This window comes from Somniosus microcephalus, chromosome 4 (genome assembly GCF_052327205.1).
Source record: "Somniosus microcephalus isolate GS21.2 chromosome 4, FLI_Smic_1.0, whole genome shotgun sequence".
Taxonomy (NCBI): Eukaryota; Metazoa; Chordata; class Chondrichthyes; order Squaliformes; family Somniosidae; genus Somniosus; species Somniosus microcephalus.
The window spans coordinates 252113493-252383560 of NC_140990.1; the positions used below are offsets into that span (position 1 = coordinate 252113493).

General features: G+C 45.5%; 2 protein-coding genes across 3 annotated transcripts; both read left to right on the forward strand.

The window, feature by feature from the left end:
• Positions 1 to 21082: 21082 nt before the first annotated feature.
• On the forward strand, positions 21083 to 198681 carry col28a2a (collagen, type XXVIII, alpha 2a). Its single transcript, XM_085986214.1, has 35 exons — positions 21083 to 21236; positions 21695 to 22263; positions 41706 to 41726; positions 42615 to 42674; positions 59119 to 59172; positions 59288 to 59332; positions 62479 to 62505; positions 64384 to 64428; positions 64658 to 64702; positions 72644 to 72697; positions 88681 to 88749; positions 91095 to 91163; positions 108360 to 108428; positions 111772 to 111840; positions 120420 to 120488; positions 134276 to 134344; positions 136837 to 136905; positions 138362 to 138433; positions 142680 to 142748; positions 143051 to 143122; positions 144149 to 144217; positions 148590 to 148658; positions 151842 to 151910; positions 152403 to 152471; positions 159938 to 160006; positions 161233 to 161301; positions 161469 to 161537; positions 162838 to 162918; positions 165427 to 165462; positions 182977 to 183013; positions 183493 to 184050; positions 187300 to 187565; positions 187830 to 188028; positions 189733 to 189909; positions 197818 to 198681. Exons 1-35 carry the CDS (start codon positions 21083 to 21085, stop codon positions 197823 to 197825), a joined length of 3615 nt encoding a protein of 1204 aa, XP_085842340.1. The 3' UTR covers positions 197826 to 198681.
• An 18678-nt stretch (positions 198682 to 217359) lies between these two features.
• Positions 217360 to 264178, forward strand: bbs5 (Bardet-Biedl syndrome 5). 2 transcript variants are annotated; one of them, XM_085986215.1, is made up of 12 exons: positions 217364 to 217523; positions 218059 to 218141; positions 223080 to 223145; positions 233419 to 233468; positions 235834 to 235961; positions 248357 to 248492; positions 248624 to 248719; positions 249516 to 249578; positions 249766 to 249900; positions 259525 to 259608; positions 263821 to 263844; positions 263962 to 264178. In XM_085986215.1, exons 1-12 carry the CDS (start codon positions 217462 to 217464, stop codon positions 264061 to 264063), a joined length of 1029 nt encoding a protein of 342 aa, XP_085842341.1. In that variant the 5' UTR covers positions 217364 to 217461; the 3' UTR covers positions 264064 to 264178. The 2 variants fall into 2 exon arrangements, with proteins under 2 accessions (XP_085842342.1, XP_085842341.1); XM_085986216.1 differs by lacking the exon at positions 249766 to 249900 and having other exon boundaries at positions 217360 to 217523.
• The last annotated feature ends 5890 nt before the right edge of the window (positions 264179 to 270068 follow it).

The following is a 270068-nucleotide window of genomic DNA, read 5'->3' on the forward strand; positions in this document are numbered from 1 at the left end:
GCCTACTCCTGGTCCTATTTCTTATGTTCTTATGATGAATAGGAGGAACGCAATTCCATCCTGATGAAAGACCCCTGCAGTTTTTTTTTACATTTCATTTGGTAAGCTTATAGTTTCCAAAACTGAAAGGGTGTACCACCTGAGATCATTATGTTTCCAAAAATGTTATCTCTTTGAGTTGGTTGGAAATTTGTTTCGGCCCATTTTCGGGCCTGAATAAGGCGGTGCGCTGGAAGTGTACACCAAAAGCCAGAGGCTCACCTGAAATCAGCACAATGCATCACCAGATTGTTATGCTGTATGTGTGTGCAAACACATATGTGTGTGTGCATACATGTGTATGAGCAAGGGAGTTAAGTGCATTTAGGGTACATTAAAGGGGAGGCTAGATAAGTGCATGAGGGAGAAAAGAATAGAAGGATATGTTGATTGGGTAAAATGGAGTAAATAGAGTGGGAAGAGGCTCAGGTGGAGCACAGGCATTGGGCTGAATGGCCTATTTCTGTGCTGTAAATTCTATGTAAGTGGAAAGAGAAAAGGAAGGGAAAATGTCCAAACACCCTGCTGTCTGTGGCCTCCAGCCATGCCATCTCCAATGCCGTGTGACTTCTCTCTGCCAAAGATGCAGATGGCAGTATCCTCCATGGGAGTCTGAGTTTTCATTTCAGCCAAACTCCACCTATTCTTGAAGTCTCCCTTTGTTTCTATGCCAGCTTCTCCTGAAGGAAGAGTGGGAGTGGGTTAGCGTGTGCCCTGCTGAAGGGGTGTGAAGATGTGAGAGGTAGTTTAACATAGTGTGCACACTGAGAGGATGAAGCAGGAAGTGTGAGCAAGAGGGGGAAGTAGGTGTGAGGGCAGTAGATATTGTGTGCCCAGAAATACAGGCACGCCCATGTTTGGGTGTGCAGGTGGCACAGGATACACTCGCTGCACCAGATTGGTGAGGTCGGAGGCTCCCCAGATATTGGGCCTTGGGCGAAGAGTAGTGAAAATCAGACCACTGTTAGCATCACAGCGGTCCTCTGCTAATTGGGTCTGGAGGTCGTGTCTGTGATTGGGAGGGAACACCAGGCCGGGGAATTGGGATCAGAGTCCCGGGGGTCAGTGTCGGGGTGGCAAGTGTTGGGTCGGGAGCTGAGGGAAGATCGGGGTTGGGGTCCCGGGGGTCAGTGTCGGGGTTGGGTCGGGAGCTGAGGGAAGATCGGGGTCGGGGTCCCGGGTGTCAGTGTCGGGGTGGCGGGGGTTGGGTCGGGTGCTGAGGGAAGATCGGGGTCAGGGTCCTGGGGTCAATGTCAGGGTTGGGTCGGGAGTTGAGGGAAGATCGGGGTCGGGGTCCCGGGGATCAGTGTCGGGGTTGGGTCGGGAGCTGAGGGAAGATCGGGGTCGGGGTCCCGAGTGTCAGTGTCGGGGTGGCGGGGGTTGGGTCGGGTGCTGAGGGAAGATCGGGGTCAGGGTCCTGGGGTCAATGTCAGGGTTGGGTCGGGAGTTGAGGGAAGATCGGGGTCGGGGTCCTGGGGATCAGTGTTGGGGGTTGGGTCGGGAGTTGCGGGAAGATCGGGGTTGGGGTTCAGGTCGGGAGCGGTGCCAATGGGGGATTGGGTTGGGAATGGTGGCGATGGGGGAGGGAGCGGCGGCGATCAAGTTTTTTAATGTGGCGACAGGAGGAGCATTCCTGCAGGAGTGCTTCTCCCGCTCCACATTCAGATAAGCTACTTAACTTCTTTGTTGCAGAAGATCCCAAGGGCTGTTTTCCCTGAGTGCAGCCTGCGATGGCGCTGGCTGCCTCAGGTCAAATCAATCTTGGAGAATGGACATCAAACACGCGTCAGGCCCCTTATTGGCATATGCAAAGGGCCTAATGCCAGCTTCAGCTGTGGGTAAAAGACACCTCTTGTTTGTCCTTACCCAATATGGCGGGTGAAAATGTGCGCACTCTTCCTGCTTGCCATATTGGAGCCTTAGTAGTGCAAGTAGCGTCCACGCAGACCAGTTTCTAGGCCATAGAGTGTTTTCAAGCAGAAGGTGTAGTGTAGTTGTAGGAGAGGCTTGGGAAGCAGAGAAGGGAGCGATCGCTAGTCCTGGGGCTAAAGTATGGTTTACAGGGCTATGTAAAGAGTAAGAGAGATGTGAAGAGGAGTCTTACCTTAGTAATCCTAGGGAAGTTGTTAAATTTCTCCCTGCACTGCAGTCAGGTCCTAGGAATTGCTGACATTAACCTGTCCATCCACCTCTCTCCATTGCTGCTGGCTAATTTGTCCACGTATCTGTGCCCATCTGAAGAAGTGAGGACCTCCTTCCTATTCCTCACTTGCTCCATGAAGAACTCCGTGGCTGTATCAGAAAATTGGGCTGCCCTGGCCAACATCACGCTGCCCGTCGCCTCAGTAATGGGCTGACCATAAAACCACCTTTGAAAAGTGCCCATCCAGTTTAAGGACTGCAGGCTGCCTTTAAGTGGCAGCAGGCCTCCCAAATGGTAAGCTACCTATAAGCAGCGCGATTAGCACCAGCAGCTCTCCTGTTGTATTTAAATAAGGACCTATCACTAAAATTGATCAGGCCTCATGCCCACATCATTGGGCCCCACCCACCGCCTGCCCGATATATACCCGAGATGAAAATCGGCTCAATTTTTCAATGAGTTCACAGAAACAGGCATAATGGCAGTGATTTTACATGGGCCACAATCCCAGTACTTAGGCTGGAATCGCCTGCACCAATATCCTCCAGTGCTGACCCCGTCGGCGTATACAGGGGTCATAGGAGACCATCTAATCTGCATGTGGCTAGAGGCAGCTTGAGCAGCTGTCTTGCCCCACAGGTGAGTAACTCCAACGTGACTTTCCCATTTCGGGAATATTTGTATATCACCCCGCTGAGTCAACGCCGCCACCCCCCCCTCCCCCCCCCACCCGAGAAAGCGACAGATTGTGGCCCTGGTGGCGTCCTGTGTCAGAAGGTCGCTTTAAAGATTCATTTTAAAGATTTCCTGCTCTAGTGGGGCCCACATGTGCCTTTCAGGAGGCTTTGTACACCTCATCTCACTTGGTGTACTGGCCTCCAAACTTATGCCAGGTCCTTTTGATCAGAAGAAGCAGTAACACCCAATGGGGGGAGTCCCCAATCTCAGCTCCGCCCCCTCCACATCTGTGGCTTTTCAAGGGGTGGGCAGCGGCTCTGCCCCCAACTAAGGTCACTGAACACTCCAACGTTTTGGGGTCCTGGCAGAGTTGCAGCTCTTCATATGGACGGCTGAGCAATTTCAGGATTCATTTGTTTCCAACAAGTACAAGAAAATACAGAAATCTGATGAATTTATGTACCCTCTTTGGGGTTGGGTTCTTGTTTGAAAACCTATGCAGTAGGTATGCTCTCCAAAGATTGGAGTTAAGTCAATATCGTCCAGAAATTATTATAGGCAATATTAGGAGACAAACGCTTAACATGTTCACATAAAATTCCTGTGTGCTTTTTTAATGGAGATGGCATCCCATTTATTTTAAATAGTGAAAAATATGAGAGGATATTATATTCTGTTGTGTTATTTAATGGTTGTTTCATAATTCTCAATCTTTTTTGTCAGTCTTTTAAGCTGTCATAAATAAGAGACAACTTTGGCACATCTGCTTCACCTTTGTTATCTGATGTACTTTCTTGAACCTCAACCCTGACCTATTGTGCAGCTCAGAAGAGGAATGTGAAAGGTAAAATGCACCAGAAGATGTAAGTTTAGAAAGGTAGAGTGCTACTGCTGAACAAGGCAAGCCACGTATTAGGAAATATTTTCTAGTTGAGCAAAGCAGTACACAATTATAAATGGAACCATCGGGTTTCTGAGGTCGACCCAACATTTAAATGTGAGTGAAAGAAAGATTAGTCCCATGTGCAGATAAACAATACTCTGCTTCTTCTGGGGAGAATTGTACGATTGTTGATCATGTAAATATAAATTAATAAAATACCCATTTGTCAAATATGGTAAAATCTGACTGATGTGATTGTCAAATTAATTTAAAATTGACATTATTTAAGTTATTTTATAGGAGCTACTTTCCCACTAATATTGCCATAGTAATTTAGAGAACTGTGATATTTTTGTTTCACATACCAAATTCCTATACTGACCTTTAGCAGGCATCATCTTGTTCAGTTCTGGCTTGTCAGATTGATTTACACCTAGAATCATTTGGGTTAGATCACCTACAACTGAGTAATACTATACATAACTGGAAGGTTATCTTCCACACTGCTACAGCAGAAAGCTAGGGAAGTCAAGTGAGTTTTTTAAATCAAAAAAATGATAAGCTACAGGAATGATTGCACAATTCCATGCTCCCAGAGAAGAAGCTGCTCTTGAATGGAGCATTGGTCAATGATAGTGCTACAGGATTGTAGCCTTCATTCTCCAACCTTAAAGTTAGAGCAAGGCTGTTCAGGGGTGATGTCAGGAGTCACTTCTTCACACAAAGAGTAGTGGAAATCTGGAACTCTTGCACCCCAAAAGCTGTTGAGGCTAGGTCAATCGGAAATTTCAAAACTGAGATTCATTGATTTTTGTTAGGTAAGGATATTAAGGGTTACGGAACCAAGTCGGGCAGATGGAGTTAAGATACAGATCAGCCATGATTTAATTGAATGGTGGAACAAGCTCAAGGGGCTGAATGGCCTACTGCTGTTCCTATATTCCTTCCTATGTGCCAGTGCTCCCCGCTAGTGTGGCTCCCTGCTGGGAGTGCAGGATCACAAAATTATCCTTCAAATTGCAAAGTTATCACTTTAGCAATAACATATTTGTTCATGAATGTTCAAGCTATCTATCACAATCAAGTGCAAAAAAAAGCAACAGTTATAATTACTTGTTGTGCGAGGCCCCTTGGGGCGGAGCGATCATAATATGATCGAATTCTTCATTAAGATGGAGAGTGAAGTATTTGACTCAGAGACTAGGGTCCTGAATTTAAATAAAGGAATCAACGATGGTATGAGGCACAAGTTCGGTAGGATGGATTGGGGAATGTTACTTAAAGGGTTGACGGTGGATAGGCAATGGCAAACATTTAAAGATCGCATGGATGAACTACAGAATTTGTTCATCCCAGTTTGGCATAAAAATAAAACAAAAAAGGTGACTCAACCGTGGCTAACAAGGGAAATTAGGGATAGCATAAGATCCAAGGAGAGGACATATAAATTGGCCAGAAAAAGCAGCAAACCTGAGGATTGGGTGCAGTTTAGGATTCAAGCAAAGGAGGACAAAGGGATTAATTAAGAGGGGGAAAATAGAGTATGAGAGTAAGCTTTCAGGGAACATAAAAACTGACTGTAAAAGCTTCCATAGATATGGGAAGAGAAAAAGATTGGTGAAGTCAAGCATAGGTCCCTTGCAGTCAGAATCAGGGGAATTTATAATGGGGAACAAAGAAATGACAGACCAATTATATACATACTTTGGTTCTGTCTTCACAAAGGAGGACACAAATAACCTCCCAGAGATGTCGGGGAACATAGGATCTAATGAGAGGGAGGAACTGAATGAAATCAGTATTTGTAGGGAAATGGTGTTAAGGAAATTGACGGGATTGAAGGCCGGTAAATCCCCAGGGCCTGATAATCTACATCCTAGGGTGCTTAAGGAAGTGGCCCTAGAAATAGTAGATGCATTGCTGGTCATCTTCCAAAATTCTACAGATTCTGGAACAGTTCCCATGGATTGGAGGGTAGCTAATGTTACCCCACTATTCAAAAAAGGTGGTAGAGAGAAAACGGGGAATTATAGACCGGTAAGCCTGACATCGATAGTGGGGAAAATGCTAGAGTCCATTATAAAAGATGTAATAGCAGAGCACTTGGAAAACAGTGACAGGATCGGGCAAAGTCAACATGGATTTACAAAAGGTAAATCGTGCTTGACTAAGCTACTGGAATTATTTAAGGATGTAACTGGTAGAATAGATAAGGGAGAACCAGTGGATGTGGTGTATTTGGACTTTCAGAAGGCTTTCGATAAGGTCCCGCATAAGAGATTAGCGTGTAAAGTTAAAGCACATGGGATTGGGGGCAAAGTACTGACTTGGATAGAGAACTGGCTGGCAGACAGGAAGCAAAGAGTTGGAATAAACGGCTCTTTTTCTGAGTGGCAGGCAGTGACTAGTGGGGTACCGCAGGGATCGGTGCTAGGACCCCAGCTATTCACAATATATATTGATGATCTAGACGAGGGAACTAGATGTAATATCTCCAAGTTTGCTGATGACACAAAGCTGGGTGGGCATGTGTGCTGTGAGGAGGATGCCGAGAAACTCCAGTATGATTTGGACAGGCTGGGTGATTGGGCAGATGTATGGCAGATGCAGTATAATGTGGATAAATGCGAGGTTATCCACTTTGGTGGTAAAAACAGGAAGGCAGATTATTATCTGAATGGCAATACATTGGGAGAAGGGGAAGTGCAACGAGACCTGGGTGTCCTTGTGCACCAGTCGCTGAAGGTAAGCATGCAGGTGCAGCAGGCGGTTAAGAAGGCAAATGGTATGTTGACCTTCGTAGCGAGAGGATTCGAGTACAGGAACAAGGATGTCTTGCTGCAGTTGTACAGGGCCTTGGTGAGACCACACCTTGAGTATTGTCTGCAGTTTTGATCGCCTTATCTGAAGAAGGATGTTCTTGCCATGGAGGGAGTGCAGCAAAGATTCACCAGACTGATACCTGGGATGGCAGGAATGACGTATGAGAGATTGGGTCGATTGGGCTTATACTCGCTGGAGTTTAGAAGAATGAGAGGGAATCTCATTGAAACTTATAAAATTCTAACAGGACTAGACAGGCTAGATGCAGGAAGGATGTTCCCGATGGCGGGGGAGTCCAGAACCAGGGGTCACAGTCTAAAGATAAGGGGTAAGCCATTTAGGACAGAGATGAGGAGGAATTTCTTCACCCAGAGAGTGGTGAACCTGTGGAATTCTCTGCCACAGAAGGCAGTTGAGACCAATTCATTAAATATATTCAAGAAGGAGTTAGATATATTTCTTAAGGTTAAAGGGATCAAGGGATATGGGGAGAGGGCAGGGACAGGGTACTGAGTTTGGATGATCAGCCATGATCTCATTGAATGGCGAAGCAGGCTCGAGGGGCCGAATGGCCTACTCCTGCTCCTATCTTCTATGTTTACTGATATTTTCTAATTCAAATCATGCAGTTGCATGGAAAATACAGAAGGATGCTGGATCTAAGTCAGTGATAAGTTAATTAACAAAGCACAGCTTATTCACTGGGAAGAGACAAACTATCATCTTCAGCACCCGCCACAATCTTCATACCCTTGCCACTTATTTCTGATCATCCTACTCCCCAGTCATTGTCTCAGGCTGAAGCAGACTGTTTAATTTTGGTGTCCTGTTCAATGCCAAACTGCACGTCCATCCTCATATCCTCTCCCTCACAACAACAGCCTACTTCCACCTCTGTAACATCACTTGCCTCCATCCTACCTCAACCCACCTGTTGCTGAAACCCTCTTCTATGCCTTTGTCACCTCCGGACTTGACAATTCCTATACTCTCCTGTTCAGCTTCTAATTTTCACCCTCTGTAAACTTCAGCCCATCCAAAACTCTGCAGCCCATATCCTATTGCGTACCAAGTCCCACTCACCCATCACTCCCATTCGTACTGACCTCCATTGGCTCCTGGTCCCCCAACACCTCAAATTTAAATCCCTTCACAGCTCTGCCCCACCCTATCTCTGTAACCAAGCTTTTGGTTAGCCCTTGTCATACCTCTTGCTTTGTCTTGGCATCCATTTTTACACCTGATTACACCTCTGTGAAAAGCCTTGGGATGTTTTAAATGTGCTATATAAATGAAAATTGTTGTTGTGTTGTTTACTTGGAAATAATATATTTGACACAATACCAGTAAAATTGGTTGGTACCAAGATGCAATACACACACTATTTTAAAAGCTAATTTTCTTTAAGTATAGTTATTATTACTGTGTTCAATTTTGGCTAATAAATGAACAGCATTTCTGGCATTAAATGGGAAAATTATTCTGTCTTATTGTATATGGATCACAAAATAAACAAACGTAAAATTAATTTTGATAATTAGCCTACATGTTACTTTTCAAGGAAAAACATTTGTGCAGATTTTAACCTCCCCCCACCCAGCAGGAATGGTGGGGTAGGTAAAATGGTGGAGAGGTTCTCGTTGTGTTCCTGACGCGTTCCCGCCCCCACCAATTTTACTTGCCGCATTATACCTGTATTTTGCTAGTGTCCACAGATGCCACAAAAGAGGATAGCTTTATGCACCCAGAAGCTATCCTGAGTCTTGCCTTTCTGGGTCAAGCATTGATTTGCTATGAACTGCCTTAAATGATGAGCTATTTCAAGAAATTTGGAATCATAGTCAATAACGACAAGGTACCTTTGTCCACTGAACTCACACAAATCCTCTGCTATCTTCTGCCTGTGTCATTCCAGTAATAGTATTATCATTAAAGGTTCTTTCCTTTGTGTTGGTTTTATTAACCTGGCAAAACTCATACGGAGACAATTTTGCTTTGATACCCTTGCTGATGCCTGGCCATCATATGGTTATGTTAACCTGTTCTGGCCATCATTCCTTGATGCCTATCATAGACTCATTCACAAATGTCACTCCTCATTGTAGCAGGGATTGCAGTCCTGTTGTAGTACACTAACAATCAGTCATTACTGAGAGTTCTACTTGTACAATGTAATGTTCTCTCAATTCATCAGGAATATTTTGAATATACTTAGGCCACCCTCCTTTAGTGTACCTGAGAGGCATTTGAAGTTTTCTAACTGTAATTGTTGCTTCTTTTAGAAGTGCAAATTTCTCCCAAGACATTGGCTTGCTTCGACATTAGTTCAAATCTTATTAGCAGTATCTGATCCACCTGTACCTTGAATCAGATTCCTGCATAGCATGTCAGCTACCAATAACTCTTTTGCTTTCACATATTCTCCCTTTATAGTAACCCACGTAAAACCCATCAGAAGATATTGACATCTTAGTGCAGCTTTTCTCAAATTTTGACTGTTGATTAGTGGTATCAAGAGTTCATAGACTGTAAATAACATGGAGGACCCTAATCCATGCAAATATCTGGCAAACCTCTCACAAGCCCATACACCTGTGAGACACGCTCTCAATTTCAGTGTACCTTTGTTCCACTTCTTTCAAAATTTTGGAACAAAACACAGCTGATAAAGACTTACCTCTATGTTGCTGCAGTAATGCAGCTTGTAAATCATAATTGCTTGTGCCTGTACTCACCACAGGGAAGTTATACTAAACTTGTATCGAACCTTCTGTGCCATATATTCTATGTAATTCTAAGTAATCCTCTATCTGCCTTAGTAAACCAGTCATTGGATACATAACAGATGACACATCTGGTAGAAATCCTTAAAACATGGTCCAATAGAGCAGATTCTTGAGGCAGGAACCCCCATAATGGCCTTACCTTTACCTGGATCCAGTTTAATCCTGTCTCTACTGCTGAGGGTTCCGAAATACTCGAGCTCATGCATATGTAATTGGCAAATGCCCATTCAGTCACAGTCCTGACTCTGCAACATTGCTCGATCTTATTTTCTGGACTGTATCTGATTCTCCAAACACACAGACATCATCTACAATAGCTATAGTACCTTCCAGCCACTTTGAAACTTCAATCAATTTGCTCTGAAATATTCCTGATGCAGAAATAGGACTCGGTAGAACCAAAATCTACTAAAGCGGTGCTGAAAATTGTGAGCAAGGAACTGCTTCCTGCCACTCTCCCACCCGAGGTATGATGAGCATGCACCGGAAATCCTGCAGGTTTCAATTCTGAAGTAATTTTGGAAACAGTACCCACCTCTAAGGAAATCTAAGTTGAAGCTGATGTACAGAGAAGCCAGTATATGGAAGCAAGCTCCAGGAAACATTGGTTTACTGTATTGTATATATGACCACTGCTGAAATTGTCCTTCATAATAATTTACAAAATGATCTGCTTCTACAATATTGTTTCAATTATTATAGGTAGCTGCACCCAACAAAAATATCCTTCAATTTCTCTTGTGTAGATGGACCTCTAAACTACACCTTCAATTATGTTCTAGTAATAATTCTTTATTTCCATTAATGGAGATCTAATATTTGAGCCCTGCTGTACAGTAAATTGCCAGTTTGATTGTAGCGAATTAATATAAACATGGCTCTCAAAAATATCCTCAACTATTATCCTAAGCATATTTTAGAGTTGGATTATTAAAAACATGGTGACATGTGATTCCAAGTGACCAGTGACGATGCTAGTAACCATTTCTAATAAAGCACTTTCAGAATTTGATCCCAGGTCAAATGACAACCCTGGGGTTATAATAAACTACATGCCTCAGATCATTCCAGTTGAAGAGATGTGAATGAAAATGGAAAGAATGCTGAAGGAGCTTGGAAGGTTGGTGAACTCCAAGTTTTTTTCTCTTTTGGAATCAATGATAGCAGAAGCACATACTCTTCCTCGAGCACTCTAGCCTGATTCCTGAAGTCATCAATTCTTATCTCTGGAATGAGAGCTTCAGATAGCAAATATCCTTATTTGTGACTATGCTTCTCAGACCATTTAAAGCAACAAGATTGAGGTTGTGGTCTTACACCTCATGCTGCTATTTCTAAAATGAGCACATTTTTGCTGAAGAAACGTGAGATGCATAGCCCTAAAATAATGAGATGGCTTCTGTTTTATCCAGATCCATACTTGTGTGGCATTTCAAACTACATGATGGTCTGCATATTTATTGTAGACCCCTTACAAAAGAACTGGATGCTGACTTAACTGGGAATCTGTTGAAAAGCAATTTAAAATATTACACATTAACAAACTCATACTTCCTGTGCGATGCTTTTCCCAGCTGCTGGCAACTCTCAAGTACAAACCTGATATTTTCCTATTTCAAAAGTACGCAAGGAAGATAAGGAAATGCCATGGCTCAGCTGGTTAAAGCCATGAGTCGTTAGCCATACAGAGCAGAAAGGTCCCTGATTTTTTTCTTGCTCTATGCTGTTTAATGTGAGAGTGAGAGCAGAAGTATCGCTTCTTTAAAAGAATAAAAAGGATAGAAAAATAAGGTTATAAAGTCCCCCACCGGTGCAGTGGACCACCTGGGCACTTTTAAACTGCAGCTTTGCACCAGCCTGAACTTATATGATACTCAGAGTCAAAGTCAAAATTTCTCACACTTTGCAGCTTCAGTTCACAGAGGAGTTAGATTACTGACCTGAATTCCATTCTACGCTGCCAATTTTGTGTCAGTGTGCACTCAAAATCACTATACATCACCATGAAAGTGGCAGTATAACTGCCCCCAAAGGCTTCTGTGATATTGAATGTGTACAATGTTACAATCATAAATGTCATAGAGAAGAAACTATGAAGACAAATGATTTTTATCTTTTCTCATTTTCTTATCTTTTGAATTTTGCCTGTTAACGAATTGACATGAAATGTCCAATTTTAACTTGGGGCGGGAGTTGGGCGAGCGGATGGCAAATCATCCCAATCTCGGCAGAATGAGGCCCAGGAGATTTTAACTCTCAGGCCTTAACTACATAGCCCCTGTCAGTCCTGCACCCAAACCTTGCAGATGACACAAAACTTGGAACTATAGTGAACAGTGAGGAGGAGAATGATAGACTTCAGGAAGACATAGACAGGCTGGTGAAATGGGTGGACATGTGGCAGATGAAATTTAATGCAGAAAAGTATGAAGTGATACATTTTGGAGAAAGAATGAGGAGAGGACATATAAAGTAAATGGTACAATCCTGAAGGGATGCACAAACAGAGAGGCCTGGGGGTATTAGTGTGCAAAACATTGAAGGTGGCAGGACAGGTTGAGAAAGCAGTTAAAAAGGCTTATGGGATCCTGGGCTTCATAAATAGAAGTTTGAGTACAAAAGTGTGGAAATTATGAGGACCCTGTATGAAATACTGGTTCGGCCCCAACTGGAGTATTGTGTCCAATTCTGGGCACCACACTTTAGGAAGGATGTGAAGGCCTTAGAGAGGGTGCAGAAAAGATTTACGAGAATGATTCCAGGAATGAGGGACTTCAGTTATGTTGATAGACTGGGGAAGCTGGGGTTGTTCTCCTTAGAGCAGAGAAGATTGAGAGGAGATTTGATGGAGATGTTCAAAATCATGAGGGGTCTGGACAGAGTAGATAGAGGGAAACTGTTCCCATTGGCAGAAGGGTCGAGAACCAGAGGACACAGATTTAAGGTGATTGGCAAAGAACCAAAGGCAATGTAAGAAAAAACTTATTTACACAGCGAGTGGTTAAGATCTGGAATACACTGCCTGAAAGGGTGGTGGAGGCAGATTCAATCACAACTTTGAAAAGGGAGTTGGATAAGTATCTGAAGGAAAAAAATTGCAGGGCTATGGGGAAAGGGCGGGGGAGTGGGACTAGCTGAAGTGCTCTTGCAGAGAGCTGGCACAGGCTCGACAGGCCGAATGGCCTTCTTCCGTGCTGTAACCATTCTATGATTCTATAATTCCATTCTAACCTCAATCATGATTTTTATTGGGATCAATATGTTACTATTACCCTCCCCGTCTCTGTGTTTTGCTCTCCATCTCTCTGTTACTTTTCCTGTCTCTTTGTTACTCCCTCCCTGTCTTTCTGTGCCTCTTTCTGTTACTCTTTCCCTGTGTCTCTGTTGTTCACACCTGTGTCTCAGTGAGTCTCTTTTTTTCTCTCTCTCTTATTCTCTCACTGCTCCTCGTATGTTTTGGTCGCCTTATCTGAGGAAGGATATTCTTGCCATGGAAGGAGTTCAGCGAAGATTCACCAGGCTGATACCTGGGATGGCAGGAATGACGTATGAGGAGAGATTGGGACGATTGGGCTTGTACTCGCTGGAGTTTAGAAGAATGAGAGGGGATCTCATTGAAACTTATAAAACTCTGGCAGGACTGGACAGACTAGATACAGGGAGGATGTTCCCGATGGTCAGGGAGTCCAGAACCAGGGGGTCACAGTCTAAGGATAAGGGGTAGGCCTTTTAGGACAGAAATGAGGAGGAATTTCTTCACCCAGAGAGTGGTGAACCTGTGGAATTCTCTACCACAGAAGGCAGTAGAGGCCAATACATTAAATATATTCAAGAAGGAGTTGGATATATTTCTTAAGGCTAAAGGGATCAAGGGGTATGGGGAGAAAGCAGGGACCGGGTACTGAACTTGGATGATCAGCCATGATCGCATTGAATGGCGGAGCAGGCTCAAGGGGCTGAATGGCCTACTCCTGCTCCTATCTTCTATGTTTCTATGTTCTGAGTTGCTCCAGTGATCACTCCCAGCTGCTGCTTTTTCTTCCATTGATCTTTCCCAACTCTATTCTTCCAAACAGACGCTCATCCACTCCCTTGAATGGCTAATTTCTGTATAAAACACTAATCAGCTGCTTAGAGTTGGAGGAGTGGAGGAGCGTCCTATACAGCACATTGACCATCTCCTGGGCCCTTGAACAGCCAGTCAGTGTGTAATATAAAATGCTCCTTTACATCTGGGACTCTTGAACAGTTGGTCTGGGTGAATTTGTATTTAGCAACTTCACAAGATTGAAAAGATAAATCAGAGCTGCGTCAGATTAATATGCTTGGCAATGGATCTCCTTAATGTCGAGGATCCCAGCATCTGTAAGATTTGAAGATGACTTAAGCCAGTCCTGTCACCTAGATTGGAATTGTGTCATTGCGTTGTATGCTAATCGACAGTAGGAATAACATTTTCCTTCTAACTTTAAAGTGGTGACAAAACCCCTTGAACATACTATGAAAAGTGTACACATCCTTTGAAATAACAAACATAGATACTGAGTTAAAGGTTACAACCAAAGAAATAGTTTGGGTAATATTTATGAAATATGAGAGCAAAGCCCTCATGATTTATGTCACCATTTGAACCACATAACTGTTAACAAGTAGTCATTATTCTATATATATTAAATTAACCACAAACATATTGGAGATTATAAAATTTGAGTTGGAGGGCTGAGGCAGATATTGATTTTCAGTCATAACTTTTCAGTTCATCATTCCTATATGACAGCTCCATTATACTGATTGTTTCAAGCCTACAGGAGGTAATGAAACTCTACAGCCCAGAACACAGCTGTCTTAGGTAATAGTGACACTTGGACCTTTTGTTAGACAGACAGTAATATTCTAACCAAACACACATCATATCATACACACGATCACAACCTATATGCTGATTAACCTCTGACCTAGCAGATGTTCACTTTAAACAAGATTGTAACCTGTAATACTAGCCAGAATGCAGCACTAAATTCCACGTAGCAAATGGTTTCAGGTAACCAGTTATTAGATAAATAACAACCTCAACTAGATCTGTCTTTACAAGTTTGGAGAACTGAACAGCACAGTTTTATTGCTGCAACCATAGAAATTAATCACTAACTTATATTCTCCAGATTTACACTGATAAATTACATATTATAATACTTTGATCTTCATAGATAAAAGATATATACAACATAAATATTAACTGCAGTTGAAGGCAATAATTTACCAATAATTAAAACACTGCAGGTTGTATTTGTTCTTTTATTGCCCACTTCACAAATGTCTTTATTGTGAATTTTGTGCTCATCAGACTGAGGAATACTAGCGCCAGGAAATTAAACACTCTCCTTTTCAGGCACTCAATGTCAGCATCAAGCATTCTAGGTCAGGTGTCATACAGTTAGGTCCAGAGTCAGCTTCACCTGCAGAAGAGCACCCCTACTGTACCAACTGATGTTTTTCTATTTCCCATGGTGTGGCTTCTGTGACTGAAGTTGCAAATTTAGTGTAAATGAATGGCCGCTTTGTGTTGGGAGCCCAAGCCCATGATGGACTGAATTGAAACTGTCCAAACTAATTCCAGATAGACCCCTTACATCCAGCAGGCAGATGAGGCTTTCATCCTGCATTAGCTCTGAACCCAGAGACCTACCTACCGCACCACCGAGCTCCTCATAAACTTTTCATTTAAAGGCTCAATTACAGGGAAAGTCAGCTGTTGTGTATGTACCTTTAAGGGAATAACTGGTCTCAGACTGCAGTACCAGCAGTGACCACCCCTGTATAAAAGGCGCTAGCAATCTTCTGTAGTTCAGTTTCCCGATTGTCTCCATTCAGTAAAGACTTGTTATAATCAACTCCTGCTGTCCGTGTCTCAATTATACACGGACATAATATCAGCCACATGGATGCATTACATTGACACTGAAAAGAGGGATTCTTCTTGAAAAGTGTGTGTTGCTTTCTATGGGTCAATATTTTTTTTTAATGAAGCATTATATTGATTGCTCTGTAAAACTACCAATTACATAGCAATTTATATTGGCAAGCTGGAGAACATAATGGGCCAGATTTTGCTGAAAAATAATGGCATTTGAGCAACGCACACTGTTATTAATGTGCAAATCGGCCAGCAACTGGTGGTGAGGAAGCAACACCTCGTATATTGCGAATCGCCACAAGTTGCTGGCCAATTTGCGCTGCTCCACTGTTAGCTTCACGAAAACAGCATCTTGCGCTTAACCTCCCCGTAAGTTTCATGAAGTTGCTGCATTTGCACATCAATTGTCCATTAAACTCGCGTAACAGCGTAATTACCCCTTGTAATGATTGTTAATGACTGCCAATCAATCTCTCTGGCCCAGAAAGTGAAAAATTATAAGTGTGGAGACTCGTTCCTTCGGGTAATGAATTATTTTAGGAGATTTAAAAATATCTAATTTTACATCTTTTTCTTACATTTCCTTTCTGTCTCTTTTTTCGCCCTCTTAATCCAATCTTTCTTTTCCTATCTTTATTTCTCTTTCTGTACTTGATTTCACCCACTCTAATTCACCCTCCTTCTCAGTCTTTCATCTGTTTATTTCTCAATCCGTAAATCTCATTGGTTAAGGAGATGTATTGGGCCGTATATTGCGATCCCGACGGGTGTGTACGAGCTGTGTACACACCCGCAGGGACATGGGAAATGCCGGTTTCAGGCATGCCAAGTGCATGCGCTGAAAACCATCATTTCCGATCTGTCAAGAATGCTCTTACCAGATCAGAAGTCTGCCCTGGAGAAGGGCCTCTGCGGGCGGATAGTTCCAATTTCTGGAGAACCTCCGCCCGCAGAAAACGCTTAGAAATCTTATGCCTGATAAAAGCCAGCATAAGATTTGAAAAAAGTAAAAAAAGAATGTTTTCATTCATTTATCATTTAAAAATACTCTTAAAAAGGTAAGTTTATTTTTAGCCCCGTAAAAAACTTCAGTTATTTTTTTCAAAAAATACATTTTTGTTTAAAATATTTAATTTATTGTAATTTCAACTCATTCTAAAAATGTGATTTAAAAAAATATTTATTTAATGTTTTACAGTGTTTTGGGGGTGATCTCCATTCATATATTTGACAGGTCTATTTGTCAAGTGTATGAAGGAAGATTCTCTTCTTTGATTGGCTCCCCATGGCCCATGTGATCTCAGGGACGCTTGTAAACCGCATGCGTCTCTGGGATACGTAGGCCCTGCACATTTTGAGTTGGAGAGACCCAGGAGCGAAAGTGTCCGGACCTCGGGAGCCCTCAAGTAAGTCCGTAGATTTTTTCCAGATCGGAGGCCTCCGCACGCAGGAAGCCTCCGATCGGAAAATACGGCCCAACGTTTGTCCTGAGGTTCACCAAGGTCCTGTTGCCCTCACTGTGTCGTTATCAGCTCGGACTTCCAGCAAATTTGTGGGCAATTTTTAAAAAAAGCCTAAATGTGCAAGAACAAGTCTAACAGGGCCCGCTGTGAGATGCCCCACTCCAGCAAAATCTGGTCCCATGAGTTTACCTCACCTGATGCCCTCTGATTGTTTCTGCTTTGTTTACTTCTCATGAGTACTCCTTCACATGGAATGTGATTAACATATGGAATGCAATACTAGGTAGAACAGTGGAGGCAAAAACACCCTGCAATTATTTTTTTTTTTTATTCATTGATGGGATGTGGGCATCGCTGGCTGGCTAGGCCTGCATTTAGTGCCCATCCCTAATTGCCCTTGAGAAGATGGTGGTGAGCCGCCTTCTTGAACCGCTGCAGTCCATATGGTGTAGGTACACCCACAATGCTGTTAGGAAGGGAGTTCCAGGATTTTGGCCCAGCGACAGTGAAGGAACGGCGATACAGGTCCAAGTCAGGATGGTGTGTGGCTTGGAGGGGAACTTGTAGGTGGTGATGTTCCCATGCATCTGCTGCCCTTGTCCTTCTAAGTGGTAGAGGTCGCGGGTTTGGAAGGTGCTGTTGAAGGAGCTTTGGCGAGTTGCTGCAGTGCATCTTGTAGATGGTACACACTGCAGCCACAGTGCGCCGGTGGTGGAGGGAGTGAATGTTGAAGGTGGTGGATGGAGTGCCAATCAAGCGGGCTGCTTTATCCTGAATGGTGTCGAGCTTCTTGAGTGTTGTTGGAGCTGCACTCATCCAGGCAAGTGGAGAGTATTCCATCACACTCCTGACTTGTGTCTTGTAGATGGTGGAAAGGCTTTGGGGAGTCAGGAGGTGAGACACTCGCCGCAGAATTCCCAGCCTCTGGCCTGCTCTTGTAGCCACAGTATTTATATGGCTGGTCCAGTTCAGTTTCTGATCAATGGTAACCCCCAGGATGTTGATAGTGGGGGATTCAGCGATGGTAATGCCATTGAATGTCAAGGGGAGATGGTTAGAGTCTCACTTGTTGGAGATGGTCATTGCATGACACTTGTGTGGTGCGAATGTTACTTGCCACTTGTCAGCCCAAGTCTGAATGTTGTCCAGGTCTTGCTGCATATGGACACGGACTGCGTCAGTATCTGACGAGTCTCGAATGGTGCTGAACAGTGTACAATCATCAGCGAACATCCCCACTTCTGACCTTATGATGGAGGGAAGGTCATTGATGAAACAGCTGAAGATGGTTGGGCCTAGGACACTGCCCTGAGGAACTCCTGCAGTGATGTCATGTGATTGGGATGAATGACCTCCAACAACCACAGCCAACTTCCTTTGTGCTAGGTATGATTCCAACCAATGGAGAGTTTTCCCCTTGATTCCCATTGACTTCAGTTTTGCTAGGGCTCCTTGATGCCACACTCGATCAAATGCTGCCTTGATGTCAAGGGCAGTCACTCTCACCTCACCTCTTGAGTTCAGCTCTTTTGTCCATGTTTGGACCAAGGCTGTAATGAGGTCAGGAGCTGAGTGGCCCTGGCGGAACCCAAACTGGGCGTTAGTTAGCAGGTTATTGCTGAGTAAGTGCCACTTGATAGCACTGTCGACGACACCTTCCATCACTTTGCTGATGATTGTGAGTAGACTGATGGGACGGTAATTGTCCGGGTCGGATTTGTCCTGCTTTTTGTAGACAGGACATACTTGGGCAATTTTCCACATTGCCGGGTAGATGCCAGTGTTGTAGCTGTACTGGAACAGCTTGGCTAGGGGCGCAGCTAGTTCTGGAGCACAAGTCTTCAGTACTATTGCCGGAATGTTGTCAGGGCCCATAGCCTTTGCAGTATCCAGTGTCTTCAGCCGTTTCTTGACATCACGTGGAGTGAATTGAATGGGCTGAAGACTGGCATCTGTGATGCTGGGGACCTCAGGAGGAGGCCGAGATGGATCATCCACTCGGCACTTCTGGCTGAAGATAGTTGCAAATGCTTCAGCCTTGTCTTTTGCACTCACGTGCTGGGCTCCACCATCATTGAGGATGGGGATATTTTTGGAGCCTCCTCCTCCTGTTAACTGGTTAATTGTCCACCACCACTCACGACTGGATGTGGCAGGACTGCAGAGCTTTGATTTGATCCGATGGCTGTGAGATCGCTTAGCTCTGTCTATCGCATGTTGCTTCCGTTGTTTGGCATGCTAGTAGTCCTGTGTTGTAGCCTCACCAGGTTGACACCTCATTTTTCGGTATGCTTGGTGCTGTTTCCGGTATGCTCTCCTGCACTCTTCGTTAAACCAGGGTTGATCTCCCGGCTTGATAGTAATGGTAGAGTGAGGGATATGCCGGGCCATGAGGTTACAGATTGTGGTTGAATACAATTCTGCTGCTGCTGATGGCCCACAGTGCCTCATGGATGCCCAGTTTTGAGTTGCCAGATCTGTTCGAAATCTGTCCCATTTAGCACGGTGGTAGTGCCACACAACACGGTGGAGGGTATCCTCAACATGAAGACGGGACTTCGTCTCCACAAGGACTGTGCGGTGGTCACTTCCACCAATGCTGTCATGGACAGGTGCATCTGCAACTGGTAGATTGGTGAGGACGAAATCAAGTAGGTTTTTCCCTCTTGTTGGTTCCCTCACCACCTGTCGCAGACCCAGTCTGGCAGCTATGTCCTTTAGGACTCGGCCAGCTCGGTCAGTTGTGGTGCTACCGAGCCACTCTTGGTGATGGACATTGAAGTCCCCCACCCAGAGGACATTTTGTGCCCTTGCTACTCTCAGTGCTTCTTCCAATTGGTGTTCAACATGAAGGAGTACTGATTCATCAGCTGAGGGAGGACGGTAGGTGGTAATTAGCAGGAGGTTTCCTTGCCCATGTTTGACTTGATGCCATGAGACCTCATGGGGTCCTGAGTCAATGTTGAGGACTCCCAGGGCTACTCCCTCCCGACTGTATACCACGGTGCCACCACCTCTGGTGGGTCTGTCCTGCCGGTGGGACAGGACATACCCAGGGATGGTGATGGTGGTGTCTGGGACATTGGTTGTAAGGTATGATTCGGTAATTATGACTATGTCAGGCTGTTGCTTGACTAGTCTGTGGGACAGCTCTCCCAATTTTGGCACAAGCCCCCAGATGTTGGTAAGGAGGACTTTGCAGGGTAGACAGGGCTAGGTTTGCCGTTGTCGTTGTCGTTTCCGGTGCCGAGGTTGATGCCGGGTGGTCCGTCCGGTTTTATTCTTATTGTTGGATGCTATGATGAACAGTTGGATGCTATGATGATTTATTATGATGGGAATTGTAGGTTGTTTTGAATGAATGATCTAATATGGGCCATCAGTCTATTTTATGAGATGGATATTGGTATCCAATCTCTCAGTGTCCAATGTATCAAGCATTACTCATTTGTTGAAGGAAAGACTTGCATTTATATCGCGCGCCTTTCACGACCTCGGGACATCTCAAAGCGCTTTCCAGCCAATGAAATACTTTTGAAGTGCAGCCACTGAAGCCATTGTTCAAGCTCAAGAGTTACAGTGGTGGGTGTAACGCATTCTGACTTCACTCTTGAAATTTTTGACATGATTTGAACTTTACGTTGGATCGTGCACGTTAATTCGCCGCCGGGTGCCATTTTTCTTTATTAAGTGAATAATTACCGCAATTCAATTTCACAGTACCTGTACTTTTTATTCTCAGGCGTCCAGGACCTTTCTTGTTTCATCTCTTTTCAAATGAAATTGCAGCTCCTCGCTGCAGCCAATTGGCTTCGGCATTCCAGTGCCATCCTCGGGCTGTCCCGCCCTCATTTATAAAGCAGGAGAAGTTTAACTTTTCGATTTGAAAAGAGGCAGATTCCCCCAGAGAATGCATTGAAAGACCTCGGACACTCGGCCAGAGTTACCCTGCTAATACTTGTTTTGCTCTTCAATCCAGTGGAGACAAAAGGCAGTTGAGAACTCCCTACAGGTAAATGTTACTTTGTACAATGCCCTAACTCCTATCAGTTACAGTAAATCTAACTTTCTTTCAAATTCGCAGCAGCCTACGACATTTTGGTTATGCACTTTGCAGAATCTGTCGAGTTTTTTCTGTACGGTTGCTAAAGTTAACGTTATACAATTCTACAGCAAAAGTAGCTAGAATCTATCTCTAATACATCAGTATGTTTAATCTGCTAATTGAATGTGATACACTGTAATTTGCGATACAACTGTATAATTTCATATATCAAAACGGACATGTGGGTTCGTGAACTTGATCCGTTGTGTAATGACACTTTTAAATGCAGATTTATTATTATAGGGAGAATGAAAGCGTTCTACCAGCTTTGGTGGCTCCTGGTATGGACAGGATACCAGAACGTTTTATCACAAGACTATGAAGTACGAGGGGATGGAAATTTTGTTAGAAGACAAAAAAATAAGTATCTCTCATCTAATGCACCAGGAGAAAATGAACAAGGTCATATCAGACTTTTATTTAACTTTATGTTGTTTATTTAACACTTGCTTGCATTCATTGCTTTCAGTCGCTTTTTACCCATCTTTCCTCATTCATAACTTCTGCTTTATCTGTTTAACTGTGCACTGGCTGCAGGGTAAACCCTCAGGCTGTTTATAGAGATCTCCACTACCTTAAACACTGCACCTGGCGCAATGTAAACCTGTAGACAATAACGATACAAGAAGTGTTCATTATCAAAGCCACTTAAAAATTAAACAACCTATTTCATTGTGTAAACGTTGTGCTGGCAAACTGCTTGTCTTTCTGTGAAGGAAATACAAAGTGAAGCCAAGTGAAATTATTGAAAGTTGGATTATGTTTGTTTCACTTCAGCCCAATGTTGCAATTCCTCAGGTCACAAAATATGTTAACAGCCCCAAAAATCAATAAATCAATCTTTCTTTCCCACTTTTCAGAGGAGGATTGCAGTTTGGAGATTGCATTCCTGTTGGACAGTTCAGAAAGCGCCAAGGACTTCAACCACAACCGGGAGAAGAGCTTTGTGCTGGACTTTGTGGACCGGCTGCAGCAGCTGCGGGTGTCGAGCGGCCGGCGGCTGGTGCCCAGAGTGGCACTGCTCCAGTACAGCAGCACAGTGCTCATCGAGCAGACCTTCCGCGACTGGAACGGCCCAGCCACCTTCAGAGCCCGCGTCGCCCCCATCAGCTACATCGGGCACGGCACCTACACCACGTATGCCATCACCAACCTGACCCAGCTCTACCTAAACGAGGCGGCCCCGGGCAGCGTCAGGGTGGCCGTGCTCATGACGGACGGCGTAGACCACCCCAGGAACCCGGACATCTACGCGGCCACAGCCGAGGCCAAGAACCATGGCATCAAGTTCTTCACGGTGGGCATGTCGCCCGTGGCCACTGAGCCGCCCAACGCAGCCAAACTGCGCCTCTTAGCCAGCCCGCCAGCCTCCCGCTTCGTGCACAACCTACAGGATGGCAGCGCCCTGGGGAAACTCTTTCAAGAAGTGGTAAGGAGCATGGAGCATGCGTGCTCACACTCATTCACACACACTCGCACTAACTCACACACACTCACACTAACTCACACACTCGCACTCACACACACGCGCACTAACTCACACACACTCGCACTCACACACACTCGCACTAACACACACTTGCACTAACACACACACTCGCACTAACTCACACACACTCACAGTAACTCACACTAACTCACACACACTCGTACTAACACACACACACACACACATTCACACCAACACACTCACCCACACATCAACACATTCACACTCACAGGACCTTACCCTCACAGAAACACTCGCTCACCCCTACACCAACACATTCACACTTGCTCACCCCTACACCAACACATTCACACTCGCTCACCCCTACACCAACACATTCACACTCGCTCACCCCTACACCAACACATTCACACTCGCTCACCCCTACACCAACACATTCACACTCGCTCACCCCTACACCAACACATTCACACTCGCTCACCCCTACACCAACACATTCACACTCACTCACCCCTACACCAACGCATTCACACTCACTCACCCCTACACCAACGCATTCACACTCACAGAAACACACACTCATGCTTCCACATCAATACCCTCACACTCACACTTCCACATCAACACACTCACACTCAGTGGAACACACCCTCACACTCATACCCCCACATCAACACATTCACACTCAGTGGAACACACCCTCACACTCATACCCCCACATCAACACACTCACACTCAGTGGAACACACCCTCACACTCACACCCCCACATCAACACACTCACACTCAGTGGAACACACCCTCACACTCACACCCCCACATCAACACATTCACACTCAGTGGAACTCACCCTCACACTCACACCCCACATTAACACACTCCTATTTGTATACCCTCTCCTACCCAGACACCTGCACACACACACACAGGAACACACTGCAACACCCACATATTTACATTTACATATTCACGCATTCTCAACACTCACACCTATTGGGACAGACTCTCACACTCACTTATTCAGACACCTGCACACACTCACATATTCATAACAAACATGTACACCCACACATTCATACCTATAGGAACAAACCCATATACTCACAACTGGAATAGCATACCTATACACTCTCACTCACATCTTCACAAACGTGCACAATCGCACTTATAGAGACTTCACACCACCAATGGAGTCATTCACGTATTTTTATTATGCACTACCTTTGCACCGGGCCCTGCCAGTGGCATGAGGCTCCATAAAATGTATCCCAATAATCCAGCACATTTGTGAAAACAAAACCATTTTGCGTCCTCACTACAGTTGTAGTGTAAATGCACCTCAGACTCACACATCTACACTGACATTAAAACTCACACAATCACTTGAACTGCACACTCACACATACACTAAAGGGGTAAGGATCGAGTCGGTCGTCAGTTTTACACTCCGCCCGATTTTACTCTCCATTGACTTCAAAGCAAAGTAAAATTGGGCGGGGTGTAAAACTGACGTACAATCCGATTCCGACAGTTTTCCATTGGGTGCATTAGGTTAAAATTATCCCATGAGTTTAGGACCAACACACTGATACACTGAAAGATTTGTACTCACACCTGAATATTCACAAAAATGTTCACAATCACACCTCCATGTTCAGACAAGCGGGCGGGGTGTAAATTCGGCATCCGACCTGAATTTGCCCACTCTTGCCAGGCACATAAGATTAAAATTGTGGCTATATTTTCAGACAGACATTTACACTCATTGGCACTCTCATTCACGTACTTACTTGACAGTTACAAATCTTCATGGATCTCTTACATTTTTTTTGTTTCATTTTGTGTACATTTTCAGGGATTCCTCATGTCATTTTTTATTTAACTTAGACACTGTGATGAAATATTCCATTCATCACTGCCTGTGACTGTGGTTGGTTTCAGGTTCCCCCTTACCATTGTATTGCCTGTGACTGTGGTTGGTTTCAGGTTTCTCCTCACCATTGTATTGTGTATTGGAATGTATGGAATGTGTTGTGTGTAGGGCTCCGCCCATACCTGGCCTCTGTAAGCCAGCTCAGTCTGGCCTCACAGCCAGGACTGCAGACCTCCAGGGAAGATACCTCTCTCCACTGCGTGTTATCTTCTAAGTTAATAAAAGCCTTGTTTTGTTTCGCTAACATCGAGTCTCGGGATTATTGAGGCACATCAATTTTATTAACTTATTTTTCAACACAATGGATCAACTCCTGAAACCCGAACGTTTGGATTTGGATCAGCATGCTCCAGACGCATCAGCATGCTTCGGACACTGGTTTATGTGTATGGAATTCTTCCAGGACAATTCCGCAGCCGTCAAAGACGCTACGGACGCTGCGAGTATGAAACTCGGAATTCTGCGGAATTGGGTAAGCCACCGGGTTTACCCCCTCATCCAAGACGCCGACACGTACCTGGCCGCCTGCGACATCTTAAAGGCGCATTACCAGCAGCCTACGAATGAGGTGTATGCTAGGCATCTGCTCGCCACTCGCGCACAGCGACCTGGGGAATCGGTGGAGGAGTTCCTAGGCACCCTGAAAATGCTTGGCAAAGACTGCAAGTGCCGAGATGTAAAAGCCACAGTGTACACCGACGAGCTTGTTCGCGATGCCTTTATCACAGGCCTCAGCTCCACTTACATCCGGCAAAGACTGCTGGAAAAAACGGGATTGGACCTGAAACAGGCTGCGGACACCGCGCGATCCCTGGATGTGGCCCAGAGAAACTCGGACGCCTACTCTTCAGCCCGCGCCGTCCACGCCGCCACGTGTGCACCAAGGGCGCCGCTATCTTGGAAGGCATCTTCCCCGCCCGGCAGCCCGACACCGTCGGGGCCCCGCTCTCCCCCCAGAAGCCCTACGACAGCCGCGACGCATCGGGGACCCAACTGCTACTTCTGCGGGCAGCCAAAGCACACCAGAAACCTGTGCCCGGTGAAAGGCACCACCTGCTTTAAGTGCAGTAAGAAGGGGCACTTTGGGAAGGTGTGCAGAGGGAACCCCGCTGGAAAACCAAAACCCGCCACCGCCGCGTGTGCGCCGTGGGAGCGGCCATCTTGGACGCCATCTTGCCCGACCTCGTGGGGTCCGCCATCTTGTGAGCAGACAGCGCGGATGCCATCTTGTCTCGATCAGGGCCCTACAGTGGCATCGGTCACAGTGGACCAGACCAGGCCCCACCCGCTATCCAAATCAATGGTGGACATCGAGGTAAACGGGTGCGGGGTTAAATGTTTAATTGACAGTGGAAGCACGGAGAGTTTTATCCACCCGGAACTGGCACGACAACTCTCCCTAAAGGTGGTCCCTACTCGGGGTACCATCTCTATGGCTGATAAAACCCAGACATCGACCATTCTGGGTTACTGCACGGTACAATTGTCCGTTAACGGGACTGTATACGATAATTTTAAAGTATTAATCATGAAGAATCTATGCGCGAGCGTGATCTTGGGCCTGGATTTCCAGTGCAACCACCAAAGCATCACGCTCAAGTACGGTGGGTCCCAGCCGCCCCTCACAGTGTGCGGCCTGGCTACCCTGAAGGTAAAGCCGCCTTCGCTATTCGCGAACCTTACCCCTAACTGCCGGCCAATAGCGACCAAAAGCAGGAGGTACAGCTGGGAGGACAGGCGGTTTATCGCAACCGAGGTAGACAGGCTCCTGAAAGAGCGCATTATTGAATGCAGCAATAGCCCGTGGCGCGCCCAAGTGGTGGTGGTAAGGGGTAGCGAGAAGAAACGGATGGTGATCGACTATAGCCAAACGATCAACAGGTACACCCAACTAGACGCCTACCCGCTACCCCGCATATCAGAAATGGTGAACCAAATCGCCCAATACCGGGTGTTCTCCACCATCGACCTCAAGTCAGCGTACCACCAGCTCCCTATCAGACCAGAGGACCGCCCGTACACCGCCTTCGAGGCGAACGGACGCCTCTACCAATTCCTCAGAGTCCCCTTTGGGGTGACGAATGGGGTCTCGGTCTTCCAGAGGGAGATGGATCGCATGGTCGATGACCACCACTTGCAGGCAACCTTCCCCTACCTCGACAACGTCACCATCTGCGGTCACAACCAGCAGGATCACGACTCGAACCTCGAGAGGTTCCTGAAAACCGCACAAAAACTCAACCTCACCTACAACGAGGACAAGTGCGTTTTCAACACCACGCGCCTTTGCATACTAGGCAGCGTGGTGGAGAATGGGGAAATCGGACCAGACCCCGACCGATTGTGCCCCCTACGGGAGCTGCCCCTGCCCAACACTCCCAAAGCCCTGAAAAGGTGCCTGGGGTTATTTTCTTATTATTCCCAATGGGTCCCCAACTACTCCGACAAAGCCCGCCCCCTCTTGAAAGCATCCTCTTTTCCGCTCTCTGCTGAGGCCCACGCCGCCTTCAAAAGCATTAAGCAGGATATTGAGCGGGCCACGCTACAGGCAGTGGACAAGAACACTCCATTTCAAGTGGAAAGTGATGCGTCTGACTTTGCCTTGGCGGCCACCCTCAACCAGGCGGGGCGGCCCGTAGCTTTCTTCTCGAGGACCCTCCAAGGGCCCGAGATCAGACACTCCTCCGTGGAAAAGGAGGCCCAAGCCATCGTGGAGGCAGTGCGCCACTGGCGCCACTACCTAGCCGGCAAATGCTTCACCCTACTTACCGACCAGCGGTCGGTAGCGTTTATGTTCAATAATAAACAGAGGGGGAAGATCAAAAATGATAAGATTCTTAGGTGGCGGATCGAGCTCTCCACCTTCGAGTATGACATCATTTACCGGCCACGGGCCCTTAACGAATCCCCAGATGCCCTCTCACGAGGGATGTGTGCCAGCGCCACCGGGGATCGGCTACAGACCCTCCACAACGACCTCTGCCACCCAGGGGTCACGCGGCTGTTCCACTTCATAAAGTCCCGCAACTTACCCTACTCGATTGAGGAAGTTCGGTCTCTGACCAGGAACTGCCGCACTTGCGCTGAGTGCAAGCCTCGGTTCTACCACCCTGATAGAGCCCACTTAATCAAAGCTACACGGCCCTTTGAGCGGCTCAGCTTAGATTTCAAGGGCCCCCTCCCGTCCGTCGACCGCAATGTTTACTTCCTGAACATTGTGGACGAATACTCCCGGTTCCCATTCGCCTTCCCCTGCCCAGACATGACCAGCGCCACGGTCATTAAATGCCTCAACAGCTTGTTCTGCCTGTTCGGTATGCCGAGCTACATCCACACGGATAGGGGGGCGTCCTTCATGAGTGAAGAGCTACGCCAGTACATGCTGTCCAGGGGTATCGCCACGAGCCGTACCACCAGCTACAACCCCCGGGGTAACGGTCAAGTGGAGCGAGAGAACGGGACAGTATGGAAAGCAGTCACTCTAGCTCTAAGGACCAAGGGCCTCCCTATCTCCCGCTGGCAGGAAGTCCTCTCAGATGTGCTCCATTCGATCGATACGGTCGCTATTGTGTACTGCCACTAATGCCACGCCTCATGAACGAATGTTTAGCTTCCCCCGGAAATCCACCTCAGGCGTATCCATGCCATCATGGCTCTCCGCCCCGGGTCCGGTATTCGTGCGAAGGCATGTGAGGGGCCATAAGACGGACCCTCTCGTGGAGCCAGTGCACCTACTCCACGCCAACCCCCAATATGCGTATGTCCGGCACGCCGACGGAAGGGAGGACACCGTGTCAATAAAAGACGTCGCCCCAGCCGGTAACGACAACAACCATGGCAATAGCAGCAACAACGACCACAGCAACTCTTACCCACCCACTACTCTTTCATCACCCCCGGAAGAACATCGACCAACGGCACCCTCACCAACTACCCCTTCAACAACCCTGGCGGCACCCCCGGCAGAGACCCAGGAGGCCACCGGGGACACCCAGCCGACACCTGCGACACCACAACAGCCACGTCGGTCGCAGAGGACTACCAAACCCCCGAACAGACTAAATCTATAGAAGGGGTGAATGTGATGAAATATTCCATTCATCACTGCCTGTGACTGTGGTTGGTTTCAGGTTCCCCCTTACCATTGTATTGCCTGTGACTGTGGTTGGTTTCAGGTTTCTCCTCACCATTGTATTGTGTATTGGAATGTATGGAATGTGTTGTGTGTAGGGCTCCGCCCATACCTGGCCTCTATGTAAGCCAGCTCAGTCTGGCCTCACAGCCAGTACTGCAGACCTCCAGGGAAGATACCTCTCTCCACTGCGTGTTATCTTCTAAGTTAATAAAAGCCTTGTTTTGTTTCGCTAACATCGAGTCTCGGGATTATTGAGGCACATCAGACACTCCCACCATTTTCTGTATTTTTCAATAGATAGCCTGGAATACTACAGATATCATTCAAAAAGTTTTTTCTTAAATGTTTAAAAAGAATGTATATTTTATTTTATTTCTGAGAAATCAAATTTTGAAATTTTAACATTTCCCACATCTACAAAAATACCAAGTAATGTTCTCTTATATCCTTTTATATTATTGATTGGAAATGGCTCATTAATTGTGGCTGTTTTTGCTACAAGTTTGTTTATACCAACTTGAATTCTAATTTTTCAATACCTCACAGGTTAAGGTATGATGCCGAATTTGCAGCAGAACAGAATTGTAGGGACAGGTTTGGGCATTGTGATTCCAACATGGAGAACTTCAAGAGTTGGAGAGGTTTAACTGTGTTTGGGACAAATGGCAAGTGAAGGGTAGGCAGTTCCTTACTGAGAGAGATAAATCAGCTGCAAGTCACTGTGCTCTGTTCTCACTCGCCTTCTGTACAGATACAACATATGTTTGACTCTTACTATAATGAGATTTAAACATTACAGTCCCTGAGTGTGAACAAATTGTGTACCTTTGTTCCAGGCTGTATGGCTCATATTCATATGTTTGTGTAGTTATATACCAGGGCAGGGGGCGGAGGGGGGACAATTTCCCTCAGACATTCTGTGCAGTGGTATCGTAAACAAATGTGGGAAGATTTCTTTTAGTATCATAGAATCATAGAATAGTACAGCACAGAAGGAGGCCATTCGGCCCATCAAGTCTGTGCCGGCTCTTTCGAAGAGCAATCCAGTTAGTCCCACTCTCTGGCTCTTTCCCCATATCCCTGCAGTTTTTTCTCCTTCAAGTATTTATCCAATTCCCTTTTGAAAGTTACTAGTGAATCTGTTTCCACCACCCTATCAGGGAGTGCATTCCAAATCCTAACCACTCGTTGCGTAAAATAGTTTTCCCTCGTGTCGCCTCTGGTTCTTTTGCCAATCACCTTAAATCTGGTTATCAACCCTTGAGCCATTGGAAATAGTTTCTCTTTATTTACTCTATCTAAACCCTTCATGATTTTAAACACCTCTATCAAATCTCCTCTTAGCCTTCTCTGCTCCAAGGAGAACAATCCCAGCTTCTCCAGTCTATCCAGTAACTGTAATCTCGCAACCAGGAACCATTCTAGTAAATCTCTTCTGTACCCTCTCCAAAGGCTTCACGTCCTTCCTAAAGTGTGGTGCCCAGAACTGGACACATTACTCCAGCTGAACTAGTGTTTTATATGGGTTTAGCATAACTTCCTGGCTTTTGTACTCTATTCTTGTATTTAGAAAGCCCAGGATCCCATATGCTTTATCAACTGCTTTTTTAACCTGTCCTTCCACATTCAAAGATTTGTGCACAAACACCCCCCCGGTCTCTCTGTTCTTGAACCCCCTTTAAAATTGTACCACTTAGCTTGTATTGTCGCTCCTCATTCTTCCTCCCAAAATGTATCACCTCACACTTCTGTGTGTTAAATTTCATCTGCCATGTGTCCGCCCATTCCACCAGCCTGTTTATGTCCTCTTGAAGTCTTTTACTATCCTCCTCACTGTTTACTACACTTCCAAGTTTCGTGTCATCTGCAAATTTTGAAATTGTGCCCTGTACCCCCAAGTCCAAGCCAATAATGTATATCAAAAACAGTAGTGGTTCTAGTACTGAACTCTGGGGAACACTGCTGTGCACCTCCCTCCAGTCTGGAAAAACAGCAATTCTGTTTTCTGTCCCTTAGCCAATTTTGCTAACAAGCCTATTTCTAGAAATATCATAAACATTCTCATTTTGGGCTTGTACCTACTATCGTCTTCCTTATTTGAAGTAATAACGCTGATGGATGGCTACATAGTGTAGTGGTATCAGTGCCAGGAGTCTCCTTTCCTGGAGCTACTCTGTGCTCCTTGTTTTCAGGAGCAGTGCCTACTATTACGTGAGGAGGACTACACAGAACGGTCGTTAAAATGAGTATTTCGCTGCTCCTGTGCTGTTGCACACATGTCACTCCTGGAGTTCATCTCTTCATGTGGCCAACCAATTTGTCTGAATTAATAACAACAGAATTTATGAATCCCTCCCTTATGGTTCCATGTAACTGTTCTCAAAGTGAGTTGAAGCTGGTTATGACTGCATCTTGAAATTTGGATCCCAAAGCATCCACAGCAGCAGAGCCTGGTGGAGACTTGCTCCTATTGGCCCTGAAAATCTGTCGGCATGGCATACTGGCAGGTATGCCGGGATTGTGCCATTGGAACCTTCGCTGCACTTCCAGTGGACTTTTGGGTTTGCGGGCAGTTTGCTCTTTTGCATGCTGATGGTGGATGTCTATGCCATCGGTGGTGCCCACCTGCTCCAATGTGCTGAAAAACGTGGCAACTGATGCTGTGTCTGGGGGTGTGGACCACATCTCCCCCTGGAAATAAGTAGATGTGCCCTTGCAGCTCCCTTTGTAGGAGGACGTATGTACAGCAAAAAAAATTGTACCTCCTGTTTTTTGGGGGGTCCAAGGCCAGGCTCATGTCTAAACTGATGGGCGAGAGGACCACATGATATTGGTCCTCTTGTACCATTAGGAGGCAACTTGCACACTGCGGGCACTAGTCATGCCCCAAGAGGCAGTTCACCGGGCATGGGGAGGAGCAAAATCAGCTGGCTGAGAAGCAAGTCCAGGGTGGATCGGGGGAGGGGCGGGAAGGGTGACTGAGCAGTGACCAGCAGCGGTCCGCAGTTTTAATATAAAGACAGGAGGAGCACTGATGTTCCTTCTAGCTCTACATTGAGATAGGTTTTAAAAACATACTTTTGTGTTTCATTCACGGCCTTCAGTGGTCCCTTTCAGGATCGCTCATTAGGCCACTGTAGAAACAAAAAAAACTGTTGGAGTTTGCACAGGGAAAGTTCTGATGTGTTTTAGCCCAATATGGCAGAAGTGTCCTGCACCTATTGCAGGATCCTTCTTTGCATATTTAAATTGGGACAGAGAAAAATGAGCGAAACACATAGCAAATTTTACCCCTCTAGAAGTCTGCACTTTCCCCCTGAGACCGTGACAGAGATAAACCACCTGTTGGAACCTGACTGTCAGTCCCTATCCACCGTGGAAATGACTTGTTTGTGTCTGTGAAGGTGACAGCAGCATTTAACTTTTATGCACCTGGGTGCTTCCAAGTGGCAACTGGTGACATTAGTCACATCGGTCATCCAGCAGTTCATCGCTGCATTGGACGAATCACAAATACCCTGTGCAGGTATACCTTTGAGTTCACTCAGTTCCATATGAACCCAGCAAAGCAGAGAGAGAGAGCCATTAACTTCTTCTGAGTGTCTGGATTCCCACAAGTGCAGGGTGTCATTGATGCCACCCATGTGGCTGTAAAGATCAACTTCATGAACAGGAAGGGATTTCATTCATTCAATGGCCAGATAGTAGGGTGATGCAAACCACCATGTTCTGCATGTCATTGCATGCTACCCGGGAGCTGTTTATTCTTGGGCAATTCAGGATACCTGCACTGCTCACCTAAAACAATGAGACAGGTTGGCAGATCGAAGACTAGGGATACATGCTTCAGCCTTTGGCTGATGATACCTTTTGGGAATCCAAGGATAGAGGCTGAAAGTCAGCTCCTTAAGGTCTGGACACCACTAAGATCATCATGGAACAGACCATCCAAATTTCCCAGTCCTCATTCTGTTGCGTGGACAGATCAGGGGGAGCCTGCAATATAGCCCAGCAAGGGTTTCCACATTTACAGTGATTTGCTGCATCCTCCATAATTTGGCCATTACAGAGAGATTGGGCCTTCCAAATGTAGAAGATGAAGTCGACAAATGTCTGGAAGATCCTGATAATGACGAAAAATCCCAAGACAGAGAGGAGGTGGGGCCGGACTTCCAGCAGCCCTGCCATCAGGCAGGTGGTCATCACAAACTTCTTCCAATAAAGAGGTTGCCTTCCATCTGCATGACACAATAAAGCCCTTCAAGACCCCTTTCCTTGTTCTCAGACAACGGCCGGAATTTTCTGGGGTGGTAGCAGGCACAATTGGAGGCGGGTCGGGTAGGAAAGTTGTTATTTTTGGGAGCAGGTCAGGAACCCACTGTCATCCCGTTCCCACGTGCCTTTCCCCCCAGACACCTCTGTCAGCGTGGACCCGACCCGACTGGCAGAGGCGGGCAACCCAATTTAAAGTATTAGTAGCTTGTTGTCAGACCCTTAAGAGTGGTTTTATCCTTACCTTTTAAATTTAACTGGATGGCCACGGGAAACATGCTGCTCGGGAACCACGTCTGTCAACCTGAGGCGGGAGTTCAGTGGCCATTACTCCAGCTGATTAGTTGACTGCATCAAATGTACTATAAAAGCTCCCACCTGAGAGATGATCACTTTCCTCAGCAGAAGCTGTTTTTCCCTACATTCCCAGCACAGATTCTGCAGGCTGCAGTCTTTCCAACAAAGTCTCCCTCCAGTGTCACCTCATTGGAAGGACCTCTCTCACCATTGACAGGTTGCTTCTGTCATCTCTACTTCACCTGCCATCTGTTCCATCAGCATGGATGCTGTTTATACTGCCTCACCTTGGTCCTCAGAATCTGACCACAATGAGCCCCATACACCAACAGCACCAGGCACACCAGCCGCACCAACAACAACACCAACCTTCTCCACAATCAACTGATGCTGCACAGGACAGAGGGCATCAGCACCCAAGCACATTGCTGCCCAGGAGGCCGGGGATGGCTTCATCATGGACAGATTTACTTCACGTGACGCTGTACATCCATATGGCTGCCACATGATGCGCCAGGTTGGCCCATCCCACAGCAACACCATAAAGCATCCCTACAATGACCAAGCCATTCCTTTCACACTCAGCACCATTGTGGGGCAGGGGTACCATTATGTCTCACCATTCACTGCAACTCACTAAGCCACTTACAAAGGTGCACACAAATCTGTCCAAGACCAGAAAGTGTTGAAAATAAAGATTTTGATGTTTGACAGCACATTAACGGAAACTTTACACAAACATTGGATAAAACACCCAAGTGGCTACCCTTGTGAATCTACTTGTGTGTCATCTTTCTCTTCCGCATGCTTCTATGAGGTGCTAGCCTGTGGCTTCAGCAGAGGTAGAGGCAGCCTGCTCGCTTTCCTGCTAGCAAGGAGCTGGAGAGCACCTTTCTGCACATCAGTGGGGCCATGAGGACCAACGTCTACACTGACATCCCTCCTGGAGAGGAGGTCTATGAGCCTCTGCCATCTATTCTCCATAGAGACCATGTGCTCCTGTGAGTGGCGGATTAGCTGCTCCATGTAGGTGGCCATCCTATCCATGGAGGAGCCTATAGTTGGCATTGCCTGCGACACGGTGGCACTCATGTTGGAGATGGACTCCTCCATTCTCTGAACATTTGCAGACATCGTGCTCGCAAAACCTGTCAGAGTCCCCTGCACTTTTTCTGCACCTCCATGACCGCCCTCTTTCTGGATTGCACCCAAGGCTCACTACCTGCATGCAGCTGAGCAGAGCTATAAGCATCCTGCACCCTCCAGCGAGGACTGTCCACTGCTGTCCCCTAGCTGCAATTTCGCCCACTGAGTTGGGTCTGGTGCGGCTGGGGTCAGTGGTGGGGTGCGACCCCGTTGCTGGCTCCAGCCTGCTCTGTGAAATGATTTTACACTGATTGGGCTTGTTAAGTCCATCCAGCGTGTTTCCTGGCCAATTGAAGGAAACGGGTCTGATGGCGTCACTTGCAGACGCGTCATCAGCCGGTTTTCTTAAAGGGACCATGCACAAATTGCTTTTGACAGTTGTGCTGTCAGTGTTCTACAGCATTGAGGTGTGTTGCAAGCACTGCACAGAGGTGCAGGGCTGCATCCATGCTCTCCCATGACTCCCTCCATATGCTTATGGAGGGAGTCACAGCACGTAGGGAGGTTTTCTTCCCTTCCCATGGGCGGAAGAGACCTCCCCAGGTGATCAGTGCAGCCTGGTTGCACATTGCACGAGAGGACACAAGCAGGGATGTCGTTAGGAGGACCAGGCTGCAGTGGCGCAAACCTTTTAACCTCATCCTGCTGTGCCACTCATCACATCCCCATCACTCTGCCTTCCCTACCCTACTCTTGCACATCCTTACTCACACCAACTTACCTTGTACCTCCATCCATCACTCCTATCTACATTATCAGCTCCCCACCTCACTAGCCACCCTCACACTTACCCTCATCCTAGTCCAATCATATCAAGTAACAAAACACGAGGGTAGGCACTTGGGTATTTTAGCCAATGTTCATATGAAGTTTCTGTTAATGTGCTGTCAAACATTAAAATCTTTATTTTAAACACTTTGCGTTCTTGGACAGATTTGTGTGCACCTTTGGAAGTGGCTTAGTGAGTTGCAGTAAATGGTAAGACATAACGGTACCTCCCGCAATGGCGATGAGTGTGAAAGAAATGGCTTTGGCATTGTAGGGATGCTTTATGTTGTTGGTGTGGGGTGGTGCCAACCTGTCACATCATGTGGCAGCCAAGGTGTACAGCATCAAGTGAAGTAAATCTGGCCATGGTGAGGCCATCCCTGGCCTCCCGGGCAGCAATGTCGTCAGGTTCTGATGCCCTGTATCCTTTGCAGCATCAGTTGATTGCAGAGAAGGTTAGTGTTGTTGTTGGTGCTGCTGGTGTGCCTGGAGCTGCTGGTGTTGGGGCTGATTGTGGTGGGATTCTGAGGACCAAGGTGAGATAGTTTCAAGGGCACCGATGCTGATGTAATAGATGGCAGGTGAACTTGAGATGACAGAAGCGATCTGTCAATGGCAAGAGAGGTTGTTCCAATGAGGTGACACTGGATAGAGAGTTTGCTCCAAACACTTGCAAGCTGCATAAAGCTCAATCTGTCTTCTAAATGCACTAAGCAACTTGGAAAGTGAACAGCTATGAAATGGGAGCTTTTATAGATGATTTGCAGCTGTCAAGTTAAGAAATCATCCCATGCTGACACAACTCCCGAACTCCTTACCTGATGTGATCCCCGAGCAGCAGGGAAGCTGTGGGCGAAGTCTTCTAAAGGTGAACTTAAAATAATTTTTAAGTGCCTGTTAACAAGCTTTTAATAATCTAAATTGCCTCCCCCGCCGCTTGGTGTTGAGTCTGTTCAGCGATGACAGACCCAGCATCTGGGAGACTAGTGTGGAGGCGGGTTAACAGTGGGTTCCCTACCCACTGTCAAAACATTTTTTTCCCAGTCGACCCGCCACCAAACACACCCGCTGACCCCAAAAAAATCCCCTCCCCCCATCTCCACCATCTGCTCTTGCTCACTTGTGAGTTGTGAGACATCAGGTGACAGCACTACTCTATCTGGCATGGCACCCACTGAGGTGTGTGTATCTGCGCTGGTGCTGGGTGTGCTTATGTCTGGTGACGGTGCACTGTCAAAAGCTGGAGACTCCTCTGAGGAGTCATCTTCCTCTTTCTCCTGGACAGTGGGTGGTGGGGGGTGCGCTTGATGGACCTGTGGGAGAGTAAATAGATGAGTTAGATATGTCATATGAAGAATGGGTACAGATACCATTATACACATGATGACCATTCAGTGGCTGCTAACATCAGTGCCCATATGAGTGACTGCTGTATGCCATGTAGCTGTATGATATGTAATTCTGTCACCAGGTTGCTGAGATGGCCCTCTCCGTCTCCCACCTCCAGCTGCTTGGCAACTCCAGATATTTCTAAAGCAGCCTCCTCTGCTTTTGTAAGCTTTGCAAATGATGGAGGCCACCGCCGGTTCTCCCCCTCTCTCTCTTATTTTGGGCTCTCATTTCCTGCAAGGAGGGAAAGAAGAGAAGGTTGAGTGAGAGTGATGGAATGAGTGTAAGGGATTGATGGGTTACATCTTTAGCGGGTGACTATGATGGAGTGGGGTGCCAAAGCCAGTGGCCTCCTTGTGTGTTGTTAGTTGGTATGGTTGCATTAGGATGATGGTGAGTGTGAGGGATGGTTAGTGAGATGGGGATGTGATAATGTAGATAGAGAGGGATGGGTGGACATGCAAGGTATGTTGGTGTGAGTAAGGATGTGCAGGGGTTGGGAAGGCAGAGTGATGGGGATGTGATGAGAGGCACAGCAGGATGAAGTTGAGTTTGGTTTTGTACTCACCTTTCCTGATCTAATGAGATCATTGAAATGTTTGCGGCACTGCACCCAGGTCCTCCTCACCACATCTCTGCTGATGACCTCCTCTGCAATCTCCAACCAGGCTTTTTTGGTGTCCTGGGGAGGTCTGGGTAATGCGCAGGGCAGGCTTAATAGTCCCTATTAAGGAAAAGTCATTTTCAGCAGCGGGATGGAGCCAGCAGCGGAGTCGCGACCCGCCATGGCCACCACCCGCACCGGACCTGCCCAGGTAGGCAAAATTCCGGCCAACCATTCAGTGAATCTATAATACTTCTAATATTCTTTCTGTTAGAGAAAAGTTACAAACAGGTGTCAATGGGACAACGTCAGCAGGTGAAAGCCCTGATCTGACATTTTACCAACAATATCAAGGATATCCAGGCCATCTTGTTGCCAGAACTACATTCATAATTATCAGGTAATTCTGAGAACGGTGCAAAATTGCCAAACTTGCAGCTGAAGCTACCTGAAATTCATGTTGTATGTTGTGTTACTCTTCAACGGTATGAACTCTGTTAAGGATATTTACATATTGCATTAGCGACCTGTTTAAGAACTTTCATAAATCCTAAATCCCTTGCTAACTCTTGATACATTTGTTCACAATAGCACACAGTATAGTGGAAGTAGTTACAGTACTGATCTTATAATGGTAATGTGTACTCCTTTTAGTGAAGTAAAGTCAAAATTAAGATCAAAATGAGGATTTATTAGGCATAAGATTTATGGGGGATACTTAACTTAATAGCTGGCATCCTATAGTCATTGTGAATTATTCAGCAGATGGCTGTAAGGCAGTGTTGATGGGTTTAAAACATGTGTGAAAATGTGGTGGCAATTATGTAAGGATTTTGGCCTTGGTAGATTTGCATCTTTTACTGTTGCTGTACGTACCATATGATTGATGCATTTTTGTTCAATCACTGTATTTGGAATGCTTGAGGTAAAACAAAGTGCTGAAGCTTCAGTTGCTAACCATTGCCAACTATTAAGACACATGTTATAATTTTCATTTTAATGCAATTTCAGGTGATGTCTAAACTTTAAAAAAAATTCTCTATTTACTCCAATGGTTAAAATCCACACATGTGAAAATTGAGTTTTCAAATCTGAACTTCCCACTGAATAAATTTGTTTCCGAGTGACATTTTAAAATTTCTTCCACATGTCGTAAAATTATCTGTGGAATAGTTGACCTGGGAGCACAGAAAGTTGGCACTGCATCATGAAGTGGGAAAATGTGGGTCTGTGCCTGTGATTTCTTCTTGCTGACTTTTTGATCTCACCTGGATATTTATGGCACTTGGGGAAGTGTTCAGTGGAAAAGTATTAAAATCAGGCATGCAGAACATATCATAGAATCATAGAAATTTACAGCACAGAAGGAGGCCATTCGGTCCATCTTGTCCGTGCCGGCCGACAAAGGGCTAGCCACACTAATCCCACTTTCCAGCACTTGGTCAGTAGCCTTGTAGGTTATGGCACTTCAAGTGCATATCCAAGTACTTTTTAAATGTGATGAGGGTCTCTGCCTCTACCACCCTTTCAGGCAGTGTGTTCCAGACCCCCACCACCCTACAGTTCTGTAGAATTGTGTTATTCTATAATGTTGCAATGTGTGGACAGCAAACTAGCTGACACTGCAGATGCTGCCAGTGCTTGTTTGGAAGCAGTCTGATGCATAGAAATTGAGGGCCACACTGACTTTGGCGACTATCGGCCATGCCATTCAGATTTCACATGTTCTATTTAGGTCTTCCTGCAGAAGATGACACAGCTCTCTCATTGCCTCCTTACCAAACCTCAACCTCCTTAGGCATTTGTCTGCTGCCATTACCAGGTAGCTCACATTACCTGTATTTTCCATTACAGTACTTCTCTGTTGCTGCCCCTTTGCCTTTGTTCATTATCCTGGCTCACTATATGCAGTGCCTATAATGCGCAAGAACCTAGTAGGGCTAATAATGTGACATTTAGTGCCTGAACTGCAACTACAGGTGCCATAGATATTGATATACTGGCTGCCTGAGCCTGTATGTTATGTGAAATATCTGTGGTCATTTGAGCAGGACTGTTAGGTAATATGGATGTGGGTTTGCCTCAGAATGGCCAGAAGTTTGTGTGGGAGCAGTGGTGAGGATATTGAAGCCCATATTATCTGTTTCCTCAATATGCTGAATGCAAAGAAGACAGACTGCTGTAAATTGAAGCCCAGGATCTCTGGAGGCTCAAGTCTCCAAAGCCCCAGTTGTAGCATTTGTTCAGGAAGGGTCCCTGCATCTTAAGTAAATATTACAAATCCACTAGAACAAAAACTTAATATTTTATAATGTAAATGAGTGAGAGTAAGAGCTACAGGGGACAGAAGGACAAAGTTACTTGCATCTTAAAGCAAGTTTTGTAAAGTGGTAATAAATATTACAAATGAGGCCTGTTTCTATAGGTATCAGGAAGATGTTTAATATTTTTACCTTGTGTTTGTCATGTGATATATTATTTCAGTACATTTGCTATATTATAGTGTTGCACTGACACATTCAAGGTACAGTGGGACCACAATAAATGCTTTTTTCCTAAATTACGTGCATGTGTTTTCTCTGATTTCTTTTGCCTATTGTAGGGGTTGAATGACTTGAGTGGGGGAAGGTGTAAGTGATGTGCTTGGCTGAATCATATCTGAATGGGGTGGGCTTGATGGTGAGATAGTCTTTTGGGGGGAAAAATTGAGTCTCGCCCTATTTGGGGCGCCATTATCGGCCGTGCGCAAGGTTTAGCGCCTGGCGCTAATTATCGTCTCCGACAGCAAAAATGGCTTTTATCGCCCCTGGAGGTGATTGGAGCGCTAAATCAGGTGCTTCACACCTGTCTTAAGGCGCAAAGGCCGAGGAGCGAAGCGCTACCTCAGAGCGCTGGTGAAGCAAGGAAGGGCAAATCAAAATAAACCTGCAAAGTGCTGCTCAGTACTCAAACCTCCTTCACACAGCGTTGAATCTCTCCAGAAGTCTCGCTCTCTCTCTCTCTCAGAATGCGTGGTGCAAAAATGTCACTGACAAAAAAAGGGAGGAAGCGGTCGCCTTTAAATACCGCTCCCCTAGTCCCTTTCTGACAGCATAACGCTCCCCTAAACCTGTCGTTGCTAGTGGCAGGCGGTAAGGCAGGGGGCGCCACTCAATATCCGGTCCGGTGCGCTAACGGGGCGTCGCGCACTCGACTGATGTCACAATCTGCCGGCGCAGGAGATTGTGGCGGTAGTGTTTAGCACCGTCGCAAAATGCTTAGTTAATTTCGCGAGCGGCGCAAATATCGCTGTGCCCAGGCGCTAGTTGCTTTGTGCCCCATTAGTGCCCTCTTAAGGTGCTAACGGGAGGCGCAAACAACTGAATTTTTCCCCCTTGATGTCTTCTTTTCAGCTGTTCATATGGATGTTTGTATTAGAAGTTTCACTTAAGGTCTTAGACTACTTGTTAGCAACATCACAGGAAAACTACTGGTAAACGTTTTTATTTTAGAAACAGTTTTTCATACTTAATCATTTTATATACCTTTAAGCAAAATACATACCATCATAATAGCTGTTCCTTTACTTGTGTTTGTCTACTAATCTTCAAAGAAACATTCAAATCCTGTTCAAATAACAAATAGTTATCGTTACTCATATGGCATCTGTTAATCTTTAGTTTAGGAAAAACATAAGCCTATTAGACTGGAGAATGAAGTAAAAGAGCAAAGCATTACAGAGAATCATTAGAGAGAAAATGAAGCATATTACTGACAGGCACCTGTTACTTTATGATGGAAATAGCAGCATGGGAAAGATCCACACTGCATTTACACTGCTGACTAGGCCATTTACTTGCCAAATCGAATTCCTTTCCCATTCACAATTTTTCTGTAACTTTAAGTCCTCTCCGGAGGCTACAAAAATACTCAATAGATTTATAGGGACTATAGCCAATCTCAGCCATAATGACAGGAGATCCTGGGACTAAAAGGAGTAAAATTATCTGAAGTTTACACTCCTGATCTCTACCCACAACCTCTGCTTACAGTATCTGCATTTGCTTACTAGATGAGAGAGCATGGTAAGGCACAGTTATGACGGTCCTAATTGTTGAATACTCAGCTACCACTTATTGTTCAGACTCACATATGAAAAATGGCCAGTTTGGCAAGGAGCTGCCCACAAAACCTTATCCACTATAAACTAACACCTTCAGCAGAGGAGGGGTAAGTGAAGAAAATTGGAGGGAGAAGAAATTGCTCTAGAATCTTTTATTTATTTTATACAAATAATAGGGGTAATTTTGATTTTGGGCAATAGTGTAAAATGGGCAATATCGTTTCAGCCGCTTGTTATACATCTCTTCCGAAATCAGGAGAAATGTTTAACCAACAACTGAATTGATAGCGCCTGTTTTACACTGTCGGCCAAAGTCAAAATAACCCCATTCACCACCCAAATTAAGGGCAAGCATCCTTTTCTCCCATGTCCTTTGTGGGTTCTGTTTAGGTAGGCAGCTCCCAGGCTCTGGCTGTGCAGCAGAGCTTATATCAAGAATGAAGCAATTGGAATCGTACATTGGTGTCACAGCACACAGTCAGTGCCTGCTTTCCCCTCTGCCTGCTTTAAATTACTTTGTATTAAATGCACCATTCAAATAAATACAGTGGCAAAAGTAATGAAATAGCAAATGTAGCCTTACAAGGGTAAATTCCCCAATCCCGGGCTCCCAGCAGGAGTTCTGGTCAGAGATAGAAATACAACACTACAACCTCGATTCTCTGGCCCATGCTCCCCTCAAGATTGACTGTCCACTGGGAGCGTGGAATCCAGCAGTGGTGTTCTATAGTGCAATTCCATTTAAGAAAACTAATTTTTGTACTTTATCTTTGCAGGCAGAGTTGGCTGATGAAGGGGTAAGTATAATTTGTTTCCCAAAGAAGTTGATTTGTAGATGTTGTATATGTCACGGAGAAATGTTATGATATATAACATTCTCTTCGTATATGGAATTTTAAGTTAATCATTCAATTGTTACCAACTTTTCACATGATTGAGATAGTCATGCAAGGACTGTAGAATATGTTATGGTACATTCAATACTCAGGATGAGAAATGGCCATCAGGCTAGCCCCACTTCTTACTGGACTCATCCCTATATCCCTCACACCCTCCTTCCACCTGCACCCACACCTCCTGGAAGAAGCAAAGAATAGGAGACCTATATCCAATTAAGAAATTCTCTATCAAAGTTCCTCTCTGACCCCTCAAAGACAAGCAGAGTAAGCCCCAGGAGGCCCCAAAATGTTGGTTATTACCCAAAATCTTACCTTTTTGCCGTGATCTTGGTAGTTTTCCAAAAATGCGTCTAATGTCTTGAAAGACAGTAAGGAGTCAGTCCTCGCTACCACCTCTAGAATCCTGTTCTACAGGTTGATCACTCTCTCAATTTAAATGTGTGGCTTCTATTTCAATCGGCCCCATCCCCTCAAACACTTGTGTGTTATTGATGCCCTTAATCATTTTAAATACCTGAATCAGATTCCTCTGTCTGTGCCTCCCCACAATACTTCAGATGACCAAATCTTTATATACGCCTATTATCATGGCCCCAGTCTTATACTGAACAGTACACCCAGGACCCTGTTCGCTTTTGCCGTAGTCGCCTGGCATTTTGGGTGGACTTTTCTCATTCCAAACTTTCTTATGTTCTTAGGTCACAAATCAATTTTTCCTTTATGGAATTTTTTGTGGAAGCAAATATAACATATATATATGTTTCAAATAATTTTTATTTATTTCAGTGCCCCAAAACACCAAAATGTATTTGTGAAAAAGGAGAGAGAGGTCCAGCTGGTCCTTCTGTAAGTTTCTTGTTTTGAATACCATTTACTCTCTCTGCTAACTCAATCTGAGGTTAATTTTATTGATTTGACAGCTATAGTGGCATTAATAGCAAAAAGTCAAGGGCCATGGGGTGCTGTGCATGAAACTGTAAAGGATATCATATGATCAAATATAGCTTGAATCCTGTTCATACAGTAAAATATTTTCAATTCCATTGGGCAAGACCACGTAAAAGACAGGGAATGAAGAAAAATGTTTTTTACATTTGTATTTTAAGTCTTCACTAGTTATGGTGTCACCATGTCTCTCGGGTAAGATTTCCACCATTTATTCCTCACCATTTTGACATGGAAATTTCGTCCAGCCTTCTTTTGCTTTTGTGTATTTGCATTTTTCCATTAGGCAGAGCATACACTTATTTTGTTGGTACAAGTTAGAGAATCTTTATAATACTTTAATGCCATGATCAAATCATGTCCACGTTTGGAACAGTTGGTGTCAGCACTGATATAAAGAATCAGTTCTTCACTGGGCTAGCACAGCCAAGATTGTGAACTCAGCACAGTGAGCATTATTAGGAGAAGGTCCTTTGCCTCCCCTCAGCTCCATCTCTTCCATTCCTCCCAAAACATAACCAGGCTGAGCTATGGAATTTATCATATGGATAATCGCAGCCAAAATGCCCTACCCTACCACCAATAGTTTAGTGAGAAATCGCATTGTACCACCCTGTAACAGCACATTATAGAATCATAGGATAGTACAGCACAGAAGGAGGCCATTTGGCCCATCGAGTCTGCGCCAGCTCTTTCGAAGAGCAATCCAGTTAGTCCCACTCCCCTGCTCTTTCCCCATATCCCTGCAATTTTCTCCTTCAAGTATTTATCCAATTCCCTTGTGAAGGGTACTATTGAATCTGTATCCACCATCCTATCGGGTAGTCCATTCCAAATCCTAACCACTTGTTGCGTAAAAAAGTTTTTCCTCATGACGCCTCTGGTTCTTTTGCCAATCACTTTAGATCTGTGCCCTCTGGCTATCGCCCCTTCAGCCATTGGAAACAGTTTCTCTTTATTTACTCTATCTAAACATTTCATGATTTAAAAAGCCTCTATCAAATCTCCTCTTAGCCTTCTCTGCTCTAAGGAGAACAACCCCAGCTTCTCCAGTCTATCCAGTAACTGTAATTCCTCATTCCTGGAACCATTCTAGTAAATCTCTTCTGTACCCTCTCCAAAGCCTTCACGTCCTTCCTAAAGTGTGGTGCCCAGAATTGGACACAATACTCCAGCTAGGGCTGAACAAGTATTTTACATAGGTTTAGCATAACTTCCTGGCTTTTGTACTCTATGCCTCTATTTAGAAAGCCCAGGATCCCATATGCTTTATTAACTGCTTTGTTAACCTTTCCTGCCAATTTCAAAGATTTGCACACAAGCACCCCAGGACTCTTTCTTCTTGCACCCCCTTTAAAATTGTACCATTTAGTGTGTATTGTCTCTCCTCATTCATCCTACCAAAATGTATCACCTCACACTTTTCTGCATTGAATTTCATCTGCCATGTTTTCACCCATTCCACCAGCCTGTCTATGTCCTCTTGAAGTCTATTACTATGTTCCTCACTGTTTACTACACTTCCAAATTTTGAGTCATCTGCAAATTTCAAAATTATGCCCTGTACCCAATGTTCCCTCCAAGCTGTGAAGCCGCGCAGTAATGGGAAAGGTCTCGCACAGGCCGCTCATCAGCCTTTATATTGTAAATACCGCGCATGCGCAGTAACTTAAGGAGACCGCATATTAAAAGAAACAGGCCACGCAGAATAAAGTGCAGCTTACAGGGAACATTGCCTGTACCTCCGAGTCCAAGTCATTAATGTCTATTAAAAACAACAGTGGTCCTAGTACTGAACCTTGGGGAACTCCACTGTATACCTCCCTCCAGTCCGAAAAACAGTCATTCACCACAACTCTCTTTTCTATCCCTTAGCCAGTTTTGTATCCATGCTCCTACTGCCCCTTTTATCCCATGGGCTTCAGTTTTGCCAACAAGCCAAATATGTGCCACTTTATCAAATGCATTTTGAAAGGCCATATACACAACATCAACTGCATGGCCCTCATCCACCCTCTCTGTTTCTTCATCAAAAAACTCAATCAAGTTGGTCAAACACAATTTGCCCTTAACAAATCCGTGCTGGCTCTCCTTTATTATTCCATGCTTGTCCAAGTTGCTGTTCATTTTCTCCCAGATTATTGTTTCTAAAAGTTTCCCACCACCTATGTTAAACTGACTGGCCTGTAATTGCCAGGTTTATCCTTCTCCCCTTTTTTGAACAAGGGTGTAACATTTGCAATCCTCCAGTCCTTTGGCACCACCCCTGTATCTAAGGAGGATTGGAAGATTTTGGTCAGCACCTCTGCAATTTCTACCCTTACTTCCCTCAGCAACCTAGGATGCATCCCTTCTGGACTGGGAGACTTAACCCCTTTTAGTATTGCCAGCCTTTCTAGTACCTCCTCTTTATCAATTTTTATCTCATCCAGTATCCCAGCAACCTTCTCGTTTACCTTAGCTTTGGCAAAGTCCTCTTCCTTGGTAAACACTGATGCAAAGTATTCATTTCGTACCTCAGCCATGCCTTCTGTCTCCACCAATAGATTTCCATTTTGGACCCGAATCGGCCCCACCGCTCCTCTGACAACTCTTTTACTGTTAATATGCCAATAGAGGACCTTTGGATTACCTTTATGTTAGCCGTCAATATATTTGTACAGCGTGTACAGCACATTGTACAAGCCTGTGACAGCACGTTGTATAAGCCTGTGACAGCACATTGTACCAGCCTGTGACAGCATAAGAACATAAGAACATAAGAAATAGGAGCAGGAGTAGGCCAATCGGCCCCTCGAGCCTGCTCCACCATTCAATAAGATCATGGCTGATCTGATCCTAACCTCAAATCTTCTATCACTGTGCATCCACCCGAACCCATGTGATCTCCTGGGAAAGGCGAAAAACCAGATAAAGACTCAATGGCCAATTTGGGAGAAAAAAATCTGGGAAATTCCTCTCCGACCCATCTAGGCGATCGAAATTCTTCCAGGAGATCACGCTGTCCCTATATTTTCTACAGTACTTACCTTCTGTAAAGGCGATCTCCACCCCAGCCAGGAACAGGAATAAAACCATCTCCTGAAATCTAACACAGAATTAGAACACAGTAGGAGCAGAACCAGGCTACACGGCCCCTGGGCCCACGCCACTACCACAGGGCCATGACCATTCCGAACCTAGACTCATGTCCAATTTCCTGCCCGCTGCCCGTAACCCTTAATTCCCTTTACTTCTAGGAAACTATCTATTTCTGTTTTAAATTTATTTAATGATGTAGCTTCCACAGTTTTCTGGGGCAGCAAATTCCACAAACCTACCACCCTCTGAGTGAAGAAGTTTCTCCTCATCTCAGTTTTGAAAGAGCAGCCCCTTATTTTAAGATTATGCCCCCTAGTTCTAGTTTCACCCATCATTGGGAACATCCTCACCGCATCCACCCGATCAAGCCCCTTCACAATCTTATATGTTTCAATAAGATCGCCTCTCATTCTTCTGAACTCCAATGAGTAGAGTCCCAATCTACTCAACCTCTCCTCATATGACCACCCCCTCATCCCTGGGATTAACCGAGTGAACCTTCTTTGTACTGACTCGAGAGCAAGTATGTCTTTTCTTAAGTATGGACACCAAAACTGTATGCAGTATTCCAGGTGCGGTCTCACCAATACCTTGTACAACTGCAGCAATACCTCCCTGTTTTTATATTCCATCCCCCTAGCAATAAAAGCCAACATTCCATTGGCCTTCTTGATCACTTGCTGCACCTGCATACTAACTTTTTGAGTTTCGTGCACCAGGACCCCCAGATCCCTTTGTACTACAGTACTTTCCAGTTTCTTGCCATTAAGATAATAACTTGCTCTATGATTTTTCCTGCCAAAGTGCATAACCTCACACTTTCCAGTATTGTATTCCATCTGTCAAATCTCTGCCCACTTACTTAGCCTGTCTATGTCCCTTTGCAGGTTTTTTATGTCCTCCTCACTCACTACTTTCCGTCCCATCTTTGTATCATCTGCAAACTTTGATATGTTACACTCGGTCCCCTCCTCCAAATCGTTAATATATATTGTAAAGAGTTGGGGACCCAGCACTGACCCCTGCGGAACACCACTAGTTACTGGTTGCCAATCTGAGAACGAACCATTTATCCCAACTCTCTGCTTTCTGTTAGAGAGCCAATCCTCCACCCACGCCAGAATATTACCCCCAATCCCGTGATTTTTTATCTTGAGCAATAATCTTTTGTGTGGCACCTTGTCAAATGCCTTTTGGAAGTCTAAATACACTACGTCCACTGGTTCCCCTTTATCCACCCTGTATGTTACTTCCTCAAAAAACTCCAGCAAATTTGTCAAACATGACTTCCCCTTCATGAAACCATGCTGAGTTTGTCCTATTAAATTATGTTTATCCAAATGTCCCGTTACTGTCTCCTTAATAATGGACTCTAACATTTTACCAACCACAGATGTTAGGCTAACAGGTCTATAGTTTCCAGCCTTCTGCCTACTACCCTTTTTAAATAAGGGTGTTACATTAGCAGTTTTCCAATCTGCCGGGACCTTTGCTGAGTCCAGTGAGTTTTGGAAAATTATTACCAATGCATCCACAATCCTTACCGCTACTTCCCTCAAGACCCTAGGATGCAAGCCATCAGGTCCAGGGGATTTATCCGCCTTGAGTCCCATTATTTTACCAAGTACGACTTCCTTAGTGATTTTAATCGTATTTAGTTCCTCCCCCCCCTAGAGCCCCCTGTTTGTCCAGTGTTGGGATATTCTTAGTGTCATCTACTGTAAAGACTGATACAAAATAATTGTTCAGTGTTTTTGCCATCTCCATGTTTCCCACCATTAATTTCCCAGTCTCATCCTCTAAGGGACCAACATTTACTTTAGCCACCCTTTTTCTTTTTATATAACTATAGAAACTTTTGCTGTCTGTTTTTATATTTTTTGCTAATTTACTTTCATAATCTATCTTCCCTTTCTTAATCAATCTTTTAGTTATTTTTTGCTGTCTTTTAAAGACTTCCCAATCTTCCATCCTCCCACTAGATTTGGCTACCTTATATGCCCTTGTTTTTAGTCGGATACTATCCTTAATTACTTTACTTAGCCACGGATGGCTATCTTTTCTTTTACACCCTTTTTTCCTCAGTGGAATATATATTTTTTGGAAGTTGTAAAATAACTCCTTAAATATACACCACTGATCATGTACCATCTTACCATTTAATCTATTTTCCCAGTCCACTCTAATCAATTCCGCTCTCATACCTTCATAGTTTCCTTTATTCAAGCTCAGCACGCTTGTCTGAGATCCAACCTTCTCACCCTCTAATTGAATATGGAACTCAACCATGTTATGGTCACTCATTCCAAGGGGATCCTTTACTAGGACATTTTTAATTAATCCTGTCTCATTACACAGGACCAACTCTAAGGTTGCTTGCCCCCTGGTCGGTTCAGTTACATACTGCTCAAGAAACCCATCCCTAATACACTCAATGAACTCATCCTCAAGGCTGCTCTGCCCAATTTGATTTGTCCAGTTAATATGATAATTAAAATCCCCCATAATTATAGCTGTTCCCTTATTACAAGCCTCAACTATTTCCTGATTAATACTCCGTCCAACAGAGTTGCAACTGTTCGGAGGCCTATAGACTACACCCACTAGTGTTTTTTTCCCCTTATTATTCCTTATCTCCACCCAAACTGTTTCACTGTCCTGCTCCTTTGACCCAAATCATTTCTCTGTATTATAGTGATTCCTTCCTTTATTAACATAGCCACCCCACCTCCTCTCCCTTCCTGCCTGTCCTTCCTGATTGTTAAATAACCTGGTATGTTTAATTCCCAGTCATGGTCACCCTGCAGCCATGTTTCTGTAATGGCCACAAGATCATACCCATATGTCGTTATTTGTGCCGTTAACTCATTAATTTTGTTACGAATGCTACGTGCATTCAGCTAAAGAACTTTCAAATATGTTTTGTAACACTTAGTTCCTGTTTTTTCCCTTTTTAGTACTTTACTTTTTGCTCCAGACCTTCTGTCCCTTCCTGACACATTCTGTTTTTTAATGCCCCCACTGCTACCTAAGTCTATGACCTTCTCTGTTGTCATTTCTATTATTTGCTCTCTAGAAACCTCCCCCCAACTAATTAGTTTAAAGCCCTCTCTACAGCCCTAGTTATATGATTCGCCAGGACTCTAGTCCCAGCACTGGCCAAGTGGAGTCCGTCCCAACGGAACAGCTCCCTCCTGTCCCAGTACTGGTGCCAGTGTCCCAAGAAGCAAAACCCATTTCTCCCACACCAGTCTTTGAGCCACGCATTTAACTCTTTAATTTTATTTATCCTAGCCATATTCGCTCGTGGCTCAGGTAATAACCCAGAGATTATTACCCTTGAGGTTCTGTTTTTTAATTTGACCCCGAGCTGCTCATACTCCTTTAACAGAACCGTCTTCCTTGTCCTATCTATGTCGTTTGTACCAACATGGACCATGACAACTGGATCCTCCCCCTCCCACTCCAAGTTTCTTTCCAGCCCAGAAGAGATGTCCTTAACGCTCGCACCGGGCAGGCAACACAGCCTTCGGGACTCCCGCTCTTGACTGCAGAGAACCCTATCTATCCCCCTAATGATACTATCCCCTACCACTACAACATTTCTTTTTACTCCCTCCACTTGAATGGCCCCCTGTACCACGGTGCTGTGGCCAGGTTGCTCATCCTCCCTGCAGTCCCCGCTCCCGCCCTCACAGGGAGTAAGAACCTCGATCCTGCTGGACAAGAACAAGGGCTGCGTCTCCTTCAACACTACATCCTGGATCCCTGTACCTTCCTCACTCGTAGTCACACTGTCCTGTCCCTGACCACGGACTACATCTGCAGTCATTAACTTCATAGGTGTGACCATCTCCTGAAACATAGAGTCCAGGAACTTCTCCCCCTCCCTGATGTGTCGCAGTGTCTGAAGCTCGGTCTCAAGCTCCATAACATGGAACTTGAGTTCCTCTAGCAGCAAACACTTGTCGCAGATATAATCACCGTGAGCCTCAATGGGGACCACCGGCTCCCACATCTCGCAACAGTAACACATCACCTGCTCCATTCTATATAATTGATTAAATTTCTTATTATTAGTTATGAAGACCCTGCCCGGATATAGATGATAATGTCACACCACTATTCAAAGGACTTACCAACTTAAAGGTATAAAAGAGAAGAGAAGGAAGAAAACCAACCAACCAGCTGATCACCAACCTCCTCCTTGAATACTGTCTGTGGGGCCTGTTTGGTTGACTCGTCTCGCTGCTCCGCCTCCGCAGCATAAACATAGAAATATAGAAGATAGGAGCAGGAGTAGGCCATTCGGCCCCTCGAGCCTGCTCCGCCATTCAATGCGATCATGGCTGATCATCCAAATTCAATACCCCATTCCTGCCTTCTCCCCATATCCCTTGATCCCTTTAGCCTTAAGAAATATATCCAACTCCTTCTTGAATATATTTAATGAATTGGCCTCCACTGCCTTCTGTGGTAGAGAATTCCACAGGTTCACCACTCTCTGGGTGAAGAAATTCCTCCTCATCTCAGTCCTAAATGGCTTATCCCTTATCCTTAGACTATGACCCCTAGTTCTGGACTCCCTGGCCATTGGGAACATCCTTCCTGCATCTCGTCTGTCCAGGCCTGACAGAATTTTATAGGTTTTGATGAGATCCCCTCTCAATCTTCTAAACTCCAGTGAGTACAAGCCCAATCGACCCAATCTCTCCTCGTACATCATTCCTGCCATCCCAGGTATCAGTCTGGTGAATCTTCGCTGAACTCCTTCCATGGCAATAACATCCTTCCTCAGATAAGGCGACCAAAACTACACACAATACTCAAGGTGCGGTCTCACCAAGGCCCTGTACAACTGCAGCAAGACATCCTTGTTCCTGTACTCGAACCCTCTTGCTACGAAGGCTAACATACCATTTGCCTTCTTAAGCGCCTGCTGCACCTGCATGCTTACCTTCAGCGACTGGTGCACAAGAACATCCAGGTCTCTTTGCACTTCCTCTTCTCCCAATCTATTGCCATTCAAATAATAATCTGCCTTCCTGTTTTTGCCACCAAAGTGGATAACCTCACATTTATCCACATTATAGTGCATTTGCCATGTTTCTGCCCAATCACCCAACCTGTCCAAATCGTACTGGAGTTTCACAACATCCTCCTCACAGCATACCCTTCCAGCCAGCTTTGTGTCATCTGCAAATTTGGAGATACTACATCCAATTCCCTCGTCCAGATCATTAATATATATTGTGAACAGCTGGGGTCCTAGGACCGATCCTTGCGGTACCCCACTAGTCACTGCCTGCCACTCGGAAAACGACCCGTGTATTCCAACTCTTTGCTTTCTATCTGCCAACCAGTTCTCTATCCAAGTCAATACCTTGCCCCCAATCCCATGTGCCTTAATTTTACAAGCTAATCTCTTATGCGGGACCTTATCGAAAGCCTTCTGAAAGTCCAAATACACCACATCCACTGGTTCTCCCTTACCTATTTTACCAGTTACATCCTCAAAAAATTCCAGTAGATTAGTCAAGCACGATTTACCTTTTGTAAATCCATGTTGACTTTGTCCGATCCTGTCACTGCTTTCCAAGTGCTCTGCTATTACATCTTTTATAATGGACTCTAGCATTTTCCCCACTACCGATGTCAAGCTTACCGGTGTATAATTCCCCGCTTTTTCTCTACCACCTTTTTGAATAGTGGGGTAACATTAGCTACCCTCCAATCCATGGGTACTGTTTCAGAGTCTATCGAGTTCTGGAAGATGATCAGCAATGCATCTACTATCTCCAGGGCCACTTCCTTACCCTAGGATGTAGATTATCAGGCCCTGGGGATTTATCGGCCTTCAATCCCGTCAACTTCCCCAACACCATTTCCCTACAAATGCTGATTTCTTTCAGTTCCTCCCACTCATTAGTCCCTATGTTCCCCGACATCTCTGGGAGTTTATTTGTGTCCTCCTTTGTGAAGACAGAACCAAAATATGTATTTAATTGGTCCCCCATTTCTTTGTTCCCCATTATAAATTCCCCTGATTCTGACTGCAAGGGACCTACGCTTGACTTCACCAATCTTTTTCTCTTCACATATCTATAAAAGCTTTTACAGTCAGTTTTTATGTTCCCTGCAAGCTTACTTTCATGATCTATTTTCCCCCTCTTAATTAATCCCTTTGTCCTCCTTTGCTGAATCCTAAACTGCTCCCAATCCTCAGGTTTGCTGCTTTTTTGGCCAATTTATATGCCCTCTCTTTGGATCTTATGTTATCCCTAATTTCCCTTGTTAGCCATGGTTGAGTCACCTTTTTTGATTTATTTTTATGCCAAACTAGGATGAACAAATTCTGTAGTTCATCCATGTGATCTTTGAATGTTTGCCATTGCCTATCCACCGTCAACCCTGTGAGTGACATTACCCAATCAATCCTACCCAACTTGCGTTTCATACCATCATAGTTCCCTTTATTTAAATTCAGGACCTTAGTCTCTGAGTCAACTACTTCCCTCTCCATCTTAATGAAGAATTCGATCATATTATGATCGCTCTGACCCAAGGGGCCTCGCACAACAAGATTGCTAATTAATCCTTTCTCATTGCATAATACCCAGTCTAAGATGGCCTGATCCCTAGTTGCTTCCTCGACATATTGGTCCAGGAAACCATCCCGTATACACTCCAGGAATTCCTCCTCCACAGTATTGTTACTAATTTGGTTAGCCCAATCTATATGTAGATTAAAGTCACCCATGATGACTGCTGTGCCCTTATTGTACGCTTCTCTAATTTCCCTTTTAATGCCATCCCCAACCTCTGCATTACTGTTTGGGGGTCTATACACCACTCCCACTATTGTTTTCTGCCCTTTGGTATTTCTCAGTTCTACCCATACAGATTCCACATCATCAGAGCTTAATATCTTTCCTTACAATTGTGTTAATCCCCTCTTTAACCAGTAATGCTACCCCACCTCCTTTTCCTTTTTGCCTATCTTTCCTGAATATTGAATACCCCTGAATGTTGAGTTCCCAGCCTTGGTCCCCCTGGAGCCATGTTTCCGTAATTCCAATCATATCATATTCATTTACCTCTATTTGCGCTGCTAATTCATCCACCTTATTACGAATGCTCCTTGCATTAAGACACAAAGCCTTCAGGCTTGTTTTTTTAACGCTCTTAGACCTTTTAGAATTATTATTTACTGTGGCCATGTTTGTTTTAAACCCTTGATTTCTCCGATTGCCACCTTTGTTATTCTCCTTCCTGTCTTTTGCTTCTATCCTTGTTTCCCTTTCCTTTGTCTCCCTGCTCAGGTTCCCAACCCCCTGCCATTTTAGTTTAAACCCTCCCCCACAGCACTAGCAAACACTCCCCCAAGGACATCGGTCCCGGTCCTGCCCAGGTGCAGACCGTCCGGTTTGTACTGGTCCCACCTCCCCCAGAACCGGTTCCAATGTCCCAGGAATTTGAATCCCTCCCCCTTGCACCATTTCTCTAGCCACGTATTAGTTTGAAGTATCCTTCTATTTCTACTCTGACTAGCACGTGGCACTGGTAGCAATCCTGAGATTACTACCTTTGAGGTCCTATTTTTTAATTTACCTCCTAACTCCCTATATTCAGCTTTTAGGACCTCATCCCGTTCTTTACCTATATCGTTGGTACCTATATGCACCACGACAACTGGCTGTTCACCCTCCCTTTCCAAAATTTTCTGCAGCCGCTCCGAGACATCCTTGACCCTTGCACCAGGGAGGCAACACACCATCCTGGAGTCTCGTTTGCTGCCACAGAAACGCCTATCTATTCCCCTTACAATAGAGTCCCCTATCACTATAGCTCTCCCAGTCCTTTTCCTCTCATTCTGTGCAGCAGAACCACCCCTGGTGCCAGGAAGTTGGCTGCTGCTGCCTTCACCTGGTAAGCCATCCCCCACATCAGTATCCAAAGCGGTATATCTGTTTGAGAGGGGGATGGCCACAGGGGACCCCTGACTACCTACCTGCACCTACTACTCTGCCTGTTGGTCACCCGCTCCCTCTCTGCCTGTGCCAACTTTACCTGCGGTGTGACCAACTGATCAAACGTGCTATTCACGACATCCTCAGCATCGCGAATGGTCCAGTATGTATCCAATCGCTGCTCCAGCACCGTAATGCGGCCTGCCAGTAGCTGCAGCTGGACACACTTCCTGCACACATGGTTGTCAGGGACACAGGAAGTGTCCCTGAGTTCCCACATAGCGCAGGAGGAGCATACCATGGCACCGGGCTGTCCTGCCATGACTTAACCTTTAATTAATTGCAATTAAATTAAACAAATGAAACCCAGCAATTTCACCACAGTTAAATGATATATTTTAGGGCCCTGGTTTACAAACTGTCCCCGCTACACCACAGAGACTTTAAAAACTATAAACCACAGAGTTAAAGTTTTTTTAAAAAAGAGAAATACTCCAACCAATCACTTACCTGTTTTGTGGTGACGTCACACCTCGATTACTATTTACTTCTCTCCTTCCCTGAGATTGGAGATTGGTATGCCTACCTGAGCCTCTGGGGCCTTTTATAGTCACTCCGCCGCTCCGAGATTCCTCCCGCCGCCGCCGCTGATGCACTGAGGCCTACCTGAGCCTCTGGGGCCTTTAGTAGTGGCTCCGCCGCTCCGAGATTCCTCCCGCCGCCGCCACTGACGCACTGAGGCCTACCTGAGCCTCTGGGGCCTTTTGTAGTCGCTCTGCCGCTCCGAGATTCCTCCTGACGATGCACATTGTACCACCCTGTGACAGCACATTGTACCAGCTTGTGACAGCACATTGTACCAGCTTGTGACAGCACATTGTACCAGCCTGTGACAGCATATTGTACCAGCCTGTGACAGCACATTTTGTACCACCTGTGACAGCACATTGTACCAGCCTGTGACAGCACATTGTACCAGCCTGTGACAGCACATTGTATAAGCCTGTGACAGCACATTGTATAAGCCTGTGACAGCACATTGTATAAGCCTGTGACAACACATTGTACCAGCCTGTGACAGCACATTGTACCAGCCTGTGACAGCACATTTTGTACCACCTGTGACAGCACATTGTACCAGCCTGTGACAGCACATTGTACCAGCCTGTGACAGCACATTGTATAAGCCTGTGACAGCACATTGTATAAGCCTGTGACAGCACATTGTATAAGCCTGTGACAGCACATTGTATAAGCCTGTGACAGCACATTGTATAAGCCTGTGACAGCACATTGTACCAGCCTGTGACAGCACATTGTACCAGCCTGTGACAACACATTGTACCAGCCTGTAACAGCACATTGTATAAGCCTGTGACAGCACATTGTATAAGCCTGTGACAGCACATTGTACCAGCCTGTGACAGCACATTGTACCAGCCTGTGACAGCACATCATACCAGCCTGTGAAAGCACATCGTACCAAGCTGTGACAGCACATTGTACCAGCCTGTGACAGCACATTGTACCAGCCTGTGACAGCACATTGTACCAGCCTGTGACAGCACATTGTACCAGCCTGTGACAGCACATTGTACCAGCCTGTGACAGCACATTGTACCAACCTGTGACAGCACATTGTACCAACCTGTGACAACACATTGTACCAACCTGTGACAGCACATTGTACCATCCTGTGACAGCACATTGTACCAACCTGTGACAACACATTGTACCAGCCTATGACAGCACATTGTACCAGCCTGTGACAGCACATTGTACCACCCTGTGACAGCACATTGTACCACCCTGTGACAGCACATTGTACCAGCCTGTGACAGCACATTGTACCAGCCTGTGACAGCACATTGTACCAACTTGTGACAGCACATTGTACCAGCCTGTGACAGCACATTGTACCACCCTGTGACAGCACATTGTACTACCCTGTGACAGCACATCGCACCACCCTGTGACAGCACATTGTACCAGCCTGTGACAGCACATTGTACCAGCCTGTGACAGCACATTGTACCACCATGTGACAGCGCATTGTACCAGCCTGTGACAGCACATTGTACCAGCCTGTGACAGCACATTGTACCAGCCTGTGACAGCACATTGTACCACCATGTGACAGCGCATTGTACCACCCTGTGACAGCACATTGTACCAGCCTGTGACAGCACATTGTACCAGCCTGTGACAGCACATTGTACCAGCCTGTGACAGCACATTGTACCACCATGTGACAGCGCATTGTGCCAGCCTGTGACAGCACATTGTACCAGCCTGTGACAGCACATTGTACCAGCCTGGAACAGCACATTGTACCAGCCTGTGACAGCACATTGTAGCAACTTGTGACAGCACATTGTACCAATCTGTGACAGCACATTGTACCAGCCTGTGACAGCACATTGTACCAGTCTGTGACAGCACATTGTACCAGCCTGTGACAGCACATTGTAGCAACTTGTGACAGCACATTGTACCAGTCTGTGACAGCACATTGTACCAGCCTGTGACAGCACATTGTACCAGTCTGTGACAGCACATTGTACCAGCCTGTGATAGCACATTGTACCAGCCTGTGACAGCACATTGTACCAGCCTGTGACAGCACATTGTACCACCCTGTGACAGCTCATCGTACCACCCTGTGACAGCACATCGTACCAGCCTGTGACAGCACATCGCACCACCCTGTGACAGCACATTGTGCCACTTGTGACAGCACATTGTGCCACTTGTGACAGCACATTGTGCCACTTGTGACAGCACATTGTACCAACTTGTGACAGCACATCGTACCAGCCTGTGACAGCACATCGTACCACCCTGTGACAGCACATCGTACCACCCTGTGACAGCACATCGTACCACCCTGTGACAGCACATCGTACCACCCTGTGACAGCACATCATACCACACTGTGACAGCACATCGTACCAGCCTGTGACAGCACATTTTACCAGCCTTGGACAGCACATTATACCAGCCTGTGACAGCACATTGTACCAGCCTGTGACAGCACCTTGTACCACCCTGTGACAGCACATTGTACCAGCCTTGTACACAGCATTTGTACCAGCCAGCAAATCATTACCTTTGCCTAACACCGCACTACACATAGTACCTCGCTGGTATTCCCTTTTCACATTTAGTGCTAGAAATTGGGCACCTTAGCTCCTCCTGTTATCGCCTCCGGGAGTGTTAACGAACCGGGCGCGGTGAGAAGATTGACTCCCGCTATATTCGGCGGGAGGTCTGCAGTGGCGGTATGGCGTTGTGCCCCAATTTCTTTTGCACAGAGACCGTGATGTCATCGATGTGCGCATCGCCCCAGTAGCGCCCCGGACCCAAACTTCGGTTCCGCCCCCCGCAGAATTTTCGGGCAAAAACACCAGCAGCTGCAGGAGGCGTTCATCGGGAGGCCGGGCGCTTTGGGGGCGATACTTAAAGGCAAGGTAAGTGGAAAAAATTCTCAAATGCTTTTTCTGGGTTTTTTTTCATTTTTGTTCACCAGCGATCGATCAGCCCAGCACTCTGCTGCAGTGCATCGCGTTGATCGGGCTGGATCACAGCTGCCGTTGGGGACCAGTTAAGTTTTTTTCTTGCAGCGATGGCCCTTCCCTTGAAGGGAGGGAAGGAGCCTTCCAATGTGGCAGCGTTGCACGGCCCATTGTGCAGCACTGCACACCTACCGCCCCTGCTTGTTGCACCCCAGGAAGGAAATGAAACGCTTGATTTAGTGCTCCACTTCCTTCCTGGAGCGCAAAACCAAATTTTTTAAAAGCAGGGTAACATTAGTGCCTGGCATTAATTTTTTCATCTTTTAAAAGTTAGCGCCCCAAATGGGGCTATAATGAATTTCTCCCCCTTATTTCCTTTGTAAAAAGCGATTTATCACCTTATTAACTTTAAAGTAAAAACTCTGCGCTGTATTTTTCCCAGACCCTACCTTTGTCTGCTGTTATCAAACACTGGATTTCTTTCAAAGTGAGCAGTCTGTGTGCCCTTTTAGGATCCTGTAAGACGTAATAAATCACCTCAGTAACTTAAAATGCTTCATCAGATTTAAATCAAAATTCACATGTGTTCTCTCTTCACCAGCCAGGCTCCCTTTGAAAATGTTATTGTTTGAAAATTCAAAAAATATTTTCTGTTGATAGTGATATTCTCTTGCACATTATTTTAACACATTAAAAAGTATACTTTCCACTGTTTGCTAATTTTCACGAAAAAGTAGTTGTAAGGATAATGCTGGAAAACCTTCTATAGTTTGTTTCATTGATTTGTATAATGGCAAGTGTTAGTTTTATAATATATTTCAATAATCAGCAGAAAAACTGCTTACTGGCAGTAATATAAAGGACTCGAGTTGAGACTTGCATTTGCTTTCAATCGTAAATACCAATGATACTGTTACAAATCATTCAGTAGCATCAAGTTAACTGGTGTTTGATGAAATATGCAGCTGCCGTGCCATAAAACAGGTGTTCAAAAGTGAGATTCCTGGAATTCTCACACATGTAATTTGAAGACTTTTACAATTAGAATGCCATCTGTTTAATAGCCAGTAAAAAACTACTGACCAATGTAAGATAACAACTTAACCCAGGTGTTTGTAAATTATTTTCTTATTAATCATTACTTCATCTTAAGAAGTGTGATGGTGCTAATCGGAGAAAAACACAGTCCACACCAGACTAGGGCTTGCCATCGCATTAGACGAGTTGATGTACATTGTGGGCCCCACACCAGACACAGCTGTGAAAGACAGGGGCTGTTTCCACCTAACCAGCTAAAAAAAAATGGGCCTGGCATTGCTTAGGAATACTTACTACCAAAGGTGATACTAGTTGAATTTCAGGTTTTCGGGATAAAAAATGATAAACTTTAGTTATCAATGGAATGGTAAACTGTTATAATTTGTTCTCAGACCTTGCCAGATAATGCTCTTTCTGAGTCATAGGTTAAAGCAGCGTATGCTAATTATGTCTGTGCACAAACTTATTCTTTCTTTCCTGGAGTATGTGCATGTGTTGCTGATAGGTGGTTGCTGGGTGGTGATATATCTCACTCAATAGTAAAAGTTGTGTGACATGTACAATATTAACAATGTAGCAAAATGTCTCCGAGTGTTGGTCATTCACATGCACAGTTCATTGTTCATGACATTTACATCAATGTAGTCATTTATCATTGAAATAACTGAAACATTGAATTTTGAAAGTTGGTCTGGATGATCATTTTCTACTTTTTTTAATGTTTATGTTAATTTTTTTTAGGGGAAAAAAGGACGTCCTGGTGATGATGGTGCTCCAGGTCTAAAAGGAAATAAGGTGGATCTATTTAAGTAATTGCACTGAATGTTGTAACCAGCCTTTTTGTACTATGTTTATTCGAATGTACTTCTAGCAACTTTTTAGCTGATATTTTTAAAATTGTGTTTAACAGGGTGAATCAGGTCTGAGTGGAATTCCAGGAAGGGATGGAATGGAGGTATAATTTACACTGTTTGAAAATTTAACCTTGTTGCCGTCTCATATTCTGTCAAATTTGTGAACATGAACATAAACAGGTCGGGTGTTAGCTGTTTCTAAGTAACACACAAAAGAAGACACTTCAGAAATCTATACAACCTGCTTGCATGAGGGATAAGAGAAAGGTGCTGTCATAACAAAGCCATCAATGATTAGAGCGCAGTGACTCCGTCTTAATTTCAATGACAGCATTATTTTGCATTTCTTGGAGAAAGTATGGAAGTACATCTGGAATAAAGTATACATTATTGTAATAAACAACAGGGTAAGTTTTACAAATTCATACTCCTGACTCGCAAAGATCCACGCCGGGTGCGCAAAGCTCCACACCGGGAGTGCAAATGCGTAAAATTGCCCTTCATGTGACATTAATTAGAACAAAGATTACCAACACACTTAGCTTTAGTAATATGAAATATATGTTGCAATAAATTTTAGTTCAAATTGATGAACTTACATGCAAGGTTCTACTAATCTAAATTAACATTATATAAGAAGCTATTACATTATTGGGGGAACTTGTGGAAAACAAACACTTTGGGGTAATTTTTGCCTTAACCGCCTGGACGATAATCTGGTGGAACAGATGGTCTATCCATTGTAGACCCTGCCCGATTTTCATCCAATCAACAGGAAGGGCTTCCGCTTGCTGTATGTACAGATTGGGTGTGACAACATGCAAAGGATCCTACACATCTATGCAAGATAAGCTGGAAGTTGTCATGATGCAGTTGTGTGACCTCGTCAAGGAAGAAAATCATGTCAACAGATGGCTTGTGGGTAACAAAGCCTACCCATGCTACCGTGGATAATGATCCCACTACAAGTGGCCTGAAAAGTAGCACAGGAGCGCTATAACGAGGCACATATCTGGAAAAGATTGGTCTTCAAGAGAACCAATTGAGGTCTAAAGGAAGCTTTCACTGCCTAGATAAGTTGGGGGTGGGGTTGGGGCTTTGCAGTAAACTCCAGATCGTGTGTCACTCATGGTTGTATTGTGCTGTGCCCTGCACAATTTCAGCAGAACAACGCGTCTGGACTTTGAAATTGCTGCAGCTTCATTGGACGCAGAACTATATGGAGAAGAGCATCATGATTCAAAGACTCAGTGACTGCTGCAAGGGGCATCAGAAGACCTCTCATCACTGAAGTTTTCTCTTCTGTGTAATACAATTTACCTTTGATACCAGAGCCTTACCTTCTTCTTCCCCACTTTCAAACATTCCCCCAATCCAGTACCCACCTTAGAACATGAGAATGTGTCTGACATTCTTTGCGCCTACAGGATCGGGGATCATGGGGGGCTCGGTCGGGGAGCGCAGGGGGCTCGGTCGGGGATCGCGTGGGCTCGGTCGGGGATCGCGGGGGGGCAAGTCGAGGATTGCGGGGGGCTCGGTCGAGGATCGCAGGGGGCTGGGTCGAGGATCGCGGGGGGCTGGGTCGGGGATCGCAGGGTGGACTTGGTCGGGGATCGCAGGGGGCTGGGTCAGGGATCGCAGGGTGGACTTGGTCGGGGATCGCAGGGGGCTTGGTCGGGGATCGTGGGGGGCTCGGTCGGGGATCGCGGGGGGCTCGGTCGGGGGTCGCGGGGGGCTGGGTCGGGGATCGCAGGGGGCTTGGTCGGAGATCGTGGGGGGCTCGGTCGGGGATCGCGGGGGGCTCGCTCGGGGATCGCGGGGGGCTCGGTCGGGGATCGCGGGGGGCTCGGTCGGGGATCGCGGGGAGGCTCAATCGAGGATCACGGGGAGCGCTCGGTCGAGGATTGCGGGGGGCTCGGTCGAGGATCGCAGGGTGGGCTCGGTCGGGGATCGCGGGAGGCTCGGTCGGGGATCGCGGGGGGCTCGGTCGGGGATCACGGGGGTGCTCGGTCGGGGATCGCGGGGGGCTCGGTCGAGGATCGCGGGGGGCTGGGTCAGGGATCGCAGGGTGGAGGGTGGGCTCGGTCGGGGATCGCGGGGGGCTTGGTCGGCGAGTGGGGGAGTCAATTGGGGATCAGGGGGACGGCCAGGGAACGGGGATCGGCGAGGGGGGAGGCGGTCGGGGATCAGTGGGGGGGGAGTCAGGGATCATGGGGGCCTCAGTCGGGGAGTGGGAGGAGTCAGGCGTGGATCGGGTGGGCAGTATGGGATCGGGGATCAGCAGTGGGGAGTCGGCCGGAGGATCAGTGGGGTGAGTAGGGGCGGCCAGGGATCAGGGATTGGCAGGTGGGGGGTCGGCCAGAGGACCGGGGATTGGCGGGGGGAGAGTGATCCAGATGATCGGCAGGGGGCTGGTGAGGGAGAGGGGATTGGGGGCGACAGCCGGAGGATTGTGGATCCAGGAGGTAGGTATAAAGCCACATCTCCTGGATCCAACAGATCCTGCCTCGCTTTACCTGCCAGGTTTCACGAATCGTGTGAAACCCGTCCACTTGCAATTAAATTCAAAATGGAGGTGAAAAAAAGAGGCTTCCAGCCTCATTATAATATTTAAATTGACACACCGTCCCCTGGGAATGGGTTGGTCATCCTCCTCTGTCCCGCCTCCGTTAAAACCGGAAGTGGCCGGGTTGGAGACGGGATCAGGTCGGGAATCCCATTTTTAACAATTTAACTGCCCCCCACACTCCAAACCTACCCGATATTTTAGGGGGAAATTCCAGCCATAAATTACCACGTTATATTCAAAATCATATTATATAGGACTCTGTTCTAATGAGAAAATATTAACATATGATAACCGACCAAGCCCCCCTGCAATTCCTGACCCCACCCCCCACGATCCCCGACCGAGCCCCCCTCAAACCTGTAATCTAAAGGCATTAATTCATTGATGAGTTTGTTTATATAGATTTATAGTAGCAAAGAAATAGATGTTTCAGCTCTTGATTTTGCATTGTGCCAAATGCTAAAATTCGTGATAAACCTGTCATCTGTTTGTACCTCATTATGACAAAATTTAACATTCTGAGGTAATGGCATGTTCTGGAGAACAAATGTTGGAATTAATGAATTTGTGTGCATAACCAAATGCTATTCTGCTATTTATTTATCTAATGTTTCGGACAGCAGTGTCTTTGTTGGCAAATATCTAGATTGATGAAGCTTTTATTTATTTTCACTATAGGGAAGAGCTGGTTACAAAGGTGAACAGGTATGTAGAATGATTGAAGCACTTTTTTTTTGAGAAGGCAAGCTGAAGGGCCTAGGCCCATAATGCAAGGCAGCACCAGCATTGACAAAAGTAAGAGATCAAGATAAATCAGGAAATAGTAATTAGGTGAAATTAAATTTGGGCTTCAAAAGCCCGAAGATTCATTAAGTTATCTGCTTAAAATAAATTATGGTGATTATAAAAGAACAAATGTTTTATTTAGTACAATTTGGGGATGAAATTGGACAAGGACGGGGGCGTAAAACAGGCGGTAGCCCATTATACGCCCCACCCAATATTCAGTTATCGGGCGTGCCGTGCAACGGTTGGCAAATGCGATTCCACCTTGTTTGCCTCCCTGGACATGTCCAGTTTCACCCCCTTATTTAGAAATGAAAGTTATTCAATGCAATAATATGCATCTATTTGTGATAGTGATGGCCCCTTATAAGAACATTCCCATTTTTCTCCTGTTAGCTTCACAGTATATATTTGTTAAAGTATTAATTTTGGTATAATAGAGTGTTCTTTCAAGCAATTCACTACAGGCAGTTTCAATCCAAAGGAAGATCGTACCTGAAAAACTTAGTTGCTTTCTTTGAGAAAGTGACATCCCAAGTGGACTGTGGAAAGTCCTATGACATGGTGTACGTTGACTTCAAAAAGGCTTTTGACAAAGTTCCATATAAAGTTAAACTCAGTTTTGGGGATTCAGGGTAAACTCTGGGAATGGATAAGTAACTATCTGGAGTAGGAAAGGACAACTACCCATTAGAGGAGTCATGTTGGGGTGGGGGAAAGTACTGATTGGAGTGGTTCAGGGCTATTTGTTGGTACCACTCGCGTTTTGAATTTACATAAACAACCTGGATTCAGAAATACAATGCAAAATGGTCAAATTTGCAGATAATTTACCAAAGGAGAAGGGGCAATGGATTTGGAAGAGGCAGCTCAGAAATTACAGAATGAGTTGGATGCACAATGTATGTGGGCAGAACAATGGCAGATGAAATTTAATGTTGACTCGTGTACAGTATTGCATATTGGAAGGAAAAATTGGTAACACACGTATTCCATAAATGGTATTGAAATAGCTAAGAGTGAAGCTTAAAGAAACCTAGGAGACTTAGTAGGCTTGGTGCTAAACATGTCCAACCAATGCAGAGCAGGAATCAACAAAATCAATAGAATGTTGAACTACTTAACTAGAGCAGCAGAATATAAGTAGAGACGGTAATAATCAAAATTATGGTCAGACCGTACCTCAAATTCTACGTCCAATTCTGGTCACCAAGAAGCAAGCGAGATATGTAAGAGCTGGAGGTAGTACAGAGAAGAAACACAAGGCTAAGAGACGTCTGAGATATAAGGAAACACTGGAAAACACTGGGATTTTCAGCCTGGAAAGGAGGCAAATAAGATAGTTAATAGAATGGAAAAGGCAAATTCAGAATATTACTTTAAATTAAATTGTGGGAGTAGAACAATGGGACACAGGTTCAAATTAGTAAAAAGTAATCTTAGGATTAATATTGGGAAATTCTTCTTCCTAAAAAGAATCAACACTTGGAATTGGCTTCCAGGTAGAGTAGTGGAGGTGAACTCCTTGGAATCATGTAAGAAACAACTGGATGCTACAATGGGGGGGATTTTAGAATCTTTTTGGATGGATGGATGGATGGATGAATTCAGATGAGCTTAATGGATTTCCTCATCCGCAATTGTCTTGTGATCTCATATTTATTAGGAGAGCAATGCATTTTGTAACAAAATATGATTCTGCAATCGCTAAGGGAAATCTGGATACAGTAATTTAATAATCCTATATTGCTTAAAGTAACAAATATTTAAAATTCTAACTTTGTTTTTAATTCTAAGGGTGAAGGAGGTGAATGTGGGCTTCCAGGAACAAAAGGTGACAGGGTATGTACCTTTTTTGCTCTTCTGTTTTTAGCCTGTTTATTAAAACTGTTTACAGCACAACATAACACATTGTGGGAAAAAATTGTTCTATAAGCCAATATCTTAATATTATTTATACATTTTACATAAATTGAAGCAGACCCACAAGTTTATTCACTGGTAGATAACTATGGAATAAACCTTCTGTATGCCTGTGCTGCAATTTCAATGTTTTATTTTATTTTTACAGGGTCCAGAAGGCCCAGTAGGCCCAAGGGGACTGAGAGGAGTACAGGTAAAAAAAAATACATATAAAACAAATTATGGAATGTATCTTAGGTATAAATTGTTACATGCTTACAATTAAAACCCCAGTGCCATGGGAACAGCTCATATTGTATTACAGCAGGTTAAGTGTTCAGAATCATAGCTCAGTGGTGTGGGTACAACTCAGTAATTCAAGCAGTTGGATGCTTAAATCCTAAGCAAGTTTAATTATTCAATATCCCTGACTGCTGTTTGCATGTGTGAGCATTAGGTGAGGAAAGCATCAAGTTTGGCTGTGGTGCCCTCACTCTCAATAGCCTGTTGACATTCAACAGTTGTGTTCACACATAAAGAACAACGTCTTGGGTGGGGTACCACCCAGGATCCATGGAATCAGGACAGCCAGCACCCATGGAACCGGAGGAGAGCCAGGACCCATGGAATCAGGACAGCCAGCATCCATGGAACCGGAGGAGAGCCAGGACCCATGGAACCAGAGGAGAGCCAGCATCCATGGAGCCCGAGGACAGCCAAGACCCATGGAATCGGAGGAGAGCCAGGACCCATGGAACCAGAGGAGAGCCAGGACCCATGGAACCGGAGGAGAGCCAGGACCCATGGAACTGGAGGAGAGCCAGGACCCATGGGATCAGAGGAGAGCCAGGACCCATGGAACTGGAGGAGAGCCAGGACCCATGGGATCAGAGGAGAGCCAGGACCCATGGAACCGGAGGAGAGCCAGGCCCATGGAACTGGAGGAGAGCCAGGGCCCATGGAACTGGAGGACAGCCAGGACCCATGGAACCGGAGGAGAGCCAGGACCCATGGGATCAGAGGAGAGCCAGGGCCCATGGAACTGGAGGAGAGCCAGGACCCATGGGATCAGAGGAGAGCCAGGGCCCATGGAATCAGAGGAGAGCCAGGGCCCATGGAATCAGAGGAGAGCCAGGACCCATGGGATCAGAGGAGAGCCAGGGCCCATGGAATCAGAGGAGAGCCAGGGCCCATGGAATCGGAGGAGAGCCAGGGCCCATGAAATTGGAGGAGAGCCAGGACCCATGGAATTGGAGGAGAGCCAGGGCCCATGGAATTGGAGGAGAGCCAGGACCCATGGAATCGGAGGAGAGCCAAGACCCATGGAACCGGAGGAGAGCCAGGACCCATGGAATTGGAGGAGAGCCAAGACCCATGGAACCGGAGGAGAGCCAGGACCCATGGAATTGGAGGAGAGCCAAGACCCATGGAACCGGAGGAGAGCCAAGACCCATGGAACCGGAGGAGAGCCAGGACCCATGGAATCGGAGGAGAGCCAGGACCCATGGAACTGGAGGAGAGCCAGGACCCATGGAACTGGAGGAGAGCCAGGACCCATGGAACCGGAGGAGAGCCAGGACCCATGGGATCAGAGGAGAGCCAGGGCCCATGGAACTGGAGGAGTGCCAGGGCCCATGGAATCAGGACAGCCACAACCCATGGAGCCAGAGGAGAGCCAGGGCCCATGGAACTGGAGGAGAGCCAGGACCCATGGAACCGGAGGAGAGCCAGGACCCATGGAATCCGAGGAGAGCCAGGGCCCATGGAATCCGAGGAGAGCCAGGGCCCATGGAACTGGAGGAGAGCCAGGACCCAAGGAACCGGAGGAGAGCCAGGACCCATGGAATCCGAGGAAAGCCAGGGCCCATGGAATCCGAGGAGAGCCAGGGCCCATGGAACTGGAGGAGAGCCAGGACCCATGGAATCGGGACAGCCAGGACCCATGGAATCAGAGGAGAGCCAGGACCCATGGAACCGGAGGAGAGCCAGGGCCCATGGAATCAGAGGAGAGCCAGGACCCATGGAACCGGAGGAGAGCCAGGACCCATGGAACCGGAGGAGAGTCAGGGCCCATGGAACCGGAGGAGAGCCAGGACCCATGGGATCAGAGGAGAGCCAGGACCCATGGAACTGGAGGAGAGCCAGGCCCATGGAACTGGAGGAGAGCCAGGACCCATGGAACCGGAGGAGAGCCAGGACCCATGGAACTGGAGGAGAGCCAGGCCCATGGAACTGGAGGAGAGCCAGGACCCATGGGATCAGAGGAGAGCCAGGGCCCATGGAATCAGAGGAGAGCCAGGGCCCATGGAACTGGAGGAGAGCCAGGACCCATGGAACCAGAGGAGAGCCAGGACCCATGGAACTGGAGGAGAGCCAGGGCCCATGGAATCAGAGGACAGCCAGGGCCCATGGAACCGGAGGAGAGCCAGGACCCATGGAACCGGAGGAGAGCCAGGACCCATGGAACCGGCGGAGAGCCAGGACCCATGGAATCCGAGGAGAGCCAGGGCCCATGGAACCGGAGGAGAGCCAGGACCCATGGAACCGGAGGAGTGCCAGGGCCCATGGAATCAGGACAGCCACGACCCATGGAGCCAGAGGAGAGCCAGGGCCCATGGAACTGGAGGAGAGCCAGGACCCATGGAACCGGAGGAGAGCCAGGACCCATGGAATCCGAGGAGAGCCAGGGCCCATGGAATCCGAGGAGAGCCAGGGCCCATGGAACTGGAGGAGAGCCAGGACCCAAGGAACCGGAGGAGAGCCAGGACCCATGGAATCCGAGGAGAGCCAGGGCCCATGGAATCCGAGGAGAGCCAGGGCCCATGGAACTGGAGGAGAGCCAGGACCCATGGAATCGGGACAGCCAGGACCCATGGAATCAGAGGAGAGCCAGGACCCATGGAACCGGAGGAGAGCCAGGGCCCATGGAATCAGAGGAGAGCCAGGACCCATGGAACCGGAGGAGAGCCAGGACCCATGGAACCGGAGGAGAGTCAGGGCCCATGGAACCGGAGGAGAGCCAGGACCCATGGAATCAGAGGAGAGCCAGCATCCATGGAACCGGAGGAGAGCCAGGGCCCATGGAATCGGGACAGCCAGGACCCATGGAATCCGAGGAGAGCCAGGACCCATGGAATCGGGACAGCCAGGACCCATGGAATCAGAGGAGAGCCAGGACCCATGGAATCGGGACAGCCAGGACCCATGGAATCCGAGGAGAGCCAGGACCCATGGAATCGGGACAGCCAGGGCCCATGGAATCAGAGGAGAGCCAGGACCCATGGAATCGGGACAGCCAGGACCCATGGAATCGGGACAGCCAGGACCCATGGAATCGGGACAGCCAGGACCCATGGAATCGGGACAGCCAGGACCCATGGAACCGGAGGAGAGCCAGGGCCCATGGAACCGGAGGAGAGCCAGGGCCCATGGAACCGGAGGAGAGCCAGGGCCCATGGAACTGCACTTAGGCATAAGTCAGTGCCTTGAAGGCAGGAGTGGAAAAAGCAACTTTTCACTTAAAATACATCTCTTGCTTTCTGATTATGAATGGCATAGAAAACCAACATGGAGAAATGATCATGTTAATATTTTGAAGCCACTGGAGATGGTGGAACCCAGAGCTTGAATGACATCAGTTTGAGCTTTGATCAAAGCTGCAAGAGTTGGTGACACAAAATCATGTGCAGAGGGTCTGACTGCAGTGTCCACGGAGGTGACCACATGCTACATGGTAGACTGAAGATGCTAATGCCACTGGCCAGAATGCCGCACATGCTGGAATTGCACTCCTCAATATTCTCAGACATGCTGCGGCAACTCCTAGGCAGGCTGTCCAATAGCTCCAATAATATCTGGTGCATATCAAGCAGTTTCTTTTTGTAGGCTAGGGCTCTGAAGTTGGCATCTTTCCTCCACAGTGGAACTAGGACCCGGGCTTGCCCTCTGGCGAGCTGTCTCCTGGGCTGTCCTTTAAAGTAGCTCCTGCTCTGTTGTGCTCTGTGAATCATCTTGTGCATCCCCCACTAGCTCACCCTCTATCCCAACTGGAGTGCTGATTTCTATGCTGGTGCTTGATAGTGATGGAGTGAGTAATGGTGCTTCTTCTGGATGATTGACCCGTCCCAAGTCTTCTTTTGCATGGTCCGAGTGATGGGAGGTGCCTAGAGAAAGGAGACAAGTGTCAGCATGGCAGAAAAAGGTTAGGCAGCAGCAGATGCTGGCAGTGCTAGGCAGCACCTGGGTGCTACGCTGCCTGTATGTATGATTGTTGGAGGAAAGAGAGAAGGTAAAATAAAAAAGCAGGCGCCCTGCTGAGCTCTGCCTCCAGCCTCACCATTACAGGCAGTCCTCGAATAGCCTTCAGCATAGATGAGCATGGCTTCCTCTTCCATGGCGCGAGGACCGGGATGGAGACTGCCCCCCTTCCCTATTCTGGTCCGCTCCTTCTTGTCGTGGCCAGTTTGTCTCGCAAAAAGAGTTGGAGTAAGTTAGTGTGTGCATTTTGTAAAGTGCTATTCGGCTGTGTGTGGTATCTTCTTATAGAGTGCATGCTGAGATGGCGAAACAGCAAGTTGGGAGAAGGAGAGGGAGGTGGTCATGTGCAAGAGAGTGACTTCAGTGAGAAATGTGAAAGCAGTTAGCAGAAGAATCTTTGCGATGATGGTCTGGGTGTTTACTATTTCAGTCAACTCCCTCCAGGCTTGTTGTTTAGGGACCTTTATGCCCTCGTCTGCTCCATTATGACCTCCACCACTATGTTGCTGAACCTAAGGGCTCTTGCCTTTGACATGCTGCATCGAGTCTACAGCACAGAAACAGGCCATTCGGCCCAACTGGTCTATGCCGGCATTTATACTCCACACGAGCCTCCTCCCACCCCTCTTTATCTAACCCTATCAGCATACACTTCTATTCTTTTCTCCCTCATGTGCTTATTTAGCTTCCCCTTAAATGCATCTATGATATTTGCCTCAACTACTCCTTGTGGTAGCATGTTCCACATTCTTGCCACTCTTTGGGTAAAGAAGTTTCTCCTGAAATTTCCTATTGGATTTATTAGTGACTATCTTATATTTATGACCTCTAGCTTTGGTCTCCCCCACAAGTGGAAACATTTTCTCCACATCTACCCTATCAAACCCTCTATCAGGTCACCCCTCAGCCTTCTCATTTTCAGTGAAAAGTGCTCCAGCCTGTTCAGTCTTTCCTGATAGTTGAAATCTCTCAGTATTGGTATCATCCTTGTGAATCATTTTTGCACCTTCTCCAATGCCTCTATAGCCTTTTTATAATATAATTTTAAAATATTCTGTGCTGTACATTCTATGTAATTCTATGTAATAATATGGAGGCCAGAACTGTGCACAGACCTCCAAGTGTTGTCCAACCAAGATTCTATACAAGTTTAACTTGACTTCTCTGCTTTTCAATTCTATCCTTCTAAAAATGAACCCCAGTGCTTGGTTTACTCTTTTTATGGCCTTATTAACCTGCATCGCTACTTTTAGTGATTTGTGTATCTGTACCCCAAACCTCTTTACTCCTCTACCCCATTTAGACTCTTATTTTTCAAGCAGTATGTGACCTCCTTATTCTTCCTACCAAAATGCACCACCTCACACTAATGCTGCTGTGAAGAAATCCTTGCACCAGCCACAATTTGTAATGGGTGAAATGACACCTTTCTTTAAGAGGTACTTTCACCCTTTAAATTTGAGTCGGGACCAGAGGTAATCCCACCCCCCAATCGGGTGGGATACCCATCACCACTGCAAACATCAGACTGATACCTGGGATGGCAGGAATCACGTATGAGGAGAGATTGGGTCGATTGGGCTTATACTCACTGGAGTTTAGAAGAATGAGAGGGGATCTCATTGAAACTTATAAAATTCTAACAGGACTAGACAGACTAGATGCAGGAAGGAAGTTCCCGATGGCGGGGGAGTCCAGAACCAGGGGTCACAGCCTAAGGATAAGGGGTAAGCCATTTAGGACAGAGATGAGGAGGAATTACTTCACCCAGAGAGTGGTGAACCTGTGGAATTCTCTACCACAGAAGGCAGTTGAGGCCAATTCATTAAATATATTCAAGAAGGAGTTAGATATATTTCTTAAGGCTAAAGGGATCAAGGGATATGGGGAGAAGGCAGGGACAGGGTACTGAATTTGGATGATCAGCCATGATCTCATTAAATGGCGGAACAGGCTCGAGGGGGCGAATGGCCTACTCCTGCTCCTATCTTCTAAGTTTCTATGTTTCTGTGTAGCCAACCCGCCAATGAGATGCAAATTGGGCTCAACCATCAAAACCAATCGGGCCTTGCGCTCACGTGATCAGGCAGCTGGCCCGATCGCCCAGCCCACCAGCTGCCGAAATCAAAATCCACCTCAGAAATTTTTCATAATCAGCTACAGATCACAACTCACGGTGGTGATAAATAGATTCAAGACTGAATAAAACTCCCACCAGTAGTATGAATACAGCACATAAGTGATGTTCTAGGATAATAATCTACAAGCAATTAAGGCATTTGCACTTTCCTCTGCTATTTTAATGGTGGAGTTAATCAGTTTGCTTTAATTGGGGATAGACTATAAAAGACAATGGCCTAGAAATTCGGTGGGCTGCGCCACCAGTTAGCGCCCAAAGAGGGCACTTAGTGGGTTTAGCGCCACTGGCCACGCCTCCCGCGAAATTTAGCGGGGCACTAATGGCGGCGTTAGCCTGTAGCGCTGCGTCGCCACCGATGACGTCATCGGTGTACGCAGCGCCCCGCTACCGCCCCGATCGCGATATTTGGTAATGCCCCCCCCGCTGTAACGGATTGCGACCGGTTCAGGGGGGCCTACCTGCGGCGGTAGAGGCGCTATTTAAAGGAGAGGTGCGGGGCGGCCATTTTTTTTGCTGGCCACCTGCCAGCACCTCTCCGCGCTGCCGTCCCCGGCCTTCTGAGCCCCCCCCACCCCCCTGCGTTGTGCCAGCTGTGTCCCAAGAGCCCGGCACTTCTCCTCAGTGCCGGGCTCTTTTGCCGGCACTCGCGATCTCGGATCGCGCTGCAGCAGGCCCCTCCCCTTTAAGAAGGGGAGGAAGGCCTGCAGTTCCGCAGCACACCGTGCCGCAGCATGTGGCGCTGTGGCACGTTGCGCTGCGATTTTCAGTTGCAGCGCCCCAAGAGGGATGCGGGGTGCCTCGAGGAGCGCCCCGCTTCCGGTTGGGGCGCTGAAACTGAATTTCTCGCTAGCGCTTGTGGCTCCTTCCGGGGCGGTACTTCCGGCGCCCAGGCGAGACTGGCGCCCACCGAATTTCTAGGCCAATGAAAGCTAAATATTGTCATAAACATTTAAAAAGAAATTCATTAAGTGGCAAAGCGAGCCTCTCATTGATTAATTGTTGTACTGTTAATATTTCCTGTGTAGTTATCATTGGGAACAGATTATAGCGATATGTTTTGCCATTTTGTCTGATGTCACCTGTCAACGGCCACAGTCTTAAGCCACGGTGAAGAAAATCACCAGAATTCCTCAAAAGGATGAAAATGATATAAAATTGATTACTGTAAAATCACAGGGCTATTTTCACTCATATGGGGAGCATTGCAACCCACACAATTTCCAGGTCATTGGTTACAATTTTTAAAATGCTTTTGTGGCTTGTTACAATGTCTGCATCCCTTCATTTGATGATCACTTTCTAATCAGTCCCAGTTGTACACTGTCACCTCTGGTACTTCCATTTGCTCTCATTATTTCACTGATGTAATGCAGCAAGGTTCAAGAGTATTTGCCATCTGAAAACATGTCGCAATCACTTTGTAAGTACTGACACGTATCACTCAAAAGAACAAAATGCCTTTGTTGAAATCTGCTGAAGATAGTTTAATGCATTAATTAAGTTATGTCTTTCTATTTAACTATTAGGCCATTCTTTGAAATTAGTATTGAATAAAATATCTGCTTGGTGTTATGTGAGGCTTATTTGTTTGGTGTTACTTAAAACTTGTAACATGAATTATATATACTCTTTATTTCATTTAATAAGTAAATATTCTCACTTGTTTCTGTGGAACAAAGCTGCATTTGAAAGAAACTCTGCAATATGTCGCATTAACGTTCACAAAATGCTATATTTTTATTTTGTGTTACATTTAAGGGTTACCCTGGATCCTCTGGAGACCAAGGACCTGAAGGTTTTCAAGGACAAAAGGTAATTTATTTATTTTTTTAGATTTTGTTACATTAAAACGCAGAAACAGGACATGGAAAATAAAACTTGATTAGTGTTATCAGCAAAATACTGCATCCTAGCTCTGCCAAAGTCTGAATTCATAGTAAGGTAAATAATTTAATTATTGTCTTTGGAATTTCCTGTTTTAATTGTGTTACTTTTCAGTTTTATTGTAGAATCAAATTAGGTCTGTGGCTATATTGTTAGAATATGTACAATGCCTAATCAGTGCCAACAAGGAAAAAAATTGATCAAAAATCCCAAAACATGATGGGCTGTTTGAGTGCTTTGCATGGGTCAGAAGTACAGGTGTACCAGGCTGAGATGTGAAATGTTTGTGGAGTGCATTCTTAGCCTGTGCTACTTGGTATAATAGAGCACTTAAAGTCTGATAGCTTCTTTTGCATTTGAATCCATATCCTGTGGTACTGGAGAATGCATTCATAATTGTGTTAACGTATTCCCATGTATTGTGTACAACTTTTGTCCTGGGTGTGTGCCCTTCCCCTTTGCACATACCTTATGTAACAGGACCTCTACTGTTTCACCATAGAGTCTGGCAATTGCTCCGCTCTGACACTATATTAGGTTGACTTGTTCTGCTTTCTCAAACAGGCTCTGGTCCCCTTTAGGAGGCTACTGCTGAAATTTCAATACTTGTAGCAGTGCTCCAAAGTAAGAGTTTAGGTGGAAATGAACATGTGAAATTAGTCAGGTGGAAGTCCTACCATCCATCATTTTTGCCCTGCTAACTCTGCCATCACAATTTTTTTTGCCCTTTGTTGTTTGAAACGCGCGTTTGAAATTTCCATGGCGGTTTTTTCGATCGGCTTCAGAGGAAACCCCATTTATGCGGTTTATTCGAAGTTACAACGGCTGACTGGGAGAAACCCCAAGGAAATTCCCGGTCTAGAAAGTGCACATACTGCAGTTGTTGGGTGCAGACAGGATCAGGCTTCACCGTGATTTCTTACATGCCCACCTGCTACCCTTCAATAGCCTGCTGACACCCACTGCCCAGATTCACACGTGAAGAATGAGAACATAACCTTATTGGAAAGCACAGGGCAGCCAGTGTCCATGGAACAGTATGCCAATGTGATGGAAGAGAGAGTTAGAGAGAAGAAAAAAGTGTAATATATTGTCTTCATTGAATAAGTACTGTATAGTCTTTAGTAGATGAGCCTACAAATGGTGGCTTAGTAGTAATTAAATCCATTGAGAAATGGGGTTCCATGCAGAAAACATGAGTTTGAGTTTCAGAGCTGTGAACTCACTTACCTTAGTTGAGGGCTGCTAGATAGTGACAAGAGGATAAAAGTTGCTCCATTTTAAAAAAGAAAAACTGAGAGTGGGGGTAATTTTGACTTTGGGTGTTAGTGTAAAAAAAGTGATTGCGATTCAGCCGCCTCTTATACATCTCTCCCAATTTTCATTCAGTGGAAATTATAATCTCCTCCTGAGGTCCCCACCATCACAGAAGCCAGTCTTCAGCCAATTCGATTCACTCCACGTGATATCAAGAAACAGCTGAGCACACTGGATGCAGCAAAGGCTATGGGCCCCGATAACATCCCGGCTGTCGGGCTGAAGACTTGTGCTCCATAACTAGCTGCGCCACTAGCCAAGCTGTTCCAGTACAGCTACAATACTGGCATCTATCCGACGATGTGGAAAACTGCCCAGGTATGTCCTGTCCACAAAAAGCAGGACAAATCCAATCCGGCCAATTACCGCCCCATCAGTCCACTCAACCATCAGCAAAGTGATGGAAGATGTTTTCGACAGTGCTATCAAGCGGCACTTACTCACTAATAACCTGCTCACTGATGCCCAGTTTGGGTTCCGCCAGGACTGCTCGGCTCCCGACATCATTACAGCCTTGGTCCAAACATGGACAAAAGAGCTGAATTCCAGAGGAGAGGTGAGAGTGACTGCCTTTGACATTAAGGCAGCATTTGACTGAGTGTGGCATCAAGGAGCCCTACTAAAAACTGAAGTCAATGGGAATTGGGGGGAAAACTCTCCACTGGCTGGAGTCATACCTAGCACAAAGGAAGATGGTTGTGGTGGTTTGAGGTCAATCATCACAGCCCCAGGACATCGCTGCAGGAGTTCCTCAGGGCAGTGTCTTAGTCCCAACCATCTTCAGCTGCTTCATCAATGAGCTTCCCTCCAACATAAGGTCAGAAATGGGGATGTTCGCTGATGACTGCACAGTGTTCAGTGCCATTCACAGCTCCTCAGATAATGAAGCAGTCCATGCCCACATGCAACAAGACCTGGACGACATTCAGGCTTGGGCTGGTAAGTGGCAGGTAACATTCACGCCACACAAGTGAGCCACAAGCGAGCGTCTAACCACCACCCCTTGACATTCAACGGCATTATCATCACCGAATCCTCTACCATCAACATCATGGGGATTACCATTGACAGGAAACTTAACTGGACCAGCCACATAAATACTGTGGAAACAAGAGCAGGTCAGAGGCTAGTTATTCTGCAGCGAGTGTCTCACCTCCTGACTCCCCAAAGCCTTTCCACCATCTACAAGGCACAAGTAAGGAGTGTGATGGCATACTCTCCACTTGCCTGGATGAGTGCAGCTCCAACAACACTCAAGAAGCTCGACACCATCCAGGACAAAGCAGCCCGCTTGATTGGCACCCCATCTATCGCCTCAAACATTCACTCCCTCCACCACCGGTGTACCGTGGCTGCAGTATGTACCATCTACAAGATGCACTGCAGCAACTCACCAAGGCTTCTTCGACAGCACCTCCCAAACCCGCGACCTCTACCACCTAGAAGGACAAGGGCAGCAGGCGCATGGGAACACCACCACCTCCAAGTTCCCCTCCAAGTCACACACCATCCTGACTTGGAAATATATTGCCGATCCTTCATTGTCGCTGGGTCAAAATCCTGGAACTCCCTCCCTAACAGCACTGTTGGGAGTACCTTCACCACACAGACTGCAGCGGTTCAAGGCGGCGGCTCACCGCTACCTTCTCGAGGGCAATTAGGGATGAGCAATAAATGCTGGCCTTGCCAGCGATGCCCACATCCCATGAATGATTAAAACATTTTTTTTAATAATCGGGAGTGATGTATAACAGGCGACCAAATCGCCCACTAAACACTATCACTCAAAGTCAAAATTACCCCCATTATGTTTATACTATTACTTACATTGTGCCTCCTGTTGGCCTATCACGGATCTACACTGTCAGCTCGCAACAACAACTTGTATTTATATAGCGCCTTTAGCATAGTAAAACGCCCCAAGGCGCTGCACAGGAGTATTTTAAGACAAAAAAATTTGACACCGATCCACACAAGGATAAATTAGGGCAGGTGACCAAAAGCTTGGTCAAAGAGGTAGGTTTTAAGGAGCGTCTTAAAGGAGGAAAGAGAGGTAGCGAGGCGCAGAGATTTAGGCAGGGAATTCCAGAGCTTAGGGCCTAGACAACAGAAGGCACAGCCACCAAAGGTTGAGCAATTATAATCAGGGATCCTCAAGAGGGCAGAATTAGAGGAGCGCAGATATCTCGGGGGTGGGTGGGGGGGTGGTTGTGGGGCTGAAGGAGATTACAGAGAATGGAATGTTCAGTCCTACTCCTCTAGTTGGAAGTGTGTGTGGTTGTGAAATTTCTCAAAGACAGAGCACAGGGATGTCTAATTTGCCAAAAATAAAGCAAAATACTGCAGATGCTGTAAATCTGAAATAAAAACAGAAAACAGTAAAACAGGCACAATGAGTTCTAATTTCTACCCCAACGAGTTGTTAGATCTTTAGATGTGTTATTGATACTCTGTTAAAGAATGTTGACTATATTCTGTTGCCTGGAGCTACAGTGACAGAATCCGGCTAGACAGTTTTTTCAAATGCTAAAATTTTTGTTCTTTTCTCAGTTTTTTTTACATTTAACAATTCTCGTCCTTCAATAAAGTATGCCAATTATAGGCTATTATCTATTTTATCTCTTAATACAATTCTGTGCAAAGTTAGTCATTCAGAGATGGGTACAAATTCTTTTTTTTGTTAAAATACTTGAAAATGAATTAAAAGCCCAAGTTTGTACCAGATTGACCAGGATGGGCTCCACTTTTATTTTATAAGTAAGTACCTTATAACTATATCATGCACAATAAAATGTCCCTAATTAAGGCAATCTAAAACAATCCTTTTTTTATCGAGACACCAAGATGAAGGACTAAAGCCCAAAGTGCAAGATACCACTGAGTTTGAAAGAAGTAAAAAAAAATAGGTAAAGTACTGACTAGGTGGAACACAACTTAGATTTTAAAAGGCTGAAGATTGCTGAAGGAAGGAAAGGTTGAGGGAAGTAAGGAGTTCCATGATTTGAGGTTTTGGGAAGAAATGAGTTAGAATAGGAGACTATGATGAGTCTCAATGGGAGACTCGTGTGGAGAGGTATAAACCATACTTCATATGTATTTGGAGTTTAGAAGGAGCAGGCAAGTTCAGAGGGGCCATAATCACAATATTAATAAGACAATACAGAGGCAATGAAAGAGAGAGGTTGGAGAGTAACAGTGAGAAAAGAATTGCCTATCTTTGTCCAGTCAGGATTGCAAGAGAGGTGCCAAGAGAACTTCTAGGACAATACCTCTAGTCATCAATGGCTTGAGGTAAAGAGAGCTAAGAGCTGTTGCAGGGAAAAGATGTACTTGGCATAAAAGAGGAAACTGAGCTTGGAGCATCTTAAGATAAGATGTTGAAATTCCATTTGAGGTCAGGGGAGTCGGAAAGCCAAGAATTTCAATAGATGAAGGACTAAGTGTGAATTCATCAAAATGAAGCAGTGGCAGTTGTTGGTTAGATTTGGGTGTGACATGAAGATACTGTGGGGGGGGGGATATTTGACTTCGCCCAAAACAGGCACAAAGTCAACTCATTGGTGCCAGCGTGAGGCCCAAACCAAATTAAGGTTCAGGCCTCATTACCATGCCGTGGGTGAGCTGCGGGATTCTCGCTGTAGCTTACCGGCTCTGGGCCAGTGGAAAAACAGGTGGCACAGAGGCCTAATTGGCCTGCAGGAAGGTGGGCTTACCTTAATGTGGAGCCACCACCTGCCTTCACAGCAACACTGTGGGCCGCTGCTGGGCCGTGCTTGCTGCCCTCCTGTTCACCTCCCCCTCCACGTGACCCCCAGACCTACCTGTGGGCTGGCTCAGCGTTCAAATTGATGCGAGCTGCATTGGGAGACCTGGTTTCCGTCGCAAGACCAATTTCCTAGCACTGGTGTATAAATGCAGTATCACTTACTCAGTTATTTACACTATGAATATTGTAGGACCCAGTATCACAGCACCTTTTTTAAAGTAATAATTAAATATTTGGATTTCTTTGTTGAAAGGATTCAAATAGTAAACACCATTAAAACTTTTAAACCCTTGGATATCAATCATGGATGGCAATTCACTACAAGTGCACAAATGTATTTGCCTTTTTCCTTAAGAAAATGCAATGATTTATATTTATTTTTATAGGTAATGAGGGAGGTCCTTGGCTCTTTTTATGTAGTGTCATTTCTTTGATCTCCTACATGTTGAACATCTTAAGTAATGTCTACATTTCAAATGAATGCTGGAATAGACACTTTATAAGTGAAGGTAACATTCTCCTAATGGATTTGAAATTCAGTGGCAAGTTCAGGATCAGCATTTGCCTTCAGGCGTGGAATTCCTAAATCAATGTTTCTAACTATCAATCTTACCAGACATTTTCAAGCATGGTCAAATACAATCTGTGAAGTATTTGCACTTCACTAAAACATCCTAAGGCAAAACTTTGTGAACTGAATTATTACAGTTCCTGCCATAAGTTAGACTGATGAACTTTGTTTAAATGTTAGGCAGTACAGTGGAATTGAATCCAACTCAGATAGATGGGTTGAAATTTCAGTCCATCTCTCTCACCCCCTCTCTCTTTTTTGGAAGTGAGGTCTTCAGTGGCGCAGGTACCAACACAGCACCGTGGGAATAGAAAATCTGGAATTTCATCCCTGCGCATTGAGGCATTCTGGGGGAGTGTCCACGCTTCTCCAAAAAACTAATCCTTCTCCCCACTATCTATCTCTTTCACGTGATCTCTCCCTCCCGCCTCACTGCTGTGCTCCGAGCCAACCACGATCTCTTCCTCCCTGCAATCGGCTGACCCACACACCGCGATCTTCAGACTCCCCCACGATCTCTCCCCTCTACGATCAATTCCCCCTCGCGATCTCTCCCCCACGATTTTGCCACCACGATATCGCCCTCCCTCCTCACTGCCGTGCTCTGAGCATCCCCACCAACCCCCGATCTTCTCCGATTTCTGGGGACCCTCCGCAGCGGTCCTTGCCTGTGGCCTTGTACTGCAGGCGTTCCTGCCTAGCAGCCAGCCAGCCTTCAATTTAGTCGCCTGCTGGGTGGGAAACGGAGTAAAAATTTTTAACGAGGTCCTGCTGTTAAATTCATTCCCGGCATTTCTGAGTTTCCCAGCCACAGACATGCTCCCAACCACGTAAAGATCGGGGGCCATTCAGTCAATGGAAATGAGAATTGGGAGAGGTGTATAACGGGCAGCTGAATCAATATTGCCTGTTTTGCACTATCACCCAAAGTCAAAATGATCCTCCTTGTCTTCATATTCTTTGTCTGCCAGTTTTATTTTTATTTTTGTGACTTAAGAGTTCCGGGGTACATTTTTAATGTGGATTGGAGCAGACATTTAGAGATGATTGTTTGTAAATTTAACTCCTAGACCCCAAAACTTCCAGACTTTTTTCCTGGCCACACCAGCATGGTGAGCTTTGCCCTGCCGTCACCAGCCTTCTGTTGCCAGCTTGCCTCTAACTTCAACCAGAACTTCCTACAGACTCCCCGGGGGGAGTTTTTCGGGGGGGTCAGCGGGCGCGTTTGGTGGCGGGTCAGGTGGGAAAAAACATTTTTTTGACAGCAGATCGGGAACCCACTGTCAACCCGCTGCCACGCGACTTTCCCAGATGTCGTGTCTGTCAGGGCTGAACAGACCCGACCGCAGCGGCAGTGGAGGCAATTTAGGTCATTATGACATTGTTAAGAGTCACTTAAAAAGTATTTTGAGCTCACCTTTAAATTTTACACGGTCGCCCATGGGGTCCACGCTGCTCAGGGATCACATCAGGTAAGGAGGTCAGGAGTTGTGTTACCATGAAATGATCTCTCTACTTGACAGCTGCAAATGTGCTATAAAAGCTCCTATCTCACAGCTGTTCACTTTCCGAACTCAGAAGCTGTTCCTTACTGTAGTGTATGTACTTTGCAGAAGGAACTGTATTCTGCAGCCCCTATATACTGCAGTACCAGTAGTGACCACCCCTGTATATAAGCCTGTGTAGTAACATTTGCATAGTAGTTCCAGGGTGCCTCCATTCAGTAAAGACCTGTTATAACCAACTCCTGCAGTCCGTGTCTCAATTATACACGGACATAATACTGGCGACGAGCAGATATGAACTTACCTACAGTCTGCACCACCTCATGGGGATCCATCCCTGAAGCGAAGTTATCAGAGATCGAGGCCAGAAGGAAGAAAGAAACAGAAGAAACGGGCGTCGACTGTGGGCATCCGCCTCTGAGTCAGCGGAGTTGAAGAATTGCAGGAGAGGCTGTCGAGAGCGGGGCTTGGTTATCCTGTCGATGGTGCTTCAGCTAATCGGGCTGGTGGCAGGTAGTACACTGATCCTTCCTGGGCTGCGGCAGTCTAGAGCTCAAGCGGGTGGCTTTGCAACGGGGCCGAGCAGCGTTGTCGGGAAGAGGAGAGAGAGAGAGAGGGTGGAGCACACAGGGCGCGGCCGGTGCTACGAAGCTGGGCAGCACACAGACCCGAGAAGAGGGAGGCAAGAGTCCGCAGGGTTGTTCCGACGACGGGGAAATAATAAAAATTAAACACGCAGAAAGCCACGAGGAGCTGCAGTTTGCCACGGGAACCGCGGAGAGCGGCGTTAGCAGCAGCGCGGGGGGAAGTGCACGAAGACCATAGGGCGTCGCCATCAAGGCATAAAACGGCAGCAACAGCGCTAGCAACAGCGGAGAAGACAGAAAGCGCGGGAGGCGCCATCTTAATCCAGCGGGGAAGAAGGCAAAGCGCGGGAGGCGCCATTTTGTTAAATCAGGGAAGAAGGCAAAGCGCGGGAGGCGCCATCTTAGATTTCCAAGATGCCGAAGACTGGCAATATCACTGCCTTCGATAATGCAATAGAAGACTGGACCACGTATGTGGAAAGAGTCGAGGTATATTGCGAGGCAAACGAAGTAGCCGATGAGGAAAAGGCATCGGTACTGCTAAACTTAATGGGCGCAAGAACGTACGGCCTATTGTGGGACCTGATTACTCCAGCCAAACCGAAGGCGAAGAGTTTTAACGAAATTGTTGCTATCCTACAGGAACACCTAAATCCTACACCACTGCTGATAGCAGAAAGATTTAAATTCCACAGGAGAAATCAGCATAAAGATGAGAGCAATGCTGATTACCTTACGGAACTACGCAAGCTATCAAAGCACTGCCACTTCGGAGCAGGACTGGCAGATACCTTACGGGACAAATTTGTCTGTGGACTCCTGAGTGAAGGAACCCAGAAGAGGTTACTCTCAGAGAAAGAGCTGACGCTAGATAAGGCTTTCAGCGTGGCAGTATTGTACGAAGCAGCAGCAAGGGGAGCTGCGGAAATACAGCAAAAGCCACAGGAATACGGCACCCACGAAATGACACGGGAATTTGCAAAATGTTATCGCTGCAGCAGAACAAACCATGACCAGAAGGACTGCTGGTCCAAGGACAAAAAATGCAGGCAATGCGGAAAGATGGGACACATTGCACGAGTTTGCAGGTCTGGGAAGAAGACCAACGACAACAAAAAGGCTACTAAGGAACCATACAGGAAAGTACAAAAGATGACGGACAGTAGTTCCGAAGACCAGATGAGCGATAGTGAATCCGGGAACAAGAGACTAAGCTGTCTCAAACTTCACATCGTAATCGCAAAAGAGGATCACCGAACCATTTGGGTCACCCTCACGATAGCAGGGTCCCAAGTCAAAATGGAATTGGATACAGGATCAGCTCTAACCGTCATGAATCGACGAGACTACGAGCGGCTATTCTCACACATACCCTTGAAAGAGACATCCATTGTCTTGAAGACGTATACGGGGCAAAAAGTATACCCCAGAGGAAAAATAAGGGTGCCTGTCGAATACAACGGCAAGGAAAGTCGGAAATTGTATCTGTACATACTGCAAGATGGTGGACCACCGTTATTGGGACGTGAATGGATCAGAAAGATAAGTTTAGATTGGCACTCCATTCAGGCACTGATGGTGGCTGGTAAAAAGGATGATGATGTCACTCCTGGACGATTGTCAACAATCTTAGCTAACGCCAAAGAGGTATTTCAACAAGAACTGGGAACTCTTAAAGGCGTAACCGCCTCGATAAAAATAGAAGAGAATGCAATTCCCAAGTTTTTCAAAGCAAGACCGGTACCATATGCAATTCGCCCAGCCGTCGAGGCAGAGCTGGAGAATCTGGAGAATGCAGGCATGTTATCTAAGGTTGACTGGAGCGAGTGGGCGACACCCATCGTTCCTGTCATGAAGAAAACGTTAAACAATAAGTTTGAGGAGCCAAGGAAGGTTCGCATCTGTGGGGACTTCAAGGTGACGGTGAACCCAGTCCTTCACACAGTACAATATCCTCTTCCAAGGATAGAAGATATCTTCGCCTCACTATCCGGAGGGAAGCGTTTTACAAAAATTGACCTAGCACAAGCATATTTGCAGATGGAGGTTGAAGAACCCTCTCGGAAGTACCTCACGATAAACACTCACAAAGGTCTTTACCAGTATAATCGACTGGTATTCGGAGTAGCATCAGCTCCGGCGATATGGCAAAGAGCGATGGAACAAGTCCTGCAAGGAATTCCGGGGACTCAGTGTTACTTGGACGACATCCTAGTGACAGGTGAAGATGACAGTGAACACCTTGCCAACCTAGAGCAGGTGCTCACTAGACTACGTGAACATGGGCTACGGGCCAATCGCCCCAAGTGCGAGTTTTTTAAGAAACAGATATTGTATTGTGGCCACGTGATTGATGAAGAAGGGTTACATAAGTCCCCTGACAAAATTGAAGCAGTAGTTAAGGCTCCAGCGCCTGAAAATGTGTCGCAACTGAGGTCATACCTCGGATTGGTGAATTACTACCATAAGTTTTTGCCGAATTTGTCCACAATTCTGCACCCACTGAACGCCCTACTACAAACGGGAGTAGCATGGAAATGGAGCGATGAATGTAAGCGGGCCTTTCAGAAGAGTAAGGACCTAATCACTTCAAGAGAAGTATTGGCTCACTACAACCCATCACTACCGATAAGACTGGCGTGTGATGCGTCTCCCTACGGCATTGGGGCGGTACTGTCACATAAATTCCTCGATGGTTCAGAGAGGCCGATAGCTTTTGCGTCACGCTCGTTAACTTCAGCCGAGCGTAACTATGCCCAGATTGACAGAGAAGCCCTCAGCCTGGTGTGGGGGGTGAAGAAGTTCAATCACTACCTGCACGGTCAGAAATTTACTCTACTAACTGATCATCAACCTCTTGTCTCCATTTTCAACCCTCAGAAGGGCGTACCGATAATGACAGCACAACGGCTACAGAGGTGGCCCCTTTTCCTAGGGGCACACCAATATGACATCGAGTACAAAGGAACTAAACGGCATGGGAATGCTGATGGATTGTCACGCCTACCATTGCTGACGGTGGAAGAAGAACTTGCAGTGGATCCAGTGGAGATATTCCACTCGACCATAGTCGAATGTCTCCCTGTGATGAATGCAAACATAGAAAAGGAAACACGAAATGACCCGACACTCTCCTGGGTCTATGATTTAACGGTGAAGGGATGGCCAGCACATGGCGAACCATTGCTGCCAGCATTCTCGCCGAGAAGAGAACAGCTGTCAGTGTGCAGAGGAACCTTGATGTGTGGATCCAGAGTAGTAATTCCACCCAAATTGAAGGATAGAGTGTTCAATGAGCTTCATGAGGGTCATCTGGGAGCGGTAAAAATGAAGAACTTAGCCAGAGCGTTTGTGTGGTGGCCGGGAATCGATAGAGAAATCGAAGAGATGACCAAGAGCTGTACAGGATGCCAGAAGGTCCAAAACGCCCCACCACAAGCCCCTCTACATCCATGGGAGTGGCCCTCATCTCCATGGCAAAGGGTGCACATTGATTTTGCTGGTCCATTTATGGACTCGATGTTTTTAATTGCGGTGGATGCACATTCAAAGTGGCCAGAGGTAATAAAAATGTCCTCAACCACCACAGAAAAAACTATCACAGTCTTACGAACCATATTCGCCAGGAATGGGCTGCCTGAACAGATTTGCTCCGACAATGGACCACAGTTTGTGTCTGAAGAGTTCCAGAGGTTCTTAAAGAACAATGGTGTTAAGCATTGCACATCTGCCCCATATCATCCGGCCACTAATGGATTGGCCGAGAGGTTCGTTCAAACATTCAAGAAGGCTATCAAGGCAATGTGTAATGAAGATGTACCCCTACAGCACAAGGTGGATAACTTCTTGTTTGCCTACCGGAATGCGACACATGCGGTTACCAACCAAACTCCAGCCATGATGTTCTTCAATCGAAGACTACGATGCCGCTTGGATTTGGTTAAGCCAAACATCAGAAGAGATGTGGAGAACAGGCAGTTTCAGAATATGAATGAAAGGCTGACCAGGAGTTTTAAGATAGGTCAACCAGTTTTGGCCCGGGACTACCACACAGAGAAATGGCAGCCAGGAACGATCTGTACACGGCAAGGACCTCTAATGTATACCGTGGACGTTGGAGAGAGCATTGTAAGACGCCGTGCTGACCAGATTCTAGAGTCACTGGGAAACGTCAACACCACACCACGATCTGATACACCTGGCGATGAAACCGAAGTACCAATTGCATCTACCTCCGAATCGGTGATATTGGAAGCAGACGAACCAAACAACGACGTTGATCCCGACTCAACATTGCCAGAAGAACCTGATACCCCAAAGAGGCGTTATCCAGACAGAATCAGGAAGCCTCCTCAAAGACTGAACTTATAATTGCTTAACTTCAACTAATGTATCTAGCAACTGTAATTGTAAATATGTTATTTCATTGTTAATTGAATGTTATGTACTGTTTAGCTAAAAGGGGAGGAATTGTACTGTATGTACTTTGCAGAAGGAACTATATTCTGCAGCCCCTGTATACTGCAGTACCAGTAGTGACCACCCCTGTATATAAGCCTGTGTAGTAACATTTGCATAGTAGTTCCAGGGTGTCTCCATTCAGTAAAGACCTGTTATAACCAACTCCTGCAGTCCGTGTCTCAATTATACACGGATATAATACTTACTGCATTTGGAAGACAGATTGAGCTTTATGCAGGTTGCAAGTGTTTGGAGTAAACTCTCTATCCAGTGTCACCTCATTGGAACAACCACTCTCACCATTGACAGATCGCTTCTGTCATCTCAAGTTCTCATGGCATCTGTTACATCAGCATCGGTGCCGTTGAAACTATCTCACCATGGTCCTCAGAATCCTACCACGATCAACCCCAAAACCAGCAGCACCAGGCACACCAGCAGGACCAACAACAACACCAACCTTCTCCACAATCAACTGATGCTGCACAGGACAGAGGGCATCAGCACCCAACCACGTTGCTGCCCAGGACGCCAGGGATGGCCCCACCATGGCCAGATTTACTTCACTTGACGCTGCACACCCTGACTGCCACATGATGCGCCAGGTTGGCACCACCCCACACCAACAACATAAAGCATCCCAACAATGCCCAAGCCATTCCTTTCACTTTCATCAACATTGCGGGGGGTACCGTTATGTCTCACCATTTACTGCAACTCACTAAGCCACTTCCAAAGGTGCACACAAATCTGTCCAAGAACGCAAAGTGTTGAAAATAAAGATTTCAATGTTTGACAGCACATTAACAGAAACTTCACATGAACATTGGCTAAAACACCCAAGTGCCTACCCTTGTGTGTTGTTAGTTGGTATGATTGGACTAGGATGAGGGTAAGTGTGAGGGGTGGCTAGTGAGATGGGGAAGTGATAATATAGATAGAGGGGGATCGGTGGAGGTGCAAGGTAAGTTGGTGTGAGTAAGGATGTGCAGGAGTAGGGTAGGGAAGGCAAAGTAATGATTGACACAGCAGGATGAGGTTGAGTGTGGCTTTGCAGTATTGTTTTGTGATCTACTGAGATCATTGAAAGGTTTGCGCCACTGCAGCCTGGTCCTCCCGACGACATCCCTGCTTGTGTCCTCCTGTGCAATGTGCAACCAGGCTGCGTTGGTCTCCTGGGGAGGTCTCCTCCACCCATTGGAAGGGAAGAGGACCTCCCTGCGTGCTTTGCATGGGAGAGACTGGGTGCAGCCATGCACCTCTGTACAGTGCTTGTCAGTATTTGCAGCACCTCAATGCTGTAGAACACCGACAGCACAACTGTCAAAATCAATTTGCACATGGTCCCTTTGATGAAACCGGCTGATGACGCATCATCAAGTGATGTCATCAGACCCGCTTCCTTCAATTGGCCGGCAAACGCGCTGGGTGGGCTTAACAAGCCCAATCACAGTAAAAATCATCCTACAGAGCGGGCTGGAGCCAGCAGTGAGGTCGGGACCCGCCACCGACCCCGGCCGCACCGGACCCACCGAGGTAGAGCTTCTTCATCCTGTGGACTCAGGGCCTTCCATCATGCTGATCCACCCCAGTGATATTTCTCTGGTGCTATTTGTTGGCCAGCTTTTCCTTTGATGGGAGAGAAGGAATTGTTACAGGCCTGTGAGTGTCATGGGCACTTACCCCATATGAGCGCATGCATCCCATGATGATGAGAATTGGAGATGTATTGTTCCTTTAAATGAAATGTCCTTGAAGACTAGCAGTAGCCCTTGTGGCAGGCAAAGTGAGTCATGAGAGTGGCTGGTGAGTAAATGGCGTTTCGAGAGGTTGCCCTTAGCATTAGTGAGTTCCTAGAAAGGGTATGAGAGGTCAAGAGGTGAGGCGTGAGCAGGTGGTTGGGAGCTGTGACTTAAATGAATTTAAATTTATTTTAAACTCTTGATAGTGCTCTCACTTCCTCCTGCAATGACAGCAAAGACAGGCTTTGCACATTAGGCTCATAATGGGAGATGCGATTAACTTGTTCTGTGACCTCCTGCCAGGCAGACGAGACAGTTTTGAGGAAAGTATTGCTCTGCCCCAAATAAATCAACTTTACAATGCTGCATCTTATCCAGAAGATCCTGCCAGGATGAATCCAAAATGGGGGCCTGTCGTACCTCTTAACCTAGACCTGCTTCCATCTTAAGCCATCCATGAATTGCTTTGAACAGATTTCAGCCTCCTAATACTACAGTATACATTTTAGTGGCAGCAGCAGTTCCTTATAAATTGCTGTTGCACTGGATATCCGACACTAGAGAGGCAATTTTAACTCCCTCTGGCTGGTGGACATGGGGCAGTAGTGAAGTTAAATTTCAGGTGGTCGACTTACTGCCTGTTCCCACTCCACCGCCATTTTAACTCAGGTCTTGCATAGGGCGACCCAGGTACCTGCTTGAATCAAGTGGGAGCCTCATTAATGAATGCAAATCCGGGTCCTAAGATGTTCATAGGATCTCAATGCAATTTAGAGGGCCTACTGAACGCTGCATGCACCGTACATGTTCCGCTCAGTAAAATCAGTAAAGAAAAGGACCCAAAAGATAAGTGTAAAATTATTTTTATGGGAGCAGGAGTGCTTCTCCAGGGTCCACAAGAATACTGCTGCCCTGGGCTGCCTTCCCCCTCCGCCACCACGATCACCTTCCCTCGGACTTAAATTTCAGCTGTCAAGTGCAGCATTCGAGCCGCACGATATTGCGAGCTGGAGTGGGATACCCATTCAGTAGCATGTTATTAAGGCCCGGGTGTGTAAATGATTCAATCCTCCCAACAGATAGTTAACAGGCAGTTAAGAGGCTTTCCCCTATTTTCAGCCTGCTGATGCGGCCTTCCTGATGGTGGGAAACCCCGTCAGGGTCAGCGAGGTGAGTTGTGGGTCTGCTGCAGTGTAAGTGTGCAAATGACAGCTGCAGAGGTAGTGTGATGGGTGCAATGGTGCAGAGGTAAGTATGACAGGTGAGAGAATGTAGTGAGAATTTTTTTTATTCTGTTTATATGTATCTGCAAGTGACAAGATTTGATGTTTCTGGGAAGCCTCATCTGATCGGGAGAATTGACAGATGGCTTCTGCAATTTCACATGCAGCTGCCATCTGTTTTCTCCTAAGGAGAGAGTCATTGGTGAGCCTGGGTGCAAGGGCTCACATTTGGACAGTGATTACACCTCAATGCTGTAAAACACTGTCAAATCATCTGTCAAAAAATGATGGGGCCTGTCACTTTCACAAAACCGGCAGATGAAGCGTCATACACTGATGTCATCTGACACTGGCTTCCCCTTAATTGGCCGGCAAGCCCGCAGGGCGGGCTTAAGAAGGCCAATCAGGGGAAAATAGCGTCAGGTCGTCAGACGTTGCTGGGGGCGGGACTAGAACCCGGAAACCAGCAGTCCCGTCCCCAGCACGCCTCCTCAGGTAAGATACAGCCCTATTTTACTTCAGGTCAAAAAATCATAATTGTAAATTGTCTTTATATATTTTCTGTCACACTAGAAAAACTGTGCAAAGCAAATAAATGTTAATCATAAGTCCATATTAGACAATTTGGTGTTCAACTCACAATTTAACATCAGCTTTTTTTTTCTCTTTTTAGAATTCATCTGTCACTAATCAAGACTTCTTTGCTTAAGAAAATAATCAAAGTATTCTGCTTTATTAGGGTGAACGTGGACTTACTGGACCACCTGGGCTAACTGGTGAATCTGGAATCGGCCTTCCAGGTCCAAAGGTAAAGAAATATGGGCTAGAAATTCGGCTGGTTAGTGCCTCCTGTTAGCACCTCCGGGTGTGATAACGGGCCGCTAACGACTTACTACCCGGGCGCGGTGGGAATATCGCCTCCCGCTAAATTTGGCGGGAGGTTTGTGGCGACAGTATGGCGTTGTGCCCCGATCTCCTTTGCCCGGAGATCGTGAAGTCATCGCCGTGCACATTGCCCCGGTAGTGCCCTTTACTTGAACTTCGATTTCGCCCCCTGCAGCATCGCTAGGCAAAAACACCGGCAGCTGCAGGAGGTGTTTATCGGGAGGCCGGGCACTTTGGTTGCGATACTTAAAGGCGAGGTGGGCGAGGTAGGAAAAAAAATACTGAAATGCTCGTTCTCTTTTTTTTGCTTTTTGTCCCAGCGCGCGATCTGTCTGGCACTCTGCAGTAGTGCACGGGCCGATCGGGCCAGATCGCGGCTGCCATCAGGGACCAGGTAAGTTGCTTTCTCTTGCAGAGCCTGCAGCAATGGCCCTTCCAACGTGGCAGCGCTGCACGGCCCATTGTGCAGCGCTGCACACCTACTGCCCCGCCTGCTGCGCTCCAGGAAGGAAGTGAAGCATTTGATTTAGCGCTCCACTTCCTTCCTGGAGCGCAAACCCCGAATTTTTTTAAAGTTGGAAAGTATTAGCACCTGACGTTAATTTTTTCAACTTTTAAAAGTTATCGCCCCAAACGGGGCGCTCCCGAATTTCTCCCCCATTGTTAACTACAGGTCTCTAAAACGAAAATGTGAGTTGTTCATACAGCGGAATTAATATTTACCAAGAAGAGAACAAAATCAATATTATTACTCTTACTTGGTTTTGGATGTCTGGAGATATGTTTATAACTCCACACTTTAGATGTTATGTTACAAGACAACCAGACTTTTAAAAATTCCCCTAATTTTACACATTGGGGTAGATTTTAACTTTCACCACCGGGCAGTAAACTTGGTGTTGTGGATCGGCTGCCTGTTATACACCCTGCCTAATTTTCCTTTCCATTGACTTCAGTCCCAGTAAATATTGTATCCAATCAATCTCCTTGGTATCAGCTTCTTTAAAGGGAACAGAAGTATACTCCTAGAGTCAGGCCAGTATGCAAAACAAGAGTTGGGGAAAAGAACAAAACTATAATGCCCTATATGTGATAACAAACTCTGAAAAGTACAAAGTGCTAGTGTTTTCTCCTGTTTGCTGATATGGATATGTGGAGAATGAACTGCATTCAAAGAATAAGGGAGGCAGTATCTTTGTAGGTAGTCTAATGTTTTGATCTTGGGAATGCTTACAGGTAGATTTTACAAATTTGCACTTCCAATGTAGAGTTTTGTGCCCCAGGAGCACATATTGGGAGTTTGGGTTCAGAGGTCAGTGGGCCTTAAAAGATTTCCATGAATTAAAATGAATGGTGCAAAATGCTGCACGGCCTGCTGACCTCCACACCTGAATTCCTGATGTGCACCCTTAGCACACGAGGCTCTTCATCAGGAGCACAGATTTGTAAAGCGTACCTTTTAGTGTCCATTCACAGTTTTAGTATTACTGTAATAGAAGACAATTCTGTGTTCTATTACTGTAATAAAGCTACTCTTAACATTTGAGTAGTACTGGTAGTACAATGCTAAGGGACTTTTCAATATCATGATGTGTGAACTGAAACCTTTGCAACATTGCCTTACCCAGGGAGCAAAGGATTCCCTGGAATTGCTGGTTGTCTATTGATTAATGGCAGCTTCTCAGTTTTCCTTTCTCGTGGTATAGATTGACAACGTTGATGCTGTAAATACAAGAGACAGACTATAGCTTAAGTACAAAAACACTTCAAACGTGCAATGACATTGGCTACCCAAAGGACTTAGCACCATTGCTGCAAGGCACTCTATCATGTGGATGATATTCACCTTAAGGGAACACAATCCAGTTTTTTTCAAAGATATGACTTGTGTTTTATTAAGAGTTTGAGCAATCACTAGAAATGTTGCAACGTGACATTTTTGTTCTGAGCCATTCATGAAGACAGAGATACAGACTGAGTTATATTCACATCGTAAGAATTGGATTTCTAAAAAAAAATTCTGAAATAATCTCGTATTGAGAATCAGTGCTAGAATCTGCTCTTTAGTGCAGCATATTGACAAAAGATTTATAACATATTAATTAAAAATTCCAAAGTTTCTTTTACATTGTAAAATACAAATAACTGTATATCAGTTCTCTATTCAGTCACCTCAACAAGAGGCGATTCTATTTTTAAGAGAAGCAAACAGGATTTTTAAATAGAACATAATTGTATTTTGCACTTAATTCATCTTTCTTTGTTTAGGGTGATATTGGTTTCCTGGGAAGACCAGGGCCTGCTGGCCCACCTGGGATTGGTGAACCTGGATTGCCAGTGAGTTCCATTATGTTACAAAACGTGTTTGAAATCTATGCCCAAAATTTAACATAGACGGCTGAATAGATAAAATGAAAATATTCCCAACTGGTGCAGACTTCAAAGAGACTGGATATTAACAAATAATGGGGTAGACTTTCCTCTGTACCACCTGGGCACAAAATATTGCATGCCCTTAAAGAAGCCCAACTGATTCTCTTTCCATTTGTTAAATTGGAAGGAAAATAGAACAGGATCCATTGTGAGCCTGCCATCCCCTTCCCATCGGATCTTTCCTCTCCGCACTCCTCCCAGCTGATACTTTTATACCTAGGCAATACAGACCAAAATCTATCCTATTATTTATTAATATCTAGACTTCTATGTTAAGTAATTTTTCTAGACTTACATTTACATGTAAAAAGTTAAAGTCTTCTGTTGTTTTTGTGTTTTATCTCATTTGATAACATGTCTTTGTAATTTACAGAAAATATTATCCAACAATGTCACATACTCTCTTACTATCAACTATATAGATCTTCTGAATGTTAGTAAAATTCAGCTTGTTTTGCCCAAAGTGAGAAATCAGAAGATGGGCAGACATAACAACTTACATTTATATAGCACCTTTAACATAGAAAATATCCTGAGGCCTTCACAGAGGCAAAAAAGATGCTGAGCATTAGTAGGGGAGTTTAGGAATAGGTTGAAAAGTGAGGTTTTGAGAAGGCTACTAAAGACGAGGAGAGAATTATCAAGAGGGAGGAGCTGAGATGATGAAGGTTCTGCCACCAATAGTGGAATGTGGGAGGGGGGAAATGCACAAGTGGTCAGTGTTGTGTATGTACCTTTAAGAGAATAACTGGTCTCAGACTGCAGTACCGGCAGTGACCACCCCTGTATAAAAGGCGCTAGTGAGCCTCTGTGTTTTCAGTTTCACTATTGACTTCCATCAGTAAAGACCTGTTTTGTTCAACTCCTGCTGTCCGTGTCTCAATCATTCACGGACGTAATACTGGTGACGAGCAGATACGAACCTACCCACAGTCTGCACCACCTCCTGGGATCCATTCCTACAGCGAAGTGAGCAGAGGTCGAGGCCAGAAAGAAAAGAAAGTAAGAGGCTTTAGAAACGGGCGTCGACCGTGGGCATCCGCCCCTGTGTTTGCGGAGTTGAAGATTGCTGGAGAAGCTGTCGGAAGCGGGGCCTGGTTCCTGTCGACGGTGCTTCAGCTAATCGGGCTGGTGGCAGGTAGTGCACTGATCCTTCCTGGGCTGCGACGGTCGCGAACTCGAGCGGGTGGTTTGCAACAGGGCCGAGCAGCGTTGTCGGGAAGAAGAGAGAGAGAGGGTGGAGCACACAGGGCGCGGCCGGTGCTACGAAGCCAGGCTGCATATAGACCCGCGAAGAGGGAGGCAAGAGTCCCACAGGATTGTTCCACGACGGGAAAATATTTTTTTTTTTAAATATTAAACGCGCAAGAAACCGCGAGGAGCTGCAGGTTGCAATGGGAACCGCGGAAAGCAGCGATAACAACAGCGGGGAAGAAGGCAAAGCGCGGGAGGCGCCATTTTGTTAAATCGGGGAAGAAGGCAAAGCGCGGGAGGCGCCATTTTGTTAAATCGGGGAAGAAGGCAAAGCGCGGGAGGCGCCATTTTGTTAAATCGGGGAAGAAGGCAAAGCGCGGGAGGCGCCATTTTAGATTTGCAAGATGCCGAAGACTGGCTGTATCACTGCTTTTAATAATACAATAGAGGACTGGACCACGTATGTGGAAAGAGTCGAGGTATATTTCGAGGCAAACGAAATAGCGGAGGAGAAAAAGGCATCGATATTGCTAAACTTAATGGGCGCTAGAACGTACGGCCTATTGCGGGACCTGATTACTCCAGCCAAGCCGACGGCGAAGAGTTTTAACGAAATTGTTGCTGTCCTATAGGAACACCTAAACCCTGCACCGCTGTTGATAGCAGAAAGATTTAAATTCCACAGGAGAACTCCGCATAAAGATGAGAGCAATGCTGAGTACCTTACGGAACTGCGCAAGCTATCAAAGCACTGCCAGTTCGGAGCAGGACTGGCAGATACCCTACGGGACAAATTTGTCTGTGGACTCCTGAGTGAAGGAACACAGAAGAAGTTACTCTCAGAGAAAGAGCTGACGCTAGATAAGGCTTTCAGCGTGGCAGTATCGTATGAAGCAGCAGCCAGGGGAGCTGCAGAAATTCAACAAAAACCACAGGAATACGGCACCCACGAAATGACATGGGGATTTGCAAAATGTTATCGCTGCGGCAGAACTAACCATGACCAGAAGGACTGCTGGTCCAAGGACAAAATATGCAGGCAATGTGGGAAGATGTGACACATTGCACGAGTTTGCAGGTCTGGGAAGAAGACCAGCGACAGCAAAAAGGCTACTAAGGAACCGTACAAGAAAGCACAAAAGATGACGGACAGTAGTTCCGAAGACCAGATGAGCGATAGTGAATCCGGGAACAGGAGACTAAGCTGTCTCAAACTTCACAATGTAATCACAAAAGAGGATCACCGAACCATTTGGGTCACCCTCACGATAGCAGGGTCCCAAGTTAAAATGGAATTGGATACAGGATCAGCGCTAACCGTCATGAATCGACGAGACTACGAGCGGCTATTTTCACACATACCCTTGAGAGAGACATCCATCGTCTTGACGACGTATACGGGGCAAAAAGTATACCCCAGAGGAAAAATAAGGGTGCCTGTCGAATACAACGGCAAGAAAATACGGAAATTGTATCTCTACATACTGCCAAATGGTGGACCACCGTTATTGGGATGGGAATGGATCAGGAAGATAAACTTAGATTGGCACTCCATTCATGCAATGACGGTGGACGGTAAAAAAGATGAAGACGTCACTCCTGGACGATTGTCAACAATCTTAGCTAACGCCAAAGAGGTATTTCAAGAAGAACTGGGCACGCTTAAAGGCGTAACCGCCTCGATAAAAATAGAAGAGAATGCAGTTCCCAAGTTTTTCAAAGCAAGACCGGTACCATATGCAATTCGCCCAGCCGTCGAGGCAGAGCTGGAGAATTTGGAGAAGGCAGGCGTGTTGTCTAAGGTTGACTGGAGCGAGTGGGCGACACCCATCGTTCCTGTCATGAAGAAAACTTTAAGCAATAAGTCCGGGGAGCCAAGGAAGATTCGCATCTGTGGGGATTTCAGGTGACGGTGAACCCAGTCCTTCACACAGTACAATATCCTCTTCCAAGGATAAAAGACATCTTCGCCTCACTGTCTGGAGGGAAGCGTTTTACAAAAATTGACCTAGCACAAGCATATTTGCAGATGGAGGTTGAAGAGTCCTCTAGGAAGAATCTCACAATAAACACTCACAAAGGTCTTTACCAGTATCATCGATTGGTATTCGGAGTAGCATCGGCTCCGGCGATATGGCATAGAGCGATGGAACAAGTCCTGCAAGGGATTCCGGGGACTCAGTGTTACTTGGACGACATCCTTGTGACAGGTGAAGATGACAGTGAACACCTTAACAACCTAGAACAGGTGCTCACTAGACTACGGGAACATGGGCTGCGAGCCAACCGTCCCAAGTGCGAATTTTTTAAGAAACAGATATCGTATTGTGGCCACATGATTGATGAAGAGGGGTTACATAAGTCCCCTGACAAAATTGAAGCGGTTGTTAAGGCCCCAGCGCCTGAAAATGTGTCGCAACTGAGGTCATTCCTCGGATTGGTGAATTACTACCATAAGTTTTTGCTGAATTTGTCGACAATTCTGCACCCACTGAACGCCCTGCTACGAACGGGGGTAGCATGGAAATGGGGCGATGATTGTAAGCGAGCCTTTCAGAAGAGTAAGGACTTAATCACTTCAAAGGAAGTATTGGCTCACTACAACCCAGCACTGCCGATCAGACTGGCGTGTGATGCGTCTCCCTACGGCATTGGGGCGGTACTGTCACATAAATTCCTTGATGGTTTAGAGAGGCCGATAGTTTTTGCGTCACGCTCGTTAACTTCTGCCGAGCGTAACTATGCTCAGATTGACAGAGAGGCCCTCAGCCTAGTGTGGGGGGTGAAGAAGTTCAATCACTACCTGCACGGTCAAAAATTTACTCTACTAACCGATCATCAACCTCTTGTCTCCATTTTCAACCCTCAGAAGGGCGTACCGATAATGACAGCACAACGGTTGCAGAGGTGGTCCCTTTGCCTAGGGGCACACCAATATGACATCGAGTACAAAGGAACTAAACAGCATGGAAATGCTGATGCATTGTCACGCCTACCGTTGCCGACGGTGGAAGAAGAAGACCTTGCAGTGGATCCAATGGAGTTATTCCACTCGACCATAGTCGAATGTCTCCCTGTGACGAATGCAAACATAGAAAAGGAAACACGGAATGACCCGACACTATCACGGGTCTATGATTTAACGGTGAAGGGATGGCCAGCACATGGCGAACCACTGCTGCCAGCATTCTCGCCGAGAAGAGAACAGCTGTCAGTGTGCAGAGGAACCTTGATGTGTGGACCCAGAGTAGTAATTCCACCTAAGTTGACGGATAGAGTGCTCAATGAGCTTCATGAGGGTCATCTGGGTGGGGTAAAAATGAAGAACTTAGCCAGAGCATTTGTGTGGTGGCCGGGAATCGATAGAGAAATCGAAGAGATGACCAAGAGCTGTGCAGGATGCCAGAAGGTCCAAAACACCCCACCACAAGCTCCTCTGCATCCATGGGAGTGGCCCTCATCTCCATGGCAAAGGGTGCACATTGATTTTGCTGGTCCCTTCATGGACTCGATGTTTTTAATTGCAGTGGATGCACATTCAAAGTGGCCAGAGGTAATAAAAATGTCCTCAACCACCACGGAAAAAACTATCACAGTTTTACGAACCATATTCGCCAGGAATGGGCTGCCTGAACAGATTTGCTCTGACAATGGACCACAGTTTGTGTCTGAAGAGTTCCGGAGGTTCTTAAAGAACAATGGTGTTAAGCATTACACATCTGCCCCATATCATCCAGCCACTAATGGATTGGCCGAGAGGTTTGTCCAAACATTCAAGAAGGCTATCAAGGCAATGTGTAATGAAGATATACCCCTACAACACAAGGTGGCCAACTTCTTGTTTGCCTACCGGAATGCGACACATGCGGTTACCAACCAAACTCCAGCCATGATGTTCTTCAATCGAAGACTACAGTGCCGCTTGGATTTGGTTAAGCCAAACGTCCGAAGAGATGTGGAGAACAGGCAGTTTCAGAATATGAATGAAAGGCCGACCAGGTGTTTTAAGATAGGTCAACCAGTTTTGGCCCGGGACTACCGCACTGAGAAATGGCAGCCAGGAACGATTTGTACACGGCAAGGACCTCTCATGTATACCGTGGACGTTGGGGAGAGCATTGTAAGATGCCATGCTGACCAGATTCTAGAGTCACTGGGAAACGTCAACTCCACACCACGATCTGATACACCTGGTAATGAAATCGACGTTCCAATTGCAGCTACCGCAGAACCGGTAATATTGGAAGCAGATGAACCAAACAACGACATTGATCCAGACTCAACATTGCCAGAAGAACCTGATACCCCAAAGAGGCATTATCCAGACAGAATCAGGAAGCCTCCTCAAAGACTGAACTTATAATTGCTTAAACTTAACCAATGTATCTAGCAACCGTAATTGTGATTGTAATTAGTTATCATTTAGTTGTTCAATGAATGTTATGTACTGTTTATCTAAAAGGGGAGGAATTGTTGTGTATGTACCTTTAAGAGAATAACTGGTCTCAGACTGCAGTACCAGCAGTGACCACCCCTGTATAAAAGGCGCTAGTGAGCCTCTGTGTTTTCAGTTTCACTATTGACTTCCATCAGTAAAGACCTGTTTTGTTCAACTCCTACTGTCCGTATCTCAATCATTCACGGACGTAATAGTCAGAGTTGAAGGACCAAAAGACACGGGCTGTGGAGGCTGCAGAGGTAAGGTTGAGTGAGGCTAGGGATTTGTAAGTGAGCAGGAGGATTTTGAATTCGATATATCTTGTGGGGGAACTAATTAGGGAGGGCAAGATGGGACCACTGAGTGAGCAGGTTCTTTTTGGGAGCTCATGGCCATACTCCAGTCAAGAGCTGCCTGGAAGGAGGCGGTTCAGTTGGAATGCTCACCTGTGCACAGTGTAAGGGGATGGGGCTCTGCTCTGTCCAATTGCAGGGGTCTTTAGTGCCTGTTGATGTATTGGGCCTCGGTCTCCTTCATACCCTTGCAGCTTATGTTAGCCTGCAGGTCGGGTGTCACTAAACACTCTCTAAGGAGATAGAGAGCAACAGCTTATAGAGGAGGACTAAAATACGGTGGCGACCCGCACAGTTTATACCTAATCTGTGGGGTACTCCTGAGCCCAAGTGCTCCTGGAGTCCTCTCTCTTTTCCCTAGTCTGCTGTTCCCTTGTTTGGCAGGTTCGAAGCGCCCTAATGCCCCTATCTGGTTCTAACTCCAGAATTTGGGTGGAGAACGATGCACTTTAAATAGACACTCGGAGACAAGTAGTCCTTGGAAAAGAACAGGTGACAACCAATTTTATTTGCCAAGGTAAGTTCTACCACAAACGTAATAAACACACACACACATTTATAACTATAAATAAAATATGAGAGAGAACGGACACAACGAGAATGTTTACACAGTTTTATCTTTACCAAGTCCAATCCCACCAACCCACTTTCCTACCTAAACTAGACTGACAGTTGCAGGCCCTTGGATTATACTCACAGCCTCCTCCCTTGACAGATGGAATTTTGAGTGCGGTTGTTGGGTTGTTGTTTTTCTGTCGTCGTCGGAATTCGACCTGTGCCTCGGGGTTCACCGTACCCCGAACCTCGGAGAGGACCTTGCTGCGTCTGGTCGGGTTTTCTCGAAGTTTGGTTTTGTTGATTGCGCTTTTGGTCGGTTGTCGTTGGTTGGTTTGTGCTTGATGGAAAAGGTTCCCGAAATGACTGGAGTGAATGCCGTCTTCCACAGCCACTTCGGTCGTTGGTGTCTTCTTGTCGAGGTCCCCGGAACGGGAGTCGGTATACGGTACAGCTTCTTGCGGCGATGTTGCGCCGTCTGGTAGCGGAGTAAACCTTCAGTATACCGATTGAGCCTGGGGCCTGATGGTGGATCTTCTCCTCAGCGCGGTTGGAGTTCTTTAGATGTTAGTTCGCCCCAGCTCGTCCCTCCCGGGCTCGTCTTTTCCCTCAGCGTCTTAACTCACTCTCCTGTTCGTTCTTCTGGTAATAGTTCTCTCTCAGCGTTGGTCTTTCTTGTGTTCCATATTTATACAGGTAGGTGTGAGGACAGGGGTATTGTTTTGAGTGCACATCGGCTCCTCCAAGTCTGCTGCCCCATTGTGTCAGTCCTGGGACTTGATTAGTTTGGGCCACCTCTTAACTGTAGTGATCCCAAGACTATTGTCCCTAGTCCGAGTTGATTAAGGTGATGATGGCTTGTATTCATAGCCCGATTAGGGGTGAGTCACATATTCAAACCCGGACCGGGTGGTCCCCATTGGCCAGGGGTTTCCTCGCTTCAGGTCTGACTCGGTCCCCTGATTGGCCTTTGAGAATGCACTCTGCTTCGATTGGCCGACATCTATGGCTCGCCTCTGAGCCACAGTCCCCTGTATTCGGATGTCCCAGGCATATCCCAGCCTGCTTGTCGGGACCTCTGCCTTGGCCGAAAATGTTGGTTTTAAACTGTATAGAGCAATCCAATTTTTGGTAAACCGTGGTTGTGGATTTTCGAACCCTACAACAGAACCTGGGAGCTGGGAAGAAGAGATTTGCTGGTCCCAGGAAGTGTGCTTACATTTTGCTTCATTTTACAATGTTGCCTTCTAAAATGGCTTAACAGCACGACACTGCAAGTTTGGTGGAGTGCCCCAGAAGCAGAATTCATGGCACTAGCAGCTGTTCATGTACTTTTCAAATGCACAGACATGTTGCTTTGCGCCTCCCGTTAGCGCCCTATTTTGCAATATGTTGACATAATTTCAATTTTACTTACAAATACCGATAAAAGCTGGATTTAAATAACTTTTTTCTGGTAGCTCCCGCGAAATTCAGCAGGATGTTAGCGGCGGCGGTAACCATTAGCGCCCTGCTTGCGCCCCGGCCGAGATCTTCGGTAGCGCCCCCTGACTTACTGCCGGACACTATGTCTGATGGGGTCAGGGGGGCCTACCTGCGGCCAGGGCGGCGCTAATTAAAGGGAAGATGCCGGGTGGCCATTTTTGTTGCTGGCCGCCTGCCAGCACCTGCCCCCTCTGCCATCCCCAGCCTCCTCTGTAGCCTCCCCCCCACCCCTGCGGAGTGCCGGCTGCGCTCCATGAGCCCGGCACTTGTGTTGAGTGCCGGGCTCTTTTGCCAGCACTCTGATCTTTGGTGGCCCAGTTGGGCCCCGGGTCACGCTGCGCAAGGCCCCTCCCCTTTAAGAAGGGGAGGAAGGCCTGCAGTACCGCGGCGCGCTGCTATATTCACTCGCAGCACCCCAAGAGGGAGGCGGGGCGCTTCCAGTAGCACCCCGCTTCCTTCTTGGGACGCTACCGATGAATTTCGGCTGTGGGGGTGATATTTTTTCGGGGCGCTAAATGCAGCACCCCAAATGTAGCGCCCCGGCGAAGTTAGTACCCCAAAGTGGGCACGACTCAATTTTTCAACCTCAACCAACCACTGAAGAATCAGTAGATCTGGGAGCCCATCCAGCTGCTAGCCCTCTCCACCCCCACCCGCCCCTCCACCCCCGTCATTGGTGCTCGTGTGCCCTTTAACAGCTGCAGCATTTTAAACATTACAGTACCACTCAATTACCCTCCTGCCCAGCAGAGGTCAGTCTAATAAAGAGGTATTACTAATGAGTCTGTCCAGGAAACTTGAACAGGTTAGCATTGGACTCGTGAAGTCGAGCAGAAGTCACACCACGTTGCTAACCTGCCAATGGGAAGTGAATCCAGCCTGTCATCTCTCAAAGGCTACAGTCACCCAAAACATCTTTCTGCTATAATTTGTCTTAGCCTTGGTCATTTTGGGAAAAAATTCAGAATTGCAGTTCAGGAGCTTCAAGCTTGATTTTTGGAGTATTGTACACTGACCAATTTTTGGGACATGTCTTCCAAGATTTCAAAATGGGATTTCCAATGGGCATTCCATTGTATATGTTTGAAGAAGAAGAAGATGATGAGCAAGAGGCTGCAATAGAAACTGGATGAATCAGGCAGCACTGGAGAAGAGCCAGGCCTTCATGGAGATCTCCTGTGAACAGAGCCTACAGTCCACCATGCACCTTTTCAAACCTTTCATTTGAGTTATGTCTCTGGATGCTTTGATTCACCTCTAAAGCCCCCGAAGAGTATTGCCTTCTCCTACAGGACAAGCTGCAGACCACATCAAGAACAAGGATAGTGGTCACAGTACATGACAAAGTATCAATGGTGCTAAATCTTTTTGACACTGGGTCATTCTAGGAAACCAGTACAGGTAGACTACCCTTTATCCGGACTTCCGAAAACCGAAACCCTCTAAAAACCGAAGGTTTTTTCGTTCAGCGTAAGTCGTGCGTACGACTTACGCTGAACGAAAAAACCTTCGGTTTTTAGAGGGTTCCGGTTGCGGAAGTTCGGATAAAGGGTAAGTCGTGCGCACGACCCCCCGCCGACCCCCCCGCCAGCCCCGACAACCGCCGACCCCGCCAGCCCCGACAGCCGCCGACCCCCCCGCGGACCCCGCCAGCCGCCGACCCCGCCAGCCGCCGACCCCCCCCCGCGGACCCGCCGGCCCCGACAACCGCCGACCCTGCCAGCCCCGACAACCGCCGACCCCCCCGCGGACCCCGCCAGCCCCGCGTGCAGCTTGTTGATGTCATGTTCTTGAGGCTCTGCCCTCGAAAAAGACCGGACCTCCCACTGGAGGGATTGGGCGGCTAGCCCACCTGCTACACTGGCCACCCAATAGTCAAAATCCACCCTCTACATAAAAATTTACTTTAATAATGAGATATTTTCCCTCAATATTGTTGCCCCTGTTGTGGCCTCATGCCTAAGGGCAGAAATTGTGAGGCGCCACTGACAGTGCAGAGCCTCACTAGACACAAGCGCAGGTTGGGAATAGGGCTACAAGACTCCACCCTTCTTTCTGCACCTCATGCGCGCATCTAGCAAGACAACACATTGGGAACGAAACCTTGCAATTTTTCCCTCTCGTGTAGTACTGAGTGTTTCATTTATGTGTAATGAGTATCATATTACACATTTAATAACCATGGCAGTGTATTTTGAAATCTGCCAAGTTTATCACAGCCTCAGTTAATGCGATTTCTGCACTCACTAAAGACAGAGGTCTAGAAATTAGTCTCGGGCGGTGGTACAAAACAGAACTGAATATATCCGGCGTTGCGTATAACGGGAGGCTGATCCAGTACTGCACATTGTGCACCACCGCCAGAGACGAATTTCTAGGCCACAGGTCCCAAACATTCGCAAGCCTTTGATCCTGGCAGAAGTACCAGGATCTGCCCCATGGGAACCTCTGCAGCTGACTTCACTGGAGTATCCTGGAACAGGGGGGAGGGTTCTCCCATTTAGATACTATTGGTGGGCACCAGCCGAATCGGGGAGCTGAGAAAAGCAGAGCTAGCCAGCTGCTCTCCCCATCCCAGGATCACAGGCAGGAAAGAAGGCCCAGAGATCACATCCCTTTCTTGGGGGTCAGGCCACGACCCAGGCCTGCATCCCCAGACGGCTTCTACTTCTGACAGCCAGGAGGCCAATATGCCTGCTTTCACCCGGCCTACCGACCACCTGGTGCATCCCAGGCCAGATCCAAGGAGACATCCGGGTTGGAAATCCTCTCCCCCAGCACCCCTCCAGCCGTGCCCACTTTGATGTGAGTGACCATGTTTGGGGTGGACAAAGGTTCTGCCGCCAACAAAACTTGGCAGATACTCACATCGGAGATCAGGACCCAGCATATTCAGATCCCAGCCTAATTTGCAGGCCTCCCACCACATGCCAGCTTGACTCACAGAAGGCGATTTCCCACTGGAGGCAAGATGGAGGCGGGTTTCAGTTTGGGTGGGTTTGAAACCCGCCTCCACTGACAGGTTTCAAAAATTTGCGATTTTCCCCTGATTGGCCACTAGATTTCAGAGGTGTGGGATGCCCTTGCTCAATTAGTGTTTTGGGACTGAAACTCGCCTCTGTTGACAGCACTTTTCCAGTCTGATTTTATGGCTTCTTGCTCCCTTGGCTCATTCCACAGCATTTCTGTGTCTCCTGCACCACCTCCAACATCTTTTGAGCAACCACTATGTCCAATTCCAAGGCAAGGGCCTATCCGAGGCTCTCGGATGAGGCACTGCAAATGTTGTTAGAGGGGGTGACAGCTAGCATGGAGGTGCTCTTCCACTCATCTTGGAGGAAGAGGCCTGCCAAAGAAACCAAGGCTGTGTGGGTGTAGCTGGCAAGGGATATAACCTCCAGATCTGTGTGCAGATTGGGAGACTGTCTCTGTGTATTGATGAAATGCCATCCCTGTTGGAAAGCATTAAAATGATTTGATGCCAAAATGTTGGCGTTATGGCATCTGTTCTTTCGCCTTAAGCAGCTCCTCATTGCGGGCACCACCAAACTTGCGTTGTCAGGTTGGTGGCCTGAGTGAACAGAGGCCAGAGAGCCATGTCCATTGTCAATGATGTCCTAGGATGGAGCAAAGGACATGGGCCAACTTGGGCAACCTATGCAAATCTGGCCATGATAAGTTCATCCCTTGCATCCCGGGCAACCATGCGTTCGCATGCTGCCGCTGCCACTGGTCGATACACTGGCGCTCTGACATCCTCCTCCTCCAGATCCTCCTCCTCCTCATCCTCATCTGAGGTCCAGGCAGAAAGAAAATGAATGGTCCCCATGCTGCTTGTAGATGCCTCCTTTGGGAAAGCGATCATTGCAAGTGGGGAAAGGGTCTTCCAAGGAGGTCCCACAGTTGATGGAGTCAAGCTGCAGCACCTCCAACTTCGGAAGGCCTTCTAAAAGTGCGCAGAGACCTTTTAAAGCCAAGGTCTGGCACCTGCAAGTAATCCTTGCTGCAATAAACGAGGTCTCGTTAGACCTGCAGCAGTGAGGAGGCCACCCACGAGTCAACCCGCCAGGTTTACCTGCCGTGGTTCAGGAAGTGCGTGGATCATGACGAAAAGCTGGAAAAATCACGAGGGCCTCTCAAAATAGGCTTGGAGAGGCCCTTAACAAGCATTTAAGGATCTTTAATAGTGCAATGGCCAGCTGGAGGCGGGAGCTTTTCCCGACCTCCAAAACCGGCTCCGGTAAAATCCTGCGGAGGCGGGTTGGAGGCGGGTTCTGAACCCGACCTCTTTGAATCTGATGTTCCCGCCTCCTCCGACATCAGAAAATCGCCCCCACAGTCTACCGGAAGGCTCTTTTCAGGACCAAACTTTTTGGAGGCAGATGATGAGTGTCTTGTTTTGCACACTTTGTACAAAAATAATAAATTGCAGAACAACGGAGTATTACAGTTTAAACTCTTTTAATGAAGCATCAGGTTTGTTCTGACTCACAGCAGTACAGCACCGTGTGGACAAGATGGAGTCCGGACCCCCTGGGTCTTCTAAACAGTAGCAGCCCTTACAGATGCCTGCAGGCCAATGACAACTCAGCATGTGATCACATGTGAATATAATAGGTATTCCTTGCAGATGCCTGCGGGCCAATGATAATTCAATATGCAAATGTTACATCCCCTTTTAAAAGAAAAATGTTATGCATTACTTTTGAACCTTTCTTCTACATAATGTTCTCAGTAGCATCAACATATAAGTAAACTCAACATTTAACTAGCACTGAAAACATCTCAATGTTTCAATAACGATGTACAGTTTTTTTAGGGCAGCGATCCGCCTACACCCTTTTGCAGTTCACAAGTCAAGGATAACTCTAGGCTTGACCTCTCATCGGAATGACGGTGTTGTTCCTTGGTGTTGAGGAGGTGCCTGCGATTGCGGCGATACACCTGTCCTTCTGGGGTGCGGACGTGATACGATCGCTCAGTGTCAGCTGGCTGGATGATGACTGCTGGCTTCCAGTAGTCATGCTCCTGGATTCTGACGGATTCTCCATTGTGCAGCGGCGGCAGTAGTCTAGCTGACCTGTCATAGTATCTCTTTTGGTGTTGCTGTCTCTGTACACGTTTTGCATGCACTTGCTTGCAGCCGGCGACCTCTGGCTGCAGCTGCAGCTCATCAACAGCTGTGCTGGTGATTGAAGTTGTCAATCGGAGTGTTGCGATACTCAAGGAGACTGATGTAGGGGTCTCTTTTGTCCGCTTTGGCTTTGTCAATGAGTGTTTTTGCAACCTGGACAGTTTTTTCAGCAAGGCCATTACTTTGAGGGTAATGTGGGCTTGATGTGACATGTGTGAAATCCCATGCCTTGGCAAACGACTCAAACTCTTTTGATTTGTATTGGGGCCCATTGTCTGAGACTAAAGTCTCTACCATGCCATGCCTGGCAAAGGCTGCCTTTAGCTTGTGGATCACAGCTGCAGATGTGGTGCTGTGAAGCTTGTCCAATTCAAAAAATCTGCTGTAGTAATCAACAGTCACTATGTAGTCCTTGTTGTTCCATGTGAACAGATCCGTTGCCGCGACCTGCCAGGGCCTGTCTGGGATACGGTGAGGTATCATGGGCTCTTTGACATTTGTTGGGCGGCGTTTTAGACAAATGGAACATTTTCCGACAATGTCCTCAATGTGTTTGCACATTCCGGGCCAAAACATAATGTCACGTGCTCTTTGTTTGCATTTTTCCATGCCCATACGTCCAGCATGAATTTTTGTCAACATCTCTTCTCTGAGACTGGTAGGAATGATGATTTTCTCCCCTTTGAAGACGATTCTGTTGATTTGTGACAGTTCGTCTCTGTGGTTCCAGAATTCAGATATGCTCTGAGGGCATTTCCTCCTTTCCTCAGGCCATCCTTCATGTATGACTTTGCTCAGTAGTGTGAGTTGTGCATCTTTCTCTGTTCCTGCTCGGATCTCCTTCAGTTTTGAGTCACTCATAGGTAAGCTGTTGTACACCATGTGCATCTGCACATCCATGCCTTCACTGAGGCTGCTGTCCTGGTAGCTAAGAGACTTTCTGGAGAGCGTGTCTACGACAGGAATGTCTTTGCCTGGACGGTGAATGATTGTGAAGTCGTACTTCTGTAGCTGAAGGATCATTCTCTGTAGCCTTGGTGGGGCTGCGGCTAGTGGTTTCCTCATGAGGGGCTTGTGCTCGGATTCCACAATGACTTGTCGGCCATAGACGTACTGGTGGAAATGCTTGCATCCAAACAGAATTGCATATAGCTCTTTCTCGATTTGAGCATAGTTGATTTCACTGTCTGAGAGAGATCTGGAAGCGTAGCCGATGGGCTTTCCTTCTTGCAGTAATACTGCACCTAGTCCGTACTTTGACACATCTACTTGTAGTCTGAGCTCTTTGTTGGGGTCAAAGTAGGCAAGAACCGGTCCTGGTTTGGTGATTAAGTCTTTCATTTTCTGAAATGCTGTGTCATGTTGTTTGTCCCACAAGAACTCATTGGATTGTTTGAGCAACTGACGCATGGGTGCGTTGATTTCGGAGAGGCTCGGGGCAAACTTGGCTAAGTAGTTAACCATGCCTAGTACTGTCTCTAGCTCTGCGCGGTTCTTCGGCGGCTCCATCTTCTTGATGGCGGAGATTTTCTCTGGATCCGGCTTAATGCCATCAGTTAAGAGGCGATGCCCGAAATAACTGATCTCGGTGGATCCGATTATGCTTTTCTCGGGGTTGAGCCGGATACCTTTCTCCCGTGATCTTTGTAGCATCGCACGGAGGTTCCTGTCATGTTCCTCTCTCTTCCTGCCATAGATGAGGATGTCATCTACGATTGCGACTACTCCGTCGAGGCCTTCATAGGTTTCGTCGATCTTCCGCTGGAATTCATCCTGAGCTGAGATAAGACCAAATGGTAAACGCAGAAATCGGTAGCGTCCAAATGGTGTGTTGAATGTTGTTAGCTTAGATGACTCTTCCGTGAGCTTGATAGTCCAGTATCCTGATCGTGTGTCCATTACACTGAAGTAACGTGCTCCCACTAGCTTGGGTGTGATGTCATCTAGTGTTGGTAGAGGGTAGTGAGGGCGTTTGATAGCCCTGTTCAAATCTCTGGGGTCGAGACAGACTCTGAGCTTGCCTGTACGTGGTTTCTCAACCACTGCTAACGCGTTGACCCACTCTGTCAGTTCTATTTCCCGGACGATAATTTCTGTATTCTCCATGCTCTGCAGCTCCTCCTTCAGGCGACTACATAGAGCAAGGGGTATCCTTCTTGGTGGGCAAACCACAGGGGTTGCTGCTTGGTCAAGGTGAATAGTGCATTCACCTGGGAATAGTCCGATTCCTTTGAAAACGTCAGCAAACTCCTCCATGACTGTCTGCTTCTCAACTGGTGCTGTCAACGATAGCACTAGCTTGACGAGGTCCATGTCTAAACATGCCTTTAGACCTAGCACTGGAGGTGCTTGGGTGTCAACAATGTAAAAGTTCAACTTCATGTCGCTTTCTTTATACTTGCATTTCATCACACATGTGCCTTTTACAATGAGCTGCTCACCCCCATAGCCAGTCAGTCTGCATGAGGTGGGCTGTAGCTCACACTCATCCTTCAAGCTGTGATACTCACTCAGAGGAATTACATTAACCTGAGATCCAGTGTCTAGCTTAAACTTAAGCTCTTTGCCCTGTTTTCCTATCTCAATATCGGCAAAAGCTTGCTCAGTCTCTGAAATCTGTTTTTTCTGTGACACAGAATCAATAATCAGTTCCTTTGCATTTGGCTCTCTATCTGGCATTTGGCTGTCACTCACTGTGTGTACTGCTTATCCGAAAACAGTCTTGCAACCTTTAGCAAAGTGGTTCCGTTTACCACATTTAGTACATTGCCTTCCTTTGGCAGGGCAGTACTCCTTTTCTCCGTGCCAGTTGTTTCCACAATATCCACAGTTTTTGAAGCGTTTTATGTCTGTGTCGCCCATTTTTAGAACTCTCGCTGTTCTTTCTGTTCTGAAACACGCTCTCTGGGCAGTGTTCTTTGGTGTGTATCTATTAACTGCGTGCACTGTCTGTTCACTCGAGCTGCTCGTGGCGCCGGTTATGGTTTTCAACTGTGCTTGGGCTATCTCGTGCGATCTAGCTATGTCCATAGCTTTGTCCAGCGTTAGCCCGGAACCAACATTCAGAAGTTTCTCTCTCACTTTAGCTGAATGTATTCCAAACACGATGCGGTCTCAGACCATCTCATCTTTATCTGCATATACACAGTCTTTTACCAGCAGTTTTAACTCAGTCACGAACTGTTCAAACGACTCACTAGCTCCTTGTACTTTCTCCTGAAACTTGTACCTAGCGAATATTGTATTTGTCTTGGGCATCACATATGATTCAAAACGGTCAAAATAACTTTTCAGTACCTTTGCTCCATCTGCGGTGAGAGACCATGTGTTAAAAATGTCTCTCCCTTTTTCTTCGATCCACAGGAGTAGGTAGCTGCATTTTTCTTTCTCCCCTTTTCTTTTCAATGGACCTGAGAACATTAACTCCACGTGTTGCTTGAACTTGCACCATTCTCTATGTAAGTTCAAATATCCCCAATTCATTCGAGGTAAGGGAGCTCCAACGATGTCCATTTCAAATCCCTGTTCTGACACCATGTCTTGTTTTGCACACTTTGTACAAAAATAATAAATTGCAGGACAACGGAGTATTACAGTTTAAACTCGTTTAATGAAGCATCAGGTTTGTTCTGACTCACAGCAGTACAGCACCGTGTGGACAAGATGGAGTCCAGACCCCCTGGGTCTTCTAAACAATAGCAGTCCTTACAGATGCCTGCAGGCCAATGATAATTCAATATGCAAATGTTACAATGAGCAGCAAGTAGGTGACTACCATTTTCTGCTAAGCAGATTTAACGTGTCACGGTTCACCAAGTACTCGGTAATTTTGCTGTTTTGCAAGTCTTATTGAACATTTTCCCCCAAGGCCATTGTTCAGCAGTTGTTATTGCTTTATTATGACATAGTTCATAAATTAAGTTTCTGTTCATTTTGTGCAGGGTCCTCCTGGGTCTCAAGGTCTTCAGGGAGATAGAGGTTTACCTGGAGAAGGTTGGCCAGGATTGAAGGTATGAGTAATTCTAAATGCATCTTACACACAGGATCTGTCTTTCCTTGTAAAAGATTCACCTGAAGTTACCTGAACGTTCTGTTTCAACATGTAGGAAAGGAATTCCCCACCAGCAGGGTACACCAAGCATGATAAGCTTTTGTTAAGGATATGCTACCAATACAAGGGTTATTAAACAATCGAGTAAATGTGCAATGCTGTAAAAAAGAAAAATCAAATGCAACTAAAGCTAAGAAAATGTGCTTCACCACTTTGTGACTTGCTACTGGCTATATGTAGCTAAAGGGTTGTTAAGAATCATCAAAATATACACAGTCCCAACACACTACTCAGTCAAACCCCCTATACAGAATACAATCATAATCTTCATATTTCTAGTAACATTTAAGATAGATACAGTGTATATAAGTATAGGAATGTATTAGGAACAGCTAGAGCATGAAAACTAGTAAATGTAATATATAGTCATTAATGAAAAATATTTCAGACACTGATTCAAAGAATGTATCTTTTCAAGAACTGTTAAAAAGAAAAGGTTCACTATTTAATTATTTTATTAATTCTAATACACTATTAGATAGTTATTAGATACTATAAAATGACTACCTATATATCTTAAAATAATTCAGCGAATGTTTTTGAAGTATATCCACATGATTACGCCGTCACATTGCAGTGGCAGAGGGATTGCTGTGCATGGCGCAGATGGTATTCAAGTAATGGAACTGCTCACCTTGCATCATTTTGCAAAGTTGACTCATTTTAATAATTCCCATATGCTCCCTGCACAGGTTGACTGATGTACAGGGAACACACTGGGGTTGATTTTGACTTTTGGGCAGCCAACTGAGTCCCCACGATTTTGAGGCCGGGGTCTCATGTGGATCAGGCTGGTGAACAGTGGGCGCCAAACGGGCATCCCAAGGCAGCTCATTGGCTTTGGCCCACAAGAACGTCGGCCAGCTGGGATACTGCAGATCGGTTCTGGGAAGCAGGGCGGAGGTGAAGCTCGGGGGCAAGCCTGGACCGGTAGTGGCCCACATTATTTTTGTGGCATCTGAAGGAGCAGAAGTGCCCTTCCGGGCCCCACAAACAGCCTCGCTAATACTGTCTCATCCCCCCCACCCCTGGGTGAAAGTAACTGAGCTGGTACATGGGAGTGAAGAAGCAAGTAATTCAGGGGGTGAGTTCAAGAGGATTGAGACAGAGGCATATGGGGTAGGGGGTCTGTGCAGAAACTTATGGGTGGCCTTGAGTCTGACTTCAACCTCCTCTTCAACATCACCTTCCTCATCATCATAGTTCATAAGGAGATAATTGTGTCTCTGTTCCTCCTCCTTCTCATCATCATTATCCTCTTCCTCCTCCTGTGTCCCCCACCTCTACCACTGGTTACTGTGGTGGATCTGCAGGAAAGGACAGTGCAAACTATGAATGGTTGAGCATTATGCTCTTGGGATTAAGGATTCAGAGAAGAAGGGTGGAAGCTGTGTGGTTCTTCCAGGGATGCCACTATAACACTGCAGGTGTTCAGTCACTAACCTGGTGCTGGATCTATGCTCGAACTTTGCCATTTTCCATGGGAAGAGCAGAGAATCTCCCCATGAGCTCCATGGCCTGCTCCTCGTGGGGCATGAGATGTTTCAGGTTGGATATGCCCCCCCACCCCCCCCTTTTGGTTTGCCTCTTACAGGCATTGTGTGGCATTCTCTCCTGCAAGAAGATTGAGTATATTAGATGAAGGCTAGTATTGAAGAGTGTGTGACAAGGGGCATGTGAGAACTGAAATGTTGTGTCTCCTTGTGTTCTTTTACTATAAATAATAGACACTTTTAGCTCATTTTAGTTACTGCTTTTACTAGCTGTATTTCTGCTTTGTTTCTGTCTTGCTGCATGGTGCGGAGTGATACAAGATGTCCGACGCTGCACTGTGCACTGTGTGCCACGTAGCAATATAACTACACCATACCAAAGTAGTTCCATACCAAAGTAGTTCCATTTAACGATGTGATACTATAATAATGTAACATGAAATAAACAATGTGGTGCTCTCACCCTGTTAAAGTGGAGGAACAGGTTTTAGGTTTGTGCAGGCATGTAATTGCTGTTAGGGGAGATGACAGCCATACTGTAAGGTTCCCTGTCAGTGCCCCCCTTATTGAGAGTATTTTGTAAAGGGTTAGTTCTACAGCTGTTGCTGTTAGAAGATGAAGAGTGTGCTGGTGGAAGAAAGGGGAGAGTGGCCAGCGTGTCACCTTGCCTGTCCTGGTCAGGTCATTGAACTTTTTGCAGCAGGGGAGGAAGAGATGATCAGAAGGTCAGTCACCACCCGTCACCTTTTTGCATCTCATAGCGGCAGATCTGGCCTCAGGCACGATGGGCCGAATGGCCGCCTTCTGTGCTGCATCGTTTTATGTATCATTCTATGATCTGAAGTGGCAATAGCAGAGACCTAGAAGCAAGTTACCAGCCAAGGAAGTTACATTGCTCGGAAAAAGATCAGGAGGGAACTGAGAAGAAACATTTTTATGCATCATAGTTACAGTAATAATAGAAATAGATTCTTGCGAACATCACAATTAATTTCCAAATTTAATTGCGTTGTCAGAAATACCTAGACTAAAGCAGCATGTAGCAGGGTCTCTACATCTTTGCTTATTAATGCAAGTCTCTGAATGACCAGCACCACATTGGAGATCTGTGATTTCTGAGCACCGTTCACTTTTTACTGCAGCTTTGTGGCACCAGCCACTATTGGACGGCCAGAAGGACAGGCTCTCAGGACCCACAGGCTGGAGGCGTGGACCCCGTTGGCGGCATGGCATTCACCTCCTTTATGCTGATAGTGTTTCATTACCTGCAGGAGAAACATGCCTGCTGCTAACAGTGTGCTATCAATATAAAAGTGCCCAGAGATATGGAAATAACAGTCCTTTGTATACAATCTGATCGGTGCTGAATTTACAGTAGCTGCCCCAGGTCTTTGTGCGAGAATTTCTGACAATATGCCAGTCTTCTGTCTTCACTCTTGAACAAAACTGAAACAGTACTCAGTTTGCACTGCATGGAATCTTACAAGCCTCAGGCACTGCACAGCTGCACAGTTTGTATGTTTCTAGGACCACCACAAGACATAATACCACTTCTAATCCAGTTTCTCTGATTGTTACACATTGCTGCTATCTGGGTGACTTTCCTGTAGTTACTGCTCCTTTAAGCATCAATTGGTGATCTCATAATTCTCATAAAAAGCTTTATCAAGTATTCTTTTTTTAATGAAAAGATGAGGAATAACAATGGAAAATAGCATGATCACTACAATGTTTTATATTGTGCTACAGGGTGATCGTGGTTATGAAGGACCAAAGGGACCTCGTGGTGGTCCAGGCTTTGGCGTTAAGGGTGATAAGGTAAGGCGTAAATATGTCAGATTTATTACACAACACTAATTATGACTGCAGCTGTAGATTAAGTGAACTGATGCAAACCATTTAAGAACAAAAAGGCTAGTTGAGACTAGTTGTACTTTGTAGTATATTTCTTCCAAGTTGATATAGTGGAAGCAGCTCAGTATGAAATGACTCTCTGTAGGATATGAAATGTTCAAGCTTTTTTAGGAAGAAATGAAAACAATGTGAATAGGCCTGTACAACACAAGAATAATTATTTAAAATGTGCATAGGTGAGGAGCAGTGGGTTCTACTGGTTGCAGTGAGAATCGGCAATCACTAAATGGCTGCCACAATTTCTGAAATGGTGACTGTGGTATAACTCTACATTATAAGCCAAGTTGGCCATGGTTGGAGGAATTTCAGCAATAGTCACAGGGACCCAGGAACACTAACAATACCCAATTAAACAACAGAGAGACATGGGGCCTGAATTTTTCTTTGGATCCTCAACGCCACTGGGATTGTGGCAGGGCAAGAGTTCCGGCCACCCTTCATGTCTGCCCTGATTAGCTGTGTCAGGGTCATTTACATATTGCGGGTGGGCAGTAGGGCCATTTACGGCACTGCTTTAGGTGCCCGCCTCAGGTAGATGGGAGGCAAATTGCTTCAGTGTCTTGTCACAGCTTAGTGCAACTGGCAGTGCCAGCTGAAGAGAAACATGTTTTTTTTTTAAGTTTGAAGTTTTAAAATTGCCCACTTTGATTCTCAATCAATTGTCTGAGTCAAGAGCGGCAATCAAATTTTGGGGGAAAAATTCGGTTGGCTGCGCCACCCATTAGTGCCTAAAGAGGTCGAGAAGTGGGGCGCTAACCAACTAGCGCCCGGGCGCAGCGAACCCTGCGCCTCTTCCCAAATTGAGCGGACATTTAGCGCCGGCGCTAAACCGTTGTGCCCGCTCACCGGCGCACGCAGATCATGACATCATTTTAGTGTGCAACGCCCTTTGGGCGCCCCGGACCGGAAATTCAGTGGCGCCCCCCCTCCGTTCCGCCTGGCGCTAACAAGGACAGGTTACCTGGAACGTTTCCCAGTCGCTGTCGGGCTGGGGGGGGGGCGCTATTTAAAGAGGACTCTTCCTGGATTATTAGTGGTAGCCATTTTTGGACCACACCTTCTTAGAGAGAGAGTTGCTCAGAGACAAATGGAGAGCCATTTCTGCAGTGAGCCAGCACTGGCTGAGGAACTTTAGCCTTCTGAACATAACTTTGCAGTTGGTAAGCTTCTCAACCGGCATAACTTTCAGTGCGCACTTGGTATGGGGGCTGCATTGGGTGGGAACGTCGTCCTTCTCAATCATATTGACAGGGCACAGAGACGCAGGGATAGAGTGGCAGGCATGGCCAGATGGAGGAGGGCCTACAGACGTCGGCACACGAGACCTTACGCTGCCAGGGTTTTCCGCCAACAGTTTTCGTATATCAACATGTCGGAGGAGCAGTGTTTCCAAAGGCTGCGCTTCAGTAAGGAGCTGGTCACTGAGCTCTGCCACCTGCTTCAGCCAGATCTGCAGCCTTAACTAAGGTGCAGGACATCTCTATCGGTGGCTGTGAAGATCACTGTGGCTCTAAACTTCTATGCCAGCAGCTCCTTTCAGGCCGCTACTGGGGACATTGCCAACATCTCACAGTTCGTGGTGCATTGCTGCATCTGTCAAGTGACTAATGTCCTCTTTAAAAGGAGACGGCATTACATCTCCTTCCCAATGACCCCGGACAAGCAGCGAGAGCACGCAGAGGGCTTCGCAAGGATAGCGGGCTTCCCCATGGTGCAGGGCGCCATTGACTGTACGCATGTGGCTTTGCGGGCGCCTCTAGAGAATGCAGAGGATTTCCACAACCGAAAGGGATTCCATTCTTTGAATGCGCAGCTGGTCTGTGACCACCGACAGCTGATACTCACTGTCAATGCCCACTTTCCGGGCAGCAGCCACGACGCCTTCATCCTGCACCAGACTTCTGTGGCAGACCTTTTCGAGGCCCCGGCTCACCCAGGAGGCTGGCTTCTTGGAGACAAGGGCTATCCTCTGTGCCCCTGGCTGATGACCCCACTCCGTTCGCCTAGCACCTCTGCTGAAGAACGTTACAATGAGAGCCATCAAGCGACCAGGAACATCATTGAGCACACAATCGGCGTGCTGAAGCAACGGTTCCGCTGTCTGGACCATTCCGGAGGAGCCCTTCAGTACTCACCTGAGCGAGTCTCCCACTTCGTGGTTGTGTGTTGCATGCTGCATAACCTGGCAATCCTCAGGACCCAGCCAATGCCACCAGACATTGAAGCACCAGCAGAGGAGGAGGTGGAGGAGGAGGAGGAGGAGGAGCACCAAGATGGGAGGGAGGCACAAACTGCAAGGGCCGTCCGTCAGAGGCTTATGAGGGAATGCTTTCTGCCATTCCAAGAACATTTTGCCGGTCAAGGCAAAAATTTGTGCAAAGAACAGACATGGACATTGTGAATAAATAAACTTCTTTATTTAACAAAATGTGTATCCTTCCCGCATGACAACGCAATGGAAACAAACAGCAAAACAAACAGACTGCCACATAACTGCCTCTCACACCCTGGAGACTGTCCAAAACATACCTGTCTCTCACACCCTGGAGACAATGTGCAAAACATAACCAACATTCAGACCAGCATCCTCGGCCTTGAATGAAAGAAAGAACATAATTTAGCAGCACCTTCTACTTTTTGCCCCTCGATGGTGACCTGCTTTCCTTGCGGAATTGCCCCCATCCCGCCCTGCAGCTCCTCCGTAATGGGACCCCAGTGGCTGCAGCAAGGCTGGGGGAGGCCTGCTGACTGTCCGAATATGAGACCGCAGATGCCCTTGAGGTACAGCCTGGACCAGCTCTGGGCCTGGAGGGCCCGGCTGCTGACTGCTCCAACTCTGCATGGGCGGAAGCAGTCTGTCCTACAGGTGGTGGCAGCTGCAGTGGAGAAGTGCCAGTGGTGGCATCAGGAATACTGTCATCCTGAGAGCGGACAGCAGCTCCCTGGTCGGCCGACACACTGGCACTCTGACGGGGCAGCACCGCAGCATGCGCAGCAATCAGCTGGTGCACAGATTGCTGGCCTGCTGTGGCACGGCGAGGGACCCGGGGAATCCTGCCCAATCAGTGCTCGCGTGACCTCAATCTGCGTCTGCATGAGACCAGCCACTGACTGCATGGCAGCACTCAGCACTTGTGTGGCAGGTGCCAGTGCTTCGCCGAAGTCCTGGAGAATCCTTGCCAGTGCTGCGCCGAAGTCCTGCACACTCCTTGCCTGTGCTGTGCCGAAGTCCTGGACACTCCTTGCCAGTGTCTCAATGCAGTCGGGCATCCTTGCCACTGCAGCCATGAGCTCAGTGTGCCTCAGCCCAGCCTGGGCGCTCATTTCTGCGAGGGCACGCACCTCTTCTGCGCTCTGTGCAGCAGCACTCGCGGCCTGACTCGCCCCCCGGGGAGATGGCCCCCGAGCTTCCCTACCCCCCTCGCGTTGCTGCAGGCCGCTGGGTCCTGGAGCTGCATCCTCCTCAGACCATTCCCCCCCCGCTCCCCTCCAGGGAAGGCGTCTCCCCAGTCTGGACATGGGCTGGCTCGCCTGAGGGTGGTACGGATGGTCCGGCTTCCTCCTCCTCGTCGCCTCCAGAGTCACTCGCACTGGCAGCTTGAGGGCCCGCCTCCCGAGCTGGTGATGCAGCATCTGAAAGCAGGGAGGTTCAAGAGTGGCTTTAGCAAAAGGACAGAGTGGCAGCAAGGGATGCATGAATGCTGCAATGCTCTGAGTTGGCTCGAGAGTGAAAAAGCATGCTGGTGTGGGGAACAAGTGGAAGGAGAGAGGTCAAAAAGGTGATGACCTTACCATTGCTGTCCACAATGGGGTCGGCATCTCCAAAGGCGACGGGGCCAATCATCCGGCTTGCCACAATCCGGTGGACTCGCTCCTCCAGGTCTGTAAGGGTCTGCAGGTGAGGCCGGCCTCCTCCGGTCCGATGCTGCTGCCTTCTATTATTCGCCAGCTTGGCCTGCAAGAGAAAGGATGGGGCGTGATGAAACCTGCAGCCCTGATCTGGCATGACATGCCTCCCATGGTCGATTAGCCCTTACATTATGCTGCCCTGATCTGGCATGACATGCCTCCCATGGTCGATTAGCCCTTACATTATGCACAGAGCTGAATGTGCGTGTGTGTTTCCAGAAAGGGCCATGGGTGCTGGATGACAGCTGGCCATTGGGGCTTTGCACACTCTCTGGTCATAAAGTGAGGTGCAGATGGAGGGATGAAGATGATTCTGAAAAAGGCACTCACCCTGACGACCCGAGTGAGGTCGTTGAACTTCTTCCTGCATTGCACAGGAGTCCTGGGAACCATGCTGCTGGAGGTGACTCTGTAGGAAACCTCCCTCCAAGCTCTGCGATAGTCGCTGTGTTGAGGCCTCCTGCTATTCTCTGGGTAGAGCACAGATCATCTGCGCTCCACCGCGCCAACCAGAGCATCCAATGCCCCCTCGCTGAAGCGCTGCGCTCTCTCCCTGGCCCTCTCCATATTGATGCAGTTGTCGACGCCACAGGTAGGTTACCGCCGAGTTTGAGGCCTACGAGGCGCAGGGTGCGGCTGCAGATGATAATCGATCCACCCCTTTAAGAGCTGGCCGGCGCCAGCGTGTCTGGTTGAAATCGATAATTGACAGCACCTGCGCTGCGCCCGTCCGCTGAGAAATTGCGTCGCGCCGCCGGGTTAGCGCCTTAAGACTATCGTGCAGCGCCTGATTTAGTGCCGCAATCACCTTCAGGGGCGCACCTACCCAATATTGCTCGAGGTGGCGATAAATTGCGCCTGGCGCTAAACTTTGCGCACCGCCAATACTAGCACCCCAAATGGGGCGATACCGAATTTCTCCCCCTAAATCTTCTCTTCTGTGGCCCTTAGCAATACAGGAATGCAGAAATCTATTTTCCTCCGATTTTGGGCATATGCCCATTCCAAGGGGCGTTCCTGTGCTGGGGCGCATCCATGCTATGCTGAAGGATGACCTGAATCTGGAATACACACAGGTTCGGGACCATTCAGGTGGACGTGCACTGAAGTGTTGAGATGGAAGCTGCCCTCCCTTACCAAAATTCAACATAGAGGACCGCAGATGCTGTCTCTATGCAAAAGCAGCAAATACCTTTGTTCAATTAAGTTCAAACTTGCTTTGTTGGCTGGAAGAGCTTATTTTAAATGTTAATATATATACAGATATCCAGACACTGACATAGACTATTCTGTTCTCTGCACACTGAGCCATTATGGAAATCTATTATAGGGGGAAAACACTGTTAGGGAAATGTGGGGAATTAACAGTAGTTTCCAGATACCAACACCTCACCTTAAGAGGTGTGATGACCTCTCAGCTCCTCCGTTTATTTAAAGAAAGGCTTGTAATATACAACAACAACAACAACTTGTATTTATATAGCACCTTTAATGTAGTAAAACATCCCAAGGTGCTTCATAGGAGTATTATAAGACAAACAATTTTACACCGAGCCACATAAGGAGAAATTAGGGCAGGTGACTAAAAGTTTGGTCAAAGAGGTAGGTTTTAAGGAGCGTCTTAAAGGAGGAAAGAGAGGTAGCGAGGCGGAGAGCTTTAGGCAGGGAATTCCAGAGCTTAGGGCCTAGGCAGCTAAAGGCACAGCCACCAATGGTTGAGCGATTATAATCAGGGATGCTCAAGAGGGCAGAATTAGAGGAGCGCAGATATCTCGGGGGGGTTGTGGGGCTGAAGGAGATTACAGAGATAGGGAGGGGCGAGGTCATGGAGGGATTACAAAATATACAAGAAGTCCGAGCGTGTTAATCACAGCCCTAACTGCTAAGGTTTCATTCCGGCAAAGCAACCCAACAACAAGTACAACAACAACACATGCAACATCTCTTCTTGAAGATCCACTGAGAGATAAACCTGACTCATTCATTCACATGTTCTGTTACTTATCAGACTCGGTAGCAAACACCATTCTTAAAAGGATATATTAATCCCTTGTGGATTGATTCTAGCTTCATTGTTTTTAAGTATTGTGCTATTGGGTATCCTGCTGTGTCTTTGGCTTCTGTGTATTATTTAGCCTGTAAGTAAATCTAGTACTCTTAGCATCTATGCATTGGTCTGATGGTGTGTTATTTTCCAACTTTCGGAAGTGATGGTAGGCAGTCCATGTGGGCTTGGGAAAGAGCTTAAGCTTCAACAACTTCAAATAAAACTGATAGCCTTGGCTCTTCGTACATTTTGATCAGTCTTGAGGGTGCACTCCATTTTAATGAACTGCTAATTGACTCTTACCCATGGATTACAAACATTATTTGAATAAAGCTACCTAAATATTTTTCTATATTAGTCTGAGAAAATGGCTGCTTTGTGAATGTGAAAATTATCAGGTAATTCTGTTCATACCAGTTAGATTAAAACAACAGCAAATGCTTTGCATGAAATTTCTGACTGCAGAATGGGACATTGAGGCCCCGATTTTCGGCTTGTGTGGGAAATGGTCGGGTTTCCCTGAATGTGGGGTTTCTGACACACATAAAAAAGTGTCAGCCAGCTCCACGCAATTTTCCCTCAATTGGCCAATTAATTCCCAGCATGTGGGAAGCCTTGCTAATTGTCCAATTCGAGTCAGAAATCCCCACAGTATGATGTCATCATTCGTGGTGCTTTCAAAGTGTCCAGCAAGCTTCTCCACCTCTGCAGGCTTCTCAGCCACTCTTGCACTATGGCAGAGGAGCCTGCACCAGCTGTGGCCAGTGCCAGACCCCGAGCTGCCTCCAAATTCGACGAGGCTTCACTGCAGGCATTATTGGATGGGGTTAGGGCCCACAGGGAGGTCCTCTTCCCTAGGTCAGCGAGGAAGAGGCCTCCCACTGAGACTAATGCTGCATGGATGCAGGTGTCAGCAGATGCCAACTCGCTAGGAGTCACCAGAAGAGCCTTGGCATTACATCTCTATCTCCTTCCTTTACTCCCCCACAGTACCATCCAGAGCCCTCGTCCTCACTGTGGAGGAGGAAGAGGCTGTGCAGCCAGACTCCTCAGAGGAAGCTCCAACCTCTGAGGGCACAGCGTCAGCAGAAGTAAGCGCACCCAGCACCAGCACAGACACTCACACCTCGGGGGGACCTTCGGAACATAGAGTAGTGTTGTCACCTGGTGTTTCACAACTCACAAGTGAGCCTCAGCAGATTCTGGAGACAGGGACAGCAGTGGAGAGTCCTCGTCGGAGGGCGCAGGACTCTGCCAGCTCAGCTCTGCTGCACTGCATGTCGACCCTCTGCCTCTGGGTCCATCCACAAGAGAAGAGGTGATGGATCTCCATGCACAGATGCAGGAGTCTCTGGCAGGTTTTGTCTTCAGGGTCGCTGCGAGTGTGGAGCGAATGGAGGAGTCCATAGCGACCATGAGCAGAGCCTTTGTGGAGTCATTGGCGCATGAACGCATCACCATGGAAAGGTTGGCAACCTCCATGCAGGAGATAACTTGCCAGGGTATGGAAAACATGGTGATTGCTCATAAGAGAATGACATCTCTTGAGGAGCGTTGGCCATCTGTTGAATAGAGAAACCAGATCTTCATGGAAGTCCTTCGGAGTAGGACTGCCATTGCAGAAACGGGTCCCACTGGCCCCCTAAAGTGCAGCAAGGTGCTCTCAAGCCACTTCCAAGCGCTGGCCCCTTCTGGCCTGTGCAGCTTCAGGTGAGTGAGCAGCAGCCTGGTGCTCCTGGTGCTCATCCTGCTGTTCCTGGTTCTGCTGCTGCCGCCTCTGCTGTTGGAGATCCTCTAATGCCAGGAAGGGAAGGTAACAAAGGCGTCCCATGCTTCTGGCAGATGCCTCCGTTGAGGAGGTGCTGAGTTAGGGTGGTGAGAGGGGCGTCCCAGGAGCTCACACTGGAGAAGTGTGTGAGGCTCCAACTTCCTACAGCTGCTCCTAAGGCTTCAAAAAGTTCCCCCAAGCCTTGATCAATAAGGTCCTGCAGCCTGCAAATGCTGCCTCTTTAAATCTCTTCAGCCCTCAGCGACCTGCTGCTGCAAGCAAGCAAGCCAGCTGTTTTCACGCCAGCTCTCATCGGCGGGGTTCCCCGCAGGCGGGTTTCAGGTGGGGAAAGCCCCAAAGTCGCAACGGCCCCGGAAAATCTTCCTTAACAAGGAGATCATTGGTGATTAATGCTCCGACAAGCAGTCCCACCAGCGGCGGCCGGGACTGAAGCGGGGTGCGGGGAAACAGCGGTCCGAAAGTCGGACGGGGCGGGGAATCAGGCGGGGGGGGGGTCCTGACCCGCTTTTTCGCCGATTTTCGGCCCCCGGCCGCATGAAAAGCCGCCCAACAGCGGCCAGAAAATCGGGGCCTGAGACTTTAGGAGTTTAAGATTATTCAAGAATAAATATGAAGAGCAGAAGACAGAACTAGCATGTGAAATTTGTTTGGTATGCAAAAATAATTTCAGTTGTTTAAAATTTTTTTTTTTTTTGTTGCTGTGTTTTCTCATTTTTATTGTCTTTTGTACTACATCAGGGTGAAGTAGGTTTTCCTGGATTACCCGGCCCTCTTGGTCCATCTGGTATTGGAATCCAAGGTGAAAAGGTGAATATTTGACTTGTATTTTTAATGTAAACAATCAAGAATTTCCCACACCACATAAAGCTCCGTATATGACATCCATTCCAAGCAAAATTGTAATTCGGGGTAAATATTTTAGTGTCGCGCCAGTATGAGCACAACATAGGCGTCTGCTGGGAGGCAGAAAGATGTGGCGCTGGACAGCCTATTGGGGAGGCCCTCTATTACTCCTGAGAGGTGCAAAGATGTTCTTCTGCGGGGTAAAATGGGCGGCTAATTCCATCCCGTTAGTTTCCTGCTGGGCTTAAATTTAGGTTAAAACTACCTCCTTGGTGTTTCCAAGTCCTGCCCAATTTTTCTCGTCCGACCAGGCCTCTTGCACCCACTTTATCCTCTCCCTCCACTATGCCCCAGGCCCTGAGAATATTCCGGGCTGGTGTTTGTTTGAAAACTGTTCATGTCTTTATCATGATTTAACAAGAGTAGGCCATTCAGCCTCTTGAGCCTGTTCCACCATTCAATTCAATCATGGCTGATCTGTACCTCAACTCTTTTACCCACCTTTAATCTATATCCCTTGATAGTCTTACCTAATAAAATCTGTCAATCTCCGTCTTGGAAATTTCTATTGACCCAGCATCCACAGCCTTTTAGAGGAGAGAATTCCAGGGGTGGAAAATTTGGTTGGTTAGCGCCTCCCGTTAGCGCCTGGGGGGGAAGGGGGGGCGCTAACTGGGCACTAAGGGGTTAGCGACTGGGTGCGGCGAATGCAGCGACACCCGCGAACTTCAGTGCCGGTTTCTTACTACCTGGGCCTCTAGCACCTCGCAGATTGTGACGTCATAAAGTGCACAGCGCTCCGTTATCACCCCGGATGTGAAATTGCCTCCTGCCCCGTGCTGTATTGCCGGGCATGAACAACAGCAGGAAGAGGAGGCGTTGTCAACTCAGCTGGCCAGTTGGGGAGCGCTACTTAAAGGGAATGGTTTTCAGGTAGGCCAACCTTTCTTATTTGCACCAGTCTAGTGCCTGCCCAAAGCTTTTGATGTGTCATTGCTGCAAGATGTCCAAGCCCTCCACTTTGTGAGAGTGTTTGGGGCTGTAATGGCAGTCGCCCAGGTCGCCTTGCAACGCAGAACTGCCGACAAGTAGGTTGTGCACCCTCATTGGCCCTTCCCTTTAAGCGAGGGAAGCAGCCTCTGATGCCGTTAGTGATGCGCTCCAAATTGTTCAGTGGTCTGCCGCTACTGCCCCGCTCTCAGATTGTAGCGCCCTAGGAGAAGTGGTTAGCACCTGATTTAGCGCTCCACTTCCCTCTTGGAGCGCTAAAGCTGAATTTCCCGGTAGGAGAGAATCATTAGCGCCTGGCGCTACTTTTTCTACTTTTCAAAAGTTAGCGCCCCAAACAGGGCGAGCCCCAGATGTTCACTAGCCTTTGTGTGAAAAAGTGTTTCCTGATTTCACTCCTGAATGGCCTGGCTCTAATTTTAAGATTGTGCCTTATTCTGGATTCCCCCAAGAGAAGAAATAGCATCTCTGGCCCTGATTTTAAAGGGGGGAGAATGCGATGTGTGCGAGCCCTGAAGTGGGCGGCACCCTGGGGAGTTCAGTCCTCATTTCCATACATTTTCCCGGAGTCTGGTCCAAACAGGGCCAGATCCACTACCTGGCCAGCAGACGGGAGGAGGAATTCGACGGCAGGAGGCCGCAGCTGGGGACCAGTGGGAACAGACCCAGCAGTCGGTTGACGGGTGGGTGGGGGAAGGACTCGGGCTCCTCCTGGCCCACAAGGAAACCTAAAATTAAATTTTAAAACTTACCTGCCTGGGCCTCTTCTGGCCCACAATCCACCTCCCGGCAGGTCTGGCCTGACGGAGAAGCCGCCACTGCTCCCCCGCTCAGGCCTCCAACAAATATCGCAGAGCGGGTCCTGATGACATCATTGAGACTCGATCTGCATATTTAAAGAAGGACCCCGCTTCCTTCCTGCAGGTGTCCTACTCGCATGCTCAAAAGAGCAGGTTAACATCGGGACACGACGGGAAGGCAGCGGGATCAAAGGGGCTAAGTGACTGCCCTCATTTTAACCGCCCTTTCACCTGGTGTCTGCCAGGCAGGGGGAGTTAAAATTGGGGCCTTTGTATTTACCCTATCGGATCATTTTAACATTTCAAACACCTCGACTAGATCACCCCTCACCCTTCTAAACTCAAGGGAATACAAACTGCGTTTATGCAACCTGTCCTCATAATTTAATTCTTTAAGCTCTGGTATCATCCAGGTGAATCTCCGCTGTACCCCCTCGAGGGTTAATATATCTTTCCTGAGGTTCGGTGTCCAAAACTGAACACAGCACTCCAGATGACTTCAATGGAAATAAAAATCTGGAGAGATGTAAAACGGGCTGCCGATTCGCTATCACACTTTATACTGTCACACAAAGTCAAAATTACTCTTAAATATATTTATGAAAGCTTTTACTGTTAGCTTTGATAGCCCATGCAAGTTTTATTCATAATCCCTTTTGCACTTTTTATTACTTTCTTTGGGGGAAAAATTCGGTTGCTTTGCGCTTCCTAAGAGGGCGCTAATGGGGCGCAATGCAACTAGCGCCCGAGCGCAGCGATGTTTGCGCCGCTTGCGAAATTGACCAGACATTTTGTGGCGGCGTTAAACACTACCGCCACGATCTCCTGCGCCCGCAGAGCGTGACGTCAGTCGAGCGTGCAATGCCCCGGTAGCACCCCGGACCGGATATTGAGTGGCACCCCCTGCCTTACCGCCTGCCGCTAGCAACGACAGGTTGAGGGGAGCGTTTTGCAGTCGAAAGGGACTGGGGGAGCGCTATTTAAAGGTGACCGCTTCCTGCCTTTTTTTGTTGGTGACATTTTTGCACCACGCATTCTGAAAGAGAGAGAGCCCAATGCTGTGTGAAGGAGTTTTGGGTGCTGAGCAGCACTTTGCAGGTTCATTTTGATTTGATCTTCCTTGCATCGATTTAGAAGAGACTATGGGGGCTGCACTCTGAGCTCTTTCCCTGGGCCTCTCCATTGTTCTTTCCAGCAGATTTGATGTACAGGTCTCTCCAGGCCAAGATTCAAGGCTGCAATGAGCAGGGTGTGGATGGAGAGTAAGATCGACCCTCCCCTTTAAGAACTAGCCGGTGCCAGTGTGTCTGTGTTCCATTGCTAACTGACATCGCATGAGCTTCGCCAGCGCTGAGTTAGCGCCTCGCTCCTCGCATTAGCACCTTGAGAGAGGTGTGTAGTGCCTGATTTAGCACTCGAATCACCTCCAGGGGGCGATAGAAGCCAAGTTTGCAGTCGGAGGCGATAATTAGCGCCAGGCGCTAAACTTTACGCCCGGCCGATAATTGCGCCCCAAACGGGGCGATACCGAATTTCTCCCCCTTTGTATCCCTTTATACACATGCTGAAGATGGGCTGCTGAGATTTTAGTGTTTTTAGTGTCTAAAGTGGGGAAAAAAAGTTTCATTTCATTTCAATTTTTAAAAAGGTTTTAAAATTAAATTTAGTTCTAGTTAAGTTAGTTTAGTTTAGGTTAGTTTAAGTTTAGATTAGTCTAGACAAAGTAGAGAAGGAAAAGACCGCCAGAAAGACTACCAAAGAAAAAAAAAACCCAGAGGAAAATAGAGGGAAAAAAAAAGCCAAAGCAAAAAAAAAGAAACAAGAGAAGAACTACACAAACCAGTGAACGGCAGCCACACGGGGCTTCAGCAGCGGTGGTTGAGTCGGCGGCATCGGGACCGAGTTCGAGGAGGCGAGGTGACTCGGGCCGCAGCCCAGCGGTCCAGCAACCGGCACAGCCGAGGGGACTCGGGCCGCATCCCAGAAATCGGCACAGCCGAGGAGATCCGGAACGCAGCCCGGCAATCGGCACAGCGGAGAGGACTCGGGCCGCATCGCAGAAATCGGCACAGCCGAGGAGATTCGGAACGCAGCCCGGAAATCCAGCAATCAGCACAGCCGAGGGGACTCGGGCCACAGCCCAACAATCCAGCACGGGAAAGGCCCGAGGAGCCAGGCCAGCAGGCACAGAGACCTCTGAGGAGAAGGAGAGCAACCAGAAGGCTCGCAACCAAGACCGTGAGTACAGGGCCCAGGGAGGGAGGCCCAGGGAAAGGCCCGAGGAGCCAGGCCGAAACAGAGGCCCAGAGACCTCTGAGGGGGAGGGGAACAGCCCGAAGGCACCGGGAAACAGTGGCTCACAGACTCAGACCTGAGAAGGGTGAACCCAGGAGCCGAGGCCCAGGGACCACGGGGTCGGAGAGGGGGACCGGGAAAGTTCGCGAACAGGGAGAGGGTAACACCAAACCCGGGGCCCCAGAAAAGCTTATTCTAAGATCAACAATACTTTACCAAAAATGAGCGAATCAGAAGATCCACAACAGCCCCGCTTCCAGATTCCCCCCAACACCACAAAAAAAGCTATAAAAACGATCAAGCATGCTCAGATGAGAGAAAAACCAGAAACTCTCTTTACTGACTGTTACAACAATGGGACAAAAAGTAACCTCATATTCTACTCAGATCAGCCAGCGGCTTGGATCAGAGCAATAAAATCACACTATACCAGTGTTAAGCTAAAAAATACCGCAAATGGGTCCATAATGAAAATTAACACACCAGGAGACAGTTCAATCACGACTGTCAACGCGTACAATACCGGAACAATATTAGTGCAAGGCAACCTCGACAAATTTGCAACGGCCTTCAGGACACTGAAAAGATCAACTACGAGGGGAATGAACAGCCCCAGAGTGGCCCGCACTCCCCCCAACATTGACAACTTACCAGGAGAAAATCTGCATGGTCAAGGGATGAACGAGCCACACAGTTCAAACCAGACACTAACCCCGGGGCACCACAGCCACACGATACAACTGACAAACCCCAGCATAACTACCACGGAGGAAGCCACACGTAGTTCCCCTACCATTCCCAGCCCACCAAGAGAAGAGCAGCATAGCCAGGAAGTGAGTGAGCCTTCCAGGGCCGACCAGCTTAGCCAGGAAGTGAGTGAGCCTTCCAGGGCCGACCAGACACATACCCCGGGATCACACAGCCAGATACAACCAAAAGATAAATTTTATCAATTAGAGATAGAGATGGTTAAACTTAGAGAGGAGGTCCTCAAATTGAATGACAAACAAAAGCAGGAGAGGGAGAGACACAAGAGAGAGCTGAATAGACTTGATAACCAGGTGAATCTACTTAAGAATCAGGTGAAAGAGCTGCAGGAAAAAGAAGAGAGCCATAGAGGAGAGAAAACACCATTAGACCAGCAACCAGAGACTAGAGATAAGACAAGACAGAGCCGGACGGAACGGCTGCACTCCCACACGGAACAAAAGCAACAGACACACAATACAAGGGGTGCCACACAGACCGACCAGCATGCTGACTCGCAATCTTCCCCCACCACCATGGAACCACAAGCGAGCCGCTCACAAGAGGTACGCACACACCAGACACCCCAGCCCAGCACACACACTATGAGTCCAGGCGAAAGCCACCAGACAGTAAACACAAACAAGGCTGACGTCGTAATACTCATAGACTCAAATGGGAAATTTCTATGGGAGAAAAAGCTCTTCCCTAGAAGTAAAGTAGAAAAGATTTGGTGCCCAACAACAGACAGAGCCATGGGATGGCTGACCAAAGCCAGATTAGGCTCCCCCCAACACATAATAATACACACGGGCACAAATGACCTAAAGGCCAAACAGAAAGAGGTAGCAACATCGCTCAGAGCAATGATTAGGAAGGCAAGCAGTACATTTCCAAACACTAGAATCACTGTTTCCACAATATTGCCGAGAACAGACTTCAACAACAACACAATTCATGAGATAAATGCCAGCATAGCAACAGAATGCGAATCAAACCACAACGTACACCTGGCCCAACACCCCACCCTCGATGAAGAATGTCTTTACGACCACGTCCACATCCAAAGGCAAAAAATATCGATCTTTGCTAAAGCCCTGAAGGACGTCGCTTTTAACCGGGTCCATACCCAGACTCCAAGAGGACCCCCCCCCGACCACCAGAGATCAGCGGGGTACATATCAGGAACACTACAAAGACCACCACCACACCAACCGAGACCGGAGAGGATCCCCATGCAAAACAACATTATCAGACCTGCACCACTCCTGTCCCACAGGGGAATAGGACCGCTACCAGCCAGACAGAGGGAGAGATGCACAGGACGTACGCAATACCTCAGACAGAAACAATCCATTAAGAGACAATAAGCAGATGTGCAGCAGCATCTACTTCCGCCTTATGGATCAAGGACTAATTAATAGAAAGAACTGTAACCAAATTGTATTAACTTTTGTAGACAACTGGGGTGATCTTTTTTTTCCCCACACTTAGACACGACAAACACGTACCACTCTTTAACCTATCATAGAAAAAGATAAAACTTAACATGAAATCCTTATATATTTCGACCTGGAATATCCAAGGTCTACGCTCTTCACTGTGAGAAGTGAAGAGTAGGACCCCAGAGTTCATAGAGGAAACTAAAGATCTAGATATTATCATTTTACAGGAAACTTGGTATAAAGAAAAAGGACACACCGGCTGTCCCCAAGGGTACACTGAGCTAGTGGTCCCCTCCAATAAATTACCAAGTGTAACCCAAGGCAGAGACTCCGGAGGCATACTGATCTGGTTTAAAACAGAACTTAAGAATTACATCAAATTTATAAAAAAGGGCGAAAACCATATGTGGCTCAAACTTGAGAGGGAGATTATCTCAAACACCCAAGATGTTTACATTTGCGCACTTTATATCCCTCCAATCGATTCCCCGTACTACAAAGAGGACACCTTCTCCAACATGGAGGGGGAAATTATCCAATACCAGGCCCAGGGGAACGTGTTGATCTGTGGGGACCTCAATTCAAGAACGGGCGAAGAACCAGACTTCACCAATAATCAGGGAAACAATTACGTATTCGGGAATAACCACTTTGACATCCCTTCCCTTCCATACAGGCATAACTGCGACAAGCAGTCAAATACCAACGGTAAACAGCTACTACAGCTCTGTCGAAACCTGGGTCTGTACATTGTCAATGGTAGGTTCATAGGAGACCTCCTAGGAAGATCGACCTACTGCTCACCTCTTGGCTGCAGCACAGTAGACTATATGATTACAGACTTGGACCCATCCTCTTTCAGAGCATTCACAGTCAAACCACAAACAACACTGTCAGATCACAGTCAAATTACTATGTTTCTCAAAAAGACAGAAACAAACAACATAGAAACACAACCCAGTAAACTGTACAACACCAAAAAATCGTACAGATGGGCCAAAAACGACACGGAAAAATACCAGAAAACAATTAGCAATGCATCAACTCAGGCTCTCTTAGACACCTTTCTGGATAACATATACACTCACAATAAAGAAGGCGTAAACCGGGCAGTTAGTAAACTAAACAATATTTTTGATAATTTGGCAACAAATGCAAACTTGAAAGCTCGCAAGAACAAACCCAAAACAAAAAACTATGAAAAATGGTTTGACCATGATTGCCATAACATGAGGAAAAAACTTAGAAAACTATCAAACCAAAAACACAGACATCCAGAAAACGAGGAATTACGCCTTACTTATTGTCAGACGCTAACACAATACAGAAACACACTCAGGACCAAAAAAGAGCAATTTATTAAGAATACACTCAGCTCCATGGAGGAATCCATTGAGTCGAATTGTTTCTGGGACAACTTGAAAACACTACACAAAAAACAACACGACGATTTGTCCATTCAAAATGGGGACACATGGGTAAACCACTTTGAAAAATTATACCAGAAAAACACACTAGGACCAGAGCAACACCAAATACGCAAAAAACTTGAAAAGCTTGAAATGGCCATAAAAGATAACCAAAACCCGCTAGACGCCATAATAACAGAAAAAGAACTTCTTGAAAAACTCAAGGACCTGCGACCAGGAAAAGCTTGCGGGACAGACGGCATACTAAACGAGATGATTAAACACGCAGACGACAAACTGAAACTGGCTATCCTAAAACTCTTCAACTTGGTTCTGAGTGTCGGTTATTTCCCTGACATCTGGAACAAAGGACTCATAACACCCATATACAAAAGTGGGGACAAAATCGACCCAAACAACTATCGAGACATCTGTGTAAACAGTAACCTGGGGAAGGTATTCTGTAGCATCATAAACAAAAGACTTATAAACTTCCTTGAAGAGCACAATGTCTTGAGTAAAAGCCAAATTGGATTCCTGCCAAACTATAGAACATCCGATCATATCTTCACCCTACAGACCCTAATTGACAAACACGTTCACCATAACAAAAGCAAAATCTACGCATGCTTTGTAGATTTCCAGAAGGCTTTCGACTCCATCTGGCATGACGGTTTATTCCTGAAACTTATCGAAAGCGGGGTAGGAGGGAAAACATATGATGTAATTAAATCAATGTATGCAAACAATAAATGTGCAGTTAAAATTGGAGACAAACAAACAAAATACTTCCCACAGGGGCGGGGGGTGACGCAGGGCTCGCCAATCTCACCGACACTCTTTAATATTTACATTAATGGATTGGCAAAACTACTTGAACAATCTACAGCACCCGGCCTCACCCTATATGAATCCAAGGTTAAATTCCTCCTCTATGCCGACGACCTGGTTCTGCTGTCACCAACTAAGGAGGGTCTACAGCAGAACCTGGACCTGCTGGAGTCGTACTGCCAGACTTGGGCCCTGACAATAAATCCCCAAAAAACCAAAGTCCTTGTGTTCCAGCAAAGATCCAAGCAACATGGACCCACAATAAATTTCACAGTAGGAACAACCAAAATTGAACAAACCACTCACTACACATACTTGGGCTTAAAAGTCAGTTCTACGGGAAACTTCAAACTGGCTGTGAATGAACTGAAAGAGAAAGCAAGAAGGGCTTTCTATGCCATCAAAAAATCAATCCAAATAGAAATCCCAATTAGCATTTGGCTCAAAATTTTCAAATCAGTAATTGAACCAATTGCACTCTATGGCAGTGAGGTCTGGGGACCACTAACACAACAAGATTTTGCAAAATGGGACAAACACCCAATTGAGATCCTACATGCGGAATTCTGTAAAAGTATCCTCCGGACTCAAAGGAAAACAGTAAACAACGCATGCAGGGCGGAACTAGGCCAATACCCATTAATAATCACTATCCAAAAAAGAGCCACCAAATTTTGGAATCACCTACAAATGAGCAACCCCCAATGCTATCACTACGACGCCCTGAAATGCCAAGAGTTGACCATAAAGAAGAATACCCTCAGTCAACTAGTCCTGGGACTCAATAAAGTAACTAATAACAATACTAACAATAACCAGCCCCAGGACAGTGACAGGGTAACACAAAGAATTCGACCCAACACAATCGTTGCTAAGCAAAAGGAAAAATATCTGTCATATTGGGCAGAAACAACAAAAACCCAAAGCAAACTCAATTGCTACTTGGCCCTAAACAGACAATACAATATAGCTGATTACCTGACCATGGTAAAGGATAACAAACTGAGAAGAACCTTGACAAGGTACAGACTTAGCGAACATAGCCTAGCGATCGAAAAAGGCAGACACAGGCAGACCAGGCTGCCAAGAGAAGACAGAATATGCTCTCACTGCAGTCAGGGAGTAGTTGAGACAGAGATGCACTTCCTCACAGCCTGTGGAAAATATCAGGGCATCAGAGAGAATTTCTATCAAAAATTCTCACAAATATGCCCTGAATTCAGAAATCTGACTGACAACCAAAAACTCCCATTCCTACTGGGGGAGGAGAGAAGCTGTGTAACACTGGCGGCACACTATGTTACAGCTTGCCATGAACAGAGGGACAACCAGTAAACTAAGACAAGAGTATATATAAACAAGGCGAAAATATATTTATAAACTCAGGGATATACCTGTTTATACACTGTATGAATGGAACCGCGTTTATGTGTTCAACCATAAATGTATTTTGATGCTTTGGCAACATAAGATGTACCTTATCATGCCAATAAAGCGATTTGTATTGTATTGTATTGTATTGCTTTTTCTAACTAGGGAGCTAGGTAGCAGATTAAAGAGCAGGACATCAAAGGTTGTAATCTCTGGATTACTCCCAGTGCCACGTGCTAGTGAGTATAGGAATAGGAGGATAGAACAGATGAATGCGTGGCTAAAGAGTTGGTGCAGGAGGGAGGGTTTTAGTTTCCTGGATCACTGGGCCTGCTTCTGGGAAAGGTGGGACTTGTACAAGTCGGACGGGTTGCACCTGAACCAGAGCGGGACAAATATCCTTGCGGGGAGGTTTGCTAGCACTGTTGGGGGGGGTTTAAACTAACTTGGCAGGGGGATGGGATACAGAGGGGAGCTGAAATAGGGGGTGATGTGCTGCCAATTATAGAGAAAAAAACAAGTCAGCTTGGTAGACAGGGCAAATATATAAGGGCAAGGCTGGATGGCATCTATTTTAATGCAAGGAGTCTTGCAAATAAGGTGGATGAACTGAAGGTGTTGATAAACACATGGGAGTATGATATTGTTGCTATCACGGAGACATGGTTGAGGGAGGGGCAAGACTGGCAGCTCAATATTCCGGGGTACAGAATCTTCAGGCGAGACAGAGGGGGAGGTATAAGAGGAGGGGGTGTCGCAATATTAATTAAGGAGTCAATTACTGCAGTAAGGAGGGATGATATATTAGCAGGTTCCTCTAATGAGGCCATATGGGTGGAGCTTAAAAACAAAAAGGGGGCAAGCACTTTGCTGGGAGTGTACTATAGGCCTCCAAACAGTCACGGGGAGATAGAGGAACAGATATGTAGGCAAATCTCAGAGAAATGTGCAAATAATAAGGTAATAATAATGGGGGATTTCAACTTCCCCAATATTAACTGGGATAGTCAGAGTGTGAAAGGCTCAGAGGGTGTAGAATTCTTAAAGTGCATCCAGGAGAGCTTTTTGAGCCAGCATGTAGAAAGTCCTACAAGAGAGGGGGCGGTACTGGACCTAATTCTAGGGAATGTGGCCGGCCAAGTGGAAGAAGTGCTAGTAGGTGAGCACTTTGGTGACAGTGACCATAATATGGTGAGATTTAAGGTGGTCATGGAAAAGGACAGGGATGGGCCGGAAATAAAGGTTCTAGATTGGGGGAAGGCCGATTTTAATAGGATAAGGCAGGACCTGGCCAAAATGGACTGGGATCAGCTACTTGTAGGAAAATCCGCATCGGAGCAATGGGAGGCTTTCAGAAGGGAGATTGAGATCATACAATGGCAACATGTTCCCGTAAAGGTCAAGGGTGGTTCCAAAAACCACAGGGAACCTTGGATGTCAGGGGATATACGAGAATGGATTAGGAAAAAAAGGAGGGCTTTTGGCAGATACAAAAGGCTAAAGACGGAGGAAGCCCTAGGGGAGTACAAAAAGTGCAGGGGGATACTTAAAAAAGAAATTAGGAGATCAAGGAGGGGCCATGAAATAACACTGGCGGGCAAAATAAAGAAAAATCCTAAGATGTTTTATAAGTATATTAAGGGTAAGAGGATAACTAGGGAAAAAATAGGGCCCATTAGGGACAAAAGTGGCAATCTGTGTGTGGAGCCGGAAGATGTAGGAGGGGTTCTAAATGAATTTTTTGCATCTGTTTTCACTATGGAGAAGGGAGAAGGACGATGTAGACATAGAAATAGGGCGGGGGGACTGTGATATGCTCGAACATATTAACATCGAGAGGGAGGAGGTATTGGCGGTTTTAGCAGGCCTAAAAATGGATAAATCCCCAGGCCCGGACGAAATGTATCCCAGGCTGCTGTGTGAGGCAAAGGAAGAGATTGCGGGGGCTCTAACACATATATTCAGAACCTCTCTGGCCACAGGGGATGTGCCAGAGGACTGGAGAACCGCTAATGTAGTACCATTATTCAAGAAGGGGAGTAGGGAAAAACCGGGGAACTACAGGCCAGTGAGCCTAACATCAGTGGTAGGTAAATTATTGGAAAAAATTCTGAGGGACAAAATTAGTCTCCACTTCGAGAGGCAAGGATTAATCAGGGATAGTCAACATGGCTTTGTCAAGGGAAGATCATGTCTGACTAATTTGATTGAATTTTTTGAGGGGGTGACTAGGTGTGTGGATGAGGGTAACGCAGTGGATGTGGTATACATGGATTTCAGTAAGGCCTTCGATAAAGTCCCGCACAGGAGACTGGTCAAGAAGGTAAGAGCCCATGGAATCCAGGGTGCCTTGGCACATTGGATACAAAACTGGCTTAGTGGCAGAAGGCAGAGGGTGATGGTCGAAGGTTGTTTTTGTGACTGGAAGCCTGTGGCCAGTGGGGTACCACAGGGATCGGTGCTGGGTCCCTTGCTGTTTGTGGTCTACATTAATGACTTGGATATGAATGTAAAAGGTATGATCAGTAAGTTCGCGGATGATACAAAAATTGGTAGGGTGGTAAATAGCGAGGAGGGTAGTCTCAGTCTGCAGGACGATATAGATGGGTTGGTCAGATGGGCGGAACAGTGGCAAATGGAATTTAACCCGGAAAAGTGCGAGGTGATGCACTTTGGGGGGACTAACAAGGCAAGGGAATACACAATGAATGGTAAGACCCTAGGCAAGACGGAGGGTCAGAGGGATCTGGGTGTGCAAGTACACAGATCCCTGAAGGCGGCGGAACAGGTGGATAAGGTGGTAAAAAAGGCATATGGGATACTTGCCTTCATTAGCCGAGGCATAGAATATAAGAGCAAGGAGGTTATGATGGAGCTGTATAAAACACTGGTTAGGCCACAGCTGGAATACTGTGTGCAGTTCTGGTCGCCACACTACAGGAAGGATGTGATCGCTTTGGAGAGGGTGCAGAGGAGATTCACCAGGATGTTACCAGGGCTGGAGCGCTTCAGCTATGAAGAGAGACTGGGCAGATTGGGTTTGTTTTCCTTGGAGCAGAGGAGGCTGAGGGGGGACATGATTGAGGTGTACAAAATTATGAGGGGCATAGATAGGATGGATACTAAGGAGCTTTTTCCCTTAGTAGAAGGGTCAATAACAAGGGGGCATAGATTCAAGGTAAAGGGCGGGAGGTTTAGAGTGGATTTGAGAGAGAACTTTTTCACCCAGAGGGTGGTTGGAGTCTGGAACTCACTGCCTGAAAGGGTTGTGGAGGCAGGAACCCTCACAACATTTAAGAAGCATTTGGATGAGCACTTGAAATGCCATAGCATACAAGGCTACGGACCAAATGCTGGAATATGGGATTAGATTAGACAGGGCTTGATGGCTGGCGCGGACACGATGGGCCGAAGGGCCTCTATCCGTGCTGTGTAACTCTATGACTCTATGACTCTAACTCTCCCAGTCTGCTGGATTTCCACTTTTCTTTGCAATTGTGTAAGCCTTTTCCTTTAGCTTGATGCTATCTCTTACCTCATTCGTTGACCATGATTGTTTAACTGTACATGTGGAGCTTGTGTCTTTTGGGGGTATGTACTGGTTTTGAATTGTACCAAAAACATCTTTGACTACTTCTCACTGTTTATCTGTAGGTTTGTTTACCCATCCATTAACAGCTCAGCACAGTTTAAAGTGGCAAATTTATTTCTCATTCAAAGTTTGCTTACATAAATTGAAAACTCTCACTTCTCCCTCTCAAACCTCAAACCTACTTTAATGTATTATAGAATTACACTAGTGGAAGTGCATTGAATTGCTGAATCTTATTTGCATAAACCAACAGGGAGTACTGGGTCCGAGAGGACCACCTGGCTCGAGAGGACCTCCAGGTGAAGGCTTGCCTGGATCAAAGGTAAGAAGATCCTAAAGGTGTTAAAGCAAATCATTATTTTCACAAATTTAAAAACAAGTTCTGAATTCAACTGTAACTGTTCATTTTTGGACAGCATTTGAAGATCAGTTCAATAGATATTCAATATATTTAATTTCACAAAAGCCACTGAGTCCCAAGAAAACAAAGAAACATGTGAAGAAAGTCTATTAAAATCAATAGTCCAATCAAATCCTTCCACAAGCCAATTCATTGAAGCATGGGTTCTGCCCAATCCATTTAATCTCCTGAGTGAGGATTCTGCTCAGTTTCTCACTGCTGCCACTAAAACTGAAGCAAATGTCCAGAATTTCCACTTCATCTTACCTCATATTATTCATTCTTGACTGGTTGCCTTCCTTGCCATAACATTGCCATCCAACACCTCATACAACATTCCATCATCTCCAACGTACAGATTATTTTATAATCTCCAATCTTCTTTCTAACTCAGTCAGTTACTTTAAAAGATATTAATAGTTCAGTTGCAGCCAATGGATGTTAATATTTCACATCAGCACTTATTTAGTGCATTAAAACCCATTTAAACACTCTGGCCCTAAAATTCATAGAGAGAGCGGAAAGCCCAAAGCCAGGTATTTGAGACAAAACTTGGTTCCAACCGGGATTCTGGCCTGTTGAGACTGACCCTTTCAAGTTCAATGGGGGGGGGGGGGGGGGACGATGGGCAGATCTTCTGCCCGCACCCCCTACATCAAGGGGTCATGTGTGGGGGAGTTCCTGGGCTTCCTTGAGAAATTCCGGTTCTACACCCACCATAGGCCTCGGTGGAACCCAAGCCAGCTGACAGCTAGCATGAATACCACTGAGGCCCCACTATAGGCTCCAGAACTCCTGAGAGAAATGTGATGAATCCCAAAAGTATTAGTTATCTTTTTTAAAATGCTGCTTAGCTGCCCTCGGAACTGAAGACATTCTTACCTTCTGTTCCTTTGACCCCGGGCTGGGCCTCAGGTTCCCCCCAGCAGAATGGCGTTAGGCCCCTCCACCTACTGGCAGGTGGATTGGGGTGGCCACTGCTGAAGGGCCCCTGTAGACACGGTGCACCGTCCTAGTCATGTAAATGACTCTGTGCCAGGGATTGAGGACTGTGTCTCCGGCTCGGGGCTAGGATCGGTGGGGTTTCCGGTTCGCTGCACTTGTACTGGTGGACCAGGCCCCCAGGAATTCCGGGGCCTCCAAGACAACTATTGCCAGTGAGATTTTACTGCTGCTTATTAATATGGAGTGCATACTTTGCAGTGATGTGTGCAGCAGCTATAAACACTTTCAAAGCGCAGGATTCTCTGAAAACATATGTGCACTGTCCCTGCTCTGGATTAATGTTACAGCAGAAAAGCAGATCGCTGTTAACTAAATTGATGTACAATGAACATATATTGACTTCTGAGTAATGTTAAAGTTTCTTGAGCATGTCAAGTTTCTAGTTACTTACAGCCCTGAAGCGTATTCTTCTAATTGACAGTGCAATTATTCCACATGATGTAAGATTGATCCATGAGCGTGCTCTGTCTCCTCTGCTATTAGGTCAGTTCATGTGAATGTAATTGTTCCTTGTGATGCAAGGGAGTCATAAGGTTTCTGCCCTGTTGATAAATGGGAAAGAATTTATGTTCCAAGGGGGCGAGTGTTTCCTCTGCCTTGTCACCAATGCGTCGCACCTGCAGATTGGGGCAATTCCAGGGGCATTCTTAGGCTGCACCACAAATTCACCCAAAGTGGCCCGATAGGCCCAGTGGGACCTTTGGCTGCTGAGAGCAGCTGTGGGTCCTGTTCTGGAGCTGAAGCTGGAAAGGCAAATGGGAGTCAATGCCGGAAAGATCAATTGCCACTGCTTTGGGACTATTGATGGGCCCAATAAAACGTACTAAAAATTGTTAGCCTAATCTAAGCCATAGGCTTCCACTTCTTGGAGTGGCATGGTGCTGCTCTGAGATCCAGTGCTTCCATGGGGTTGATGCCTCTGTTCTGCTGCTACAGGCAAAGGTGCCCACCTCGATTATTTAAATGATCCCATCCCCGGGATTTGGGACAGGGACATGGGCGGGTAAAAGTGGCAGACTGTTATCCCACCCCACCATACTTAGAAATTAGAAGCTCTCTTCCCTGCAGCTCCTCTGGCTGCATTGTCTTCCTGGCGCCTTTCCAATGCTCAAATTGATGACACTTCCCCTTTCAGCTGCTGAAGGCCTTTAAATCTGTGGCAGCTTCCCAGTTTCCACCACCAACCCCCTCCCCAACCATGTGTGCCCAATCACTAGCGGTGTGAGACCAACACAAGCGCACATCAGGAAATCCAGGCCCCGTTTCTGAAAATAAAATGAAATAAGTCTTAAGAATTTGGAATTGAATTTGGTTTATATGTTTGTTGCATCACTTTGCGCTCAGGTTATTTGAACAAGGCATGTTTTTTCATTAGATTTGAACATAATTCCCCAAACTTATTTCTGCAGGGTGATCAAGGTTTGCCAGGAGAAGTTGGAGCTCCAGGAGAAAGAGGAATTGGAGAGCCAGGACCAAAAGTAGGTGCCTGAGGAGCAAATTGTAATAATGATAGAGTGCAGTCATCAATGGCTATTGAATGTTTTATTAATGGAGGATAGATAACACCTGTGAGAAATATGGTTGGAATGGCTCGTCCATTAACTCTCTATTTCAATCATGTGATGCATTACAAGGCAAAACTATTGACAGGCATGCGCTCTAGGGGCTGAAATTCCTGTCTTTGCTACTTTGAGCAAAAAAGTAGATGTGATTAAAAGTTTGTGACATACTGCTTTTTGTTTTTGCTAAAATTAGCATAACAAATTTCAGCCATTAGATTCTTGCGCTCATGAGCAGTGCACAGTTGAACTGTGGATTAGCCTTTGCTTTTACACATTGTTCCATCTGCTGGTCATTTACAGGAACTGCACCTCAGGATTTCTTCTGATTTTTCCATTGGATCATAAATGAGAGTGACAAATATTTCTGCGGCATGCTTTCACATTTAAAATATGTTTTAGTTACATCTTACATAAATGAGGATTTTGAAATTAATACAAAAGAATACTTTTGGAATATATATTTACAAGGGCCAGTATTGAACCGCTGAATACTGATCGACCTTTGGGTATTTCAACACATGTATATTTTCATTAATGTACCAAATAGATGTGGGAGATCGCCACCTGAAATTCGTCCTCCTATCATTTACTTTATGTCCACAATCAGGCGAAAGGAAGTTGAATTTCTCCCTCTTGGGAGACATTGCAAACTTTAGAGTTTATTCTTTTCCTATCTCACATATTTTTATTACTTTTTGCTTTTCTCCTCTTTGTGTTTTTTGTTCCTTTTATTTCATCTAATTTTCTTTGGTCTGCCATTATCAGTTTATTTATTATCTTTAATAAGTAGGTAGAGTATAGGAACCTTTTAGATGGAGATGACTGCATATTTGAACTTATTTCCTCAAAGGAAGCCCTCCATAGAAATCAGAACAATATTTGGGCACGCCCGCCTTTTGTGCCCCTGCGACCATGGCTCCCGCTCATCAATGCTTCCCTTGCCCAGCGCTCCCCCCTGCTCCCATATCGTTGTATCATCCGACTATCAGCACGATAGAAGGCCAACTAGATGGATCTTGGTCTAGCAATTCCTACGTTCCACACTCTTCTTGCCGCTTGCACCCGGTGCCACTCGCTCCCCACTGGGAAAGCACCTAGTGCACACCACGCAGTCAGAAAACCTTCGCTGGTTGCTGACGCCCAACAATGTGGCCCTGGCGCTGCCAGCGCTTCATAAGAGACATGCCCAGAACGCCAGCAAATTATGCCAATTGGCTGACCTCGTTTTATCCACCAAAGGCGGACCATTTTTACCTTGGAGCATGTAGTGCCTGCATGATGCTGGCGCCGCTGATGAAGCAGGCAGATAGAATTATCGGCCCCAATAGACTCTCTTGTTTTCCATGAAGGTGTTGATTTTTGTGTTGGTTAGGGTGAACCCGGCTCCTCGGGATTGGCAGGTCTTCCCGGTCTTCCAGGAGAAGATGGTGCTCCAGGACAAAAGGTAATTCTAAGGCTACACTAATTTTGCTTAAAATGGCTTCTGATGGTCTTTAAAATGGTAGTCAGAATTATGACAGTTTAAAAAATTTAAAATAATAAATGAATGTAGAAAAATGTAAGTTTAAAAAAAACTAAATGTTATGAAATCGGATACTAATGCATATCAGTATGAACTAATATTTGCATTCATTCCATTGCTTCTACAAGTCCCGATCACAGGAAGAATATAATTATTGTGGGAGGAAACCAGTTTAGTGTTTAAGCATATAAGGGTAAATTCAGTGCCGCTGCTCTCCCAGTGGGCAGACTCACTCGGTGTGCGGATCGGAGAATGTTTGCTACATTATTGTAAACCTATCTCTGACCTTTGTTCCATTCAAGTGACTCAATCACAGGGAGCATTAAATTCACCCTATATTTTGCTTAATACGAATCTTGTCATTACAAAACTACTGTTGAAAACGACTGTGACGTGGTGGTTGTATTAATACAGTTCTACAAATGTGAGTAACTACTGTGAAGTGGTGGTTGTATTAATACAGTTCTACAAATGTGAGTAACATGACTTTAGCAAGCAGCCGTACTGACACCTGAGCTTTGGTGTGGGGGGAGGATGGTGTTCTTTGCTAAATTACTAAATTCGCAGGCTTAGAAATTGGTTCGAACAGGCGCAGAGATTGGCCCCTGGGCCAGCATGGGTAGGCCCAAGGCCCACGCGATATTGGGCCTCGGGCCTCATTTACATCAGACTGCTGAGCATCCCCAGGCAGGCTGCTGGCAAAGGCCATTTGAATTTTGGGGCACTGCAACACTGGCAGTGACCCTCAGGTAGGTCTTGCAAAAGGGGGGAGCGATTGCAAGGGAGGGTTACGACCAGGAGACCAACGAGGCAGCGATTCGGTTGGGGGGGGTGGGGTGGTGAGGTAACGATCAGGGGAGGTGAGGCAGGGATGGCAGGGGGGCGGTGGTGAGGTAGCGATCAGGGGAGGCGAGGCAGGGATCAGGGGGGGTGGTGGTGGCGAGCCAGCGATCAGGAGGGGAGTGAGGCAGGGATTCGGTTGCGGGGGGGTGGGGTGGTGAGGTAACGATCAGGGGAGGTGAGGCAGGGATTGGGGGGGGCGGGGGGCGAGGCAGGGATCAGGGCTGGGGAGGCAAGGCAGCGATCGGGAGGTGGGGGCAGTGGCCGGCAGCAGCCTGTGGTTTTAATGTGGAGGCGGAAGGAACACTCCTGTAAGTATTTTTTAAATGTACTCTTTTGGCGGTGGCGGTGGCCTGCAGGAATCCTTTTAATGACCAGTGGTTAAGCCGCATGCAGGTCTGATTTTCCTAAACGCAGCCCCCTGCTATGATAGACACCCAAGATGCGCCATCGTGGTACGGATGCCTGACTTAAATATTTAAGGGGGGAATTTTTCAGGGGGTCAGCAGGCGCGTTTGGTGGCGGGTCGGGTGGGAAATATTTTTTTTTTGACAGCGGGTCCGGACCCCACTGGCAACCCGCTGCCACACGCCTTTCCCAGATGTCAGGTCTGTCAGCGCTGAACAGACCTGACACACAGTGGTGAGGGAGGCAATTCAATCATTATGACCTTGTTAACAGCCCATTAAAAAGTATTTTGAGCTCACCGTACCATTTTACGAGGTCGCCCACAGGGTCCACGCTGCTCGGGGATCACATCAGGTAAGGAGGTCGGGAGTTGTATGACCATGGAATCATCTCATTACTTCAAAGCTGCAAATGTGCTATAAAAGCTCCAATCTCACAGCTGTTCACTTTCGAAACTCAGAAGCTGTTCCTTACTGCATTTGGAAGACAGATTGAGCTTTATGCAGGTTGCAAGTGTTTGGAGTAAACTCTCTATCCAGTGTCACCTCATTAGAACAACCTCTCTCGTCACTGACAGATCACTTCTGTCATCTCAAGTTCACCTGCCATCTATTACATCAGCATCGGTGCCCTTGAAATTATCTCACCTTGGTCCTCAGAATCCTACCACGATCAGCCCCAACACCAGCAGCACCAGGCACACTAGCAGCACCAACAACAACACCAACTTTCTCCGCAGTCAGCTGATGCTGCACAGGACAAAGGGCATCAGCACCCGACCACATTGCTGCCTGGGAGGACCAGAGATGGCCTCACCATGGCCAGATTTAGTTAACTTGATGCTGTGCACTCTGACTGCCACATGATGCGCCAGGTTGGCACCACCCCACACCAACACCATAAAGCATCCCTACAATGTCCAAGCCATTCCTTTCACACTCATCACCATTGAGGGGGGTACCTTTATGTCTCACCAGTTACTGCAACTCACTAAGCCACTTCCAAAGGTGCACACAAATCTGTCCAAGAACGCAAAGTGTTGAAAATAAAGATTTCAATGATTGACACCACATTACCAGAAACTTTACATGAACATTGCATAAAACACCCAAGTGCCTACACTTGTGTGTTGTTAGTTGGTATGATTGGATTAGGATGAGGGTGAGTGTGAGGGGTGGCTAGTGAGATGGGGAAGTGATAATGTAGATAGAGAGGAATCAGTGGAGGTGCAAGGTAAGTTGGTGTGAGTAAGGATGTGCAGGAGTAGGGTAGGGAAGGCAGAGTGATGGGGATGTGATAAGTGGCACAGCAGGATGAGGTTAAGTGTGGCTTTGCAGTAACGTTTCGTAATCTACTGAGATCATTGAAAGGTTTGTGCCACTGCAGCCTGGTCCTCCTGACGACATTCCTGCTTGTGTCCTCCTGTGAAATGTGCAACCAGGCTGTGTTGATCTCCTGGGGAGGTCTCTTCCACCCATTGGAAGCGAAGAGAACCTCCCTGCGTGCTGTGACTCCCTCCATATGGAGGGAGAGCCTGGGTGTCGATCTCGGCATAAATGCTGGGATCCAGCTGCCAAGAACCTCCACACCAGGTCCCACCAGAGAATGCAGTATATGGAGAATGTTCCCAGTTTTAATTATTTATTTGCCTTGGTTGGAGCTTGTGATGCTCAAGCTCCAACTGGTATTTCCCAATCTTGGATCAACCTAACCAGCAGTCCTTGGGGACCGCTAGAGGCCACTCATAAAAATGCCCAAAACTTTCAGGAATATGGTATTTGTGGAGGCAAAAGGATCAGGAGTGCTGCTCCTGGCTCCACAAAACAACTGTGGGCCACTGCCGGCCACCCTCACCTCCCCTGGGTTCAATACACTTTCTATATTGAACCCAGGTCCAGGGGCTGATGCTGCTCACATTGACCCTTTCAGCCACCTCTGTCCAACCTTCTGAATAATTAGTCTTCTGGATCTTCCTGTGGGTACTGTACCTCCCTCCTTGCCCTGACCTCCTCCATGAGGACTTCCAGGGAGGCATCAGAAAACCTAGGAGCAACCCTCCCTTTCATTACTGCCAAGATAATTGTCTCCATGCTGTTCGAACGTAATGTGAAATCAGGGAATGTAACTTCATTTTAAAGTGCATTCCCACTTTAAACAGGCCTTGAGCGGTACATTGGAAATTGTGCAGAGAAAATGGGTGGGCTGCCTGTTCCCCACCGCAATTGGGTGGGCACCCCATCAATCTTATTCAAATGGGGCTCCGCAATTAAAATCACCTGGGCATCATGCTGGCAACGTCAGGAGGTGGTGGGAGGGGGTGCTGCTTTTCCCGCCCCCTGCCTACCTGATTCCCGCGCTGGGTTAAAATTGGGACTATCATTTATTCATGGGATAATGTCAGATTACCTTACCTTTTAATATTGTAAAAAAAGTACTTGTGCTATCATCTCGGATTATTAATGTTGCATTACAAAAACTGTCAGGAGGGGGAAGAATTCTTGAGGTGTGTGCTCCTGACACCTCAAACACAAAAAATGAAACAAATCAATTTTTAAGTGGGAATGCAATTTTGCCTGAGCATACTACCCACAGGATATTCAGTCAGTTCACTTGTTGAATATTGGTGCTATTCAATGAGTCTAAGAGAGATAGAGTATATACAGATGAAAATATTAATTTAATTATTCTACACTAAAATATTCTTAGAGTCTCGTGTCTCCAGTTTTATAGATGTACAGTGGTGTTTCTGTTATGATAAGATTGTCAGGTGATCCTAATTGTTCCTTCCATTTTCTGATAACAGATGGCTAACATCCAAGTGGTATTTGAACAATCAGCAGTGCTATCTCTGAGATAAATGATCTTGAGATTATTATGGGAAACTTTCACCATTCAGATTTTTCTTTTATTACCATCATAGGGTGAACCAGGATTGTCAGGTCCTCGAGGGGCTGAAGGTGTCCCAGGCATAGGAATTCAAGGAGAGAAGGTAAACTCTCTTCATCTGAAGCTGACAGGACATGCCATTTGTACTGAAATTTGGGGATAAGTTTCCGTCTTCACCGCCTAGACGGTAATCTGGCCGAGTGAATCCGCCGCTGGTTGTAGAACCCGCTGGATTTACATTCCACTGTGAAAGGAAAATTGTGCAGGTTCTACAAAAGGCAGGTGATCAGTTCCACTAGATTACCACCAAGGTGGTGAAGGTGAACATTTATCCATGGTTCAGTAATGCAAAAGAAAAACGCTGTGGCTCTTTCTCTACAATGTTTGACTTTTTGTTTTCTGTAGGGTGATATAGGTCAGAGGGGGCTGCGAGGTTTGGTTGGTCCACCTGGAATAATAGGACCAACGGGACCGAAGGCAAGTTAACTTCTTTATCGGTTGTAGTACATATCGACATTTTCGAATTTCATCTAGCTCTGCCATCTGGTAACTTCTGATGCTTTTGTGTACAATGTTTCTTCACTCCTTTCAAAATGCAGAAATTTCCATGCTGGAATAAATCTACAACATTAAGTTCCATTTATATACTGCTTTTTACATAACAAATATCCCCAAGTGCTTCACAAGCTGGAAGTAAATGAGAAACCAGATACTTATTTGAGAAAGAGAGAGATGGAGAGCTGAAAAGGTTGAGGAAGGAAGTTCCAGAATGTAGAGCCACGGCGGCTGAAGGCTTTGCCATCAATAGTGGGACAAAGGTGGGTGAGGCACAGATGTCCAGTGTCAGAAAAGTAGAGCATGCGGGAGAGGGCATAGGGCTAGAGGAGATTGCGGAGTTAGAGTTAGGCAAGATCAGTGAGAGGTTTGAAGGCAATGATGAGGACTTTAGATTGGGGGATTGCGTTGGGGGATGCGGGCCAATGTAGGTCAGTGAGGCCAGTATATTGGACAAACAGTCTGACAGCACACAGGTAGTTGAGGAGACGAAAGTAGTGGTGAAGACCTGAGCTGGGTGTCATCATCTGTTAAAGAATTGTGAAAAGGTGATATATTGGCATGTTAAAATGCTGTGATCATACTTAAAGCACATAAATCATGATATTGGTGAAAGGTCAGCAGAAGAAAGCTAACATCAGCAATTTGACATTGACACTGAAAGATGTTTCCAGGAAAAATTACCAGATCAACTCCTCCTACTATTAGTAGATGAACATAACTGCCATTGGCAATGCCATTCCAAGGGTGGAGGATGACTACAGATATCCTTGCAGCCGATAGCAACACGCTACAACTGCCTCCGTGTTGAACCACATTTTAATTTAAAAGCTCTTTTATCAAAGGGAATGAAACAAAAATTTTAAGGGATTACTCATTAAGGATATTGCACATTATATTTTTGCATCAGATTGTTGATAATCTGTTTTGTTTTGATTTACATTGTAGGGTGAGCCGGGTGCTGCGGGGCGCCTCGGAATGCCAGGCTTTCCAGGACGTGGCATTATGGGACTTAAGGTATACACAAATGTTTAACATTATTTTAGTAGACTATTAAATTTCCTCTTTTGTGAAAACAAGTTGGTGAACTATACAAAAAGTCAGCTGTTTTTAACACTCTGTACAAGTAAGCTTTACCTGCATTTGGTTTTGCATGCTGGACTAACTAAATGTCACAACAGATAAAACAGATTTAACATCAATTAATGTAATTTCTGACACCAGCAAGATTGATCAAAATTATTGACCTTTCAGCAACTCCATCATTACAGTTATTCTGAACTGTAAGTTAAATAATTATGTGGTTTTATCCATTCAATTTTATTATTTACATTTATTGAATACAGAAATTAAAAAGTCCATTTTAGTTAATTTTCTAAATTGAGTTCCAAACAACCAACCAGAATATTTGAAAATAATGTAAACAACATTCGAAATAATGTGAACATAAAATAAAAACAAAATAAGAATGAGATTTTTTTTCCATTGTGAAATGATCATTAATGGATCAGATTTTCCTGTTAACTACAGGAATTTCTATAGAATATATAAGCATATAGAATTGATATAATAAGAGGTACAACACAATAGGCCCACAAACTAAAATTGGGCATTTAGGCATTTTTGTATCATTAAAATGAAAGAGTTACTATATCAGTTTCTTCTATCCAGAACACGCATTAAAGGGCCGTCTTGCTTGGATACCTCCTGCCTCATTTAAATGGCTCTGATGGTCCTGCCAGAAAAGTCCTGGAATGGTCTCCTCCCCTTTTTTTCACCTTTGCACCCAGGAAACAGAACTTAAGGCCAGAATTTTCCAGGGTAGTAGCGGGCGCGATCAGTGGCAGGTCGAGTGGGAAAGTTATTACCTTTGACGGCGAGTTGGGAACCTGCTGTCGTCTTGCTCCATCGCGCCTTTCCCCCAGGTGCGTCTGTCATCGCGGAGCCGACCCGACCGGCAACGCCGAGAGACCCAATTGAGATGATTATCAGGTAGTTTACAGGCACTTAAGAGCCTTTTTTCACTTTCAGAATTTCCCTGCATAGCCACGGGATTCACGCAGCTCGGGAACCACGTCTGTCAACCTGAGGCAGGAGTTCCGTGGCCATTGCACCAGCTGATTACTTGACAGCATGAAATGTTCAGTGAAAGCTCCCACTTGACAGATGATCATTTTCCTCAGGCAGAAGCTGTTTCTCAGTTCATTTCCAGCACAGATTCTGCAGGCTGCAAGTGTTTCCAGCAAAATCTCCATCCAGTCTCACCCCATTGGAAGAACTCTCGCACCATTGACGGAATGCTTCTGCCATCTGTACTTCACCTGCCATCTATTCCATCAACATGGGTGCTGTTTATACTGTCTCACCTTGGTCCTCAGAATCGGACCACAATAAGCCCCAACACCATAAGACATGAGACTTAGGAGCAGGAGTAGGTCATTTGGCCTCTCAAGCCTGCTCCGCCATTCCATAAGATCATGGCTGATCTGATCTTGGCCTCAGCTCCACTTCCCTGCCCGCTCCCCATAACCCTCGACTCCCTTACCATTCAAAAATCTGTCTAGCTCCACCTTAAATATATTCAATAACCCATCCTCCACAGCTTTCTGGGGAAGAGAATTCCAAAGATTCACAACCCTCTGAAAGAAGAAATTCCTCCTCATTCCTGTTTTAAATGGGTGCCCCTTTATTCTGAAATTATGCCTCCTAGTTCTAGATTTCCCCACGAGGGGAAACATCCTCTCTGCATCTACCCTGTCAAGCCCCTTCAGAATCTTATATGTTTCAATAAGATCCCCTCTCATTCTTCTAAACTCCATGAGTATAGGCCCAACCTGCTCAACCTTTCCTCATAAGACAACCCCTTCATCTCCAAATCAACCTCGTGAACCTTCTCTGAACTGCCTCCAATGCAAGTATATCCTTCCTTAAATAAGGAGCCCAAAACTGTACGCAGTACTCCAGGTGTGGTCTCACCAACGCCTTGTACAGTTGTAACAGGACTTCCCTACTTTTATACTCCATTCCCTTTGCAATAAAGGCCAACACTCCATTTGCCTTCCTAATTACTTGCTGTACCTGCATGCTAACTTTTAGTGATTCATGTACAAGGACCCCCCGATCCCTCTGTACCTCAGCATTTTGTAATCTCGTTCCATTTAAAAAATAATTTGCTTTTTTATTTTTCCTACCAAAGTGGATAACCTTGCATTTTTCCACATTATACTCCGTCTGCCAGATTTTTGCCCACTCACTTAGCCAATCTATATCCCTTTGGAGATTCGTTGCATCCTCCACACAATTTCCTTTCCCACCTATCTTTGTAGCATCAGCAAATTTGGCTACATTACACTCGGTCCCTTCATCCAAGTCATTAATATAGATTGTAAATAGTTGAGGCCCCAGCACTGATCCTTGCGGCACCCCACTAGTTACAGTTTGCCAACCTGAAAATGACCCATTTATCCTGACTCTCTGTTTTCTGTTAGTTAGCCAATCCTCTATCCATTCTAATATATTACCCCCAACCTGTGAGCTCTTATCTTGTGCAGTAACCTTTTATGTGGCACCTTATCGAATGCCTTCTGAAAATCCAAATGCACATCTACTGGTTCCCCTTTATCCACCCTGCTTGTTACATCCTCAAAGAATTCCAGCAAATTTGTCAAACATGATTTCCCTTTCATAAAACCATGCTGACTCTGCTTGACTATATTATGATTTTCTAAATGTCCTGCTGCCACTTCCTTAATGATGGACTCCAGCATTTTCCCAATGACAGATGTTAGGCTAACTGATCTATAGTTGCCTGCTTTCTGTCTCCCTCCTTTCTTAAATAGGGGCATTACATTTGCGGTTTTCCAGTCCACTGGGACCTCTCCAGAATCCCAGGAATTTTGGTAGATTATTTCTGCAGCCACCTCTTTTAAGACCCTAGGATGCAGGCCATCTGGTCCAGGGGACTTGTCCACCTTTAGTCCCATTTGTTTGCCTAGTACTTTTTCTCCAGTGATAGTGATTGTTTTAAGTTCCTCCCCACCCCCCACCCCAATAGCCCCTTGATTATCCACCGTGAAGACGAATACAAAATATTTATTCAAAGTCTCCGCCATTTCCCTGTTTCTCATTATTAATTCCCCAGACTCATCCTCTAGAGGACCAACGTTTACTTTAGCTACTCTCTTCCTTTTTATATACCTGTAGAAGCTCTTACGGTCTGTCAGCACCAACAACAACATCAACCTTCTCCGCAATCACCTGATACTGCACAGGTCAGAGGGCATCAGCACCTGAGCACATTGCTGCCCAGGAGGCCAGGGATGGCCTCATCATTGCCAGATTTAGTTAACTTTATGCTGTACACTCATATGGCTGCCACTTGATGCGCCAGGTTGGCACCACCCCACACCAACACCATAAAGCATCCCTACAATGCCCAAGCCATTCCTTTTACACTCACCACCATTGCGAGGGGGTACCGTTATGACTCAACATTCACTGGAACTCACTAAGACTCTTCCAAAGATACACACAAATCTGTCCAAGAACGCAAAGTGTTGAAAATAAAAGGTATCAATGTTTGACACCACATTAACAGAAATCTTACATAAACATTGCATAAAACACCCACGTGACTACCTTTGTGTGTTAGTTGGTATGATTGCACTAAGATGAGTGTGAGTATGAGTGGTGGCTAGTGAGGTGGGGATGTGAAAATGTAGATCGAGAGGGATGGGTGGATTTGCAAGGTACATTGGTATGAGTAAGGATGTGCAGGAGTAGGGTTGGGAAGGCAGAGTGATGGGGATGTGATGAGAGGCACAGCAGGATGCAGTTGAGTGTGGCTTTGTACTAACGTTTCCTGATCTAATGAGATAATTGAAATGTTTGCGGCACTGCACCCAGGTCCTCCTGACCACATCCCTGCTTGTGACCTCCTCTGCAATCTGCAACCAGGCTGTCTTGGTCTCCTGGGGAGGTCTCTTCCGCCCATCAGAAGGGAAGAGGGCCTCCCTGCGTGCTCTGGAGGGAGTCATCGAAGGACCTGGGTGCAACCCTCTGCCTCTGTGCAGTAATTGTCAGTGTTTGCAGCACTCCAATGCTGTAGTGCACTGACAGCACTATTTTAGATAAAACTTCAAATGTAATGTGGCCATGGTCCCTTTAAGGATCCCGGCCAAAAACATCACCAGACCCGCTCCATCTCATTGGGCAGGCTTAAAAGGCCCCATTAAGGTAAGTTAATTTTCAACAGCAGGATGGAGCCAGCAGCGGGGTCGCGACCCACCACAGACACCACCAGCACTGGACCCATCCAGGTGGGTAAAATTCCAGCCTAAATCTTTTATATTAGATTTAATAACGATTTATCGATCAATGTTTTTTATAGGGTGATCCAGGTCCTCCTGGTCCCATTGGCCCTGTAGGTGAAACTGGAATAGGAATTCCTGGTCCCAAGGTAAGAGCTACTTAAATTGTTTAGAATATTGCAAATGAGAAGAAATCTCATGGTTTTCTGTTTTCTATAGGGGACTAATAGTTAATAGCTGCACAAGTAGCCCTTCACACTTCACTGTGGTTAAGGGGGTCACTAACTCTGAATCTGACAATATGTCACCTTATATGTAGTATATGCAGACTTCAGAGCCATGGGAGCCAGATCTCATGGATACTTGCAGCATGAAAAGAAGGATGTTTAGCAACATTACACTTGGGTGCAGGCACTGAGGTCAGTCTCCAAGGATGTACAACAACTGACAGCTGTGTCTCTAGAATCTACTGTTCTCATTTGCAGCAACATCATGGGAGCTTTTTCTTCATTGCTGGCATCAATGGAACGCATGGCTCCTTCATTGGAATCAGCAATAGACCCCACCATGGAAACAGCCAGGGACCAGTCAGTGACTCCACCCCACAGAAGCACAGACTGGGGCTCTGATGACAGGAGGGGAAGAGAACAGACAGTACCCTAGGTTCTGGATCCAAGCAGCTATCTTTCAGCTTTCATGATCTGATAGCTATCATTAGATCAGCCTTGGTGATAATTGCACAGGTCCCTCATGTTGCTTGAAATGAGCCTGTGGCATAAAAATTGAATGTGGTTGTCCCTTTCATTGCCACGGGGCGAGCTGCCCAAGTAGATGATTCTGGCTGCAAGTCGTTATGTAGTAACTGACACAGTTACCCTTTTGTCTCTTTGGTTCCACATGTACGCTGATGACATCCAGCTCTACCTCACCACCACCTCTCTCAACCCTTCCACAGTTTCTGATTTGTCAGACTGCTTGTATGACTGGATGAGCAGAAACTTCCTCCAGCTAAATATTGGTAAGACTGAAGCCATTGTCTTCAGTCCCCACCACATACTCCATTCCCTAGCCACCGACTCCAACCCTCTTCCTGGCAACTGCCTGAGGCTGAGCCAGACCGTTCGCAACCTTGGTGTCGTATTTGACCCCGAGATGAGCTTCTGTCCACCAATGTTTTTGGGTGCTGCCCGTTCACAGTTTCGCACCTGCCTTTGTAGAATTTTTACCTATGATTAGTCCCCATCCTTAGGAGACTAGTAGAGGACACTAAGAATATCCCAACACTGGACAAACAGGGGGCTATAGGGGGGGAGGAGCTACACACAATCAAAATCACTAAGGAAGTGGTACTCGGTAAAATAATGGGACTCAAGGCGGATAAATCACCTGGACCTGATGGCTTACATCCTAGGGTCTTGAGGGAAGTGGCGGTAGGGATTGTGGATGCATTGGTAATAATTTTCCAAAACTCCCTGAACTCGGCAAAGGTCCCGGCAGACTGGAAAACTGCTAATGTAACACCCTTATTTAAAAAGGGCAGTAGACAGAAGGCTGGAAACTATAGACCGGTTAGCCTAACATCTGTGGTAGGTAAAATTTTGGAGTCCATTATTAAGGAGACAGTAACAGGACATTTGGATAATCATAATTTAATAGGACAAAGTCAGCATGGTTTTATGAAGGGGAAGTCATGTTTGACAAATTTGCTGGAGTTCTTTGAGGAAGTAACATATAGGGTGGATAAAGGGGAACCAGTGGACGTAGTGTATTTAGACTTCCAAAAGGCATTTGACAAGGTGCCACACAAAAGATTATTGCTTAAGATAAAAAATCACGGGATTGGGGGTAATATTCTGGCATGGGTAGAGGATTGGTTATCTAACAGAAGGCAGAGAGTTGGGATAAATGGTTCATTCTCAGACTGGCAATCAGTAACTAGTGGTGTTCCGCAGGGGTCAGTGCTGGGTCCCCAACTCTTTACAATCTATATTAACGATTTGGAGGAGGGGACCGAGTGTAACATATCAAAGTTTGCAGATGATACTAAGATGGGAGGGAAAGTAGTGAGTGAGGAGGACATAAAAAACCTGCAAGGGGACATAGACAGGCTAAGTAAGTGGGCAGAGATTTGGCAGATGGAATACAATACTGGAAAGTGTGAGGTTATGCACTTTGGCAGGAAAAATCGTAGAGCAAGTTATTATCTTAATGGCAAGAAACTGGAAAGTACTGAAGTACAAAGGGATCTGGGGGTCCTGGTACACGAAACTCAAAAGGTTAGTATGCAGGTGCAGCAAGTGATTAAGAAGGCCAATGGAATGTTGGCTTTCATTGCTAGGGGGATAGAATATAAAAATAGGGAGGTATTGCTTCAGTTGTACAAGGTATTGGTGAGACCGCACCTGGAATACTGCATACAGTTTTGGTGTCCATACTTAAGAAAAGACATACTTGCTCTCGAGTCAGTACAAAGAAGGTTCACTCGGTTAATCCCGGGGATGAGGGGATGGACATATGAGGAGAGGTTGAGTAGATTGGGACTCTACTCATTGGAGTTCAGAAGAATGAGAGGCGATCTTATTGAAACACATAAGATTGTGAAGGGGTTGGATCGGGTGGATGCGGGGAGGATGTTCCCGATGATGGGTGAAACTAGAACTAGGGGGCATAGTCTTAGAATAAGGGGTTGCTCTTTCAAAACTGAGATGAGGAGGAACTACTTCACTCAGAGGGTGGTAGGTCCATGGAATATGCTGCCCCAAAAAACTGTAGAAGCTACATCATTACATAAATTTAAAACAGAAATAGACAGTTTCCTAGAAGTAAAGGGAATTAAGGGTTACGGGGAGCGGGCAGGAATTTGGACATGAGTCTAGGTTCGGATCGGACATGACCCTGTGGGTAGCGGAGCGGGCCCAGGGGCCGTGTAGCCTGATCCTGCTCCTATTTCATGTGTCTAATTCTGTTAGATTCAGGAGATGGTTCTGTGATAGTAGATTGGCGGTTAGGATCAGATCAGCCATGATCTTATTGAATGGCGGAGCAGGCTCGAGGGGCCGGTTGGCCTACTCCTGCTCCTATTTCTTATGTTCTTATGTAGACTGAATAGGGTGAATAGAATCCATGTTGGGGCAAATTGAATGTGGCCTATAGAAGGAACAGGTGTATGGGGTTTTCTCATTCTACTTTTAATTTTCTTCTTATGCTTGGATTATAAAAGACCATTAGCTTAGAATAATAAAGCTTGGTTTATTTTACAACAAAAATTTGTGCAATCTATTGCCATCTAGTATGTGAAGTAATTTCTCTATATTTTTGACATTGAATGTTAGGGTGATCGTGGCTCCTCAGGGCCATCAGGGCCATTCGGACAAAAAGGAGACGGCTATCCAGGACCACCTGTAAGTATCTGTGCATTGAAACATAAGGTTGTAAAATTAAGTTTTGGTTCAGGCACATCTTTGCCATTTTTCATAACAATTTCTTTTAATATTATGGCAGTTTTATGTCAGAATGGATGAATAATGTACTATACCCGTTACCTAAAAACTTCTTATAATAATTGCGTAAAAATAAATGATTACTGAATTGTGACTTACTGAATTACTGAATAAATATGATGGAATTTCTTAAACTTGCAAAGCAAAGGTTAACCACATTTAAACATTTACATCATAATTACTTCAAAAACAGAAAAACAAATTCCACTCTGCATACTGCTTTAAAAAGCCTACTTTTGTAAGCAAGGCCAGTTGAAAAGTTTCTTATTTATCTTCTCTTACTCGATCAGAAAATCACTTTGGTGGGTATCTGGCGGAGTTATAAATTCTTAATGAAAATATAATGGCTATTGGTGGAGAAAACCTAAATATATTTTATGTTCTAATTAAAAGGGATTGCCGGGCCTTCCAGGCCCTTCAGGTGAACATGGGCCTGTAGGAATTGGGTTCCCAGGACCTAAGGTACGTAAAGCTACTTGTTTATTTATTATTGGAAAGAATTTATAGTAATCTGGGATGTTATGATTAAGGTTATCCACCAGGTGGTGCTGTAGCCAATGCTGCTGCTAAGGTCAGAGGTTTGCTTCCTGTTAAGGTCAGAGGTTTGCTTCCTGTCAAGGTCAGCAAAGGTGGAATGCTAGGATGCAGGCATGATGTTTGTTACTCTGTTTGTTTAATAAAATACTCGTACTAGTTCCAAGATATCGCCTCTTCGAGCTCTTGTTCCACTAAATGGATTTATCACATTTGGCGACGAGGTAAAAAGGACCCTGGATAAAGAAGAGAAGTCTGCCAGGACTTTTAAACAACAAAATCATGAGCTGAAGTTAGCTACCAGTTGGAAGAGAGCATGGCTGCCATGGTAGGAACAGTTTCCGCTTTTGATAGTCAAGCACAAACCTGGGAGGAATACTGTGAAGTGCTGGGTTATTTTTTCGAAGCAAATAAAATAAATGATGCCGGAAAAAGGAAAGCCATTCTGCTTAGTTCAGTGGGAAGCCAGACCTACAGTTTGATGAGGAATCTGCTCAGTCCTGAAAAGCCTGGAGACAAATCATTTGTTGAATTAGTGGCTTTGATAAAAGAATATTTCAACCCTAAGCCTAGTGAGATTGTACAGCGGTTCAAGTTTAATTCAAGGAACAGGAAAGAGGAAGAGAGCGTAATGGACTATGTAGCGGTGTTGCGTAAATTAGCACAAGATTGCAATTATGGGAACAACCTGAAGGAAATGCTGCTAGATAGGCTAGTTTGCGGAATTATGGACGACCGAATGCAGCGTAGATTATTATCCGAGACTGGGCTTATTATGAAAAAGCATTGGAACTTGCTCAAGCCATAGAGACAGCAAACCGAAATGTAAAAGAAATACAGGGTTCAGACAGGGCTAATGCTATGCAAGTTGCAGGTCAGGTTGTTGTGCACAAGTTGAACATGCATCAGAAACCACAACGTGAGCATGTGAAGGCATGTTATAGATGCAAGGGCGATCACCTGGCGAGTGAATGCCGGTTTCTGGAGGAAAAGTGCTACAAGTGTGGGAAACACGGACACATAAAACGAGCTTGCAGGGTGAAATCACCTGTGGAGGAATCCAAACCAAAAGGGGAGGACAGCAAAACCAAGAGAGAGAAGTGAAAAAACATGGAGCACACCACATCAGCGGGGAAGCTGAGGAAGAAGAGGACATGTTCATAATGTATAACATGTTAGAGAACATTCCAAAAGTGGCAACTGACAGTAAATGACTCTAAGGTGAACTTTGAAGTGGATACAGGGTGCGGCATGACCATAATGAACAAGGCAGAGTACTCAAAATTGTGGAACCGTGCAAAAGTTCCAGAGTTAAAGCCTTGCTCCCTGCATCTTAAAACATATACAGGTGAACGAGTAGCGACATTAGGTACAGCTAATTTAACTGTGCAGCACAGGGACACAGTGGAACAGCTACCTGTAGTTATAGTATCGGATACCGGACCAAACCGGTTAGGTCGGGGCTGGATAAAAGAACTTAAATTAGACTGGGAAGCAGTAAATCAAATAGATGCAGGCAAACAGTTGGCTTTGCAAGAAGTGTTGAGTGAACATGAGAATGTGTTCAAGGAGGAACTTGGCACATTTAATGGCCCCCCAGCTAAGATTTATGTAGACAAGGAGGCACCGCCAAGGTTTTTTAAACAATGACCTGTGCCTTATGCCATGAAGCCAAAGGTAGAGGCTGAGCTTGACCGTCTATTGAGAGAGAACATACTGGAGCCAGTGAAATGTTCGGAATGGGCAGCTCCCATAGTACCTGTTTTGAAACTGGACAATTCGGTAAGACTCTGTGGAGATTATAAATTGACAGTCAATCGGGTGTCCAAACTAGAGCAGTATCTGATTCCCAAAACAGAGGATCTCTTTGCAAACTTGGCTGGAGGAAAGAAATTCACAACGTTGGATATGAGTCATGCCTACTTGCAGATTACACTGGATGATGAATCAAAGAAGTATGTCACCATAAATACACACAAGGGCTTGTTTACATATAACCGCTTACCGTTTGGTGTCTCATCTAGTCCAGCTATCTTCCAGAGGACAATCGAAGGTGTACTGCAAGGGATTCCACATGTTTCCATCTATCTGGATGACATTCTGGTGACGGGAAGAACCGACCAGGAGCATCTGAGCACTCTGAAAGACGTACTACAGAGATTGGAGAGGGCAGGGTTCCGGCTCAAGAGGAGTAAGTGCACTTTCCTGGGGAATGAGGCAGTGTTCCTGGGACACAGAGTGGACGCCACCGGGCTCCATCCACTCAAGGAGAAGGTACAAGCACTGCAGGATGCCCCTGCTCCTACAAATGTGGCTGAGTTAAAAGCTTACCTGGGACTATCATAAACCTCTTCTCTCTCTTTTCAATGAAATGAAAGCAGTTCCACAGATGGTGTCACCCCGGACCCAGAGGTGGGCAGTGACGTTGAGGGCATCCGAGTATATCATCGTCTACAAGGCGGGCAAGTACCATGGGAACGCAGATGCCTTGAGCCGTCTTCCACTACCAGGCACACCTATCCGTGCAGCTCCAGAGGACAGAGTTTTGATGTTGGAGGACACTGACATGGCACTTGTGACTGCAGAGCAAGTAAGAACATGGACAGGTAAAGATCCAGTACTGTCCAGAGTTCGAGAATATGTGGTGAGGGGATGGCCACAGCATCCGGAAGGGGCTGACTTCACACCCTACAGTGTCAGGAAAACAGAGCTGAGTGTGCAGGATGGTTGCATGTTGTGGGGAGCACGAGTGATTATTCCACAGCCAGCACGACAGTCTATCCTAGAGCAACTACATCAGTGTCATCCTGGGGTCTCACGTATGAAAGCCTTGGCTAGGAGTTACTTGTGGTGGCCAAAGCTAGATGAGGAGATAGAAAATCTAGTCAAGACGTGTAACACTTGTCAGGAACACCGGAAGGCACCAGCAGCGGCTCCTCTCCACCCCTGGGAGCGGCCGGATAAACCATGGAGAAGATTGCACTTAGATTATGCGGGTCCATTCATGGGGAAGATGTTCCTCATAATCATTGATGCACATTCCAAATGGATGGATGTTTATCCTGTAAATTCTGCTTCCGCCACTACTACTATAGACTGCCTGCGTCGGAGCTTCAGTAATCAAGGGCTACCGGAGATCGTGGTGAGTGACAATGCCACTTGTTTTGTGAGTACAGAGACAAAAGAGTTCTTGAGAAAAAATGGCATAGTGCAGGTGACCTCAGCTCCATATCATCCGTCCTCGAATGGACTTGCGGAGAGAGCCATACAAACATTTAAAGAGATGATGAAAAAAAGTGCAGAAGGGAGTTTAGCAGCCAAAGTGTCACGGGTTCTGTTCAGCTACAGAGTAACACCTCAATCCACCACAGGACTCTCTCCTGCTGAGATGTTATTAGGTCGTAGACTACGCTCCACTCTTGACCTTGTCCACCCAGACCTAAAAAGGAAAATGGAAAACAGACAAAACAAACAAAAAGAGAACCATGACAAAAGAACAAAGAGCCTAAGTTTTGGAGAAGGACATGCAGGCCTTACCAGGAATTTCAGTTATGGACCAAAGTGGATTCCTGGCTTCATAGACTCAATGACAGGTCCAGTATCATACAAGGTCATGTTAGGAGATGGTAGAGTAGTACGCAGACATGCAGATCAGATACATCCCAGACAAGGGGAAATTGAAATGAAGGTTCCAGATGCAATGACTGAAGACAGGGTTGCCCCCAGTTATCAAAGTGCATCTGTGGTGCCACCCCCAGGGACAGAGACAATTCCACAGGAATCTAGTCGTCAAGAGGAAACCATCATTGCAGAGTCAGATACTCTGAGCACTGCTCAGGGGCAGCTGGTGGCTTCACCACAAACAAGCAGGGACTTTGCTGTTAGACGTTCACAAAGGCCTCGCAAGCCACCAGAGAGATTGATACTGAACTGTTAGATTCGTCAAGTATGGAACATGATGAATGGAGACTCGTTATGTGACACTCAGGAATGGTTGTCTGTTAAGAAATTCATACTGAAATCTTAAGGGGGGAGGGATATAGTAATCTGGGATGTTATGATTAAGGTTATCCACCAGGTGGTGCTGTAGCCAATGCTGCTGCTAAGGTCAGAGGTTTGCTTCCTGTTAAGGTCAGAGGTTTGCTTCCTGTCAAGGTCAGCAAAGGTGGAATGCCAGGATGCAGGCATGATGTTTGTTACTCTGTTTGTTTAATAAAATACTCGTACTAGTTCCAAGATATCGCCTCTTCGAGTTTTTGTTCCACTACATGGATTTATCACAGAATTTATTTTAGAATTTTTCTGACAAATTATACAAATCTAACTAGCTACATGTAGTAACAGAGGCATTCTCCTAATTAAAAGTTCTAATTCTTTGTTTTGCCACTAAAGCTGCGTGACCATTCAAAATATGACTAACCAAAGTAGGTAAGTATCTGTGCATTGAAACTTAAGGTTGTAAAATTAAGTTTTGGTTCAGGCACATCGACAAAAAAAATCTTAAATATTGAAATGAAAACACTGGGACTTAAATTAAAGTGATTTTTGTTTTATGTGGTGTGCACCTTGCCCTCCTGTGACCAATCATGACATAATGTCAAGGAGAGTGGAAATAAAATTTCTCTCTTTTTATTCCCCGAGTACGATCACACCTTGTAAATTTTGTTTCGGACTAAAATGACGATGGAAAAAACATTATTGGTCGATTTTAATCCACCCTGCCTGGCAGGAAGAGGCAAAGGGAGAGCCTTTAAAATACCTAACGGTCCCATTCCTGCTGTAATTCCGCTGGCCACCACTTTAACTGGTCACTGCAGTTAGCTCGCTGAGGCAGCCGCCAGAAGCAGATGGGAGCCTCGTAAATTTATGCAAATCCGGGTCCCATTACATCAATGGGACCCACATTGCATTTTAACCCAAGCTCAAGCAGGGAAGCCACAGGTGAAGGCAGGTCGGCAGCCATTGGGAAGCCGTCCAAGGTAAGTGGAAAACTTTCCTTTACATAGAAGATAGGAGCAGGAGTAGGCCATTCGGCCCCTCGAGCCTGCTCCGCCATTCAATGCGATCATGGCTGATCATCCAAATTCAGTACCCGGTCCCTGCTTTCTCCCCATACCCCTTGATCCCTTTAGCCTTAAGAAATATATCCAACTCCTTCTTGAATATATTGAATGAATTGGCCTCTACTGCCTTCTGTGGTAGAGAATTCCACAGGTTCACCACTCTCTGGGTGAAGAAATTCCTCCTCATTTCTGTCCTAAATGGCCTACCCCTTATCCTTAGACTGTGACCCCTGGTTCTGGACTCCCCGACCATCGGGAACATCCTTCCTGCATCTAGTCTGTCCAGTCCTGTCAGAATTTTATAAGTTTCAATGAGATCTCCTCTCATTCTTCTAAACTCCAGCGAGTACAAGCCCAATCGACCCAATCTCTCCTCATACGTCATTCCTGCCATCTCAGGTATCAGCCTGGTGAACCTTTGCTGAACTCCTTCCATGGCAAGAACATCCTTCCTCAGATAAGGCGACCAAAACTGCACACAATACTCAAGATGTGGTCTCACCAAGGCCCTGGATAACTGCAGCAAGACATCCTTGTTCCTGTACTCAAACCCTCTCGCTACGAAGGCCAACATACCATTTGCCTTCTTAACCGCCTGCTGCACCTGCATGCTTACCTTCAGTGACTGGTGCACAATGACACCAAGGTCTCATTGCACTTCCCCTTCTCCCAATCTATTGCCATTCAGATAATAATCTGCCTTCCTGTTTTTGCCACCAAAGTGGATAACCTCACATTTATCCTCGTTATATTGCATCTGCCATGCTTTTGCCCAATCACCCAACCTGTCCAAATCATACTGGAGTTTCTCGGCATCCTCCTCACAGCACACACGCCCACCCAGCTTTGTGTCGTCTGCAAATTTGGAGATACTACATCTAGTTCCCTTTTCTAGATCATTAATATATATTGTGAATAGCTGGGGTCCTAGGATCGATCCCTGCGGTACCCCACTAGTCACTGCCTGCCACTCAGAAAAAGACCCGTTTATTCCAACTCTGCTTTCTGTCTGCCAACCAGTTCTTTATCCAAGTCAGTACCTTGCCCCCAATCCCATGTGCCTTAACTTTGCACGCTAATCTCTTATGCGGGACCTTATCGAAAGCCTTCTGAAAGTCCAAATACACCACATCCACTGGTTCTCCCTTATCTATTTTACCAGTTACATCCTCAAAAAATTCCAGTAGATTAGTCAAGCACGATTTACCTTTTGTAAATCCATGTTGACTTTGTCCGATCCTGTCACTGTTTTCCAAGTGCTCTGCTATTACATCTTTTATAATGGACTCTAGCATTTTCCCCACTACCGATGTCAGGCTTACCGGTCTGTAATTCCCCGTTTTCTCTCTAGCACTTTTTTTGAATAGTGGGGTAACATTAGCTACCCTCCAATCCATGGGTACTGTTCCAGATTCCATCGAATGTTGGAAGATGATCAGCAATGCATCTACTATTTCTAGGGCCACTTCCTTAAATACCCTAGGATGTAGATTATCAGGCCTTGGGGATTTATCGGCCTTCAATCCCATCAATTTCCCTAACACCATTTCCCTACAAATACTGATTTCTTTCAGTTCCTCCCTTTCATCAGACCCTATGTTCCCCGACATCTCTGGGAGGTTATTTGTGTCCTCCTTTGTGAAGACAGAACCAATATATGTATTTAATTGGTCAACCATGTCTTTGTTCCCCATTATAAATTCCCCTGATTCTGACTGCAAGGGACCTACGCTTGACTTCACCAATCTTTTTCTCTTCACATATCTATAAAAGCTTTTACAATCAGTTTTTATGTTCGCTGCAAGCTTACTCTCATATTCTATTTTCCCTTTCTTAATTAATCCCTTTGTCCTCCTTTGTTGAATTCTAAACTGCTCCCAATCCTCAGGTTTACTGCTTTTTCTGGCCAATTTATATGTCCTCTCCTTGGATCTTATGCTATCCCTAATTTCCTTTGTAGGGCCAGGAGGTGCCAAAGTGCTTCTTCAGGCCCCACAAAGAAAGTTGCAGCCTCCTCTGCCCCAGACCAGCCTATTGCTGGCTTTCTCCGCACTGCTGGTAACACCACCACTGAAAACCAGTATTAGGCTAAACAGATTGGCAGGATCAGAAGGGATGATCACCCTCGTAAGAAAACCAGTTTCTGGCCTTGTGAATGAATTTCTTAAATTTCCAGTGCAAAAGTTAACCACATTTATATCATAATTACAAAATAGTTTACATTTATTCGTAATAATTATTATGAGCATTCCACATTCATTCTGCTGTATTTTTTAAGTAAAAAACAGAGTTTGGAATTAAGAATTCTCACTGATAAATCTTATGTTTTAGGGAGATCCAGGAGCAAGAGGGCCAAGTGGTATAGCTGGACCTCCAGGAGAAGGACTTCAAGGTCAGAAGGTACCGTAAGTTGTGTTTACATTCTATCTTTTATTTCCTCATTAAAGTCCCTTGCTAGGAAATTAGAGCAGACATGACTATGAACTTCTCAGTGACAGTAGTCAGCAAAGCTACTCAATGATTAATTAACAGGAGCTGCACTTAATGCAGGACAAGAAGACAATGTAAAGCTTTAGGGGGGAAAATTCGGTTGCTTTGCGCCTCCCGTTAGCGCCCTAAGCACTAACGGGGCACAAAGTAACTAGCGCCCAGGCGCGGTGCCGCCAACGCCTCCTGCGAAATTCAGCGGGAGGTTGGCAGCGGTAACTGTTAGCAGCGCTGCGCCGCCGGCGATGCCGTCACTATGTCCAACTGGGTCAGGGGGGCCTACCTGTGGCCGGGGCGGCGCTAATTATAGGCGAGGTGCTGGGCAGCCATTTTTGTTGCTGCCCCCATTGCCGTCCCCGGCCTCCTCAGCAGCCCCCCCCCCCCCCGCGGGGTGCCGGCTGCGCTCCGTGAGCCCAGCACTCCTCTTGAGTGCCGGGCTCTTTTGCCGACACTCCGATCCCTGGTGGCCCAGCTGGGCCCCAGGTCGGGCTGCGCTAGGCCCCTCCCCTTTAAGAAGGGGAGGAAAGCCTGCAGTACTGAGGCACTTAGTGCCACGATATTCCATCGCAGCGCCCCAAGAGGGAGGCGAGGTGCTTCCAGTAGCGCCCCGCTTCCCTCTTGGGGTGCTAATGATGAATTTCGGCTGCGGGGGTGCTAATTTTTTCAGGGCGCTAAAAGTAGCACCCCGGCGAAGTTAGCGCCCCAAAGGGGGCGCGACTCAATTTTTTCCCCTTTTGCTTTCATTTTATTTTTGTGGTTTTCCCTTTTGTTTAGCTCTTCCTCTCATTCCCCCCACCCCCCCACTCCCAACATGGCCTCATCTGGCCAACACTAAGGACAGTTCAGTCCAGCTTGTGGACATGTGCTTCTTCAATGGCTCAGTGAGCTTATCCAGTGAACAATGGAGCCATACAGAATAGAATGGTCCCAGCATCGATCTGTGATCTCAACTAAACCAGATAGGGGTCTATCAACAAAATAAATTTGAGAAGAAAGGCACCAACAGGAAGGAAATATCTGAGTAAATAAACAAATCATACAAATACAATTGCAGTTGAACATGTGTGAATCGATTATACAGCAAATATTAGTTATTCTTATGTGAAACAGATTTATTTGAGTCTTCCCTTACAATTTAGGGAATAGCAGGGAAACAAGGCCCACCTGGTCCTCAAGGTCCTCCAGGTGAAGGCATTCAGGGACCTAAGGTATGTAGAATAAACAATGTAAACAAAATTAAATGTCTTGTAACAAATTTATGATTTTATAATGGATTATAATACATTGTAATTTATCTTTAAAAGTAAAATGATGATGATGTTAATGTTATATCATTGTTGAATACTGAAATGAAACTAACATTATTACCTAACAGGGTGACCAAGGTGTTCAAGGATTGCCAGGACCTCGTGGACCACCAGGAGAAGGGCTTATGGGACCTAAGGTATGCGGACAATTTCGGGCTTTATGTTAAATTCCTATTGTTCAATGGGCTACAATTGCCACCTACCTACTGGCAAGCAAAGCCCTGCCCTTCCAACACCCTTCCACTACCCCAATGCAGGTTGGAGTCACTGCTACCTCCGAGGTGATGCATACCCGCCACGGTGGTGCAGTACAGCCTCTCCCACAGCAAACCTGTGAGTGAAACATACTCCAGTCAGACTGAGTGATATACAGACACCACCTGGAACTCGGGAAGTACGAGACAGCTGGAGAATTTTCCCGGAAAACCACAGGACCCAGATATTGCCTCAGAGAAGGGAAGCTCTGCTTCTTCCTCTACCAGTCACTTCAGAAGCAATCAAATGAAAGCCAAACATGCTCATCCTCGAGGAGCAAGGTATTACAATGCCAGATTAGGGACCTCACTCTGCAGTAGAGCAGGTTGATATTAACCAACACCAGGTGGTAGTTCAAGAACAGCAGGAGCACAACACAAAGTTGAGGAAAGGCATTGAAATGTTAAAGTGGTCAATCCTGGTGTGACTTCGCCACCTTGCTTCCATGGTGTTACACGTGTAGATTGTCCAGGTGGCATCATGGCCCTTTGGGAGATTTGCCAGATAAAAGTGCCGGTCCAGGTGCATAAACCTCAGTCTGGACATGGCCAATTGCTCAGAACTGAGGGCCAACATCATACAGGTCTTTAAAATAATGAAAAGTAGAAATAAGGTTGTAGTATCAAGTTATTTTACTTAGACAATAAACATAAGATCAGAAGACATGAATAAAAAATTTACAAGTTTAGAAATTAGAAAGAAGTTTCTTTCTCGTTATTGGATACGTGGAACAGACTAAAGTAATTGGGTCAGGGTCACTTGGCACATTTAAAAGAGAGCTGAATCAATAGATGTTGAGAAGGGGAATTAAGGGTTATAGAATTGCACAGGTTGATTTTTTTTCAGGGAAGGTAGGGGATTAAACACCTTCCCTAAAATAGGGAATCAACGGGTGATGATTGATTAGGGGAGGCAACTCTGGTTCGCTAATCTCACATGAACTCTGGTTGGAGTTGGCTTGGTGAGACAAATAGCCTTTTCTCACTCCAGACATTTTATATTCTTATGAAAAAGAACTTCCCTAGAAATTTAGATCTTTCAGCTATTTCTAATAATATAACATCTAACTTAAATAAAAAAAGACACTTAAATTTAGCCAATATATTGTAATTCATTATGTAAAGATGTAGAATCAAAGCAGACGATCTTGAAATCAACATCATGTTTTTCTTTATATTATAGGGTGACCGTGGTCTGGCGGGTGAAAGAGGACAGAAGGGAGGTAAAGGAGATGTGGGTGATTCTGGTTCTTCTGGGGCAACTGTAAGTGTATAATTGTTCCTATATTGAATGATTCATTTTTGTTGTTTCATACTAACATTTCCCTGTAAATGAAAAGTCGTAGCAATCAGTTTGTTACACCAATAGTGCAGCTTTTGGCATTTATATTGAAGCTGTATTTCATTCATTTACACATGTCCACCCTTGTAAGGGACTTCTTTCAGGGTTTCTGAAAAGATGCTTAAATCTTCTTCTGCCATGTTATAATGCATTGCAGTGCAGAATACAGAATTTGTGTGTTGAACTGAAGAAACCAATGTGAAGCCAAAAGTAGTTTGAAAAAGGTAATATAGGCAGGAAGAGGAGGATACATTTTCCTTTAATTTTTGAGCTTATTTTCTATCTTTTTGCCCCCATTTTCTGGATTTGTTTATTTTCTGAGCCATGCATTAATTTTGAGATTGGAATAACATCCTGTTCCCAGAGCCCTACCAACACCACTCTTTAGCCAGCACCAGTGTGATGTTTCGCACAGCACTTTCTTTTGCATTCCACTCTCCCCTTGGGGCTGGGGGGTAATTCCTTACCTCTGCTTGCCATCTTTTGCAGGGGTAAGAATGAGAACACAGCGGAGTGGAAATTAGAGCAACGGGATAGGTTTTCCGATGAGCTACACTGGCTGCACAGGGACAGAGGAATTGAAAATTGAATGAGCGCAAAGGTTAGGGTGGATTTTCCTCCGCCCAGTGGAAATGCAGAAGAGCCAGCCGTGCCTTCCTGGAGTGTGGAGAAATAACCGCCCTTGCCTGAGGAACCTAAGGACTAGAATGTTAGGGGCCCAGTTTTCAAGAGACAAATGATCAGGGAGCATTGATCTCATGTGCTGGCAGTGGAGATGGTTTTCACATCTTTGGTTGAAATGGTGGATAAGTTGGAAGAGTCCACTACCAGACCATGGTATGGCAGTCCATGAGATGTATTTCATTCATTTACACATTGCATCAGGAAGAGGCTCTAAGGGCAGTCGTGGCTTCTGGAGTAGCAGCTACAACTGCTTCCATAACTTCCTTGTGAGGCACACTTTAATAGGAGCATAGCTCAGGGCTTTCAGGACTTCACTGGGGCTCTAGTTTTCTTTTTATTTAATGATAAAGGTTGGAATAGCCCTTTCCCTAGGAGAATGAAAAATGTATCGCTAGTTTCAATGATGGTTAGCAGTGGGCCGTGCAAAAGGTTATCAATGGAATTAGATTCTCTGGAAACGAACTGCCTCATATTGACTGGACATGAGTTGGTAATTATTTCCTGCCCAATCTCTCGATGCTGACAGTGATTAGCTTGCGCCACCTCCTCTCCCGCGTGGGTTTACATGTGGTGGGGTGGGTTCCGATCATGTGATTGCAGTCTCAGTCAGACAGGGCAGAGGAAAATTCTGATAGGCATTTTTGGGGCAGGGTTTCCTGGCATTTGTGGCACAACTGGGCGTTTTTCCTTCATTTGGAATGGGCTCAAGGGAGGCGTCATGTGCAGTAGAGTTCTTGAATGGGAACAGGCTTTGTATTGTCCTTTGTTGCAATACTTATTGTACTTTTTAGTAACATGTGGCTTTATTAGAGATTTCAGTATTTCTAAAAATGTTATTAATGTATTTTTGGTATAAATTTTTGGGAGACAATTTTTATTTACCCATCTTGGTAAGTTTGTTTTTAAATATCCTGAAAAGATAATGAATCAATGTCTACATTAATCACTGGAAAAAGACTGCAAGTGAAGCATTTGCAGAATGTCAGTAGATCAAGACCACTGAGGAAAGCATGCACACGTAAAGTGGGTTTTCCAATACCAATTTTCATGGGAGGTCAGAAAGCAGGAAGGCATCTCGATGCAAGCTGCAAAGTCCCCTGGTAGGCACGTGAAGCCAAGTTAATGATAGGGGTTCATTTGGATGAACCCAAGATACAATGGGGTAAATTTTCATCTTCACCGCATGGGTGGTAATTGACGAAGCAGATCATCCGCCTGTTATAGAACCCATCTGATTTTCATTCTCTTGTTGGGCAATAATGGTGCACCAGATTACCGCAAGTAGTTTTCCTTGTGGGTTGGGAGAAGTAGGAGTGCTCATCTGGGCCCCAGAAGGAAACCTTGGACCTCACTTCCCCAGGCTTCCCTCCCTCGATCGTGATCGTCTCTGGACCCTCACCACTTCCCTTATACCAGGGACCGTTCCCTCCAGGCCCCAGTGGTGATCTCCTGGCACGTGAAATCCTGCTCCCGACCACCTTGTCATTCCTGCGTGAGTCTGCACTGCTACATAGTAATGAGGCCAATCAGCCAGGCCTCGCTCCGATTTCTTATTCCAGGTGCACCGTGCATGTCAACCTGCCTCACGCACTGGTCCCGCTCTGGGTTAAAATCACCCCCGGTATCTTTGCAGTATTTTGTTACTATTATAGGTAATGTGGTAAAATAGTTCATGGCACCATCTTCTTGTTGTTTCATTACTTGTGTTTATTCTAACTGTTTTTACAATGACTTACAATTGCTTAGGGTAGACCTGGAGTCAAGGGTGATCCTGGCTTAACAGTAAGTACTGTAACTGTTATTTTCACACATAGTTTTATAATTATTTATATATCAAAAGGCATTTGACAAAGTACCACATAACAGACTTGTTTGCAAAATTAAAAGCCATGGGATTAAAGAGACAGTGGCAGCGTGGATACAAAATTGGTTAGGGGCAGAAAGCAGAGAGTAGTGGTGAACGGTTGTTTTTCAGACTGTCATAGAATAGAATCATACAGCACAGAAGAAGGCCATTCAGCCCAGAGTGCCTGTGCCAGTATTTTTAAAGGGCTATCAAATTAGTCGCACTCCCCCTGCTCTATCCCCACACCCCTGCACATTTTTCCTGTTCAAGTATTTATCCAATTCTGTTTTGAAAGTTACTATTGAATCTGCTTCCACCACCTATTCAAGCAGTGCAATCCAGACCATAACAACTTGTTGCGTAAAAAAGAATTCTACTCATCTCCCCTGATTCTTTTACCAATTATTTTAAATCTGTGTCTTCTAGTTACCAATGCTCCTGCCAGTTGAAACAGTTTCTCCTTATTTACTCTACCAAAACCCCCTCATAATTCTGAACACGGATGATCTTTTCATTCAAGTCTATCTAGCAATACAATATTTCTTATAGAGTACTGTAATTGGCTGTCTGGAAAGGCTATTTTTTGGCTACATCACATCAGTATTATCGTCCAGAAAAACTGAGTAAAAGAACTTTGGTTTGTGCTCTGAAGGAGATGTAATTACCATGAAGGATCCTATCCATGTTAGTCAGACTCAGGCTGTAATGGTGAAATTTACAGTCTTTCAGAAAACACCAGAACTGGAGTTTGCTCATTAAGAAGATATTATCCAGTGATTGCTGATGTCCCAGACAACTGGAGAAACATTTTCTTCAGTTCTGTGAGCTAGCGGAGAGTAGCGTAATCTAACTGCACAAAAAAAAGACAAAATCTAAAGTCACATAACACTGAATTCTAATAAAGTAACTTTATAAAATACATTTGAGTGGAGATCATGGTGAGGTGAGGGGGGAGCATTGGGGCTAGGAGCGAGTGCGGGGCTGAGGCCTGGGCTGAGAAGGAGAGAGGCGCAATAGTTGGCTGCAGAATAGGAGTTTGGCCAGAAACACAGGAATTGTTCCTTGGTAACTGAATGAGTAAAAATTCAATAACAGACACCTGATTAGCACAGATCAATCAGATATGTAGGACAAGATGGGCAAAATCTTTTACCAAATAGATAACTAACTCCAATGCTGTGAATGATTATAAAGCATCCAACAAATTAATAATTCATACATCTATCTCCGGTATTTGAATGATCTCAGTAAGTTCTGTATATAAACACCCATTAAGTATTATGTATAAGATTATTTTCTAAATACCCGTCAGGTTGCTATGATTCCAATATGATACATTGTTATATAAATGTCCGATAGTAAATGATTCTAATATTATATATGCAAACTGCCAGGAGAGAGTGAGGAGACAACACAGCAGACACAGTCCCAAGACTGGAGTGAGAAACAGAGCGCTGTGGCTGTGCAGCAGACATGAGTCTGCATCCAGGCCCAAGGAGCAGATTAGAGGTGGGCGAGTCCAGGAGAGTGGGAAAGTCTGGTGCTGAGGCTATGAACTTAGAAACATAGGAACGGGAGTAGGCCATTCAGCCCCTTGAGCCTGTTCTGCCATTCAATGAGATCACGGCTGATCTGTGACCTAACTCCATATCCCGCCTTGCCCCATATCCCTTAATACTTTGGTTAACAAAAATCTATCAATCTCAGATTTAAAATTAACAATTGATCTAGCATCAGTTGCCATTTGTGGAAGAGAGTTCCAAACTTCCACCACCCTTTGTGTGTAAAAGTGTTTCCTAACTTCATTCCTGAAAGGCCTGGCTCTAATTTTAGTCTCCGCCCCCTAGTCCCAGACTCCCCAATCAGTGTAAATAGTTTCTTTCTATCTACCCTATCTGTTCCCCTTAATATCTTGAAAACTTCGATCAATTCACCCCTTAATCTTCTAAATTCCAGGGAATACAACTAATTTGTGTAATCTCTCCTCATAATTTAACCCTTGGAGTCCAGGTATCATTCTGGTAAATCTAAGCTGCACTCCCTCCAAGGCAAATATATCCTTCCTAAGGTGTGAAAGAGGAGAAGGCCAGTGACAGACAGGCTGCAGGCACTTGGCGTAGACAAGAAAACAACAAAATGGCTATAGGGAGTGAGCCTGGTGGCCCTAGACCATGGAGAGGGAGAATGCTGGCCCAAGGCCCATGAGATGATGGCAAGGCCAGCCACAGGACCTGGGGGTGCTGGAGACAGTAATGAGGACTGGGAGTACTCTGCTGGCATGTCACTTTCTTCACCCATGGAGAAAAGGCAGCCAGCCAAAAGAAGGGAACCAGGTATCTGTGCACGTGGTGCCTTGCGTGCATTGTTCATGTCAGGCTGCAGGTGGGCAAGCCGGGCTTTGAAGTATTGGGGAAGTGTGTATCTGTGATCAGGCACATTCACCGTATCCAGTAATTTTGACACCAATATTTATATTAAATCAATAAAGTTTCATTTCAGGCTGCTAGTGATTTAGGTGCTGTATTCTGTAATCTGATTCTGTTTACCTGCACAAGCTCATTCTGTCTATTTTCCTCTGGGATTTTCTCCAAAAGTGAAACAATATCGAGCTCCATGTTACATTCCAGAACTGATTTAATGACACCCTTTGAACCATTTGCTTTGACTGGAGGAAAGTATACAATGGTGTTCCATTTGGATATACAGAATATCATTTCAAAGTTTGCAGATGAGCCCAGCAGAACCCCCAAGGAAATTCAGGGCCATTACCTTTATCCTTAGAACAAAATTACAATATACTGCATACTGGCCAAAATATTACTTGCTCATAACTAGTACTGTGTAGATACTGTACATGTATTCTGCACACTCGGTAAACTGAGCACCCAGCATATGAGTACATTGGGCTACTGGTTACGATACTGGACTAGCAACCCATAGGTTGCAAGTTCATAATCCCACCACGGCAAGTTGTAAAATTGGTTATTTGGGAGCCAATGCCAGAAAATACTGTATTTGTAGTGTATGTACCCGTCTACCTTTAAGGGAACTATTGAATGTAACCGTTCACCTTTAAGAGGACTACTTTTGGGTGGCACTATTTGTTTGGCTTCTGTATACTGTAATACCGATAGTGACCACACCAGTATATAAGTGTTGTGGCATGATTGCTGGGGCAGATTCGCCCGGACCTTCGAATAGTAAAGACCTGTTTGTTTGTTACTTCTGAAGTCTGTGTATTTATTAACTGCACAACCCACAGACTTTACAGTGGCGACGAGTCCGATCGTACCCTGCGGCAAGACTACCAAAAGCAACGAAGAGCGTCGAAGAGAGACAACCGCCCTCGTCGTGCTACCAAAAGAAAACACGAGGCTGCAACAACAGAAAGCAGGAAGACTAACAACAAAAGCTGTATCAGCAACAGGCACTGACTACCCTTCTGCCACGGTGCGGAGTGAGCCGACCAGCAAGAAACAAGGCGGCCGACGAAACTGTGAGTAGGGGAAGGTGTAGAAGTATCCGGAGGATAAGGGCAGAGCACTCGACCTCGGTCGAGGGGGAGCTGTGCCGGCCAAAAGTCGGGTCCAACGGCGTCGGGTGACAGCCGGACCGCGATCGGCGGGAAAACTCCGGGCAGCGACCGCAGCCACGAAGCGCTGAGCCTGCGAGTAGGCGCGGGAAGAGAAACCCAGCCGCAGCCGGGGAGGGAAACACCGGTCTGCGAGAGGGCTGGGGAGGCGAACGGGAACCATGTGGGTGAGAGCCGGGTGCGGAGAGAGAGACTGCGAGGAGCCAGTCCAGCGGCTGAGCTGTTCTCCCCCAACGGGGTACTCAGAGCCGGCAAAACCGAACGTGCGGGAGTGGGAGAGAGACACAGCCGAAAACGGGGTGAGAGACTGCGCGAGAGCCAGTCCAGCGGCTGAACTGTTCTCCGTTAACGGGGTGTACCCAGCGCCGGTAGAGCTGTGCGGGCGGGAGGAAAAGACAGAGCCGAGTAAGGGGAGCTGTGCAGAAGCCAGCCCAGCGGCTGAACCTGTCCGCTGTGGGGAAAGCGTACCCCTTCCACCAGGGAAGAAACGCGGGAAGCCGCCATTAGGCGGGGAAGACGATTGAAGTGGGCGGGGCGAGAAGGAAAGAGCGGGAAACCGCCATTTTCGCGGGAAAACCGCCATCTTAGAAATAAACAAATAAATAAGAATACTTGAAGAAATACTTGTGTTGTACCCAAGGAAAGAAAGATGCCTAAGCGGGCGGACATCAACGAGTTCAATTCGGAGATAGAAGACTGGGCCACGTACGTAGAACGTATTGAGATACATTGTAAGGCTAACAAAATAGCTAAGGAGGAAAAAGCTTTAACCTTACTTAACATGATGGGTGCGAAAACATTCGGGGTGTTGAAGAATCTTCTCTCACCAGCTAAACCGGAAGATCAGACTTTCGATGATATTGTAGCAGTGCTGAAGGATCACTTGAACCCCACACCGTTGATGCTGGCTGAACGATTCAAATTCTACGCAAGAACGCAGAGGAAAGACGAAAGCAATGCGGAATACTTGGTCGAACTGCGTAGGATAGCGAAATACTGCCAGTTTGGAGGGAATCTGACAGAGGCACTGCGTGACAAGTTCATATGCGGATTGTCCAAAGAAGGAACGCAGAAGCGACTACTGGAAGAAAATGACCTCACACTGGACAGGGCTGTCCTCATAGCTGCATCGCATGAAGCCGCAGCGAAAGGAACGGCGGAAATGCAGCTAAAGGCGGCGGCACTAGGGGTGGACCAAATTACTTCGAGCACAACAAAATGCTACCGTTGTGGGAAGACAACACACGACCAGAATCAATGCTGGGGTAAAAACCAAGAATGCAGGAAATGTGGCAAGATCGGGCACATAGCTAAGGTATGCCGGTCAGGAGCAACGTACAACAATAAGAAGTCACCACAAAAATGGTACGGAAAGGTACAAGAGGTGACTAAGAAGAGTCTGAGGGAACAGAAGTCGGTCTCACACTCCAAATGCAAAGGACTGGACAGTCTGAGAATTCACAACGTGAGCAATGAAGCTGACCGACAAACTATCTGGATAACGCTACAGATTGCAAAGGTCCAAGTAAAAATGGAAGTGGACACCGGATCGGCGTTGACGGTCATGAATAAGCATGACTATAAGAAATTTTTCAAGCATATTCCACTACGGGATACGGAACTAGTACTACAGACATACACGGGGCACAAAGTATTCCCCATCGGAATGATAGAAGTCAAGGTGAGATACAAGGATAAAGATCATCACCGGTTGGACCTGAGGGAGGACCACCACTTCTGGGACGGGAGTGGATCCGAAAAATAAAATTGGACTGGCAGTCCCTAAACACCATGACGGTGGATTCCGAAAAAGAGGATGTCAAACCTGAACGGTTGTCCAGAATATTGGACGAAGCTAAGGAGGTATTCCAGCAAGGACTGGGAACGCTGCGAGGTATTAAAGCAAAGGTTAAGATTGCAGAAAATGCAAGCCCAAAGTTTTTTAAGGCCAGATCAGTTCCTTACGCAATACGACCAGCTGTGGAGGCAGAACTGGAAGAACTTGAACGATCAGGGGTTCTGTCAAAAGTGGACTGGAGTGAGTGGGCCACGCCCATTGTTCCCGTCATGAAGTCCTCACCGAGTAATAAGCCTGGGGGACCGGGGAAGGTCCGTATCTGCGGAGATTTCAAGATTACTGTGAATCCGGTGCTTCACACGGTACAATACCCGCTTCCGCGGATTGAAGATATCTTTGCTTCGTTGGCTGAAGGGAAACATTTCACGAAAATAGATCTGGCTCAAGCATATCTACAGATGGAGGTCGAGGAAGAGTCACGCCAGTACCTCACCATCAACACTCACAGAGGCTTGTATCGCTACAATAGACTGGTCTTTGGGGTAGCTTCGGCGCCAGCAATTTGGCAGAGGGCCATGGAACAGGTGTTACAAGGAATTCCAAGCATGCAGTGCTACTTAGATGACATTTTAATCACGGGAAAAGATGAGGAAGAACACCTCACGAATTTGAAACTGGTACTCACCAGGTTGAAGGAGTATGGCCTTCGGGTTAATCGCAAGAAGTGTGAGTTCTTCCAAAAACGGATCTCATACTGCGGTCATGTCATTGACCGAGAGGGACTGCATAAGTCACCCGAAAAGATAGAAGCAGTTCACAGAATCACAGAATCACAGAAACCCCACAATGCAGATAGAGGCCATTTCGGCCCATCGAGCCTGCACCGACACATATCCCACCCGCTCCCCGTAACCCCTGCACCGACACATATCCCACCCGCTCCCCGTAACCCCACGTATTTAATCCCCCTAACACTAAGGGTCAATTTTATCATAGCCAATCAACCTAACCCGCACATCTTTGGACTGTGGGAGGAAACCGGAGCACCCGGAGGAAACCCACGCAAACACGGGGAGAATGTGCAAACTCCACACAGACAGTCACCCGAGGCCGGATTCGAACCCGGGTCCCTGGCGCTGTGAGGCAACAGTGCTAACCACTATGCCACCGTGCTCCCCTGAAGGCACCCGCCCCAGGAAACGTATCACAGTTAAGATCATTCTTGGGGTTGATTAATTACTATCACAAGTTTCTGCCAAATTTATCCACGGTACTGCATCCGCTGAATGACCTGTTGCGGAAAGAAACACCATGGAAGTGGAGTGAAGAATGCAAAAAGGCTTTTCGCAGAAGCAAGGAGTTGATTACCTCTGAAGAAGTGTTGGCTCATTTCAACCCAGCATTACCCCTTCGTCTAGCTTGCGATGCTTCCCCGTACGGAATTGGGGCAGTACTCTCGCATAGGCTACCAAATGGCTCGGAAAGGCCAGTGGCTTTCGCGTCCCGATCATTGACACCCGCGGAGCGAAATTACGCCCAAATAGATAGGGAGGCCCTCAGTCTTGTGTGGGGCGTGAAGAAATTCAACCACTACCTACAATGTAAAAAGTTCACATTGCTGACAGACCACCAGCCGTTGGTGTCCATATTCAACCCAAATAAGGCCGTTTCCACCATGACAGCACAAAGGTTACAAAGGTGGTCCGTGTTACTTGGGGCACACCAATACGAAATTGAGTACAAAAGGTCTAAACAGCATGGAAATGCTGATGGGTTGTCACGCTTGCCATTGCCGATGGTAGAAGAAGCGAGTATAGTGGACCCAGTAGAGTTGTTCCACTCACCCATAGTGGAGTGTCTACCGATAACAAACTCAATGATTGAGAATGAGACAAGGAATGACCCGACTCTTTCACGAGTCTATGATGTAACGGTGGAGGGATGGCCAGCACAGAGCGAACCAACACTGCAAGCATTTGCACAGAGGAAAGAACAACTGTCAGTGTGTCGAGGAACCCTGATGTGTGGATCTAGAGTGGTGATTCCACCCAAACTCCAAAAGAAGGTGCTAAAGGAGCTGCACGAAGGACATCTGGGGGGAGTAAAGATGAAAAATCTAGCAAGAGCGTTTGTGTGGTGGCCAGGCATTGATAGAGACATAGAGGAGATCACGAAGAACTGCCTAGGATGTCAGAGGGTTCAGAACGCGCCACCCCAGGCTCCTCTGCATCCATGGGAGTGGCCCTCATCGCCTTGGCAAAGAGTACACATCGACTTTGCTGGTCCATTTATGGACTCGATGTTTCTAATAGCGGTGGATGCCCACTCCAAGTGGCCGGAAGTAATTAAGATGACCACCACCACGACGGAAAAAACCATCGCAGTGTTAAGGACTATGTTTGCTCGGAATGGCCTGCCGGAACAGATCTGTTCTGATAATGGACCACAATTTGTGTCCGAAGAATTCAAGAAATTCTTAAAGAGCAATGGGGTCAAACATTACACGTCAGCCCCATACCATCCCGCCTCAAATGGATTGGCTGAAAGGTTTGTCCAGACCTTCAAGAAGGCCGTAAAGGCCATGAGTAATGAAAATATAAGTCTGCAACATAAGGTGGATAGCTTTTTGTTGGCATACCGAAATGCGACACATGCGGTCACAAATCAAACTCCCGCAATGATGTTCTGTAATAGACGCCTAAGATGCCAGCTGGATTTACTAAAACCAAACGTCAGAAGAGACGTAGAGAACCGGCAATTCCAGGGCATGAACGACAGGGTCACTAGATCTTTCCAGATCGGTCAACGAGTTTTGGCCCGGGACTACCGTACTGAGAAATGGCAGCCTGGAACTATTGAGAAAAGGCTGGGGCCATTGATGTACACCGTGGACATTGGAGACAATATAATAAGGCGCCATGTTGACCAAATCATAGGGTCCGCCACAAATAGGCCACCGACTTCACCACCTTATCAGGGTAATGTTGAGACTGAGATACCCAGAACACCTACTTCCGATCTAGTGATACTGGAGTCTGCTGAACCTGACACGGCTTTTCAAGCCGAATCGACCTTGCCAGAAGCACCTCCTAGCCCGCCTGAAATGACGACACCACTGCGGCGTTATCCTGACAGAATCCGGAAACCCCCGGAAAGACTGAATCTATGAACTGTCTTACATAAACCTGTATATATGTTAGAATGTATGTTCACTATGGACTTAGTAAGTAATAAGCTAAAAAGGGAGGATTGTAGTGTATGTACCCGTCTACCTTTAAGGGAACTATTGAATGTAACCGTTCACCTTTAAGAGGACTACTTTCGGGTGGCACTATTTGTTTGGCTTCTGTATACTGTAATATCGATAGTGACCACACCAGTATATAAGTGTTGTGGCATGATTGCTGGGGCAGATTCGCCCGGACCTTCGAATAGTAAAGACCTGTTTGTTTGTTACTTCTGAAGTCTGTGTATTTGTTAACTGCACAACCCACAGACTTTACAGTATTGTTATTAAAATCCAATGGTTCACTAATCTACTTCAGTGAAGGTTACCTGCCACCCCTACCTGGACTAGCCTGGATGTGACTACAGTCCCACAGTATGTGGTTGACACTGAATATCCTCAGGGGCAATAAATACTGCCTTTCTAGTGTTGCCCACAAAATAATACACAGGAGATGATATTTGAGAACAGTTTAATCTATGTTGGTACAATTTTAGGGTATAACCTTAGCTATTCTGTCAGATACAGTGGCACTAGCAGTCTGAGAATTTTACATTTATGGACGTGCCCTAACTACCCAATATCTAACTATACAATATTGTAACCCAGGGGTGTAACAAAAGTATCCCCTTGTGATCTGCACTGGATATTTGTGTCATTCACACGTGTGTTTTTTTCAATCTCTCTGAAGGCAGACTGAGCAAACAATTGGTGAGATAAGACCAGATATAAATCATTAATCATAGAAATTTACAGCACAGAAGGAGGTCATTTGGCCCATCGTGTTTGTGCCAGCCTACAAAGAGCTATTCAGCCTAATCCCACTTTCCAGCTCTTGGTCCGTAGCCTTGTAGGTTGCAGCACCTCAAGTGCATATCCAAGTACTTTTTAAATGTGATGAGGGTTTCTGCCTCTACCACCCTTTCAGGCAGTGAGTTCCAGACCCCCACTGCCCGCTTGGTGAAAAAAGTTCTCCTCAACTCCCCTCTAATTCTTCTACCAATTACTTTAAATCTTTGCCCCCCTGGTTATTGACCTCTGCTAAGGGAAATAGGTCCTTCCTATCCACTCTATCTAGGCCTCACATAATTTTATACACCTCAATTAAGTCTCTTCTTGAGGCTCCTCTGTTCCAAAGAAAATAACCCCAGCCTATCCAATCTGTCCTCATAGCTAAAATTCTCCAGTCCTGGCAACATCTTCATAAGTCTCCTCTGTACGCTCTCTTGTGCAATCACGGCCAGAATTTTCATTACCTGGGTGGGTCAGCATGGCAGGTCGGGACCCCGATCTTGTTTTCATCCCACTCCTCAGAGTGACTTTCCCTTAATGGCGCCTATTAAGGCAGGCCTGCACGTTTCCCGGCCCTATTAAATGGTGCAGGTCAGATGACATCATCAATGACTCATTTCCAGCCGGGATATTTAAAGCAGCCCTGGCCACATTGCATGTGAAGATTCATCTAGGAGTGTGCAGGCAGTACATTTCAGCATTTGGGTCTTGCTTAGCCTTGCACTCATGGCTGCACAGAGACAGAGGGCTGCATATGCTTGTGGAGGGAGTCAGAGAATGCAGGGAGGTCCTCTTCCCTTCTGATGGGTGCAAGAGACCTCGCCAGGAGAACAAAAGAGCCTGGCTTGAGATAGCAGAGGAGGTCAACAGCAGGGATGTGGTGAGGAGGACCTGGGTGCAGTGCCGGAAGTGCTTCAATGATCTAATGAGATCAGGAAAGGTGAGTACAAAGCCACACTCAACTTCATCCTGCTGTGCCTTTCATCACATCCCCATCACTCTGCCTTCCCAAGCCTGCTCCTGCACATCATTACTTACACCTACATACCTTGCACGCCCACCCATCCCTCTCTCTCTCTGTATCTACATACTCACATCCCCATCTGACTAACCACCCCTCACACTCATCCTAATGCAATCATACCAACTAACAACACACAAGGAGGCCACTTTGCATAGGCACTTTGGCATTGGTACCACACTCCCTCATAGTCACTCTCTAAAGATGTAACCCTCACATTCCTTACGCTCATGCCATCATTCTCACTCAAACATCTCTTCTTTCCCTCCTTGCAGGAGAAGAGAGCCCACAATAAGAGGGAGAGGGAGAGAAACAAAGGTGGCCCGCCATCCTTCACCATGATGACTCCAGCAGAGGAGGTCATCCTTGGCGTCTCAGGAGTTGCAGAGTAGCTGGCGATGGGAGATAGAGAGGGGGGACATCTCGGCAACCTGGTGACAGAATTACATCTCATACAGCCACATGTCGTACAGCAGTCACTTATATGGGGACTGATGTCAGCAGCCAGTGGATGTTCATCATGTGCATAATGGTATCGTTACCCATTCTTGATATTACAGGAATGCAGGAAGTTAAGTAAATCTGGCCATGATGAGGCCATCCCTGGCCTCCCGGGCAACAATGTGCTGAGGTGCTGCTAATATCTGGACCTCAGGTTCCTCCTGCTCCTCCTCCTCGTCTTCCAGCTGATGCTCCTCCTCCTCTTCCTCTGAAGAGGCTGTGCACTCAGTACCTTGCTCCTCATGAAGCGTTAATCCTCGCTGCTGCACTATATTGTGCAGTGCGCAGCAGATGACAATGATTCTGGAGACCTTGGCCGGTGCACACTGAAGGGCTTCTCCAGATCTGTCAAGGCATCTGAAGTGCATTTTCAGCATGCCTATTGTCTTCCCTATGACACATGTGGTGGACATTTGGCTTTCATTATATCTCTCCTCGGCCTCAGTAGTTGGCCTCTTCAAGGATGTCATAAGCCACGTCTTCAGTGGATAGCCCTTGTCTCCAAGCAGCCAGCCGGAAAGTCAGTTTGGAAGTGCGAAGAGCTGAGGGAGGGTCATAGAGTCATAGAGTTATACAACACGGATAGAGGCCCTTCGGCCCATCGTGTCCGCGCCGGCCATCACGCCCTGTCTAATCTAATCCCATATTCCAGAATTTGGTCCGTAGCCTTGTATGCTATGGCATTTCAAGTGCTCATCCAAATGCGTCTTGAATGTTGTGAGGGTTCCAGCCTCCACAACCCTTCCGGGCAGTGAGTTCCAGACTCCAACCACCCTCTGGGTGAAAAAGTTCTTTCTCAAATCCCCTCTAAACCTCCCGCCCTTTACCTTGAATCTGTGCCCCCTAGTTATTGACCCTTCTACTAAGGGAAAAAGCTCCTTAGTATCCATCCTATCTATGCCCCTCATAATTTTGTACACCTCAATCATGTCCCCCCTCAGCCTCCTCTGCTCCAAGGAAAACAAACCCAATCTGCCCAGTCTCTCTTCATAGCTGAAGCGTTCCAGCCCTGGTAGCATCCTGGTGAATCTCCTCTGCACCCTCTCCAAAGCTATCACATCCTTCCTGTAGTGTGGCGACCAGAACTGCACACAGTATTCCAGCTGTGGCCTAACCAGTGTTTTATACAGCTCCATCATAACCTCCTTGCTCTTATATTCTATGCCTCGGCTAATGAAGGCAAGTATCCCATATGCCTTTTCTACCACCTTATCCACCTGTTCCGCCGCCTTCAGGGATCTGTGTACTTGCACACCCAGATCCCTCTGACCCTCCGTCTTGCCTAGGGTCTTACCATTCATTGTGTATTCCCTTGCCTTGTTAGTCCCCACAAAGTGCATCACCTCGCACTTTTCCGGGTTAAATTCCATTTGCCACTGTTCCGCCCATCTGACCAACCCATCGATATCATCCTGCAGACTGAGACTACCCTCCTCGCTATTTACCACCCTACCAATTTTTGTATCATCCGCGAACTTACTGATCATACCTTTTACATTCATATCCAAGTCATTAATATAGACCACAAACAGCAAGGGACCCAGCACCGATCCCTGTGGTACCCCACTGGCCACAGGCTTCCAGTCACAAAAACAACCTTCGACCATCACCCTCTGCCTTCTGCCACTAAGCCAGTTTTGTATCCAACGTGCCAAGGCACCCTGGATTCCATGGGCTCTTACCTTCTTGACCAGTCTCCTGTGCAGGACTTTATCGAAGGCCTTACTGAAATCCATGTATACCACATCCACTGCGTTACCCTCATCCACACACCTAGTCACCCCCTCAAAAAATTCAATCAAATTAGTCAGACATGATCTTCCCTTGACAAAGCCATGTTGACTATCCCTGATTAATCCTTGCCTCTCCAAGTGGAGACTGATTTTGTCCCTCAGAATTTTTCCAATAATTTTCCCACCACTGATGTTAGGCTCACTGGCCTGTAGTTCCCCGGTTTTTCCCTACTCCCCTTCTTGAATAATGGAACTACATTAGCAGTTCTCCAGTCCTCTGGCACATCCCCTGTGGCCAGAGAGGTTCTGAATATGTGTGTTAGAGCCCCCGCAATCTCTTCCTTTGCCTCACACAGCAGCCTGGGATACATTTCGTCCGGGCCTGGGGATTTATCCATTTTTAGGCCTGCTAAAACCGCCAATACCTCCTCCCTCTCGATGTTAATGTGTTCAAGCATATCACAGTCCCCCCGCCCTATTTCTATGTCTACATCGTCCCTCTCCATAGTGAAAACAGATGCAAAAAATTCATTTAGAACCCCTCCTGCATCTTCCGGCTCCACACACAGATTGCCACTTTTGTCCCTAATGGGCCCTATTTTTTCCCTAGTTATCCTCTTACCCTTAATATACTTATAAAACATCTTAGGATTTTCCTTTATTTTGCTCGCCAGTGTTATTTCATGGCCCCTCCTTGATCTCCTAATTTCTTTTTTAAGTATCCCCCTGCACTTTTTGTACTCCCCTAGGGCTTCCTCCGTCTTTAGCCTTTTGTATCTGCCAAAAGCCCTCCTTTTTTTCCTAATCCATTCTCGTATATCCCCTGACATCCAAGGTTCCCTGTGGTTTTTGGAACCACCCTTGACCTTTACGGGAACATGTTGCCATTGTATGATCTCAATCTCCCTTCTGAAAGCCTCCCATTGCTCCGATGCGGACTTTCCTACAAGTAGCTGATCCCAGTCCATTTTGGCCAGATCCTGCCTTATCCTATTAAAATCGGCCTTCCCCCAATTTAGAACCTTTATTTCCGGCCCATCCCTGTCCTTTTCCAAGACCACCTTAAATCTCACCATATTATGGTCACTGTCACCAAAGTGCTCACCTACTAGCACTTCTTCCACTTGGCCAGCCACATTCCCTAGAATTAGGTCCAGTACCGCCCCCTCTCTTGTAGGACCTTCTACATGCTGGCTCAAAAAGACTGGCGCATGAAAAAAGAGTCATGGCAGTGCCAGGGAATTTGGCGCATACATGCATGATGATCTTCCTATGGTTGCAGACCAGCTGCACATTGAGGGAGTGGAAGCCCTTGCGGTTCACAAACACTCCTGGGTTATGATGGTGTGCCCTGATGGCCACATGTGTGCAGTCGATGATGCTCTGCACCTGTGGGAAACCAGCAAGAGCCACAAAGCCCAGCACCCACTCAGTAACACTGGCGTCATCAGTGGCAAAATTGATATAATTGGCTGACTTGTCAAACAGGGCATCGGTGACCTGTGTGATGCACTTGTGGGCGGCCGACTGCAAGATGCTGCAAATATCTGCTGCAGATCCCTGGAAGGAGCCTGAGGTAAAGAAGTTGAGGGCGCTGGTGACTTTGACAGCCACTGGTAAGGCATGTCCACCAGGTCATCTGGGCTGCAGGTCTTGCTTCAGCAAGCAGCAAATGTCTGCGATGACCTGGCGCGATAGCCTGAGCCACCTTTGGCACTGCTGCTCAGTCATGTTGAGGAAACTCATCCTCTGCCTGTATACCCTGTATTGGGGGTATCGCCCCCGGCGTGGTGCGGCCATGCGCTGATGCCCTCTGTCCTGTAGAGCATCAGGTCGTTGAGGAGAAGGTTGGTGGTGGTGTTGTTGCTGCTGCTGCTGCTGCTGGTGTTGGGGCTCATTGTGGTCCGATTCTGAGGACCAAGGTGAGACAGTATAAATGGCACCCATGCTGATGTAATAGATGGAAGGTCAAGTAGAGATGAGAGAAGCAATCTGTCAATGGTGTGATAGGTAGTATGAGGTGAGAATTCTTTCTGAATTTGCAGAAAAGACTTGCAAACTGTAGACATCTAAATCTGTGCTGAAAATGCAGTCAGCAACAACATTTCCCTTAGGAAAGTAAGCAGGTGTCAGGTGTCAGTATTTATTGTGCTTTCCATGCTCTACAGTAATGACATCACTCAATGGCCACTGAACTTCCGCCTCAGGGTGACAGACGTGGTTCCCAAGCTGCATGATTCCCGTGGTCATGCAGTGAAATTCAAAAGGCCTGGTTAAAAACACAGTTAAGAGTCTAACAACAAGGTAATAATGATCTAAATTAGGTCGCCTGCCTCTGCCGTTTGGGTCCGTGCTGTGCTGGCAAACGTGCCCAAGTTAAAGGCACGAGGAGGCAGGATGACAGTGGGTTCCAGACGCGCTCCGATTTATTTCCACTTTTCCTCCTGACCCGCCTCCAGTCATGCATGCAAGGCAGCATGAAAATTCCGGCCCACATTTTTCCTGTAATGTGGTGACCTGAACTGTATGCAGTACTCTAGCTGTGGCCTAACTAGTGTTTTATACAGTTCAAACGTAACCTCCCTGCTCTTATATTCTATGCTTCGGCTAATAAAAGGAAAGCATCACGTATACCTTCTTAACCACCTTCTACCTGTCCTGCTATCTTCAGGGATCTGTGGACATGCACTCCAAGGTCCCTCAGTTCCTCTACACTTCTCAGTATCCTACCATTTATTGTGTATTCCCTTGCTTTGTTAGCCCTCCCCAAATGCATTACCTCACACGTCTCCGGATCGAATTCCATTTGCTACTTTTCTGCCCACCTGACCAGTCCAGTGATATCATCCTGCAGTCTACAGCTTTCTTCCTCACGATCAACCACATGGCTAATTTTTGTAATAGCTGCAAACTTCTTAATCATGCCCCGTACAGTGAAGTCTAACTCATTGATATATACCACATTGTATTGAGCTGCTTTATTTCACAGCGAGTGAACATACAGTACAATAGTTATGTTCAGATTAACTTAGTTCATCCAGTACAACTTGTTTTCACATAATAATATAAAATAATGGCCCAGAAATTCGTGTCGGGGGCTTCCCGCGGGTGCAAGCCCCCAACCTACACTTACCTAGCGCGCCGACAGTTGAAGCCTGGGCCTGCGCAGATTTCCTGTCTGTGGCCCGGTTCAGCTCCCGGCGCGCTGTGCTTGCGTGACCCAGCGGCGTACTTAGTGCGATACGTCGGCTGGGATCACGTGAGCACTGGGCAACCAATCGGAGGATGCAAAAGTTCATTCATGAGTTTGACAGTAAGAACTCTCAAACTCATGAAAACTCCGGGTGCCCAAAACAGTACTTAAACTTGAAATAAAAAATGTTTTAAATCACTGTATTTAAATGAACTATAAATAACTTTAAATAACTGTTTTAAACAATAAATTAAAGTTTTGAAAAAAATAATTTTATAAAAAATCGGGCCTAAAAATACACTTACCTTACTGTAAAGTCTTTAAAAATAATAAACCTGTGGAAAAAAAATTCTAATTTTAATTATTAGACCACTTACCTTTTAAAATTAAGTCCTTACGTCTGCTTTTTTCAAGTGTAAAAAGTGGAGACCTTCACGCACGGGCAAACCTGGAAAAAAAAAAGGAAGTTCAACGCGCACGCGCAGACTCCTGCGCGCACGCGTTCGACCTCTGAACCCCTTGGTTCAGAGGATCGGAAATGCCGGTTTCCCGCGCATGCAAGATTCCGGCACTTCCATCGGGTCCACGCGTGAGTACTCCGTCCATACTCACGCGTTGGGACCCGAATTTCTGGGCCAATGATTACGCTGTTTCCCCACATCTGCAGATCATGTTTCACTTCAACAAAAGAATTTTTAACGAGACCCCTGCATTCTAACCTTCTTACAGCCTTTGCTGAATTTGGCTGACTTTGTAACCTTTGCTGCTCCTTAGTTACCTGTCTTTTTATCACCCTCTGTTCACGACTGAAAAGGAAGGCCTGTCAAATAGGTGCCCGGGGCCAGAGACTTACCAACATAATGAATTGCTGGCTGTTTACAGTCTTTGGTGAAAACAACTTAATTAGCAATCATCTCAGTGCCTTTTTTAACTTGTGTGAATATACTTTGCTTTGAGACACAACATTTAAAAGTTTTTTTCCAAATCCTTTTTGTAGAAAAATAATCAAAATATCATGACGATGACCTTATCTATTCACCTTTTTATTTTTTTGGGTGGCGTGCTCACCAAGCGATGGTGTGTTGGTACTACATAATAAAATAATAAAATCTGCTTTCCACATCCCAAGTGAGGTATAGCACTGGCAAGATGCAGATTAAAATACACTCCACTCTGCCCCCATTATATAACTCAACAATGAAATGTATTGCTGGAGGTCACCAAGTGCATGCTTCACCCCACCTATAAGTATGCAATGTTATAAGTGTGTAGAAAGAAGGGAAATATTCAGTTTCCCAGAATCATCATTCTTCATTTTCATTATCACAAAATTTACAAATTGCATTTTTTTTAAATGGTTCAAGGACTAACTTGTGAATATTTTTACATCTTGTAACTTCCCATGGGCAGTTTTCCCAGCAATATTAACACATGTATCAGTACAGAGATTGTGTTAAAAAAATCATCACTTTAAAAATGTTCTATTCATGACATATATGACTAATATTTACATGCATGCCTGATTTTTAACAAAAGAAAATACTATGCAAACATATTCATTATTTTCATATTTAATTTGCAAAAATATAATTAGAGGGAGGACATCATCAGAATGATAAAGGAAATCTGTGGTAAGTTACCTGTCATCTTCTGGCCTACTAATTATTTTATGTTTTCATCGTACTATCCTAAGTATTTATAGTTGGCAAAACTGGGCAACAAAGATGAGCCTTTCTAGGTGACTAAATAGAAACTTAAGATTTTGTTCCCAATTTTACTTCCTAGCTATTCAAATCCAGAAGTAGATTGAATTTTTTAATTCTTCTTGTGTGCCTGCAAATATTTTTGAACTGCAGTTATGATAAATGTATTCAATGTATTGTCAATTCTACTATCTAAATTGTTGCCTGTCTTTCAGCAATGACAAAGTTTTTATGGAAGTTGTTCAATGTGAACATTAGTCGGTTATTTCTAAAAGCACCACCCTATTAGCAACAATTCTGGTTTACTCTTCTAATATTTTAAATATAACTTTGATACGCTAACATTGTTTAAATGTTATCTAGTCATGTTTAGTCAATGCATTATTTCATTTTTTTTTTCGTAACAGGTTGTGGAATTAAATGTAAAGAAAGACCAATGGAACTTGTCTTTGTGATTGATAGCTCAGAAAGTGTGGGACCAGATAACTTTGAAATCATAAAAGATTTTGTCACTGCGCTTGTTGACAAAGTATTAGTTGGTAGAAATGCCACCCGAATTGGTCTGGTGCTCTACAGCTTGGAAGTACGATTAGAGTTTGGTCTAAGTCGATATTTGACACAGCAAGATGTCAAACAGGCAATTAGGAAAATGCTGTACATGGGAGAAGGCACATACACAGGAACTGCTATCCGCAAAGCAACGCAGGAGGGATTCTATGGAGCTCGGCCTGGTGTGAAGAAAGTTGCCATAGTATTAACAGATGGACAGGCAGACAGAAGGGAGACTGTTAAACTGGATGTTGCTGTACGCGAGGCTCATGCTGCAAACATTGAGATGTTTGCAATTGGTATTGTAAATACCACAGACCCAACCCAAGCTGAATTCTTACGTGAACTAAACCTAATTGCTTCAGATCCTGATACCGAACACATGTACCTCATTGATGATTTCAATACTCTTGCAGGTTTGTGCCATGTCTGTTGTATCACCACTTGATGCTTTTTCCAACTATAAAGGGGCTAAGAAGAAAACTTTACTATGTGCACACTTAGATGGAAACAAAGTAAATAGAACAAATTAGAAACATAGAAAAATAGGAGCAGGAGTAGGCCATTCGGCCCTTCGAGCCTGCTCCGCCATTCAATATGATCATGGCTGATCCTCTATCTCGATACCATATTCCCGCTCTCTCCCCATACCCCTTGATGCCTTTTGTGCCTAGAAATCTATCTACCTCTTAAATATATTCAGTGACCTGGCCTCCACAGCCTTCTGTGGTAGAGAATTTCACAGGTTCACCACCCTCTGAGTGAAGAAATTTCTCCTCATCTCAGTCCTAAATGTCCTACCCCGTATCCTGAGACTGTGACCCCTCATTCGAGACCCCCCAGCCAGGGGAAACATCCTCCCTGCATCCAGTCTGTCTAGCCCTATCAAAATTTTATACGTTTCAATGAGATCCCCTCTCATTCTTCTAAACTCTAGTGAATACAGATCTAGCCGACCCAATCTCTTCTCATACGACAGTCCTGCCATCCCAGGAATCAGTCTAGTGAACCTTTGCTGCACTCCCTCTATGGCAAGTATATCCTTTCTTAGGTAAAGAGACCAAAACTGCACACAGTACTCCAGGTGTGGTCTCACCAAGGCCCTGTATAACAGCAGTAAGACATCCTTGCTCCTGTACTCAAATCCTCTTGCAATGAAGGCCAACATACCATTTGCCTTCCTAACTGCTTGCTGCACCTGCATGTTTGCTTTCAGTGACTGGTGTACAAGGACACCCAGGTCCCTCTGTACATCAACATTTCCCAATCTATCACCATTTAAATAATACACTGCCTTTCTGTTTTTCCTACCGAATTGGATAACTTCACATTTATCCATGTTATACTGCATCTGCCATGTATTTGCCCACTCACTCAACTTGTCTAAATCGCCTTGAAGCCTCTTTGCATCCTCCTCACAACTCACAATCCCACCTAGTTTTGTGTCATCAGCAAACTTGGAAATATTACATTTGGTTCCCTCATCCAAATCATTGATATATATTGTGAATAGCTGGGGCCCAAGCACTGATCCCTGCGGTACCCCACTAGTCACCGCCTGCCACCTGAAAAAGACCCATTTATTCCTATTCTCTGTTTCCTGTCTGTTAACCAATTTTCAATCCATGCCAGTATATTACCCCAATCCCATGTGCTTTAATTTTGCACACTAACCTCTTATGTGGGACTTTATCAAAGGCCTTCTGAAAATCCAAATACACCACATCCACTGGTTCTCCCTTATCTATTCTACCAGTTACATTCTCAAAAAACTCCAGTAGGTTTGTCAAACACTATTTCCCTTTCATAAATCCATGTTGACTTTGTCTAATCCCATTGATATTTTCTAAGTGTCCTGTTATCACCTCCTTTATAATAGACTCTAGCATTTTCCCTACTATTGATGTTAGGCTAACTGGTCTGTAGTTCCCTGTTTTCTCTCTCCCTCCTTTTTTAAATAGTGGGGTTACATTTGCCACCCTCCAATCTGCAGGAACTGTTCCATAATCTGTAGAACTTTGGAAGATGACAACCACTGCATCCACTATTTCCATGGCTACCTCTTTTAGTACTCTGGGATGCAGATTATCAGGCCCTGGGGATTTATCAGCTTTCAGTCCCATTAATTTCTCCAGCACTATTTTTTTACTAATAATAATTTCCTTTAATTCCTCCTTCTCACTAGACCCTTGGTTCCCTAGCATTTCTGGGAAGTTATTTGTGTCCTCTTCCATGAAGACAGAACCAAAGTATTTGTTTAATTGCTCAGCCATTTCCTTGTTCTCCTGTTTCTGACTGTAAGGGACCTACATTTGTCTTCACTAGTCTTTTTCTTTTTACATACTTGTAAAAGCTTTTACAGTCCACTTTTATGTTCCCTGAAAGTTTACTCTCCTACTCTATCTTTCCCCTCTTAATCAATCTCTTGGTCTTTTTTTGCTGAACTCTAAACTGCTCCCAATCCTCAGGCTTGCTACTTTTTCTGGCAACTTTATATGACTCCTCTTTGGATCTAATACTATCCTTAATTTCTTTTGTCAGCCATGGTTGGGCCGCTTTTCCTTTTGTGTTTTTGCGCCAGAAAGGAATGTATAACTGTTGCAATTCATGCATTCATTCCTTAAATGTTAGCCATTGCCTATCCACCGTCGTGCCTTTTAATGAAGCTCCCCAATCTATCATAGCCAACTCACTCCTCATACCTTCGTAGTTTCCTTTGTTTAGATTTAGGACCCTAGTTTCGGATTGGACTTCTTCACTTTCCATCTTAATGAAGAATTCTATCGTGTTATGGTCACTGTTCCCTGGTTGGCTCCTCAATGTACTGGTCTAAAAAACCATCTCATACACACTCCAGGTATTCATCCTCCACAGTATTATTGCTAATTTGGTTTGGCCAGTCTATATGTAGATTAAAGTCATTCATGATTACTGTAGTACCCTTGTTACATGCTTAGCTAAGAAATCAACAGTAATTACGCTATAGTATTAGACTCCCAAACTGGAGATCAAGCTTGAACTTTAGTCTCAGTTATATTAGAGCTATTATAAGGCACAGTTTTTCTCATCTTTGCCAAATCAGGTATGTACATTTGCAAAATTTAGAGAAGATCCCTCTTACATCACTCAAACACATCTCCTAATTGGTCAACCATGGAGTGGCATCTGTAGGGAGGTCAAAAAATTGGATGATCTTGACTTCCATCCAATATGGATAATATGATTGGAGGGGGATTACTTGAGCAAAGCAAGGAGGGGAAATTGAGATGTAGGGTCAGATAGTTTACTAAAATATACTAACTGTTGTTAATATGTTTCTCCATTTGTAATTACTCCACAATTTTTTAATGTTATTAAAAATGTTAATTTTAGAAATTTGCTCGATGACTTAGCTTAAGTCTTAGCCAAGTCACTGGGTGGGGAAATGCGCCAAATTGTGGTTTTCTACCTCAGGGAGCAGAAAACTGAATGGTCAGTTATCCTACTATTTGTGTGTCCTTCAATTGCCCAGTCATGGAGTAATGTGGCTATTGCTGCAGTTATGGCTGTGGGCTGTGCTGGCTGAAAGGGACTGTTACAGAATTAGGTGTCTTTCATGAAAAAAGGGAGGGAATACAATAGGAATTACAACAAAAAAAAAGTGTTTTCCTTTCTCCCATTTTTAGCTCTGGAGTTGAAATTGGTCAGACATTTCTGTGAAGATGAAAATGGTGCTTTGATTTACAATCGAATTAGAAATGGCGTAATAACAAGCAGAAGCCCATTATATTCAATAGATCCAAGTTTCACACATACCAGAAACCAAATTGAATTAAGTGCTTCAAAACCTAGGCAAACAATTATATCTGGAGAGATGAAAGTAACTGCACAAGTGAAGCCATTTCCATCAGGATCCGTCAATGTAGGAAAAACTCCCACGATCAATGAACAGGTATCAGTTGGTCTTGTCAATTCTTTATGAAGTTTTATTTTATATTGGTATACATTATTCATCAACATTCCTCTGTTCAGAAAGTGGAGTTGTTGTATATGTTTTTAATGTATCAAGTCATAGCTAACAAATCCACTAAGATTGAGGATAAAAGATAAAATAGACTAAAATAAATAGTAAAATTATTAGCAACAATAAATTTGATTGTAATTGAAATATTTTCTTCAAATATATAATCAATTGTTGATGTCTCATGCTATGCAGGTGAACCAAAATCCAGAAGTAGATGATTATGATTATAAGGAAGAAGAGGACCTGAAACTTGTAACTCCTTCATCTCATTCAAAGGGCAGTAGCTTTCTATCAATCAGTAAACATGTTCCAGGTCTACACTCACAGTCTGTTAAACCAGTGAAAGAATCCATATTGTCAGTTTCCCCAAAAGTAAAAATTCCAGTTTCAGGTAAGATCTTAATTTTCTATCTGTAGCATAATTGATGGATAAAGTCAGATAACTAGAGAGATTGAGTGCCACAGTAGATTAGAACACAGTCCTTTTACCTCAGAAACAGGATTGAATTTCAGCACAGACCACTAGGATAATTGAAGGACATTAGTTTAATTGATTTGGGATAGTCTCAAAGGTCTCCTTATTGGGGATAAATCCACAGTACAAAATTGAAATCATTCAGCACTAAATTGGCAGCTTCACTTAGAGATGTCACATGGCACAAGGAAGACTGGTATGAATATAGCAGTAGTACAGTATGAAGATGTCTTTCAGATTGGGCATTGTTAGCCCAATGGGAAAAGCAGCTTTACTCTGCACCGGAAAACACATGTTCCTGGATAACATTTTTCCCTCAGCTAATACCACCAAAAAAGCAGATTCCTCTCATTGCTATTTGGGGATGTTACTACAAAAAATGTCAGCCAAGTTTGCCTACATAACAAAAGTCACTGCACGTGATACATTTCTAAGCGATGTGATGAGGCCTATATAAGTGCAAGTCTTTGACAGTAGGTGGGAAAGTTCCACAGCGCCCTTAATACTCCTCTCCCACACACAAGAAAGGTCCACTGATTACTTCTGGAAAAAAGTTCTGGAGTAAACCATTATAGAACGTAAGAGAAAAAGAAAGAAGAATTTGTATATATTTTAGAACCCTGCTTCTTGTACAGTTTTCTGATTTGGGGTTTGCATTCTAAGCTAAGTTATGAAAACATTTTATCAATAATTCTCTAATACAAAAATAACTCTCTAATTTTAAAAGTTGTAGAATTACAGTACCTACAAGAGTATTTTCAGTTTTAACTTATTTGAATTTCATAAAACATTATGGCCTAGAAATTGGGTTGGGGCACCAAAGTGGCACCAAAGTCGCCTGAGCGCAGGATTTAGCGCAGCGTTCGAGGCTTTAGCGATCGTCAGATATTCCGTTTCATTGCCCTTAGAGGGAGACGGGGCGAGGCTCGAGGTGTTCCGTGTCCCTCTTAGGGCGCTGAAACTGAATATCGCAGCACGCTGCGGTACTGCAGGCCTTCCTCCCATTGTTAAGGGGGAGGGGCCTGCAACAGCGCGATCCCCGCGCGCGAGTGCCGGTAAACGAGCCCGGCACCAAGGAGAAGTGCCGGGCTCTCGGGAAACAGCCGGCAATGCCGCAGCGGGGGTGGAGGTCAGGAGGCTGGGGACGGAGGTGCTGGCAGGCGGCCGCCGAAAAAGGCTGCCGCCCCGCACCTCCACCTTAACTTGCGCCGCTGCCGGCACAGCAAGGCCCCGTGAACCGGGCGTGGGTAGCGAACGGCGCAACTGCGCCGTTCGCTACCAAATATCACGAACGGGGCACGAATGGGGCGCTGCGCACACCGATGACGTCATCGGTGGCGGCGCAGCACAAATGGCTAACGCCACCATTAGCGCCCCTGCTGAATATCGCGGGAGGCGCAGCCAGTGGTGCTACAGCCACTGACTGCCTCTTTAGGCGCTAACAGGTGGCGCTACTCACCCAATTTTTCTCCCTATGATTCCAAATATAAAATCTACAATAAATTTTCATTGCTAAATAATTATTTTCAAACATATCTCAATTACTTCAATAGATGAATTTTTATAGTTGACCTATTTTTCAACCTACGATGCAACTATCCTAATTATATTTTTTTCTAGATCCTCTCTGTCAACTCCGTTTAGACCAAGGGACATGTCGTAATTATTTAATTAAATGGTATTATGACAAACAGGCCAATGCTTGTGCACAGTTTTGGTATGGCGGCTGCAGTGGAAATGCTAATCGTTTTGACACTGAAGACAAATGCAGGAAGACCTGCGTAGTTTCCAGTGCAGGTATGATCTTGGGTCTTTACATTACATGTTTGTGTATTCATTTGAAAAATCACTACTTCTAACATCAGGGTAAAATGGTGCAACCATCACAACAATGAAATGCAACATAAAATAACAGCATTTTTATATAACCTTCACGATTTACTTTTAAAGTGGAAGATAATAGGTGAGTGTTGCAACTATATGCCAATCTGGATCTAATTGTCTGTCAGCTCTGAAGGACATAAATTCACAGCACATTCCACAACAAAATTTGAGTTCCCAAATTCAAAGACTACTTTCAAAACACTTTTTGTCTTAATTTTATATGTGGTGGTAACATAAGAATGGGAGATAATCAGAGGCAACTGTAGCAAGTTCAGATATCTGTCAAAATACAAACAGGATCAATAGGAACATGTTTGGTCGGTGTAGAAGGATAAGCTGAAAGTTTTCCTATATTAATGTAAGTAACATTAGGAATAAAGTTTCAGGATGCAAGATATACACAGATAATGAAAATAATTCTGACATACAAAATCTACCAGATGTTTTTGCACTTCAGTTATAGTGCCATTTTAACAACAGGCAGACAGTGCTTGTTTGATGAGATTCTATTTTTCAGAATCTGTGCCATTGGAGTACTGTGCTAGCACTGTGTATAATTCTGATATAAGTAGAAGATAAACAATAAGCCTCAATGGATTGGGAAACTCTCTAGTAATGTTAGCCTATGAATTATGTTGGCCAGAAGTACATAAGAACATAAGAAATAGGAGCAGGAGTCGGCCATTTGGCCCTTCGAGCCTCCTCCGCCATTCAATAAGATCATGGTTGATCTTCCACCTCATCTCCACTTTCCTGCACTATCCCCATATCCCTTGATTCCCTTAATATTCAAAAATCTATCGATCTCTGTCTTGAATATACTCATCGACTAAGTCTTCACAGCTCTCGGGGGTAGAGAATTCCAAAGATTCACCACCTTCTGAGTGAAGAAATTTCTCCTCATCTCAGTACTAAATGGCCGACCCCTTATTCTGAGACTGTGACCCCTGGTTCTAGACTCCCCAGCCAGGGGAAACATCCTCCCTGCATCTACCCTGTCAAGCCCTGTAAGAATTGTGTATGTTTCAATGAGATCACCTCTCATTCTTCTAAACTCTAGAGAATATAGAGTCATGAAGTCATAACGGCACAGAAGGAGGCCATTTGGCCCATTGAGTCTGTGCCAGCTCTCTAGAGCAATACAGTCAGTCCCATTCCCCCGCTGTAGCCCTGCAACTTTATTTCCCTCAAGTGCCTATCCAGTCTCCCTTTGAAAACATTGAGAGGGTGATTTTGCCGGCGCTCAGGGGTCGGTTTGGAGGCGGGACTGCTGGCAAAATCAAAAAGATTGGCAACGGGTCCCGAACCCGCTTCCAACCAGTCGGGTCCCTGATTTGCGCAGGGACCCGACTCCTAGCAGCGGGAAGAGGATTATAACCACTTAACTGCTTGTTAACAGGTAGTTAACAGGCAGTTAAAAGGCTTTTTCCAATTTTGCCAGGTCAACTGCGGGCTTCCCGACATCCGGACACCACGCCAGGTAAGTGTGGCGTGTTGTGAGTCTGCTGTAGTGTTTCTTCTTCTTCATTGATGACAGCTGCAGAAATGGTGTGAAGGATCCAATTGTACACTGGTGAATTTCAGAGGTAAGAAAATGCTGGGAAAATCATTTTTAATGTACTTAGACTTTTCTGTAGGTAATAAGGTTTGAAGTGTTCATGTAGTCCCACTTCATTGGGAGAACCTCTCTCACCAGTGACAGATCGCTTCTGTAATCTCACCTGCAGCTGCCATCTGTTTTATAAGGAGGGAGTCACTGGAGAGTCTGGCTGCAAGGGTTCACCTTTGTACAGTGATTGGCAGTCTTTGCAGCACCTCAATGCTGTCAAACACTGAAAAATCATGTCAAACAAAAATGAGCGTGTCCCCTTTAAGAAAACCATCAGATGACGCGTCATCAACTGACGTCATCTGACACCGCTTTCTCTTAATTGGCCGGCATGCCCGCAGGGTGGGCTTAACAAGGCCAATTGACGCAAAATAGCATCTGTGTGTCGGGCGTCATTCGGGGCGGGATCGGAACCCAGAAGTCAGCTGACTCGCTCCCAACTCGCCTCTTCGGGTAATTTCATGGCCTGAGTGTCTCCGCTTCCACCACTTCCGTCAACAGCGAGTTCCAGGTCCTCACCACTCACTGCGTAAAAAGGTTTTTCCTCACATCCCCCCTGTATCTCTTGCCAAAATCTTAAATCTGTGTCCCCTAGTCCTTGTACCATCAACTAGTGGGAACAGCCTTTCCCCGTCTAGCCTATCCAAACCCATCATAATCTTGTACACCTCTATCAAATAACCCCTCAACCTCCTTTGCCCTAATGAATACAAATCCAGCTTCTCCAACCTGTCCTTGTAGCTAAGATCTCCCATCCCCAGAACCATTCTGGTAAATCTCCTCTGCACACTCTCAAGGGCCTTCACATCCTTCCTAAAGTGTAGTGACCAGAACTGGATGCAATACTCCAGTTGTGGCCTATGCTTTATAAAGGTACAGCACAACATCTCTACTTTTGTACTCAGTACCTCTATTTATGAAACCCAAGGTCCCATATGCTTTGTTAACCACTCTCTTAATAAGTCCTGCCACCTTCAGGGACCTATGCACATTAACTTGCAGGTCCCTCTTTCCCTGCACACTCTTTAAAACTGTGCCATTAAGTGTATATTGCCTCTCCCTGTCCCTTCTGCCAAAATGTATCACCTCACACTTCTCTGTATTAAATTCCATCTGCCACTTGTCTGCCCATTCTGCTAGCCTTTCTATGTCCTGTTGCAGTCGATTGGTATCATCCTCACTGTTTGCCACACCCGTAAGTTTGGTGTCATCGGCAAATTTAGAAATTCTACTTTGTAGAATTAGACTAGGCCTAGTCTACTCAATCTGCCCTCATAGGACAATCCCCCCATCCCAGGAACCAGTCCGGTAAACCTTCGTTGCACTCTCTCTATGGCAAGTATATCCTTCCATAGGTAAGGAGACCAAAACTGTACACAATACTCCAGGTGTGGTCTCACCAGGGCCCTATATAATTGCAGTAGGTAGGATATTTGCCATAAGTCATCATTCCCTAATGTATTCTGATTATACTGCCTGTTCATTTTTAATCTGTTTGTGAGTAAGAACCTGTATTTACACAAAAGTTCTTTTTCTTAGAAGTGAAAATGTTTTTTTTTAATTTTTTTTAATTTGTTTTATGGGATGTGGCCGTCGCTGGCTAGGCCAGCATTTATTGCCCATCCTAATTGCCCTCGAGAAGGTGGTGGTGAGCTGCCTTCTTGGCACGGTGGCATAGTGGTTAGCACTGTTGCCTCACAGCGCCAGAAACCCGGGTTCGAATCTGGCCTCGGGCGACTGTCTGTGTGGAGTTTGCACATTCTCCCCGTGTTTGCGTGGGTTTTCTCCGGGTGCTCCGGTTTCCTCCCACAGTCCAAAGATGTGCGGGTTAGGTTGATTGGCTATGATAAATTGACCCTTAGTGTTAGGGGGATTAAATACGTGGGGTTACGGGGATAGGGTGGGATATGTGTTGGTGTAGGGGTTACGGGGATCGGGTGGGATATGTGTCGGTGCAGGCTCGATGGGCCGAAATGGCCTCTATCTGCACTGTGGGGTTTCTGTGATTCTGTGAACTGCTGCAGTCCAAGTGGTGCAGTTAAGTTTCTGGTCAATGGTGACCCTCAGGATGTTGATGGTGGGGTATTCGGCGATGGTAATACTGTTGAATGTCAAGGGGAGGTGGTTAGACTCTCGCTTGTTGGAGATATTCATTGCCTGACACTTGTGTGGCGCGAATGTTACCTGCCACGTATCAGCCCAAGCCTGAACGTCGTCCAGGTCTTGTTGCATGTGGGCATGGACTGCTTCATTATCTGAGGAGTTGTGAATGGCGCTGAACACTGTGCAGTCATCAGTGAACATCCCCATTTCTGACCTTATGTTGGAGGGACGGTCATTGATGAAGCAGCTGAAGATAGTTGGACCTAGGACACTGCCCTGAGGAACTCCTGCAGCGATGTCCTGGGGCTGTGATGATTGACCTTCAACCACCACAACCATCTTCCTCTGTGCTAGGTTTGACTCCAGCCAGTGGAGAGTTTTCCCCCTGATTCCCATTGACTTCAGTTTTATGAGGGCTCCTTGATGCCGCACTCTTTCAAATGCTGCCTTGATGTCAAGGGCAGTCACTCTCACCTCACCTCTGGAATTCAGCTCCTTTGTCCATGTTTGGACCAAGGCTGTAATGAGGTCAGGAGCCGAGTGGTCTTGGCGGAACCCAAACTGGGCATCACTGAGCAGGATATTGGTGAGTAAGTGCCGTTTGATAGCACTTTCAATGGCACCTTCCATCACTTTGCTGATGATTGAGAGTAGACTGATGGGGCGGTAATTAGCCGGGTTGGATTTGTCCTGCTTTTTGTGGACAGGACATACCTGGGCAGTTTTCCATATTGTCGGATAGATGCCAGTGTTGTAGCTGTACTGGAATAGCTTGGCTAGAGGCGCGGCCAGTTTTGGAGCACAAGTCTTCAGCACGACAGCCGAGATGTTGTCGGGGCCCACAGCCTTTGTTGTATCCAGTGCGCTCAGCTGTTTCTTGATATCACGTGGAGTGAATTGAATTAGCTGAAGACTGGCTTCTGTGATGGTGGGAACCTCAGGAGTAGGCCAATATGGATCATCCACTCGGCACTTCTGGCTGAAGATGGTTGCAAACACTTCAGCTTTTTCTTTTGCACTCACGTGCTGGGCTCCAACATCATTGAGGATGGGGAGATTCATGGCGTCTCCTCCTCCCACTAGTTGTTTAATGGTCCACCACCATTCACGACTGGATGTGGCAGGACTGCAGAGCTTCATGCACTGGTGTTTGTATATCTGTGCTCAGTGGTACATTACATTTTCAGTGTGTGTGCAGACCACTGTTCAGACTAGATAGCTTTGTGTGAGAGAGCAGAAAACCAAATAGGATTGGATGGAATGGTAATACAAAGAACTTCAAAGAGATTGAGAAAGAAACAAGTCAGAAGTGAATGGGGAGAAAAAGAAATGCAAGCAAGGAAATAGATGGCACTGTGTGGCAAGAAGGCAGAAAAGAGTGGGCAAGTGAAAGATGAAAACACTCAGTAAATATTTTCTTGCCCTCCAACTACTGTAAACTGGAAGGGGGAGAACATGACAAAGTATGCATTAATGTTCTAAAAAAATTCCAGCATTTGTGCCCAAGACACACAAACCACTGGCATAACTGATTTTGGCCCTTCCATGTTAGGGATTTAATGTAACTTAATTTACTTTTCATGAGGAGGCAGCGAGTCATTTTGCAGATTTTTTTCCACAATAGATTAAATGGGGGACTGTGTGGCGCAGTGAGTTAGCACTTTGTCCTCCTTCTTGGGGACCTGGATTTGAATCCAGCTCAGACTGATGGGATGAAAATCTCATCTCTCTGCTTCCTGTAAGGCTGCCATGTAAAATAAGGTTGAGAAATCTAAACCCAAATCCTAGGGCTGAATTTTGCCAGTGCTCAGAGGGTGGGTTCAGAGGTGGGTCCACTGTCAAAATAACAAAGATTGACAGCGGGTAGGGAACCCGCTGTCAACCCGCCTCCACACAAGTCTCCCAGCTCCCAGGTGAACAGACCCGACACCAAGCGGCAGGGGAGGCAATTCACATAATAAAATGGATTGTTAACATCCAATTAACTGTTATTTTAAGCCTACATTACAATTTTATGTGTTCCCCACGGGTTACCCGCTGCTCGGGGAACACGTCAGCTCAGCATGACGTGAGTGGATTCAGCATTGAATAATCTCATGACCTGACAGCTGCCAAAGTTGTATGAAAGATCCCACGTTACAGCTGTTCACTTTCAAAGCTCAGAAACTGTTGCTTACTGTATTTGGAAGACATATTGAGCTTTCTGCAGCTTGCAAGTGTTTGGAGCCAACTCTCTATCCAGTGCCACCTCATTGGAACAACCTCTCTCACCATTAACAGATCGCTTCTGTCATCTCAACCTCACCTGCCATCTATTCCATCAGCATCGGTGCCCTTGAAAATATCTCACCTTGGTCCTCAGAAAGCCACCAAGATCAGCCCCAACACCAGCATCACTGGGCACACCAGCAGCAACAACAATAACACCAGCCTTCTCCACAATCAACTGATGCTGCACAGGACACAGGGCATCAGCACCCGACCACATTGCTGCCAGGGATGGCCTCACCATGGCCAGATTTACTTCACTTGATGCTGTACACCTTGGCTGCCACATGATGCGCCAGGTTGGCACCACCCCACACCAACACCATAAAGCATCCCTACAATGCCCAAGCCATTCCTTTCACACTCATCGCCATTGCGGAGGGTACCGTTATGTCTCACCATTTACTGCAACTCACTAAGCCACTTCCAAAGGTGCACACAAATCTGTCCAAGAACGCAAAATGTTTAAAATAAAGATTTCAATGTTTGACCGCACATTAACAGAAATTTCACATGAACATTGGCTAAGACACCCAAGTGCCTACTCTCATGTGTTGTTACTTGGTATGATTGGACTAGGATGAGGGTGAGTGTGAGGGGTGGCTAGTGAGATGGGGAACTGATAATGTAGATAAGAGTGATGGGTGGAGGTACAAGGTGAGTTGGTGTGAGTAAGGGTGTGCAGGAGTAGGGTAGGGAAGGCAGAGTGATGGGGATGTGATGAGTGGCACAGCAGGATGAGGTTGAAAGGTTTGTGCCACTGCAGCCTGGTCCTCCTAACGACATCCCTGCTTGTGTCCTCTCGTGCAATGTGCAACCAGGCTGCGTTGATCTCCTGGGGAGGTCTCTTCTGCCCATGGGAAGGGAAGAAGACCTCCCTCCATAAGCATGGAGGGAGTCATGGGAGAGCCTGGGTGCAGCCATGCACCTTTATGCAGAGCTTGCAGCTCCTCAATGCTGTAGAACACTGTCAACAGAACTGTCAAAATCAATTTGGACATGGCCCCTTTAAAGAAACCGGCTGATGACGTGTCATCAAATGGCATCATCAGACCCACTTCCTATTAATTGGCCGGGAACCTCACAGGGCGGGCTTAACAAGCCCAATCAATGTAAAATCACTTGGAGAGTGTGGGCTGCAGTAGGCAGCGGGCTGGGACCGCGACACCAACCCTGGCCGCCCCGGACCCACCTCAGTCGACGAAATCACAGCCCTAGTGTTTGTGAGTCTACGAGATAAAAATTGACTCTTAAGTCGGTGCTAAAACAACCCTAAATTTAGCCATTTCATTCAGAGAAGCTACAAGGAAGGCAGTTGTGGGAAATGGGGACTATCATATTAGTGCAGTACGGGATGCTGTTCTAAGTTTGAATCTAAGTTACATTGTTGGGGCAGACTAGAGTAAGCTTTCCTGTACCTGTACTGACTTCTGTGTGGTTGATGGTGCCACTGAAAGCTTTCAAGGAAAAGCATTCCAGAAAAAGCATTCCAATCCCCAGTGCTAACACCTCTCAGCTTGATAAACGCAAGCGATTTGAAATAAAACTGTGTTGGAAGTGTCCATGATAAAACAGATTGTACATAATCTATGAAAGGAACAGTCTTGATGAGCCAAATGGAATTTTCCCATTTCATGTTTTTTGTATGTATTGTTCTGAAAAATTATGCAGAAGATTTTTTAAAGGGTAACCTCATGTTAGTTCAATGAACTGAAAAAATTATATCCCGTTTTGGTGCCATATAGGACTACCAGTGTTTTGATTTCATAGTTATACCATTAAAAAGTACCACATATCAAATAGTTTTACACTTTAATAATTGTATCCCCTTTTAAAAACAGAATCCTGATGTGGATCCCAGGAAGACTGTATTTCAGCAAATCAGAATGAGATACAGGAAGAAGACAGAAAAAGATTTTTGTGCATTTGATACACTATGAACAATATTTTTATATTTTAGTAGCTATTCATAAAGATTCAATTTGTATAAAAATGTTAATACAGATACTTACCTTTTTTTGTTAATTTGTCTATATAAATGCAATTCTCGGGGTGAAAATGAAAAATAGAAATATTTTACTGTATGTCTGAAAGACTGTCTTTGCAATAATTGCAAAACAAGAATTTAGAAAAGATTAGGACAGATATTTTTGTTTGCATTTAAGTTTGTATTCTGGACTGTACTGAGAACATTAACTTGACTAGTTGCAAAGGAGGAACATTTAAGTAGTTACAGCTGGGAAGATGGAGTTTTTTGCAAGAATTCTAGCTTTACAAATTATGTTTTGTTTCTCTTCCAAAGTTTATAAAATGGTATGGACCATAAAGTTTAAAATGGTAATGATGTGTCTTTTTGCGCTGTTGCCTGATAAAGGCTAAACTCACTGGACTGCTTTTATTTCATTGTGTGCCAAAGTAGTTTGGACAGTTGATGAATTGTTATCTGTCTAGTTTATATAATAGAGCTTTGTTTAGCTGGGTGTAAGTACAATAATTGGCAGCTAACTATGAAAGCAGGTCAACACAACTGAATGCTTTGACTCATTGATGTGTTAAAGCATCGAAGACCTCTTATGATAAATGGGAGATGACACCTTTCACATGTTGCAGTATATAATAGGAGCATTGAAATTTTCTCCCGTGGCATTGTGATATCTGATTTGTTAAATAAATTACAAATGTTTATATGTTTTGCTATGTTACACATACACCGTTACACTTTTCATTATTATTGAAATCTCAAAAATGTACCATACATATATATTTTATAAAGTCACTATCCATTTTGATTGCATAGTGCTCATTGGAGCACTGTATTGATACATCCAGGTTTGATGCCATGACTTTGCTGGCGCTGGGAGCAACATGAGTCAAGGGGTTGAGACAATTTGTTTGTTCTTGGTTTCTGTGGATTAGTTACACTTGGGAACAGGGAGATGGAAGCCCTAAACACTAGTGGTCATATCATTGGCTTCATGCTCAGTTGGTGAGTTGCTGTGTTGGGTGTGAGGCAGCTTCTGCATTGCAACCCTGGTCTCATATTTGATTCCAAGATTAGCTTCAAACCACATACCCGCGCCTAACTAAGACCGCCTATTTCCACCTCCATAACATCGCCCGACTCCACCCCTGCCTCAGCTCATCTGCTGCTGAAACCCACATCCATGCCTTTGTTACCTCTAGACTTGACTATTCCAATGCACTCCTGGCCGACCTCCCATTTTCTACCCTCCATAAACTTGAGGTCATCCAAAACTCTGTTGCCCGTGTAATAACTCACACCAAGTCCCATTCACCCATCACCTCTGCGCTCGCTGACCTACATTGGCTCCTGGTTAAGCAAAGCTTCGATTTTAAAATTCTCATCCTTGTTTTTGAATCCCTCCATGGCCTCGCCCCTATGTCTGTAATCTCCTCCAGCCCTACAACCCTCCAAGATATCTGCACTCCTCCAATTCTGGCCTCTTAAGCATCCCCAATTTTAATCGCTACACCATTGGCGGCTGTGCCTTCAGCTGCCAAGGCCCTAAGCTCTGGAATTCCCTCCCTAAACCTCTCCGCCTCCCAACCTCTCTTTCCTTCTTTAAGACGCTCCTTAAAACCTAACTCTGCCCTAATATCTCTTTATGTGGCTCGGTGTCAAATTTTGTTTGAAAGCACTCCTGTGAAGCACCTTGGGACGTTTTACTGCTAAAGGCACTATATAAATACAAGTTGTTGTTAAGAACATAAGAAATAGGAGCAGGAGTAGGCCATTCGGCCCTTCGAGCCTGCTCCGCCATTCCATGAGATCATGGCTGATCTTCTGCCTCAACTCCATTCACCGGCCCTATCGCCATATCCCTTGATGCCCTTACTAGTCAGAAATCTATTGACTTCTGTTTTGAATATACCCAATGACTGAGCCTCCACAGCCCTCTGGGGTAGAGAATTCCAAAGATTCACCACCCTCTGTGTGAAGACATTTCTTCTCATCTCAGTCCTGAATGGCCTACCCTTTATCTTGAGGCTGTGGCCCCTGGTTCTAGACTCCCCAACCAAGGGAAACATTCGCCCAGCATCCATCCTATCAAGCCCTGTAATAATTTTGTATGCTTCAATGAGATCCCCTCTCATTCTTCTGAATTCAAGAGAATACAGGCCTAGTTTACTCAATCTCTTCTCATACGACAGTCCCACCATTCCAGAAATCAATCTCGTGAACCTTCATTGCACTCCCTCTATGGCAAGTATATCCTTCCTTAGGTAAGGAGACCAAAATTGTACACAGTACTCCAGGTGTGGTCTCACCAAGGCCCTATATAATTGGAGTAAGACATTCTTTACTCCTGTACTCAAATCCTCTTGTAATGAAGGCCAGCATACCATTTGCCTTCCTAATGGCTTGTTGCACCAGCACATTCACTTTCAGTGACTCATGTACAAGGACACCCAGGTCCCTTTGAGCATTTACATTCCCTAATCTTTCACCATTTAGGAAATACTCTGCCTTTCTGTTTTTTCTACCAAAGTCGATAACTTCACATTTATCCACATGATAATCCATCTGCCATGTTCTCGCCCACTCACTGAGCCTGTCGAGATCCCCTTGAAGCCTCTTCACATCCTCTTCGCAACTGACACTGCCACCTAGCTTTGTCTCATCAGCAAATTTGGAAATGTTACATTTAGTCCCCTCATCCAAATCATTGATATAGATTGTGAATAGCTGGGGCCCAAGCACCGATCCTTGTGGTACCCCACTAGTCACAGCCTGCCATCCTGAAAAAGACCTGTTTAACCCTACTCTTTGTTTTCTGTCTGTTAACCAATTCTCAATCCATGCTAGTATATTACCCCCAATTCCATGTGCCCTAATTTTGTTCACCAACCTCTTGTGTGGGACCTTATTGAAGGCCTTCTGAAAATCCAGATACACCACATCTACCGGTTCCCCTTTGTCTACTAGTTACATCCTCAAAGAACTCCAATAGGTTTGTCAAACAGGATTTCCCTTTCATAAATCCATGTTGATTCTGCCCAATCTTACTATTAGTTTCTAAGTGCCCAGTTATTGCATCCTTTATAATAGATTCCAGCATTTTCCCAACTACTGATGTGAGGCTAACAGGTCTGTAGTTCCCCATTTTCTCTCTCCCTCCTTTCTTAAATAGCGGGGTTACATTTGCTATCCTCCAATCTGCAGGAACCATTCCAGAATCTATAGAATTTTGGAAGATGACAACCAATTCAAATTATATGAAGGAAACTCAAAACCCTAGGATTTAGGTCATCCGGTCCTTGGGATTTATCGACTTGTTGCTGAGTGAACGTCCAAGAATGGACTCCAGGCTGCTTGGTATTTCTCTAGTTCCAGGTGGAAGTCAAACTTCACTCATTCTGATTAGGATATATCCCCCAATGTGCTTCAGCCACATGTTTATTGCAGGTAGAGACTGTACTTTGTCACAGAGAGAGAATGCACCTTCTTGCAGCTAATTGTGAGAGTTGTGCTAGCCTGTACATTGCTGAGGGGAGTGTCCTGGTCTCCAGTGAGTTGGCACAGCTCACACTGAGCTGGATTCTCTGGAATTGTAGGACTGATCATGGTCCTTACGGCCTTCCACACTGCTATCCAGAAAAGATGAATACAGGGTCGTGACTAGAATAGGTGTAAGAAGGTGACCATAATCCCTCCAGTTGTATGGAGGGGTGAAATTTATGTAGCTTGTGTGGGATTCAGTACATGCAATATATGATCTTGAGTTTCCTTCATATAATTAGCTGCAGATAGTGATGTTGAGGTCTGTCACCTTACCTCTCACCAGACCACAGCCCACCCTCGCCCTTAACGGTTGGCCTTGGTCTCTCTCCCAAGCTCCCCTCAGGTTTTCTATCATGGAGGTGCACAGGGTGGAAATATATCTGCAGGAGGCTATTGAGTGGGGGAACCGTTCAATGGGTTTGATTCATGCACCTGAAGTTTTTTCAGGGTTCCAGAGGTAATGCTTCATCAGACAGTGGTATTGGTCATGCTGGGAAAGGTGAAATTTGTTGACTAACTGATGGGAAGGCAGGATATAGCCATCTCAAAGGACTAACAACACTAAAAACAATAAAATGGAGTGAATCATGAACATCTTGAACTATATCAGTTTATTTTTGTTTCAAAACAAAACCCAGTAAATCTTTGGATTCTATCTGAGGTAACATTAAGAGGAAAAGCATTGTAACTAATTATACAAAGGCTTTTAACATATTGGGGGGGGGGAAATGAGTTGTGCCCCCTTTGGGGCGCTACTTTTAGCGCCCCGAAAAAATTAGCACCCCCGCGGCCGAAATTCATCAGCAGTGCCCCAAGAGGGAAGTGGGGCATTACTGGAAGCGCCCCGCCTCCCTCTTGGAGCGCTGCGAGGGCACGTCGTGCCGTGGTATTTTAGACCTTCCTCCCCTTAAAGGGGAGGGGCCTTGCACAGCGCAACCCAGGACCCAGCTGGGCCACCAGGGTCGGAGTGCCAGCAAAAGAGCCCGGCACTCAAGATAAGTGCCAGGCTCATGGAGCGCAGCCGGCACTCCGCGGGGGGGATTGCTCAGGAGGCCAGGGATGGTAACGGAGGCAGGTGCTGGCAGGCGGCCAGCAACAAAAATGGCCGTCTGGCACCTCGCCTTTAATTAGCACCGCCCCGGCCGCAGGTAAGCCCCCCTGACCCCATTGGACATAGTGTCTGGCGGTAAGTCGGGGCGCAACCGAAGATCGCGAGCTGTCGTCGCCGGCAGCACAGCGCCGCGGGGCACTAATGGTTACTGCTGCCGCTAACCTCCCGCTGAATTTCGCAAGAGGTATTGGTGGCACCACGCCCAGGCGCTAGTTGCTTTGCGCCCTGTTAGCGCCTCTTAGGGCACTAATGGGAGGCGCAAAGCAACCGAATTGCTCCCCCTAGAAGTCTTGTGACTGCACCTGTTGTCACTTTAATTCCTGTGTCATGATATTTGTAACCACTCTGTCACGCCTTTCCCATGCCTCTGTCATGCTGAGTAACACCTGGGTACCGCCTGCTTCTAAATTACACACACTTACCATTAGACTTACCTTTCAGACCTCCCAACGCAAGGTGGTGCTGCTGTGCCTCTCAGACATGCCTCCCAACTCTAACATAACCTGGACATCAACTGCAAACAACAAGTTTCACTTAAATTTAACATTTAATCTAAAATTTATATTAAATGAAATACAAAATGCAGCCACTTGCCTTCCTCCCACTTGTTCCTGGTTCTGCCCACAGTCTCTGCTACCTGGCAGTCATGTTCCCTGCCACCCTGTCCTGTTCTCTCCTACTGCTAAGTTAAGCTCCCTTCGCCTACCTCCCACATGCTTCCCTGCTCCACTTTATTTTTGACCTAATCCCTAGCTCAAGACTTCTGCTGCCTCCCACCACTGGATCCGTGGCCTCTCGTTCTTGCTGCCTAATCTTCGCAGTTTGATGTCTCGTTTGACAACCTTTCTCTACTGCCTATTCTGCCCCACTTTCGCCACACTTTACTTAACAAATACCGGACCCTTGCCTTTAGCCCCTATTAAATAATCTTTGTGGCTGTAGCTGCAGTTTATTTTCAAAAGGCCAGGCCGGTGCCTCCTCTCCCACTGCCTAGTTGTCACCGGTGAAGATTAGGCAGCAGGAGCCGATGGCAGCAGCCTGGCATTTGAAAAGTAAACTATAGCTAAACCTGTAAAGATTACCCAGCAGGAGGCAGCAGCCCAGCAATTTCAAAAGTAAAATGTGGCTAAAGCCAGAAACTTTAGCAAAGGGTGTGACTGCAAACAGGTATTGGGAAGAAACTTTCCATCATGATGCTGATGGGATAGGGGTTCAGCTGCAAGTGTCAGGAGGGAAGGCAAATGGCAGAAGCTAAAAGGGTAACTGGGCATTAAGATATCATGAGTTCTCCCAAACCCTGGCATCCCACCATACTATAGACCGCCAACCCCTCCAAGTACTCCCAAAGCCTAGACCACACCGATCAGCTGTACCCCCCATCAACAAGCTTTCTTCCCTACCGCTTTAACATCTCTGTCTGTTAATCCTGCCCAATAATCCTATACGCCAAATGTTCAGTGCTACTATGCCTTGGCCCTTCCAAGTTTCCTTGCAGCTGAACCGCCCACCTTGTCTCAACTGTTCCTAGGCTCTGCTGAGAACTCCAACACCCCAGTCCCCAAGTTCTCCCCAACTCCAGTCTCTCTCAGGTAATCCTACAACCCAGCCAAGTGCCCAACTCACAATGAGCTGCACCACAGGAGGTCTGCCACAAATAAATAACAATAATAGTGCAAGCATGCTTTATGTTACACAAAGTGACCTTACTTCTCTCACCAGCCTCTGTCCTGACCTCAAGCTAGGAATGTCTCCATTCCTGATCTCAAATCCAGGTACACATCTGCTCCCAGCCTCAGCCCCAGAAATGCCTTCACTTCCAGTGTCAGCCCTAGGAACGTATGCACTCCAAGCCACTGCCCAAGAAATGTCTCCTCAGGTCCTGGACTTTACTACCCAGTTGCCAACAAACTGAAACCTGACCCTAGGCCATCCCTGCTTCAATTCAGGGTTTGTAGGGAAATCCACCCTGGTTCCAGTTCCTAATTTGCCCAATTGCTCTGACTCATTGCTCTACTCTTTGGCCTGTGTCAGACTACCCATGAGCAATGTCACATGAGATAAACCAGTAATATCTACTAATAGATTAAAAATCTTGCATATAGCACACATTTCCTGTAACATTTACTTCTGTCACATTTTGTCCTTCACACATTTTCTGTCACACTTTGTTGATTGGCTGACAATAAAACAAGAGCAAATCATAAATGAATAGTTAGGGAATGTACAAATAAACAGCAAGAAAAGCAGCTGGAAAGCTGCCTACAGAAAAACTACTAAGTACTTATGAAAGCAACCAATCTTGAATGACAACCAATGAATAAAGGAAAGGAGCAAGTGAATCAATCAAATCTCTCTAAGTAAATGTCTAAATCCTTTCCTCTGCCATTTTATTCCTAAGTAACTGGATCCACTAGTCCTGGATTTTTCTGATGTTGGTAGGTGAGCAGCGGGGTGTGACTTCTGCCCACTGTGTTGACCCCACCGTAGCCCCAAATCATTTTACTGGGTCAGGGCTCATCAGGTATGCAGGATGGGCTCCCATTTGTGATCCCCGCCGCCAAGAGGGAGCCACCTCCAAGAGCAGAATATTGTGGTGGTGTTGCAGCAAGACCATTACTGCAGCACCTGAAGAGGCAGAGGGGATTTAAAGGGGGTGGAAGAGGGAAGAAGAATTTTTTTTTTAGGCCTCAGCCAAGCCGAAGGCCTAGAAAGGTTAATGGTTGGATCCTATATGGAGGGAGAGGAGGCCACTACTAGACCCTCGTCTCCATCCAAATAATTGGGGGCTTATCACTGCTACCCCAGGGACTGCTGCCAGCCTTCTCTGGGTGATGCCGGAGATCAACAGCAACCGTGGTTCTAAAAAGGAAATGCTGCAGCTTGCAGGGTCCTGCCTCCCCGCCAGAATTTATATGTGGCAGGGATAATTATGTCATTAATCATGCTTCACACTTTGATGATTAACTTAAATAACTACTATCTGCTCAGTACACCATGCTAATTTGCTCAACTGATTGTTAGTGGTAGCTTTCTCTATCTGTCTAGTGACAATCAGGAACCAGTAACCCACACAAAAAATCAAATTACTATTTTTTCCCCCATTCAGAACCAACTACTACCAAATATCCAACCAATCAAATGCCTGAAAAGTTTTTTCTCTAAGTGCTTTGAACAACCATCTTGCTTCTCCACAAAGTCCACTCTATACAGCTAAAATTACATTTATATTACATAATACATTACAAATTAAATAATTCTGAACATTAAATTTACCCATAAAGTTAGAAATGCTGTCCTATGGGGCTTGAGTACTGCGCATTGTTAGCTTGCGTTGGGTATCTTTGCCAGATCATCCACTTGAAGAACTGCTTCTAAAGTACCAGAAAATGACACAAGTGCCACCCATGTCAGCTGCCTGACAGTCAACTCATTGTGCCAAACACTTTACTACGTATCTGCTGCTTCCCCAGACAGCTGCTGCAATCTTCAGTCATTCATGGCATTTTAAAGGCTGCACTCCTATTTTTTTAATGCCCCCCCTGTGCATTACTTCCATGTCATACAGAAGCTGCGCTACTGAACCACCAATGAATATTTAAATAATCAATTTATGGCAGAGTTAACACAGGAGAGGATCAGTGGGCAAAAGATCCTTCTCCGGGGCACAACACAGGCGTAAATGGTCCAGTAGATTTTCGGGGTCTTTATTTTTTAAATCACATGATTTAACATATCTTTTTGTTAAAATCAAACTGAAAAATTTCACAAGATTCGGAAACTTGTAGAAGCAGCTAAAAGTACAGATTGATTATTTCAAATCCATGTCATTAAAAATTAAAACTGTAATGCAAACAAGAATGATGAACAAGCAAAATAACTAAAACAAAAGAGTTTTGTTTCAGGAGTCTTGTGATTGGTCACTTAACACTGTCAGGGTGAATATGTAGATAAGATGAACTTCTGACTGGGTTTTTCAGGAATTATCTGCGTAGTTCAGTGAAGGGCAAAGGAATTTATTTGGTCTTCTGGCTGCAACATTAAAGCTTATATAGATACAAGTTAATATGATACATACAATTTCTTGTCTAGGTCAATGAGAGACAAACAAAAGGGATTTGTTCTCTATAGTCTTGTTACTGATAAAACAGTGTAGTAATAGCCTTGAAACAAAACAAATTAATCTATAGAATTATGCTATTAAACAAATTAATTATGTACACTTTCATAAATGTGCCCTTTCTAACTTAATCATCTTTTTTAAAATGATTGACAACAATGAATTTATTTCAATAATTGTTCAAATTCCGTGAAGTGATGTTAAAATTGTGCAAGGTATCTAAGGTTAAGAAGGCTATTTTGAAGAAATCTCAAGACAGTTTGGAAGTGATTTAGAGAAGGCTGTTGGAAGAATACCTTGGAAGGCTTGAAGGCTTAGAAAACAAAGAAGAAGAAAATTGTCAAGCCGGACGATGATGAAAAGATATAATTGAAACAAACTGAACTGTTTGCCAGTCTAACTAGTCTGCTACTACACGAAAGAACACATAATACTATTAAAACCTCCAGGTTAGAGACTGAAAATGAAAGCATACTAGTGCTATTTGAATTCTACCAAGTACATACTGCAACCTTGAAAACTAAATTTAATATTAGTATTAAGTTAAACACCACTAATGCTGTTATATTTTGTTAGATTCTGTTGACTATACTAAATTTACTTTTAGAATGATTATTGGTGCTGAGTGGTGTTGTAGATGTAGTTAAATAAAGTAGTTGTTAGAAGTCCATTTAGTTTTGCGCCTGTCCTTGAGATCTTCCAAGTATAGTAAGAGTTAATAGTAAATCTTTGCAGCATTGTATTAGACTTATTTACTTAATCGCTGCCTGGGAATTTCTTTAAGTGAGTCCGTTTATGTAGGATTACTCCTTGAACCAAAATGATAAATCATGATTCAACTTTGCCTATTGGATTTTCAATTTAATTATTCCTACAGAAACAATGTAAAACTACTTGGAAATTTAAAAGGAAAAAATGAATATGAATAACCAAATAAGTACAACAAACATAAATATTTTTTTCTAATACACAATTCAGTTTTGAACAAAACGCAATTAAATTGGTAGCTACTTATGGGATAGATTCAGGATTTGTTGTGTAGATATCATTCTCAGATGAGGGTGAGTTGGAAGATCTGTTTCAAGCCATTGGTGTTCAACTATTACATTGTACTAACAGGCCTACCAACTTTCCAACATTCAGTGGGAGTCTTATGCTGATGATCACAACCTGAAGTTTGCAATCTCTAATGTGTATGCACCGTGCTTGTAAATCCAGACATTTGCCTTGTTTTCTCTCATTGTAAAGTGAGATAAAACAAGAGAACAACATCTAAGCATTCATAACTGTAGTAAAAGTTCTCTATTAAAACTCAGGTGCCATAGTCAAATAGCCTACCAACATTCACTGTCGAGGCTCACACATGAAGAATGGCTACTTAGGAGAAATACTAAAGTCCATGGAACTTTACCCCTTCAAGAGTCTTCATCTTCAGGAGAGGAGGGCAGAATCTTGGGAAGAAATAATGGAGGGCTGTGATAAATATGGAATTTTGGTCATAATTCTAATCATAAGGAAGTATATATTTTAATATCTATGTATAAGAAACTGCTAGTTACTTTGAATTTTGTCGACTACAAAAAACAGTCTGACAGGATAAACAACAGCATTGGGGACTCACAAAAATAAAGGCCCCAATTTAACTCCCTCTCTCTGCCTGACCTGACCTGAATCTACCTATATTTGCAGCTTTGGTCGTGAGCCTAGGTCCAAAGTCCCCTGCAGGGACTTGTGACTGAAAGAAGTCCAACCACTGCTGCAGGCTTGCCATGGCACCCAGGCCCTGCTTAGATCCTCCAGTGTAAGTGGGATTGAGCACAAGGACTTAAAGCCTGATTTTTCTAGGGACCCCACCAAGTAGATACCTGCTCAGCAATTCAACATGAAAATGAGATGAAGATCCCATTAGACACCCTGCTCACTCTGCCATGCCTCATTTATATGGTTGTCCCATGCTTGTGCCTGCTCCAGGTGTAAGCACAGTACCCCCCATACCCCGCCCCCCCAACCGACCCACCCCCCTCTCCAGGGACCTCCGAGAAATCTCTAGGCATTGTAAAGGAGGTGGAGACCCAGGCACTCTACCCCATTCTGCTACTTTGCAATGGAGAATTGAGCACTTCTGGCACAAAGCAGTGAAAAATCTGCACCAAGCTGTTTTTTGAGTTAGGAAGAAGTTAAAATGCTAATATTTTAATTGAAACCTTGTTTACGAACTCTTTTTGCCCTGTAAATAGATAATTAAGTCAAATACGGTTTGCAACTAAGTGGCAAATTAGGCTGACATTGCTGATGCTCCAGGGGATAGGCCCTGGGACTGCTGACATTCACTATGTCTTTAATTATAATTATGCTTATTAGAATTATTTGACTTTTGAAATAAACATATTGAATTCCCTTCATCCTTTGAGTGGATGAATGCCTGAACTCAAGAAAATCTCTTATGGGGTGGGTGGGGGTTGATTTAAAGTTCCATAACGAGGCAAAGGTATTTCTTGAACCATCTCTCTCAGGCCTTGTGATCTTTTGAGACCATCAAGTGAAAATTAGGACAATCCAAGGGGGTAATAGGCAAAGAACTTAATGGAAAGTTATTGTTAAGGGACACTATCTCAAGTCCACTATTGCTAAGAGAATAAGTGAAGAGTTGCATATATATTTATTATTTTCTTTATTCAAGGATGAATGCAATTTAGATGTTCTCTAAAATACTGAATTCTGCTGTATCATTTGCTGCTACTGACCATTTGTTATTTTCCAATAAACCTGTTCCATAGTTTATAGCCTGAACCACGGTCTGATAGATTCTTTATTCTATTCCTTTCCAAAGTTGGGGACGTTGTAAAATCAATTATGACATGTCCAATATACTGAATACAGTACAAAGGTTTCGGTTCGGGCCCTGGGCTTGATATATTACTAGATATTGTATGCATAACCCAGAAAGTGGTTAGAATGTGGAACTTGCTACCACATGGAGTAGTTTAGGCCAATAGGATAGATGCATTTAAAGGGAAGCTAGATAAGTACATACTTTTATATATATGAGGTATAAAGGAATAGAAGGTTATGCTGATAGGTTTAGATGAAGTAGGTTGGAGAAGGCTCGTGTGGAGCATAAACACTGGCATAGACCAGTTCAGCTGAATGGCTTGTTTCTGTGCTGTAAATTCTATGGCTCGGATTTTGTGGTCAGCATTGCCATTCACCTCAAAAACAGCTGCCCACAAAGTTTTTGCAGGCTTTGGAGCGTAGACTTCCTCTTTTCCAGTGTTAGTTTGAATTAAGCGCCCTCTACAGGAGATCTTTGGCATCTGTGAACATGACAAGCAGCAAGAAGGCTGATCAACCAATCAAATTGATGAATCCTCACAGACAGCAAATCAGAAAGTAAAAAACAGGAAATATAAATTACATTTAAATCATTGTATAGAAAGTGAAATAAAGATTGGGACATACACATGGGGTTAAGGGAGAAACTTAAATATAAAAACACAAAAACTTAAAAAAATATACTTTAATTTTTTTTAAATCTGTACATTCATTTTTATTTGAGGGAATAAGAATCCGCACTAGTAAAATTAATTTTTCAGAGCCAGAGAGGTTGTTCAGCAGTAATTATGACTTACTACACTGATAAAAACTCAGTTACTCCTGATTGAACACGGCTTATGTTTTTCATCGGTCTTGAGTGCGATAACAGTGGGTAATTAGCTTAAGTTCATGCCTTAACAGTGATTTCTGTGCATATTCCATCAGCAACAATGCACCCTGTGGAGGAGCAGGGTATCTCTGACAGAAATTTTCGGATTTCCGCGTTTAATTGTGTATGTACGGAAGCCAGCAGTTGCTCAGTTTTACCCAGTAATAAATAACGTCATGCACTGACAGCCTCGCTGTTATTAGTACAGCAAAATCTGGGCCTATGTATTTCTATAAGGTTACACTTCCAGTGGTTGGGAGTGAGGGCCATTTATGGGAATGATCCTTGATGTTGAACATGAAAAAAATGAATAAATTCCTAAACTTCGACATTTTTTTTAGTGTTATGCCTGTTAGATTAAGAGGCACATTTGAAGGAAGTGTTATCCTATCAAAAGAAAGCAGGAGAAAACATTTGTAAATCGCACAGATCAAATTGAATTTGGAAGAAAGAGAAAGAAATACAAACAAGCGAGGCAGAAGAAGAAGGAAACATAGAAGATAGGAGCATTCGGCCCCTCAAGCCCACTCCGCCATTTAATGAGATCATGGCTGATCATCCAAATTCAGTACCCTGTCCCTGCTTTCTCCCCATACCCCTTGATCCCTTTAGCCTAAAGGAATATATCTAACTCCTTCTTGAATATATTTAATGAATTGGCCTCAACTGCCCTTTGTGGTAGAGAATTCTATTGGTTCACCACTCTATGGGTGAAGAAATTCCTCCTCATCTCTGTCCTAAATGGCTTACCCCTTATCTTTAGACTGTGACCCCTGGTACTGGACTCCCCCGCCATCTGGAACATCCTTCCTGCATCTAGTCTGTTTAGTCCTGTTAAAATGTTATAAGTTTCAATGAGATCCCCTCTCATTCTTCTAAACTCTAGCGAATATAAGCCCAATCGACCCAATCTCTCCTCATACGTCATTCCTGCCATCCCAGGTATCAGTCTGGTGAATCTTCGCTGCACTCCCTCCATGGCAAGAACATCCTTCCTCAGATAAGGCGACCAAAACTGCACACAATACTCAAGGTGTGGTCTGTACAACTGCAGCAAGACATCCTTGCTCCTGTACTAGAATCCTCTCACTATGAAGGCCAACATACCATTTGCCTTCTTAACCGCCTGCTGCACCTGCATGCTTACCTTCAGTGACTGGTGCACAAGGGCACCCAGGTCTCATTGCACTTCCCCTTTTCCCAATCTATTGCCGTTCAGATAATAATCTGCCTTCCTGGTTTTGCCACCAAAGTGGATAACCTCGCATGTATCCACATTATACTGCATCTGCCATGCATCTGCCCAATTACCCAACCTGTCCAAATCATACTGGAGTTTCTCGGCATCCTCCTCACAGCACACACGCCCACCCAGCTTTGTGTCGTCTGCAAACTTGGAGATATTACATCTAGTTCCCTCGTCTAGATCATTAATATATATTGTGAATAGCTGGGGTCCTAGCACCGATCCCTGCGGTCCCCCACTAGTCACTGCCTGCCACTCAGGAAAAATACCCATTTATTCCAACTCTCTGCTTCCTGTCTGCCAACCAGTTCTCTATCCAAGTCAGTACCTTACCCCCAATCCCATGTGCTTTAACTTTGCATGCTAATCTCTTATGCCGAACCGTATCGAAAGCCTTCTGAAAGTCCAAATACACCACATCCACTGGTTCTCCCTTATCTATTCTACCAGTTACATCCTCAAAAAATTCCAGTAGCTTAGTCAAGCATGATTTACCTTTTGTAAATCCATGTTGACTTTATCTGATCCTGTCACTGTTTTCCAAGTGCTCTGCTATTACATCTTTTATAATGGACTCTAGCATTTTCCCCACTACCGATGTCAGGTCTATAATTCCCCGTTTTCTCTCTACCACCTTTTTTAAATAGTGGGGTTACATTAGCTACCCTCCAATCCATGGGAACTGTGCCAGAGTCTATAGAATTTTGGAAGATGACCAGCAATACATCTACTATTTCTAGGGCCGCTTCCTTAAGTACCCTAGGATGTATATTATCAGGCCCTGGGGATTTACCGGCCTTCAATCCCGTCAATTTCCCTAACACCATTTCCCTACAAATACTGATTTCATTCAATTCCTCCCTCTCATTAGACCCTATGTTCCCTGACATTTCTGGGAGGTTATTTGTGTCCTCTTTTGTGAAGACAGAACCAAGGTATGCATTTAATTGGTCAGCCATTTCTTTGTTCCCCATTATAAATTCCCCTGATTCTGACTGCAGGGGACCTACACTTGACTTCACCAATCTTTTTCTCTTCACATATCTATAGAAGCTTTTATAGTCAGTTTTTATGTTCCCTGCAAGCTTACTCTCATAGACTCTATGAATTCCTCCTCCACAGTATTGTTTCTAATTTGGTTAGCCCAATCTATATGTAGATTAAAGTCACCCATGATAACTGCTGTGCCCTTACTGCACGATCTCTAATTTCCTGTTTAATGCCACCCCCAACCTCAGCATTACAGACAAGAGAGGAATACATTAATACCACTTGATTGCCCCTTGTGATGGAAGCAGCTTGTCACTTTTATCCCATTTAAGTTTTTGACTCAAGTGGATTTCTCAGGGATATGGCTCAAGACAGAGAATCTAATACCTTGGATTTGTCCAATGTTGAGAGCTCAATGTAGCAAATGATTCCCTTTGCTTAGGGTAACCACCCATCAAATATTCCAGGGTGCCTGCTGGTAATTTTGATAATGAAAGCATGAACGATAAATTCAGCTCCCGGCACTTAAAGGAGAGGCTGTTCACATGCATGAGTAGAACCATCGAGCATTAGCTCATGTGTGAGTGGCCATTTTCTGGTGCATTCAGACCTGTTTCCATAAATGCCAACCTAGTACTCTAACAGGAACAGACCAGCATCTTTCTAAGTCCCAAAACTCTTGAGGTTCCAAGACAAAGGAGATTATTTCAGAGTGCTGCTGATAAAGTTATATTGCCTAAAAATTCAGAGAAAAATATATAAAACAGGATATTTCTAATCTGATACAGGATGGTATCTCATATACATCACACAGCCTCTGAAGTGCAAATGCAGACAATATAGATATCAGATCCAAATACTGACCATTAACGTAAAACACAGACAGTTGGTATGTATGCACCATAAAGTTATATAGCACAGAAAGAGGCCCTCCGAGGTACTAGCGGTTTTAGCGGGCTTAAAAGTGGATAAATCCCCAGGCCCTGATGAGATGTAGCCCAGGCTGCTGTGTGAGGCAAGGGAGGAGATTGCAGGGACTCTGACACAAATTTTCAGGACCTCTCTGGCCACAGAGGAGGTGCCAAAAGACTGGAGAACAGCTAATGTAGTACCATTATTCAAGAAGGGTAGTAGGGATAAACCAGGGAATTACAGGCCAGTGAGCCTAACATCAGTGGTAGGGAAATTATTGGAAAAAATTCTGAGGGACAGAATTAGTCTCCACTTGGAGATGCAAGGATTAATCAAGGATAGTCAGCATGGCTTTGTCAGGGGGAGATCATGTCTAACCAAGTTGATTGAATTTTTCGAGGGGATAACTAGGTGTGTGGATGAGGGTACTGCAGTTGATGTAGTCTACATGGACTTCAGTAAGGCTTTTGACAAAGTCCCGCATGGGGACTGGTCAAGAAGGTAAGAGCCCATGGGATCCAGGGCAATTTGGCACATTGGATCCAAAATTGGCTTAGTGGCAGGAGGCAGAGGGTGATGGTCGAAAGTTGTTTTCGTGACTGGAAGCCTGTGTCCAGTAGTGTACCGCAGGGATCGGTGCTGGGTCCTTTGCTATTTGTAGTGTACATTAATGTTTTAGATATGAATGTAGGAGGTATGATCAGTAAGTTTGCAGATGACATGAAAATTGGTGGAGTGGTAAATAGCGAGGAGGGAAGCTTCAGGCTACAGGATGATATAGTTGGTCAGATGGGCAGAACAGTGGCAAATGGAATTTAACCCTGAAAAGTGTGAGGTGATGCATTTTGGGAGGACTAACAAGGCAAGGGAATACACAATGAATGGTAGGACCCTAGGAAGGACAGAGGATCGGGGGGACCTTGGTGTGCATGTACATAGATCCCTGAAGGCAGCAGGAAAGGTAGATAAGGTGGTTAAAAAGGCAAATGGGATACTTGGCTTCATTAGCCAAGTCATAGAATATAAGAGCAGGGAGGTTATGATGGAGCTGTACAAAACGCTAGTTTGGCCACAGCTGGAATACTGTATGCAGTTCTGGTCGCCACACTATAGGAGGGATGTGATTGCATTGGAGAGGGTGCAGAGGAGATTCACCAGGATGTTACCTGGGCTGGAGCGCTTCAGCTATGAAGAAAGACTGAACAGGCTGGGGTTGTTTTCCTTGGAGCAGAGAAGGCTGAGGGGGGACCTGATTGAGGTGTACAAAATTATGAGGGGCATTGATAGGGTAGATAGAAAGGAACGTTTCCCCTTAGTAGAGGGGTCAATAACCAGGGGGCATAGTTTCAAGGTAAGGGGCAGGAGGTTTAGAGGGGATTTGAGGAAAATCTTTTTCACCCAGAGGGTGGTTGGAATCTGGAACTCACTGCCTGAAAGGGTGGTAGAGGCAGGAACCCTCACAACATTCAAGAAGCATTTAGATGAGCACTTGAAACGCCATAGCATACAAGGCTACAGACCAAGTGCTGGAAAATGGGATTAGAATAGATAGGGCTTGATGGCTGGCGTGGACACGATGGGCCGAAGGGCCTCTTTCTGTGCTGTATAACTCTATGACTCTATCACAATCCCCCTGCCTGATTTCTATGCCTACATCGTCCTTCTCCATAGTGAACACAGATGCAAAATATTCATTTAAAACCTCACCTACCATTGGTGTAACTTTTGACCAGCTTGTGCTATGGTCAACCTCATATTCTTTTTTATATAACTATAGTACAGTTTATGCACATAATACTGAGTTCATACTGAGACTTTGGAACACCTGTAACAGCACATGTATCTGTATAATCTGTGAAAATCATATGAGGGTATTATTAGTTTAAATACGTTGGGCTTTCCCTGAAATACTGATGTTCATGAATGACACCATACAGATTTTGAGAGGCGATTTGTGACCTCGCTACCTCTACATCACAACTTCTGCTCACCAAGTGCAGGAGCTATGTGAATGTGGCAGCATACACATTAGAAAAACCATGCAACAGCGGCACATGGAACAGCTCTGCAGAGACAGGAACCAGGAGGCTAGAATGCAGATGACAGAAATGCAGGCAGAGCAACACTCTGTCCAAACACTGACTGTCCATGTAAAATGCAATGGTTGACATCTATGAGTTTTACAAGAGAAAAACATGAGACCTCAATAGAAAATCAAGGTAAGAAAAATATGGGACTGAATGATATGAAAAAAAATCAAAAACAAAATACTGGAAGTACAGAGCACGTCTGTCAGCATTTGAAAAGAGAAAAGATTGGTGATTAACATTTTGGGTATAGAGCCTTCACCAGAACTGGAAAGAAGATAGGGCATAAATTTAAGAAAATCACAAAAATAGTTAGTGCCGGCTTGGAGAAGAATATTTACACGGAGAATGGTTAGAATGTGTAGTCCTCGGCCACAAACCCATTGTTAAAGCAGATTCCATTTTAAAAGGAATCTGGATAGATGCTTGAATGAAGGGAATATTAAAGGGTAAACAAGGAGCAAAAAACTGAAATTGCTGGAAATCTGAAACAAAAACCGATAATGCTGGAAATACTTAGCAAATGAGGCAGCATGTTTGGAAATAATAAAAGACCAGTTAACAATTTTGGGTCAAGACACTTCTTCAAAACTGAAAGTTAAGTAATAGACATATGTTTTCATGCAATCAGCAAAAGGGGATGGGAAAATATATTTAAAAAACAACAACCCCCAAGAGGAATCATGGGTAGAACAGATCATCTCAATTAAATAATGCACAAACATTAAAGTAACAAACAGGATATTACAGATGAACATAATTTAAAAGGGAACAGAACAAAGGGAAGGGGAACACACTAAAAGCAACAGGATTTATTAGAAAGAAAGACTTACATTTATATTGCACCTTTCATGACCTCAGGACGTCCCAAAGCTCTTTACAGCCAATGAAGTACTTTTGAAGTGTAGTCACTGTTGTAATGTAGGAAACATGGCAGCCAATTGCACACAGCAAGCTCCCACAAACAGCAATGTGATAATGACCAGATCTGTTTTTGTTATGTTGATTGAAGGATAAATATTGGCCAGGACACCAGGGATAACTCCCCTGCTCTTCTTTGAAATAGTGCCATGGGATCTTTTACGTCCACCTGAGAGAGCAGACGGGGCCTCGGTGTAACGTCTCATCCGAAAGACGGCACCTCCGACAGTGCAGCACTCCCTCAACACTGCAGTGGATGTCAGCCTAGATTTTTGTGCTCAAGTCTCTGTGGTTGAGGTGATTAACATAGATGCATTTAAGGGGAAGCTAGATATGTACACAAGGGAGAAAGGAATAGAGAGGTATGTTAATGGGGTGAGCTGAAGTAAGGTAGAAGGAGGCTCGTGTTTAGCTTAAACAGTGGCATAGACCAGTTGGGTCAAATGGCCTGTTTCTGTGCTGTAAACTCTATGTAATTCTATTTAATAGAAAGACCTGTAAAGTGCTTAAATGGAAAGCAGGAGATGATTACAAGTGTTACTAACAATAGGAGGCATGCGAGAAATTAAAGACATAGTAAGGGATTATGTAGAGTGAGCAAGAGAATTGGGTTAGAGTAGGCTGATTGTGCTGAGAAAAACACCAGCAGGCTTGATGGGCCGAAAGTTCCTATTCTGTGCTGCAGCCTTCTGTGATCGCCTGAAAATGAAGAGAGACAGCAGCTGTGCTGTAGTCCCGTTCCTGGCCCGGGGCGGCGCTGTAACCCGCGCTAGCTGCCAGAGACCAGGCTGCTGCCGTCGCTCGGTTGCCGGGGTGACGCTGGCAGGATTGCGCCTCGGAGGCCGAGCAGGGCCGGGTGCCGAGGGGTGAAGCGATGGTGCCCGTTCTGGACGCGCTTTGGGAGGACAGAGATGTTCGGTTTGACATTTCGGCTCAGTGAGTATCTGTAGCGTTCTCTGCTGGTAACCAACGACACTATTGTGTCTGGTGATGCGCTGTTGTGGAGAGTCTAAGATGGAGGCTGACTGCCAGTTGGGTTGCACTCCCCGCAATTTGGTGTTTAACGCAGGTTGTTCTGAGACGGTTCTCAGTATTTATAAAATGAAACGTGACTTCGCTGGCTGGAGCCTCAAGTGGCTCTGCTTTGTGTCCCATAGAAAAGTCATGCTGTGCAGCTTCAAGTTAATCGGAGATCAAGTTAACTTTAACAAAAACAACCAACATGTTTAAAATAAAAACAGTAAATGCTGGAAAACACTCAGCAGTTCAGGCAGCATCTGTGGAGAGAGAAACAGAGTTTACGTTTCAGGTCGATGACCTTCTCAGAACCAAAATGTTTATCCCTTTATTGTGTGCGGTCAGTGTTGGAAGGATTATCTTCCAGGAATTACAACATGCCCGTGTTCCCTCATTTGGTAGTTATGCACTGAATTAGAGATCGCTGCTAGTAATATGTGTTTTGTTTTTTTAGACAAATGAAGGTGAGACCTGGAGAGGTCCTAATTGACTGTTTGGACTCCATTGAAGATACTAAAGGAAATAATGGAGATAAAGGTAGAGAGTAATTGAATAATAAATTATATAGAAAATGAAGTCATTTGTTCCAAACCTAGTGCCTTGTTTTTTGTAAAGTTTTGGTCAGTAGTACACATTGACTTAAAATCATAGGAAGTACAGTACAGCAGGAGGAGGCCTTTTGGCCAATCGGACCTATACCCATGCCAGCTATTAATGGAGCTATCTCATAAAACATAAGACATATAAGACGCAGGAGTAGGTCATTTGGCCCCTTGAGCCTGCTCCGCCATTCCATAAGATCATGGCTGATCTGATCTTGGCCTCAACTCCACTTCCCTGCCCGCTTCCCATAACCCTTGACTCACTTATCGTTCAAAAATCTGTCTATCTCCACCTTAAATATATTCAATGACCCAGCCTCCACAGCTCTCTGGGGAAGAGAATTCCAAAGATTCACGACCCTCTAAGAGAAGAAATTCCTCCTCATTTCCGATTTAAAAGGGTGCCACCTTATTCTGAAATTATGCCCCCTAGTTCTAGATTCCCCCACGAGGGGAAACATCCTCTGCATCTACCCGGTCAAGCCCCTTCAGAATCTTATGTGTTTCAATAAGATCCCCTCTCATTCTTCTAAACTCCAATGAGTATAGGCTCAACCTTTCTTCATAAGATAACCCCTTCATCTCCGGAATCAACCTTGTGAAACTTCTCTGAACTGCCTCCAATGCAAGTATATCCTTCCTCAATTAAGGAGACCAAAACTGTACGCAAAATTCCAGGTGTGGTCTCACCAACGCCCTGTACGGTTGTTACAGGACTTACCTACTTTTATACTCTATTCCCTTTGCAATAAAGGCCAACACTCCATTTGCCTTCCTAATTACTTGCTGTACCTGCATGCTAACTTTTAGTGATTCATGTACAAGGACCCCCAGATCCTTCTGTACCTCAGCATTTTGTAATCTCTCCCCATTTAAATAATAATTTGCTTTTTTATTTTTCCTACCAATGTGGATAACCTCACATTTTCCCACATTAAACTCCATCTGCCAGATTTTTGCCCACTCACTTAGCCTATCTATATCCCTTTGGAGATTCTTTGCGTTCTCCACACAATTTGCTTTCCCACCTATCCTTGTATCATCAGCAAATTTGGCTACATTACACTCAGTCCCTTCATCCAAGTCATTAATATAGATTGTAAATAGTTGAGGCCCCAGCACTGATCCCTGTGGCACCCCACAAGTTAACAGTTTGCCAACCTGAAAATGACCCATTTATCCCGACTCTCTGTTTTCTGTTAGTTAGCCAATCCTCTATCCATGCTAATATATTACCCCCAACCCCGTGAGCTCTTATCTTGTGTATTAACCTTTTATGTGGCACCTTATTGAATGCCTTCTGGAAATCCAAATACACAACATCTACTGGTTCCCCTTTATCCATCCTGCTCGTTATATCCTCAAAGAACTCCAGCAAATTTGTCAAACATGATTTCCCTTTCATAAAACCATACTGACTCTGCTTGACTATATTATGATTTTCTAACTGTCCTGACATCACTTCCTTAATGATGGACTCCAGCCATTTTCCAATGACAGATGTTAGGCTAACTGGTCAATAGTTGCCTGCTTTCTGTCTCCCTCCTTTCTTAAATAGGGGCGTTACATTTGCAGTTTTCCAGTCTGCTGGGACCCCTCCAGAATCCAGGGAATTTTGGTAGATTACAATCAATGCATCCACTATCTCTAAAGCCACCTCTTTTAAGACTCTAGGATGCACGCCGTCGTGTCCAGGGGACTTGTCCACCTTTAGTCCCATTAGTTTGCCTAGTACTTTCTCTAGTGATTGTTTTAAGTTTCCCCCCCACCCACCCCAATAGCGCCTTGATTATCCATTATTGGGATGCTTTTAGTGTCTTCTCCCGTGAAGACCAATACAAAATATTTGTTCAAGGTTTCTGCCATTTCCCTGTTACCCATTATTAATTCCCCAGACTCATCCTCTAGGGGACAATGTTTACTTTAGCTACTCTCTTCCTTTTTGTATACCTGTAGAAGCTCTTAGTGTCTGTTTTTATATTTCTTGCTAGCTTACTCTCACAAGCTATCTTCTCTCTCTAACATTTTTTTAGTCGTCCTTTGCTGCTTTTTAAAAATTTCACAATCCTCTGGCCTTTCACTATTCTTCGCAACATTGTATGCTTTTGTTTTCAATTTGATACCTTCCTTTACTTCCTTAGTTAGCCACGGATAGTTCATCCTTCTCTTAGAGTCTTTCTTTCTCACTGGAATATATCTTTGCTGAGAGTTATGAAATATCTCCTTAAATGTTTGCCACTGCTTTTCTAGTCTTCCCCTGTAATATATTTTCCCAGTCCACTTTAACCAAGTCTTCATACCTTTGTAATTACCTTTGTTTAAGTTCAGAACACTAGTTTGAGACCTAGCTTTCTCGCCCTCAAACTGAATTTGGAATTTGAAATTCTACCATGCTATGGTCACTCTTCCCAAGAGGATCCTTCGCTTTGAGATCATTAATTAATCCAGCCTCGTTACACATTACCAGATCTAAAATAGTCTTCTCCCTGGTTGGTTCCACAACATATTATTCCAAGAAACCATCCCGTATACACTCTTAAGAACTCTTCCTCAAGTCTGCCTTTGCCAATTTACTTTGTCCAATCAATATGAAGATTAAAATCTCCCGTGATTATAGCCATACCTTTCTTACAAGCCTCTATTATTTCTTGATTATTTCTCTGTCCTACAGTGTGGCTACTGTTTGGGGGCCTGTAGACCACTCCCACCAGTGACTTTTTACCCTTATTATTTCTTATCTCCACCCAAACTGATTCTACATCTTGATCTTCTAGGCCAATATAATTTCTCATTACTGCACTGATCTCATCCCTTATTAACAGAGCTACCCCCACCTCCTTTTTCTTTCTGCCTATCCTTACGAAATGGCAAATACCCCTGAATATTGAGTTCCCAGCCTTGGTCACCTTGCAACCACGTCTCTGTAATGGCTATCAGATCATACCCATTTATTTCTATTTGTGCTGTCAACTCATCTATCTTGTTACAAATGCTGCGTGCGTTCAGATACAGAGCTTTTAATTTAGTCTTACCATTTTTCTCTACTCTGACCCCTCTTTCTGATGCACTCTTATGTTCATACGCTCTGTCCCTTCCTGACACACTCTGGTTATCATTACCCCTATCGCTACCCTGCACTTTTGCCTTCTCTTTTTTCTGTGACTTTTTACATTTCCGCTCAGCGTATCCCTCCCCATCCCATTTCCCTATCTATTTGGAGTTAAGGAGTTATGGTCCTGTAATTGTGAATACATAACAGTCATAAAATATAAAATGGAAAATATTTCTTTATTTTCATGGTTGTGAGAAGTAACTTTTCATAAAAGATATTTTAGCCTCAATTCTCCCTGCTGGCAAGTCCTGTGTGAAATGATGGCCGGCTCTATAGGCAGTCTCGATTCCAGGTGGATGCAAAACTACAACCCAAAATTTTCCACACATTATCACAAAATTGGGCTTAAAGATGACTGGTGTGGGAAATGGAAACTGTGGTGCTCTTATATGGAGTCCAAGGCATGTTGCTGAGATAGTTATTTACTCCCTGAATTAGACATTGCCTTGGTAAGTTAAAGTAAGCATGAAATCTGTTGCTTCTCAAGGGATCTATTTATTTCAAAGACATCTTCATCATCTTGACATTGGGATAATTCTGCTTCTGTTAAAATGACAGAGCTTATTAAATATAAAGACTATCTGAAAGGAGGTGTCATTTCGTTGGTCCCAGTCATCGTGACAGACCTTTTTGTAGCCTCCTGTCCTGTGGAATTGTTTTCTTCCCCAACCAACAAAGATTTCCTCATCCACATCAGACCTGCAATGTATTCTCCAGCACACCACTTCCCCATGGTCTTTCCTGGTCTCTGGCCCCATCATTGATCATCATTTCCTAGATTCAGTGAGCCAGTGTTGGGACTGGTTGTATTGATGCTGAGGCCCTTCAAGTCAGCATCGAAACCAGTTGGTCATCAGCTCTTAGTTTGTAAAATTCAGAACTGACTCACTAACTATCAGTTTAGGCATATCATAAGGGATAGAATTGCCTAATTCCTAATCTAAAGGTCGTGCTATATTGTCAGAGGTGTCATCTTTTAGATGAGATGGTAAGCCAAGCCCCCAAAAGTCTGTTCAGGTGGACGTAAAAAATTCCATGGCACTTTTTTTTCAAAAAGAGGATGATTTTTCTGCTGGTGTGCTGGCCAACATTCATCCCTCAACCCTGGTGTGCTAGCCAACATTCATCCTTCAACCCTGGTGTGCTAGCCAACATTCATCCCTCAACCAACACTAACAAAACAGATTAAGTGGTCATTCATCCCATTGCGATTTGTGTGCAAATTGGCTGCTGTGTTTGCTTACAAAACTACATTTTAAAAGTAATTTATTGGTTATGAAGCATTGTGGGATGTCCTGTGGATATGAAAGGTGCTATATAAATGCAAGTTTTTGCTTGCCATAACCAAACAGCCTTTGGTAGAGGAGTTTTATTTTCTGTAATTCTGTTGATTGCTTTTTTCCCCCCCCTGAGGAATGAAATAGTCAGTTATGTAGGCAACTGATAGTAATGTCAGCCACAAAGCTTTCAGCAAATCATCCTATTTAATACATACTCTAAAATGACTTTACATAATCAATGTTAGGGCTTCCAGCCATTTAGTCAGAATGATAAGCATACAGAAATTAACACTATCGCATTCAGTAGTTAAAGGAAATAACTAATCAATTTTGACAGAATAACTATTAATATCATAAAGGAGAGCATTTTCTTGATTCCTAACCTATGATGGAAAAAATAGAATAATTAGCCTTACTGTTAATTACAGGTTTGAAGTTTGTTTAACCAAGTTTGTTTTTATAGTTGCTAAATTTTTTCTAGGTAGACTGCTTGTGACCAATTTGCGGATTATCTGGCATTCACTGGCTCTTCCACGGGTTAACTTATGTAAGTAAAGCTGTGTTAATGAGCTTGGCTATTAATAAAGTTGTTTGCTGTCAAATTAACCTGAGAACATTGCTGTCTCAAAGGGTAAAAGGTAACTAATTTTTCTCTGTGAATCTCAGAATAATTTGAAAAATTAAATACTGATTAAGCATTTAGGTATTAGAAATTAGTTGCATAACCTGTAATGATTTAAAGTGCAAGGAGCCATGATTTTTCAGTTTAAATCTTTTATTTTAAAAAAGTCTTCCGTTCTCCATTATTTTTTAATTCTCCTATTAATTATAAAGATCTGCTTGTATGTTGAATGTTGTAATCGGTTTATACCAAGCCTAATTGCTCTATTCAGTCCTACTGTCCCCCTTGTGTGTACATCATCAAGGAACCTCAGTGTTTAGCTATATGCAACTCTCCCACAAGACGGAACTCTGAAATTGTCCTCTATTTCATAAGCAAGCCTTATAGTCAAGACTAAATTGTTTTCTAGTGTATTTGAAATTAGGAATTGATGTCAGCTACAGTATATGACATATGTTTTATTTTATGAAGACGTTCCTTATTGAAATATTTCTTACATTACTGCTTACTTAAATGTTGATTTGTCTGCGGCTGTATCAGTAGCTAACGTATCCTAAACAAAGTTTCCCAATGTTTACAGTGCTCACGTTTGTGTCAAAAATACAGTAGTTTTATAGTTTTTAAATCTATCTATGCTTGCCAAAGATACCATAATAGATAATACAGAACTACTGTGACAAGATCCACAAAAATGAAGAGCACAGATTAAATGCAGTATTACAAATGACTAATATTTCAAAAAAAATTAAGTTCAGAAAAAAATGTATAGAAGAATAGAACAAACTTTATAGTGCAGAAGAAATTGCACTGAATAAAGGATTAAACGTAGGAAAGAACCAGAAGTACTAATGATTGAATTCAGAAAGGACACTGTGAGGTGACTTTTGAGATTCAATAATGTAACGAAGATTCATAGATGAAGATTTCAGAACAGCAAGCAAAAAGTTTAACGTAAGGAAAAATGGGATCATTTTAAAATCAGGTCAACTTTTTAATGTCCCCTTTTTACAGATAGCATGTTTTTTTGGAGCTCTGATTTGCTGTGTCGGATGTGAGCAATTTCCCACCACACTGAGCTGCTAATGTCACTCATGCTGCTATAGGGGGGTATTATGGTTCAGGCTTTGCTCTAACACTTTTGTTTGTGTTCATGCCTAAAAACAATTTCCATAATCTCCTATGAACTAAAACCCACGCCCATAGCGATCACAACCTAATAAGGTTTAAGATAAAGATTGAGAAGTACATAAGTAAGACAAAGACCAATGTAATAAATTGGAAAAAAGCTTATTTTAATGGGATGAAAATGGAACTAGGGAAAATAAACTGGAAAAATTTACTGAGAAACAAAGCAATAGAACAGCAGTGGGAAACAATTAAAACGGTGATCAATAGAGTCCAGGAGAAATATATCCCACTAAAAAGCAGGAACAAACTAGCCAGTAATGACACACCATGGAAGAATAAAGAAATAAGGGCAACATTGAAACTAAAGAAAAGGGCATACACTGAGTACATAGACAACAGAATCACAGAATCTACAGTGCAGATAGAGGCCATTTCGGCCCATCGAGCCTGCACCGACACATATCCCACCCTATCCCCGTAACCCCACGTATTTAATCCCCTAACACTAAGGGTCAATTTATCATAGCCAAATCAACCTAACCTGCACATCTTTGGACTGTGGGAGGAAACCGGAGCACCCGGAGGAAACCCACGCAGACACAGGGAGAATGTGCAAACTCCACACAGACAGTCGCCCGAGGCCAGATTTGAACCCGGGTCCCTGGCGCTGTGAGGCAACAGTGCTAACCACTATGCCACCGTGCCCCCCGTGGAGAGGATGACAAAAGGGAATACAAAAAGGTTAGGAAAGAAGTTTTAAAAAACACAATTAGGAAGGCAAAGAAATTAAATTATCAAGGAATATAAAAATACATAGTAAAGTATTCTACAGACACATAAATAACAGAAGAAAATCAAGAAAGGGATAGGGCCACTAAGGGATACACACAATAAACTCACAGGTAATGACGGCAAAATGGCAATAATATTAAATAGTTACTTTGCCTCTGTATTTATCAGAGAAACTAACATGGTGGATGTGACATTAGAAGAAGAGATCAAAAAAGATATTAAGACATTTAAGATCGAAAGGGGAGAGGTAATTGATAAACTAATCAAACTGAGAGAGGATAAAACCCCTGGTTTGGATGGATTGCATCTGTGCATATTAAAAGAAGTTAGGGAAGAGATAACCGAGGCACTATTACATATATATTAAAATTCATTAGAAAAGGGAATAGTGCCAAAGGGCTGGCGGACAGTCAATGTGATTCCTATATTTAAAAAGGGATAGAACAAGTCCAGGGAACTATAGACCAATTAGCTTAATGTCAGTGGTAGGAAGGATAATAGGATCCTTACTCAAAGATGTAATAGAAAAACATCTAGAAACTGAAAATGTAATAAAGAGCAGTCAGCACAGATTTCAAAACCTTATTGAATTCTTTGAAGGAGTAACAGAAAGAGTAGTTAAGGGTAATGTAGTAGACGTAATATATTTGGATTTTCAAAAGGCCTTCGATAAGGTACTGCATAGTAGACTCATGACTAAAGTCAGAATATATGGAGTCTGGGGACAAGTAGAATGGATAGCAAGCTGGCTACAAAGCAGAAAACACAGTCAGGGTTAAAGGTTGTTACTCGACTGGCAAAAGGTGGGAAGTAGTGTTCCACAGAGATCATTTCTGGGACTACTGTTTTTGTCATTTACATAAATGATTTGGTCTCGGGAATCGGAAGTACAGTTTCAGAATTTGAGACGACCCAAATTGGGGAGTGTAGTTAATACAGAGGAGTACTGTGACAAAATACAGGAAGACATTGATAAACTTGCAGGTGAACTTCAAAAAAGGTAAGTGTGAGATGGTACATTTTGGTAGGAAGAATAAGGAGACCACATACTCCTTGGAAAATAAGAGTAGAGGAGCAGAGGGATTTGGGGGTACAGATACACAAATCACTAAACGTAGCGACGCAGGTTAATATGGCCATAAAGAAAAAGCAAACAAAGCACTGGGGTTCATTTCTAGAGGGATAGAATTGACAAGCAGACAAGTTATGTTAAACTTGTATAGAACCTTGGTTAGACCACACTTGGAGTACTGTGAATAGTTCTGGTCTCCGTATTATAAAAAGGATCGGAGTGACTGCTGCCAACGACCGGAAGCTGCGTAGAAACGTACTGCGTTTAATCTGGAACCGGAAACATGATGTTTCTGTGTATTTTCCCCAGAGCCCCCGCCCCCCCCCCCGGCATTTTTTCAGGGAGCCCGCTCCTTCCCCGCCATTTTTTCAAGGAGCCCGCTCCCTCCCCGCCATTTTTCCCCAGAGCCCGCTTCCTCCCTGCCATTTTTCCCCAGATCCCGCTCCCTCCCCGGCAATTTTTCAAGGAGCCCACTTCCTCCCTGGCAATTTTCCCCAGAGCCCACTCCCTTCCCGGCATTTAAAATTTTTTTTTTAACGAGCCAGAAGCGCGCATGCGCAGAACGCTTCTGCGCAGCTTCCGGTTCGTTGGCAGCAGTAGTGTCCAAAAAGGATATAGAGGCATGGGAGAAGGTGCAAAAAAAATATACTAGATATATACCAGAACTGAGAGGTTATACCTATCAGGAAACATTGAACAGGCTGTGGCTCTTCACTCTGGAACAGAGAAGGCAGGTGTAGTGTATGTGCCTTTAAGACAGAACTACTTTTACAGCTCCTGTATACTGTAGTACCGGCAGTGACCACACCTGTATATAAGCCTTGCGCATGCCTCTGTACCCCCAGTCTTGAGACTACCCTCCTCCAGTAAATACCTGTTTATCGTTAAGTTACAGCATCCGCGTGGTTATTGAAAAACAGCATACTCTCAGAATCACGGATCTAACAGTGGCGACGAGTGTCGATTCGAATCTACCTGCAACTCTGCATTTCCCTTCGAGGATTCGCTCCGGGAGGGCGGTGTAACAAAAAAAAAAAAAAAGTCGAGGCCAGGAACACGGGCGTCGACCACGAGCAACCGCCCAGTCGTCTGGCAGAAAGTGAACATCGCAGGGGAGGCTGTGGAGAGCCGGGCTTGGTTCCCCAGCCACGACGATCAGCAAGAGACTGACGACAGGTCCAGCGCAGACCCTGCCCGGACAGCGGCAGCTGGAGCCGACCGACGGCGGAGAGAAAGCCGAGCAGCGTCGACGGGGTAAGACAGAGGGTGAAGCGCACAGGGCGCAGCCGGGGGTTGAAAACCGAGCGGCGTCGAGAAAAAAAGAAAAAAACAAACCGGAGAGAGAGAGAGGGTAAAGCAACAGCCGGGTTCAGGACCGAGTGGCGTAGAGAAAAAAAAAAGCGCGCAGAGCACAGCCAGGGCTCAAGGGCTGAACAGTGTCCACGGGGAGAAGAAGGGAGAGCGCGGGAGACGCCATTGAGCCGCGGAGAAGAAGGAAGAGCGCGGGAGACGCCATTTTTAGAAGCCGCAGCGGAGAAGAAGGGCGAGCGCGGGAAGGAAGGAAAGCGCGGGAGACGCCATTTTGTGCCAGCGGAGAAGAAGGGGAAGTGCGGGAGACGCCATTTTTGACAGTTAAATCACACCCAGGGATGCCGAAGAGTGGCAGTATATCTACATTCGACAATGAAGTCGAAGATTGGGCGACATGTGGAACGTATTGAGGTGTACTGCAGGGCGAATGAAGTGCCAGATGCTAGTAAAGTACTGGTTTTGTTAAATTCCATGGGTGCAAAAACTTATGGGTTACTGCGAAATCTAATAACCCCAGAGAAGCCGGTGAACAAGAATTTCGAAAGCATAGTAGAAATCCTACAGAACCACTTAAACCCCACACCGCTGCTGATAGCAGAACGATTTAAGTTCCATAAAAGGAACCAACACAAAGACGAAAGCAATGCTGAGTACCTAACGGAACTGCGCAAGCTATCGAAACACTGCCAGTTTGGAGCGGGACTAGCAGATACGTTAAGGGACAAGTTTGTGTGTGGGCTACAAAGTGAAGGAACCCAGAAACGGCTTCTATCAGAAAAGGATCTTACGCTGGACAAGGCTTTCAGTATGGCAGTATCACACGAAGCAGCCGCAAGGGGAGCTGCAGAGATACAACGGAGACCGCAAGAATATGGCACCAATGAAATGTCCTATGGAACAGGGAAGTGCTATCGCTGCGGCAGAACAACACATGACCAGAAGGATTGTTGGTTCAAGGACCAAGTGTGCAGACAGTGTGGGAAAGCAGGACACATAGCAAGAGTCTGCAGGTCTGGGAAGAAAACCAACAGTAAGAAATCTCCACAGGAGAAGTACAAAAAGGTACACCAGGTGATGGACAGTGGTTCAGACGAACAGAAAAGTGACAGACTCCGGAAGCAAGGAGCTGGGTTGTCTGAAACTACATAAGGTAACCAAAATGGAGGATCACCAGACTATCTGGGTTACACTCAAGATAGACGGAGTCCAAATGAAAATGGAATTGGACACAGGATCAGCCCTAACAGTCATAAACCAAAGGGACTACAAGCGGCTATTTTCACATATACCCTTGAAAGCTACAGAGATTGTCTTGAAGACGTATACGGGGCAAAAAGTCTACCCCAAAGGAAAAATAAGGGTGAAAGTGATATATAAAGGCCAGGAAATACCTAAAATGGATATATATGTATTGCCAGATGGAGGACCACCACTGCTAGGACGTGAATGGATCCGGAAGATACCATTAGATTGGCATTCCATACAGGCACTGAAGGTTGAGGCCAAAAAGGATGACAACGTCACACCTGGACGACTGTCAAAAATGCTAACTGACGCAAAAGAAGTGTTCCAGGAGGGACTAGGAACACTAAAAGGCATAACAGCAACGATTAAAATAGAGGAAAATGCAAGCCCAAAGTTTCTCAAGGCCAGACCAGTGCCTTATGCGATCAGACCAGCTGTCGAAGCAGAGCTGGAAGGGTTGGAACGTTCAGGGGTACTGTCCAAAGTGGACTGGAGCGAGTGGGCTACACCCATCGTTCCTGTAATGAAGAGGTCGTTGAGTAATACGCCTGGGGAACCAAAGAAGGTCCGCATCTGTGGGGATTTTAAGGTGACAGTGAACCCAGTCCTTCACACGGTACAATATCCGCTTCCACGAATTGAGGATATTTTCGCCTCGCTATCTGGAGGTAAACGCTTCACCAAAATTGATCCAGCCCAGGCGTACTTGCAAATGGAGGTAGAAGAAGCTTCAAAACAATACCTTACGATTAACACTCATAAAGGTCTCTATCAATACAACCGGCTGGTGTTCGGGGTAGCCTCGGCTCCGGCTATCTGGCAAAGGGCAATGGATCAAGTCCTGCAAGGGATTCCAGGGACCCAGTGTTATTTGGACGACATCTTGGTCACGGGCGAAAATGACAGTGATCACCTCGCCAACTTGGAGAAGGTGCTCACCAGATTAAAGGAGTATGGGCTACGAGCTAATTGCCACAAGTGCGAGTTTTTCCAGAAACAGATCTCGTATTGTGGCCACGTCATCGATGAAGAGGGGTTACATAAGTCCCCTGAAAAGATTGAGGCAGTAGTCAAGGCTCCAGCACCGGAAAATGTGTCGTAACTGAGGTCGTTCCTCGGGCTGGTAAACTACTACCACAAGTTCTTACCAAATTTGTCCACAGTATTACACCCACTGAACACCCTACTGCAAACAGGGGTACCATGGAAGTGGGATGACGAACGCAGACGAGCTTTCCAGAAGTGTAAAGAATTGATCACATCAAAAGAGGTGTTGGCCCATTTCAACCCAGCGCTACCGATTCGTTTGGCATGTGATGCATCACCCTATGGTATTGGAGCGGTGCTGTCGCACAAATTCCCAGACGGGTTGGAGAGGCCAGTAGCCTTTGCGTCTCGGTCACTAACCTCAGCCGAGCGCAACTACGCCCAGATTGACAGGGAGGCCCTCAGCCTAGCATGGGGAGTAAAAAAATTCAACCACTATCTGCATGGGCAGAAGTTCACCTTGCTGACTGACCACCAACCACTTGTCTCCATCTTTAATCCTAAGAAGGGCGTTCCAGTGATGACTGCACAACGGTAACAAAGATGGTCCCTGTTTCTAGGGGCGAATCAATATGAAATAGAATATAAAGGCACGAAACAGCATGGGAACGCTGATGGGCTATCGCGCCTGCCACTGCCTACTATGGAGGAAGCACCAGCAGTGGACCCTATCGAGATATTTTATTCATCAATAATTGAACGATTGCCAGTAATGATCGCGGATATAGAGAAGGAGACCCGCAATGATCCGACGCTGTCTCGGGTATATGATTTGACGGTGAGGGGATGGCCAACACATGGCGACTCACTGTTGCCAGCATTCTCATCCAGAAGAGAACAGCTGTCAGTATGCCAGGGGACAGTGATGTGTGGATCCAGAGTGGTGATTCCACCCAAGTTAAGGGAGAGAGTGCTAAATGAGCTACATGAAGGTCATCTGGGGGGAGTGAAAATGAAAAGCCTTGCTAGGGCTTATGTGTGGTGGCCGGGAATCGATCAACAAATTGAAGACCTAACTAAGAGCTGCTTAGAATGCCAGAAGGTCCAAAATGCACCACCACATGCCCCTCTACACCCATGGGAGTGGCCCTCCTCTCCATGGCAACGGGTGCATATTGATTTCGCTGGTCCATTCATGGACCCAATGTTCTTAATAGCAGTGGATGCTCATTTGAAGTGGCCTGAGGTGATAAAAATGTCCTCAACCACTACAGAGAAAACGATTGCAGTCCTACGGACCATATTTGCCAGAAACGGTTTGCCAGAGCAGATTTGCTCTGATAATGGACCACAGTTTGTGTCCGAAGAGTTTCAAAAATTTATGAGAAGGAATGGGGTAAGGCATTACACATCCGCCCCGTATCATCCAGCCGCAAATGGATTGGCTGAGAGGTTCGTACGAACCTTTAAGAAGGCGATAAAGGCCATGTGCGACGATGAAATTCCACTACAGCATAAGATGGACAATTTCTTATTAGCCTACCGAAACGCGACACATGCAGTTACCAACCAGACCCCGGCCATGATGTTCTTTAACCAAAGGTTGAGATCTCGTCTGGACTTGCTCAGACCAAATGTGCGAAGAAATGTTGAGGACAAACAATTCCAGCACATCAATGAGAAGCCGACAAGGAGCTTCAATGTAGGACAACCAGTCTTGGCCCGTGACTATCGAACAGAGAAATGGCAACCCGGAACGATATGCACAAGGCAGGGGCCATTAATGTACACAGTGGATGTCGGGGAGAACATTGTGAGACGCCACGTCAATCAGCTCTTAGCGTCACAGGAACGTGTCAACCCCTTGTCTCGAGTACCTGGGGATGAACCCGACATACCGGTAGCATCTACCTCAGAACCAGTAGCAGTGGAACCCGATGAACTACCCGATGAAAAGGGGTCAGAATCGCCTCTGCACCAAGAACAAGAACCTCAGGAAAGGCGCTATCCCGAAAGGGTCAGGAAGTCGCCCCAAAGACTGAATCTATAAATGGACTATTGTTGTTTAATGTACATGTTAAAGTGTTAATTGTTATTTGAATATTAGGGGTACTACTAATCTAAAAGGGGAGGAATTGTAGTGTATGTGCCTTTAAGACAGAACTACTTTTACAGCTCCTGTATACTGTAGTACCGGCAGTGACCACACCTGTATATAAGCCTTGCGCATGCCTCTGTACCCCCAGTCTTGAGACTACCCTCCTCCAGTAAATACCTGTTTATCGTTAAGTTACAGCATCCGTGTGGTTATTGAAAAACAGCATACTCTCAGAATCACGGATCTAACAGCAGGTGGGTGACCTGATAGAGGTCTTTAAGATTATGAAAGGGTTTGATAGGGTAGATGTAGAGAAGATGTTTCCACTTGCGGGGGAGACCAGAACTGGGGGCCATACTAATAAATCCAATAGGGAATTCAGGAGAAACTTTACCCAGAGAGTAGTTAGAATGTGGAACTCTCTACCACAAGGAGTAGTTGAGGCAACTAGCATAGACCTATTTAAGGGGAAGCTAGATAAGAACATGAGGGTGAAAGGAATAGAAGAATATGTTAATTGGGTTAGACGGCGAAAGGTGGGAGGAGGCTTATGTGGAGCATAAGCACCGGCATGGACCTGTTGGGCTGAATGGCCTGTTTCTGTGCTGTAAATACTTTGTAACATGTGTCCTGTTTGGGTTAGTGTGCCTAGATTTAACGATTAGCCCTTACTAGCAGTATATTGCTCACTGAAGGATCACTCCTGTCTCTTTCAAAAAGTGAAAAATACTATGCCATTTGTCCAGTATGTATAATACAAAACTATTTGGTTGTATTTATTCAGAGGTTAAATAATACACAGTAGCAGTGAGACACATCAAGAGAATGAGAATAATCATTAAAACTGTCTCAAAAATAAACAAAGTTCAAAATCTTCATAATTCTTTTCAATGTTTTCTGAATAACAGTTTCTGATCGAGATTTTGTTGGAGTTGAACCTTATGGAACCCCTCTCGGCCCCCTCTCGTAGGTACACAGCCAAGAAGGAAACTAGATACCATAAGACTGTCCCTAAATTATACTGTACTTCCTTTTACGTATAATCATAGAATTATAGAATAGTACAGCACAGAAGAAGGCCATTCAGCCCATCGAGTCCCGGCCGACTCTTTCGAAGAATAATCCAGTTAGTCCCACTCCCCCACCCCCCCCCCCCCCCACCCCAATTCTTTCCCCGTATCCCTGCAATTCTTTCTCCTTCAAGTATTTTTCCAATTCCCTTTTGAAGGCTATTACTGAATCTGTATCCATCACCCTATCAGGCAGTACATTCCAAATCCTAACCACTCATGTCGCCTCTGGTTCTTTTGCCAATCACCTTAAATCTGTGCCCTCTTTCTCCACGCCATTACAATTTTAACCATTTTTAATACTAAAGAAGTTAAAATGTGAACTGAAGTTTCTTGGTTATCTAATAGCTTTTGACACCTAACAATAGTTATGAAGACAGGTTGCATAAACTTGATTTGTATTCCTTGGAGTTCAGAAGCTTGAGGGGTGATTTCATTGAGCTGTTTAAAATGATAAAATGTCCAAATTATTAATTTTGTTCTTTTCTCTTCTAGCTGTTGGCTACAACTGCATTATAAATATTACAACCAGAACTGCCAATTCGGTAAGGTTTTTTTAAAAAAAAACTGGTCTTTAAACCAAGTGAAATATAGGTCTGTAAATGGGAAATATATGTTCTTCTAAAAAGTGCTCCACACACCACTGGAGTGGGACACCAAGCCATGATCTATTTTTAAGATGTTTTGTGATGTCACAACATTAGAGGTGTTTCCATGTGGCCAACCCCAATCAGAAGTTCCAGTCTGAAACAATTGACATCCTCATTTCTTGAATTCAGCAATTCATTGTCTGTATGGCTGCTACTGATTTGGGTTCCCAGGAATCCTTCCTTAGCCTTCTCTACTGATTTTGTCTTATTATGTTGCACAGACCATACCTCCTCTGAAAGGCGGCTACAAGTCAGAGAATAATCAAGGGAAAAAGTTTGATAAAGTGCCAGCCTTGCTGACCAGTTACTACAGGATCTGTTGGTAAAGTTAGTTTGACGATTTCAGTGCTGTGAAGTCCCTGAACTTGGTGTTGAGATTTTGCTCAAAATATCAGCGATCCCAGGTTCTGAACTTTGGGAGAGGAATCATCCTGTCAATCTCCAGGGAGCTTGGAAGGACTTGCAGGAGCAGTCCCCAGTTACAATAAATACAGATTGAATCTATTAGGTCCATCATGCCACTGCACCACACTGAATTTTATGTGTTGCTGACTGAAAGCTTATTTGAAAAGATGCATTTTGAGAGAGCTTTTAAAGGAGGAGACAGAGACAGCATGAGGGAGAGGTTTAAGGAGGATTTTCCAAAGAGAAGGGCCCATGTCACACTAAGCTTTGCTGCCAATGGTGTCTGAAGGGACAGGGGAAAGCACAAAATGTTAAAATCAGTGGACCAAAGTGTTCAGAAGAGGATATAGGGCTGGGGTAGAATGCAGAGATAGGGTGAGAACCGGCCATAAAGGGAATTAAAGACAAGGATTTTAATTTAGAGGTATTGGGGTTGGTGACCCAATGTAGGTCAGTGAGGACAATGGTGTTGAGTAACCGATACTTAGTGCCAGTCAGAATGTGTGCATCAGAGCTTTGTACAAGTCGGTATTTATGGTGGAAGGGAGGTCAGCAAGGAAAGCATTGGAATAGTCAAGTCTGGAGATGACAAATACATGTATGAAGGTTTCAGCAGAAAAGGGGCTGGTAGGGACAGAGGGGGTAATGTTGCAGAGGGAGAAAGGAGCAGTCCGTTTGTTGGATAGAAATTAAGATCTGACTAAGCTCAGGGTTGAAGATTGTGAACAGTCTGATTGAGCACGAGACAATGGCTAGAGTGTGGGATGGAATTGATGGGAAGAGATTGGAGTTTGTAGGAGGTACCAAGAATGGCTTCAGTCTTCCCAATGTTGAGCTAGAGGAATTTTTGACTCATCTAAGGCTGGATGTCAGACAAGCAGTGTGATAGCACAGAGGCAGTTGATAGAGATGATGGAGAGGTAGAGCTGGGTGTCATCGGCATACATGTGGAAAATGACCCAATGCCTAAAGATGATGGCACCAAGGGGCAGCATGTAGATGAGGAAGGGGGGCATGGATAGATCCTTTGTTGTCTCTGAAGGTGGCTGTGTGGGCAATGGAAGACAAAGCATTGCTGGAGATCCTTTTGCCTTTAATTCATTAAGAAATCATTGTCTGGTGCTTCAATTCATGGGAGTTAATTGGAATATAATCTGGTTGGACTTCCTCATGTACTGAACTAAGACCTCACTTTGGGGCTGCATGAAATAATGTACCTGCATTTTGAACCTTTCGACAACTGTGATGTGAAATATCTCAAAGTAGTACAGTTGGTGGCTCTTGTTAAGCATGTATAAGGTTAGAGATAACTTGTTGATCTACCTTACCTGATTTGGTAAACTGAATGCATTACTTAGAATGCACCAGGTTTTTTTTTAACAAAAGCAGTACCCATTTTCATTTTGAACAAGAAATTGTGATTACCTATCTCGTCATGTCAGATTTAGAAAACATTTTCACTTTGTATGGTAAGGTACTGAGTCACCTAGACCTCGAAGCTCCCAAGTCCCATCTCTGGCCTGTGCTGAGTTAGCTGTTCTCAACCAGAATGGTGGTGGACACCCTGAAATTGGCCTCAATAACTTTTGGCTAGGGAAGTGAAGAAGTAGAAAAGGTTCCTTCTGATCACTGTTCAGTGACCTTTGATAGAAAGTGATTCTGTGTAAATCTCAGGTGAGGCTTGGCTATGAAGCACCTCCCCCTTCTCCCTGTGATCAACTAACTCAACACAGACCATGGTTTGAATTTTGGACATTCAAGGGTACCACACCATGCAGTGCAATTGCCCACAGCCATTAGAACAGGCCTCAAATATACTTTTAAGTGCACTGATTTTTAAAATTTGACTTTACAGAAACTTCGGGGTCAAACTGAAGCTCTTTACATCCTGACAAAATGCAACAACACACGATTTGAGTTCATCTTTACTAGCGTGGTTCCAGGAAGCCCTCGGCTGTTCACCACTGTCATTGCTGTGCATAGGTAGTACTGTGCGAATTTTTGATGAATTGGAACAGGCCATGTCAGTAGATCACCTCTGAATACAGTTTTCATTTGAATCTTCACTGTTTATTAAGACACTCTTTATATGAGGAAGCTTCATGTTTAGTTCTGTTATTTATCTATGATTATAGCTTTTTTACTGATTTTCTGCACCATCTTTAAAAAAATATAAGTTAAGAATACTTAATCCAGCAGAACAAGGGTACTAGCAAAATTAATGGGACACTAGCAAAATTAATGGGACTAAAAGTCGATAAATCTCGAGGACAGGATGACCTACATCCTAGGGTTTTGAAAGAGGTGGCCATTGGGATAGTGGACACATTGGTTGTCATCTTCCAAAATTCTATAGATTCTGGAATGGTTCCTGCAGATTGGAGGATAGCAAATGTAACCCCGCTATTTAAGAAAGGAGGGAGAGAGAAAACGGGGAACAACAGATCCATTAGCCTCACATCAGTAGTTGGGAAAACAAAAAGAAAATACTGCAGATGCTGGAAATCTGAAATAAAAACACAAACTGCTGCAGAAACTCAGCAGGTCAGGCAGCATCTGTGAAGAGAGAAACAGAGTTAACGTTTCAGGTCGATGACCTTTCGTCAGAACTGGAAAAAAGCAGGAAATGGAACAGATTTTTAAGCAAGTGAAGAGGCTGAGAAAGGGGGGAGGGAATGAAAGAACAAAAGGGAAGGTCTGATAGGATGGAAGGTGGAAAAGATTAAGAGACATTAAGAGATATTCAAGGCAAAAGGAGATAGTAATGGAACAGGTTAAGAAACAAAGGATGGCTCTAGATGAAGTGTAAATTGTGCTGGCAGAATGAAACACAGCTGCCATGTGGGAGAGAAGAAAAAAAGACACGGACAAAAAGTGTGGATAAAAAAATATATATAATAGGGGCCGAGGTTATGATCTGAAATTGTTGAACTCTATGTTGAGTCCGGAAGGCTGTAAAGTGCCTAATCGAAAGATGAGGTGCTGTTCCTCGAGCTTATGCTGAGCTTCCGTGGAACAATGCAAGAGGCCGAGGACGGTGAGGCCTGAGTGGGAGTGGAGCGGTGAATTAAAATGACAGGCGACCGGAAGCTCGAGGTCCCCCTTACGGACTGAACAGAGGTGTTCCGCAAAGCGGTCACCCAATCTGCGTTTGGTCTCCCCAATGTAGAGGAGACCACATCGTGAGCAGTGAATACAGTATACTAAATTGCAAGAAGTACAAGTAAATCGCTGTTTCAGCTGGAAGGGGTGTTTGGGGCCCAGGACAGTGGGAAGGGGGGAGGTATAAGGGCATGTGTTGCATCTCCTGCGCTTGCATAAGAAGGTGCCAGGGGAAGGGGTGTTGGGGGTGATAGCGGAGTGGACCAGGGTGTTGCGGAAGGAGCGGTCCCTACGGAATGCTGAAAGGGGAGGTGAGGGGAAGATGCGTTTGGTGGTGGGATCACGCTGGAGGTGGCGGAAATGGCGGAGGATGATCCGTTCAATGTGGAGGCTAGTGGGGTGAAAGGTGAGGACAAGGGGAACTCTGTCGTGCTTCCGGGAGGGAGGGGCAGGGGTGAGGGCAGAAGTGCGGGAGATAGAACGGACACGGTCAAGGGCCGTGTCAACCACTGTAGAGGAATCTGCGTTTGAGGAAAAAGGAAGACGTGCCAGAAGCACTGGTATGGAAGGTGGCATCGTCAGAGCAGATGCGGCGGAGACGGAGAAACTGGGAGAATGGAATAGTGTCCTTACATGAGGCGGGGTGGGAGGAAGTGTAGTCCAGGTAGCTGTGGGAGTCGGTGGGCTTGTAGTGAATGTTTGTCAATAACCTATCCCCAGAGATGGAGACGGAGAAGTCGAGGAAGGGAAGAGAAGAGTCGGAGCTGGATCATGTGAAGGTGAGGGAAGAGTGGAAATTAGAAGCAAAGTGAATGAAATTATCTGGTTCAGGGCAAGAGCTGGAAACATGGAAACATAGAAGATAGGAGCAGGAGTAGACCATTCAGCCCCTCGAGCCCGCTCCGCCATTTAATGAGATCATGGCTGATCATCCAAATTCAGTACCCTGTCCCTGCTTTCTCCCCATATCCCTTGATCCCTTCAGCCTCAAGAAATATATCCAACTCCTTCTTGAATGTATTTAATGAATTGGCCTCCACTCCTGTGTGGCAGAGAATTCCACAGGTTCACCACTCTTTGGGTGAAGAAATTCCTCCTCATCTCTGTTCTAAATGGCTTACCCCTTATCCTTAGACTGTGACCCCTGGTTCTGGACTCCCCCGCCATCAGGAACATCCTTCCTGCATCTAGTCTGTCTAGACCTGTTAGAATTTTATAAGTTTCAATGAGATCCCCTCTCATTCTTCTAAACTCTAGCGAACATAAGCCTAATCGACCCAATCTCTCCTCATACGTCATTCCTGCCATCCCAGGTATCAGTCTGGTGAATCTTCGCTGCACTCTCCATGGCAAGAACATCCTTCCTCAGATAAGGCGACCAAAACTGTACACAATACTCAAGGTGTGGTCTCACCAAGGCCCTGTACAACTGCAGCAAGACTTCCTTGCTCCTGTACTCAAATCCTCTCGCTATGAAGGCCAACATACCATTTGCCTTCTTAACTGCCTGCTGCACCTGCATGCTTATCTTCAGCGACTGGTGCACAAGGACACCCAGGTCTTGTTGCACTTCCCCTTTTCCCAATCTGTTGCCATTCAGATAATAATCTGTCTTCCTGTTTTTGCCACTGAAGTGGATAACCTCGCATTTATCCACATTATGCTGCATTTGCCATACATCTGCCCAATCACCCAACCTGTCCAAATCAGACTGGAGTTTCTCTGCATCCTCCTCACAGCACACACGCCCACCCAGCTTTGTGTCGCCTGCAAACTTAGAGATACTACATCTAGGTCCCTCGTCTAGATCATTTATATATATTGTGAATAGCTGGGGTCCTAGCACCGATCCCTGCGGTACCCCACTAGTCACTGCCTGCCATTTGGAAAAAGACCTGTTTATTCCAACTCTCTGCTTCCTGTCTGCCAACCAGTTCTCTATCCAAGACAGTACCTTACCCCCAATCCCATGTGCTTTAACTTTACACGCTAATCTCTTAGGCGGGACCTTATTGAAAGCCTTCTGAAAGTCCAAATACACCACATCCACTGGTTCTCCTTTATCTATTCTACCAGTTACATCCTCAAAAAATTCCAGTAGATTAGTCAAGCATGATGTACCTTTTGTAAATCCATGTTGACTTTGTCTGATCCTGTCACTGTTTTCCAAGTGCTATTACATCTTTTATAATGGACTCTAGCATTTTCCCCACTACCGATGTCAGGCTTACCGGTCTATAATTCCCCGTTTTCTCTCTACCACTCTTCTTAAATAGTGGGGTTACATTAGCTATCCTTCAATCCATGGGAACTGTTCCAGAGTCTATAGAATTTTGGAAGATGACCAGCAATGCATCTACTATTTCGAGGGCCACTTCCTTAAGTACCCTAGGATGTACATTATCAGGCCCTGGGGATTTATTGGCCTTTAATCCCGTCAATTTCCCTAACACCATTTCCGTACAAATACTGATTTCATTCAATTCCTCCCTCTCATTAGACCCTATGTTCCCTGACATCTCTGGGAGGTTATTTGTGTCCTCCTTTGTGAAAACAGAACCAAAGTATGTATTTAATTGGTCAGCCATTTCTTTGTTCCCCATTATAAATTCCCCTGATTCTGACTGCAAGGGACCTACGCTTGACTCCACCAATCTTTTTCTCTTCACACATATCTATAGAAGCTTTTACAGTCAGTTTTTATGTTCCCTGCAAGCTTACTCTCATAATCTATTTTCCCCCTCTTAATTAATCCTTTTGTCCTCCTTTGCTGAATCCTAAACTGCTCCCAATCTTCAAGTTTGCTGCTTTTTCTGGCCAAATTATATGTCCGCTCCTTGGATCTTATGCTCGCTCTAATTTCCCTTGTTAGCCACGGTTGAGTCAGCTTTTTTGTTTTATTTTTATGCCAGACAGGGATGAACAAATTCTGTAGTTCATCCATTCGATCTTTAAATGTTTGCCATTGCCTATCCACCGTCAACCCTTTAAGTAACGTTCCCCAATCCATCCTAGCCAACTCTTGCCTCATACCATTGTAGTTTCCTTTATTTAAATTCAGGATACTACTTCACTACTTCAACTACTTCACTCTCCATTTTAATGAAGATTTCTATCATATTATGATCGCTCCTCCCCAAGGGGCCTCGCACAACAAGATTGCTAATTAATCCTTTCTCATTACATAATACCCAGTCTTGGATGGCCTGACCTCTAGTTGGTTCCTCGACATATTGGTCCAGGAAACCATCCCGTATACACTCTAGGAATTCCTCCTCCACAGTATTGTTACTAATTTGGTTAGCCCAATCTATATGTAGATTAAAGTCACCCATGATAACTGTGCCCTTATTGCACGCGTCTCTAATTTCCCGTTTAATGCCATCCCCAACCTCACCATTAATGTTTGGGGGTCTCTATATAACTCCCACTAACGTTTTCTGCCCCTTGGTATTTCTCAGCTCTGCCCATACAGATTCCACATCATCAGAGCTAATATCCTTCCTTACTATTGTGTTAATCTTCTCTTAAACGGCACCGATACAATCATCAATGTACCGGAAAAAGAGGTGAGGGAGGGGACCTGAGTAGGACTGGAACAAAGAGTGTTCCACATATCCCACGAAAAGGCAGGCATAGCTCGGACCCATGCGGGTTCCCATAGCAACACCTTTGATTTGGAAGAAGTGAGTGGAGTCAAAGGAGAAGTTGCTCAATGTGAAAACAAGTTCAGCCAGGCGGAGGAGGTTGATGGTGGATGGGGACTGGTTGGGCCTCTGTTCAAGGAAGAAGCGGAGCGCCCTCAGGCCATCCTGGTGGGGGATGGAGGGGTAGAGGGATTGTACATCCATAGTGAAAAGGAGGTGGTTGGGGCCAGGAAACTGGAAACTGTTAAAGTGGCGGAGGGCGTCGGAAGAGTCGCGGATGTAGGTGGGAAGAGACTGGACAAGGAGAAAAAATAGAGTCAAGATAGGAAGAGATAAGTTCCGTGGAGCAAGAACAGGCTGAAATGATGGGTCTACCAGGGCAGTCCTGTTTGTGTGGATCTTGGGAAGGAGGTAGAAGCAGGATGTGCGGTGTTGGGGAAATATGAGGTCGGCGGCCATGGGGGGAAGATCTCCAGAGGAGATGAGGTCAGTAACAGTCTTGGAAACGGTGGCTTCATGTTCGGTGGTGGGGTCATGGTCTAGGCGGAGGTAGGAGGAGGTGTCAGAGAGTTGGCGTTCAGCTTCCGCGAGGTAGAAGTCGGTTCGCCAAACAACAACAGCACCGCCCTTGTCAGCGGGTTTAATGACAATCTCGGGGTTGGATCTGAAAGAATGGAGTGCTGCAAGTTCAGAGGGAGGTAGGTTGGAGTGAGTGAGGGGAGCAGAGAAATGGAGACAGCCAATGTCACGCCGGTAGTTTGCATTGAAAAGATCTAGAGAGGGTAAGAGGCCAGAGGGAAGGGTCCAGGTGGAAAGACCCCTGGCCAAAGAAGTGGGCACGGAGACGAAGGCGGCGGAAAAAGAGCTCAGCATCGTGCTGAGCTCGAAATTCATTGAGGTGGGGGCGTAAGAGGATGAAGCTAAGGACTGATCGTTCGGGGTCAGAGAGGGGAAGGTCAGAGGGGATAGTGAAAACGCGGCAGGGGGTGAGATTGGGAGACGGGATGGGGGAAAGAGGGTTCCGGAGGGGCGTTCGTGTCCAAGAGTTGTTGAAGCTTGCGATCCTTGACACCTGAAAGGAAGAAAAAAAGTTTTTTGTTAAAGCGCCGGATGAGGCGAAGGATGAAATGGAACTGTGGACCAGGACAGCTTTGAGATAGAGTGAGCCGGTGCTGCTGAAGAGAGAGGTCGAGGGTGTGCATGTAGCGTCGCATGGCATTCAGCGTGGATCTCGGGATACGGCGAGAGCAGTGGTTCGAGGAACGCTGAATATCTTGGAGACATCTGTAGTCCTGGGTGGATCCAAAACACGAAAGGTGGAATTTCAGTTGGCATCCACGTGGAGTAAGTCGGAGCCGGAGACAGTTGCGGAGTTGTTGGGAAAATGCTGGAATCTATTATAAAGGATGCAATAACTGGGCACTTAGAAACTAATAGTAAGATTGGACAGAGTCAACATGGATTTATGAAAGGGAAGTCCTGTTTGACAAACCTATTGGAGTTCTTTGAGGATGTAACTAGTGGAGTAGACAAAGGGGAACCGGTAGATGTGGTGTATTTGGATTTTCAGAAGGCCTTCGATAAGGTCCCACACAAGGGGTTGGTGAACAAAATTAGGGCACATGGAATTGGGGGTAATATACTAGCATGGATTGAGAATTGGTTAACAGTCAGAAAACAAAGAGTAGGGATAAATGGGTCTTTTTCAGGATGGCAGGCTGTGACTAGTGGGGTACCGCAAGGATCGGTGCTTGGGCCCCAGCTATTCACAATCTATATCAATGATTTGGATGAGGGGACTAAATGTAACATTTCCAAATTTGCTGATGAGACAAAGCTAGGTGGCAGTGTCAGTTGCGAAGAGGATGTGAAGAGGCTTCAAGGGGATCTCGACAGGCTCAGTGAGTGGGCGAGAACATGGCAGATGGAATATAATGTGGATAAATGTGAAGTTATCCACTTTGGTAGAAAAAACAGAAAGGCAGAGTATTTCTTGATTGGGGAATGTAGATGCTCAAAGGGGCCTGGGAGTCCTTGTACATGAGTCACTGAAAGTGAATGTGCAGCTGCAGCAAGCCATTAGGAAGGCAAATGGTATGCTGGCCTTCATTACAAGAGGATTTGAGTACAGGAGTAAAGAAGTCTTACTCCAATTATATAGGGCCTTGCTGAGACCACACCTGGGGTACCTGTGTACAATTTTGGTTTCCTTACCGAAGGAAGGATATACTTGCCATAGAGGGAGTGCAACGAAGGTTCACGAGATTGATTCCTGGGATGGCAGGACTATCGTATGAGAAGAGATTGAGTAAACTAGGCCTGTAGTCTCTTGAATTCAGAAGAATGAGAGGGGATTGCATTGAAGCATACAAAGTTATTACAGGGCTTGATAGGGTGGATGCTGGGAGAATGTTTCCCTTGGTTGGGGAGTCTAGAACCAGGGACCACAGCCTCAGGATAAAGGGTAGGCCATTCAGGACTGAGATGAGAAGAAATTTCTCCACACAGAGGGTGGTGAATCTTTGGAATTCTCTACCCCAGAGGGCTGTGGAGGCTCAGTCATTGGGTATATTCAAAACAGAAGTTGATAGATTTCTGACTAGTAAGGGCATCAAGGGATATGGCGATAAGGCCGGTGAATGGAATTGAGGCAGAAAATCAGCCATAATCTCATTGAATGGCGGAGCAGGCTTGAAGGGCCGAATGGCCTACTCCTGCTCCTATTTCTTATGTTCTAAGGGGAGTACTTTGGTTAAAGTACTCCCCCAGTGTCTGTCTAAATAGCATCCTTGCAAAAATATTTATATTTTTTGTTAAAACAGTATTAGATTTCCTGTCCAACAGATTCCTACCATTTCACGTTTCTCCTCGAGCCATTCTGAAAGTGCCACTAACACAGAATAACTACCTGTACCTGGTGCAGTTCCATTCAATTTAATCGAGGCTGTAAATTTGGACCAGCCTGGTTTGAAGCCATTGGATCCAGGGAAAACACTACATGCAGCAGGACTCCGCTAATAGTGTGTTAAGCTTGAGTTCTGCTGGCTCCCAGCCCAGCCTGAAGTTACTGAGCTTTCTCTACCCTTTACATCATTCATGTAAAAACTAATGCCAATATGAGTGCTTTAAGGGCTATTGCTTCATAAAAGATATGTGTTGGAAAAAAACATTTTAAAGTCGTAATTGCTTTCTTTAAAATCATAAACTGAATTTAAAACAGTGATGCTCACATTTAAATATTAGAACACTAGCATTGCAATCCAACTTACATAAACAGCACAAAACCAGAATTGATCCAGATAGTTTTAGCAATACTTTTGGCTTTTACTAATGGAAAATACAAGTCAAATTCAATGCAAAGCCTATTTTGTAATGTTAATTACCGTAACTACCTATTTCCATCTGAACTATACCACCTACCTCCTTACTCCCACCACCCGCTAGTTGCCTTCTAATTCGAATTCTCCAAATCTCTCCTCATTGGTTTCTCATGCTGTGTTACGTAAACTACAACTCATCCAGAATTCTACTGCCCGCTTCCTAACATGTACTAAGTCCTGCTCACCTAGTGTTCTGGCCTCCTTAATATCCACTGGTTCTCTCTTCCCCCACCGAATTATATTAAAATCACATCCTCATTTACAAATCTCTCCATGGCCTCACTTCTGCAAACTTCCAGCCCTGCACCCCAGCTCACACCCTCCATTATTCTTTGTCTGGCCGATTGTGCACCCCATCCTCCGTCCACTCTACTATTGGTGACACAGCCTTTATCCATTCGGGCTCTGTTCTTACTAAAAAATAAACCTCTGCCTTGTGTCATCTCTCCCTACCTTTAAATGCCTCATCAAAACTCACTTCTTCACCCTTGCTTTCAATCATCCATCCAACTCTTCTCAAAATTCCTGCTCATTATCCAAATTCCGCCTCAGCCCCCATTGTGATGTGCCCTGGGGATATTTTTGTTACACTAAGGTGCTATATAAGTGTAAGCGGTTGTTGCCTTGTAATTTTTACCTGTTTCGCACATTTTAATGAGTTCAATTTTCAAAGATACAATGTAGAATTTAGTGTTATAAATGCTTTGTTTTGGTGCGAACTGAAAGTATACATTAGACACGGAGGAGGTGAAATTGGTCAACACCAGTAATGAAATACGGACTTCTATGGAAAAGAAAGTTGGGCGCAGTGTAAATCATGCTGCCGATTCATTAACAGCCTGTTTTGCACTACTGACATTGACCAATTTCACGCCCATGCGCTGTGGTTAGAAAAAGAAAAAATTTTACCATATATTTTTGAAATATATGATTCAATTCATTCTTTCTTTCCCTTTCCCACCTATTCTGAATGAAGGTAATCTATTTTGCAGAAGTAAACCAAGATTTGACAGCTCCACCAATGGCTCAACTGGCTAAAGTAGTGAACTGAGCTAGGAAGATCCTTTATTTGATCCCCATTCTGTACTACAATTGCCCTCGGCGTCACTGGGTCAAAGACGGGAAAATTGGCTAGGATTTCCATTGCTAATCATTGTTGGAAGTGCATATGTATAGATATTAAGTGAGGACAGATTCAGACTTGGCTGTGATGCCCAGCAGTCAAATAGCCTGCTGGCACTCATTGTCTAGACTCGCACATAAAGCATGAGCACTTACACAAGGTACCAAGGCTCTCTACGCGGGAATCCTCCCTTTATCTATTGGGGACTTGGCCTGGAGGGTGTTGTATGGAGCAGTCCTGTGCAATAAAGGTTTAAGCAGGTTCACGGACTCCCAGGCCGCTTGCCTTTTCTGCGGCCTAGAGGAGTCCATGTTCCACGTGTACGTAGAGTATGAGAGGTTGCAGCCCCTCTTCCATTATTTGAAGGGGCTGGTCCTCGATTTTTGGCTGCACTTCAGTCCCACGCGCCTGATCTTTGGTCACCCAGTGCAGAGGGGAGCGGGCAGGTCGGGGGACCTCCTCATGGGACTGCTCCTGTGCTTGGCCAAAGTGGCCATTAACTGGTCCAGGCAGCGGGTGGTCAAGGGGGTCATTTGGCCCAACTGCCTGCCTCTCTTCTGCGGCCACGTTCGCGCCCGGGTGGCCCTGGAGATGGAGCACGCAGTGTCTGCTGGCACGCTCGAGGCCTTCCGCGACCGGTGGGCACCTCGGGGACTGGAGTGCATCATCACCCCCAACAACCAAATTTTAATTTAATTTGTTAAGTTTCATTTAATGTTTTAAGTTTAGTTACAGTTTATTTATTTATAGTGTGCATCAAAAGAGTACACAAGGTACCAAAACATAACTATGGAACTGTATCCCAGAAAGGAGTCTATGGGCTGGATTTTGATACTGGAGGCGGGACTACAACTTTTGGGGCTGTAGTCCCGCCTCCATCGAGTTGTGGCCAACTCACGCGATTTTCACTTGATTGACCTTGTTGAGCCCGCCCAGCGGGTTCAGCAGGCCAATTAAGGGCCACCCGGCAACAGGTGACATTATAGATTGACATTTCATCTGTCAAGAGCTTTTGACAGCTCTTTGAAGCTGTCAAACACTGACAATCTGTATGATAGCAAAATACTGCAGATGCTGGAAATCCGAAATAACAACAGAAAATGCTGGAAAAACTCAGCAGGCCAGGCAACATCCGTGGAGAGAAAATAGAGTCAACGTTTCAGGTGAACCCTTTGTCAAGACTGAAGAAACACAGGAAATGAAATAGATTAAAAGGCCAGTATGGGGGCTGGGAGAGAACAAAAGAGAAGTGAAGAGACATTAAGAGGTATTCAAAACGAGACAAGATGGTGATAGGACTAGTCCTTTGTCTCCACTAGTCCTATCACCATCTCGTCTCATTTTGAATACCTCTTAATGGCCTAGAAATTGGGTTGGGGCGCCAAAGTGGCGCAAAAGTCGGCGGAGTGCAGGATTTAGCGCAGTGATCGGAGTGATACCGATCACCAGAAATTCAGTTTCAGTGCCCCTCGAGGGACACGGGGCGAGGCTCGAGGCGCTCCGCGTCCCTTTTAGGGCGCTGAAACTGATTATCGCAGCGCAACGTGCCACAGCGCCACATGCTGCGGCACGGCACGCTGCGGTACTGCAGGCTTTCCTCCCACTGTTAAGGGGGAGGTGCCTGCAACAGCGCAATCCCCGATCGCGAGTGCCGGCAAATGAGCCCGGCACCAAGGAGAAGTGCCGGGCTCTCGGGAAACAGCTGGCAATGCCGGGGGGGGTGGCAGTTAGGAGGCCGGGGACGGAGGTGCTGGCAGGCAGCCGCCGAAAAAGCGGCCGCCCCGCACCTCCACCTTAACTTGCGCCACTGCCGGCACAGTAAGGCCCCGTGAACCAGGCGCGGGTAGCGAGCAGCGCAACTGCGGCGTTTGCTACCAAATATCGCGAACGGGGCACGAATGGGGCGCTGCGCACACTGATGACGTCATTGGCGGCGCAGCGCAAATGCCTAACGCCACCATTAGCGCCCCTACTGAATATCGCCGCAGACGCAGCCAGTGGCGCTACAGCCACTGACTGCCTCTTTAGGCGCTAACAGGTGGCGCTACTCACCCAATTTCTCCCCCAATGTCTCTTCACTTCTCTTTTGTTCTCTCCCAGCCTCCATACTGGCCTTTTAATCTATTTCATTTCCTGTGCTTCTTCAGTCTTGACAAAGGGTTTACCCGAAACGTTGACTCTATTTTCTCTCCACGGATGTTGCCTGACAATCTGTACACTAAGTTAATTCTTTCCTCTCAAGCTGATTTAGAGATCTCTCCAGAACAGAAAGCTGAATGCTGCAACTTTTGACAGCTCGCGGCCGTTCTGCTTTCTGTGCCGGTGAGATGAGGGACTCCCGAGACCTGAAGGAAGGAAGGCTGTAAAGGTAATTTAAACTTATTTAAACACTTTACACAGACCAAACACACTTACCTCTGTACTCACGCACACATCACTCACCTGAACACTGGACATCTCGAACCCTCCAAGCCCGACGGTCCGCCTCGCTAACTTGGCGTGGTTTGGAGCCGTCGGGAATCCCACACTTCAGGGATAAAAATAGGGATTAGGCTAAAAACTGCCTGTTAACTACCTGTTACCGGGCAGTTAATTGGCACTAATCCATTTCCCGTCTCGGGGAGGCGGGTCCCAGCACAGATCGGGTATCTGCCTCCTTTGAAACTGGCATGGAGGCGGGATTGGTTTGTGCCCCCCGATTTCGCGATTTTAACCCCCCCCCACACGCCTCCAATCCCGCCTCAACAGCCCAATGAAAATCGAGCCCTATGTCTTCAGAAGCAGAGGAGAGGACACAGACACGAGAAATTTTCCTATAAAGCTATAAATTTTGTGCCCAGCAAAGTAGTTGTAAAAAGGAAATATTGACACATTTTAGGCAGACTAAAGCCTAAGTTTTTACAGTGATCTGACGAGACTCCTAGGAGACTATTGGCTGTTGATGCGTTTTATGCCTTTGCTATACCACTAGCAGCAGTGTAATGGTACTGGCATGTGTGAGTGAAGTGGTGTTAAATAATACTGCCTCATCACTTGGTCCTCTCAAATGACCCTATTCTAAATGAAAATTGCCATTACGATAGCTCAAATCTTTAAGAATTCTCAGCTACTTCAATTTCTTTACAGGGCATATGAGACATCGAAAATTTACAGGGATCTTAAATTAAGAGGAGCTCTCATTCAAAACAAGCAGTTAAGACTTCTGCCACAGGAACAGGTTTATGATAAAATTAATGGTGTCTGGAATCTATCAAGTGATCAGGTATGTTATACCCTTTTCCTAAAGCATGCCTGTGTTGGGTAGTTAGCTTACATCTGCAGATTTTGCTTTGGCTTCTCTGTTATTTTGTTGCACCATGAATAATATTCCTACTTGTTTTTCTTCCCCCACAGGGCAATTTGGGAACCTTTTTCATCACAAATGTTCGGATAGTATGGCATGCAAACATGAACGATAGTTTTAATGTTAGCATTCCCTATCTACAAATTGTAAGTTTTTATTTTCCTTTCTAGTAATGTATGCTAGGCATTCTCAACATGTCTTATAAATAAATATATATTAAAAATATAGACTAATGAGTACCTGGAAGTGATTTTGGGGGAGTAGGTGGCATATCCTGATTAGAGAACGTATTGCTGCTACCAGCTTTCACACTGGTAGTTTCCATAACTAGATTATACCAGCCGTTTGGGTAGTTAGCCCTATGTAGCGGTTTTTTTTTGCTGCACGTCGTGTTTTCCCTTGGCCCAATGGCTTCAAACAAGGTTGGTCCAAATTTACAGCTTCTATTAATTTTTTTGAGGGATTCCATAACCCATCAATGAGGGGGCCACTCACAGCGGGATACTCACGTCCGGTGGGTGTATGTCAAGCCAGAATATAGAGCTGCAGCTCTAGTCTCCACTTGCCGGGCTGTCTGGAGCAGGGCTTGAACCCTACACTGACTGACTCGGAGGCAAATGCTAACCACTGTGACAAAGGCTCGCTCCTGGAAGTGATTAAAAGGCTATAATTTAATAATAATGTTGAAGTGATTCTTAACCAATGAGTTTGAACCATAAAAACAGTATAAACTGCATCAGTTGCACATGGGAGGAAGAGTATACAGTTTTTGATCCATTAGATGCAGAAAATTCCATGTCCAAAATAATGTTTACATCACCATTTTTTTGGTAATCAATGGGACATTGGGACAATATGGTTAAAGTCTGCAGTTTTTAATATGGTTTTTGGTTATCGTCTGATGTATGCATGACATAAAGTTTATTTTGTGTTTCATTCCAGCGATCAATAAAAATCAGGGACTCGAAGTTTGGGTTAGCACTTGTAATAGAAAGTTCACAACAGGTAAGCCTTTTAAAATATTTATTTTGACATATATTTTAACAAGATATATACTAGTGATACTATTCTTCCTGCGTAAATCTAAATCTATACATTATGTTTTAACAACAGACTACAAGAATATTTTGCTTGGATATGCTTATGTAGACAACCAGAATAATTAATGTAATGTCTTTGTCGTTATTTTTAGAGTGGAGGGTATGTGCTTGGTTTTAAAATTGATCCTTTGGAGAAACTTCAAGAGGCGGTAAAGGAGATAAATTCTTTGCATAAAGTTTATTCTGCCTGCCCTATCTTTGGAGTTCAGTATGAAATGGAGGAAAAGGTGCTTATTTGTTATATTCTAAGTATTATATCATAATTTAGATTTAACAAGTTGTGATTATTTTTCAGGAAAAAATTCTAACTGCTGTGAACTGTTGGAATATGTGCATAGATAGGACTGCACAGCTAGGTATATAAAATACACTTTGGGATTGATTATGTGGTCCATAGAAACATAAAAGATAGGAGCAGGAGTAGGCCATTCGGCCCCTCGAGCCTGCTCCGCCATTCAATGCGATCATGGCTGATCATCCAAATTCAGTACCCTGTCCCTGCTTTCTCCCCATATCCCTTGATCCCTTTAGCCTTAAGAAATATATCCAACTCCTTCTTGAATATATTTAATGAATTGGCCTCTACTGCCTTCTGTGGTAGAGAATTCCACAGGTTCACCACTCTCTGGGTGAAGAAATTCCTCCTCATTTCTGTCCTAAATGGCTTACCCCTTATCCTTAGACTGTGACCCCTGGTTCTGGACTCCCCGACCATCGGGAACATCCTTCCTGCATCTAGTCTGTCCAGTCCTGTCAGAATTTTATAAGTTTCAATGAGATCCCCTCTCATTCTTCTAAACTCCAGCGAATATAAGCCCAATCGACCCAATCTCTCCTCATATGTCATTCCTGTCATCCCAGGTATCAGCCTGGTGGATCTTCGCTGAACTCCTTCTATGGCAAGAACATCCTTCCTCAGGTAAAGCGACCAAAACTGCACACAATACTCAAGGTGCGGTCTCACCAAGGCCCTGTACAACTGCAGCAAGACATCCTTGTTCCTGTACTCAAACCCTCTCGCTACGAAGGCCAACATACCATTTGTCTTCTTAACCGCCTGCTGCACCTGCATGCTTACCTTCAGCGACTGGTGCACAAGGACACCCAGGTCTCGTTGCACTTCCCCTTCTCCCAATCTATTGCCATTCAGATAATCTGCCTTCCTGTTTTTGACACCAAAGTGGATAACCTCGCATTTATCCACGTTATATTGCATCTGCCATGCTTCTGCCCAATCACCCAACCTGTCCAAATCATCCTGGAGTTTCTCGGCATCCTCCTCACAGCACATACGTCCGTGTACAGCATATACCTGTGCTACTCTTTACAACCCTTTACAGATTATAACTGGTACAAAACTCCGCCATCCACTGGTTAAAGGGAATGTGACTAGAGAATAAGCAATATAGGCCACAATTTTAAACTGGGTGCGGGGGGCAGGAGGGGTGGGCGTGAGAAAGCGATTGGGAAACCCGGAAGAACGGCAGGCCCTGCCAAATTTAACTGCAGGGCCTGATTAACATTTCAAAGCTCCATTTCCCACCCTCAGCCAGCCAGATGGAGAGGCTGACTGGCTGTTGAGCGGGTAGGCCTGTGGCACTAGGCCACAGACAGGAGTTGGGGGTGTGGTTAGGGGCCAGAGGAAGATTGTGGGATGGTGGTCGGGGGCTGGAGGAAGATCGGGGCGTTGGTCGGGGGCTGAAGGAGGATCGGTGGGGGGTGGTCGGGGGCCGGAGGAGGATTGTTGCCGGAGGATCGGGGCTGGTGGAAGATCGGGTGGATGGTCAGGGGCCGGAGGGGGGAGGTTGGAGGCTTTGGGGGAGGTCAAGGGGAGATCAGAAGCCTCGTGGGGGAGGTCGAAGGCCTCGGAGGGGGTTGAGGGAAGTCAGAAGGGTCGGGAGAAGTGCCCAATCGCGGTGGATGGGTGGGTGAGGCAGGACGCTTGATCCAGCAGGTAAGTGGAAAGGCACTTAGCTCCTGGATCCAGCAGTCCTTGCCTCCTTTAGCTGACGGTTCCCCGAGGCCAGGGAAACCCACCTTCCCACAGTTAAATTTGAAATGGTGGATCACCATGAGCAGGCCAGCCTCATTATAATATTTAAATGGGTGACCCACCTCCTGGGAGCAGGTTGGCTCTCCATCCCGTCTCTGTTAAAATTGGAAGTAGACAGGTTGGGGTCAGGATTCAGTTTTTTAACACTTTAACCTCCCACCCAACCCCAACCCACCTGTTTTTTGGGGTTAAAATTCCCCCCATGGTGTTTTATCCCTATCTCCAACTCACACTTTCATTCAGCAGTGCTCCCCACTGGCAATTGGTGATTTTACCCAATTCTTTACCATGTTCTGAGAGGTTTTTCCTTTGAGGCAGATTAAAATAATTAATGAGAATGCTGCTGAATTCAGAGCTCCCAATGTTGGGGTCAGGGCAATGGAGCCAAGGTTTTATTTGACGAAGATATTGAGTATTTGTGGAAATAATGGTTGTGCTTTGGCTATGTCATGTAGTGAAGTAAACAAGTCTTCAATAAAACTGATTGGCTGATTGGGCACTTGTTTGGGCAGGCATGTCTTCTGGCTCTTGCTTGGTATCATGTGTGGTTTCTGCAACCTGCTCCATGGTAAAGTCCATTTGCAGGGCAAAGTTATGGGAAACAGAACAGGCTGCAATAATTTTAGTTACCTTTGTTGGGTTGTACTACTGCACTTCCCCTTATTGGTCCAGACATCTGACCTTTGGTGTGCTTGGTCGAGACTATGGTAACAATGTGTGCCTCATTATATCAATACAGGTAGACTACCCTTTATCCGGACTTCCGAAAACCGAAACCCTCTAAAAACCGAAGGTTTTTTCGTTCAGCGTAAGTCGTGCGTACGACTTACGCTGAACGAAAAAACCTTCGGTTTTTAGAGGGTTCCGGTTGCGGAAGTTCGGATAAAGGGTAAGTCGTGCGCACGACCCCCCCGCCAGCCCCGACAACCGCTGACCCCGCCAGCCCCGACAACCGCCGACCCCCCCGCCAGCCCCGACAACCGCCAGCCCCGACAACCGCCGACCCCCCCCGCGGACCCCGACAACCGCCGACCCCGCCAGCCGCCGACCCCCCCGCGGACCCCGCCAGCCCCGACAACCGCCGACCCCCCCGCGGACCCCGACAACCGCCGACCCCGCCAGCCGCCGACCCCCCCGCGGACCCGCCGGCCCCGACAACCGCCGACCCCCCCGCCAACCGCCGACCCCCCCCGCGGACCCCGCCAGCCCCGACAACCGCCGATCCCCCCCAACCCCCGCCGACCCCGACTGACTTACGCTGAGCGTCAGCGTAAGTCGTGCGCACGACCCACCGCCAACCCACCTTCCAAAATCCGAAATTCTCCTTTATCCGAAACTCGGCTGGTCCCGAGGTTTTCGGATAAAGGATAGTCTACCTGCATAGTGTCAGCCTTGTGTCAGTTTGCACACTCCCCTCTGAATCAGGATATCATGGATTCAACCCCGTTCTGGGACTTGAGCACATCATCCAGACTGGCATTCCAGTGCAATACTGATGGAGTACTGCATTTTCAGAGATACCATCTTTTGGATGATACGATAAAATTAGACCGTGTCTGCCTTCTCGTGGACATAAAGGCCTCAATTTTCATTGGGCCATGAGGTGGGCTTTTAGGCGTGCGGGGGGTTAAAATCGCAAAACCTGGGGGTCACGACCCCCCGCCCCCACCTGGTTCCCGCCTCCATGCCATTTTAACCTAGGTGTGTCTGATTGACCCGAATCAGTCCCGCTTACAACTGGCGGGACTGGTCTTTAGGGCCCTTAAACAGCACTAATTAGCCTTCATAATCCCATTTTAACAGGCCCTTGCCTGTTTAACCCTTTTCCCACGTAAAACACGCCTGGTGGGGATGACGCCTGTGAAACCTGGCGTGAACACTCTTGGCTTGTTGACTATCAGCTGCAGGTCCAACATTAAAGAGGATATTTGATCAGTCATCATTTGCAGGTGGCAGGACTTTGTTGTCTCAGGTCTGGGGCAACTTTTACCAGGCCTAACCACACCTGTGGAAGGTTGTAGCCTCACACACTTCTCCAGTGTGACCTCCTGCGAGACCCCTCTCGCCACCCTCACTCAGCGCTTCCTCAACTGAGGCATCTACCAGAAGCATGGGAGGCCTTTTTTTCCTTCCCTTCTTGGCATTAGAGGACCTCCAGCACCAGGCATGGCAGCAGAACCAGGCGCAACAGCAGCAGGAGCGACAGGCTGCTGCTCACCCACCTGAGGCAGAAGGGGCCAGCGCATGGAAGCCCGTCGGCACAGGAGATACCCCCCAAACAGGGTCTACAGACACAGGGTCAGCTACCTCAACATGACTGAGCAGCAGTGCCAAAGGCGGCTCTGACTTTCGCGAGAGGTGGTGACTGACATCTGCGCAATGATACAGCAAGACCTGCAGCCCAGAGGACCAGGTGGATACTCCTTACCAGTGGCCATCAAAGTCACCACCGCACTCAACTTTTTTGCCTCAGGCTCATTCCAGGGATCAGCAGCAGACATCAGCGGCATCTCCCAGTCGGCCGCACACACTTGCATCACGCAAGTAACCGATGCCCTCTTTGCCCTCGCGCACAATCACATCCATTTCACCAGGGATCGCGCAAATTTGACGGCGCGAGCGGCTGAATTAGCTCATCTGGCAGACTTTCCAAGGGTGCAGGGCGTCATTGACTACACACATGTGGCCCTTAGGGCACCCCATCGCAATCCAGGTATTTTTGTCAACCGCAAGGGCTTCCACTCCCTTAACGTTCAGCTGGTGTGTGACCACAAGGAGATTTTGCATGTTTGTGCCAAGTACCCTGGCAGTTGCCATGACTCCTTCGTACTGCGCCAGTCTAGCGTGCCTCCGCTATTCAGTCCGCCAGACCAACTTCACGGATGGCTACTTGGAGACAAGGGCTATCCACTGAGGACTTGGCTAATGACGCCATTGAGGAGGCCAGCCAACGAAGCTGAGGAGCGCTACAACTCCAGCCACATTTCCACCAGATCCATAATCGAGCAAACCATCGGCTTGCTGAAGATGCGCTTCAGATGCCTGGATAGATCAGGTGGAGCCCTACAGTACTCAGCAGCCAGGGTCTCCAAAATCGTCGTGGTTTGCTATGCACTCCACAACACGGCTCAGAGTCGTGGCTTGCAGATTCCTGAGGACCAAGTGGCTCCTCTCATACCCTCCTCAGATGAGGAGGCGGAGGAGGGCGAGAACGAGCATCCTGCAGAGGCCCATCAACCAGCGGCAGCATTACGCGAGAACCTTGCTGCCCGGGATGCAAGGAACGCACTCATCCTGGCCAGATTTGCTTAGCCTAGTTAATCAAACTCTTTTGCCTCGCAGCTTCTTACCTGAGCATCGACAATGGCCAAACCCTGCGGATTCCGAGCTATTTGACCAGCATCCTGACAACTGCAAGTAATCCTAAGCCCTCAATGTGAAAGCCCTGTTTGCGAAATGACACACGCCAAAACTGCAGCAGTTGCCAACAGAATTTTTATGAAACACACAACTGATGGCATTTTTCCAAAATACACAGCATTTCACCCAAGTAACTACCCTTGTGACTATTTGTGCTTTATTTTCCTCTTACGCGTGCTCCTATGTAGTGGTTCCCCTGTGGCTTCAGCAGATGTGGAGGCCCCTTGTTCACTTTCCTGCTGCTCCTGTCTCGACACCTTTGGCGGGCGTCCTCTGGGGTGGCGAGCATGTGAGGGCTCGCCAGCAGTCTGCTGCTCCTGCGGCTGTGCAGGAGTTGAGACGTCTATCTCCGTTAGGTGTGGACTCCGGCGGGGCTCTGACCAAGGGCTCTGCAGTGGCATGGAAGTGTGAGCGCTTGGAGAGGAGCCCCCACTTCCTTGAGGTCTGCCACCAACCTCCCTCTCATGGGTCAGGTCCCCCTCGGTGCCTGCAAGTGGCTTGAGAGCAGCTTGCTGCACATCGGGGGGGGGGGCCATGGGGACCCGTATCTGCAATGGCAGTCCTACTCGGAAGGACTTCCATGAAGGTCTGGTTTCTCTGTTCAATAGATGCCCATCGCTTCTCAAGAGATGTCATTCTATTCTGAACACTCACCATGTTTTCCATACCCTGGCGACTAACCTCCTCCATGGCCGTAGCCCTCCTCTCCTCTACCGTAGCCAGCCTTACCACGGAGGCAGCAATCATTTCCACGTAGGTAGCCATCCTTTCCGTGTTGATGCATTCATGTGCCACTGACTCCACAAAGGCTCTGCTCATGTTCGCTATGGACTCCTCCCTTCGCTCCACACTCGCAGCGACCCTGGAGACAAAACCTGCCAGAGACTCCTGCATCGGTGCATGGAGTTCCATCACCTCTGATCTTACGGATGGACCCAGAGGCAGAGGTTTGACATGCAGCTCAGCCGAGCTGGCAGAGTCCTGCGCCCACCGACGAGGACTCTCCACTGCTTTCCCTGTCTCCACAATCTGCTGATGCTCACTTGTGAGCTGTGATACACCAGGTGACAACTCTACTCTATGTCCCGAAGGTCCCACCGAGGTGTGAGTGTCTGCGCTGGTGCTGGGTGCGCTTATTTCTGATGACGCTGCGCCCTCAGAGGTTGCAGATTCCTCTGAGGAGTCTGGCTGCTCAGGTTCTTCCTCCTGCAGAGTGGGGACGGGGGCTCTCGATGGTCCTGTGGGGGAGTCAAGGAAAAAGTTAGAGATGTGATGCCAAGGTTACATGCACATTGCATTTTGCAGATGATTATAAGTCCATATGATGTAGCTTCAGAATCATTATCAGCGACTCATGCAATGCCAATGAGAGAGAGGGAAAACTATTCTGTCACCAGCTTGCGGGGATGCTCCTGTCTGTCCTTCCCCAACTTCCGCTTCGCGGTCAGCCCCCCCCCAATCTCCAGGACACCTTCCTCCCAGGGGGTGAGTGTGGAGTTTGCACGTTCTCCCCGTGTTTGCGTGGGTTTCCTCCGGGTGCTCCGGTTTCCTCCCACAGTCCAAAGATGTGCGGGTTAGGTTGATTGGCTATGATAAATTGACCCTTAGTGTTAGGGGGATTAAATAGGTGGGGTTACGGGGATCGGGTGGGATATGTGTCGGTGCAGGCTCGATGGGCCGAAATGGCCTCTATCTGCACTGTGAGGTTTCTGTGATTCTGTGAGCTGGGCTAATGAGGGCGGCCCTCCTCCTGTCCTGGCTCGCGCTCTCCTGTTGTGAGCTCTCTTTTCCTGCAATGAGGGAGACAAGTGGAGGTTGAGTGACAATGAAGGAGTGAGTGCAGAGATTGCATAGCATAGATACTTAGAAGGAGACAAAGATGGAGTGAGGTTGCAAGACCAAGGGCCCTCCCTGTGTGTAGTCAGTTGTGTTCAAAGCATCAGAGTGAGAGGGAGTGTGAGGGCTTCATGGTGGAATAGTTCTGTGAATGTGAGCATAGAGAGAGAGGGAATGGCTAAGGGTCCATGGATGTGAGTGTCTAGTGGGATGTGCAGGAAGAGATTGCTAAAGCTGAGTGCTGGTGAGGAAAGACAATGTGGAACAGATTGAGGGTGATGGGAACTTCATACAGTACTTACTTTTTCCAGTGCGAAGGTGGTCATGGAATCTTTTCCTGCACTGCAACCACATTCTTCGTGTAAGCCCCAAGGAGTTGACCTGACCTGCCACCTCTAGCCACACAGCCCCGGTCTTGCTGGGAGGCCTATTCCTCCCTGAAGAAGGGAAGAGGACCTCCCTATGGGCCCTAGCACCATCCAGTAATGCCTGTAGTGAAGCCTCATCAAATTTGGGGGCAGATCTGGCCGTTCCTCCTGCAGGCTCCTGTGTCATTTTAATGTTGAAGGTTGGAAGCCTGCAGAGGAAGCAAGGCTTGCTGTGGACCTTAAAAGCAGCAGCAATGATGACGTCGTACTCTGCGACTTTCTGACTGGAAATACTCAATTGCCAAGGCTTCCCACACGCTGGAAATCAATTGGCCAATTGTGTTAAATTTGCATCAATCTCACAAACCCATTTACAATCGTGTCAGAATCACTAAATTCGGGGAACCCGCCAATTCCCTGCACCTGAGCTAAAATTAACCCCAAAATGTCTATGGCACTATTTGAAGAATAGCAGAGGAGTTTTCCTGACTACCATTTATCCCTCAACCAACAACGCCATTCATCTCATTGCTGTTTGTGGCAACTTGCTGTACACAAATTGGCTGCCATGTTTGCTTACATAACAACAGTGGGTAAACTCCAAGTGTAACTAATTGAATACAAAGTACTTTGGGATAACCTGAGGATGTGAAAGGTCATGCATAAATGCAAATTCTTTCTTTCCCTCTGTTTCTCAATGGGGTAAGTAGTGATGGCTGCAGTGGATAACCTTGGTCCCCCAGCATCTATCCAGCCTTCCTGGCCCTTTAAATAATTGTGGAACTGTGGATTGCTGTCAAATGAATGGCAATTGCCAATGATGGGCATTAATGTCACTAATTCAGTATCTATGGTACAGACCAGCTGTATATTGATAGAGTAGAACCTCTTTCTGTTCATGAAAAGGGTGGCTTTGGGGGTAGGAGCCCATATGGTCATATGCATTCCAACAACAGCGAGCTGTACTTTGGGGAACCTAACCAGATGATAAAAGTTATGGGGTCTTTTGTGTTACTGTGTCTTTTCTATGGGGAGGCTGATTAATTGAGAGGTTGGGGCAAGCAGGCACCTGTGACCTGTATAATACAAGTGTGCACTGCAGGTTGTGTAATTTGCCAGATAGCTCCTGTTGTTGCTTATAATGACTCTACTGCATAAAAGTTCAAGACTGAGATCACTTTGACTGACCGGAATGTCCTTGTTGTTGAGGTGGTTTGCAGATCTAGCTGCAGAAGTGTACAGAGGTCAGTGCAGTTTGGGAAAGCACAGTTTCTGCATACAGGTTTCATTGAACAAGTCCGGGTACAAATGTTTAGGCCTGTATACGTGGCAGGCCATCATTAATGATCTTCGATACAAGCGCACCTGTGTGGCATTCCTCTCGTGAGTCACCTCATTCAGAACCTCAGATAGAGAGTGATGGCTAGAAGGATACCCATAGTTCCTTTTGAAACAGCACACAATAACCCTGGAGAAATGGGCAGGCAGAACAGATGTGGTGCAGTTTTAAGAAGCTGTCAGTAAGGTTCCAATAAGTTTCACTTTCCCTTTTTCCCACATCAACAACATAACACAGAGGCAGTAAATGGTAAACAGCTACACAGAAACCTGAAAAACAGTAATACATTTTTCAGAGACAGCTGAACGGGTGAGATGTTCATGCAGTGCCTGTCCTACAAAGGTACTGGCGTTTCTGGAATGCTATAGAGGCACACCAAACATGTTATGGGGAGATATTATAGAAATTGGGATGTAACTGAGTCTAGCACACATCAGGTGCAGACTGCAAGTGCTTTTGCATTGCATTATGGCTCTTGGAGGGTTCAAGTGCCCCATAATGCAGGGAGCCAGAATCCAATGTGCAGTAGAGCTACAGGTGCCAAAGATCATATTGTTGGCCCCTTTATGTATTGACAATCGCAAATAGCTTAAGGTAAATTCAGCTGCTGCCTGGTAAGGTCACAGTAATTTACAAAAAAGTAGCTGTATTTGCCAGGGTAACTGGTCACAGCTATTTTTGTTAACAATGGGTTGGATTTCATTCTATTTATTAATGAGTAAATAGCACAAAACTAATTGAAAGAGAACTAATTTATTCTTAAGTTATCTCAAGGGCTAAGCAATGCAGGTATAATCGTGGATCTGTATATACAGTGTCAATGGTTGTGTTACAGCCTCAGCCACTTGAGGACCTGACAGTTGAGCAAGTTCAAGATGATGTTGAAATTGAACCAGAGGAACAGACTGATGCTTTTGTGGTGAGTGTCAATTAAAAACAAATGCAATCAATGAGTGAAAAGAGCCTATAGGCTATGTAGCACTTGATGTTATTCAATGTAAATTGTGTATTTTGGAAAATATATTTGTTTTTTCATTGAAAGGAAAATATTGACTGAAGATTACACTGGATACTATTAATAAAAAAGGCTATTGTGTTACAGTAATTCTGTGCATATTTCAGTCTGCAATCCCATAATAAAATAGTGCGATACCTGTGTATTAAGATCACCTTTGCAAATAGGCTAATCAGGTGCCTGGGTGGTGTTACTGTCTCTTCGTACCACATACAGTAACTTGAACTTGAAGCATTTATTATCTGTTATAACTGTTTCCTTCATTTTACATCTAAAATAATGAATATTCCAGGTGAGCAACAGAATTTGTACAGATAGTTCAGCCACTCACGCATATGCACAAATCAGGAAACTCATGCAGGTTAGCTTATCTTGCATTCTACAATGTTTTATCGTGTTTCTTTCCCTTGCCTTTCTTAATGAAAAAATGTCTGGTGTCATGCTGAGTACCTTGACAACACAGGTGAGGAGGCCATCAGTAATCAAGATGTATGATGTTAGCAGTACAACATCACAATTTATGCCTCATGTTGGAACATGTATGTAGGCAAATCTGTATGCTCTGATGGTGGAAATTGCAAATATAGAATTTTTGATACAATATAGGGTAATGTAGAAGAGCTTTAATTTATTCTTGTTTAGAAGTCCTTTACTTAACAGCATTATTTTAGTTTTTTCTGCTGTCCAGTAATTGACATTTTTTAACGCAGGAGGTCGTCCATTTTGGGGAAGGCAATAAATCAAAGTGTTCATACCTTTTATCAAGATTGTCATGCTTAAATTGGTTAAACACCGCTTGCAGATCTTGCTTGACTTCAGTCTAATGCTACAAATTTCCTTCCAGGTTTGATACTGAACCTGACCTTAAATATCTTAAGAGTACAGGTGGGAAATTGTGTCATCTACTGAAACTTGGTAGAGGATGAGAAGTAAGGATTATGAGATTGGGCCTTATCACTTTTAAATACTGGAATTTTCAATTTTTATACCACATAAACTAAGCGGGGTAATAAAATGGAGAGTTTATAAAGGTTTATTTGAAAGTTCATACTCTTTGAGACTTGGTAACATAATGTAATAGAATATGTAAAACAATGCTTAGGTCCTTGGGAGAGTGACATAGAAACATAGAAAAATAGGAGCAGGAGTAGGCCATTTGACCCTTTGAGCCTGCTCTGCCATGCAATATGATCATGGCTGATCCTCTATCTCAATACCATATTCCCACTCTCTCCCCATACCCCTTGATGCTTTTTGTGTCTAGAAATCTATCTATCTCCTTCTTAAATATATTCTGTGACTTGGCCTCCACAGCCTTCTGAGGTAGAGAATTCCACAGGTTCACCACCCTCTGAGTGAAGAAATTTCTCCTCATCTCAGTCCTAAATGTCCTACCCCTTATCCTGAGACTGTGACCCCTCGTTCTAGACCCCCCAGCCAGGGGAAACATCCTCCCTGCATCCAGTCTGTCTAGCCCTGTCAGAATTTTATACGTTTCAATGAGATCCCCTCTCATTCTTCTAAACTCTAGTGAATACAGGCCTAGTCGACCCAATCTTTCCTCATAACGACAGTCCTGCCATCCCAGGAATCAGTCTAGTGAGCCTTCGCTGCACTCCTTCTATGGCAAGTATATCCTTTCTTAGGTAAGGAGACCAAAACTGCACATAGTACTCCAGGTGTGGTCTCACCAAGGCCCTGTATAACAGCAGTAAGACATCCTTGCTCCTGTACTCAAATCCTCTAGCAGTGAAGGCCAACATACCATTTGCCTTCCTAACTGCTTGCTGCACCTGCATGTTTGCTTTCAGTGACTGGTTTACAAGGACACCCAGGTCCCTTTGTACATCAGCATTTCCCAATCTATCACCATTTAAATAATACTCTACCTTTCTGTTTTTCCTACCGAAGTGGATAACTTCACATTTATCCACGTTCTACTGCATCTGCTATGTATTTGCCCACTCACTCAACTTGTCTAAATCGCCTTGAAGCCTCTTTGCATCCTCCTCACAACTCACAATCTCACCTAGTTTTGTGTCGTCAGCAAACTTGGAAATATTACATTTGGTTCCCTCATCCAAATCATTGATATATATTGTGAATAGGCTGGGGCCCAAGCACTGATCCCTGCGGTACCCCACTAGGTCACCGCCTGCCACCCTGAAAAAGACCCATTTATTCCTACTCTCTGTTTCCTGTCTGTTAACCAGTTTTCAATCCATGTCAGTATATTACCCCCAATCCCATGTGCTTTAATTTTGCACACTAACCTCTTATGTGGGACTTTATCAAAGGCCTTCTGAAAATCCAAATACACCACTTCCACTGGTTCTCCCTTATCTATTCTACCAGATACATCCTCAAAAAACTCCAGTAGGTTTGTCAAACACGATTTCCCTTTCATAAATCCATGTTGACTTTGTCTAATCCCGTTGATATTTTCTAAGTGTCCTGTTACCACCTCCTTTATAATAGACTCTAGCATTTTCCCTACTACTGATGTTAGGCTAACTGGTCTGTAGTTCCCTGTTTTCTCTCTCCATCCTTTTTTAAATAGTGGGGTTACATTTGCCACCCTCCAATCTGCAGGAACTGTTCCATAATCTATAGAACTTTGGAAGATGACAACCAATGCATCCACTATTTCCATGGCTACCTCTTTTAGTACTCTGGGATGCAGATTATCAGGCCCTGGGGATTTATCAGCTTTCAGTCCCATTAATTTCTCCAGCACTACTTTTTTACTAATACTAATTTCTTTTAATTCCTCCTTCGCACGAGACCCTTGGTTCCCTAGCATTTCTGGGAAGTTATTTGTGTCCTCTTCCGTGAAGACAGAACCAAAGTATTTGTTTAATTGCTCTGCCATTTCCTTGTTCCCCATTATAAATTATCCCGTTTCTGACTGTAAGGGACCTACATTTGTCTTCACTAATCTTTTTCTTTTTACATACTTGTAGAAGCTTTTACAATCCGCTTTTATGTTCCTTGCAAGTTTATTCTCATACTCTCTTTTTCCCTTCTTAATCAATCTCTTGGTCCTTTTTTGCTGAACTCTAAACTGCTCCCAATCCTCAGGCTTGCTACTTTTTCTGGCAACTTTATATGACTCCTCTTTGGATCTAATATCCTTAATTTCTTTTGTTAGCCATGGTTGGGCTGCTTTTCCTTTTGTGTTTTTGCACCAGAAAGGAATGTATAACTGTTGCAATTCATGCATTTGTTCCTTAAATATTAGCCATTGCCTATCCACCATCATGCCTTTTAATGAAGCTCCCCAGACCTATCATAGCCAACTCACTCCTCCTACCATCGTAGTTTCCTTTGTTTAGATTTAGGACCCTAGTTTCGGATTGGACTTCTTCACTTTCCATCTTAATGAAGAATTCTCTCAAGTTATGGTCACACTTCCCTAAATGACCCCGCACAACAAGATTATTAATTAACATCTTCTCATTGCACAATGCCCAATCTAGAATAGCCTGTTCCCAAGTTGGCTGCTCAACGTACTGGCCTAAAAAACCATCTCGTACACACTCCAGGAATTCATCCTCCACAATATTACTGCTAATTTGGTTTGGCCAGTCTATATGTAGATTAAAGTCACCCATGATTACTGTAGTACCCTTGTTACATGCATCTCTAATTTCCTGTTTGATGCCATCCCCTACATTACCACTACTGTTTGGAGGCCGAAAGACAACTCCCACCAATGTTTTCTGCCCCTTGGTGCTTCTTCGCTCCACCCAGACTGATTCGACATCTTGATTTTCTGAGCCAATATCCTTTCTCACTATTGCTCTGATTTCATCCTTTACTAACAAGGCCACCCCACCTCTTTTTCCTTTTCGCCTGTCCTTCCTAAATTTTAAAGAAAAACACACTATTACTCTTGAGGAAACAAGCCATTTTAATTTTGCCACTAGCAGAGAGTGGGAAATTAACCTGCATGATTTCCCTACATTACTACGCTTCAAAAGTACTTCACTGGCTGTGAAGTGCTTTGAGACATCCTAAGGTCATGAAAGGTGCTATAAAAATGCAAGTTCTTTCTCTCTTTATTACTGTAAAATTTTCTGGTGTATATTTAATTTATTTTGTCTTCTATTCTAGGCTTACTTTGCAGATGCTAATAAGGTATTTCTAACTTCCTTTGATCAGCTAATTGCTTATTGTGATTACATCTTGAATATAGCTACTGCTACATATTGTGGAACTAAATTTAATGTTTCTTGTATATTTTCTTTAAATAAGCAACAAGACCGTGAGCCAGTTTATTCCGAGGAACTGGGGATTGCAATCGAGAAATTGAAAGATGGCTTCACTCTTCAAGGACTTTGGGAAGTGATGGGTTGAACTTCAAGTTCACTTTTGTATTGATTTGTTTTAAGAGGTTCTTGTACAGAGACTACATGATGCAAATTCCAGTAATCATTGCTACTCAAAAATAAAGTTTAACAATTAAAAATGGCTTACCATCTTTTTGTTTCTTATTAAAAAAAAAAAAAATCAAGATTAATGTTTGGTTATGAATTTTTCTCATCTTCCCCTTACTCTAAGGTTATTAGTGCCTGTTGTCTTTTTAAAGTTTAAACTCTCATTAAGATTTTAGCTGCTGAGAACAGAGTAATACTGAAAATGGGTCAGTGCCAGGAGATGGTGATTCATTCTCTGCTTTCTATGTTCCTTCTGAACGTTAGAAAATTAAACATTTAATTTAAAAAAGACACTATGATATGGTTATAATGACAGTCGACTCTCTCTTACTAGGTGGCTGTCCTGTAACCTCAGCTAAGGGTCACGTGCTTGCCATTCAGTCCTTTTATTATCTCTTTGGATGTATCCGAATGCTGTACAAAACAGTAGCGTATTGAAATTCTGCGCATGGCCACCAAGTGCTATAATTAGGCAGCAGCACAATTAATGCTAGTGACTATAGCTGGTTTTTTGTGTGTTAAGTGAAAATTGAAACTATCCTTTGATAAACAAAGGAAGAAAAATAAGCCAAAACGAACAGAAGAAAATGTTACAGTAATAAAGGAAAGGAAACTTGTCATAAGGAATTTTTGCCTTGGACAGTTGTAAGCCTAATAAAATATTGGATCTATTTGTCTCCCTGTCACTATTAGTAAGAATTGTCAGTATGTTCATCATTGTGTAAAAAGCATGTGTGCTTTCCTCAAATGTTTATGCAAATTAAGTTTTTTTGGGGGGGATTCTCTCTTGCAAAGGCAGAACAGTACCTGATGGGTAATGCTGTCTGCACTGTTTCAGTGATGTGGAAAGTGAAGTTTTTTTCCATAATTATTAATCCACTAACTAAATTGCATTCTAAGAAACTGCACATCAAAGCCTCTTGATTCCATGGAATTAGTGAGCTCTTGATTACAGAGCAGATATTTTCCTACTTTTTAATGAAGAATTCCAGGCCTCATATGATGTTCTCTTGTGGCCTCATGAGATGTGATGTTACATAGGAGGTAAACTGCCAGTTATATGGCCATTTTCATTGTTTATTTTTTTGTTAATCGGTTGAATGCTGAAAGATCTTTTTACTTAGCTCTCTGCACCTTTTTAGTAGCGAATATTGTCAAGTAGAGGTTTTCTGAGGCAATAAGAACAGCTAGTTTGGGAATTGGGAAACAAAATCACAACCAAACGTGCTCTTTCTGGCTTGGGATTGGAGTGAAGGACAGAGACGTTTACTCTGGAGCTTGCCCATGTTAAAGCTGACCTGGGAGTGTGGGATGCTGACATTGGTGTGAAAAGCTGGAAATGCATTATTTTCTTCAGACGCAAATAGACACATGATGTTGTGGCAATAACGGAGACCTGGCTCAAGAAAGGACAGGATTGGGTACTAAATATTCCTGGATATAAGGTGTTCAGGAAAGATGGGGAAGGAAAGAAAGGAGGTGGGGTGGCAGTATTGATTAAGGAGAATATTACAATGCTGGAGAGAGAGGATGTCCTGGAGGGGTCAAGGACAGAATCTATTTGGTTAGAGGTGAGAAACAATAGAGGTGCCATTACACTACTAGGTGTATTCTATAGGCCGCCAACTAGTGGGAATGATATAGAGAAGCAAATTTGCAGGGAAATTACAGAGAGGTGCAAGAACTATAGAGTAGTGATAACGGGGGACTTCAACTATCCCAATATAGACTGGGATAGTAATAGTGTAAAGGGCAGAGAGGGAAGAATTTCTGAAGTGTGTTCAGGAGAACTTTCTTAATCAGTACGTTTCCGGCCCAATGAGGAAGGAGGCATTGCTGGATCTGGTTCTGGGGAATGAGGTGAATCAAGTAGGGCAAGTGTCAGTAGGGGAACATTTAGGGAACAGTGATCACAGTATCATAAGGTTTAGATTAGCTATGGAAAAGGACAGGGAGCAAAATAGAGTTTAAAAAAACTTAATTGGAGGAAGGCCAATTTAAGTGGGTTGAGTGGAATCAATTGGAATCAAAGATTGGCAGGCAAAACTGTAATTGAACAATGGGCTGCCCTTAAAGAGGAGATGGTTCGGGTACAGTTGACGTGCATTCCCACGAGGGGGAAAGGTAGGGCAACCAAAGCCAGAGCTCCCTGGATGATGAAAGAGATAGTGAGTAAGGTGAAGTAGAAAAAGGGGGTGTATGACAGATGTCAGGTTGAGAATACAAGTGAGAACCAGGCTGAATATAGAAAGTTCAGAGGGGAAGGGAAATAAGAGGGACAAAGCACGGTGGCATAGTGGTTAGCACTGTTGCCTCACAGCGCCAGAGACCCGGGTTCGAATTCGGCCTCGGGCGACTGTGTGGAGTTTGCACATTCTCCCCATGTTTGCGTGGGTTTTCTCCGGGTGCTCCGGTTTCCTCCCACAGTCCAAAGATGTGCGGGTTAGGTTGATTGGCTATGATAAATTGACCCTTAGTGTTAGGGGGATTAAATACGTGGGGTTACAAGGATAGGGTGGAATATGTGTTGGTGTAGGGGTTACGGGGATCGGGTGGGATATGTGTCGGTGCAGGCTCGATGGGCCGAAATGGCCTCTATCTGCACTGTGGGGTTTCTGTGATTCTGTGAAAGAGAGAGTATGGGAATAGATTGGCAGGTAACATAAAAGGGAATCCAAAAGTCTTTTATAGGCATATAAATAGTAAAAGGGTAGTAAGAGGAGGAGTGGGGCCAATTAGGAACCAAAATGGAGACCTACGCTTGGCGGCAGAGGGCATGGCTGAGGTATGAAATGAGTACTTTGCATCTGTCTTTACCAAGGAAGAAGATGCTGCCAAAGTCATAGTGAAAGAGGAGGTAGTTGAGATACTGGATGGGATAAAAATTGACAAAGAGGAGGTACTATAAAGGCTGGCTGTACTTAAAGTCACCAGGACCGGATGGGATGCATCCTAGGATGCTGAGGGAAGTAAGGGTGGAAATTGCGGAGGTACTGGCCATAATCTTCCAATCCTCCTTGGATACGGGGGTGGTGCCAGAGGACTGGAGAATTGCAAGTGTTACACTTGTTCAAAAATGGGTATAAGGATAAACACAGCAACTACAGGCCAGTCAGTTTAACCTCGCTAATGGGGAAGATTTTAGAAACGATAATCCAGGACAAAATTAACAGTCACTTGGACAAGTGTGGATTAATTAAGGAAAGCTAGCACGGATTTGTTAAAGACAAATCTTGTTTAACTAACTTGATTGACTTTTTTTGATGAGGTAACAGAGATGGTTGATGAGGGCAATGCGGTTGATGTGGTGTACATGGACTTCCAAAAGGTGTTTGATGAAGTGCCACATAATAGGCTTGCCAGCAAAGTTGAAGCCCATGGAATAAAAAGGACAGTGGCAACATAGATATGAAATTGGCTAAGTGACAGGAAACAGAGAGCAGTGGTGAACGGTTGTTTATCGGGCTGGAGGAAAGTACACATTGGTGTTCCCCAGGGGTCAGTACTAGGACCACTGCTTTTCTTGATATAAATGACTTAGACTTGGGTGTACAGGGCACAATTTCAAAATTTGCAGATGACACAAAACTTGCAAGTATAGTGAACAGCGAGGAGGATAGTGATAGACTTCAAGAGGACAGAGACAGGCTGGTGGAATGGGCAGACGTGGCATATTAAATTTAATGCAGAAAAGTGCGAAGTGATATATTTTGGTAGGAAGAACGAGGAGAGGCAATATAAACTAAAGGGTACAATTCTAAAGTGGGTGCATAAACAGGGAGACCTGGGGATATATGTGCACAAATTGTTGAAGGTGGCAGTGCAGGTTGAGAAAGCGGTTAAAAAAGCATATGAGATCCTGGGCTTCATAAATAGAGGCATAGAGTACAAAAACAAGGAAATTATGATGAATCTTTATAAAACACTGGTTCAGCCTCAACTGGAGTATTGCGTCCAATTCTGGGCACCGCACTTTAGGAAGTATGTGAAGGCCTTAGAGAGGGTGCAGGAAAGATTTACAAGAATAGTTCTAGGGATGAGGGACTTCAGTTACATGGATAGACTGGAGAAGCTGGGGTTGTTCTCCTTAGAGCAGAGAAGGTTGAGAAGAGATTTGATAGAGGTATTCAAAATCATGGGTCTAAACAGAGTAGAAGAGAGAAACTTCCCATTGGCGCAAGGGTTGAGAACCAGAGGACACAGATTTAAGGTGATTGGCAGAAGAACGACACGAGAAAAAACTTTTTTATGCAGCTAATGGTTAGGATCTGTAACGCACTGCCTGAAAGGGTGGTGGAGGCTGTTTCAATCATGGCTTTCAAAAGGGAATTGGATAAGTACCTGCAGGAAAAAAATTTGCAGGGCTACAGGAAAGGGCGTGGAACTAGCTGAAGTGCATGGGCTCGATGGGCCGAATGGCCTGTGCTGTAACCATTCTATGATTCAGCACTGATGCCCCTCACTTGATGAGCACAAAATTCAACATAGAAAATTAAGTCTTCAGATTATATTTTCTATGTGTACATACCAGTCTGTCTCCATAAATTACCTCCTGTGCACTTAACATCATCTTTAAATCCACTCCATCTTAATAGATGTCACTTTTTTGGCCCTTCTCACCCTTTTTTTTCTCTCTCCCACATGGCAGCTGTCTCTCATTCTGCCAGCACATTTCACACCTAATCTCGAGCCGTCTTTTGTCTCCACTAGTCCTATCACCATCTTGTCTCGTTTTGAATACCTCTTAATGTCTCTTCACTTCTCTTTTGTTCTCTCCCAGCCTGGCCTCTCAATCTATTTCATTTCCTGTGCCTTTCCAGTCTTGACGAAGAGTTTGACTTGAAACACTGGCCCAGAAATTAGGTTCGGGGGCTTGCCGCGCGTGCAAGCCCCCGATGTGCACTTACCCAGCGCGCCGACAGCTGAAGCCTGGGCCTGCTTGGAATTCCTGTCACTGGCCCGGTTCAGCTGTCGGCGCGCTGTGCTTGCCTGATCCAGCGGCGTAGTTAGTTCGATGTGCCGGCTGGGATCAGGTGAGCACTGGGCAGCCAATCGGGAGGGAAAACTTCATTCATGAGTTTGATAGTAAGAACTGTCAAACTCATGAAAACTACGGGTGCCCAAAACACTACTTAAACTTTAAATAAAATTTTAAGAAACATCCCACTAATTAAATGAACTATAAATAACTTTTAAAAACTATTTTAAACAATTATTCAAATTTTTAAAAAAAATAATTTTTTTAAAAATCGTGTCTAAAAATACACTTGCCTTACTGTAAAGTCCTTAAAAACAAAGCTGTGGAAAAAATATTATAATTTTAAATAATAGACCACTTACCTTAAAGAATCAAGTCCTTACGTGTCCTTTATACATTTCTAAAAAGTTGAGGCCCTTACACATGGGCAAACCTGTTAAAAAAAAAAAAAAAAAAGAAGGAAGTTCAACGTGTGCGCGCAGAGTCCTGTGCGCACGCGTTGGACCTCTGAACCCCTTGGAGGAAATGCCGGTTTCCCGCGCATGCGCTGTGCATGCTGAAATCCGGCACTTCCAACGGGCCCACGCGTGAATACCCCGTCCGTACTCACGCGTTGGGACCGGAATTACTGGGCCGTTAACTCTATTTTCTCTCCACGGATGTTGCCTGGCCTGCTGAGTTAGTCCAGCATTTTCTGTTATTTCACTTATTTTTCTGTTTTGCATACGCATGCTCTTTGTATCTATTTTTTCTCTTTCCCCCTCAAATCATCTCTGCTGAGACATCAGGACTTTCTTTCTGTTGATGGTGATCCTGCCACAAGTGCTTCAGAACTAATATGTCTTTAGATGTTCAACTATCAGTGTAGAAGTTTCAATAGTAGAACTTGGGATATAACAACAATAACGTGCATTTATATAGCATGTTTAACCAAGTAAAACGTCCCA

Excerpts from the sequence above, each read along its gene's own strand:
- col28a2a (XM_085986214.1), top strand. The coding sequence starts at position 21,083 with ATGAAAGCGTTCTACCAGCTTTGGTGGCTCCTGGTATGGACAGGATAC. Across the intron at positions 91,164-108,359 it reads TTGGTGAACCTGGATTGCCA|GGTCCTCCTGGGTCTCAAGG; the intron begins GTGAGTTCCATT and ends CATTTTGTGCAG. Across the intron at positions 165,463-182,976 it reads AGGGTGATCCTGGCTTAACA|AGGGAGGACATCATCAGAAT; the intron begins GTAAGTACTGTA and ends AAATATAATTAG.
- bbs5 (XM_085986215.1), top strand. The coding sequence starts at position 217,462 with ATGGTGCCCGTTCTGGACGCGCTTTGGGAGGACAGAGATGTTCGGTTT. Across the intron at positions 233,469-235,833 it reads CAACCAGAACTGCCAATTCG|AAACTTCGGGGTCAAACTGA; the intron begins GTAAGGTTTTTT and ends TTGACTTTACAG. Across the intron at positions 263,845-263,961 it reads ACTTTGCAGATGCTAATAAG|CAACAAGACCGTGAGCCAGT; the intron begins GTATTTCTAACT and ends TCTTTAAATAAG.